This window comes from Anser brachyrhynchus, assembly GCF_964034855.1.
Source record: "Anser brachyrhynchus genome assembly, chromosome: 4".
Classification (NCBI taxonomy): domain Eukaryota; kingdom Metazoa; phylum Chordata; class Aves; order Anseriformes; family Anatidae; genus Anser; species Anser brachyrhynchus.
In genome coordinates, this window is record NC_137698.1 from 72552476 (window position 1) to 72811664 (window position 259189).

Consider the following 259189-nt stretch of genomic DNA (forward strand, 5'->3'; position numbering starts at 1 on the left):
CTCTAGATCCCACTGAAATCCTATAGCCTCCTTGTCCCTCGGGCCTCCATATAAACTGGGAATAGCAGGAAATCTCTAGCTTAGAAGAGTGCTATAAGAGAGATACTAATGTAATTACAGCCATTCACTCATTTCAGGTGGACGGATCTGATGTATTACCTATGATAGCCCTTCTTATTGTCCAAACCAGCCTTCGGTATACATATGTTTTGCTGCAACATGCTGGCTCATGTCCCATCCATAACAGAGTGCCTTCCACTAGCTGATATTTAGAGTGTGCTTTGAGACTTTCTGGTGAAACCTCTACATTCAGACCCTGGGATAAGATAATGTTTTAACCAAAGAGAAAGTCCGCACTTCTTGCACTACCAGCAGTGAGAAGCACTTGGTGTGAATGTCCATGTCTTTGGGAGTGACCTGGTGCTGGGTGCTGGCCCGCCGACCTCTGAGTCTGGCCCAGCCCCAGCAGCCAGGAGTGGACAATGTATGCAGTTTCTGACCGTAAGCCATTCCTTTCACTCTAATTAAGTTTGACAAGCCCAGTTTCTACTTTCACATCGAGCTCACATGCTCCCATATGAGAAAATTTTATTCCAGCTGCCATTGTATAATCAGAAGCATTATAGGTTTTATTCTTTCTTGCCAGACGGTGTTTTTTTCTCTAATTGGATCCATAAGAATGCCCTTACTTCTGAGATGAGACAGACTTTTGCCAAGACTAATATCTGCAGAGAGAAGTTAACCTCATTTATACCTTACCAAGTCATGTTTTTAATCCAGCCAAAGGATTTTATCACTATGTTACTTGGATGATTGATATGGGGTAGAAGCCACCCAAATAACCTAATAAGTCTAAGATCCTAGAAGATCTTCCTTCAGCCTTGTGTCTGCTGGCTGCATTTTTCATGATACCCACCCTAAGAGATGACCTACAAACACCAGTAGATGTGCACCTTGCTGGTGAAACAGCTAGCGACATGCATCTTGTACATAGTCTGGCAGGATGAATGTTAAATTTTAGCTGGGGTTACACTGGATACTTAGGTACCCAGAAAACCACCCCTAACATTGGCAAAACATGTTTTCAGGTATCAAAATGCTGCCAGGTTGTTTGCAATAGACCTATCCCAGCTCTTTGGTCTTCCAGTGTCCTTAGGCACAATAAATATTCATGCTGAGGACCCATCGTTGCCTGGGATAGCACCTCTCCAGCTGTCTGGATCATTGTGAAACTCATACTGTGAGGTGAACAACTGGCTCATTCACATTGCAGGTCTGGACACCTGAGGGTCCAAGTGCCAGTGCAAGTCATGTCCCTGGAGACTTCAGACATAGACAGCAGCCAAGCCAGGGCTGGAAGATCTCAGTTTTACACTTAGTTCCACTGGGATTTAGTTAGGCATCCTATTCATTTTTTGTGGAGCAAGGTCCAGAGCACAGATACTTCTTTTTTTTTTTCAGAAGTAAACGCCTCCTGCTCATTAAATTATATTTCTGTTGGCAACTGAGGGCCTTTGACCTCTGTGAGCAGCGTGTTCTTTCCAGCAGTAAGTTTATATGTAGACTGGCCAGTTCATTACCACACAGAGGATCACTTCTTTGTTAAGAATAGACAGTGCCTGAGCATGGCTAAAAACGAAAGCACAAAGGCAACTTGCCCTTTGCAGGCAGGAAGTCATGGAAGTGGGCTTCAGCTCTGAGTGAAGTCACTGAGCTGCTGCTCCTTAAGGTTGCGTGAACCAGAAAAGGCACGATACAAAGCTGCAATGTGATGCTGCCAGGTAAGTGCTGGGGCTGGAATCACTCCTGAACCAAAGTCTCACATAAACGAAGTCTAAGGACTGCTAATGTTGTATGAATCCTTTCTTAAAAAATTAAATATCAAAAAGATCTAGCAAAGCTTGTTGAACTAGTGTAGGTTTGGAAAACTCTATCCTATAGAACCCTTGAATGTAACTACCCCAAAACTTCAGGCTGGGTCTAGGAATGATGCAGAAGGAAAGGGGAGTAAGCACAGGGATATGTCCAGGATGTCTGCCTTACACAATACCTTCCAGAAGAAAGGCCAAGATTTCTAACTTCTTGGACGTATTCACCCAAAAACTTGCCAAAGCTTTTCATTCTCTGTGCTGCTAACAGGAATAAGGTAATGGTAACGGGAGGTGAAATTCAATTAGGTGGAACAAAAGGAACCTTTTATGGATTTTCCATCATAAATCTTTTACTTGGATTTTTTTTTGGTGGGGGGAGATAGGAGGAATCATACTGTTTAAAGAAATGAGGCATAACATATAAACCAGTATTGGTGATTAAATAAACATAAATCAGTACTTAGTGAAAAGTTGGTGCAAATGCAATCACAGCACACTATGTCATTGTCCTTTTGGCAGGAAGACTGCTTAAAAATAATGGATAAAAAACTACTCTTATTTAGGCATCATCTAGGCACGGATGCCAAATGGCATCTGGGATTTTAAATCACAGTCTATATATAATGCATTAAGTTCAATGAATCTCAAGCCAGGGACCACTTCCATTCTTTAGACCCTCTGCACTTAAAATTTGTGCTGACTTACATCATACCTGTCCCAGTATGGTGAGGCATAAAGGCATAAATCTGGCATAAATCTCTGTATTTGTCCACTGATACTGGGGGGATTGATTTAGGTTCTACTTAACAGCGAGAGGCCCAAGAAAGCTGTGTAGCGCAGCCAAAGGCAGTGTGGGATGTGTAGAGGCTTTGGGGCTCCTGGTATTAGACAGCTTTCTGCTCTTCCCTTCAATAGGCCCTCCATGGGATCAAGAAGATAAAACTATTAACTCCCAAATCCTACAATCCGGTTTTACCTTCCTCCAGCGGCAATTACTCTCCTCAAGAAAGCTTTGTCAAAGTCACGGACTCCATGCCATCTTCTAGCGCCCTCATGGCCTTTGGGGCCCAGAGCTTCCAATGCACTAACAGTCAAAAAAACCATTCACTACTCAGCACCCTTTGCACCACAGGGTCTGCCCAGTCCCCTAGCACTCTGATCAGCCGTATGAGCGCTGGATCTGTTTCTTCAGATGATGGATCAGCCACAGCCATGGCTTCTAACGACTCTGCAGAAGTGGTAGGGGAGGTGGTACAGGTAATGGAGGCACCAGCAGTGGTGAAGGTGCCAGTGCCAGCTTCATCACCACTATCTGCTCCTCTGCAAGCCTTGAAGGGTCAGGTAGAACTAGAGCTTCCAGTAGTATCTCCGTGTCATTGGCACCTGTCAAAACATTCAACAGTTTCAGCAGGCAACAAGAAGGTATTTAGCAGGCTCAGTGAGGAACAGCCCTGGTGAGTTTTTAATACTTCAAACTGGATCATTTGGTGGAGGCAAGTCTTAATGCCAGACACATCACATGCATACATAATTCACCAGTACATGTGTAGCACTTAAGGCCAGCAAGGACCATTCTGAGCAAGAGGAAATGGCTGGTGCCCTCAGCCCTCCAGCCACCCATGTCTGGTGGATATAACATTATATATATATTACAATATATAACAATATATATTTTTGCTATAACAACATAAAAGAGGGCATGCCAAAGCTGGAAGAGTGCATGTGACTCACTTCAGTTAAATGTGGTGTCCCACATAAGCTGCATCTTGGATGGAAGCACCAAGGTGCATAACAATCCTTGATGTAATAGCATCAGACTTTTCCCTGTTAAAGATCCATTTTGCTGGAGATAGCCCATAGCTCTTATCTGCTAACTTTCAGATCCAAGACCCAAGTCAAGAATCTCTGTGCTTTGAGTGGTACAAAACCTCCACAGAGTCAGTGCTACTGGGCTTATGAAGATGTCTACCATGACGGCCAGTGCCTTGAGGATGCAGAGGAGGAAAAGCTCTCTATACTCTGCATGATAATCCCCATCTCCTTCAGGAGAAAAAAGAATAGGTCCCACACTAATTGTGTAGGTTCAGTTTCTCTTCCCTGATCTTATCTCAAGAATATCTGTCTTCTTGTAGGGTCAGAATCACTTAGGCAGAGCAGTCTTTGTACATAAAAATAACGCATGTGCTTTATTACAGAAAATCAAACCCATGGCCACCAAAAGAAGGGAACCACATATTTTGCCTCTCCCCCAGGAGCCCACACCAGCCCAGGCCTTGGATGGAGAGGATGTGGGCACACCAGTCACCCATCATCAGGCAGCATTTACTGGTCCTGCCCACAGACACAGACATGTTGGTCACACATACGCAAGAACTCAGAGAATAGCCCATGGCAGAAGTGTACAATTTAAAACCCAGACAGTTACATTCTTGGAAACATTCATCCCCAAGTCAAACCGAGAAAAATATATATTCAAAATACCAACAATGCCAACAATAGGCACATCACTCTCCTACAGCTCCAGGGTTACAGCATGGCAAAACACAGAAGGAGGCATGGGAAGGGCAGGATCCACAACTGGAGCCCTAATAGTTACTTTGGGGGAGGCTTGAGGGTCCTTGGGTTCAAGCAGGAGAAGCTACACCCCTGCAACCAGAACAGTCCTAAGACACCAACACAACACCCAGAAAGCTTTGAGGCTGATTTTGTACAAGACACTGTCTTGCTCTGAGTGCACTCTGATCAGTGCCAAGGCTTCTTCTTACTCTGGCTGGATTAAAGGTTCATGCAGACCTGAGTTCAGTCTTGCATCAGCGTGCCTACAATGTTAGTTGTCTACACAGCAGCTACCAGTGTTTGTGCACTGCTAGCACAGCGAGCCCGTAACACGGTTGTGTGTCTGTACATTCACATATTCACAGATTTTACATGTGTAAATAACATGTTTTTAAGCATGATGATGGAAATGAGCTATGTATCTTTAAGAAGGTAGGGACTTCCTATGGAGAAATGATATTTCTTCATCTTTGGAAAGTGTGAACAAAAGAGTGGTAGTTTTAATTAACGTTCTTTTTTCGCAAGGGTCATTATTTGCAATTTCAAGAATGGAGATCTTCAAAAACATCAAATTCAACCTGTTCTTTAATCTGGCCTTTCTTTGAATCTCTCCTTTCTTTGTAGACATGTCCACTAGTCCTTAACCTGATTTATGTGATTGGTCAATTGTGAGTTAATGAAGGGGATAAAATGTTTTCTGGAATGCTGGGATAATCGACAAATAGCAATGACCAGTAACTGGACCACGGCCAAGACAGGAACTTAATCCTCTGAAGTCCAAGGGTATTGTGAAGTTGCACTGAAGTGGGAACTGAAAGAAACCAGTTACATCATTCCATTTGTTTCCTTAGATTGGGACAAATGCACTCACTCCAGTAAGCATATTTGAAGACTAATTATACAAGGAGAAAACAAGATAGGATGGAATTTCTCTACTCTGGGGCATATGTGATTTCAAGTGCGGTTTAAGGGTTTTAATCCTCTTCTTTCCTAGCAACTTTTTACTGTTTGATGCAGTCAGTGTGGGTTATTTCTTCCAGAGGTCACACACTCTCGCCCCCTACCTCTGCTTTCCTTAATGATGCAGAGCAGCTCTCTAGCCCCCTGTCAAACATTTCGCCTGAATTCTCAGTGGCAACACAAGAGCTGAATGGTTCAGCTGCAAGGATTAAAGAGGTGGGTTTAAAATGTATGTATGTCCTTCAAGTGTAAAATTTAAATTAGAAAACAGAGACACTCTCTTGCTCTGCTTTGGATTTCCTGTAAAAGTCAGAATTCATCACTGCTGGAGTTCCCCTGGAGTTAAGCAGGTTTGTCAAGGATGAACTTGGGACTATTCAGTATAGCTAAAGCTTCTCAGCCTGGATCCTTCCGGTTCTGAACGCACACCTCAAGAGATGTGGTAGGAGATGATAGGGACGGAGGATTTTCAGGTGGCTGGTACACAGTCATCGATTATAAAAATTGAAACTATTCACAGGAGGTCTTGGTCAATGCTCATGTCCCTGCATCTAGACAGGGACAGAAGTACAGCACCTGTGAGACTGCCAAGAAATGAGCTATCACACGTTTGGTGGAGGGAAAATGGTGGGCTATGGGCAACACACCAGTGATAGGGAGAGGACTAGGGCACTCTTATCCCCTCTGACTGTGGTAGGTACCACCAGCACCAAGATGCTTCCCAGCAGTAGAGGAAGGACAACCCAATTTGCCTCATGCTTCCAGTTTTGGTGAGCTAGACTCGGTTCCCAACATGCTCCATGATATATGTGAGTACAAAGAGCTTCATCAACTCAGTCCTTGTCCTAAGGCTCTGCAACACCTCTCAGAAAGGCATTTTGGTAATACTGGTGATGCCCCCTGGGCCCTGATCAACACCTAGATTCTCAGTAATGTTTTATTCCTCACATACACATCATCTTCCCAGTTCTTAAACATTGCTGAAATGAACAAAACAAAACAAAAATTCAAACAAACTGAAGTGCAAGAGCTTCTCTTCATGGACTTCCAAGATAACACCCTTCCATGTATATCTGTGCTGCTTAGGCTCACTCTTCCTTCAATTAGTGGTTAATCTTTTTACCATTTAAAGGATATTTTTCCAACAAGAGGCCCCAGAGAGGCAATGTTGCACATGCAGGTGGATTATGAATTCACCAGGGAGAGGGCTGAGGTTTATTTGCCTCATTTGCACCTCAGACAGTGGGGTCCTGATTTCACTGCTATGCCTAGTTTGTGTAATTGATGGGCAAATAATTGAGCAGCTTAAAATGGTTGGGAAGGCCCAGGAGAAGGTTCAAATGTAGCCTTTGCTTTTCTTACAAGAACTGTTGGGATCTGTAATGATGTGAGTTTTGAAGGGAGCAAAAGATGGTGTTTGCAGTAATGAGATTTCCAGGCCTGAAGGCCCACGGGGAATAATGAAGAAGAGAATGAAGTGAGACATGAAGAGTGAGGAGAGATTAATTAGTCATGAGAAACATCCTCTTGGTGCTCTTTAATAAGACAAAAACTCTCCAATTCGTGAGAACTGTGTTAATAGCCCGTGGAGACTCACCAGACACGCCAGCACTGGGATCTCCACTAGAGAGTAGGCCCAGCTCTGGTGGGGTCCTGCTGCTCCTCAGCCGTTCAAACACCGACCCGAATTTGCAGACTCCCTCACTACCTGGCCATGTCTCTGATGGAGTCAGGTTCCTCTCCCACCTCCAGCTGGCTCCTCCACTCTAGTTTCTTTACACCACTAGGCCTGCTCTATGCATTGCTTCTGCAACTTTACCTCTCAATTAACATTTCAGCAAGCTAATTGCTGTCCTCCGGTGAACTGGCTGGGGAAGGGTGTTAGCCAGGCAGCTGCACCTCTCTCCTGTGGAGGAATTTGTTGATTAAAACAATTAGCTCATCCAGTTTGACCTTATCAGCTGAAGCTTCCTTTGCTGCTGATGAGCAAGCAGCGCACGTCTGTAGGCCTGGAGCTCTTTGCAGCAACGTGGAGCTCATCAGCAAAACAAGGGGCTGAGTGAGCAGATGGGCTCTGGTGGTACAAATTCCTTCCTGCCAAGAGCTCAGGACAGAGATGTAGGGGGAAAAAGCAATCAGCAGCACAGAAAACATTGCTGGGTCCTGTTTATGACAAAATTCAGCAATAGGTGACTTTGGATGACAAGGTCGTTCCAGAGAAAGATTGAAAAGATGATGCTGGCAGTGGGAGGTCTGGGAACTTAAGGGAGAAGAGCCGATATTTGGCTATAATTTGTTTGTGGTAACCAACCAACCAGCCAAAAAAACTTAAAAGAATTACATTGGAAGTGTCTTGTGAAGTTGTTCTCATGAGGTTTGTGTCTGGTGTAGTAAGGATATCTACCAATACATTGCATGCGTTCAGGAGAGCAGTGATTGTTCTGTTTCAGAGGTTTCAGATGAAGCTTTTGTTATTACTCACTTTTTCAACCCTCTGAACAAAACCAGATCTGATTAGGTTACAGCCCAAGTTGCTGAACCTCATCTCCACACCTGTCAAGCAAAGAAAAGAGTTGGAGGAAAGGTCTAGAATGGCATTATTATTCATTTCCCCCAGTCCTTAATTGCCATATTCAGGTGTGGATGTTAATCTGAACTGGGTTTAAGTCAGGATGACAACTGCTTTTAAGGACAAGGAAATAACAGCAGTCCAGCAACAAGCATCCACAATAGGTCAGCTCAAGGCCTGATTCACCTGTCTCAGGTTTCTTAAAACCCTCCCATTAGAAACCTTCCTATTCAGTCTATTCCAGTGCTTACCTACCCAATGCGTAAGAATGCTTTCCTTGTGTTCACCAAGTTCTTTTATTTGCCAATGGTTTTTCCACCTTTCTCTTCTGTGGTTTGGACCTAGTGTGTCTGGAGTACCCAGTGCTTCACCTGTAGTGCCTGGAGCTGGACAAAGCAGTCCACATGGCTCGGATACTCCTCTCTCAATTAAAACCATAAACTAGAACTGCCAAGTGCTGACTTCAGTAACATGTCTATTAATAGTGACTGTTATCGGGGAAATGGGAAGAATGGCAGACAGATAGTGGGGGGAAAACAGTATCGAATTAGACATTTATCTGAAAATATGCTCCAACTTAACCACAAAATATAGTCAGATAACCTACAGAGTTATGGTTATGTGGGTGATAAGCATCCCCTTAATTTTTGCACAGGAAACTGTGTTTCAGATTAACTTTTCAGAAGGGATAATAGAAGTGATTTACTCCTACAAGCACAAAACCCCACACTAGTGTGTTTATGCATCGCCATGGGCAAAGTGCCTTCTAGGCACTGAAGATTGATCCCTTCTCCAAGCATTGTGCAAATCAAAGGCTGTTTTTGTTGCCTGCTGGAGTATAGCAGCTCTGATTATTAAATTTGTAACAAAATCTCAGGTAACATAAATATTTAGATACAACAATCCAGAGGGATTAAACAAATACAGAGCCAAACTCTTGCAGGATTTCCCGTGTTGTTATTCAACTTGCACATTTTAGAGATAGGAAAACCAAACTGTGCAGGGCTGTGATTGTTCCCAAAGACTAAACACCCATACATATGGGACTAGATTCACAGGAAGGATTTAAGGATCAGTATTAGACTCTGCTCCTAAATCCTAATTAGTCAGTTCCTAAAGATGATAGTTCACAGAACCCAGCACTCTGAGGAAGGCTCTGCCTAGTACCAGCCCCTCTATAAGAAAAAAAAAAGAAAAAAAAAAAAAGCTGAATGGCAGAAATTTCGCGTGGGATTAACTAACAACTGGAGATATTTTTCTTAAATCTAAGCACTAGATCAGGCCAGCCATTCCTCTCCCTTCCCTCAGAAACTCTAGAGATGGGGTATCCTTTGCAGAGTTCTCCTGCCCCAAACATTATCCTACACATATTTGACAGGAGAGACCCATCACTTTCTGCACTGGGCACTACCTTACAAGTTGGGTCATTGGTCCTTTAAGTGCAAAGTTTTTTCATGCAGAAAGAATGGGGCTTTGCTGTGGTGGGGAGTGCAAGGAGAGTGGACAGGCTTTCTCCAGTAGCCCGTGGGGCTCTGGCACGATTTTCCTTTCCATGGTCTGAAGAAAACCTAAAGGTCAGTTCAGAGTGGGAAGAGACAGCTTGATGTGGTGAGCCACTGGGCTTGTACACAATGAACCCTACTTTGGATGGAAAAGCTTCAGTTCCAGCTCTAGAAACCCGCTAGCACTAGGGGACAGCCCAAGTTATAAGTGAATCTCTTTGTGTTATTGGTCCTTTGGCCTTCCTAAGCTGAGGCAAGCTACATTTGATTTCTTTGGCATCCTCTAGCATGTGTAATGCCAGCATGTTGCCCTCAGTGCCTTGTGTAAGCCCAACCGGCCACTTCAGTGACCTCTTGTTCCTCCTATACATGGAACATATTTCGATGATTTTATAACTCCTTAAATAAGGTTTCTTTTATTCTCATCTGAATGCCCCATTAACATGGCTTTGGGTCCTGTCCCAGTCTCCAGAATACCTGATGCTTTATAGTTTGTATATACCAGACTGCTTGCTGCTCCAGGCTGTGACAGAAGGTGTCTGGTTCACACAGTTCTCCCTTTAGATGTCAGATTGCTTAATCCATTTTCCTATCATCACTTTAATAAATACGTAAGTAAATGAACGGGGAAAAAAAAAAAGCATAAGCAGCTTTCCTTCTGCATTCTCACTGCAAAAGCTGCCCATTAACTCATTTGTGTTTTCTTGGTAGCTAGCAAAAGCAAAAAGTCCCCCTTGCTGTTCAGTTCAGTCCAGGTAAACAGACAGATTTTGCAACAAGAAAGCTCAGCGTGGGCCATTTCAGCACACATTCAAGGGGCTGATGATTGAGGCACAGGACTGTTGAGATGAGGATCTCCCAAGCAGAGCAGGAAACTGGCATAAGAAATGCCACGTTTCCCAGAAACTGATTTGTCAGGAGGCAACCTGCTTGCAGGAACACTGGAGAGGGAATAATCTCCAGATGTAACATTAAAAAAAATACTTTTCAATTTGCCATAATCTGCTCTCTCTCTCTCTCTCTCTCTTGTATTTTTTTTTCAGATGAATAATTTCTTTTGATTCTAAAGCACCTTCAGTTTGAAATTTCAGTGCACTAAATGTTTCAAAAGTTTTTTGTTATCATTAGATATCAGAACTGGAACAAATTGCTCCCATATGCTTCAGATTAAAGATTTCAGCTGAATCAATCTGAAATTGGAGGGGGGGAGTATGGTGTGCAGAGTTTTACTTGTTCTATTTATTACAGGAGGGGGAAAAAGAAAGCCCTGAAGTCTCTCACAGGATGGGGAATGAGTTTTCTACTCACTTGTAGAGGCCAACTCCTCCAGGCAGAGCTGCTCTCACAGCAACACAGCCCTAGTGAAGGTTTCTTACACCAACAGATGGAGAGAAAATGCTCCCGTCTCAAGTACACACTGGTCACAGACAGCAAAATGAAAAATGGAGGCAGATTAGGCCAAAGTGGTCGATGCTTTCTCTCATTCTCAACTCAGCTTCCTCCTCTTCCTCTGTATTAACCTGTTTCATTGTACATCTCCTGCTTAGTGTTAAGCAAGCAATCTGTGCAGTTATATTAAATGATAGCAATTGACCCCAAACTTCCCCTGCTTTTTAAACTCTTGTGGTTGCTTTTGACTTCTCTGTCCCTCCCATTTATTCCTTGAACTTCATCCTTGAAAAGGCCTCTCAAATCCTGAAACAGCCCCTTGTGTCTCCCTTGCCTGCAGATTTTCCAGCTGAAGCATCCCAGACTACAGCACACTGGCTATCATTTAGAAAAGCCTTCCAGCAGGAAGCTTCAAGTGTTTCCCCCTGCTCTCCCCCCTCTTCTCACACCATTTTTTTATTATTATTTTTTATTTTTCTTTACAGTTTGAACTCTGGGCTGTATCATCTCTGCAGCCAGTAAATTATCCAAGAGTTCAGTACAAATGCATTCAGCATCATGCAGGTTCCTATCGATTTCTTTGCTGTGCTCTGCTGCCTTTCTCCTCCGCAGCAGTCGGGAGAAAACAGTGCTTTCAGCAGCAAAAAAAAAAAAAAAAAAAAAAAAAAAAAAAAAAGGGCAACATGAGGATCCCCAGCTCCCTCAAGGGTCTTCTTCTCCTGCAGTGATGGGAAAGGCTGGTGGGAGCCCTGTGTACAGCAGAGCCATGCTGCAAATTAAATACTGGGGACGAGTGAACTGTGGAGAGGTTTGGGAGCAGGTCAGAGAAGCCTCTGCAAATCTGGCTGCATTTATGAAGGTTATTATTATTTATTTTATATATATATATATATATCATGTAGAAAGATCTCAGTGCCCCCCTCCACTGGTGGGAAGAGCTGGTGATGGGGTCGTGGAAGGGCTGGGGAGGGGAATTGGCACGCTGCTGTTGGGGAGAGGGCATTTTGTGGAGGCTTCAGATGGGAGCTCTTCCCAAGGCATTCCACTGGGGCTGCATTAGACAGAATATGTTAGCTAACCTCAAATCACTAAGTGTGGAGGCTAGATGGACCAGGATGTGGGGACACTGCTTGATTTGGAGGTTCCTCCTTCATGGGGCATGAGAGATGACAACACAGGACTGGTCTGGACCAGAAACAAAGGACAGTGTGGGATGGCGAGGACCAGATAGCTTAACATAATCTCCCAGGTAAGTGTAACACCAGAGTTTTCACAGGATGTCTCCATTCAGGAAGAAGAAAAATAGGGAACTGTAATCAATCTATCCCTATGTGGGATATCCCTACTGTTCTGAATTTTAAAATAATAACCTGTAATCCCAAGTGAGGAAGAAATTACAATAGGTGTGCTACTGCCTGAATGAAACTATTTTCTTGCCAAAAACCATGAGTGGTAAAGAAGATGTAAACATTTTAAGAAATCCCCAGCAGATGCCCCATACGTTTTTGAGTGTGTTATTTAATTATCTGATGGGATCTGTGTTGCTATGGGAACCTGACGAACTTGGAGAGGCACAGCAAAATGAGGCCCTCCCATTTGGGACTGCGATGTCTTTGGTCCCAAGCACTTTGCAATGTATTGTAATTATTTAAATGCCAGCAGGGCAGTGATATCATGCAAAGACATGACAAATCACACTTTTCTTATATTAGCAGAGAGGCTGGAACATGTGAATATATGTACAGGAGTCTGTAATGAAACTGCCGTTATGGGGCCCTTGTGTGCTTGCAACCTTATTTCATTGACTTAAGAATACTCACTTTTCTTAATGCTTGTTTAATGTGTTTATTTAAATATATTTAATAGCCTATGGAGTCCATTTCCATTTACTGTAGGAGTTTTTTAATGTATCTTATTGGCATTGCTGCAGAAGATAACCATGAAAAACATCAGTGATGATAACATATTGAAAGGGTCTGAAGAACGCGTGTTCAGGCTGCAAGAGGGCAACCTTCAGTTTTGTGTCGAAAAGGAGTGAAGGAAGAAAACTGTGGGGGCATATTAAAATACAGCAACCAGCCAGGAAAGTTACAAATTACTCTATGTATCAAAAGGGAAAGAGTGAACAAAACCAGCTGTTTTTTTTTTTTTCCCCAGATGTGGAAGCAATAGATACCTAGTTTGGAAATAAATAAAAAAATAAAGTAATAAAAATAGAAGATATTGCTCTCTGCTCCTTGTTCACCATTTGACCTCAATGCTATTGCATTCCTGGCTGTTAAACATCCCAGCCTCACGGAAAAGACTGGAGAGCTCTCAAGGAACCCTGTGACCTGGTGATTAGGACACGTGTTGGTATGAAGGAAAGGAAGGTTTGGTGCCCCGTGGTTTCAGCAAGAGCCTCCCTCTTCCTAGAGGAATACAGTAGCATGCTAGCAGCTGCCACTACCAAGAGTAAAAGAAGGCAGCAGCTGTCCTGGCCACACTCCTGGGAGCCTTGGGTGGCCGTGGTGTCGCTCACTGGCTGAGGCTGCGACCGAGCTGAGGTGGGAGATCGCCCCCTGGGTTTACCATCACGGGCTCCTCTGGCCGTTCTGAGGACCAAAGATAAGCACCTAGGGAAATTTCAGGCTAAGATGCTGCAAGTCCCACAGTTACTCCACATTTCTTGGTTGGTATACAAGAAACTGCCTGCGTGATGGCCCAGGGGAAGGGAAGCATCAGAGGAGGCTAAAAGCCTTGACGCAGAGGCACCGAGAAATCGAGAATCCGCCTGTAAATTGCAGGAATGGCAAGGAGATTTTGCATTTACTCCTGCTGTATTTCAGTACTGCAGGCCCTGTTATTCCTGCTGGAGAGGCTGTACATTAGGAAAGTGGGTTCTGGTGGAAAGGGACACAAAGATCTCTTCGGAAGGATCCCAGCTGCCTTTCCCTGTTCAGTGTCACTCATACTGCCGGGCCCAGGGAGCCAGTGCTCATGCATGTAAAATCACTCTTTTTAATTTTCTGTTTCTGTAACATGACCTATTACTATACTACATCTTCATGAGGCAGAGCTGTCTGGAGAACATCTGTTGCAGTCCCAGCTGTTCGGGTACTTCCTCTGTCTGGTGTTTCAGCCCTGATCTGTGCAGATCACTGGCAGTATCACATCCCCCAGTTCCTCCTACAAAGCCTGTTTTCTCTGTTCTCACAAGAAGAGGCATGGGGAAGAGACTTTGTGTGGTTAAATATGGGCTGGATGCTTTATTCTCACCAAATCAGCACCAGTAAGGTCATTGTGGATTGACTCATACCAGACAGACAGTAAAAACCATCCCAGTGTTTATTCCCTTTGGAGCCTGTATAATTAAAGCTGCCCACCTGCTCCTGAATTTTGCTGTCATTTTTTGATGCTACGGGCAATGTGATACTCAGTTATTATCATAAACTATGTTAAGCTCTACCCACTATGGGGTTTATGACAACAGTCCCTGAGAAAACTGTAATCCTCTGTGCTCAAGTATATCTCCTTGTTATAATGCTTATGATTCTTGGCTTGAGATGATGGCAGATGATGGGCCATGAAAGACTTCCAAATATGGGTGCTGGTAAGTTGCTCTTTCCTTCGTTTGGCTACATTTAATTAAGCCATTTTCAGCCAATCTCTCACAGGCTTTCAGCACAGCCATCACTCCTGTTCTGGGATGCATGGCTGAGAGATGTGACAGCCTGCCCCAGGGCACTAGTGTCCCTCTCCTCTCCAAAGCCATCCCATCCTGCACACATCTGCCGAGGGTTTGGTTGAATTAGGGTGGCTGCAAGCTTGGAGGTTTCATCCAAACAGCTCTCATGCTGCTTCACCCCAGAGTCTGGAAGCAAACCACCCGACTCCTTCCCCTGCCCAGCCCATACCTCTTGGTTTCATCCCCATGCAATCCCAAGCATCAACATGCTGAGCTGAGGGTGCCCAGTAAATCAGGACAGGCTGGGACAACTTCCAGGGCTTTGGCTGGAAACTTTGCAGGGGCAGGGGTGTACGGAGCCCATCGCCCGTATATTGAGTGAGAACATCACATGAAAGGGTGACAATTCAACTGTGTGCATTTTAAAAGGAAGCACTGCTTAGATTTTGAGAGAAGGGTTGTAGAGAAGAGTGCTCCAGGATGTGGATCCCATGCAGACACACGGAGTTTGGGTATTTCCAGTATCTGATATTTCCTCCTGGAAAAATAGGCATTTTTGACTATCCCTCCTGTAACACTGAACAAGCACTGCCAGAGACAAAGATCAAAATGTGTCTGCAAAGCTCAACACCGAAGCTGCTACATTAAAAAAAAAAAAAAAAATCTAGTTTCTGAGCTCCACATACTGTTTATACTCCAAATACTTACAATATTACAAATACAATCATGGGACAGCTAAATGTTTGACAGTCTTGGAAACAATAAAACAGGTTTCCATATCATCCAACCCTGGTGACACAAATATGAAAGCAACAATCATAAGAAGCTCACTGAAACTTTGTGATTGAAAACAGCAGAAATATGTTCTGTCTCTGCAAACGTTCTTCTCTGAGTGTTTCTCAAAGAAGTGTTTCTTCTGGAAAATTAAAAATCATCAAGAACAAATCCTTATAATCTTTACAATAACATTTTAAAGATAGTACAAACACTGAAGATTTTGGAAATTGAACTTCTTGGTGACTTATTTTTTTATTTTATTTTATTTTACTTTATTTTATTTTATTTTATTTTATTTTATTTTATTTTATTTTATTTTATTTTATTTTATTTTATTTTATTTTATTTTATTTTATTTTATTTTACTTTACTTTATTTTATTTTATTTTATTTTATTTTATTTTATTTTATTTTATTTTATTTTATTTTATTTTATTTTATTTTATTTTATTGATTCTGAATGACCAAACATCCAAAATTTAATATCACACAGTTACAAAGCATTCACATCTGATACGGTTTTCACTGAACTTGTGCCTCCCGCTACGATCTCAACAATGAAAAACTATCAAGATTAACAATCCAAACATGTTTCCTAGACAGTCTGGTCATCCATAATTGTTGGAAGCAGCCATTTCTCTTCGTTGCCAAAATATTGTCTATCATTTGTTGCCTGATACTCCTGGAGGGACTTATCAGTGTTTATTAAACAATTTGAATCTGCTTCGTAAAGTTTCCATTTAATGCTAGTTGAAATGTGAATTATTTATCATGTGTTTTTTTTTTTTTTTTTTTTTTTTTCCCAGCTTTATGAAGGACAACACATGGGCTTTGATAAAAACTTTTGACTGCTGGAAGTGCATGAGCTGGAAACACACATAGCTAACTTTCTGTGGCAGCTGCAGGACAAAGGTTCAACATTGATACTTCTTGCAGGGGTCCTCCAGGATGGTGCAAAACAAAGTATCCCCTCATATTTCTTTTGCACATGTTTATCCAGAAAAAAAAAAAAAAAAGTAATTTTTCAGTGCTGATGACAGCAGTTGTCAGAAAGCTGTTAACTTTGGAAGATAAATGAATTATTCTCCCAAAAAGTCCAGCATACAAATTCCCAGTGACTTCTATGAGGTCAAGTTCAACCCGAACAACTCTGATGGCCTCACCTGGTGGCTGGGGGAACGGTTCCACTTTCATTCATGGCTTTTAGACCATGTTTTGGGAAAAATAAGGATAAATCATGATGCTGCATGGAATAACAAACTAGCTGTACCTTCTGTTGAGTGAGAAACTGAGCTCAGCACTGGTATACAGCCACTCCAGTATATTCACTCTGTCACCAGCTCAGATTTCGGAAATAGTTCATCTTGGTCTTGCTTTGCTTGAAGCTCTGAGAGACAGCAGATGCCCTGTGATTTCCCTGTGTCAAAGAAGCATTAATGATATAATGACAAATTGGTTTGGACAGACATTAATTTGGAAATGTTGTGTGAATCTAAGTCCATAGCTCTGCTCTTGCTGCTTAAATAAACTCTTTGTTTCTCTGAATTTCAATGTCTCTTCTGCACGGAGAGAGTGGTTGTTGCTGTGATTCACGGGGATGTAGGGAAAACAAGTAGGCAGTAGTGGCCAGAGCATAGATACTCTGGAAACGATGATATGTAAACCACGTATGTAAACCATAGTATCTTCTAAAATTACCGAACAAGCAGGGTTTCCTTGATTTTAGGTTCCATTCTGACCTCGTTTTGTCCATGCAATTTTCTGCCTTCTTGTTTTGTAGGTGCCTGTTCCAGCCAAGATGGCAAATCAGTTTAAATGCTGAAGGGACTAGCACTTTAAATGCTAACCGCAGAGCCGTGTTTGCACAGAGGCCCCTGCATCACTGTCAAGGAACCAAAAAGCAAGTGCAAACAGAGTTGTGCTGACTTTATGGCCCCTTACAAATCTTTTCTGGCATATGGGAGTATTACGTCTTAACACACCAAAATGAGAGAGAAGCGTTTTATCACTTCTCTCTGCTATCGTCCCAGACCTGTCCTCACACGCAGTCTCTATTGTGCACGCACATTTGGAAGAGGCTTTCAGATAAACATCAAAATGCGTCTCTTCTGATGTCAAGCAGGAGAGCTCTTTGCTCTCATTGAACCATGACAGAGGGCAGCTTATGTTCCTGGCAGCGCGGGGCTGGGGCCGGCACACTGCGACGGGAGCAGTGCGATGAAAGCTGGGGCTTGTACCAGCAGGCAATCCCACCCGGCAGCCTCTCCCCATGGATTCCCTCCCTTTGTTTCCTATTCATGGGCAGGAAGGGTTCGGGAGAGCACCAACCTCCCAGGCTCTGAGACCAAGCAGCATAAAGAAAGTCACAATTATTTGCTTAGGACTCTACCATTGGGAAAAATTAATGTATATGGGCACTTTACCAATTTGCAGTGTATTTCTGTCATTTTCCAACTCTCTGTTTTGTACCAAAACCCAGATTCATCCTTTTGTTTCATGGTACCTGGATGACAAATCTAGCTTAGTTTGCTGGCTTCAGTGGAACAGTAAACACCTTCGTGGGTCTTAATCTCCACCCATAAGACAAACCAGCTTTGGGAAGTGCCAGTTCTTCTGCCCTGTTTAAGGAAACTCACAATTACTCTGTCCCTAACTTCACTATCTTGTTTAATTAGGATGAACCCAGGCCTGAAAACAAATTCTTACTTCACTTTGAGATCCAGACAAAGCAAGAACGTGGTCTGGTGCTTAGGGACATGGTTTAATGGGTGACATTGGTAGTAGGGTGATGGTTGGAGCAGATGATCTTGAAGGTCTTTTCCAACCATAATTATTCTATGATTCTATGTTTCGTATTAAATGGGTTCACCAGTGTTGTGCTCCAGAGAAACGGCCTGTTATATGGGAATTGAGCCCTGGTTTGTCCTAGGTCTGGGGGCAGGTGAAGTTGACAGCATGCAACAGCAACCCTGCCACTTTTATTTTAATCTTAGTCTTTAATTTTATCTGCTTCTTTTATTTTACTTGTCCCTCTTTATCATTCACAACTCCTCTTTTCACATTCACCTCCTGTCTTAAGCAGGATGAGTGAAAACATTAATATTGAAATAACACAGCCTTAAATACTTATTAAGGACTATTGAGGATCCCATCTCCTACTGGTTTCAGGATCTGGGCCTCCATTCTTATCTCTCTGATTAAATTATTAGCTTTAAAATCCTTCGCTGTTTTCAACCCGATAATAAAGCACAGGAAAACATGGCTGCAAGATTCATGAATATTTATTTTTTCAACAGCAAAGGAGCAAGTTTACCTAACAGCTTTGCTAACTGATTGTCTGCAGAACAAGGAAGTTATGGCCATGTTAACGCAAGCAGTAGTAGTTTATTGTTTTAGTAGACACTTCTTTTTCCTTCCCTTTGAATAAACACACCGTAGGGTCTGGGAGGACGTGTGCCAAGAGCGTTACTGAGTGCAGCAACAGCCGAACAAAGCGCAGCAAAAGCACAATCCTAATCATAACAGAGCAAGCAAGTATTGTTACAAATGTTCCCTTTAGTATGGAAATGAGCCAGGGGTAATAAAAACACCATAAAAATGTCAAAATGACTGATCACCACGAAGCACTGGCCTTTTTATAACCAAAACTTGTAATGAACTTTAAAAAATGCCTGTGTTAAGAGAAATGCCATTTTTACTTAACTTTATTGTTCGACTTATCCTCACTTCACTGCGCAGTTAAATGACTGCAGAAGAGAACGACTTCAGAAGGCCATCAGTAAAGATCTGATTGAGATTAAATGGCATTCAAGCATGATGGTGGACTCTGGATGGAAACAAACTGTTAACCAGGGCATTAACATTAGCACTGCTACTGCCTCTTTATGAGAATATGGGGCATATTTAGGTACTAATTGTTTGAACAGCAGCAATAAAACATAATGTTTAATGACATACAAATGAAGAGCTGTGTAACTCGTGTAATTCCATCAGAAAATGCTCAGGAACAGCAGCTTGACTCTTTAATTACTCAGATCAAAGAAAAAAAAGGCATTTTGAAGTCAGCTCTAAAGTGTTATTTATTACTCCTCTCACCAAAGCATAGATTGGCTTGGATAGAAATAGCACTGCAGACTGGATTTGGTTAGTGAAAATGGGAAAATGAAAGAATATTCATTGCTTTGCTGATGCCCATTTATACTGTGGAATATATTAAATCCTAATTATAACAGACTGACAGAAGTGAAAGAGAAAAGGAAGAAGAAGTGTAAAAGTTAAGTTAGGAACAAATAGAGGTCATCGTACCATGTATTGCTCTCATTGATCAGAAGCTGGTGAGCACACACAAAGATGCCTGGGCTTAAAAAAAAAAAAAACGTAAAGTGGACATTCTCTCCTCCAGACTCCGCACAAGTATGTGTGTGCCACTTAATAGTCAATGCACCAGTAGTATTTTAAAAATTAAAAATGGTTTAATTCTCAACTACAATAACCCACTTTTTTGTTTGTTTGTTTGTTGTTTTTTGGCATTTATAATAAACTTTTGTAACCTATGGATCTTAGCCCAAGAAACACTTTTCAGGTAAGACAGGGTAAATAGAAAGTCTGAAATACCTACAGATTCGTAATTAGAGGCATTTTCTCCCAGGTCCCCAGTGCAGAACCAACCTGGCCAATGGCCTGGGTGCATCCCAGCACATTTGGTCGGCAGACCCTGGATGTCATCAGGCAGGTACCTTCCTGCCTCATTTCTTCCTCTGTGAAGTTGTTGCTGAGATCCATAGGTGAAACCCACTCCATAAAGCTGGGTGTGTTCGTGGCTGTGCCCCTTGCACCCTCGCTACATGGATCACAGGCAGAGGAATTCACATAGGTGCCCTTTTTGTAGCCCAGCACTCATCAGGACCACGTGTGTGTAGGGGACCTGCAGGGTTCACTTTGGCCAAACCCCACAGCCTAAGATGTGAGCCCACACATACCCAAACGAGCGCCAGGACAGCACTGTGTCCACACCAGGGCAAGAGCAGAGCAGGATCCTGCCCCCTCACATGCACGGCATATAAAGGATTGAAGACACTTACACCACCAACAAGTTTAAGCAAGTCAGCAGGCCATTAACCACATGTGTTTACATTCATATGCACATGTAAATCCTTCATGACACTAACTGCAGCAAATCCAGCAAGATTTTCCAGAACGCTGATAGCGTGGAGGAGTGGGATGTGTGTACACACAGGCCTCTGACGCTGTTTACACAAAGGGTTATTTGCAGACACAGTAAATGTCGATGCACAACGCCGTTTCATATAAATAATGCCATTACTTCAGTAATAAGCCAGAAAATGCTGAGACGGCACACTCAGAGCCCAGAAGCAAGCGGAGCTGTAAGGAGCAGAGCTGGGTGTGCAGCCCAGGCCCACGTGCCAGGCAGTGCTGTCAGGCCTGCACTGCACACGTGTGGGTACCATGCTCACCAGCCCCTGCCCGGCCTGGAGCAGGGACCCACGCTTCCATCTCCTTGTTTCAGCCCATATACGTGTCTTCAGGGCCAGAAGGGACTGCCAGATGAGCCCAGCTGGCCTAGATGTATCCCTTCGGCCTAACGATGTTCCCAATACCTTGCACCTGACAGAAGCACCCACAAAGCACCCAGCCTTGATTTGGTGCTTGTGAGAGATGCAGTCTCTATCCCTTCCCTTGATAGCTCTTTCGAAAATGTGTGCATTTCCCATTTAAATGTGCCTGGCTTCTTGCTCTGGCCATTAACTCCTGTCACGTCTTTCTCTGCCAATAGGCCCGCCAGAACAATGATGTAAGTTTTACAATGTCTCCATGCCTCTAATTGATTTCCCGATGGATGCTGTGGTGTTTTTATTTTATTTTTTTTCAACTGGCATCTGCAAGAGCTGGAATGGGTGTTCTGTGTGGAATAATCACTGACCTCGGGGCATTCGGAGGCCTAGGTACACAATGTACACCATGTTGGCAGAGGTGATGCCTAGAAAGCAAAGCTATGAAAAATTCGCCATCAGCCTTTGACCATCTCCCAGTTTATGCCCACTGCTGTGTCTCCCAGGGGCTTTATTCCATTATTTCAAACCTCTGAAGATCTTCAGACAGTCACAGAAATGGAGCTGACAGAGAAATATTTCCTCTTTCCCACCACACGTGTACCGTTTCCTCACGGAGCGTTTTGGGTCCAAGGTCCAGGTCAGGCCAAGATGAAGTTTGGGTGAGGGCCAGATGAACTTAAAAGTGTTACAGCTTGGACATTTGCTGCCTCTGAGAGAGTAGTGAGACACCCGCACATTCACCCCAAAGGGCTGGAAGTGCTGGGCCTCATCCTGAAATCCCTGCTCTGCCCTGGACACTGTAATTTTGCCGTCAACTCCAGCAACCCCAAATTTTCATCTTCCTAATTGCAGTTTGGCTCTTGTTGCATCTATGGCATTTGGCTATGGAGGTGAAGAAATCGGGAACAGTCTTTGTCACTAAAAAAACTAGAAAACTTTTCCAAACCACTAAAAAGTCTGCTCTGGATTCACAGCACTTACACAAATCATCAGATCAAGTCATGGTGCAAAAATAGCTCTGCAGTATTGTGTACTTCATCATGCCAGCATATATTCCTCCTGTGTACACACACGCACGTGCACACGCTCACACACAGACACACCACCACCCCTTCCCTCAAAAAATGTTGAATTTATACAATGCTATCACCTAGGAGCATACTTTTTTCTAGTTTTTATTACACAGCACAGCCGTATGAATGCTGTGCCATCCCGTCTCTTTTTGATGTCCTCAGTTACTGTATTTGCCACTGTTCGAAAATCACATGTCACTTTTTATTTGTAAATGTCTGATAAAGGTTTTCAGTTTAAAAGAGCTAACAGTACAGGGATTGTCCATACAAAGTTTAAAAATGCCACACACAAACCGACATGTAAGGCCATGTTTGATCTGTAATGCAAATAAAAAAAACAGAGATGGAGAGCTTTAAGCCTAAAATTCCTTAGATCTTTGAAGCCCCGTGGCTTTAAAAGTACAACTGCCTTCTGTATCACAGCCTGGCATGTACATCTATATGCCTATATGTATACATGTACCAATGCATAAAATAAAAAACTGTGTTCAAAATAGGATCAGTAGTTAATAGCAAGACTATGGTTTTCTGTAAATGCCCTGTATTCATAAACAAAGAATAGTTCAAATCTTGTCCCACTGATGAAAAACAAATTCAGACATGAGCAGGACCTGGCAGAATTTATTTAGGCTAAGGAAGACTTTGCAATACATGCAAGGCACAATCAAGCCCTAAAAAGAAATGGCATGCAGTAGGCATGGGACAGAGTAACTTGTAAGAGCACTTATGGGTGTTCCGTAGAGGCAAAATAATTCCTTGAAACACAAAACCCACCCAGGCCCAGCAAGCCAGTGCAAGACCCAGACAATATATACAATACATGTGCAAATCGAGACCTCTATAGCATCTCACCCCAGAGCTGCCTTCTGAGTGCAGTGGCTTTACTGCAGCTGTGCTCAGACCTTGCATTGTCCATGCTGGGGGGGTTTACTGATGCATTCCCTCTCTGTTAACATTGCTAGAGGTTTGTGTTTAAAGGCTGGAGCTTTTACAGGCAGGAGGAAACCACTTCTTCCACCTGAGCCATCTGGCAACATGTGACGTGTTGATTTCATGATACAACACTATGGAGTGCCAGGATTTTGGGGCAGAAGGCACCAGTGGAGAGCGTAATGCTCAGTGTGGAAGCTCTATGTGGGAAATGCAGGACTGTTTCTTTTAGCCCACTCACTCTCTCTCTGAGGGTCAGTGATATAGCTGCCACTTGAAAAAAGGGTCGTAAGACCATCTCTTAGGGTTTGCATAGAGCTGAAGCATATAAAACCAATTATGCACCTCCTCCTTTGAAGCTGGTCTCAGAACTGCTATCACAGCATGAGCCACGTGTCCCCTGGCTGCAGCACAGATGCAGATAGCTGAGAAAAGACCATGGGCTTCCAGATGAATCCTGTCATCTGCCAGGCTCCTAACACTGCTGAGACGTGCAGTAGCTTGGTGCCTACCACAGTGCAAGAAGTAGCTTCCCATAGGCGTGAGTTATGAGATGTAGCCCTTAATCTCTCATGGAAATAGCCACGTGCTGCCTTCTTAAAATAAGGTGACACAATTACTGTATAAAGGGTTTTTGGCTTTTTCCATGAAATGACTCCATAAAATATAGCCATTAAGAATGCTGCCTACATCATGCCTTAGATCCAAGCAGAGCCCTCAGCGCTCATATTTAAGCCTCCCTGAAGCTGGGGGAATGTATGCAGACACCCAGGAGCTGAACTTAACTTTTAGATGCTTCAAAAATTTGTGTTAACAAAGTTTAACTGAACCCTCCTGCTTCCAATATATATACACATATGTATATATATATAGGTTGTGTAGTTATAATCTCTACAGAAAGACCATCTTGCTATCAGTGGGCAGGGACAAGGCCACTGACCTGGGTGGCTAAGGCAAAAAGGGAACTTTTTTGGAGCAGCACGTGTTGGTGAAGGAGAACGGGAGCGTATGTGCTTTGCTGAATGAGGGCCCCACCTCACAGTGCTACGGCTGAGCAAACAGGGAGCTGTTTGGTTTGCTGATGATCCAAACAAACCGGCAGAAAAATCACTGCAGGTCAACCCAGAGCAAATAATTTTGGAAACATTCAGAGAAAAAGAAAAGCCTAAAGCACTGTTTTGTTTCAGGTTAAATGAAGTGTTTCACTTTAAATTGGAGCAGCTGGTTTGCTGAAGATTTCTCTTTTGCAGAACAGGCCTGAGAAGGAAGTAATTTCAAACTTAAAAATTGGCACGTCTTTTTTTTTTCTTCCCTGTGAAACAAAACTGAACAGCAAACAGTTGCTGCGTTACTGAACCTGCCTTGTCTAAAGAAGATTGTGGCCACTACAGGGTTAGATGCCTCTCTCCACTTGCAGCAGAAAGGTTTGCACCTTCCTTCTTGAGGGGAGCAGCTGCCCGCGCGCTCCCCTTGCTGCACCCAGCTCACCCTCGCTGGTTCCTCTAGCCTAACAGCAGCATTTACAAATGAAGGGTTTCACCCCCGTGGCATGTTTTCCCCTCCCAGGCACCCTGAGGCTGAAGCTCATTTTACAGGCTCACAAATTACGATGTTTGATTTACAAAATTTTCTTTTGAAAAGAAAAACCCCTGCAGGTTTGTGGTTAAAAAAAAAACAAATGTAACCTCTCTCCACCCCCCCAACACACCCTGCCCCGAAAAAAAAATGATTCATTTTTTTAAAAAAGCATAGTGAAACAGATTTCCCTGTGTGCAGAGATCTTTGCTAGTGGAGATGAGAAGGGGTCCATGGGAAGTGATCAGGCCACTGCACACCCTCACAATCAGCATTTAAATGATGGAAAATGCAAATTTCTAATGGAAGTGGTGGCACTGGCAGTACCTGAGATGATGCTAGGAGAGTACATGTGGCTGGTGTGAGTAAGCATACAGATAGATGACCTCCAAGTTAGGAGAAATATGGTTGGTTACATGCTACATTGAGTGTTTTCTGAGCATGGCATCTATAGAACCTGAAAAAAAAAATCTTTATTTTCTTTGATCAAAAATATGTATAGAAATGCCTGTTTTGAGGAAAATATCATACATTTTTTTTCTTGTTTAACAAAATAAATTAAATATACATGACTTTGTTTAAACTCTATATAGAATTACAAAGGTTTTATATTTGTAATTGGATTCATTTCCAGTCCATATAGGTATTTAATACGGTCCTTATTTACTCTCTTTTCTTTCTGTTTTTACTGTAGTTTGAACTGAAATGTAGTTGTATCATTTCCAGACTGTTATCTGTGGGGAGGGGGCAACCACACACAACCTAGGTGAATATTTCTCAAATGCAATTTTTCCTACAAGATTATTATTTCATTCTCTTTTTTTCTTTCTCCTTTTTCTCATGTTTATACGTATTTTGCATTGATGTAGAAAATCCAGTAGCTTGTCACTGTAAGCCATCAGAGAAGGACAGTGTGTTTTGCTTTCTTCGCCATCAGCAGTTCAATTATTATTATTATTAATTATTATTATTTCTTAAATATAAATATAAAGGTGTTCTGTACAATGTTCCTCTTTCTTTCCTTCCTTCCTTCCTTTTTCCTGGCAGTGGCACTGAGTCCTAGGACCGGGGCAGTGAGGTTTGCTCAGCAGAACCCTCCATGAGAAACGTGACTTGCAGAAATCAAACCAAGCAGCTCGGTCAGCATTGCAGACAAAACGACTGTGCTTGAGAAACATTCGACATTTCACGTTGTGAACAGAAATTAGCTTTTCCAGACCCTCTTGTGTTATTTTTTTCCCCTGGAAGAGGTGAGTTGGTCATGTCTCCTCATGCTTAGGCACTAAACCTCAGGTACTTTAGCGCTCGAGTCACTCGGAGGGAAAAGGCTTTCCCTTGTGCTCCTGTGTGGGACAGGTCTGGGGGATTCCCACCAAAACAAGTGATGTGCCAGGGCAACAGGGCTGCCCACCTGGAAAAGCACCACGGTCGCCTTTTCTTGCTCCTTTTAGCTACATGAGGAAGGAGGTGGTGGTTCATATCCCTGCATCCTGCCTTACTTGCCACCACCTTGATTAAAAAATCCAGGAAGGCTCCACTGTTGGGGATGGCTGCCTAGCTGCTGAGATTTGGAGTTCCTTCATTATTCCTTGGCTACATCCTGATTGTAATAATAAAAAAAAATCTCTTTTCTCTCTCTGTCTTTCTCTATTATATATATATTTATATAGATAGATATAGATATATACACATATATATATACACACATACACACACGCATATACAATTATATATATATGTATATATATATTTAAAATTATATATATAATCTTTTCTGTCTGCTTTGCCTACTGCTGGCAGTGTGAGCTGACTCAGAGCAGTCTCTTCTGAGGTACCAGGGGGAAAAGCCCAAACGAGCCACTGTACACGGCCACCCTCTTAGCACTGGTACTGAATGTGCTGGTGCTGATGGACTTTGCCTTCCACGTGCGAGTGAGTGTGGGTGTGGATGTCCGTGTAAATCTTTGGGTACATTTTGGATGCCATGGCTGGGGCGAGCGCAGGCCCTTGGGACAGTAAATGCTGCTGCTGGGCGACGTATTCCTCATAGTTTATGGAGGAGATGCAGTCTTTGTCAGGGACCTGGGAGACGCAGATCCTGTCCCGGGGCTGCGGCCGGTGCACGGGGGCAGCAGCTGGTGGGGAGCAGGGTTTCTTCTTGGTCTGGCAAAGCCACAGGAGGATTGTCCCGAAGATGAAGACGGCTCCGGCGGGGATGCCGATGATCACGGGCCAGGGAAGGCTGCTGGCCGAGGAGGGGGGCACAGGTGCACTTGGAGGCTTGGGATCTGGACATCGTGGCAGGGAAGAGACAGAAAGAGTTAATTAAATGCAGGCAAAGTAAATTTGTAACAGATGTCACACTTGGGCTGGCTTTTGTACAGGCTGTCTGGCAACCCTGCCAGACCAAGTAACAAGGGAGAAATCAAGCTAGCACATGAAGTTTGGTAACTGTTTTGCTTTTCAGTGCTCCTGGAAGGACAAGCAACTCATTTTCTCTGGTTTAGGGGTCAGGAGGGGGGCCTTTGGGGGATTTTTTAACTTTCTTATTTAAGTTTTAATGGATGCACTAGAGCCAGCCCAAGAATTTCCTAACACCTTCGCTCTGCGATGGAGTGGGCTTCGCTGCCCAGACTGGAGGACACAGCACAGCACATGTCAGCAATTCCTCCATGTCAGCAGCCCAGGAAGCTTGACCGGGTTACGCAGAGCCACTGCGCGTTGCCCTCTTGTCTTTACCAGGCGTAGCTGTGTCTGCATGGGCTTTAGACACTCTTTAGCACCCTTGTTCAGTGCTACTGGAGCTACTCAGCAATGCTCTGACAGGGCAGGCAGCATGAATGCGGTGATTTGGAGGGTGATTTGGAAAAACACAGGTGAGCTGCTGTCCTCTCCTTGGTGTCCAAGCAATAGGGAGCTGAAATTTCATATGACATTAAAGCACGTGTCCAACTCTCAATCCCAAATGGGCTCCACCTCCACCAGTTTCTCTGGAGCTGCCGTTGGCTTTCTAGCAGCAAATTCAGTTAACAAAGGAGATAAGATGCTTCAGAAAGCACCTTTCACCCCTGCCTTCTCCCTGCCCACCGTGCTGTTGGCAGCCTGTACAACCATCAGTAGCTATTCCCGTTCCTCAGCCTGATCCCTTGATTTATAGACCCCAAAGGAGACCTAGGGTAGGATCCTAGCTGTCAAAGTCCCTGTGTAGACAGCTACCAGCTGGTGTTTCCAAAAGCCCTGAAAAATACCTAGGTGCAGAGTTCAGCTTTCAGGACAGCACTCAGAAACACTGAAAACTGCAGGCTATCCAAACAGCCCAGCACGTTATTTTCAAACACATATATCATTTAACTTTCAAGCCAAACTTCTTTAAGACCCTAATGTCTTTTCCTCTCTTTGACAAATAATCCTATGGGTAGTTTGAAATATTAAATATATATGGTGTTGTCTCTCTGAAGTCAGAAGGATGTATACTGTTGACCTCCAGAGACAAACTTTCACCCATCAACGCTGGAAACGACAAAACAATTTAGGCTGGGAAGGGACTCTGGAGGTCATCTGGTTCAGCCCCTTGTTCAAAGCAAGACAGGATCAGGGAACTGCCCCAACAGCTGACCACAAAACAACAGTCTTCATGCTGCTTGGCAAAAATCCTCTGCTGGGCTGACACAAAAGTGTTTTGATATTCATGCATGCTGTTTTTTCTGAGCTGTCTGTGTCAAATCTGATAGATTTACAAGCAAAATGGTGTTTTTCTAACTCATGGCCTTGCAACCACATCTTTCCTTCAGAGGGCAAGCTGGGTTCTCCTTTTCCGTCACTGCCAATAACAACAGGCCTTCGGGCACGGGTTCTGGTACGAGGCCTCATTGTAGTCGCACTTAAATCAATGGAAAGTCTCCCACTGATTTCATGGGAGCTGGATCGGACTCTCATAGTTTGGAAACTCCCAGAGGCTTTGAGTTATATCCCACCCATACAGCATTGTCCTTCAGAAAAATAAGCTGAAGCTTTCTAGCCGGAGTTTCGTCCTAAATCTAAGTGATACAGGAGAAGACGCTAAGGAGCAGTCAGACTTTCCTTTTACTTGGCAACCTGCTGCTGGTGTCTAAATTCATGTTGTTGACTCTTGACCGCGACTGAGACATAGAATGTGGCAATCAGAGAGCAGAAGTAGCCATGCTGCCTTAGTTATAGGAGTCAGGAACATTTTCCCCACCACCTATGCAAAAACCAGTCTCGTCAGCCTGCAAGAGTTAATGGTGTCTCATTGATATCTTGACCAGAGACACCCCATTAGATCTGACAGCTAAAATGTTCTGATATTGGCTCCAGCCCCTGCACTGTCTTAGCTGTGTTGGCCTTGCATGTGTGGCAAAAAGGATAGAAAAAGCAGAAAGATAGATTTTTGTTATAAAGCTGGTGGTTCTAAAGCTAGATTCACATGTCCAAATGAGGCAGAAGGAGATGCCCTTTTCAATGAAAAATATTTATCAGGGCAGAACTGCATGCTCAGGAAGCAAAGGCATAAATGATAAAGTGAGCATGGTGTGCCTGAAACGCACACAATACAGCCTCATTTGGACACAGCCACCAGCTCTGGGGCCCAGGGAGAGCAGGAAGCAGCTGTGAGTTTGGTACAATGGTCCTCAGGAGATCATTGGGTAAGAATTTAACTAATCAATCATTCACTCTTTCACACTCATTCTTTTCCTTTCCTTGTGACCGGGACAGTTTTTATTCTTCTCTCATTTTATGATCCTGTATTATTGTTTTCTTTTACCAGTAAAGCAATACAAATAAGAGCCAGAGAAAGGAGAAATGTCAGGGAATGGGGCTGCAAACTGTGCTGCTGTTCCATTCCCTTCTCACCTCCTGCACCCTGTCGATGAAGCCTGCAACTGCAGTATGATTTCCTGGCACCTGTTTCACACAGGAGCACATCCTTCATTTTATTTTGCTTTGCTGGAATCATTGTACCCAAGGGAGGGAGAAGAGGAACCATCAGCAAGAGAGATTAAGCAGGGGCAGATTTAAATCAGTGCTAATTTAGTCCCTGATTTTAGCTAATTTAGTCCCCCAATTTGCTAATTATTTCTAAACCTGGACTAGCCTCCATCAGCACAGCATCACAGAAGCCCACGGAGCACAATGGGCACCAGCAGTTGGGAATAATGCCATGACACAGGCTATTGGTTCAGACTAGGGAAATAAAAGCATAACTCACCTGGCAGAACTGTGAGGAAAGCGCTGCGAAAACTGTAGCCCATGGTGTTTGCCCCCAAGCAAATGTACATCCCCGCATCCTCCTCCTTGGCTCGAGTAATCATCAGTTTGTTCAGGTAGGAACCATCAGGACGGGACCAGACCTCCCCTGTGGGCAGAACAACAAACTTCTGCCCCCCAACGTCGATGGTGGAGTTGTACTTGCTCTCTGTGCCGTACTCCACCCTCTTCAGCCACTGGATGACGGGTTTGACATCGCTGCGGACTTTGCACTGGAAGGATGTGGTCCCGCCGTAGTCTACCGTGGTGTTGACGGGGTGCGTCCCTGTCAGGATGGGCTTGGACCTCGTCCTCTCTGCACAGAAACACAGGGAGATCCATGGAAAAAGGTGCTTGCCAATCTGATTAACTTGTGATCGTAGAAACACAGGAAAAAGGTATAGGAGAGATGCAAACCATTTAGTTCAACTGTCTGCCCCACAGCAGGCTGAGATCTCTGCAAACCTTTCTGATATAAATTTGCCCAGCCTCTGCCAAAGCCTCTAATGGAAGAGACTGTCCAGGTTCTCATTCTTCCATTGTCTGAAGCTTCATAAATCTTTTCTCATGCTCAACCTGAATCTTCCTATTTCTAGTGAGGCACTTACTTACCCTACCTGCATCAGAACAAGAGAAAAGTTTGCTCTCCTTCTTAGCCCTTACAGCTTTGAAGATTTTCTTCAGCCTTCTCTTCTGTACCCTGAAGAACCCTCCTGGCTGCTAAGCAAACAAGGCCCTAAGAATCTCTTACAGAAGGTTTTTCTGTCTGTGCTGTGCTTCTGTTCCCTCAGGTCACTCACTCATGAAACATCTATATTTGGGTACCTAGTTTGCAGTGGTTTTACTCAGCACCACGCAGGTCAGACCACGGAGACACCTGGCCCTTCTGCTCCTTGGTAAGAGGTGCAAGTCCAACTCCAACCGCTGGATTTCCCCAGCCCCTTGTTGTACTCTGCAGCTATGAGATGACAAAAGGGGCCATCCGTCCTTGTACTCCCACTAACCCATGTCTCAGGAACCACATCCCAGAATAAGGGGATATTAATGATGCACCTTGACAGGGTATTTAAAAGGCTGCAGAGGTCTTTCTCAAGTCTTGACCAGAGGAAGATAAATGGCCTGACACAAGCCAAAAAGGTCAAAACTGATTTCAGGATTAAATCTGGGTGATATTGCAGGTCTGGACATGAATGAAGTGGTTTATTTCACTTGTTCACTTGATATTGATTCACTTGTTCACTAGAATATTCAATGTTCACTTGATATTGACCCCAGTGATGTCTTATCAATGTGTATAAATATCTGAAGGGAAGGTGTAAAAAAGGTGGTGCCAGGTTCTTTTCTGTGGTGCCCAGTGCCAGTTCAAGAGGTGCTTGGCACAAACTGGAGCCCAGGAGCTCGCTGTGAGCACCTGGCAGCCCTGCTGGGCTGGGCGGGGATGGAGCCTGGCACAGGCTGCCCAGAGCCTGGGGGGCTCCTCCTGGGGGGCTCCAGGAGCCGCCTGGACGTGGGGCTGGGCACCCTGCTCTGGGCCTTGCTGCAACAGAGGGGTGGGACAGGATGACCTCCAGAGGTTCCTGCCAACCTCAGCCATTCTGTGGCTCTGTGTCTTTTATCACTGTATCTTATAGGGTGTAATTTACAGGTGAATACAACAGAACCTTGTGTATTCCATGTGTAAGGAAGAAATTCTTTATTCAGAGGGAGGTGAGGCACTGAACAGGCTGCCCAGAGGAGCTGTGGCTGCCCCATCCCTGGAGGTGCCCAAGGCCAGGCTGGATGGGGCTGGGGGCAGCCTGGGCTGATGCCCAGGGAGGTGTCCCTGCCCGTGGCAGGGGGGTGGAACTGGATGATCTTTAAGGTCCCTTCCAACCCAAACCATTCTGTGATTTTATGATTCTCAGACACAACCGCAGTTTTTTAATTCAGATTATTTACAAGTATGTGGCCACCCCAGTTTGGGTAAGACATGTTCCTTCTCCTTTTGGTCTTTCCAAATGTCCCCTAAAGACAGAAAAAAAATGGATGGGGAAAGGCCCCTTCCTTCACAGACTGTCTAATGACAGTGATGGCAGACTGTGGATATTGTCACATCTGTGCTCTCGGAGTCTCTCAGGAGCTATCTGTCACCTTTCCTGCTGGGCCTGGCAGATGCCCATGGGGATCAAACTGTACTGGCAGTCATCCGATGCCATGTCATCCTCGCCTATCTGCTTTTATTATTCCTTTCTTCAGCCTAACGGTCCATGTACTCATTGTGGAGTAACTTATTTGTGGAGTAATAGGCCACAGTCATTTCTTTTCTAGCCAATAATAAAATCTTTCATTTCTCACACAAATTTTGCCTCAAGTCTCAGTTGATGAAGGAAACAAGATGGTAGGAAAGGAAATCAAACACAAGGGTTCACAAGACCATGCTTTCCAGCATGATTGTAAGTCTTAGGTTGTGTCAACTCCACATAAATCCGAAAGAAAAATACATCCCTCATCCTGAGGAATGTTAGGATCTGTTTTAGTGCTAACATCAGAGAAACCAGTCAGTTTCCAGGCAAGGAGGTACTGCAAACCTCTGTCCTAGGCACAGAGAGAAATTATGGTATCACGGTGGGTGGTAACTGCTGGCAATCATCAACTACTTTTGACGGCAAACACTGTTGGACTGAGCATGTAACACAACAGCTCCCACCAGCACAGACAAGAGGAAGGAACAATGGCCCCTCTTTCAAAAACTCAGGGTACTGTCAACAGTGAGGGCTCTAAAGATGTGCTTGGGGGAAACAAAAAATACCAGCATGGTCTCTACAGGCTGTGCCTAGGGACTACAAGCAGGAATCACAGCTGGGGAGACTGAGACTCTGATAAGCAGGACAGGCTGAGGAGTGGAGGCTGAAGGAGAAAAGAAAAAAAAAAAAAAAGGGAATGGAATAAAACCTGAAATGCTCCACGGAATGATGTTAAAAATAGAAAGATGTCTGAAAACTGCTTAATGCCCTTATCTGCCTGACTCTGGTTCCAGCTTTGGTTACTGTTTTCACTCCTAGCCAGCAAAAGCTAATGAAAACAAAGGTTACATACATCTTTAAGTTGATAAAAACCAAGATAAACAAGGACACAGAAAGGGGTTTGTTCCTGGTGCTGTCTGGTTTTGATGAAGTGAAAATGCCACAGCTGCCATTAGGATGGGGCTTGATTCATTTCCCTGTCTCTGCTCCTGGTTTTAGTGTAAACACATGTTTTTACTGTCTCCACACAGCTGCATCTTTATCAAATCCAGATGTCCAGCAGGTTTGTGCCTTCAGAGCCCAACAGAGCTCCCCACATGTGCTTTTAATTCCTGTTATTCTAGAGAAGGGACTTATCAGAGAGCAGATCTTTACCTTTAAGAATAGTCTTTCACCCTGGGATAAACTTTCTCATGCTAAAACTCATGCACAGACAGACAAACAACATGCTTTCCATGTGGCTGGAAATAGCCCTCCACACTCCTTCTGGAGGATTAATGAGGGATATTTAATCTTCCCCCACTCAGCTCATCTTCTCCTTTTTCTTGAGCTGGCTGTTCCATAATCATTTCCATGGCAACTTATGATGATGTCACAGACAAAGCATGATGATTTAAGAATAAGAGTTCTTCTTTGGAAGATTTTGGTAGGCTTTGAGTATAATTATCTTCAGTAATAATAGGAGAAACAGGAAATTAGGGACCAAAACTCAGAATAGTTAGACAGTAAGAAGAGCAATTTACTCTACCTCACCACAAAGCAGGGTAATCCTGCAGAGCTTATCTTCTAAGGACTGAATCCAAAGATACATACAGGACTGTAGTGGGATTTTAAACTCTTTTTAGTATCTCATTTGAACCCACCTGAACTATCAGATGTCTAAATGCTTTTAAAAACCTGGCCCTAAAGCCTTGCTTGGCTAATCGACCTAGTCATAAGATTTATGCTAATTCTCTTCAGAGACTTCTCTAATGAAGTGGGCCTCTCATTACAGATACCTAGCCTAATATTTCAGTTATTGGTTTCACCCTGCTACCACTCTGAGAAAGTAGCCTGGGCCATCCTAAATGTGCCTTCCTCTCTAAATGTACCTTTCCTCTGTGGCTCTCTATGAAGGGCCTTCTCAGTAAGTTCTCATTTTGTCCTTAAATTGACTCTGTCAGCTGTAGGGGATTGAACCGGGGAATTGGGAATTTTGGCCGTGTGGATATCCTTAACAATGACAGTTACCCAAGTGTTTCTTTTAATTTCAGACTTCTAAATAGTGTTATTAATATTCTGTCTTGCTCAGGTATTACGTTTATTCTAGAGTTTCAAAAAAGATTTCACTGTTGATTTCTGCTGATATTTCTAACACTTCCCCATGTCTGCATCCAGCTGTCAGCACTGCATCCTCACAACCACACTCTTTACTCAGCCAGACCCATTCCAAAAGCTCCCTCCCCACCTTTGCACCCCAGGCTGTACTTACGGATTACTTCAACTTTGTATGTTGCATTGATTTCTCCAACTTTGTTAAACACTCGGCAGGTGTATTTCCCACTATCCTCTGGCTTCAGGTTCTTCAGGTTCAGCGTCCACTTCTTCTTCTTGTTCTCCCCAATCTCCTGGGGCGTGAGGGGCTTATTGTCCTTCAGCCACGTGATGTCAGGCCGTGGGTTCCCGCTGGCCACGCACTTCAGGCGGATGGAGCTGCCAACGGGACGGGCGATCACTCTCCGTCTCATCTTGGCAGGCTGCGTGAACCTGGGCTGGGCTGCAAAAGGCAAGGACAATAGACTGTGGTGAGCAAAGGACGTATAAAGGAGAATACTTCTATCAGGTGCTATGGCCAAATTTGCTTGAGAAGCACTTGGCAGCACCATACATGCCAGTGTGTCACCGTACCTCATATTCTAGCTCAAACCAAGTTACTTAGCACGCTCCGGTCAGATGCAATTGAATGTCTAGTGGACTGCAAGGAGCACCACGTTAGCCTTCTGCATAGTACAACCCTGGAATTCCTCCGTGTCCATAAGGCAACTGAGTGAGTCACATCTCACAAAATAATGCCAAAATCACGCTAGTGCAGCTGAAGGCAAAACTCAGCCCCATAATCACATTGTAATTGTTACCATATTCCATGCCACAAATGCAAGCCCTTAGCCAAGACCAAAGGAGAAAACTCAGATTCCTGTTGGGCTGACCATTGTCTCAATCTTTTGCTTGTCACTTGAAGCTTCATTTTCTGAAGATGTGTTTTGCTCTTAAGTTCTCACTGGCTTTAATGGAACTTGAGAAGGGTGAACATCTATTCAAAATGTAACAAAGTCTTAGAAGTGGGCCAGACTTTTAAACTTTGATCTGAACTAAAATGTATGAGATTCACTACAACATTAATTTATGAAGCATTCATGTTGAAAAGCACAAAGAAATAAGTAAACAAATGGAAAGATCCAATAAAACAAAACTTGAGTTTGTTATTGGAAGATACCCCCACGCCTGTCCATCCTCAAAACTGAGAAAATGAAGTTGCTGGTAGAGAAAATCATGTGTTAAGATAAAGTTACCTTCATTTAGCAAGGAAAACACAAATATTTCTAGCAGCAGTCACATGAACACTAGAAAAATATGAGGTCCCCATTTGGCAAAAGCTAAAAAAAGTCAAAAGTTTTACTCCCAACTGCAACTAACTTTAATTCAGATTATGTAAGAATTCCAGGGAGAAAAGAGGTGACATCTTTACACCCTGGTAGTGTTAGTAATATTGGAGAAGATCTTCCTATAAAGTCGTGAGTTGGTCTAACTAATCAATAGAAAGAAAATGTTCTTTACAAAAGGTTTTAAGACAGTTAAAACAATAGTATATGATTTGTTGCAAGGCAAAAGCTTCTCTAATAGTATCACGTACAGAACATTTCAAAAGAATTTACAAACTTCCTGAAGTTACCTTAGTTATGCAATGTCAGTAAAGGGGCACTTCTAACCACAGCCTCCTGCTGAGATTAACACCTCTTCTGAGTGCCACCTGGCACTCTCCCTCTGCTCCCAAAATACTCCTGCCTAATTCACTTCTTTCTTATTTTGACAAAGCCAGTTTCTCCCGAGTCCATTCGGCAGCTCCATAACAGGTTTCTCTCACTGTTTTGAAATCCTGTTTTTTGCTTACTACAATCTTAATTTTCAGCCCCAAAGGGTGGTGACCCCACATTTTCCTACTCCCTGGTAAATCCTCCCAGATCATTTGCTTGGGAAATTAAAAAAGTAGCTGACAACTGGACTGCTCTGTGGCACATTGGTTTGGATTATGCCCATCAGCCACTGATATTCACCAACAGCAATTGCAGATCCACAGCCTCAGTCGCACGTGACACACCAAAACAAGCCGGGAAGGTTATGCTTCAGGTATCAGGGAAGTTTGCTACAGGACAGGACAGGAGGACTCCCTATCACAGAGCCAGCCCTGCTGCCCAGGGCCAAGCCAGGAGCTCTGGGATGTGCATTATGGTGGAGTTTTGCTTGATTGAAAGAGGCTGTTCTGCAGTTTCCCCCCTCCTCACACCAGAGAATTGCAGCCGTTGCCTTGTGAGGTCCGTGAACATAACCCCTGGTGGTCTCACCCCCCTGCAGCCTTGATCCACGTCCCTCCCTCTTGGAAGAAGACACCCTTTGGCATAGCCCTCTCCAAGTCCCTTTCTGTAGGAGAAGCCATCTGCCTCCACAGCCTTCCCTTGCCCCCTTTGGCTGTCGTTTTGGGTCCCAGCCATTTCATGTTATTTCAAACTCTTGCTCAGAAATGCTTTGCTCTCCGTGCAGAGGCTTTCATGTGTAATCTAATGAACTGGAGCAACTCCGGCACTGCGAGTCCTTGCCATGACAGCTGAGCAGCAAGTGTGACATACTAACCCACTCCACAGGCCGCGGGGCCTACATGGCTGGGTATTCCCTTGAGGATCTGCTGCAGGAGGAGGCCCCTGCCCGGCAAAAACAATCACCCTCCCAGAGAGACGATTAACCCCATCAGGGCTGCACATTATGAGCACTGACGTGCTGTTGTTTAAGTCTGAGCCGAGGGAGATGTGTTGATAGGGGCTGTCAGTGGAGAAACAGAGTGAATGTCTGCAAGGCGCAAAGGAGGGGTTAAGAACCAGCCAGGAAATGGATCTAAATGGTTATTCTCTAATATGGCAATAATTTACTCTGAGACCAGGGACTGCAGGCACAGGTAGGGGTAGATCCCTGCAGGATAGGACTCCTGGCCTGGGATTAACATACTAAAGAGCTGGTTGGAATAGGATAGTCCCTTATGTAGTCCATGTGGAGCAAAGAGTCAAGTGAGTGACTCTAAGCTGAGGCCTTCCCTTCCCTCTTCCCTGCTTCCACAGCAATATTTCAGAAGGACATTGTCTCCCTTCTCAGTAATAGCACTCCAAAACAGAAACTCTATATTTTCTCCCCCTATAACATTTCTGTTTTTTTTTCTCCCACCGTCACTCCCATGAATCTGAAGCTTTGCATTCACCCCTCATACAATGTTGCCCAGATACACACCAAGCTACAGGTAAAGCTAAACTCCTTGGGCTCTTTCTGTCTTTCTTCTTCTGTTTAGAGAAGGTTAAGCGATTATGTGTTCTCAAAAGCTACTCCAGGCTGTGTGCAATACGCTGAAACCAGATCCCATTTACACAGTCCTGAATGTTTCCTTGACAAAAGCCTGAATTGGACAAGTTTAAAAAGGCCAGTTAACAAAAAAGGAGAATGAGACACACACACATATACAAGAGAAAAATAGACCCAGCAAGCACAAAGGAGAAAGAGGGAGAAGCAGCACTGTGAGGGAGACAGAAAAAGTCTCCTTTGAGTTGGTGCTAGTAAATGTCTGTCCCCAAATCTCTACCATTTACAGAAGTTTTGCTTGTTGGAGTGCCAGAGAAGGCCATTACAAAGTGCCTCTGTGTTATTTATACTTCGGTTTCTTGTTCTCCACATCACTTGGCGTTTGCTTCATAAACATGAACTACACATTTGTACAGTATAAATTATGCCACACGCAAGAGCAAGGGAAAACACAAGTGGATGGGGACAAAGACACAGTGTTGTGTATGGGTTTCTTGCTGAAATCTGTTTACCATGAAGGTTCAAGCTAATGAGAACGAAATGAAGCAGAAGGTTGTCAGCACAAAGACCTGGGAAAGAGTTCAGCATTCTCCTCTCCCTAGATGACACCTTGAGGTGCACGGATTAGTCCCAGAGGCTCCTGTCAGATATCACTCATACAAATTTAAGTGGTTAACTAAAACATGTAGTCTGCTGTGATCCGTCGTGATTACCACCACATAGTGATGGTCAATACCACTTCAGGCTTTCATGATACTTACACAAAAAAAATCCATGGTATTATTAAGTACTGAAATACTTTCAAATCTTTTGAATAAGAGCTTGATCTTTCATGGAATGGGTGTATCTATCTTTCCCTGCTCTTGTGGGGAAGGTCCTTTCCCTGGCAATTTCATTCCATGATGGCAGCTGGAAAGCAGAGTGGGACTATCACCATGCTTCTCCTCTCCCACTTCTCTAGGGCCCAGGACTCTGCAAACACAAACTGCTCTGTCACCCATTCTCTTTCTGAGACCCCCAGACACACACTGAACCCCCCTCATGACAGCACTTTAAAAACCTGGGCCAGGACAGCACAGGGCACAACACCATCTCCTATGAGGACATGCTTGTCTATGAATTCTAGTAATATGTACATCTTTTATTGCAGTATCACTGTGGTATTGATCTGTCATCCACCAGCTCTCCTAGCAGCACATCTACCATGACTTTCAGTATCTACTCTTATTTCCACCAGGATAATGAAGGGTAGAGAGATGGCAACTTTTCTTGCTACCTAATGAATCCCTCCTGAGGCACTCCTGACCTGGAGTTTACCTGAGACACGCTTTCTTTAGCTCTAAAATGTTATTATCCTTTTCCAGAATGAGTGGAGGTTACCCTCCTCTCTCAGAGCAAACTCAGGCTCAGACGAATCTGTAATTCAAGGCTATTATGGCACTGCCTCCTTTAGCTTTGGACTAGACTACACTGCAGCACACCACGTCCTTTGTTTGCCAACTCCTGAAGGAAACTGGCCTCAGTTCAAATGGTGGGGACTCATCTGGTGACAACTTGACAGGTTCCACCCCTACCATTGCTGTGAGGTTACTCACTTGCCACGAACGTGGGAGAAAGCCATCTCTATGTCATAAAATTCAAAGGAGGGATAAACTGCGGGAGCAAAATGGAAATGCTATGCTTCATCCCTTGGGGTCATAAACTCACATCACACTCCTGTCAGTAATGGCCAAAAGCTGTTTGGCATCAGTCTGATAACTTATTGTCCTTCAAGGAGTGCTTGGACCGAACTTTGGATCTGTGAGTCTTGCAGTGATTCACAACCTGTTCCAAGAGAGATTTTAGCAGCTCCCCAAAGCTCTGCAACAGCATCAAAATCCTATGCTTGAACAGTCCGGGATTTTGAGAAGTTCATGCAGGTGTCTAAAAGAGAGGGTAGTTTTCAAAAATACTCAGCTTTGGCCTAATGCTAATTCTGATGAAGTGAAGTCAGACCTCCCATTTGCCCTCAGTGGGAGCGGTGTTATGCTGGCACTGAAGACTTTTGGAAATATTGCTGTAAAAGTCAATATACCTTTTATAGAGAGTCTATGAAAGCTGTAATAGCTGCACATGCAAAGGAAAGTCACTGCCCAGAAAAACAAATTCAAGGGAGAACCATGCTGGGGTATAAGGCAGGGGGCTCTAGAGCAGATGATGGGCTGTATTTCGCAGAAGGACGCTTGGATGGGATCCATTCACACCAACATTCAGCTGAGACTCTGTTTATTATTTGAGCATCTGTAAGGAGAACTCATTCCAATTGCTCTGCCTTTTCCTTTCCTTCTGCAACTGAGAAATGTGCTGGCTGAACAGCACCGAAGCAGGAAACAAGGTAAAATATACACTGCTCCTTACCCCATTGCTTCCCAGAATGATCTTCATATTCTCCATTCGAACCTTCAGGTACCTGGCTGTTCTTTCCTGAGCTGGTGTCATCTGCAAAGGAAAGGAAAACGATGTTAGGAAGGTCTCCAGCAGTGCAGCAGTGTGCTAACAGGAGTTTGCATTTCCTCTTGGAGGCACCACGCAGCTGAAAGGCACTCAACATACATTTGGCATTCGCGTCCTGGCACTTACAGCATGGCCAGTTTAATGAACAATTTAGTTGCTGCTTTACAAGCTTTTCGGCAGGCTACCAAAGCAATGGGAGATTAATCAATGTTTCCATTAATAGCTGACAAAAGCCTCTTTGTTTATGTTTACAGGTTGCTGTTCCCTAGGAGGAGCTGATCCGTTGTACCTTCTATGCAAATAATGGTATAAATCAAAATTACAGCTAATTAAACCTGGGAAGTGGGGAAGACTTATGCAATCAGTCACACAGAGCACAAGACATGGAATTAGGGCCAATAATTTGCGTTTCAGCTTCCCTACAAAATCCAGAGAGCAAGCAGGTCTGCTGGGGGTCAAATGAGCCCTCAAGGGACACTGAATGCAAAGCTATGGCAGGACAAAGTGATATGGAGTATAAAAGCTTTTTTTTTTTTTTTTTAAATTTAATTAAGGCCACCCATCCACCTTTATCAATGACACATCTCTGTGTCCCTAATCACTCTAGTTATCTATACTACAATCATGGAGCAGCATCAAAGTTTCCATTCTGTGCCCCATACCACTAGCAGAAGTAGACATCACCAAAAGGTAGACATCGCCATCAAAAGGTGATGTCTACCTTCATCAGCCCCCTCTGCAGCAGCCCCCACATCCAATTTCAGCTGTGCTTTGACCACCTAAAAGGTCTCCACAAGGGCTGAGGGAGCAGGAGAGTGCCCCGAGCCTCTTTCTGCAACCCCGGGTGGTGCTGGTGCTGATGGTTTCACACCTCCACAGCGCCAGAATGAGGACGAGAAGCCTTTTCCTCCTCCAAAACAGCCCCACCTTTACTGTACAAGTGCTCGGCTCTCCTAGGAATGCCACACGCCGGGAGGGAAGCCCACCTGAGGGACACCTGGCAGCTACGGTTCATGGCACAGCAAAACGTGGCCCTAACGAGGCTGCTCCTGCGCACTGCAGGCCGAGGTGGGCAGCCCCACAGCGAGGTGAAGTCCTTCGTTGAGAGCTGCCAGCTCCTAAAGTGCATCGAAGTTCCTGAATTGTGTGAGATGAAGCCAGGCCTAAACTCTTATTTCAGCCCTGTGAGAGCAGCTTGATTTTCAGAAAGAGGTCAGGTGAAGGCAGGGAACAAGTCTACCTCGGTAAAGAACTACGCGAGGGTGTAAAACCCATCACGAGAAGCAGAAATACCTGAACTAAGTAATGAATCCTTCCAAACGCTCAGCTCCTAAAACCAGTAAGAAAAAAGGTTTCGAGCAAATGAGAGGAACAAGCTCTGTGTTTGTTTTTGTTTTTTGTGGTTTTTTTTTAATTATTTTTTTGTCTGTGTGTGTGTGAAAAATGTGCAAATAGTAGAGCTTTTCATTTGCTTTAGACGACGGGTTGTGCTTAAATAGAGTTTAGTGTGTAAAATTCTGTGCAGGCTTTGTGAGGGAAGACCATGGATTTAACCTCATCCTCACCCCAGTTTCCACTACTTTGGAAAATCATCCCGTCCCTTCAATGTGGGGCGTTTTGTGCCGCCACATGCTCCACTCTCGTTTGCTGCTGTCTCTTAAGCAGAGAGGCTGCAATGCCATCTGGGTTTGTCCCCCCTCACCCCTGGCAGATTTTTCCCTTCTCCTTGCAGCAACTTCGGCGCAGTTCCCCCGGAGGTATGTGCAGCTGTCATTTCGAGGGGGAAAGCAAGCTTTCAGGGCAGCAGCACGCCGTGCCCTTGCTCCGGCAGCTCCCCCTGGCCGACCAGCCCTTCCCACCTCCCTCGCCCTGTGTCTGTCACTGGAAGCCCGGAGGATTTCCCAGGCCAGTTCCCAGCCCGAGTCTCAGGGCAGCAGGGTGAAAGGCAGCCAGGCTCAGCACACAGCACCGCCTGCACAGCGCCGCGAGGGCAAACGCACCGTGCAGGCTGCGCCGGGGCTGGCCCGCAGCCCGACTGACGGAGGAGGCTCGTAACCCACGTGCTGCGTTCTGCAAATATAATTTTACAGCCTTGGCAAACCAAACGGAGGGAATACAAATATACCCATTATATATGATGGCTTGCATATGACAGATCATCTCCTTTAAGTCAAAATACTGAGTTGATTACCTTCTGGTGCTTGTACAACTTTTCACTTAAACATTGGTAGGGCTACAAACGAAATCCTGGATGCCCTCTGACAGAGAACTTAGCAAATCCCTCAGCACAATTAGAAAAATGCATTGGGTAATGGAGAAGAAAGGAAAACTGTGGTTGGAGATGTAGGATTCCTGCCCATTGTTAAGCTGCCGAATATCTTAAAAGCGGCTAAGACGTTTAAGTGGTGATGTTCTGTCAATTATATCTTAATCCTACCCAGGGTGATGTACAAAGAGCGGTGTAGCCTCCCTTGCCTCCTGCCTCATGTTACAGTATGTCAGCCCATGTGTGCTCCTCCTGCCTGTACACAAGGACTGACTGGCATCCCCAACACCTCTTGACACGCTGCCAAGCTTTTGATGTGAGTAAAATTGCTCTGATTCTTTTTGATCCTTTGAAGATGCCTCTTTGGTTGTTATCCTGCCAAATCCCAAACCTGCGGAGTAACCTACCAAACCCAGAGAAAATCATTTTGGAGGAAGAGATCAGGATAGCTAATGCCACTGTGCTGAGCCTATGAAATAAATAATTTGGCAGCGGAGCAAGATTTAAATAAGTAACTGCACGCATTTAGGCATGTTGTTTTAGATCCACTGGAACCAGTTTCATGTTTGTTAGGAATGTGGTAACGCTAACAACAAAACACAGCAGAAGTCTCGGGGAGGGGTGGTGGAAATGTTGTAAACATGGAAACTGGTGTAGAGCAAAACTACTGCTTCCCATACCCAGAGGCGTGCACTGGGTGAGGGGATGCTGCAGATGTCTCTGTTCCAGCTGCAAGATGCAGCGAGCTGGGCTCCTACCTTGAGAAAAGAAATCCCCAAACTGGATGCAACTCAGCACAGCTCATCTGAGGGATGATTCCCTGAAGCACAGGAATCTCAGGCCAAGCTTAAAAGTGTGAGTGAGCCAGGAGAACGGCCAGTAACATAACAATAAAGCATTAACCTGGGATGTGAGTGACTCAGGGTCAAGTCCCTCTTCTGCTGCATTCAGAGGGATTTGAACCTCCTCCCTTGCACCTTGGGTGAGTGTTTTAAGTTCTGAACTATAGTAGCAGAGAGCCAAAAAAAGAGCTTATTATTATATAAAATGGAACAGCACAGCAGGAGATAGGTATCCCAGGAACACCCTTAGGATGGAAGAACCCCATTTAATTCAGATATCACCAACATTTGACTTCTACCTGCTACGACCACATTGAAAGTTATACTGTGGCTGCACGGGAAGCATCTGTCAAAATTTCATAAAAGTTCAGAGGTGTCTGGTCCGGCCCTAACCTGAAGCAAGCTGAAGCAAGCTCTGAATTATACCAATGAGGAAGAGCAACAAGTTCTGAAAGACCTGGTTAATACCACCTGATCTGAAGGCCTGCTGCTTGTATTTCTCCCCAGCCTTTGCAAACGAAACTGGCCTGGCAATATTCTTCTTAGACAGAGAGTGCACCTGAGAAAATGAGCCACGTTCAGCTATGTATGAGCGGCATATAAAACGATGAGTTTGTAGCAGAAATCACAGGAGTCTTAGCTATATTCAAAAATGACCTAATAAGCCGATTGCTTACTCATTCTCTTGTCACCTCCCACTGAGGCAGCCAGGTCAGGGTGATAAGTACATACAAAAAAAATCAGCCTGCAGCCAAAGGGCAGCAGGGACCAGCTATGCAGCACTGCCAGCTTTGCTGCCAGCAAATTACCGCAAGAGGCAGCGCTAAGGAGGATGAGCTGCTGAAGTTTCCTACGAGCTCCCTTTTCTGTGACCTATATTGGAAGGTCATCCTGTGCTGGACTTCTTGGACACTATCACAAGCTTAGGAGAGCAGCCAGTTGGAAGACGAAGTGGAAAACCTGCCTTGAAAAATAATCACTGACTAATTTTATGTCACGAGTATCTGGGGGTAGGAAAACACACCCTGTGTACATGATTTAGGTGTCCTCACCATACAGCTTGGTTCCGTGGTGTTACAAAGCACACTGGTCGGTCAAAAACCCTGAAGTGGAAGACTCCCATATGATGTCAGGTGATAGACTCGGGGACATGGGACAAACCTATGTAACCCCTCTCCCCTCTGTATACCTCCCTGGCCATACGAGATGGGGTCAGGATGGATCCAGAGGCACCAGCTGTTTGTTCAGAAATGCCATCCCGGCAGCGTGACCTGCAGAGAGGCGATCACTGCCCCTCTTTTGCTTCGGGATCTTGTTCCAAGCTGGCTCTTAGGCTGAGATCCCGCAGGTCAGATGTTGGTGTGGGCCTGGGAAGTGTGGGGTGGGGTGAAAGGGGCAGTCACAGGCTTGTTTTTGCCTGAGACCTGACACGTCTGAGCGTACGAGGCCCTGATTATCAGTGCTGACGTCATGGGCCAAATTGCCCTTTCACACCCCAGAAAGTATGACGCTCCACGCGTATTGCCTGCCATGTGTCCTGTTGGTCAGCTCCTTGTCCCAGAGCAGGCTGGGTTTCTCCAGAAAGAGATTTCAGTCTGTAACTCCATCAATTAACAAAGGGGGTCCGAAGGGACAAGGAGTGCCGTATAAACGGGGTATAGTTTCTGTTTATTACCATGGCAGAATCGTTCCATTCCCTATTAAAAGTTAAAACAAATGGAAAATTCTGCATAACAGTCCGACTCTGAGAGAAACTGATGGGAAATATTCACAGACTGTTACCGAGCCAGGATCAAATTTTATTTACCCACAGACTTTCTGTGGAGGCTTCGTGTTTTAGCCAAACGGGCATGACTTGTTTTCGGGCCAATACCAGGTTCTTAGAATCCATCCCCAAGTCAAAACAACGTCCCAGTTTACGAAGCAAAAAATCTAACCATAATGTTTCTCTATGATTCACAAAGTTGCTTTAACTTGTTATAATGCAAGGCCAGTCCCTGCTCTGACTTGATGGGACCAGCTTTGGAGCCTTTGATGTCAGAGGCCTTGAAAGCCCCATTTCACAGATGAGCCAGCTTTGCATAAATAAACAAAGTGACCTCTGAACTGGAGCCTGAGACCTGAGCACACTTCAAAGCACTGGGGGAGGCGATGGGGGGGCAGCGGGGAATGAAGCGATCAGCATGCATCATTAAGGCAGCCCCCCGCTCCACGCTGCTGCCGAACAAGGGGTGTAAATAAAAGGAGGGAGGCAAGCGAGGAGGGAGTGAAATGAGGGGGAAAGTGATGTAATCCAGTCAGGCTTGAACAATTATAATGAGGCCTTCTCCCATGGATGAATGAAAGGGACCTCTCTGAACTCCAGCTTTAAGAGCCAACTCTCGCGCTTGCCCAGATGCATCATATTTGCACATCATACTTGCACCCCGATGTCCTTTGCTGCTGCAGAGGTCCAGTGAGTGGCAAATCTGAAGTTCCTCGGCAGACGTGGGTCTTGGACCTTCCCATGAGCTAAGTCAGAATTTGTTCTGCTGACCTTAACCATAAAACTGAGGGGAGGGAATAGGCCAGTAGGTGTTTGGACTTGTTTTCCTGTAGCCCTGATGGTGCAGCAGATAGAAGGCAAACTTACAAGAAAGTAAGTACAATCTGAAAAAGTCAGTCTCTACAGTTTATCTCCGATAAATTCAGGATTTCCTGTAATAATTTCTGGAATTTAAAAGGGAAGCACAAGGGAAAAATCACTCTGTACTTGTTTTAGCAGGTCTTCTGCTATCCCAACTGGTTCAGCCGATGCCCAGATGAATGGTCCATGAGGTATGTATGTAGACAGGCAGTAACAACTTTATCACAGGGTTTGTGGGGATTAAGGCACTTGCTTTCCCCAGATCTCCTTAATGCGGATTAACACTCCAGGTTTCACTTAGAATTTCAGCTGGTATTAACCCGCAGCAGCCAGGGAAATGCATCCCAACCTACTGGCTAGCACATGATTTCCATCTGAAAGCTACTTCTGTCAGCTGCCAGGATTTTATTGCTAGTCTTGTTAGCCTTGTGATATTTGGGGGGGTTCTGAAGGACCTTGATCCAGGCATGTGCTTGAGAATCTCTCTCTTTATTTTTGTGTTATTGAATAACAGTTCTTATCATTTGTGATTGTAAAGCAGAACTCTACACAAATATACCCTAAAGACTTGGAGGAATGGGAACAAAACACTGATTTTTGAGATCTTATGATATATTCAGCCTGTTTCATGGTTTTCTGAGGCCTAAATTATGTCTTTAGGACTGTTGGGACTGGTGATCCATAGATCAATTCCAAGGCTGATTAGAAATCATGAAAAAGATTAAGATGCAAAGTTTGTATCTTGAGCAATTCTGAATTTCCTCCCATCGCTGAGGTATAATTTAGCAAGCCTTCTCTCTGAACCCTCCTTTATGCCAGAGTCAGATGGGAAAAAAACTCAAATGAATTCATCCCACTAATATAAACCTGGTTTAAATCTTAGATGTCATTCTGAATGCTTTTCATAGCTCCTCCAGCAACCCTTGATCTCTTGCTTGCCACTCCTTAACCTGCCTGCTATATTAACAGTGCCGTCCACTGTATTAACAATGCTGATGCCATGGAAAGGCAGGAAATGTGTTTAGAATTTATTTGGAAGGGCACAGTGAAAGCAAAGGGATCAGGAATATTTGGAGGGATGAAAAAAAATCTCCTGAAGAAAACCCCTTTCCTTGGGCCTTGCCAAACAAAACCCCTCAAGATGAAAAAGAAGAAATCCACTCAGAGGAAGACATCGCCAAGGAACACTCTAGTTGTGTTGTTTTTTTTTTTAAACCTAAAAGGTTACTGGCAGAGAATTTGGCTCTGTAACGGGCACTGAAGACTTTACTCCTATTGCCTTTGGTTCCAGTTGGACCAGAAATAACCAGAACTATTGATACTAGAATTTCCTGAGTATTTATATGTGGATGGTTTGTGTTAGTGGCTTTTTTGGTATTTTCAGCTCTGGCTATCTTCATGAGAATTTCCATGTAAAAAATGTTATGGATTTTACTTCGGCCCCAGTACTGAGAGTCTCTCTATAAGCATGATGCTTCACAAAAGAAAACTTGTCAGCCCACTTGCCTCATAAAACACAGGAGGAGCACCGCAGTCTACACACTAAAGCCATGGGCAGTGAGTGAAGAAACCCAACTTTTGTCCCTTTCTAGGTCCCACATTTTTAAGCCACAATAATGAGGGCTAGGTCCATCATCCCTCAGTTGTAGATGGCAAAGTTCTACATTTTTGTTTATTGCTGAATCCTGCATCTCAATGCACAAGTGAACAAATATTGGGAGCAAGTGCTTTAAGACCAAAGAAGACATAACTCCCTTCTGCAGAATAAAAGGGTGGACTTGGGGTAGCATAGACATATCACAGCCAATTTATTTTATGGGTTGACACCAATCTAGCTCCAAGAGAACAGCGGTGTGCTGTTCTGCTTCTCTGGACAGTTTTAGCAGCCCATAGAGAATCCAGCACTGCTGTGCAAAAGCTGCTATCAGCACCTGAGCTAACTCTTTTACCACCAATTCCTTCTTCATACAGCAATCCTCTGCTGGGAGTGCGATGTAGACACACTCCTAGTCTGTAATGTTGCAGACCACTAAAGAATGCTGTGGTTTATAGCCTATGCTTGGTTAAAAAACTTTGATTTGGAGAAGGATCACATATTTCCTCAGAGAAGTAAATGTGCAAGGTGGAGTGATGGAACTTCAGAGAACTGGACTATTTAAGGCGTATATAAAGGGATTAATACACAAATAACAAGATATAGAATGAAAGTATTTACATTTCAATGTATGTGAGCTTCTCAAGAGGGCCATCTGTTAGACTGTATCACCCAGAAGAAGCAGAGGTTGTATTACCCTCAATCTTTGGAACATTTCAAATCATAATAGTCTACCTATGGCTGAGAGATTTTACAAAACCATTTGCCAAAGTTGGCTCATCTGGTTCCCAAAGCAAACTGTAGCAATTCCTCCACTGTTACCGTTAATATGGTATAACTGTATGGTCAGGATGAATGAAAATACTCAACAGAAAAGGATGATTATGAAAAAGGAGTCCTTGAAGACATCCCCTCTCCTCCCCCCCAAAAAACACAAACCAAAAACAAACCCTCCCTAGTGGCTATATTTATACAGTGGAACTTTGGAGATCTTCCAAGCTCCTGACTCCATGAAGATGAGACCTGGGTGAGATCTGGGCATACCATGCTCATCTTTCTCCTTCTCTGTCCCCATGTCTCCTCTGTATCTGGTCAGGTCTGCACCTATTTTACAGCTACTTCTCCCCCCTCTTCCCCAGCCACTTCCCATAAAGCTGTGGAGGGAGAAGCCTTCCTGAAGTTTGGGTTCTTCCCTTGCTCTTTGTGGTCCATCGTTACCCGTGGAGCTCACAAAGTCATCAGAGACACATTCTCAGCCCTGGAACATCTGCACATAGGGAAGCTCCATCTACTGCTGTAACCACAAAAAGAACCACAAGGAGAGATGGCTGGAGCTGCTCGCTGAACCACTGCAATTCCCCGACCTACCATTATCACAATTACATTACAAAGGCAGTCACAGGCCTTCCGCCATGCCGACTCCTCCAGACCTCCCGCCTGCATCCAGGTCTCCGTTCCACAGGGGGCAAGAAAACAATTCTTCCTTCTCTGTTGTTGTTGTTGAGGTTACTTTTTTTATCAGCAGGCTACATCACACACAGACAGCAGTCCCCAGAGCTCTGCACCACAGGCACCAGTCTGCGGTTACACTCTCCATCTACTGCTGGTGAGGATGAAAAGGCAAAGAGATCAGGGAACAAGACAAGTGGTTAGGCTTCTGCCTTGTCACCAGCATTTTTGGGGCATGAAATAGTAGCACCAAAGACAGCAATTACCAATCTGCTCTTCCAGCCCTTGAACAAACTGAGAATATCTTCCAGTATTTTTTGTTTAATTGTACCACGCATCAAGGATTTCTTAGAAACAGGTTCCCATTATATTAGACATTGCTCACACACAGCACGAAAGACAGTCCCTGTTTAGAGAGTTTTCTGTCTTTTAGAGAGTTTTCTGTCTGGATGGTGCAGGAATGGAGTGGATACCACATGTATTGAGGTTCCTCAAGAAACATCTTTTTCACCATCTACCCATTTTGGCCTGCAAGGCGAATGATGGAGGTCTCTTTATCCCTTTCATCCCTCTTCATCCCTTTATAGAGTTGAGAAGCAAAGTTTCATTTATAACACCAATGAACCAAATATCTGCATTTATAACAATTTTATTCAAATTATTTATAGTAATGAATCATTTCTTACTTATATAATGTTAATAGAAATTGGGTAGTGTCATATGATTTACGTTGCTACCTACAATTTTTAAATAGCCCCTACTTTAGAAACCTAACTCTAGTGCCCAAGTTAGGAGAGAGAATGAGAAGAAGGTCAGGTTGACATCTACCTCTCCTCCCTGACTGCAAAGGGATGACAGAGGGGGCCTCAGCCACGCACAGTGGGTGCCAAAAGCAAGGTGGTATGAACACTCCACCCAAGAACATAGGCCAAAATTCCATCTTCAACAATCCTAAATTGCTTAGGGTTGGGGGAGGGAGGCATGCCACTGAAAGGACTAATGGAAGGTTAATGATAAGAAGAAGATTACAGCAGAGCCGAGGATAAACTGATAAGACCTGGCTCCCGGCTTTCTATTTTAACCACTACGCAGCTGCTGTTTCTCACATAAAGTTATATCTCTATCACCCCCCTTCCAAGTAGCACTGATCGATGTTCATTATTTCCTTCATTCAGATGTGTAGGAACATCACTGATATGTGTTCAATCTCCCTGAACTTTCATGTGGTCAAAATAGCCAGCTGAAAGAAATTTCCAGAAGGGTCAGAAGGAAAGAGGAGTCAGACATGTCAGTGATTGAGTACCAGAAGTATTTTTGGATGGCATTCATAATCAAACAAAAATAATCAATTGTACAATCCTGACCCTTCCAAACACTGAGTTAATTCCTTAGTGTGGAATTACCCAATCCATCATGATGAACTGGGAATTGCAATACTGGATGTTACAGATAGGAATGTGGATCCAGCTGTTTCTTCAACACCATTACAAAAATTATTTAAACATTCTTTATGGGCTTGCATATTTCATAGTCTTCTGGTAGAAAGTGAAAAATATCTCTTGCAGAACAGAATTAAACATCCTATGTATTACGGCAATTATCTAATGAAGCAAAGTCTCAGAAAGAACTGCTGCATAACATCTTTAATGGGAAAAGTGAGTTCCCTGTCAGTCTGCTTGAGGCAGAAACTCACACCTCATTGAGATCCATGAACAGCATATTATGTTTTAACTTTGATTTCAATAATCGTTACCTCTATAGGGTAAAAGTGCTATGAAATCAATGGAAGATGACAGTTTTCAATCAGATTTTAAAGAACACATAAACATTGGAGTGTCTAAGATGTTAGTTTGATTCAGTAAGGCACAAAATGGTGTTAAGAAATCCTTTGTCTCAGATTTCAGAAGTAAAGAGAACTCCAATTTCAGAAAACAGTCCGCAGGTGTAATAAACAGGATTTCAAAAATGATGTCATTGCAACCATCAGCAGCCACAAATCTATGACAATATACTCAAATGTCTTGATAAATGAACTTTATAAAGGACAGGTAAACTACTAAGATAGAAAGCACAGAAAAGGCATTTCAAAGGGAAAAGAGGAAAAACAAATTTCCATTAACTTTGTTGTTGTTGTTCAACTTAGATTTATCTTTGATTAGCAAACTGATGTGCAGCAGTGTAATAGCAATATGGCAGTGGTGTAACCTCTGCTTTTCACACAGTCTCTTTAAACACTGTATTTTATAGCATGATGAGAATCTAAAGGTAAAAAAGTGTGATTTTGGGGTCTGATCATAAAAGATACAAAGTAGGTGCGGTGCCTGAGGATGATGAGCAGACAGCTATTTGACATTCTCCCCATACAGTGTCAAATCCATAATTTTATTAGCGAAGTGCCATACACCTTCTACATAATGTTCAACGAATGCTCCATACATCTCTGGGTCATTGTCAGACTAATAATAGCAAGTAGCAAAATGTTACCACTTTCACAATTCTGTCCAAGAACAACTCCGGACAAGTGGCAATTTTGCTGGCTCCCAAAACAAACGGAATACTTGGCACCTTACCTAACGTGAGGATTACAGTATATTACACTGGATAATACGGGCCTGTGTCTCGCCAAAATTAAACTTAACCTAATTACAAGGAGTAAATTATAGCTTTCCATGTGGGGTAAAACACAAATTGTAAAAATGGTTGCTCCACAATTAACTATATATTTGCAATGCTGTCATTACAAATTTCTAAAACATACTTCAAAACAATGACTAGTGTAGTACAGTCATTCCTGTGGGATGGAATTAAATTCCTTTGTGTTTTTGTGTGCCTTTTTTGTTGTTGGTTTTTGTTTTTTTTAAAATTCCTGTCCGAGCGCAGGACCAGTGGTGTATGAGAATGATGACCAGAGCAGGACCAGAAAGAACGAGAGACAGCAGCTACGTAACAAAACAAGTGAAAGGCAGGATTTTTTCAGTTGGGATTCAAGGCTTTTGGGTGCTTAGCTGCAGAGTTACTGCATATTTTGGAGAGTGAGGGTGCAGCTCTCCCCAGCAATCAGAACTCAATACAGAGACTCAACTCACCCTTTGTTGGCACACTTTGGACCTTGGACCTATTTAAGGGCCTTACTGAGATAAAGAAAAAGTGCCAGAGAATCTGCAATAATAAATCTATTTTGCAGATGCGTGACAAAGACACAAAGACCATACAAACACATTGAGAAGACAGACTAGGTCTGCAACTTGAACCCAGTGGTTATGAATGAACCAGAGCTCGCTAGCACCTAACCAGAGTTAGCTGTCACCTATGACCTTGCCTTGACGATCCACAAACAACTTTTTTCCAAGAAGTATTTCACCACCTTTGATATTTAGAAGCTAAAGCAGGTGCAGTTTATTAGCTTTCTACACGAGTTACCCCATAAGGCCTGATCTTGGAGGGTAGTGGAAGCCACAGTGTGCACTGAGGGTGCAAATGGGAACATTTAAGCCCTCCATTCAAAATACAAAGAATATATCTCAGTATTAGCTGTGGGGAAAATATTTATTTTTTCAGTATTAAACAGCGCTTTCTCCAAAACCTCTAAATACTTACTTTTATGAGCACTGCTTTTACACACCTTATTTTTCACTGCGATAATGTATACTATTATTAACATACTCATATGAATATTACATGGTGAATGTGTCCCACACGCTGCTGGCTATTTTAAACAACAGATGTGAGAGGGATTTAAATGCCAATTTTAAAACTGTGCAGTTGATTAAAATCCTGTGAGCCATTCATAGATTGCCAGATATTCTATTTACATGTATTCCTCCTATGTAAAATACTTCAGGGAATACTCTAGACCCTGGCATATGGTATAGAATGATGATAACCGATGTTGGAGATGCCACACAGACAACAGGCCATATTATCCGGTTACATCTGTGTGTAAAATGCTTTGAGATTTTTTGATGGAAGGAGTTATGAATGTGTAAGGCTGAGATGCTACATTTATGTCCCTCTAAATCATGCTCAGAGATAACAAGCAGCTAAAGCCCCATCAATACAAAAACAAGCACTTTTACAAATGCGTTTCATTGCATCCATGTGCTGTTATTCTCTAGGGCAATTATGACTTGCGGGTGAACCTTGAAAGATTGCAGAGGATCAGCTTAAAAGGAGGACTACAATGCCAAAAAGCATCGAAGCCTTGGAAATGGAAACCTTGTGAGAATAGCCTGCGTGAAGTCAGATCGCAGCGCGCTCAGGGCTTACTCTTCACTTCTTCTCGCACCAGGGAAACCCCCATTCATGTAACAAATCTGACTGACTCCAACTTCTGCATCTGCAGCCTCACAAATCCCACGGGCCTGAAACTCCCACGCTCTACAGCACAGGCCCTGCCTGACAGATTACATGCAAATGTTACAAATACATCATAGATTATCGCGGAGGAATGTTCACGGCGCTGCATTCAGGAGAAAAGGTTCAGCAAGATCCCTTGGTGAAGTCCCCGTGGTTATACACCCCAAACGAGGAGCTCCATCGTGTGAAAACATTCCTAACCATTCCTTCTGTTTTCATTAATAATTTTCAATTTCCTACTTCTGGGGTGCCTTTTTGCTTTAACAAGCATAGGTTTTTTTTGTCTCGTCTTCTGAAAGACTGTGCCACTGTAGACCATTATTTCTACTTACACTGAAGTCGTTTAAATGGCCCAGGCAGCTATATCCAAAATCAGCAATTGGCAAGCCATAATCTCATACCACCAAGATTAATGTGACACCTGAGATGTGTTTTCTTTTGAGACGTAGGAGTCTGAATGGCTGAAAGTGTCAGAAACGCATGAAAAAAACACTCTCTCTGCTTCAGAAATGTATACGCAGTTGATTCTGTAGTGCTCGTAAGTGACCTTCGGCAATTTTTTTCTTGACAAACAGCCAACTAAAATTAAGTCAAATTGTAATAGGCCAATCACTTGAAATCACAGAGAAAAAAAAAAAGAGTTGCTTTTTTACTATTTGAAATACTTCATTCTGGCCCAGAAATAATTAGGGGCGGATAAATTATCTGGTCTACGATTTTCTCTGGCATATTATTTTACTCATGCCTTTCTTCTTCCTCTGCAGGGGGTGCTTGTGGTCATATTGTTCTTTTATTTATGACTCACAGCCTTTTCAGTGGCAGCACGCACACCAAAGCGCAGGCACAGAGCGGGAATGCAAATTCCTGGCGAGGTAACCAAGAAGAGAAAAATGTCCCAGACCATGCCAAATCTTTACAAGAACAGCAGTTAAACAGAAAACTATACCCTTCGAAAACAAAACCTGGGAAACAACAGCGCTTAATTAGAATGTCATGATTTGTATATTTATAAGGTTTAAATATAAGACCTGGTTCCCTATTGAGGTCTAATTGGTTCTTTTGAAATTCCCCTATAAACCAGTGCTCATTTTATCCAGCCAATGCATTCCCCTATTTATTTTGCTTGATGGTGACTTGCTTCCACTTTGAATTGGTCGCTCCCAGGACCGCTCTCTGGCTCAGCTTTCAAGCTGATTTCTCTGACAAGCTGGCAGCAATAAAATAATTCATTCCAGAGGCTGAGAGAATCACCCACAGCATATACGGCGAGTATCGTCTGGCAGCAGTACAGAGGCCGACGCAAGGGGAAGCCTGGGGTAAACCCTGCCCTGGGACACATGAATGCTGCGGGGAGGAGGAAAGGCTGCCGTGATTTGACTAAGAATAAAGGCAGCATCATGGCACTGGGATGGGAGGAACGCAGGAGAGGGGATCCTCCAAAGGAGACTCACTGAAAGGGGGAAGAAGCAACCAAGGAGAGGAATGTATGGAATAAAACCGTGTTTTCCAAGAGAAGAAGCGAGCCCTTGTGATGAACCCCGTGATGTGGGAAGCGCCGCAGTGTGGTAGCTCAGCCTCTGGTTTGTAAATCCACGGCTGGTTTTGGAGGCCAGGGAAGATAGCCGAGGAGGACAAACCAAACTGCAGTAACCATGCTTTTGACGTAGGTTTGTCTGTATTTCTGCTGGAAATGCTGGGGATCCACAAACTGAGAAGAGGCAGAAAAAAATCGTTGTGATAAACATGATGTAGGAAGTCTTATAACTAAGAAACCCTGAAAAAGGCGAGACAGAGCTCCACTCCTGTTCAGAAAGAAAGACAAACTCCTTGCAACCGAATGGGAGCACGGGTTTTTGGATTGCATCTGTGGCTGGGGTTTCTATAAGAAATAAAAGGCTCAAGTTACTGCATCTCCCCACTGAAGTTACTGGATCTCAGAGTGCTCAAGGCGATCAGGACTTTCCTGTACCAGCATGACGTGTAACGAACTGGCCCAATATCTCACTGCACAATCACCAGCCTGTTGCAAGGAAACCTGATTACATATCCCCGTGTACTTCCAAACCAACCACATCTGGGTAGAGATTAGTCACTGTTTTTACAGCAAACTCCTGCACTCAGATCTGCTGTCTGATGCATTTCCGAAGGCTACAGACCCAGCTATCCATATACCCTGAAACTAGCATTAGTGACAGCCCCGGCAGACTCCCATGCAGGGGGAGGCAAGCCGGGGTGATTTGGCAGGGCCCCGTTGAGATAACACAGCAGGGAAGCAAGGAACACAAGCTCAGCAGGGCTTAGCTGTGCTGGCTTGGCTCTTGGAGCACTCAAAAATTATACTGTTGGAAAATGATATCAGCCTCCACATGAATCTTCCTTAATTTGACTTCTGGCTGGTGTAACCATAATTTCTCGCCATTTCGAACTGGAAGAACCCTCTTCTGCAAGACTTATGCAGACAGGGAGCCGGCCCTCCTGCATCACCCAGTGTGTTCAGCTCAGCTGGCAGATTTCCACTGACACCTCTGAAACCTGCCCGTCGTCGTCCCAGCCCGGTGTGCAGACAACCCCGGGCAAGGCCACCTGCAGCCAGGAGGACTCTCTGGAGAAGCTTTCTAGAAGGGGATGCACCAGGTTGCCCCTGAACATGAGCCGGCAGTGTGCCCAGGTGGCCAAGAAGGCCAACAGCATCCTGGCCTGTATCAGGAATAGTGTAGTCACCAGGGCCAGGAGTGCTCGTCCCCCTGTGCTCGGCTCTGGTGAGGCCGCACCTCAGTGCTGTGTTCAGCTTTGGGCCCCTCACTACAAGAAGGACATCGAGGCCCTGGAGTGCGTCCAGAGCAGGGCTATGGAGCTGCTGAAGGGCCTGGAGCACAAGTCCTGTGAGGAGCGGCTGAGGGAGCTGGGGGTGTTTGGTCTGGAGAAGAGGAGGCTCAGGGGAGGCCTCATTGCTCTCTGCAACTGCCTGAAAGGAAATGTGGGGAGCTGGGGGTCGGCCTCTTCTCACAGGTAACCAGTGATAGGACTAGAGGGAATGGCCTCAAGTTGTGCCAGGGGAGGTTTAGGTTGGAAATTACGAGACATTTCTTCTCAGCAAGAGCAGTCAGGCGTTGGGACGGGTTGCCCAGGGAGGTGGTGGGGTCACCGTCCCTGGGGGTGTTCAAGGAAAGGTTGGGCCTGGTGCCTGGGGACATGGGTTAGTGGTGACATTGGTGGTAGGGGGGTGGTTGGACCAGGTGGTCTTGAAGGTCTCGTCCAACCTTAATTATTCTATGATTCACAAGCGAGAAGCAATGCAGCCACACTGCCAGGACACCAGAGATGCAAAACAGACTTCGTAACATGGCATTCAATCGCAAAGCCCCAAACTGAAAACTTTTCATTACATTGCCAGGGTGAGGTTGGCAGAATTTCGGGTTAAGTTTTAAATGAAGCAGCAAATTGCTTCCATTTTACTTCTCTGTGTTACTCAAGTGACCAGATATCCCAAATGAAAACTGCATTGGAAACTTCCCAGAAACCGAGGTGTGGCATTAATTTTGTATAAAGCAGAGCAGAAGGCAGAACGCTATCTCCTTTCTATAGCATAAGTGGTTAGTTGGTGCCCAGCAGTCTTAAGAAGATTAAATATCACCTTAATTTCAGAACCTTTGTGCTCTGGCAATAAAAATGCTACAACTGCAATAATAATACATCTGCTTGTAAAACTCCGATGTTTGGTTTGGATTAACACCACTGCTACTTTATTCCACGGGGAGAGAAGTGCAGTGGGTCTTAAGTGTTATCTCCTCCAGACAAGAGGGGTTAATTATGCATTATTCATTACAACGGTGGTTTTGCCTGTTCAGTGGACAAATGAAAAAAAAAAAAAACTGCTTTATAAACAATGAGTTAATCTTATCAGAAAAAAAAAAAAGAAACTCTACAAGCAGATCATTTCTCTCCATTAGTCTTGAAAAAAAAAGCATAACAAAGTTTTTTGCTACTGATTTTAAAAAATAAAAATTAAAAATCTGATTTGGAGACAATAAAGCCAGGGAATGCACATCCACCTCCAAGGTAAACACACCATATGATCTTTGTGCAGGAGACATCTCTCAGAGGAGACTTTCAGGGAGCTGTTAGCCCAAAAGCATGAAACCCCCTTCCCCTTTCCCTTCCTCACTCTTGAGGAGGAAAAGCGGTGCAGACTTCGAGCTCTAGCCATGCTCCAGGCTCTCCTTCACCGCCGGGGTCACCTTCCCTGCCGATGGCCCTGGACCTCATCTGTGAAACCAGGAGCAAGGGGTTCCCACCAACTGGGAGTAACATGAGGATAAATACAGGCAGTTTGTGAGCCTCTCTTGTAGGAGCACAGACGCAGATAGACAGGCATGTTGTTTTAGTCAGTGTGTATAACTCACTTAAATTTACCATGCAGTTTCAACTTGCAATCCCATATTTCCTCTTCTAATCTCATATACAATGTGGGTTTTGTACTGTTAAACGGCTTCTCTGTGGTTGCTGCACAGCAATGGGCAAATTGATTCCTATACGAAAGGCCAGGCTCTGCTTTCAGATGCAGACACCGTTTCTACTGGTTTGAAATGGGAGTTGCTGGTGTGTTCGAGAGCTGTTATTAATCGCAGGAGCGTTACTCAACTGTCTACAACCAGTTGCACAATAGGTTCCCACTACAAGGAGCTAGTAATAACTAAGAGCAGTGTTGGGATGCTTTCAGAGGAAAGCCTAAACGCAAGCTCTTTTAACAATCTGTACAGCATGACAACAACCTTATACAACCACAGGCCTGATCAAAGTGCACTAAAGCCAATTAAAATGTTTCATTGGTTTCAAAGAATAATGGAGAGAGGACTTTAATGTTCAGGGATAGACGTGAAGAACGCTGAAAGACCCAAGAACCTGAAACTGTTCTCTGATGGCTTCTCCCTGAAGGGCTTAAGTGTTCTCCATCATGTAAGAAGGGATTACATGAACAAGGCCGAAACAATGCCATGGGAGAGGGGGGTGGAGGTGGGGGAATACAATAAAAAAAAAAAAAAAGTAGTGGAAAGCACAGGCTGTAGAAGGTCCCAGTAAAAGGAACAATACAAATTACTTAGGAATAAAAGCCTGGATAAAATTACCACCTTTACCCTTCAAAGTTTCTGCCTGAAACCAAATCTAAATCACACCTAAACTGCGCAGGGTATTGCTGAATGGGAGGATGCAATACCTGGTTAGCAGCAGCAATGCAGAGAGATGCAGAACCATCTGTTTAGTTACAAGTTGCCTTAGGACAACATATGTTATGTAGGTTATTTGTGTGAGTTCTTTGACATCTGATTTGATCTACTCATCCTTGTTGTTTTTGTTTGTTAGTTGTTTTTTTTTTGTCAGCTTAACCAGTAGTAATCCTTATGATAAAACCTGATCTGTATTCACAGTCAGTGGCCCCAGTTATTACAACTTTTGCTTTAAAAGGGAACTATTTTTTAAAAAAACATTATTCCTTGCCTGCGCACAGTAGATAAGCAGACATCGGTTTGTGCTTCTGCAGGGATAAGCTTCCAACATCCCCGACCAAATCAGACAGGACATGAGTGAATTCCCATGTGCCTCTAGGAGAGGGAATACCCCACACGTGGAAACTCTACCTGGCCCTAAGTGGTTTTTGCTGTTCTTAGGGTTTCTTAAAACAAGTTACTCATCTTTGCCACTGCCAAAAAACCTCTTTGGCAACAAATCACTCCTGACGGAATGGTGGACACTGTGAAGCCACCCCAACATGGGCGATTCATGGAATCAAAAGGGAGATGATCCCGCAACAGAGGCATAGAGGCAAAGTTCCAGTGGGAACAGATCAAACGGTGCTTGATTGGAACTGGGCGGGCATCACGGATATGCTGAAACCCTTCAGTTTGCAAGATAAACTTTCTCAGAAAGGTGAGGATGTACTCGTTTAGATGGCCTTACTCTGTGCAAGGAGAAGGAATGGATAACAAGTATAATATTTTCCACCTTCCCCATTTCCCTAAGGTGAAAGATAAGTTGAAGGCTCGCCTTTTCCATCAGAATCACTGCATTTCACTGTGGGTCTTGGCTGCTGGATTTTTTAATCATGTATCCTCAAGATCTGAGAGCAGGAACTGTTTATTAAAATGGCAGCAGCTATGAGTGAACACAGTTGACAAGCACAGCCCAGGAGGCAGGGGAAAGCTGGCTTTTATGTCATACATTACTGCTTTTGAACAAGGAAAACATAACTGGCAATAAATTACAATGAAAAGAAACAAGCTGATCAAATACTCTGCACTGAAAAAATTGTTGTTAAAGGAAACCGATTTAACCAGCCGCAGGTAGTGCATAATGACACATTTGAGCTTTGCTCTGTGAAAAGTAAAGGAGATGCTCTTGGAAAATGAGCTAAATGCCTCATAACTTACAGAACATAAAAGCAGAGACACCTGTGGTGCAAAGGCACAGCTGAGAACATTTTCAGGCTTATTAATACCAGGAGAAAAAAAAAAAAAAAGGCTTATTTTTCTTATGTTTTAACTGTTGCATATTCAGCACAGGAAGCAGATATCTCCCATCTTTGCTCCAGCCTGGCCAAGCAGGGCAGTCCAGAGCCAAGTAGGTGCTCAGAGAAAAGTGGAGCATCAGTGAGAAATCAGCTACGGATCAAGAAGCCCCACAGGCTTGCCTTAAATCCACGGGGATAATCTAGCAGGTCTAAAGACTCTGATTCATGGCTTAGGCAAGGTAAGATTAGACAGGGCTGACAGAAGCCAAAAAATAGCAGAAGAAAGCAAAAGGAACCCAAAGCCAGGGCAGTTGCTCTGGAGGAGAGGCTGTTGTATTGGCCGATTGCAAAAGCTGTCCCTTTCTCCAGAAATTGCTTGCAAATAACTCTCAAACATTGTAGAAAGAATTGTTCTCTGCTACTGCAGAATGTATTGGCATTGTGAAGTTCAAGGCAACCCTTCCCCCTGCAACCCTTTGCTATTACTAATTTCTTACCTTTCAAGAAGTCCTGCCCAGACCCAGATAACCCAGGGGTCTGGGAAAACTCAAGTTTACCTAAAAATGGGGCAGGTCAGACGCGACCGCCTGCCTGTATCAGACTTGGAGCACAAACAGCAATTATCTGCAGCTGCCTGCCTTTAAAGCACCTATTGCAGTTTTCCTCCCCAGAGCTATGCGCGTGGTGGGCTTCATCCGCACAAGTGTCTAATAGCCACAGCATGCAGCGGGCTGCGGGAGAAAAACGGAAGGATTACGCTACAAATGGTTCTGTAGCCTTCAAAAGCCTTCACTATGTTAATAGCTTTTAAAGTGCCATTTCGGAGCACCTGGGCCAGCTGCTCGCAGCTCCACTTCCATCTAAGCCCCTCGCTGCTCATCTCCCAACCCCACGGGCCAAGGTGAGGAGGGCTTGTGCCTGCCTACTCAGTGCTAAAATTTATTGGTTAGGCAAGAGGAGAGAGGACACAGGATTCTCCTTCGGTTTCTTGTGCACATTCTCCTCTACAGCTGCTGAACGTAACTTTAGCAAACATCAAGGAGAACAGGAGGCTTTACTGAATTAAAATATTTAACATACTGGCTAGTCATCGTTCCCTTTGAAACCAATACCCATCTGGGATTTGACTTCACGAAGACTGCGACAGTCTTTCCATACCATGTCCCAAAAAAGTTCAGAAGGGAAGCACATTGTTGTATACTTTATGTGGGCCCACAGAAAGATTGGGTTGGAGCGCGTACGCACACAAAAGCTTTTTATCTCCAGGGACCTAACCTTTGATAACGGTCATTGCAAGCATTTTATTTCGCTCACTTAAGTAGCGCTATCAATAACTGCCTCTTGCTCTAAAGACAAACGTGCTCTGCTTTTCCAAGCAAAGGAAAACAAATTAAAGACTCAAAAAACCCATCAGTTGTTCACTTCAGCAATTTGATCACTATCTTTTTTTTTTTTTTTTTTGGCCAGAAGACCCTTCAGGACAGATATTAGTCGCTCACTGCCTGCAATGCTGCACTTCGGTCCGCAGCATGTGTATTTTTTGAGAGCTTCAGTGAAATATGAGCGAGAGGCACAGATTAGAGTCTGGCCTGGAATTATGGTTTGAACTCTGCAAAAGCGGATACAGCAGGTCAAATTCTCCTCTCAGTTACACCAGAGTAGCATTCCAGCAAAGAACAGAAAATCCATGTTTTTAGCCCTCATTTTTTTAGCTTATTTACACAAGCCAGAATGATGGGGGGGCTTTTAGAAGGATTAAAATCATTTGTATGAAATCCGCGGCAAGCTTTGTGTATGCAGCTCACTTGCGCATCAGCTGAATGCTTGACTGCAGGATAAAAAAGTGTCATTTGGGAGAAGGTAGAGAGGTCTTACTGCTTACAAGTCCTACGGCTCTCAGCGGCAATTCCTGGAGTCTGGCTGAGTCTAGAAGAAGTGTGTTAAAGCAGCTCTCCAGGCAGCACACAGCTCAGCAGGGGTGATTTTACCCAAATACTCCGGATTCCTGGGTTACTCTGATTTGCTCTCCCTACCAGCACGATAAGACACGCAGACCTTCACACCACCATGGCTAGACGGATGCTGCTCCTCACGACACCCAGTCTAATCGCATCTGTCATCACTCCATTACACTGAAGACAGCAGTGGAGAAAATGGCAAAGGAGAATTTGACGTTTACCATTAAATGGGCAGCAGGGACATTAAACGCAGTGATAAAGAATAAAGGACAAAGGTATCCTGTGCAATGCAGCCCGGGGAGCACTGGTGGGGGAGAAATGCGTGGCATTTCTGATGTGCTCGGAACAAAAGCAGCACGGGGAGCCCCAGACGTGTGCGTACGGGTGGGTGCAACGGTGCGAGTGGGAACGGGAACAGGGCACATGCACCTCTGGTGCTATTGCACTGGAATTATACAGGAGACAGCATTTACTGGCCCTGCTCCTCTGCTTGCTTACGGTGGAAAAACATCAGGGATGAGTTTCATCCTGTGATTCTAAGCAGCTGGCCAAAACAATAAAACTGCAATCCGTAAGCGTGCTCAGACTTTCTTTTTCCAAAGGTAATAACTTCCCCTTACGTACACACATGCACATTGTTCAGAAATATTAGCCATTTCTCCTCTGCTCCAGCTCTGGTAAGTCAGGTAATTGAAGCTTCAAAGGAGAATCACGGTTTAATGGAGCTGTGCTTGCCAAAGAAGACAAAGGACTTTCATTAGATTTTTTCCAGCTTATTTACATGACTTATCTTTTTATAAATTCAACTTCCTTCCAAAAGTCGATAATGAAGTGCCTTGAAAAAAAAAAGAAAGAAAGAAAGAAAGAAATGGAATGGTTTATTTTGTCGCAAGACAAGTGATTAGTTTTGTGATAGAGTATGTCTGGTGTAAAGTTCAAAAACAATGGAAGCAATAGTCTTTAGGCAAAACACATAACTGCTCCTGATAACAGCCTACCAGGAAAAATGGCATTTTTTCAGAATTCTGCATAATAGCTTTGACAAATACCTTCCAGGAGCATCTGTCATGGTTAATTTCTGCTCTAAGATCTAAAACCAGGGGTGGCTTTTCAATTAGATGTTATTCATAACTTTTTTGCATTTCATTTCTTTTGCCTGAGTAGAGAACAGACATTTCCGAGACAGGAAAATAGCTATTAACATACTAGATTAAAATGTTTCCATGCATTTCAGCCCTTGTCATTCTTATTTGGACACAAATATATCCAATTTCTCCACTGTGGAGTGCTCATAAAATCATAGGCATGCTGATAATTTTCTAAACTGGTCTCTGAAGTGTGGCAATAAGCTTTGTGGATATCAAGATTATAGTAAAGGAAAAACAGAAAGAGAGCAATTGGGTGATTTGGAATAATGATGGAAGCTACTTGCTAGGTAAAATGTGATCCAAAAAATGGGCAGGGTGGTTTGAACTGATTCAGTGGCTGGGATGCATGGAGGAGACTCACCCAAAGCAACAGAAGGGGACAGATGATCAGAAAAGGGATGGAGCAAAGCATCCCACTCTGGAGGGAGTCGGGTTCAGCACTTTAACTAACTACACCTTTATGGTTTGCATAAAACTAACAAATAAGCACCCAACCAGGGCATCCGCCAATTAATCTGAGGGTCTGCCCATGTGGATTTATCCCAAATAGCTATCTCACTTCAATCATGTTTTAGCTGAATGTAAATTCACTTGGCAAGCGCACAGTTTTGCCCCCAAGATTCCTGTTTCTCAGTTTTTTCAGTATATACATCAGCAAATGAAATGCTCATATGTTCGAGCTCACTCAAAAAAAAAAAATTCCATGTCATGAAATGAAAACAGCATTAAAGCAAAACTATGTGTGCAGTAACTAAACAAAAATAAAAAGCGCTAGCATACTCGAGCAGACGACCTAAAAATAGTTTCCAAGGAGATTCTCAAGATTTCTAAAATTAAAAGCTGTCATAATAACAGCGTGTTGCAATAGCAAATATTGCTGTAAAAAGTTCTGAACCTTATGTGCGTGAACTAAAAGAAACTAAAGCAAGAATTTTTACAAGTCGCTTGACTCAATATTATGGTACATTAACCTTGATTTTTATTGCCGCTCAGCATTTTTGCTTTTGGACCAGACCAAAACCCAGAAATACCACTGAATACACAAATGGGGGTGGGGAAGAGAGAAATGGGAGGATCTGGCTTTGTAATCACTGCAAAAAAATGCAGCATGAGTTCTGTGCTAAAACCCGAGTGGGCTGTCATTTTATCTAACTGATTAGCTTCATCCGTAATTAAAAAGCAACTTTTCTCCCTGCAGACTATGAATCAAAATCCGCGTTTGCAAACTGTGCGGGAGGGATGGCCAGGGATGGGACCCGGGCTCAGGTCCAGGACCACGCTCGGCCCCTCTCCATCGCGACGAGGCTCCAGGAGGAGCGTAACTTGCCAAAAGAGCCATTTGACTGACCACCTCTAATTCACTGGAATATCACGTTGTCTGCAAAACCCGCTTGCTAAAAATAAAAGGGGTAGCTGCTCTGCTTCTGCCCTGATGGGAAAGGCAGATGTTGCCTCTCCCCACCACAATTTTATTCTGTTTACCCGCCGCCCCCTGCTCCATGGCTCGTCCTGCGGTAAGGTACTGGAAGTCAGAGCTGCTGATCGCCAGTATGAACCTCGTGCTGGTGTTTATAGTGCCTCACACCAGCAGCCTTTGCTTGGAAAACAGATCGGAAAGTATCAAGAAACGTACTCCAGTCATTCCAGTGGGAACCCGTGAGAGCTCTGAATTAACCTTGGCCAAAAAGGAAGTGAAAAGGGAAACAGAGAAAACAAGTGAAGATAGTATTCCCGATAATGCGCTTGGTTTGTGTGCCTAAACCCTGTCTGCAGATAGAAACAGGCGACTCGGCTGCTAAACAAATGCTCGAGCCAAGAATTTGGCACCTACGTTTCTAACCACAGGCCACTGCGAAGCAAATCGTCTTCTCTGCCCTTTGCAGACTGGGAGAGGTCATTTCCCCAAAAACACAGAGCCCCAGGGTGCTGCGGTGGGCCAGGAGACCCCAGAAGCACAGGGAGCACGACAGAGCAGCAGCAGCTCGCCTCAATCTCTTTGTAGGGCAACCAAGCCCTTCTGCAGCCTTCCAGGTGTGATTAAAAGCTGCTTGTGCTGGACACGACGAAATGCCGGTGGCGTGGCCAACCTAGCTTTTCCGGGCTTCCTCTCGTCTCTCATCAGGGCCTCATGATCTCACGATTATCCCAGACTCGTCCCGTTTCACAGGTTCAAGCTCTGCCAGCACAGCGCGGATGCCCTTTCCCACCCGGTGTTTGCATCCCTCTTTGATTCAACACACCTTTACAATGGCCGTGTCCGCAACCAAATGTCAGCGCGTTACCGTGGGACTTTTGTAAAACAAATATTTGAGTTGTGATTTCTCCTCATAACAAAGAGCTCCTGCACTGAGCTGCGAACGCTGTTCCTCTACACACGTAAAATTGTGAAAAAACAGGCAGACGCGTTTCGGAGGAGCCAAACAGATTAGGGCAAACGAGCCAGAACTGAGAGGAAACACCGTAAAAAAAATGAGCCCAGATTTCTTTAGTCAAACCGACATGCGAGTTGTTCAGCTGTGGCTCGTCTCTAGTGGAAATGCAGCATACGCTGAGTATTTCAGTGATGTGGTGAATGCAGTTAGCACAGAAATGCAAGCCCTGAGGAACACATGGCTGGTTTTACAGGAGGTACAACACAGACTCCTCTCAAAGAGGCTCCCTCGTCACCAGCCCACCTCCATCCGTCCAGATATTTTTTAAAAATGCCTGAACCTTCGCATGTTCAGCCGTATATCCCTTAATTCATAGAGGTGTGCACACTGGTGTGCCTTTACTGACCAGGAAATGAAAAGAGGGTATGAACACACATGTGAAAATAAGTGAGGGTTGTAACTTGATGATTTTATTTTGTGCTTCTAATTGGAGATATTTTTTATATTCCTCAATTGTTGCTCTTTCATTAAGCTAAATGATTCGGATGCCTTTGTATATGCGGGCTGGCATGGGGAGGCAGTGAGACCGGACCTCCAGGCCCACCAAAACTCCCACTGCTCCAGGGGAAATAACTCTGAGAGCATCTGCGCTTGGAGCTGGCTCCAGAATAATTATTTTGCTGTAATCCCCTTGACAATACCCTTATTCCCAAGCTCTCTTTCCAGATGAGGAATGAGCGGTGAGCTCAGGCCCCCGGAAAGCGAGGTCTGCACTCCAAAATCGGTGCCTAACAGTGAATTTAGGCCACAAAAACCTTTCCAGAGTCTCCAAGTGTCTGTACGAGCAAAGCAAACCAGGCTCCCCGGACAGGTCTCCGTGCCAGTTAAACCTGCATTAATTCTGCATTCAGCCGCGCTCCCCGAGAAGAACAAGAACTATTTTGGTTGCCAGAGGAATGTTCCATAGGAACAGCAGGAGGCGAGCCCCGGAGCCCTGAGCCTGCTGGCAGGGCTGGCCGATGCTCAAGAGAGGTTCCCGTTCAGGATGGAGGGAGTTTTACCTGCACACTAACTTCACGCTTCGTCCCCGGGCAAATATCGATACCCCAAAATATTAAAAATAAATAAAGAAATAAAAATAAAGCCTCTCTGCCTCCAGAGAAGGAGCATCTGGGAACGGAGGGAAGTTCAAAAGCTCCTGGCGAAGGGAAACATTTCTATGGAGAAACTCCTCCGTGAGGGCAAATTAGTAGTGGAAAAAAAAAAAAAAATCAAAGCTCTGGAGGGTTTTATGCAACAGTAGCCAAAACCCTGAAAGAAAACATTGTTAAAGGTTTGTATTTTCTCTTTTCTTTGGGGGACTGTTTCTTCTGGAGTGGCCTACATTCTCAGGCCTGAATGCTCCCAAATTAATTGCCTGGCGTCCCCTTCCCTCCCCCCAGCCCCTTTTCTTTCACTGCCTTCAGCTTAGTCCCAACCCAGCGAAGTCCTCGCGGGGCCATAATGAGCCGGCAGGATGATAAAGAGAGGCTGGGCTGGAGGGGGAGCGAAAGCCCGCTAATAAGGACAGGATCCCCTACTTACGCCGTGCCCCACCGCGGGGAAGCCATTAAAGACCCGCAGAATGGAAGAGAAAAGGAAGAAAGTTCTTAGGGGGAGACCTCCCCTCCCGGCCCTCTCCAGCACTCGTTGAGAACAGAGCCCTCGACATGGCTAATCCCCCCGCCACTTAATGAACTACAAGCTTCCCTTTCACTCGGACAAAAGTTTCTTTCCTTTCTCGGGCCTAATCGCAGACAAATGGTCCCCCCACCACGATGCCTGTTAAAAACCCATTCCCTTTTTTGAGGCTGCGAGGCAGGAGGAATGCCACTGGCAAGAATAGGTACCCTTGAAACGAGCTCCTTCTGCGCTTCTGGGAGATAAGTGGGAGATGACATTGGAGCTATAATGGAAAAAATATTTTCACAAGGCAGCATCTGTTGTTTCAGTGGATGCAGCCCCATTTTTGTTCCAGAATGCTTCTGTGCATCTGTCTATATCTTTTCTGTCAGTGAAACAATTACCTCCCGCCCTCCCTCTCTCCCCTGCTCGCACACATATATTGTTGGTAGGAATGTTGTATGGCTGCACAATAAAGCTGCCACAGCCTGGGCCGACTTTCGTACAGACAGCAACTTGCTGCAAGAGATATTTATCGGTTTGATTCGGAATGAAATACTAGGCATGACTTTTACAATTTCTGTATAACGCTTCACAGCATGTGGGATGCGCTCAAATATTGCCAGTTAGATAAAGAAAAATGAAGATATGCTATCTAATTGAGTATTAAAAAAAAAAAAAAAAAAAAAAGCATACAATTTTTATTTACCAGGTGCATTATTTCAGGATAAGAAAGAGGCAAAGCATTTGCAGTTCTCACTTCTGCTCAGCGACAACGAAAAAAGGCTGGTTATCCCAGTGCTTAACATTTGAAGTACGGTATGAACATTTCGTCTTGGATGACTTTTTAGATGAGCATCTAAGCTGATTTCCCCAGGTTTGTAAAATACGCCAGTAACAGATCAGGGAATGCACCAGGTCTTCTGAGCCTCCCCCCGGAGCCATGTCTTCTGTCTCACACTCATGTTTGACAAAAAGATGTATAGACTTTAAAGCAAGTAGGGAATGTTTGATCATCTAATCTGAACTCCCATCTGGTCAGTGCTCCTGTATTTGGCAAAAACATTTTCCAGGAAGGCTTCCAGAAATAAGCTGTAGACATCAAAAGGTGGAAAATCCATCCCTTCCCTTGGTAGTTCATCCTGAGGGTTTTTCACCTCCCCTGCCTGGCTAGTTTCTAACTTGCTTTTGTCCAGACTCACCTTTTAGCTCTCTTATCACCTTATGACTTTCTTTTGCTAAATTAAGACCTGTTTGATATCCTGCACCTTGCTTCCACGAAGTACTTGCACGCAGCAATTAAGTCATCTCTCAGTCTTCTCATTGATAAGGTTTACAGCTGGAGTTCTTTAAGTCTCTTCCTTTAAGGCCCTATCTTTCTCCTGTTGATATTCTTGCAGTTTTTCACGGTAAGTCAATGTGCTTTTTAATGCATGGGTGGTTTGGGTTGTGTACAACATCCTGTCGTCTCACCAATTCTGTTCACATGGCAAAATGACTTCCTACTCCTTGCAAACAAGACAGGCCTTTTGCACTAATTTTCTGCAGCTGGACTGAAAGAGACAGCAGACTTCAACTTGTTTCCAAAAAAGATTTAGTTACTGGATTTGACTGGAAGGGAAGGCAGAAGGAAAAACTCCTCAGCCTATCCCAGAACAGAGCCTTTGGACACAGGCTTCTCTCATGCTCCCATCATAAAGAAATGCTGGAGTTTGAGTCCGTAGACTTCATATCCAGTCATTTTATATTTTAAAAGGGGAGAAAAAAATCTGTCTATGGATTAAATGAGCAGCTGTTGAGCAATTAAGACCAAATGCTCACAACAACAAAAAAAATTCCATCAACAAGCAAGTCCAATATGACCCAAAGCATGTCTCTGGGGCATCACACACACAAAGTTTCCTCCTATTACAAATTGTCACAGCAATAGTAAATGCAGTTTCCTAATGGGCCCCAGCAACTCTTTCTCCTGTTCTGCTTTCCTACCACAATATTTCTGCCTGCGCTCTGGATATTCAATCCAACAAATGCCAAGGCCATGGAGGAGATGACAAGAAGCAACACCAGCACAATGGGAGCTGTGCAAAGCGACCCAACACTGCTGTGTGCTGTGCAGGAGACAGAAGCTGAAATCTGATGGTGAGAATAGCAGCACTGTGGCTTTGAGCCCACCTTGAGCCACCGCATTTATCTAAAACAAGGGTGATGACAAACATTTGGACCACCGAGGCTTTAAACAGAACCAGTAGCAGCTACACAGAATCAGGAAAATGCGTTTTTGACAGAAGAGGTCTCTTCTAAAGGCCATTTCCCACTACCACACCACTGAATTACGGCTCTCCTGGGAGAGCTCTCCACGCTGAAGTGGCATGGCCCCCCCGATATCAGAGTTACTCCGGGCTTTTGCAAAAGCAGCACAGAGCTTATCATCACTGACTTACAGCAGGGTTCACACCGCAGCCTAAGTGAATCTTTGCCAATGTCTGTAAAGCACCTAGGACGTGAGAAGTGACAAGTATTAGTACTTTCAACCAAGCATTTCTGACTCTCCAGAGCAGGCTCAGTTTCAAAGGGCTGGATTCAGTTCTTATTTCTCTCAAGATTGTCTGTCCATCAGTATTTGCAGGGTCAAGCATGGGAGGAGGGGACTTCTACTCAGCAAATCAAGCAACTACAAAACAAAAGGAATCCCATTCAATTATTCCCAGCAAGTGGATTAAGCAATGAAAGCGACATACGAGTCCTTTGTGTGGTATTTTTGCAATTATGTTCATTTTTCCTACATTACTAATATGCTACTAGAAACCAGACACCATGACCAATAATGCAAAAACAAGACAAAAGAATGGAGCCAAGATGGGGAAGAAACAGAGTGGAAAATGCAAACCAGTAAACTATTCCTCTTAGCAAATGCTAAGCATCAGCGAGGGCACACTATAGCCGGGCTCCAGGCTCACGCAGCAGTGAACTGGGAGTAAAGCAGCAGATGGCGGTGCAGCGGATCACAAAGTGACACCAACTGCCTGTCTGGAGAGCTTTGCTTGTGGTTACAGACTTGAGAGTAGAGCAAAAACCCATAGCAAGAGGCATCGAAATGTAGGGATCCTTGAAAGAGGAAGGGCCCGGGCTCAATGGAGATTTAATCTGCCCATGTGGGCTCTACCCTGGCAGTGTCGGGGAAAGCAGACAGCAAGGTTTTGTGAATGTGTTACTAGAAAAAGTAACTGGATCGTGTTACTGTTGTGAATCGGTGCAGCTGCACTGGCACAAGCAGATCCCAGCCCAAATGTGCTCGCTGAGATTCCGTCTTCAGAGACCAGGCAAGAACTGATGAAGGCAATCAGCTTGTGGTGCGTTCACAAAAAAGTGAGAAGAGAGAGGAAAAAACACCACCACCAACAACAAAAAACATGGTCTATATATGTCCTAGAAGGAAACACTAAAAACACATTGCTGGGTGATTTTTTTAAAGACCACTTACATACTCTGACCAAGAAGGGCTGGAGCAGCTCTGCAGTTCTTGTAGTCTTTCTCTGTCCTTTCACAGAGCCTGGTGTCAGTGTGCTGAACTCTCCACATCACTCTCATGGTTTCTGGACAAAAGGATTGAATGCACTAAGATGTCTAGTTCAGAAGCATACCTGTGGTGGGAGAGTTTCAAGCACACCAAAGTACTTATACAGTGCTCCCTTCAGTGGAGACCAATGATTAATTCTTCTTTACCTATCTATCCCCACTGTCATCCACGGGTAATGGCAGACAGCAGCACTTTTTTAGTGTGGAATAAGAGTGTCCAACAAACTATTTCATTCAGAGTTAGCTTGTGAACCATAGATTCACATTCCCTCTCCCATTCTACAGAAGAACCCATTCTCAGCAAACTGCGTTCACTGAGAATGATTACAGCTTCTGCTTTTACATGGTTAGGATCACTTTGAAGGACGGATGGTCAGGTATCTCTTGAGATGAGAAATGCAGCTGGATAGAGTGCAGGGGTTTGTTTGCTACCTTCACACCACCTAACGTTATTAACAATCTGGAGGATTTGGAACAGCCAACTAAATAATGTCACAGAGCTTGGTTTAAGCAAGCTGAATGCTCCCTTGATTCACAAGGTCATCCTCATATTAAATGCTTAACTAAATTCTTGATAACTAGCAGCAGCTCCTGGTGTATCAGCGCATCTCTAACCACGAGATGACAAACACCACACCTAAGCATGAACCAAAGAGGGCAAAGGAGCTGACTTCAAACCTTACCACATATAGCCTTCCCCATGTATGACCAGAGATATTTTCCAGAGCAGAAGTTAGATGAAAGCCTGGGAGGAGATCTACCATAGCAGGATGGGCAAATGTGCCTGTATGCATATATTTATCACTGCGGTTCTCCCAGCCACTCAAAGTGCCTTCTGCAGAGGGATACAGTTTCTTTACTGGGTGATGTCCAAGCATCAACTTCTGTCGTTGGCTTTAACTCATGAAACATTCTGACAATAAACTGCAGCGAGCCGCATACCACATCCCTCGTTCCGAACCCGTGTGTGTTTGCACACACATTTTTGAAAGCACATTTTCCTTGATGAGCCTGTAACTCGACTCATTGGGTTAGAGCAATGTGCGGTAAACGGGATGGGAGAGTCCTTCACGGTATCATTCACATGGCCAAAGATCTGAAGCAAATCTACTAAATGCATTATGTTATTCCAGATATTTAGCTGTGGAAACAAGATCAGGACCTGGCTTACGATCACAAGAAGAATGTCCCTTATGACCTTTGTCTTTCAAGAGTGAGGGGAAAAAACTGCCACTTGAACACATATAAGGTTTACAGATATAGATTTCAACCTGGACCAAAGAGGACCTAATGAGTGGGGCAAATGTTAAATCAAAGCAAAAAAGTATTCTACAGCAGGTCAGATCTGCAGCTCCAGTTGTCGGTCCCACCAAATGTTGATGTCTTTCTATTCCAGCATCCTCCAATCAAAGCAACACAGGACTTCATTCTCTCTTGGGAACACAAAGCTCCAAGTAGCCTTGCAGTTTTACTGTAAAGTATCTACATGCATATACTTTATAATTGCACCCACACCTCAGCATGAACCCACTCAGCTTATGGGAATGTATCTTAGTAATAAACTATTTTTAAAAAGGAGTGAAAAAGGGGAATGTCTTCCCATAAATGCCGCCCTGAACTTTTGAAGGAAACCCAGTCCCCACCAAGGTAGCTGTCCGTGTCACAGAGGGCGACTATAAGGAGGAGAAGTAAAGGTTGGACGTGGTGCTTAGGGACATGGTTTAGTGGTTGACATTGGTAGTAAGTGGATGGTGGGACCAGATGATCTTGGAGGGCTTTTCCAACCCTAGTGATTCTGTGATTCTACGTACCAGCTTAGTTCATCACTAACTTTCTAAAGTCGGGTTTGCCATGAACAAAGCCACTTCCCCTTAGCCCAGGTGCTCAGAAAGCTGGCATTTTCACTTTGTGTTTCTCAAACAAATTAGATTTTCCTGGGAAATAATCAAAGCACACAGGCTGCCTTGATAGGGCTTTTTCTGAGGAGATCGGGAACATGAGCAGCGAGATGTGTCATTGCTCACTGCCCCATGGGACGTTAGAGGGTCAGGTCCTGCTGGCCATGCCACTGGCACACACCGGGAGCCCTGGGAAGGGCGCAGTCAGGGTTTGTTGCCACCTCCAGGAGGAACAAGCCCTGATTAGACTGGCCAAGGCAAACGCTGGCCTGCCCTCCCACCTACCGCAAAGGTCAGCGCCGGCGGGGCCAAGCCAAGGGCTGGCTGTCATGTGCTGAACCCATGCCATTCCCCAGCGCAGACGAGGCTCTGCTTTTCCGAGACGCAGCCACGTCCAGGCCTGGCAGACACTCTTTTTGTTGGCGATGCCAGGACTTTCGCCTTGGCTTGGCTTCTCCCGTTTGGATGGGAGTCACTTCTGGCGGCAGACAGGCCGACGCCTGACGAGGGCTGCCCTGCAGGCAGGATGCGACCCCTCAGCGTTGACCAAGGCCTCCTTTCTCCCTCGCCTTGGGCAAGTCCGCAGTGCACAGGGCTGCTGGATCTGGCCCTTGCTGCTCAGCAGATGAAGGCATAAACAGCGGTCGCTCCATCCGCTGCAGAGAGCTCAAGTCTATAAAACAGCAGAGCTGGCAAAGTTTCTTTTAAAGCCGGTGCTGTTTGTAATGAAGGCAAAAGAAATCTGTTAAACTAAAACCCCAATTTATAATGGCCTTTTTACATCAAAAGGGAATTTAGTGGCTTTGTTGCTTTCATAGTACTAATAAAAAAAGAATCGCTTCTTGGGAGACACAAATTAAATATTTGTCTTCTTTCCTGGCAGAAAGGGTGAGGTTTCTCTCATCTGCTGCACAAGTCATTTGTGCGCACTCCCCTCGTGTAACACTACCCCTGGCTGCCATCAAAGCAGCGTGTGGGTAGAGTTTAATCGCTGCCCCTACTTGCTCTGCCTTAGCAGACAGGTCTTCCTTTGGAGATGGATTTTACCCTCAAATCCCTCTTTTCAATGCCACACCCACCGCACAAGATCACAAAGAAAAGGGATTGTTTGAACACAAAACCACAACTGTTTGATCACAGCAGAGCTATCACGTATAGATACTGCAGATTCTTTCAAATCTCCAGGTATTTATGTAAGAAATAGTTAATCACTCTTCCACGTCTTAAAGACATATTATACCCTCTTCCCTAAAGTTGAATTAAACTCAGAAAATGAAAATGGCACTTATATATGTAAGGTCTAAAAATACGTTTATATTCCCTTTTCTACACATTAGAGTTCTACTTAATATTAACCCAAGCCAAAAGCCAGGATCTAAACAACATCAGGTTGTGAAAATACGTAGATCCATCAGAATTAAGGCTGGCCTCAAGCAAGATAACATGAAGATACCCTGGAACAAAAGAATTAAAGACCCCTTCCACATCTGAACCAGAAACAAATTGTAGCAGAGTCCTTCTTTCAGGTTAAATCGCTTTCTAGAACTTCAGCATCTGTGTTATTTCTAATGCAAGCATTATGTAAATCTGTAAGATTATTGTACGAAAAAAAAAAAAAGAAGACGGCACAATCTAGGATGAAAACATGAAAAATAACTTGAAATAAATAAGTGCATACCTATAGCCCAGTGTACAAAGATGTATCTTAGAAGTTTGCTAGAACAACTAACACAGAGAGAGCTCTTGAGACAACTTTGAGCCTGAAACAAACTGAAGAGCACAGAAAAATGTAGAATTTCAGCTTTATGGAAAATTCTGACAGTTCAACATTTGTTTTATTTGCTGTGTCTGCATACATTTTTCACACCTTTCAATATCTGTCTAGCGGACAAAATGACAAGCTGATTCATCTTCATGTTGTCAAATCAAAACAAAACATGCTAATATTCTCATAAAATAAAGACCCTATTGAGGTGCATTGAAACAACCCGACATGCTACATTTTCTCCTTTTTTGCCATAATACTCTCCTACTTTTGCATATTGACTTATGGGATCTGTAGTCCTTGGCCATACCCCATTTTCTATTAGGTGTGCAGAATGATTCTTGGGATGGATCAAACAAGTTTGGACAAGAGATACACGTATTATATTACTAAAATAGCTCATGGGAAAGACTGGAGTATAACAGTGAGAAGGTGCTTGCTGCATTAATAGAAGTAATTTAATACCTAATTGACTCAAAACAAAGTAAGTAGAGTCAGATTCAATAAAACAAAATATTTTAATTTGAATCATACATGCTCAAATAAAATTTCTTTGAGATTTTCCCAACAGGAGAACTGATATTTTTGGCATAATCAGATGTTTTCTGAATTAATGTTTTTTTAATTTTATGGAAATTCCACTTTCCATTAGAAAATGTCTCAGGGAAAAAGCTCCCAAATAGCTCTCAGAAACTTTGTGGGGCAGCAATACCTTTCTGTTCGTTGCACACTAGCTAATACAATAGGCTCCCAGTTTGTGACGGTGCTCTTGTCTTACCTCGTTACCAGTATCTTTAAATCCTACGAGAAATACACTCCCATTGCCTTGTTTTATAACAGCTCTTTTGGTTCCCCGTGGCATATTTCTTTCATCTCTAAGACGTAAGTCAATCTGACATTAATGAAGTTTCTTGTATTGCCATATAAAGAACTTGTCCTTGGATCACGAAAGAAGCTGGCAAGATTTCCAAACCCTGGCAAAACTCTTCTAACGTGGCTTAAATGCCAAATTTGCTTTGAAAACACCCAGAAGAGAAGCCTCACACTAATTTCTTGCACTTCACCCACACACCATTGAATAGGTCCCCTATGGCTGACAACCCACAGGTGGGCACGTTTCATACTAATCTTCATTCTCATGGCACACACCTACTCCTCCATGCAAGAGAATTTAATTCCTGGGCCTGAGGGAAAGTATTTGACAGTAACTGATCAGGACGAATGGCTGCTGTGTGCCTCTCCGAGCCAGTAAAACACGGGAACGCGCCATCCAGAACTTGTACTACCGCAGCTCAAAGCACATTAGGAAAACAGCCTGATCAATAAATCCTCAATGAAAGCACTATCGCATTGCCGTGTTATCACGTGAGTGGAAACAACAAATGTGTCACTCCGGCAATTGTTTGATGTGAAACCATGTGGAACGCCTCATTTGGAGGGCGGCCCGGTCGGCCTCTCTGAAACCGATCCCCCTCGCGCCATGTTCGCGAACGCCAGAGCGTGAAACCCAACCTCGCATCTGCGCTGTTGCAGTCTCGTTTTGTGCCCGCTACGTGTCAGCGTCTGTTTTTATTTTCTGGCACCTTGAGCAAGTGTTAGTGACTCTAAATAATAAGTGACATACAGGCACTTTGCTGGGAACAAGCACCTGGACTGGAGCACGGCATTCATTAAACCCCGACGCGTTCGCCCGCCACGCTCTTTTCAGTACTTTTCTTTCTCTCCCGCGCCACATGATTACTCATGTGCCTACTGGCGATGTGAGAAATGGAAAATATAGCATGCCCCACTGGCCTAACAACTGGATCATGATTCCAGCAAAACTCTCCTCCTCTATGGTCCCTTTTATCCTTGTTGCACAGCACACTTAATAACACCACAGGCACACCTTGGTTGGTTTCCTCATTATGGAAGATTAGGCAGTTATTTTTTTTTGCTGCGTTAAAACCAGGGATGCCATCCAGAGGTGCAGTCAAGCTGAAATGGTAATTATGTTTTGCTTTAGATGGGAAAACAAATCTCAGAGTTTAACGGCAGCTCTACAGCTTTATAACTTGCAAAAAGTGACGACTGTTTGATGCACATCTTCCGTGAAGCTGAGCTTCAAAGTACAGAACAGAGCATGCACCACGATGATTTTGAGGTTTGTTAGTTCTCTCCTATCTTGTGAAACAACTATTCACTTACCAGCACACTATGACTAGGGAAGGAATTTAGAACACGTACTAGTTCCTCGTTTTACAAACTTGAGGAGGTGAATTAACATGGAAATTTGTAGTCCTGTAGAAAACAGAACAAATGTGCCTTCTCAGCTTGACTGCTCTAGCCTATGGCACCCTCAGTGTCTAGTGTAGGACAGACAAACTCTGGACAGGTCCAACTCTTCCCAAAGGAAGAACCTGACTTGGCTTTCACATTTAGCTTCAGACCCCAATTCCTGTATCTGATGAGTCAATAGAAAAAGATGGAAGAAGATGCGTGTTGAGTAACTTGTGGGTGAGCAGGAAGTTGCCAACAGCCATCATCCCCTAAAGATTTGTTGAATGAAGCACCCAATATCCTCCAAAGATGAAGGTGTGTCTGCAAGGGTGTAGGGAGTATAATCACTGTGCCATACTGCACTGGGTAACGCAGGATAACCTAAACATTTCTAGACCATGTGAAGAAGAAAGAGAGATTTATAATTATAACTTTTACCTACAACAAGCCCAATCCAATGAGCTCAGTCTAGGACAATCAAGAGGCTTTTTCACAGAGTATCTACTTTCCTTGGCAGACCATTCATTTCCCTTAGCAAAGACAATGACTGCTCCTTAAGCCTCTAGTCATAACGTGTTGGTTTTCTTTTTCTGTTGTTGCTTTTTGTTTGTTTGTTTTAAAAGCTTTCCAGGGATTATTTGGAGTATTTAGTCCAAGTAAATGGCGTATTTACTCTATTTCCCATGCAACCAGTAAACCTCCCATTGGTCAGTAACTGTCCTGGCTAAAATGGTGTGTGAAAGTAATACTAAAACATTAAGAAAAAGCATATATATATATATATATATATATACATGCATGTATGTATGTGCATGTGTGTATATACATATATATACACGTTCCCTGAAAAACAGGGAGAAGATTGATGACAAAGAATGTTATTAGTCTTTAAAAAACACAGCCTGCAATAAAACTCAAGCTAAAAGAGTGAAATGCCAGAGCCAAAAACAATAAAGCAGCATTTAAAAATCCATTTCCAGTTTAGGATAAGCCTCTTCCTGGATGGGGAAGGAAAATCCACCAGTGGTAAAACAGAAAGGACAGAAGAAAAAGAAGCTTGTGGAGATTGTACACACTGAGAAAAGAGATGGCTGCTGGAGCATAAACTACACCCTCCACTGAATAGGTAACTATTCATCAAAGTGCAGGTCAATGCATCCAAACGCAGAGATTTCAGCACGACCAGCTCAACTTGAACTCTCAGGCAAAATCTGTGACGAAAAAAGCTAATGTATTATTTGGATATAAGGAGAATATTATATAGAAGTGGATAGGTGGTGTGCCTATATACACAACAGTATATGAGATAGCATTCTGGGTCCACTCGATGCCATGGCTCAAAAACTAAATGGAAATAATGGAAAAAAGGAGGTACAAAAGTGGGCTCAAAATAATTAAGACACCAGGAGAAAACATTTGTAGGTGTTAAGGTCCTCAACACATCCTCATACTTAGAAAGAAGGCTAAGTGAAAGATAATACTACATAAACAACACATAAAAGTAGGGCTTCTACAATCTTAATGAATGAGGGAAATGTAAGCCCATGGCTGGGGTTGGAAGTCAGCAAGTGGCAAAAGAGAATTTGCCATGGTATAACTTTTTATGTTTCACTTGACAGCATCGTGAAACCCTTGAATAAACAACTTTCCAAACCTTTCCTTGGAGCACCCCTACTTTGCCACCACTATTTCCCTACCTGTAGCTTAAATTTCTCCTTTCCATTTTCAAAGCTGTGAATTCTTGGGCTCCTTTAAAACATTTTTCTTCACTGCTTTTAGCCTTAAAAAACAGTAGTTCCAGGTCTTTTTTCTTCTTATCATAATGCCCACTCGCTGGCTACAGCATACTGTGAGTCAAGATGGCAGTTTAATTAATATGTTTCTACTATTGCCATTGAGAAAAGCACCTTCATAAACCGTGTTCACTGCTATCAGCAACCACTGCTGTCAGACTAGGCGAACCTAGCCACAAGAGTTCAAAACTCTAACAGTCCAAGCAGCTTGCTATTTTCTATGCAAAGCAGCCACAAAGTTGACTGCCAGCTGTTTTGAGCCCCTACATAAATAAAACACCTACTTCCTAATATTGGTTTTGTGCCAATACAGAATACCTGGATTCCAATAACCACCTAGTATGGAGGCACAGCATCAATTTCCAGCCTCCTCAGTACTTCACTTCAGTATGTTTCCAGCACCTGAACTACAAAACCCCCAGAAAATCTTTCATAGTTTTCTAATCCTGCCATTTTTCATCAACTTTAATTTTGGCAGGTAGCAAAGTTTCACCATACTTTATTAAAAAAAAAAAAATCCAAATATGTCACAATTTTCCAAACATAAGGAACCAGTGTAGCATAGGTAGCAATTGTGATGACATTTGGGATTATCCTGTAAACCAGTTTCAATCTTCCAGCTGGAGAGTGGAGACTGAATGGTCTGAAACCTGTGAAGACATTTGATTTTAGAGACATAGCGGGTAAATAAAAGGCAGCGTAGGCCAATGACACCAAACATGCTGTACAACGTGCGGTATGCTGGACCCAGATCTTTATACGTGTCCTCTGTGTGCTTACTCTCATATAAACAGTTACAGCAAAACAGAAATATGTGCTGTCTGTGCAAGATGGACCGGAATTCTGTCCTTGCTCACGCCTGATCTGTTCACACAGAAGTCAGCAGGATCAGCCAAAGGAAGAGGAGTTCTCAAGACAGAAGGTATTTAACAACAATAACAGCAAAAAAAACTCTAAAAAATTTGATCGTGAAGGAAGAAAGGTCATGTGGAACAGAGTATGCATCGTTATATTCCTTGTGTTGTATGTGACTATTTGTATTGTGTGTGACTAGCTCTTGTCCACTAACTTAATCAGGAAGACATATTTTAGAGAGTGACAAGGAAGAATGAATACAGCCAGTCTTGTTTTCACCGCAGGACACAGAGCTGGGGTTTGGATATCTTTTTGAAACATTCATTTGCCAGGCAGCATGGGAGCCTGAGGGCAGAAGGCTTCAAAAAAGAAAAAAAAAATATATATATCCCCAACGTCATCTAAAATATAGGGCTACACTGTCAGTGTAGATGAATGTAACTCCACTAACAAGACGGAGTGTCTAGAGTATAAACCAGAGGAGGATCTGTCCATGACAAACTGAGATTGTGCCCTTGGTCACATCTGATGTATTCACAAAAATATGCATGCCTTCTGGGGCAAATTTGGCTATCTGCTCAAGTTTGTTTGGGGAGTATGTGCAGCTATGTCTGCTGGGAGACCCAGGAGGGGCAGAGGGAGAGCTCTGGCATAGAAAGCACTACATCATTAGGCATCTCGAGGAGAAAATTCCAACCCGCTGTTGCACAGAGGACAATTAACCCCCTTCAGAGCTCTTCTGGTCCAAACGATCAATCCAGTGCCCCATATTCACCATTCCTATAGCAAAACTGACAGAGCTGTTCTTCTCCAAACACTGTGTTGGCACAGAATAGGAGCAAGTTTGCTGAAATAACCATCACAGCCTGTTTACCACGCAGCTGAGCTGCCTGCGAGGGGAATGTGGTTAGAATTACGAGAGAATTTATCTGTCACGAGTGGCAATGTGCCCCAGTTCAGAGCGAATTCCTTGTCATTTACGCGTGCAGCTCTGTGTGGTTTTAACCTTAGCGGAGTCGCTGGTAAGTCAATAGTAACAGAAGGGGTGGGGGGAGGATGATTTATTTTTCCTTCTTGCTGCTGCAGAGCAACTGCATATTTTCCTTGTCAACAGCTGTGGTTCATACACACTACAGAGATAGGCGGAAAGAAGAAGAAGAAAAAAAAAAACCCACCCCAATAAACAAGATGTAGGACTCTGAGGAATTGTTATTACATGCTGAGCATGCCAATATAATGCTCCTCAGTCTCCTCTCTAGGTCACCAGAGATTCCGGCGTCCTTTGTCCAAAACAGTTGCTCTTTCCCTGGAGGCTGTGCAAGCCCTCGTCTTTCTGCCATACTGCCAAACCCCAACGGAGGTTTTAACCAGGGCAGGGTGAACAAGTGCCCCTTGTGCACCTAGCTGAAACGCCCCTGCTCTTCACACCGTATTACCAGAAGCCTGTCTACCCTCTTTGTATCCTTCTTTCCATGCTTCTTTTCTGCTGCCTTGCACGTGACTGCTCGTGTCTGTAATCCCTTCCCAGTCCCACTTCTCTAATGCCTTCAAGACGCTCCTGCTGGGAGGTTTCACTGATGCTAGAGCCCACGAGACAACTAATCTTGACACTGGCAGGCAGCGATGCTCCTGCACGCTTTTCACCTTGTCTGTACACAGCATCTTGGTCATGGTTTAGCACACTGGATGCTCCAAGAGGATGAACAATGCTCTCTTTTAGCAGAAAGGATCACAGCCAAAGAGAGCAGAGATGCTCTGGTTGTCCCAGCCAGCTCTTTGTCACAATAAATAATAACTCAGCCTGCCCCGGCAGCAAATTAAACATGGGGATCTAACCTGCTGCAAATGGGATAGCTCAGGAATGCCCAGTTCTGGTTACCACAGCCCAGCTGATGAGGGGTAGCTCATTAAAGAGTGATCACACCAGCATAATTCATCAAAAGCCTGGGTATTTAGGTTGCTTGAATTCAGCTGTAAATGCACTAGCACCTTACTGGCATGAAAAGCCACGTGCATTCAGACTCAGCCCCCTGCTTCAGCTTTTTCCTGGCTACGACAGCAAGTATCGTCAGCTGTCTACGAACACAAAACACAAGTGTTGACCTGAACCTTCACCCACCATCTGAGCCGAACTAAAAATGTATTCCAAGGGGGAGGAAGTCCTTACCTTACTCTAAAAACTGCCCTGAAGTGTTTTGGCACTTTCCACGGAAGCCAATGTCACAGGTTTGTGACAGATGCTGTCTGTTGAAAAGTTGATTAACGTTTCTGTTAGTCATACAGAATATGTTAATCGTATGCCAAAGATAAACTCTGTCAGGTCCCCACTGTCCGCAGCAGCCTCTCAAAAAGCATTCAGCCTCCTGAAACACCAAGTCATTTTTTCAGGTTTACATGCAAAAAACCATGCAAAGATACTCCCAGGGAGACTGTGACAACTGTAACGGGGCCACACAAGCCACCACCTGAATGGCCCTATGGCCAAATGCACCTACTGCAATGCAAAAATGTCTACCTACATTCAACAAGAGTTTCTTCAGAATGGCTGAAACTGGGAAAGAGAAGAAATTAAGGTTAATCATTTAGATCTCCAATGAAATTCAAGTAAACCTATTTATTGGTGGAGTTTTGAGCTTAATTTTGTCCATGGAGGAGCTCAGCAGAAGTTGAGGTCAGTAGAAAGAACATGTTTTTTCATTGTTTTCATCAGATTTTTTTAGGGGAAAAATAATACTGTATCTGAGCTTCTCACAGGAATCATGGCATCCAAGTTTCTCAGCTTGAGATCTCATTTCATGCATGTAATACCGGCTGCATAAATGGCTCTTGGAGAAAATCATGTTACAAATACAAACTTATCAGGAACAGATGCAGTCCTGCAGAAAACCATCTGTTCTCAGGTAGAAAAGGAAGGGCACAGAGCACCCAAGACACTTTTAATGTTTGTTTTCATAAATATATATAGATAATAGAAAATAGTCAGTGATAGTCACAGAGGTGCTGCAGCCAGGCTGAAACCTGACTGCGAACTAAGCGCTGTGGAAAAGCGAGCGGCACAGCTGGCACTTCCACAAGGCAGGTTGGAAGCAACGCTATAACCACTGATTGACACTCGACCCCTTCCAAATACCCTTCAGGAGGTGCACAAAACCAACAGCTCTCTGCACCCACTTGCCTTCCACTCCCGCTCCCTGGAGAAGCACACTGCATCCTCCCAGAGGGACTGGAGTCGGATACTGGCAGCTGCACAGAGGAGAACAACAAAGCACAAAGCATCTCGCTCTCAGGGGCAAGGCATCGAGCCATGCCTACGTGTCTGGAGACAGCTCCGTTCCTGCCTGGCTTTCACAATGCCAACTTCTCCTTTGTCATGCAGCACATCTTACACAAGGAACCCGGTATCTGCTTTCATTCACAAAGATCACCCACGCAGCCCGCCCGGTGTGCGCCTGGGAGGAAATCTCGCTTTCACTCGGTGGGTTTTATGAGGGCTATCTTCCAGTTTGCCCAGCAAATAAATGGTCTGATCCAAAGGGCATTCAAGCCAGCAGAAAGGCTCCCGATTTCCACAGGCTTTGGCTCTGGCTCCTCTGAACAGCAAGGAACTGTAGCCTTCATAAGACTCTGGGCCAAAAATAGGGTTGAGCATATGACATGATTCTCACCCCAAGCCCGCTCTCATCACCCACCTGCTTCTACAGGTCATGGCTTTGTAGCCACAGGAAGATGTTTACACCCTGGTCCTGTTGACACGGGTCAGAGTTCAAGGAAGCCCAGTAAATCATGAGGCTAAATAGGGCAGGGCCAGAGCTGGGCAGAGAAGAGAGGGGAGGTAATGAGAGCAGCACCTCTTTGAAGAGGAACAAATGTGAATGTTTACAGTCCCCCTGGTGCATTCTCCCTCTGCTGAAAACATGTTCAGGCGCTGGGTGGATAATCTGCCTTCTGAGAAGCTGTGCTGAATGGCAAGGATCCCTATTCACTCAACAACATCTTAGCCGATGCTTTAGTCTACCCTGTAGAAATCCTAGTGGCATGGAAGGGAGCCAATGCATTAGTCCTGTATTTTTGCATGCACTGTACTGAAGAGTCCGCAGACTGAGTTCTGTATCCTCAAAAGGTCGGTGAAATCAGACGTGGTGCCAGCAGAGTGGGATTCTGCTGAAAAGAGCAAAAACCAAGAAAAAGGACAAAAAAAAAAAAAAAAGGCCAACCAGCAAACAAGACAGGGCATGTTTCTGCACTAAACCACAGCAAATAGTTTAACAACCTTGCACAAATCTTCGTCATTTATCGTTAATCTGAAGGCAACTTCTTTTTGCCCAGCAGAGTACGTGTGACCCAGCTCCTTAATACTACAACATTTCTGGGTTTTGTATACTGTCCAGACGATCTCAAAGATATTCCTGCTGCCCATAATTACTGCAAAGGGCATCAGCTCTCCACTCCGTCACTCACTGATTTCATCTGCCTCATTAAGGCTCCAGGAGTGTCTGATGAGAGAATTTAATTAAAAGTGAGCACAAGCTGATTATGAGGCCTTATGATCCTTTTGATCATCTGTTTGCTGATCAGTAAATGGGAAATGCTAGGGACTGAGGGGGAAAGCATAGGACAAAATGAGTGGAGGAACACTCAGAAGGGAGAGTTAACGTCCAGGTGTGGGACATCAGGAAAACCGAGTCCATGCCAAGGTCCATGCAGCAAGGGTGGACATTGTGTTAGATATGCTTGACCTTTCTTCCTTCTTAAAACCGTTTCAAAAACATCTGAAAAGCATTTGCAGGATGGGACAGTCCTGTGAATGGGGACAGGCTTCTAGAGGGAAGTGTGATCTGTCTGCTGTGCTCCATCCACTTAGCAAACATAATCCAGGCTGTCTTCAGAACACCCTCTTTACTGATGCCTCATCCACGCTGGAAACATTATACTTGCACAGCTTTATTGCCAGCCCCTCCCTTGCTCAAACAGACAGAGCAGATAATAACATGGACAAAATCCTGCTATTGCTAGTAAAACTGATGTACTCCAGCTGAGCAGATGGTCTGAGGCTTCATTTTTTTCTGCAAGAAAGTCCCAGCAGGGATTCCCACAAAGAAAGGGAGCACCAGGTAAAGGGAACATTCGTTTGGCTTCCCGGATGTAGCCTTGGCTGATATGTCTTTTATTACAAGGCTGTTTCAGTGAAAAACAGGATATTTACCATGTGGACAGCCAGCCTCCCATTTCTGCAGCTTAGAGTGAAACCTCCAGTTTGACTTCAGACCTTTTAAGACGCAAATATTGCTCCTGATCAAGCATCTCTATAAATTGCAAAGGCAGCCACTTCATTTTACAGCAGTGGCCTAACTATGGTCACACAACTCCTTGCCCACAGAAGCCAAAGGGCTCCTCTCTGGAGGCAACCACAGAAAAGCCTGTGGGATCACACTGGCCTTGTACACTTGATGTTGTAGTTAAAGGTCGAAAGAGATCACTCAAAAACTCTACGGTGACTGCCTGCCTAACACATGGCACGATATATTGCCTATAATCTTCACTGAAAACCCAAAAGTCTTTAGTTACACAAATTTTCCAATTTTCAAGCAGCTACGTTGAACACAACAGGGAAGGCCCATCCACTGGCTCTGCTGAAGAAGAGGGTTAATTGCCATATCCTTGGCTGCAAGCAAACCACATCAAATAAATCTTGAGAGGTTCCTGCCAACCCCTGCTAAAGAAAAAATTGCTGGCTTCCAGTCTGGCAACGAATGGCCCTTGCCATGTGAGAAAGACACAGGAGACAGACACTGAAACCACTGCACTTGCTGTCTCAGTAATAAGACAAAAGGCCTCCATTTTGTTGGTATAGTCTACCCAACTGGACTATAAAGCAGGATAATGTGAATTATTCTGTGGTAGTAAGAATGTTCTTCATTCTTTCCTCAATTACTTTTCTGTTACCTGTGATTTTTAATAATGTAAGATCACAATCATTGCAATGACAGCCGTTTTCATTATTTAATTCATAGAATTATAGAATCAAAGAATGGCTTGGGTTAGAAGGGACCTTAAAGCCCATCTAATTCCAACCCCCCTTCCATGGGCAGAGACACCTCCCTCCAGCCCAGGCTGCCCAAAGCCCCATCCAGCCTGGCCTTGAACACCTCCAGGGATGGGGCAGCCACAGCTCCTCTGGGCAGCCTGTTCAGTGCCCCACAATAGCCACCACAGCTCCACAGATTCCACTCAGGCAGTCCACTCAGGTCCAGTCTCTGGCCACACCGCACTCCCCTTAAAAAACAGACATAAAACATGGGTGAGACTCACAGGCCAGGAGAGTATGCACAAGGTGACACGGACACGCAAACTAGCCTTACATCTGGTCTGTATTCTTTGAATCATTGTTATTATTTTCTTGTTAGGTAACGAAACGTGAGAATCAATGGTATCAGCCATCCTTCCCGGCGCCTGCCCAGCCACACAAGTGATAAGCAACAAAGCCCACGGTGCTGCTTTTAACAGGGGAACATGCATAAATCCCTCCTCTGGCTACCTGGAACAATACACTTCAGTCTTATCAGCGCCGGAGAAAAGCATCATGTTAGCAAAATATATTTGTTAGCACAATGTTCAACACCATTTTGTCCTTGGGAACAATGACTATCACGTTTAAAAACACATTAAGCGATCCCAGATATTTCACAGAAACCCAAATTGGTTACCTGCTAATACCTTTAACTGTACCTTGGCCCAAGCCCTCTGGGAAGATGAAGTCAAGGACAAGTTTATCTCTCTATCCACAAAGGACTGAACTATCTTTACTTTTATATATATATATATATATATAAAGAGTTGCTTGTGATACCTACTTGCAGAATTCTCTGATTCCTTGCATTCTGAGCTGCTGCAGGTATTTTTGACTACCCTCAACTGAGCATCCAGCATCCAGCGCTCCCCTCTCTGCAGAGGATGCAGTCCATCAGCTGCAGCATTTCAGACAACTTTCCTAACACCATCCCATGATGCAACGTCTCCTGCTCAGAAATTACTCAGAAATTCCCCACTTCCAAAAACAGGACACAGGAAGAGGATTTTTAGGACACCCAGGACAGGCTGGCATAACCACAGCTCTGTCAAATGTATGTGTCCCTCCGTGGACATGGTAATGCTCTTGCACGGTTAAGTGATGCAACCTGCTATGTTCCAAATAAGCACCAGCTGCAATTTTCTCCGTATTTTGCAAATTACACGTGGCTCTCAAGATCTTGGCAAATTGTCAATGCAGCCCCTAGTCTGGTGCAATTTAAGTGTCCGCAGTCCAAATGGTATAAAAGGAAACAGTTACAGAAAGTCTGAAATAAAGGATGATGTTGGGTTGATCGCTTTCTAAACATTTCTTAAAATCCTGGGGGTGCCTTCTGTAGACATCTACTTTCAGGCAAAACTTTAAAAGCCTGCCATCACTTTCTAGAGAAGCTAGCTGAAAAGCTATATTTAGAAGATCTTGTCATACAAAGTTTCCTTTAAATCAGGCTGCTTAGTCCTACCCAGAAAAGGATGTCATTTTATACTCATTTGCTTAACTTTTAGCTATTTCCACACATATACATTTTTGAAAAGAGAGAGATGACTGGGCTACCTCCTAAACTTAAATGAAACCATCATTAAAAGCTTGCAGAGAAAATGCCAGCTTTGTGCTTCATAAAAACCAACGTAGTATTTTCCTGGCAGCATGCAAATGACTGATTCAATGGTTGTTATCTTTGCAAAATACTCAAATTAAGAAATTCTTTGTTGGCTGGCAATTACCGAAAACTTTTGGGCAGAACCCAGCTTATGTGATTTGAGCACTGCTTAGCATCTCTCATGAGAAAGGCTTAGGATGTGTTTTCTTCTTCTGCAGGAATGCAATGAAGTAAAACCTGAAAGTATGAGGAAAGAAACAAGTGAACAGAGCAGCTAAGTTACTACTAGCTTCAAGCGTCTTCAACCATCAAACTTTAATGGGATGTCTTGGGGATGAATTAGATAATCTATTTCTGTAAGTCTTTTCCAGCTCTTACATCTATGACTCATCCCTCTTTGGGGCAAAATGTAAAGCCAGTGTGCTGATCGTTCATCATCATTAAAAATCTCATTGTATTTTTGAAAAATTTGTTTGTTCTGGGCAAAATTCAAATTTGCGCAACTACTGTATACCCTGTTACCTCAAAAGCTCCCTTCAGTTTCAGCCACAGAGGCATTACTCTATAGTATCTTCTTAACAAAGGCAAAAGGCTTTGTTCTTTACTTTCTTGAAGGTTGTGCAGTCACTTGCTCTTACCCAAAGTAGAGACAGAGCACTGTTTTGATGTCCCATTTCAAAGGACAGCACGTAAGACCCTGAGGAAAAAAACCTCATTGACAGTACAGCAAAAATACAGATACTGATAATTTCATAGTATAATTTTGTAGCACAAAGTCCAGTACAGATTGCAAGCTCAAAGGCTCCTTGAAAAAAAGCAAATCTTTAGAGAACAGAAATTTTACTTCATTTATTGTAACAATGCTATAAATGCTATATAATTCTAAGACCAAACTGATTTTGACCAGGGGGTCAAAAAGATTTATAGCATCTCCAGTATATTGAGACATTCTTAAGAGACCCCTTTGGGTCATTAATTTAACAACTAAAATGTGGTAACCCCCATGCCTATAAAATAAATTTGGACAAGAAATACATATATGTGTATAAATGTATATAAACTAAAGTGGAAAGCATTGACCATAGCCAGGGTTTAGGTTAGATTGTAGATCCTTCTGGGTTGTTAAAAGATTGAATCATCCACATTTGAGCCAGGTATGTGTGCGTGGAAGCACCTTTGTCTCATGTCTTCTCTTCACACTGGAACATTATAGTGTGCTTTAATTTCTTTTAAAAGCATGGCTAACACGACACCTACCACATGTGTTGGATAAGTTTCCTGTCGTACCAACAGATCTTCTATTTGTAAGTAGGACCTAACCCAACAGTTACTGCGCTCTACCATGTACCTGAATTGTCAACAGTAGAAAAACAAAGCCAAATCCAAAGACATTATTGAATTAATTACAGTGTGTCTACCTCAAACTAGCAGGATGAAATCCAACATGAAAATATTTAAGTCCCATACCAGTAACTCAGAAAAGCCCTCCATGCAGAGAAATAATGTCTATTAATAAGCTTTGGGGAAGGACGGACTTCTGATTCTGGCACTGGGACTTGTAGCACAGGGGCTCAGTTTCCAGTTCCTGTACAAACTTCCTTTGGGAACTGGGACAAGGGCTGTCACTCATCATTCATCTGTGTAAGTGACTTTGCCTGTAAGATCATAGGGGTGAGATACATTTCTTACTACATGTTAGAAAAATGCCCAGCACAACGTGGCTTTGCTTTCCATCTGCACTTCTGAGAATTATCATATAAATACGAAATAACTCCAATCTATTTAAAACTGCTTGGGACAAAGAACTGAAAAATAGCCTGAGGGGGACAAAATAATAGTAATGATAATAAAAAAAAATGCTTCTTGCAAAATATGGTGCAAAACAGGAATGGAAAAAAATGGTGTCCAAACAAAGACCTGTCCTGGGGTGGACAAGGCAGAACTCGTAGCTGGGTATGGGCAGTAGCCTCCCAGGATCTGGAAAATGGGTGTTGCTGCCTCGATACCCAGGACAGGAGGATGGGAGCATCACTGTATCCATCCTGGGCTTCTCGTCTGGTCCCGTATCTGTCTTCAATTGCTCTGAGACACTGGTGGGGGCTCTGACAGCAGCTCTTGCTCTGCCCTCCACAGTAGGGCACCTTGGGTGACTCTGATGCAGCAATCACATCTTCCAGCCTCAGCAGAAGTCTATCACAGCACCCGTCCCATCACCCAGGGGACGCATTTATCTGCTGGTGTCTCCCTTGCTACTAGCCACCATCGGAGAGGCAAGAAAGAACATGGAGAAGACACGGCGTAGTGCCTGTTCTCCCACGGTAGGAATCTTGGATCCTGGAAAATACATGCAGAATTTTCCCTCAGACGGAAAGCAGAAGGATTTAAAAACTGGGGAATGAAATTCAGCCTTGGCACAGTCCCAAGCAAGCGGACAACTCCGACTAGACTGAAGCCCAGGGGACTGCAAGGCAGCATCCTGCTTTTTGGCAACACACTGGCTTTTGGCTGTCCCAACACCACACTGCAAATTAAAGATTCGTAAAAGTCTCCACTTTATAAACCTCTGTCGGGTACTCCCATGCCATACAAAAATGTACCTGGCAGAGAGAGGTAAGTGGAGTGGGAGGGGGGAGAACTAAGGAAATCAAATGCTGTGTGCCCAATGGATGTAAACACTGAATATTGACCTCAATTTAAAACTTTTTTCCTTTACAGTCCTATCAAATCACCTTCCCAATCATATGCACTCGCTCTTTGTCCCCAAGGACGTGAGCGCAGTTAGCAAAACATCTGCTTGAGGAAAAGCAAAGCGGTGATAGTGTGACATGAACTGCTGAAAAGCACCTGACTGGGATGTGCTACCGAAGGGATGAGCCCAAAAATCACTAATATCTCTCCTTCTGTTTTTTGATTCAGCCACTCTGTGCTAACCTTTCGGCTCACCAGAACCCACATTTCACTTTAATTCCTAAAATAAGGTAATTACGATAAAAACCTGAGCTCAGCTGCTTTTGTCTTAGCCTGAGATCTGCCCCTTGAAGTGAAGGCACTACTTTCTCAGCTTCTATTAAATGATTTTTGCAGAGGAAATTGTTTTAGCAGGAGCTACGCAAATGCTGAATCTTTTGCAAGCTGTGAAGATCCACAGGAACTGAAGAGCTTTTCTCCCATGACTGTTGCATTGTTTTGCACGAGGAAGGATGAACAAGAGGTCAAAAGCAAGGCAGGAACAGAAGCCTTTGGCCAACTTTGCCTACTGAGGTCTAGGAAGTCCCACTAGGAATTTGCTCTGCATTGCACAGAACAATATGGTCCCCTTGCAGCGTCCAAAAAGCCTGCCCCACCTCCTCAACAGTGGCACATGGCATGCAAAAACTGCCTTTAACTATTCCATCCTGTGCTCTGGCTAAAGCATTAAACCAGGTTTCCTTCCATTCCTTAAAGCTCATTGAAAAAAAAAAAAAAAGAGCCCCGAGCTCTCTGCAAAGACAATATCCAGAAACGGGTCTTTGACTTCTCTCACATCCAGGACAGGCAGACGCAGAAATAAGCTACCGCGTCTCAAGGATTGCACAGAGAAATTACAAGGAAAATACTTAAAAACAGTCTTTTGTAATTTCAGAGTGACTCACCACTAAAAACGATCTGAGGCCTTATTTGAAAACTTAGTGAAGAACGGCAGAGGATTGCTGTTGGAGTGCTATTGAATAACAGGGGGAAACAATTCCAGATGTAATGGGGATGGAAAGGAAGAGGGTGCCTCACGCTCCTTCGCAGTTGCATCTTCAGACGACTCTTCTGCTCCAGCTGAGATTTCCCCCTCCGTGTCCCAACAGCGGAGGTCTGCAGTGCCTGACACACTGCTAAGACGAAGCCCACAACAAATAATAGCGCTTTTGTTTCAAACCAGCTCCAATTCCCATGGTTTCGTTTGAGATCCCTCCCCCCCTTCACAGATTCTATATTTTGCTGACTTTTCCTTATATTTAAGTGTCAGCCAGCGAAGAATTGGCAGCAATTGTGGGACAATTGCTTCTCCTCATCTCCCTCTTGCAGGGAAAAAAAAAGGGGGGGGAAGAATTTAAAAAGACAGCTTGAATGAAGCAGTGAGGCTTAAACTGTAACTGCACATTTTCAGGGAGCATGAAGCTATAAAGTGGAAGGCTTGGGGAACTGGAGAGACACAGCACACCTCAATATCTAGGCTCGTTGTGCCACTTGAAGCAGGATTTAAGGGCTGAGCCATATTGCAGGGCTCTTAGGGACTCCTGCAGTCAGACACCAGAGACACAACTTCACCCATGGGTGTGCAGGAAGGGTTGGAGGACCCAGGAGACCTGGGATTTCGGAGACCCAAGGGTATCTTGAGTGGGGCTGCTAACTCCTAACGGAGCTCACAGCCTGATGATGGTTCCTTGATGTCAGACTATAAAACGTGAAGAAAACTGTAAAGCCTTGGAGTGAGCCGGGCAGGGAGCTGTTTTCTTCCTGGCATGGTCCGCCAGGGAAGGAAAAACTCCCTTTCCACTGCCTTTCTACGTCAGCCTAGGCTAGCTGCCACAGAGACAAGCACAAACAAAGCACAGATAAATTGTCTTTAATGAACAAAAGGTGGTCCAAGACATGCATTTGCTGCTGGCTCTTCGGGAACTTCCAGGAACTGGGGTTTGCTACAAGCGAACTCAAACAGCAAACGATTTTTCTCTTTTATTTGAGATCAGAAAATAGGTACTGTGCTCAGGAAGTTTCTAATGCAGTCCTGAGTGCCACAAAACTGCAGCTATTCCTAATCCCGAATCCCGAGGACTCCTGAGATAGTCAGGAGGCTGGGGAAAAACTGATGCAGGAACCTTTCCCACCTTAAACTTTATGGGCATGAACTTGGATCCCTCCTAGTCTCTCACACACGGGTCCCTAGGACAAACTGCCTGGCTTATTCACCTTCCTATTCCTTTCCATCTTCCCTAATGCCATTACACCCGGTGAAGCCCCATGAGACCCGGGAAATGGCTTTGCCATTGCTCTGCATGAATCCACTGGCTGTGCACAGGAACGAGAGCTCAGCCCGGAGACATAAACCCAAATATACAGCCGTGGACGGTATGCTGAAAACTAACCCGGCACAGAGAGCTGCTTTTATGGGCAGGATTTGTTTTTCCAAATGGGATTTATTTAAAGGAAAATTGAATGGTTATAAAGAGCTCACTCTAACAATAACACAGAAAATGAATCCAGCGTTCGCTGCCGGCTCTGCTCCACGGTACGATCCAGACGGAGAAAACTCCTCCGGCGGGGCCTGGCAGCAAGCAGCCGGCCCTGCAGAGCCTCGTGGGGAAGCGCCTGGGTGCAACTGGGACTCGCTGGTGCCTGAAGCTAAGGCAGGAATTTCACTGCGTGGGGTTTGCAATGCCGATGTGAGGAAGGGAGGATGGGAACAGCCCTGTTTCGATAACCCGTATCACCTGCGTAGCCAGCTCTAGGAGACAAGTAGGGCTTCTCCTTCCAGGAGATCGTTGGTGCTCTCATTCCCCGTTTCACCATCTCCATTGGCAGGGCAGGGGCCCCTTCAGTCCAAACATCGCTTACATTCCCTTGCTGCTCCTGCCAGCTGTATAAACTGCCTCTGTAAACCTTGCTTCAATTTTACTGGCATTTGGGCACTAACCTATGGGTACCGTGGAAGTATGCATCAATAAAAACCTGAAACTTCAGGTTTCTTCATTAAGTGTCCTGCCCCACTGAGCTCCTTAAAGCACTTGGGACCCTCACACTGTACAACTGACCTTCTCCATCTGCCTTTCCCAGAGCAGCACAAAGTGTTGCAGCGTCCCGTGTCCTGTTTGCCTTCTCCAGCGTGTGTCCCAACAGGCTGACACACCCAAACACCTAATTGCAATTTATCTGACCATCTGAAGAATGGAAACACAAATAATTAGCTGTGATCATTAATATTTCCATTGCAATCTACTAAATCTACTTCAGAGATTTCTCTTCTTCTACTAATTAGAGAGACCATTAGATGTCATTAATCTGGGGCACATCAAAGATCTTTCTTCCCCAATTAGGCAACGGGCTTCACTGCGTCCTGCCCAGGACACCGAGCCGTGCACTGTGGCACAGATGTTTTCAAGTCACAGAGCCGAGCGGGTGGGGGGACAATTTTTACAGCTCTTACTGGAAACCTATTAAGGTCACGGTGTTGAGAAAGAGCACAGTATGGCCTTCATATTTGAAGCTTTGGAAATATCAACCCCAGATTTATAAGATTATTTATTCTGGAAGCTGCCTAGCAGGCAGTTGCCAGGGTAGAGGTAACCAAGGGACCGGCTGGCCTATTAATCCTGACATATTCCCTTGCCCACAGTCTGCCCATAGCTTTCCAGCCTGCTCCATAGTTAGCAGATAATCCATTACACCAAGAGGTCCCGATGAAACCCCACAGGCTCTGGTTTTAATCCAAATTAGCTCCCATCTCCTCGTCCCACTGCTTTAAAGTTATCCTAAAGGATCTCACATTTCAACGGCAGTTCCAAAGGTACCTGCTTGCCCTCAAACAAAGCAGGTTTCTCCTGTATAAATCAGCCATGCTGATATCCCAGGCTCCATCTTGTCATCAAAAACATGCTTACCTGATTCCCTCCTGGGTTGTTCGAGGATTAATTCACTCAGAATTGTACAGCACCTTGAACAGGTGAGCCACTTGGGCAAGGGCTAAGTTTTAGTAGGGTATATGAAGCGATAGTGAAAATGAAGTGGGGTGTCTGAATTATGCAACATAAACTGTGGCCAATTTGCTGAGAAGTCCAGTGTTACCCAGCGCTAAGGAAACCCCGTCAAATAGCTGCCAGTGTTAAAAAGAGGAATTTCCCTTACTTAACCTTTTGAGGAACAAGAGGTTAACAGAAAAGGTAAACTGTAAATCTTACCAGTTTAGAAAGTGGGACCTTTTCAACAGCATTTTCAAGAAAATCTACTCCCAGAGTGTTCCCAGAATTAAAATGGAAAACCTGACACCTTTAACAATTTCCTGCCACTGTATAACTGTCAGCATTGCATGGATTTTATCAAGCCAAAAGTTAGGAAACCTTTGCATTCGCACGCTTTTGGGCTGTTTTTACACACTTTTCTTTCCTCTTCAACCTCAAGATTCCTGGTCGAGGAGTCCTGGGAAAGGCAGCCTCGTGTTGCCTTTCCACTGATTCTTCTTTCCCCCATGAAACACCATGAAATACCAAAAAGGATCCGAAGAGGAGAGCTGTGGATGACTCCTGTCATCCAAAATAGCTCAGATCTGGTGCCCTTCATGTCAGGGCAGAAAGCACAACTTCTACACTGTTGCTGAAGGAGCAGACAACATCGATGTGGCTTCTGCTTGCCATGCAACTGAATCCAGATGCCATAACCAAAATCACAGCCCCGTGGGGATGAACATTCCACGATTACATGAGGGGCATATGCAAGACCCGGGTAGGAGAGCAATACCCGGTGGCATCTGGAAGCTAAATGCCAGAACCAGGAATAAAATCCAGTTTTCCCAACTCCTTGCATCGTAGCCAGTCTGTTGTGGCACCTGACTCTGGGGTGAACTGGGAATTTGGCTTAGCAACTTGGGCTGAGTGTAATTCAGGCAGGGAGGACTGTGGTGAAGTTATGGTCTTGCTGGGTTCATACCACACGTGGATGCACACAGCTCTTACAATCTTATCAACCTGGATAAACCTTTTTTGTAAATCACAGTTTCTCTCTTGGTTTCTCACTCATATGCAATTAAAAGTCAACTTAGCACCACCAAGATCACAATGAACATTTAGTCACCAGAATGGGAAAAGGTCCAAAATTTTACTGCTCCATCCTGTTTATTAGAAAAAAAAGTGCTGGCTTTCTTCTTCAGAGACGTTCTAGAGCAGAGCAGCCCATTTTAATCACTGTGCAGGCATTCCCATGCCCACATCTCACTCAGAGGTGCCCCATTCAAATGTTTAAATACAACATTACAAACACAACCTGAAAAGCACCCAACAAACATGTGCATCGCTAGAAGAGCAGAAGAGCTACAGGAAAGCAGCCCACGTGGGAAGATGCAACTACAATTGCAGAAAACGCTTCTACGGTGCTGATAATTATTTTAAAGCCATCCTCGCCAAAATATGCATTTTTTTTTTTTATTTTTTAAACAGAAAGAGCATTTGAGCCAGGAGAAGGCATTCGGTTCAGCTGTCCGCTCCCAGCCCTGCGAAACCACAGGGCGCTCTCTGTGCTCCCACCTCCGCCGCGCCGGGGAATGACATCAGCTCTGCTCGGGGCCGGCGGGCCAACACAAATAACTCTTACTGACCAAGAGCGCTATTGCAAGGAATATTTTTGGAACCGTGCTCCGCATTCCTCCAAGTCCCCCGCTTCCTAGTCCAAACATATCATGGCCTAAAAATTCCTCGCATTTTCTATGCAGTGTTTCCTTTGGGCTCACACAATGGGGCAGTTCTTCTGCTCAGCAGTGCTAGTGTTCGGGAAAGGGAAGGGGAAAAAAAAAAAAAAAGGCTGAAGCACCAAATAGCCTTACAGGCAACCGCAGGGGCTGCGGTGTTATTTTTAGGTCAGAAAAATGATGCAGGAGGCAACGGAGTTACCTCAGATTTACCTTCCAGTGGCCTTTGCTGAACAAAGGGCTAAAGAAGTTGGTCATTGCTTCCACGTGGCGGTAACGGGGGCTCACCTATGCTTGTGGCAAGGACCCAGCTGGTAAGTCCATGGGTTTGGGTATGGAGGGAGGAGGACAGGAGGATGCGGCATCTCCCTCTGAGAGGAGCTCTGGAACAGTGCAGGGGTAATGCAGCCTGAAGCCTCCTCTCCTCTGTGCTCAGCTGCCAGAGGGACACAGCAACAGAGGCAAATTTTTGGTTGTGTGAAGGTTGTGCACCAGCAGCCATCATGTTCTTGGAGAGAAGAGCAGGAGTCCCCAGAGGGCACCAGCTCTCCTAACAGCCCCCCAGTGACACTGCACTGATCCCCTCCACTGCCACATCTTACATCACGTCATTCTGGGCACTTTCTTCCTAACAATCAAACCATTTTGGCAAAATGTGTTCACCTAAAAACATTCCAGCCTAAGTCGAGCAATGTGCAGAGCCCTTATTCCTTCTTCACTGTGCATTTCTACCATTTTTTTTCCTCCTCCCTTGGAAGAAAGCTGATTTTCCCAAGGTCAAAGTCACGGCTGACCTTGCACGGAGAAGCTGTGTGCACCAAAATGGTAACTCCATTCCCAGCCTGCTCCGTCCCCAGCACAACTATTTACCCATTCTTGCTGCAAATTTCTATGTCAATAGAGACAGAGGTTATTAGACAATATGTGCTTTACTGGCCAATACCTTGTTTCTTTTTTTAGCTGCCCAGATAAGGAAAACAATACAGAGAGGAAAGTAATAGGGGACATAAAGAGGCCACTTACACCACTGATGACCTGCACAAGGTTTAGAAACTCCCGTTACCTTTGTGTGCTTCCTCCAGCCCTTGATCAACTTTATCTGTCTAGACTATGAAGTCTGAGACGTGTTTTCTGCTGTTTCCCACTCCCGGTTGGGCCTTGAAGCAAAACTTTATTAGAATTTATAATGATTTTAAAGGTGTCTGGATTCACTGCACATCTACAAACAAACCAGTCGCCACAAAACTGTTTTCAAACAGAGGGAGAGCAAACAATGTTCACTCTTCAGGGTGTTGTGATCGAGGGACGAGGAATGGGCTGGGGAAATCAGTATTTAGGTGGAACTAATTAGTAACGACGAAAAGCTAAATGACAACGTAACCCACAGCCCCCTTGTGGGATGTTCAAAAATGGCTGTCCGCGTCTGAAACGTTTCAAGGACGTTCATTATCTGCTGGGTTGAGCGCTTTCGCAGCTCAGATCAGCATTTTGAGCCACGGCATTTAGCCTGTTGCCCTGCGGAAAAACTCCCCAGTTCGTAACATCCAGCGATACAGAAGCACGCAAAACACGATATCTTTTACTAGGCTAATAAAAATCAGAACGTATACTGTATAAAGTTTATAGACCACAAAGGTCTATCTTCCGTAGGAGGAAATTGGTACTTCAGAGTACTGTTGGCATCGTAACAGAGAAAAAATATTTATCATCTGCTTTGGAAAACCTAACAGATAAAAGTCACCAGCAAAGCAAAATAACGTATCTGTAAGCTTACCTGAATCCTTCCTCTCTGTGGAACTTTCTCATGGTACGGTTTCAACGTGCTGATTAATGCACATACGGCCACAAGGGGAAAAGGGCCAACGAGCAGGAAAATACTTCTGCCTCTTCGAGTCCACCCCAAGCAGGCAACTCTATAGGATCAGAAAGCAAAGCGCCAGGGCCATGGGGGTCTCACTCGTGCATCGCTGCGATGAGCCTGTTCTGGGGGGGGACTCAAGTCCCAGCTCCCTCCAGCTCCGAGGGGGCGTTCAGAGGGGAAAGTCCTGCTGAGTGAGATATTCCCATGTCACTGAGAGCTCTGCTACACCAAGCACAGCCCTCACGGCTGTGTTGCTCCTTGCTGAACCAGGGACGGGAGAGTGGAAACCCAAATATCTCCTGAAAGCCACCTGGGTGCCTTCCAGGAGCTATGTCCCAAGCTGAGAAGATCCATATGGATTCAGCTTCTCTATGCACTGGAGGAAGGCAGGATGTGAAAACAGGAGGAGGAAGAAAAGGAAAAGCAAAATGCAATTTTCCCCAAGTTGTTGAGCTACTGCTTTTATAAAGCTGAATGACTTGGTATGAGGTAGGAGTGAAAAGATGTTCTCTGCTGGGGAAGGAGGACTTTCCGACTGTCAGACTGATGAAAGAGCGAAAAAGCTGACTACTGGGGTCACAACAGAGACAGACCGTGGCTCTGAGCAGGAGCTGGGAACTACAGAAGAGAGCCCAGGAGAGGTGAGCTGGAGACCCTAAGAGGCACTAATAGAGATTTTGGAGATCACCTCAGGGTCGGGAGGATCCCTACATCTGCAATAGGTTTATGTCTCTCAATATAGTTCCTGTGTGGTACAGAGCAGAAAGTGACTGCTTCCAAGATGTTTCTGCAAAATCCACGTCTGCATGCTTGAGGGCAGAATTGCATGTCCCAGGTGAAATCAGACACTTCAGTAAATGCTCTGGAGTTTCAGAAAGTTCCCAAAGACCCCAAACCTCATCCAGTTCCTTTGAAATCAGAAGCAAGACCGATGTCCTACGCACAGGCCTAAGCAAATGGATTTTCGTGTGCCTTAATGGACGGCTCCACCTCTAAAAGCTGTCATGGCTTCCCATGAAGGAGAACATTTTCCCCTTGGGTTGTTTACGTGTGGAGTGCCTGTCCACAGGCAAACACCTCTCCTCACTTTCCTTTCAATGATCTGTGACTGAGCAGCTTCAGAGAGGAGGCATAACGGTTGTACATATAAAACCACCCAGGGACCACTTGCTGGCATGGAGGCCAAGTGGCACAGCTCAGCTCATATCCACAGATTTAACTTCGCACCACCCCTGGAAACAGACCAATATGCCTCTTAGGAACAGTCCCTGGCCCCAATATTTCTAATATTACAGAGAAGGTGACCTGAAAAGCCATTCAGGAGGCTGCAATCTACCATCACATTTTTGCTCCTCTCGTGACCAAGGAGGACAGAGACTACAAGGCAATGCAAGCAGGAGTAAAAGCCAAAAGGTTGTTTTTGCTTCCCCCATGATGACGGTTAGGCTGGATTGCACAAAGCAATCTGATTCTTGCCAGGGTAAGCAAAGTGTTCTTGGCCCCGAGAAAATACATCCCCCAGGGCTTTCTGTCTCACCCACCATGGACATGCATGGCACTGACCACTCTTCTCTCCAGCCAAGCCTGTTGCAAGGGAAGATGGACGGGTGTTTGCTCCAACTGGCTTCCACCTACAGAACTTTGGACTTAGTCCCAAAAACATCAGCTGATGATCTCTGCTTCTAACAAATGAACAAACAGAATCCTTCCCTGGATTTGGAGAAGGGAGTGAGACTGCAGTAACCTTGGCAGGTTTGAGGGAAATGGGAAGAGAAGAGAGAAACTCTATTGAGATAAAGTTCCTCAATAGTATAGCAAAGCCAGGGGTCTTTCAAGGTTGTGTATAGACAGTACTTTTAGGTGGCTGGGTTATGTGCATTCTTTCTGGAGACCCAAAAATGTCTGCCTCAAGGATAGAAGCTGTGAGGCTTTACAAATGTTCAGTCTTGAAAAACAATATTAACAAAGATTCAGTCTAATGCATTAAAAAACTTCTCTAAAGGGTAGAGGTAACTGGAAGAAATTAACGCATAAACAACAGAGTTATGAAGTATAGACAGTGCTCTGATCCTCTTCACCTTTCTGAATTTTTCTTTCTAACTCTATTACTACTCTAAAGCAAGCCCAGGCAGCCCGCCTGTGAATGAAAGCCTTTCTTCCCACCTCCATTGCTGATAGCTCATTTCAGTGTTCCCTACTTCCACAGACAATTTCATGGATCTCCAGCGAGGAGAGGTCTCCTAAACCTCAGGAACACCACATAAAGATCTATCAGCACAATAACTAAGCCCTGAGCGACAGAAAACCTCCAGAAGTGCTGTCTGCCCAACTCGCCTCCCGCTGGAGTCAGTAGGACTTAATTACAGAACTCAGCCTCCTGCAACAGCAAGTTGAAGCCTGGTGCAAACACGACACTCCCTGACAGTTACCTCTATTACTGGGGGTTAAGCACTGCTTAAGCCTTGAAAAGTTCCCCTTAACTGGCACAGGTGAGTCACAGAAACATCTCAGACGCACAGCTCTGCCTGCCAGCCAGTGTGGACCCTACGTGATCGCCAAAGGCTCCTCACTGTGCTTTGCACCCAAAAAGAAGAGAAGAACAGAGCTCTCTGTGCCTAGGTCTCCGCTTCCACGGCAATCACATCCTCATGGCTGTGGATGCCTTCAGTAGAGTTTGACCCTCTTTTACAGCAGTTTCTGGACAGTCAACCCAAAATACACTGATAGTGTTCAATTCATGAAAATTTGGTCTAGGAGGCTTTTGCTGGAGAGATCTGTGAACACAGACTAGTTGTTCATAAATGTGCACGGATGGATGGCTGTATGACTGCCATCTGAACAGAGAGTACACATCCAGACATCAATTTTAATGCAGTGGCACGAAAAACTCTAGCTTAGAAAACAATGAAATTTGTGCTACAGGTACAGTTGTGAAGCTTGACCTTTCCAAAAACCCAGAGAATATATGGTGGAAGAAATGAGTGTATACATACACACGTATGTAGACATAGGCACATATATGTCAGGTATATCAGCAGGTATCTTGCTCCTGTGTTGGGTAGGATCTGGGAGTTAAAAATGGGCCACAAAAGGGAGGGGACGGATTGAGAGGAGAACAGTAAATATTTATACAAAAATAAATAAATATTCTAACACTGCTCAAGTTGAAATGTTAATTCCCCAGCACTTCTAGGTTGTGTAACTTTTGTTTTAAATCTCCAAGGGAAATTACCCTACCTACTCTGAAGTATTCAGCCCAAGGCAGTTCATTAGCCCAGTGGGAGCAAGAAAACCCTTCCGAGGGCACATTCACGGGGTCCAAAGATGAGGTTCTGCTACCAGCCCAGTAAGCCACCCTGCCCTCTTTTCACAGAAGAGAGAGGGAGCCTCACGACCAGCTTAGCACAGGTTAGCGAGATGAGGATCCCATCCCAACTGTCCAGTGGAAAAAACAGCGCGTCTTCAGCCCAGCTCTAGTCCTCGTTTCGGTGCTAAAAGATGGAACAAATAGATCTGGCTCATGACTTTGACATTTGCTCTGGTATCATCATCAGCTCTATCTGATAGGATGACACTACTTATACTGTGGTAGCCAGAGGAAATCCAATGCTAAGGAAATGGACATTCATTTAATGTTTATCTAGGATCTGCTCCACCAATGAATTCCAGATGTTGGCTTTAATTGTCGCATTCTGGTATGTTTAAGCAGCAGGAGTTCGTAAGGCCGATTTGTAAATCAATCTGGCAGACTCATACAGAATCCCATCTCTGCCAGCTTTTCTAAGTAAGATACTCTTAAAATATTAAGTACTTAACGTGTCTGCAATACAAAAGGAAGGAAAGATTTTTACGAAATCCCTCCCCTGATGTTTTTCTCCTTTTGCTCCTTCTCCCCTTCATTTCCTCCCTGTGGAACTGCAACACAAGCTACTCCCCTCGGATGAGTGCAATGAATTTTAGCAGTCCTAAAGCTGACGAGGGTGACTCCCTGCAACAGGGTATGAGGGTGACTCCCTGCAACGTGGGCAGAGCACCCTGCTCCTGACTCACATGCATTCTTTCCGGGTAATTCCACCGATTTCCCACCACGACCAACGGCAACTGCATGCATGGACTACATCCAGTGATAGTGCTCCTGATATTTGAGCTCAGAGTTCTCTTAAAGCAGAAGAAAAAAATTAAAAAAAAATTACTGTAGTCTTGGAACTGTCTCAGGCCCCACCTTCCATGTTCCTATTAATTTGTATTACACTGTTACAGAGGTCACAGCTCATATTCAGAGGTGGTTCAGAAATGCCTTTCACATTCTGAATCCCAAAGCATTGTACAAGCTCTGAGTTAGGCACTAGCAAGCCTTGCAGTTGTTTTGTGCTCACTGTGAGTTCACCCAACAGCAGAATGTTTTGCACTGGTGTTAGAGGGATTGCTTATTGCGACAGCAGTACTGGTCAGGCTTTGCTTAGAAGAGAGCAAACTATCTTTAAAAATAGCTTCTGCTTAAGTACTATTTCCCTAATGGTCAGGGCAGACACTATAGTTTCTTAAAATTGCTTTAGAAATCCATTCTCTCAATCTCCTTTTAAAACACCCATTCCTGAGAAGCACCTCAGTATTCAACACGTGAACCCGACTTACATTTTCCCAAGGAATGTGTACTCAGTACACACATTTTTCAAAAGGTGTCACTGGACGGGTAGGTAGGGTTTCAAAACCTTTCAGCATTGGCAATACTCATCCCAAGGAAGTTCATGGGAATACTTCAAAAGGCATTGACTCAGCCTCGGCTGAGTAATTTTGAAAACCTCCCCTTTATCTTCCAGCTTTGCTGGCCCCAGAGATAAATTGCTTTAAGTTCAGTTAAACATCCTCCTTTAAAATTACAGGCTTCTAAATGGGGTCCTTCTCTCTTAAGAGCACAAAACCCATTTCACTTGTGGCCTGAGTCATGCCATATTTGAAGAGACGTTTGGGAAAAGCAGTGGCTAAATACCCACCCGTTGCTTTACACGCTGAGCAGGGACCAAAGCATCAGCAAAGAACCGGCTGTACCATCTCAGCTTACCAGTGGTTTGCACTTGGAGGTTGGAGGAGAAATCCCACTTCCCCACAATCCCAAACAGGCAGGATGCAGTGAGCAGGCTTGGAAATACCTTCTATGTCCATGGGACACTGTCTAAGCAAGGCACAAAAGCAGCGCCATCCCAAAAAGTTAAATCACCGCTGGTGTGAAAAAAAAGCTGGTAAGGGGCTCCAGAGAGGTGGTTGTCAGTAAGACAAGCAATAAAGTACTGTAAAAACAGGCTGCAGCAAAAAATAACAGGAAAAATGTGCAGACAACTTGTTGGGTTTTATTTTCGATGCCTGAAACCATTTCTGCGGTCCATAGCACATGAGCAAAGACAAACAGATTTGGCCCCAAACACAGAGGAGTGCTTTCTCCAAATACCAGGTGGAAAGGATCGAGTGAATCTTCTAATGAGTTTGCCCTTCAGGACATGCCAGCGTGGCCTTGTAGGAGAGGGGATGCTTTCACAGGACCAGCAATACTCCCTCCCTCGCTGCAGATGCTGAAGGATGGCAGAAATGTCACTGGTGAGCAGCCGGGTGTGCAGCCTGTCCTCCTGCAAAATGTGGCACTCAAGCACAAGAAGAGCCAAAAATTCCTGAGAACAGCTAACACAGGTCAAACAAACAAATAGCAATAACCACATAGAAAGCGCAACCTTGGTGTCTGAGGTTTAAGAGTTTAATTTATAGCTGAATGTGTCCGTGACCCAGGTTTTGCCTAGAACAAGGGTAAAACATATCCAAATCATTCCCGGCAGAGGGATAGGAGATGCACGCGGGTGCTGAGGGTACTGAGGATGTCAGGTGGTCAAATTCCTTTCTGATGCAATTCCACTGATCTACCCCAAAAAAGCCACTGCCCTTTGGTCTGTTTACCATGGCAAGGTTTCAAGGGCCCACCACAAAATTATCTGTAATTACCCGAGGATGGAGTGCCCAGAGAACAGCCTCTGTTTTCTGAAGGTCGCGGAGCCACGTTTTGAAAACGGGCACGATCACAGCTTCTCAGACACCTCCCTGTAGTCTCCGAAAACCATCCCAGAGGCAAAGGGCTGGTGGAGTCCCCGCAGATGATGCCAACGGATCCACTAACGTGCTGGGAGATGGCTCACATTGGCACCGGAGCAGCATACCCAGCACCTCGCTGCAGTTTCGAGCCAGAGGCACAGATCAGCTCCTCACAATTCACCCTCAATAATATCCACTTCCCACAAATGGAGGCTGCTGCATCTTCCAAACCTCCTTGAAGGAAAGGGATTAAGGAAACCACACTCAAACCAAAGCAGCTCACAGGAGACCCTGGCTGGAACAAGCCGCTCTGCGTTGAATTTCCCCAACTTTCTCTTGGGTTGGAGAGTTTCTCCTGCCAAAGCACACATGAGGGCTACCAGGAGAAGCTGAAGTGGGCTCACAGTTGTCAGGAGATGCTGCAAACACAGCACAAACACTGGGCTGTGCCGGGGGCTGGGGAGGCACCATCCCTCTCCTCTGCCACGATATTCCTGGGATTGCTCCGGAGAGAGCAGCAGGCAGGTCTGGGAATCCCACCCGTGTCTGCAGTGGGTCCAGCTCCCTTCCCAAATTCCCTGGCAGCAAATGAGGAGGACTGCCACCAGCCCTTCTCTGTCCTGCCAGCTGCAAGCTCAGTGCAGGTGAGATGGAGACTCTTGGTTACTTCAGCAGATAGGTCATTATAATTTTTTCTAGCTGAAAAAAAAAAATCAATATGCCAACCCATATGGCTTCTCTTTAAGAGGCAAAACTCTAATACAGGACCGAAGAAAATTCAACTGAGAATCTGGTGGTGGTGTTTTTTTCCAAATCAAAATGATTTTGTGATGGAGGATTCAATCCCAAATGTTTCAAAGGCCTGTGTTGCCAGTCAAGCAGAAAACTGACAACTCAACAGCTGTAGTGACTTGACAATGTTTTTCAGGGAAACAATGAACTGGAAGTAAAACAAAAATGGTAATAGAAGTCCTATTTGGACTCCTATTTTGGAGTCCAAGAGTCATTTGGATTGTGTGATGAACTCAGATTTAATGGCTTGGTTGGCATAAGGAGATCAGGGGATCCATATTCTGCATTTCTTGCCCTATAAGCTTTGTAGTGTGTCTGTAAGAAAATTGTATACATAAGCAGGAACACGTGTATGTGTATCAACATGAATGGAAAGAAGAAAAAAAGAAAGACATCAACTGCCTTTGTCGCACTGGATCATTGCAATGGAAAATAAAACTATTTGCTTCCTTTTAATGTACATGAAATATTTTCTGTACAGGGCTGTTTATAATTTAGCTCGTGATTAAACAACAGCATTGTTCTTACTGTTTGTCTCCCTATTGTTCTGCCACTTGCAGTAATTTAAAGCAACGCAAGAGAAATCACAGACAGATGCATTGTGCAGAGGACAGATGTGCTGACCCACATGGTGCTTTAACAGCTAAGCTTGTAAGAACAATGTTCATGTTCCTCACTTTTACTGAACATGAAAAGAAAGGTCTCTTTAAAACACGAATTTGAGAGCTGCAAAATACATTATGAGAGTAGAAAGTGAAGGGATAAGTTCTATGGTATCTGATTTCTTTCACTGCTTGGAGGGGCTTTATTTCTCCCCTCTTTTCCTTGGCTTCACTGAGAGCAGCAGGTTCCACCTCGTCAGCGAGACCAGAGTTAAAACTGACATTTTATGTGTGGAACCAGTCCAAGACTGGTGGCTTATGCTCTTAACATCCTGACATCTCAACCTCCGAGAGCAGCAGCAGCGCTGCTTCCAGTGGCTGCAGAACACCTTAAAAAGCAGCATAAACTGACAATGAAAATAAACTACGGTTGCTGCACTGCTGGAGTCTGGCAGCCCTTAACAAATAAAGCGGCGTCTGGGTGTTAAAATACATAAATCTGTCATCATTACCAGGCTAAGGGGTCGTCATCCTATTCACAAAATAAAAGAACTGTGCATAATCAGTAGGGCAGGGAGTTCAGAACAAAGTACGCCTTTTACAAACTCTCAACTGCTGATAGATGGATGTTTGCAAGGGACTTAATGTCTTTAACAGGGTACATTCAAGAAGGAGTGTAGGTTTCAGAACTCCTGGGATTAGTGTTTTGGTTTTTTTTCTCTTCTTTTCCAAATTTATTGCCAGAAGTGTATAATGTAAACACGTGGGTCTTCTAACTGTGAAACCCACGTTATTATAAAGTACGAAGAATTAAAGCATTCTAGCACAATGATATTATTCATCAAGCACAACGCAGAATATGTTCTCTCATCAAACAAACAAAAAAAAAAAGAATTAAAAATAGGTTTATACACAAATTGCCAGAAGGTTTTCTTTTCTTTTTCTTCATCTTTTTCTTAATGTGGATGCCAAAGACAGCACAGGAAAGGTAGAGAACCAGATCCTACATGAATGTAAAAGTACACCTCCTCTACAGCCATACATTTTAAAAGGCAAAGTATCTACATGTATAGATCAAGAAGCAGCATGTGAGCGATCAATGGTGTGTGTGTGCATGCATTTACACATAAAGAGAGAGTCTCCAAAATCAACAGTCAAGTCACACCTTATAAACTTGCCCAACTTCTGCTGTTCCCTCTGTAATAAATATTATGCACTCTGCCTTAATTTACAAGCATGCTTTTTGTACATTTCTCTGTTAACTGATATTAAAGGACTGAAATTTGGCTACAAACTACCATCCATGGTATTTACTGGGCAAACTGAGGACAGCAGAGCTGTATGACACCCCGTGAGCAAATGGGGCACAGGAGGCAGGGGCCTCCTGGAGACACTGTGCCCAAAAAGTTCGACCAGCTTCAGTGGTCCACTGTGCCCAGTGTGGCCATGTGAAGTCCAGTCTGGGGCAAGAAGAGGGAGAATAGGTGCCAAGGAAGCACTGGCAACAAAACTGAAAGATCCTTCTAGAAAAGTTAACAAAAAGATCCTCCTGCTGGGGGATGATGGTCATCTGGGATGGTAGGTGAGATGGCATGTATCTAAGAACTGTTGATGACCATTCTGTCTGTCAAGCCTGTAATTAACCTGATTGCCTCTCATTGCTTGGGGCACCCCTAATTAATTAAAAGACCCAAAGACCCTTAGCTAAAGATCTGCAGTCACGGCAGACTGGCTGGTGATCTAGCCCACCTTCTGCAGGCCTGCTCTCTACACACATTCACATCACCTGCTCGGACCTGAGATTGCTGTGGCTTTTGGACCAGCAGATGTGGACAGATCAGCAGCTGTGCACATCAGCATTGCTCTGGCAACACAGACTGAAATTCTGCCCATTAGCTCTATGGAAGATTATAACGAAGACAACTCTAATTAATAAAATCAGAGGCAAAAGCTGTTTTTAGCCGCAGACTTACTGACCAAAAAAACCCAACGCATACGCCACAACCTCGTTGGGATCAGAGGCGGATTCTATTAATATCATTTAACAGAAGGAAGCCATAAACTGCTCAGATCAAACATACTTTTCATGTCAGCCCGCCTGGCATTGTGTATTGCTTTCGTTCCCAAACAATATTTGTGCAGCAAGCAGAGCTGCGGCTTGATACTTGTACGGGTGTAGCAGCAGCTACGCACTCCAAAGCATCTGCAAAGGACTGTGGGCTAACTGCATCCATATGTCCTGCACGCCTCGCATTTACACTGCCTGCAGCTCTGGTCTGCCACAGTCTACCACAGGATGGAGTATGGGGGGAAATTATATATACATACATATATGTATGAATTTCATGCTTACATTCGTGGAAAAAAATCTTTTCATTTCCTTTAAATTGTGAACAGGTGTTGTCACCTTCTTAACTCGACTTCTATGTTACAGCTTCACGAAGGGAAAAAGAAATCTACCCGAAACAGTGAGGCTTTTGTTAGCCAGAACATGATGTATTGATAAGCGTACTGTAAAGTTTGTTATAAAATCAAATGAAACTAATAAAACCCAACAAAGATCTTGTAAAATCTGTGGACATTATACTGCATTAGTGCTGAGCTACGTTATAGATCTGGATGTGGAAGAAACAAGACAACTACCCAGTTCTGATGTTTTCCAGCCTTTCACACCCATTCACCGAGAGCCATCGGTTAAAACTCTTGTTGATACATTTTTGATCAGTCATTTTCAGGATGATAACAGCTAACACTGGCATTCACATCACCACCTCTTTCTGGAGACAAGAACAAGTTTCAAGAACAAGTTATTACGGGCATCAGTGACCTCAATCTAAGTGTAGAACTCATCAAAATGACTAAATTAATGAATTTTATTTTTTTTTTCCCCCAGCAATCCAGAAACAGTCATGTTTTCATTAAATTATTTCTCTCTCCTCCTTTCCTCTCCCAGGACAGTGGACACTTTCCAGGACTAAACGTGCTGCAGATCGGGACAGGGGGCTTGTTAGACTCTGAGTGGGATTCCCCGAATGAGGAGGAAATGAAGCACCACTGAAATTCAGGGGATGGGAACACTTAATTGCTTTTAGATGACTTTTAACATCCAGACCTGTGTGATTGTGCTGTCCTCGCACAACACTAAGCTCGGTCAGGGTGTGTGTCTTCACGCCTCAGCTAATAAACACTCGGAAGGAAGAGCCCTCGCTTGGGTGAGACAACCATTAGTCAACGATGAGTCACTTCCACTGGAAAAGGAGCTTCACTTCCAACTGAAAAGTTTTAGCTACGAATTTACACTGAAACATGAAAATACTCATACGTGCTGAGCATTTCGTACTCCTCTATGTTAGTCAATGGGACCCCGTCACTCAGCACCACAACGTGCGTCTGCACCGTGGGCCTGCCGTGCCCCGGTACCGCGTGCTGGCCAGAAGGCCTCGTGCAGTCACTGCGACTGGTAGGCCTCAAGTAGTAAATTAAGGCTGCCCTTTTCTCCTCGGCTCCCAAAGGCCAAAACCAATCTGAGCTTTAATTAGCAACATAACCATTACTAAGCATCAGCGACTATGGCCAGATCCTCATCTGGTGTTAATCAGGCTGCGTATGCACAGGAGGCCACCAACGTAGATCCAGCTGCCGGATTGGGGCCTTAACAAATTAAACATGAGAACTTTGTAACTGTTTATTGTCACAAGGAATTCTTCATTTCCATATAACAACTGACTAATCATCATTAGTCATGATTATATGCCCTGTGATTGTGTTAACGGTCCCATGCTGGATGGGCTGCCTTTCGCACTTGGTGCTGAAGTAAATGTGCTAAAGCAGGATTGCTAGCCCCATACCATGCCTAGCACAAGCTTAAACCACCTTGTTCTCAAATGCAAATACTGCACCTTTTTTTTTTTTTTTAAAGTGTTGACTCATTTCAGTTTTTGCTTAGCATTAGCAGTCCCTCGGTGCACACATTGCTGACTCAATGTTGATTCACATCTTCTTGCTGAGCACATTTCTCTCTGGTCCCCGGAGTTTATTAAGACGCCAAAATCCAAACATAAATGAATTTGTCATGCTTTTCCAAGATGGCTGGTGGCACCTGACTCTAGGCTACAAATGTTTTCTCAGCTTTTGCAATATAAATGAGTTCTGAGACACGGATTGATGACTTCATTGGAGAACTGTAATGCAAACCATATTTTACTGTACTTGACTATTTTCACTCAGTATTTTCTACTACTATGAGCAGGAAAAAAAAGCACAGTAGAATAAATATTCCTTCAGACTTTGCCATGAGTTTTTTCAGGAGACTTATGCTGACTGTTAAGAAAAAGGTTATTTTAATGCAAATTTTTCACACATGCCTGTTATCCAAGAGAGCTGTCTCTGGACAAGTTGTAAAAAGCATAAAATAGCAGCTGGCTCAGCAGGAAAAAGCTACTTTAAAGATAAATCTTCTGATGTCAGGGAAGATTCTCACGGCAGTCAACTGCAGCAGACAGACAGCAGACATTTAAGAACAAATTTGATTTGTTTGAAAACAAGATGTAGTTCAATTTCTGGACAACCCATGTGAGTGAGGTTCAGGACAAGCTGCTCTGTCTCCCGCTCTATGCATCAGGATTTTACTGATGGCTTGGCCACTCAGAGGGCCAGGCAGCAGAAAGGGAAGTATGAACAGGATGGTAATGGATTCTTCCCCAAATCTTCCTCCAAATAAACCCAGAGAAGAGAAAAAGCAAATGTGACAGTCAGAGATACAGGACAGAAGGAAAAACACTGGAGCAGCTGTTCCTTGAACTTATATGTTGATCTTTTGGGATGGTGTGCAAGATGTCTTTTGCAGCCTACAAACATCAAGTGAAGCAAGAAACCTACAGAGCAGAGACAATCCCAAATCTGCTCTTGCTACTGCTTCCTATTTTCTTTGCTACAGAAGGTAATAATAAACATGCATGCAGATGCAAAAATAAATAAAGGCTGATCTTTCATCACTTGGTTTAGCAGTTGATGCAAGACGAAGTATTTACTGGTAGCACCTGTAGCAATAGCCCTGTGTGTTGCAACGCTGGCACACCTCGCAGGATTTTACCCAGAACATTTCTGTAAGTGAAAAACCTTCTGTGTTGTGTATTAGTGAAAGAGGTTATTATGCCACAGCATAAATATTTGCTAATAGTCCTTCCTACAGCTGTTCATCGATGAATTTCCCTTCAGAAAATGGCCAGACTTCTGGAACAAGTGATACTGTTATTGCAGAAAGGGATGGTGGTGGAGGTTGTCCAGCACTTCCTTGTTAAGTGGCTTTGGTTTGGGTTATTTATAAATTTCACCTACTTGGGCTAAGATTCCCCAGGGAGGTCCTGGTGGCTGCAGCATGCAAGGGCTCCATCTGCCTCCAGCACCCACATGTCTGGGCTACAGCACTGATGGGGGGAAAGCCAGGTGAGTATTTTGGCTGGCAGAGCAGGGGACCCATCAGGTGACACACACTTGGCATTGGGACAGAACATGCCCCAGTCCGTACACAAGGTGGACAGTTTTCAAAGAATGAGGAGGCATTCAACACTCTGTTTCTTCCTTAGGCTTCCCTTTATAGCATACCGGCAAGGAAGTTTTATTGTGCAGTAAAGAAACAGCACGTTCCAACCAAGCATCTAAAAACAAAATAAAGCTACTTTTCACACCTGGAGATTAGAAACCAGCTCTTCTGAATTGATTCAGCTGGGAGATAAAAAAAAAGAAAAAAAAAAAAGACACCCTTCAGTGGACAATCAGAGGTAAGATTTAATGGGCATCATTGTACAACCAACTTTTTGGGGGAGGTACAACACATTTCTTTTGATGAGCCTGCAGATAATTCTCTGCAATAAGGAACTATTGTACTTAATAACTGCAATGCAGATTTAATACTGATTAAAGAGGAGTTCCTTTTCCAGCATCTGTAAATCTGTCTGTAGTTTAATTGGCATCCCAAATTTTGTGGTAAGCCACAAAAACTATTAAGGCTGGCTAGGAGAGGAAATTGTAGTTTTGACTTATATTGGTTATCTGCTTTTACTGGCTTACATTTCACGCAGGGGTGCATTAGAGCAGGATTCCTTGGATCTTTGGGATCTGGGTCCTGCTGTCTGAGAGGATGGAGAAAAAAACAGTGCAGAAACCAATTGGTACCATCTGGGTTGGCAAAACCTTTGTCTGAGAAGGAAGATCAAAACCCCAAAATAAGAGAGGACTCCCTTCCAACAGAGCAGCAGGAAGATGCTAAATTAGGAAGAAAAGACTTTACCTAGAGTTGTGGAGAAGGAATAGAGTGAGACTTAAGAAGCTTAGACTCAACTCCGAGCCACAGCTCATATTTTCTGTGGTCTTGGATTAATCACTTGATCTCTCTTTGCCTTAGTTACCGTCTGTACAATCCCAGTAATCCGTCTCATCCACACTTGCAGACTGAACGTCCTCCAGCCAGGCAACATGTAGGTATGTCTACCAGATGGGCAGAGGTTGACCCAAGTTTGCTCTGCTCATGAGCTGAGCTGGCTGGCTGCAGCAAGATCTGGCACAGACGCCACAAAGAGACATTAGAAGAGCCCTAAAGCCAAATTATCACATCTCACAGAGACCAGACGTAGACAGGGGAGCTCACCTCTGCCACATCTGCTGACACCCATTGATATTGGTGGATCCACTGCCTTATATATGTTGTGTTTTTTTTACAATGTCACAAATTTTTGTTGTCTCTCTGTAGTACTCTAATAGAATATAAAGACTAATAAGAGTTAAGATTAATGGGAGCTATATAGCACTGAATGCAGGCAGAGAGGTTCAATGCCGCTGAATTTTAGTCTCTGCTCTCTGTAGGGCCTTGGTTAAACCTTCACCGTACCCTGCCACAGTTTACATATAACCCAGGGGTGACAGTTCCTCACTTGCCAGTGGTGTGGCAGAGCTCAGTTAAAAGCATATAGCGTTTAACTACAAAATCTTTCAATAAGCTACTGTATGGATAACAGATATTACTGCTTAAACTCCCAGAATGTTTTCATGCCAAACTAGGTTTTATTTTTTCAAGTCCCGGTGTTTAATGAATCATCTGATTCTACTCTGGATTTAATATCTTAACCACCTTGCCGGAGTCTGACACCTGCGTGGTTTATACTTGTTAGGTGTCAGCAGTAAAGCAGAATAAGAGGGCTTTTTCTCCTTTGAAGGAGTGGGAGAATGAGAGGCCATATGGTTCAAAAGGCTACTGTGCCTAATGAAGTTTGTGCTTTCCGGAGCACAAAAAAAACAGTTCCATCAATTTGATCTTCATCCTCAGAACCGACATGCGGTTGGTTTTAAAACACTGCCTCCTTCTCAAAAACCAACAAAGGACCTTTCTCGACCGAAAGCATTTTCACCAAGACGAACGCGAGCATCTGGTCAATGCATTAAATGTTTGGATCCTTTGAAAGAACAAGTCGGCCATACCTTGTGTTTACTTGCAGACCTTGGAAAGAAAGACACTAGGGAAACATTTGTTTTCAGGGGAAACTCTTCTAATGAAAAGAAATCGTTTTGAAACGTTACGTGAACACATCTGTACCAGTGGAGACAGGGGACAGAAGTAATCCATCAAAAATGCTCCAAGCAACAACAACCACACTGTGAGACAAGGCAGCAAGGTGCAAAAAGGGTAAGAAATAATGTCTTTAGCCAGCATTACAATAAGGATGCATGGAGACAAACGATAACTCAGCCCATATGTCTGCCACACGTTTATTTTAAAGTTAGCCTTTTCTTGGCAGTTGGTGATCGATATTTATTTGCATAGGGCTCAATCTCACACCCACAGAGGCTGGTGGGAGCTTGCCATTTCCTTCCATAGCTTCCTGATGAGGCTCCAAATAACTAGTGTTTGTGCTCAGGGCTTTTCATTGCCAAATATAATGAACGCTATTGTTCTTGACACAATTTAATTTGATAATCCAATTTCCCTGAGCAACTGAACTGCAGTTTTTGCCTCAGTCTTTCCTGAATGCCAGTCAGCTTTTACCCTGTGCCTCCCCGCTTTTCCCTCTCATTTGTTTCTGTCATGCTCCCAAGAACAGTCAGGGCCTTCTTTGACTCACAGATGCTGAGATGCCACTTTGCCTTGGAGTAACAGGAGCCATTTGGGACCCTGAGCCTAAGACAAGACACTGGATGACAGAGATTAAAGACTCTGGCTACCTCCGTGTACAGCAAAAGCACAAGCAGGGCTGAAACAGCTCCTGTAGCATTCCCTCCTCCACACCAAACAGTCTAGAAGCCATGCCCAAAAGGAGTTTTCAGAGACATCAGTTTTCATAGACTATTTCCACTTCACCATTCCTGCACAGGGGAGCAAAGAAGGGAGGATGAATACAGGAAGGAAGGAAGTGTATGAGGAAGACCAAACCACAAATTGCATGTAAGCTGCAAGCTGGCTTTGGCAGCTTTATATCACTGATGCTCCAGGAGCTGTAAAGCAAGAGGGTTCCCTCACCTAGGCATCTCTTTCCTGATAAGACTTTTACGTTCTGGTCTCTCTCTCATACCGGCTCCGCAGCAAAGTGCATTCTCCAAGAATCACCCTGTTATCGGGTGATAATCCTCCATCAAGCAGTGCCAAGTGTTTGCTACATGCTCTGAGACCACAGCAGCCCTCCTACTGTGAAGGGGAAGAAGAAGAAGTAGAAAGAAAAAAGAAAAAAAAACAGGCCAAGTGCCAACCAGCAGGCAGCTGGATGCAGCCCTGAACTGCATCCTCACTTTTACTGTGTGAGCAGAATCAGGACTTTGTCGGCCAGATACCGGTGTGTTGACTGGACAATAGCATGAGCAATATGCCTGATTTCCCCCCTCTTTGTACCCTTTCCTTTTGCTCCAGCATCCTCCAGCATGTCAAATTTCATCCTGCCCATTCCCAAGTCTTTCCCCTCACACAGACAAAGAGCAACGAACACATTTCTGTGGCAGCCACAGCAGAGGAATCTCCAATTATCCAGAGAAGTTTCTTTGGGGACCTTTAGGAATGCTCAGCCCAGCAGGTCACCCCAAAATCCCATCACCAGGCCAAGGAAGCCCTTGGGGGCCAATCAAAAGCACAACTGGAGAACCCACGGTCACCAAGCTGGCATCCAAAACTTTTAATCTTGTCTACATCAGGTGGTTTTCTCAGCAACTGAGCATCCCTGAGTCAACTACCAGCTCTGAGCCTTGTTTCAACCTAAATATTACTATTCCTGAAGATACCATGTTTTGCAAAAGCTCAGTACATGCTGAGCTGTACCCGCTGTACCTTTTTTTATGGGTACCTTAACATTTGTTTTGAGAACTATCCTGTTCCAACAGCAAACATAAAGATCAGCGTGACCTCTCCTTATCACACAGCCTTTCCTGTGTGGAATTCACTGTGATCTGGACCCTAGTGGCTATTGCATCATTTCTGTTTATTTGTAACCTTTGGCACCGCGCAATCTTATCTGCCTGCAGCCGGCTGCAGCAGAAGATGTGCAGCAACACCGCCAGCTCTGGCAGTCCTCAAACACTGGAAAGGGCCAGCCAAGAGCGGAGGTCAGTAAATGATTAGCAAAGCAAATCTGCAGTCACTGACAGCTACGCAGAAATCAGCTAGCCCTCTCCTCCCTCCAGAGCAGGTGAGGCCGGGCGTTTCTCCGGCCCTACTCACCGATCACGATGAGCGTGTAGTTCACATTGGTGCTGCCGAAGCCGTTCGTGGCTTTGCAAATGTAGGTTCCCGCGTCCTCGCTCTCCACCTCCTTGATTTTCAGCCCCTGCTGAAGGATTCGGAACCTCGTCCAGCCGCTGTGGATCGTGCGCCCGTCCTTCATCCACATGGTGAGAGGCGGAGGGTCGCCCTCCACCGGGCACAGGAGCTTGATGGTCCTCCCTAGCCTCACAGACTGGCGGTGGATCACTTTATCGGCAATCCTTGGGGGGCCTAAGAAAGAGCAGAGAGAGGAAGAGTCGTTACTGTTTTTGCTAATGATATAGCATTGATTTAAAGACCAGTCATCAATCAAGCCTCTGCACATTGGCTGCTGCACAGAGATACAGGGATAACAGGTGGTAGGGACTGTTGTAGGTTGTAGAAACAGGGATACAGGTTGTAGGAGATTTTGGTGCTTACCAAAAATCTCTTACAGAGCCGAAAATGCAGGTGATTATGGAGGGATACATCAACAGAGATACTCGTTTGTGTGAGACCTGGAGCTACAGCTTTCCCATCGGCAGCAGCTCATGCTAATCCACAGCTCTCACCCACCAGCCTGGTTCTGATCCTCTCTTCCTTTCCCAAAACACCCGCGTTTTCCTACAGTAAGAAGGAATCCTGTATACAAACTGTTCAGCTGTGTTGGGTAAAGCAACTGTAGTTATTTTAAACTTAACACCAATCCTAAAGGCAAAATTAGTAACAGTGCTGGTACTTAAAACAAAACACTGCCCCCCCCCCCTCAAAAAAACAAAAAAGTTATAATCCTTTCATGTTGTATGTACAGTAATTCCCTTTAATAGTCACCAGATGGGCTCTATCTGAGACCCGTAAGTCTGCAGTTGTCGGACATAAAGTGCTCGTTGGGTAATGCTTCACTGAAGGGCACAGCATAGCCACTAACACGGCTTATAGTCCAAAAGAGGATATTTTGATAAATTGCCTTGGCAGCCCTGCTGGCTTGGCCTGACGGCCGAATGTTTGTTCTTTGCAAAAGGTGATCATTTCATGCAAAACAGAGCGTCCCTGGAATGCCACAGAGCGAACACGCTGTTTGCCATGCGGTAACAGGACACACTCGGACAGGCCAACACACAAAAAAAGAAGTGATGAAAACAGCAGGAATGGTCCCGTAGCTGAATTCAACCTGAAAATTTCCTCCCAAGGCTCCAAAAAGTTGAAGCAAGAGTCTCTTCTTCCTGCATCTGCATTTTCCTTAATCAGTCCATTGCACAAGTTCCCCGCTCCAACTGCAATAGCAGTGCTTTTCCCAGAATCCCGTATTAATGGGTGTGATAATGAGCGCCCTGCTCTTGCATAAGGACAGAATGTTTTGCTAAGGATTGCTGATGCTCAGTTGCACCCAAACCCACAAGATGTTTGTGGGATTTGAAACTGCTCCTTCGTGTTTTATTTCTATTTCTAGTGTTTTGCCGGACAGGACCCACATGGAATAATCTACAAAGCTCATATTTGCGCTTATGACTAATTCCTATTATTTCAGTGTCTGCCTGAATTTTCTCCAGCGTGACTAAGGCAGCACGTACGGTCCAGCTCACGATGACTGCAGAGCTGCTGCCGCAGTTGCTCGTGTTGAAGAGCACCCATGGATTTCGCAGCTTTGCTGGTGAGCAGAAGTGCTGCTCAAGCTGAGAAAAGAGTCATGAACTAGCTTGAAACCCATTCATTAGTTTAACTAAGAGCCTGATTAAGGCAATGGGGCTTAGTTTAGACACACACGCGTTCTGGCGAACTGCTGAAGTCCCAGCACGGGGATCTTGAGAGCAATTATTCTGAAAAAGTCAGTCCCAAGGGAAGATCACACCCATTCCAGCACACCTTCTGCAGGCACCCATGGGACACAGTCCTGGAGGTGGTGGTGCCCTCCCATACTCCAAGGGAACCGGCACAACACCAAGAGAAATCCTGCCCAGCCAGGGCTTTCTAAGCATGGGAAATCGCACTGTTGGTACCAGTGTAGTGTGGGAGATCTCCAAGGAGCTCTGTGGATGGAGGAGATAATCCCGAAATCCTCTGAATGCTGATCTGACACAAGCCCTGCTGCCGAACCTTTTTAAGAGGAGATCCGCTCATCAGGAGGGATTGTGTCTGCTGGCTTTGATGAAGTGGAGTTTGCTGATGCTGGATGAGGATTCAGCCCAAATTCTGCTACGGTTCCTCACCTGGTGCAGCATCTTACTCAGTGTAAAGAAGCCTAAGTGTCCAAACAAGTCCAAGCTTTGCTGAAATTCTGGGTTGGCCCCTGGAAAGGTCCTTTCTGACTTAGAGCCCTACCAAACCAAGTCACGCTTTAAAAGCAGCTTCCTTACAATCTACTTGCAAGCCAGGATACTGCCCTGTGCACATTCAAATTGCAAAAGCAGACCTATAATTAGTGCCGAGGAAAAATGCTTGGTGCGGGGCAAGCAGGGACAGCGGGGAGAGAGCGCCCTCCTCCCAGCCCGGGAACCTGCCGCAGCTCCTTCAAAACCCCTTTCCTTCCGACATTCAGGTTGACTCCTGATGAATTTTGAGACCTGGAGGAATCGGATAGTTTCCCAGTCACGTCATGAGCCCCGTTGGGGCGGGCTGCACAAGCGGCTCTCCCGATGGCACCGGAGTCGCCTCTGGATCTGTCACATGGTTGGGTCAGCGATAAGCTTGGTCCTCCTAAATGCCATTTTCCTTTGATTGACCTTTCATTCTGAGGAATTGCTGGATCGCTCTCTGTCACAGGATCTACTCGCAGACCTCCATGACATTTAGGAAAGGGTGCGTTTCTCAGAGCCTTTCTGCCTCAAAAGAAAAACGCCTGTGGGGTCCTCTGCAGCCCCTTCCCCCTTCGCTAGCCCCTCCGGTGCTGTGCTCAGGATGAAGAGTAACAAATTCTCCCAACATTTTTTTCCTGCTGGTAATTCTTCTGAATTTTCTGCACTTCTCAATACAGTACAGCCCCAGGACGTAGACGCTAAAACCTCACTTCTGTTCATCTGTGCTGTAAATATTCCTATTTTATTACCCATTCTCTCTGTAGCAATAACTTTCCGTGTCAGCTCTACCCTCTCTCTGTAATCAGTGCCTTCGCACGTGCCAGAGGCTTCAGGGGCCCTGGCAAGCCCACGATAGCCGGACCTCCTGTAGGTGGTTACAGCAGAATCAAATGTTGATACCATCACGGCTCTCTGTCTCTTTCTAATGTACAGGCATCTCCTGGGTCCTATTTCACTACATATCTGTGCAGCCCTGCCTTGGGACTGCACCAGGAACGGATGAATGCTTTTCAAGGCAAGACACACTCTGGCACACCTCACCACTCCGCGCTGGCAGTATTTCGAGGGAAGGCAGCGGGGAAGGGGAAGGGGAGGCGTGCTTTACAGAAAGGCTCCTTTGCAACATCCCCTGTGCTGCATGACGTACCGTGGAAATCCCTCAGCATGCAGACAGAAAAGTACGCCCCCTCCGAGCCTGTGCATTACACTGCCCAGATCCTCCTTGAATCTAATTTCTGGGCTGCTGTATGGCAGCTCCACCTTCTGCTAAATGAAGTGGGTAAAAAGATGCGGTAGAAAGATGCTGAGTACCGCACCACGGGTCCTGAAGGCAGCTCCCCACCTGGCAGAGCTGCCCCATGGCAAGCCGGGGGGTTGCCAATAGCTGCCAGCTCTCCCACGGCATTGATCTGGGGACGTCCCTCGGCGGCTGCCTCGCGCGGGGCTGGGACACACGTGTGCTCACAGCTGAGCGCGGTGGCATGGCAGCGGAGCCCAGCGTGCAGCCCAGGGCCCTCCAGGCTGGATGCATTTCTACAGCTGCTCAGAGAGGCAAAGTCCCAGGAAAGCACCTGCTGCTTCACCTACAGCTGCCGGCGAGGTAAAAACTGGCTGAACCCTGAGCACCGTCGACTCCCCATCCTTTGGCTGCTGTTGCCTTCTGCCCCGCACCCTAATGCTGACTTACAAAGAGGATGCAATTGCTCCTCAAGCAATTCAGTCAGTTTCAGCCATCCTAGACCCCAGCTTTTGGGTTGTACACAAGCAGAAGTGATCCGGTGTATTTTTGGGATTGATCCCCCTATAGCTACATAGGGCACAACAAGAGCTGGATAGCAACACTGTAAGGGACTGTTTAAAAACCTGAAATCACGTTGTTAAATCATATTATTAAAATCTGTAATGCAGACATCTACCAACACAGATTTTTTTTAATGCCAATATATAAAATTTTTCCAGTTCAGTCCCTCTATCCTTATCCTAGCCATTTGGGGGATCCAATTGCCATGTCCCAGGACCCACAGGCAAAGGCACAGCACTGGGTCCTCTCAAGACAGAGCAGGAGAGATCAGTGCTCGTGGGTCCTGGTTGGAAACCCTGGGCAAGGAGTTCCTACTCCATACCCCCCTCCATACCCCCCTTAGCCACTGGGCAGTGCTTTTTGAAAAAATCTGCTTGTGTAAGCGCTGAGAATCTGCAACCTCTGATGCTCCTGGAGACAGAGAGAACTTCAGGCAGCATTTTGCCATGGGATATGGGAGAAGAGGCCACAACCAAGCCCCCAGGTAGGTATTTCACTGAAATTGCTGGTTCAGATTTTTGCACATTTTTATGGTCGTCAGGGAGAGTAAACAACCCCCGTTTCTTGTTCCTTGCAATTTTCCATTATGCAGAGGCAGCTCTCTATGGCTCCAGGGCGCTGCTGAGAAACACCCTCTAAGCCAAGCCCCACTGGAGAGGGTGAGCTGACTTCAGAGCCTGCGAGAACAGAAGGAGCTAGTGCAATAAATTAAGCCCTACCTCGACACGAACCCAGCAGGGGCTGGTTTCCTTCAGTCCCCCTTGTCCTCAGCCCAGCAGTTCGACAGAATCATTTCTTAATATTTTGGCTGAGGGGGAAGGGTGGGGTTTGACATCCGTGGATGTGACTTGGGAAGAAGTGACGGGAATGCAGCTGCCTCCCCCCGCGCCTGGTTGTTATTCTTTCTCCAAATACGACCTAAATATAACTTTGCCCCATACCATTCAAATCATTTTAGTTACTAGAAGGGATCATGCCTGGAGTTCCAAGGGCCAGGGTGCAATCAGGCTTAAAATATAATTTAAACAATCCAGATCCTACATTTTCCACCAAGTTGTTTTCCTGCTTTTAGTTTCCCCATCTGCAAATGCATACAACTACACCCAGAAAGAAACCAACAATCCCAGCCAGATGCCAAGTTTTCTGTTCAGGATCATATAAGCTCAGTCAAACATTAACAAGGAAATGCTGTGATCACCTCATTTGTTTTAAATATTTCTGCTCATATACATGCAGACAAGTGTGCAGATTTATTTGCCTCATTTACGAATACAAGCAACTGGAATCTCCATTCTGTTCCATTATATAAAAGACAGATCCTACACCTGTCTTACTGAACAGCTGGGCAATTTTCAATTTATATCCTGCGATTCTGCTATCCACTATCTTATACCATGGAAAAGCCCCACTTGCTGCTCTGCTGCTGACGCTGCTGTCCAAGCATTCCTGCTCTTCCTCCCCCCAGTGCCTTGGAGGGGCTGGTGGTTCCCACTCCTTAGCAAAAGGGGCTACGTAAAACCCAAAAGAGCCTCTCTGCTTTAGTACGTAGCTATTTCCAGGAAGCAGCAAAAACAATTTCTAGAAGTGTATTTAAAACACAACGGTGGAATAGACCGGAGCTTCCTGTCCACATTTCTCACAGTCAAAAACACACACACGTGTAATTATATTTTCCTGGACTGCATCGCAAAGTTCATGCACTCGTTCGACTCATACATGTAGTAAACATGATTTATAGCTCTGTGTGAAAAGCCTCTAGATATATGGTGTTTTGATAGTGACTCGAACCTCGCGCTATAATTTAGTAACACCTAGCAGTGAAAGCTAAATGATTTCCCACTCCACATTCCTAACTTTCCATGAACCCCTTTTACTGCTAACCTGGGGAGGAGATACTGCTTCTACAATTGTTTGGACTTAGCCTTGTTACTCCTTGAACTAAACTGCACACTAACTTCAAGCTTCACATATGGTGAACACACCAGCACTGACCCATGTCCTATGAGACCATTTGCCATGATACAGTTCAAAGTGAACTTTATTAACACATTAAACATAATTACAAGGAGGAAATTCCAAGGAAGGTCAACCAGCCCGGACAGTTTCTTGGAATGGAAAGTAATTTATAATATCCACATACTGTATTGTAAAGTTTATAAAGAAGTCAAATAAGTTTTAAGAGCCCCATGGGTTATGTATATTTTATTATTTAATACCAAACACATTCACTTTCCATGAAGATAAGATTTCTTTTGAAGTGCTGTGTTAGCAAATTAGCAAAGTCATTTACCATGAAGCACCCAAACAACCCATCAATGCACGCAAGGAATTGACATCAGGGACCGTGGTACCACAGACAATGTGTGTCCTACCCGGAGGATAGAGCAAAACACAGAAATCTTTCATTATGACAGTGAGATGAAGGAGTTGGACCACGGCTGCTAAGCAAAGCGCTCGTTCGGTGCGAGCCCGATCTCTTACATCAGCGCTTGATGCAACATTTGGCCTCCGCTGCACTCATCACTGTCAAACCCGATCCCCCAAAGCCCTTAGTGCAAGGGTGGCTCGCACCAAAGTCGATTTTTGTCACCTCTCCCACGCTTCAGAATTAGCACGGATGGTCGGAAAGGACCATCTAAGAGCCAAGTTTTAAACTTGCTTCCTGAGTTGGTTAATTTGGGGAATCCACTGCCAGAAAGCTGGGCTGGACAACTCTGCTCGGAGTAGGAGTTTAACCCATTCGACAGTAATTCTACCATCTCTGCAAGACCAACATGAGGATCGTACACTCTTACCCTCTTTGCATGTCATTATTACCATTATTCACGTTGCCATCCAAGTTGTAACGCTGGGTTGAGGCCTCACTACACCCTGAGGGCTGGACAAGCACCTACCGAAAAGCAAGTCCCAGGGGAAAGGTTTACAAGCAACGATGGCAAGAGTTTTAATTAACATGAGTAGGTGTTCCTCAAAGGCGTGTGTTGGCTTTCTGCACACACTGGGAAGCCAGTACCCAGAGCGTAGAACTGATAAAAATGTTTTTTGACAGAGATAAAAGGATGAATGCTTTGCCCATGTATACCAATAACTATTGCAATAAGCAGTTCAAAGGAACGGTGAATCCCAACACCTTTTCATATTTTCAAAACAAAACCGTCTGCGTTTCCAAAAGGCACGTGGTAGCCAAGGAAAGGGGGTCAGCGTAGGGTAACTGGGCCACATGCTTTGGTATGTGACATAAAGAGATCAGATTAGATGAGCTAATGGGTCCCTCTTGGCTTGAAAACATAGGCGCCCACAGACAAAAACAATGCTTATCAAAAACCATCAGGAGATTAAAGAAAAAAACAACAGCATCTCTGCAGAACAAAGGCTCTTAGAGAGGAACACAAAAACGCCACAAGTATTTGCTGACCAGCCCGATGAATGGTCAGGCTCAGCTTTGGGAATAGAGGACTACTCCCAAGAGCAAGGTCTAAGCTTGGGCTGCACGGCTGAGCCCAACAACATGATGGAGAAAACAGCTTTGCAGATCTGTTTTACGGCAAGTAAAGTGGTATATTTGCTTTCTTCCCTACCTCTGTGGCAGGAGCTGCTTTCCTGGAGAAATGGGTATTTATTGATAGCACAAGAACTGCTTGCCATATTTTTACATCAGTAAAAACTAGCCCCTCGGGTGAAGGCTGCCAGTAAATTTCCTACTCTAGATGGTCCAAAAATAAGAAAAAATAGAATATTTGGGAACATGTTCCATTTAATTAAGTGCCCTGCATACACATTTCACTGAGATTTAATAAAATAGTTATTGTATGTTAAACAATTGGCACTTGATTATTGCATAGATTTATTATAGTTCAACAACAGTAGATGAGATACGTATCTCTTACATGGGTTTTAAATCCTTTGAGCATATGTTTTCAATAATCAGTTGGTATTTATTTAACATGAAATTACCATCTTATTAAATTAAATGTGCATGGGTGACATTCAATTTCAAGTGTTGTTGAATATTTTTTCAGCAGCAAAAAATAGTAACCTTATCCCTTAGGTTTTGAGGTAGCAAACGCAGAGGAGAGTTAGGATTACTTCAAATTACTTTTGAAGAAACAGACTTCACATGTTAGAAGTTTTCTAGCGTGGAAGAAAAGATATTATTTATAGTTTCTTAGCTGCTGCCAGTGGGCTTAGCCTGCGCCAAAAGAAAGGACTAATATTTTTACTCGGAGGCTAAAATTGTATTGACGGTGCACTCCAGGTATGCAGTACAATGAATAACCAGAAAACTTTCTGTAGAAGTATGACAAGGTGTGTCGGTGCTCATACCCCCACAATTTACCTCTTTCATCCCCACTCAAGAAGGCAAGCCCATCTGAATAATGACATTCCTAATTTGCCTTTTCTGAAAAAAAAATAATAACAATTTAAAAAAATAAATCATTAAAACATGTTTTCAAGTTTCTGAAGTGAAAAGGCTTTTTTTAGCCTCCTGTTTCCAGGCAGGACAACCCCCCTGATGCTGGAAGAAAGGCAGACGTCCTCTGGCCTGAGTGAGGCAGCAGGATCCAGAACCCAAGTGAAAATCCTGCCCAATAGCCCCAACCTGCTCTCCCCAAACCCAACCCAGACCCCCAGAGCCTCCACCGCAAACTGCTGCCAGCACAAGGCGTTTGTTTGCTTCCCATACTCTCTGGGAAACAATCCAGTCAGGCAGCCCTGAATTAGCTTCTGGGGTTAATCTACCCCATATTCAACATAAATGCTATTGCACTCCTCCCTTCCAACTGCTTCCAACCATGCAAATCCTGCTTCACGAGCCCAGTGCGTTTCCCAGCCAAATCGCCTACCATCTCCAAGACTTTTAGCAAAACAAACCAGACACTCTGCAAAGCTCAGTTTAATTCACATATTTGTAACAAAACTCCCCTTCAAGCCACCAGTTGCAATCATGCTCCAAAACCCAAGGCTTCAAAGAAAAGTCGTTTACTACAGAGCCTTTACAAAACAATCTGTTCCCCTTTTTTTTTTGACCCATTCTTTGTCCCCCTGCTGTCACACAGCACCCGGTTTCACCTATCCTTTTTATTTGAACAGCTCCTCAAAAATAGGATGCCCAGGTTCACGTTCGGTGACACAGATTCCCCTTGAGCTTTGGTAGTCAATATTTAACCCAGGCTAAGCACAGTGCAAGGTTTAATAAGTAATTAGCCATTTCCCTTATAGACAGATGTTTGTGTGAGAGCCTTACAAGCAGGAAATTGTAAGTGTCATTGTTTATGTCTGCAGGGAAACAGAAACCACGATGGTTGACTCCGTGCCATATTCGGGAATGATGTGAGCAACGATCTGCAAATAGCAGGTTTGCCTTCCTGCTAGCCCACAGCGGCGAGTCCTTGGCCATGCACTGACACAGGGACCTTTTTCATTTGTATCCAAAAATTTGGTTTTCCTTAAAATATTCTTTAAAAACTTAAAAAACAAAATAATCTCAAAGGCATGAAATTGAAGAAGAAACGATACTCTTTCGTCCAGTGCTGGTACCCATCAGCCTTTCCCAATAGCCTTGGTGGAAAAGGCAAAATAAAGACTCAGATTTAAAAAAAAATAATAATAACAAATAAAAAGGTCTTGAACACTCACTGTGAACAGGAAACGGTGCCAAAATATCCACAAGCCGCTTGCTGTTGGGAAATCAGTGGCAGTGCCCTACATGGTGAGGCTGCTCTCAGCCCGCAGTTTGCTCTGTCCTCATCAGTGGGGGCTTCTAAGTTTGGCCACCACAAAATCGCGGTAACAACTGTTTGTTGGTGACCACAAAGAGATAAACACCGTGGTATTTAAAAACTGAAGATATTTTTGGAGGCTTCTCTAAAACAGAAAGCACTTCTAGCTCAATGGCTGCAGAGCAGACAGTACGGGAGCGTTTTGCAGGAAAGGTTTTCTATCAGAAAATGAATTTCTTGTCAAGAACCAAAGTTTTGCCCAGATTTGTCTTTTAATATTAGCTTTTTCAGTTTGATAAATATTTTGCTTTTGAATTTTGGTAAATTATAATGAATATATATGAACATAAGTCTGAATTTTGAAAGCGTACTGATTAAGCAATAGTGATCTTTTTTCAATGGATTATTGTATCACTAAAATATGAAAACAGTTTTGATTTGGGACAAGAATAAATGAAATAAAATACATTAAAAATAGAAAGGGTGAAAAATATAAATGTGTACATATATATAAATCTGTAAATAAAGTAAATAATATAATAATGTGTATAAATGTGTATATATAAAAATCTGTCTTACTCCAAAAGTAAACTGAGAAAACCCTCACCTTGCTCAGGAAGAAAAAAGGAAACCAGAGCTGACATTCTACCATCTTCTAAGGTACCAATTTAAAATTCTACCTTTGACCATTCATAGTTCCTCTCTAGATCGAACCCTCATCATAAGGGCCTACATAAATGTGCCTACATCCGTATTTGAGTTTGGAACAGGAGTGCATATTAAAGTGAACTTTTCCATCATTCCCACTAAGTACACCTCGGTTCATGTCGCAGAGCAGTTTTGAAGCACACAGACTGAACTGCTTTTGTTTGAAATTAAAATGCAAGATGTTCATCTGGCCATGTATACACAGGACCAGTCCAGGGCTATTTTGAAGTGAAACACCCCCTGAAAATGGGGTGTCAGGTACTGAGCACCAGATGCTTTGCTTTACTGATCCCATCTTACCAATTCTCAGCATTTGTTAATGCAGACACAGCCAGCATTTGCTAGCTGGTAAAACAAGAGTTCCTGGTAAAACAAAAGCAGAAGCTGTGCTCTTGGGTTTCCATTAATGAGAGCTCAGTCTACATGACCAGACTGGAGCTAATCCAGAGTAAACTCCCCAAACGCCTGGAGTGTGAACATCACCTCCTCAGCACCAAATATTTCATTTTCAAGATTGGCTCCTGCTGTGCCATTCTGCGAGCTAACTTAGTCATGCCTGTACATCTCTTCCAGGAGGGGAAAAGACTTAAACGGGATTTAAAAGAAAGTGTTCACATAGGTTGATTCAGTGCAAACATACATTTAAACTCAAGAGATGCCAAGTGTCCCACATACGAAAACAAGGAGTCCATCAATGAATTCTTATAGCGTTCACATCTGGTTCCTGCTCCAGACACTGAGGTACATGCTAGCTGATGCAGAAGCTTGGTATTGGCAGGAGCAGGGGCTTCTTAACACAGGAAGCCTTCATTCCTACAGAATATTGTATTGTCAGCTCTCACCTGAAGCCCCAGCTCCAGGACATACCCAAAGAAAGCAGATAACCCTTTCTTCAAATGGATCAATGCCAGTTCGTTGCCACAGCAGTGTTAAAACACACAAAGATGCCTGCCCAAGTCCAGGCACAACCAACCCCCTTGCTGTTAAAACTCAATTTATCTTCAGCACAGCCATGGTTTGTGCCTAGGAGTGCCAGGTGCTTTTCTGGACAGTCGCAGGGCTGTTCAGCTTCAGACAAAATCAGTGCATTTCACCTGGTGTGTCTGAAACTCTGCTGCACCCCTTGCCACTGCTTCACATCATCAGGACCAAAGTGCTTTTCCTACACAGCAGTGTGGCATGTCACAGGACGAGCAGTATTACCGAAACAGCACCCAACAGTGGGTATATTCTGACTCAATTGAAATGCTAAAACTAAAAATTTGGAATACAAACCCATTGAAATTCCCCATGCTACCCAAAGGATTTGGAAATAGATTTCCTTTGCAGAACATCCCATCTGGCTAACCTGTTATCTCTATAAATCTGCATGAGTAGAAAGATGATGCTAATTATTATCTGCTATTCAATTAAGTACCAATGCCGTGTTATTAGCTCAGCGTGTGTCTGTCTGTGCTTTCCTCAAGCTGCCCCAACGTCAGCAGCTCCTGCGCGTGCGGGAGTTTTGCCGACATCGATTGCTCTGCAACGCAAATTACATGTAACGCTGGCGGGCTGCGCGCTGGCACGTAACGCCGCATCCATCAGGTAGATAGAGCTGCGCTGGAATATCAATCAGCGAGCGCTCCTATTACCTCACAGTCTGGTAATGTCGGGTCCCCACTGCCCTCCTGCAAGCGTGCGTGGGGGAGAAACCTGGAGAGGCTAGGAGCTATCTGGTAAAAGCTGTGCACGGAGAACCAGCATCTCACCGCGTGATTTCAGAGCTGCAGGATCCCCCTTTGTACCCGTGTGTGCACCGACATGCACATCGCATCGGCTGTCGGCAGGAATTGCCACACTCTGTCCCGGCTGATGCACATAAGAGCAAAACCCCCATTCAGGAAAAGATTTCTGACTCTCTCCGTTCACAGAAACACGAGTTTTGGCTGTTCCAATGACTTGGATTTGCTCTTGAGGGAGGCCACCTGGGAAATCACTGCTGTGCTGTGTGCTGGCACCTCCACGTGAGGAGTCAGGGGGTCAAAGCTCAAGGTCAGACAAAGCAGGACCTCTTGCCCTACCAGGAGGAATCAGCACTTTCCTAAACAGTTGCAAATCTTTTCATCTGCATTGCATGTAAATTTCAATCCCTTCCCTGTGGCTGTGCCATGGTAATCTCGAATCTGATTATGGTGAAACCCCGTTGGAAAATTCGATGATAAAAGACGGATATGTGTAAAATCAATTTGCTGTATTGAACAGTGCCGTACATCCCTTTGGATCAAAGAACCGCCAGCAAACACCGACAAATAAAGGGTTGTTTAAAATGTTTTTATCTCATAATGGATTTGACTATCTGACAAAAGACAAAATTCGGAAAATAGGGCATTGTTTTACATACAGAAACAGCCGAGTTTGTGACCAAGGAAGAAAAGGCAGTGTAAGGCAGTTTGTCATTTAAGGCTATGCCATAAAGTGAGAGGACAAAATAGGCTCACGGCTTACCTGCAGGAGCTCAGACTGAGCCAGTGGTCTCAGCTTTACCCCCAGAAGGCACAGCAGGAGCAATGCAGGCAAGGAGTGGTTGGCTGACATATCTGGCATTTGGTATTTATTGTGATAAGAAGCAACAATCATTCGTAGGGCTGAGCAAAACGCCCCAACTTTTGGTCCTGAGCTCTGGGCTGAAACGGGCCAAGCAACAGAGGTGGCAGCTCTGGCTCACCGGGAACAGCCTGAGCTCCATGATTGCTAAGTGCAGTGGTTCTTAGCTTTAAAAACAGTGGGAAATTGATAACACTTATAAAAATAACATATTTTGGCATGATCTCACTCTCATATCATTTTTCTACAGTGAGTAGAAAGGAAGCCAAAGCCTCCTTCATGTAACCCACCAAAAGACAGAGAAAAATATTAAATGAAATGCAAGCAGAGGCCAAACTAACTCCTGTGTTTCATCCATTGAGGGGAATTTGCCAGCATTCATAATTTTATTTTTTAAATCTCGTGTGATATTAGGTCCTTGTTTCTTACTGCCTCTTTTCTGAGGGCATAGTCACGAAGGAGAACCTCCTGTTTATTTGAACGTGAAAGGAAATTTGTGACCTTTGTGATTGTGGAGAATCACTAAATGCTCTAAAAACAGGAAGCAAATAAATAAAATCCAATTTGTTGTAACATTCATGATATTTAAGCCCCGGTACTGGTTTTCTGGGGTCTGACCCAGGAGTGTTGAACACGCAGGATTAGTAACGTGAGTGTTTCCCACGGATGTGTCCCATGCAATTTATTTAGGCGTCTTTATGACATGCATTAAAAAAAAAGCTACACTAGTTATGGGATCCAATAGCTGTAGGATCTAATATAGCTTATGCTCCACTCAACATAGATGAAATTATAAGCAGGTGCCTCTCCTAGGGAAACTGGTGTGCTACAGTCGACAGGAAGCTGGCCCATGTCCCCAGATGTTTGCCATTATGGGAAGCGGGGAGAAAGAGGGACGTTAGGGTCAATAAAACCACGTTGCAGCACCTACAGTCCAAGAGGGACTCCAGTAGCTCAGTTCTGCCATTGATAAAAGTTTTACAAGACCTCTGCTCCAAACAGCCCTGAAATCAAAGGTCTGTTTACTTAGCCTTTGCTTGCTGGGCTTTAGGATAGCGCAGGGAAGATCAAAGCAGAAGCCTCATTTAACACGTCCAAGTACATACAACCAGCAAGTCTGTTTATGTTGGATTCCTACACGCTGGGTGTGCCACTGTCTGTCAATGCTTCAGGCTCGTTTTTGGCAATATTGGGTGAGGGGGGAAAATATTCAGAAGCGCCCCACAGATTTTGGTCCTGCTGAAACAGAAGTGGATGTCAGAACAGGGACTTTCACTGTGACTGCTGAGGTCAAAAATGAACTCCTTGAAGGAAGAAAGAAGTAAACCTATGGTCTCTGCTACACCACTAAAATGCAGCTACTGTCTGAAGAACTGTAACATTTCCATTTATTTTTTCTCTTGTTTGTTACTGGTGGATTCTGGAAGCAATCTCCTTCCAGAAGAGATCTCCTTCTCACTGTCCTATCGATAGGACTGACCCTTAAAAACAGAGACAAGTAGGAGGAATGACAGGCTAATGGTTCAGATATTACCTTAGGTCTTTGAACCAAGTCAGATCTCCAGGGTCACGCAGGGCACTGAAGTGTCTGCATTTACACACAGGGACATCTCCCACTCCCGAGGTGACGTGAGGATAACCACCAGCGCACAGACACCTTGTAATGAGTTGGGTGAAGACAGATACCTAGACGGACACGCGGGTTTCTGTCAAAATCTCACCAAAGAGTCTTCACGGCCTGGCAGGGGTGTGTTTTCCCTAACAGGACAATACAGCCTGCTTTGCTCTACCTTATTGCACTGCCTCTGGTCAAAACCCTCATTCTACACTCCTAAACTGCTCCTTCCCCCACCTCCTGGCTCCGATATCCAAGCCCTTCATAGACTTGTAGACAGTTATTGTCCCCTCAGGTGTCACTTAGCCAAGCTATACATATATTTACAAGCAGCTCTTTTAATCTTCTCCCATAAATCAGTCCCTCCAGTTGTCTGATCAGATCATCCGGGCCTGTCTCTCTCTGTCCGGACGAAAACCTGCCTGTCTCCCTGACATCTCGTGGATGTCGAGCTGTCAGCTCAAGCTCAGAGCTCTTAATCTTCCTCCCCCTCCCCACCTCCTTCCTTAATTGCTGCAGACGCCGCTCCTATCCTGGCTGTTGCTCAGGCCCATGGCCTGGCTGTTGGCCTTCCCTCGGCTCTGCCTCTGGCTGTCCACATCCCAAACCACGTGCCGTGGTGGTTTTGTACCTCACTGATAAGCCCCAGCCTTGGATCTCCATCTGCTCGCTCAGTTTGCATCCAGACTCCCGTCACATTTCATCAGGATTCCTCTGCTCCAGCCTTGATGAAGGACACTTGTCTCATCTATATTTGTGTTTTCTAGGTACTTCTCTGGCTACACAGAGTCACAGCACCACAGAATTGTAGGGGCTGGAAGGGACGTCAAGAGACCATCGGGTCCAACCCCCCTGCCAAAGCAGGTTCCCTAGGGCAGGCTGCCCAGGCAGGCGTCCAGACGGGCCTTGAATATCTCCAGAGAAGGAGACCCCACAACCTCCCTGGGCAGCCTGTCCCAGTGCTCCGTCACCCTCACCGGGAAGAAGTTCTTTCGCATGGTGCGGAACTTCCCGGGCTCCATTTTGTGGCCATTGCCCCTTGTCCTGTCCCCACAAACCACTGAGAAGAGGTTGGCCAAATCCCTCTGCCTCCCACACCTCAGGGATTTATACACATTGATGAGATCCCCTCTCAGTCTTCTCTTCTCCAGGCTGAACAGACCCAGGTCTCTCAGCCTCTCCTCACAGGGGACATGCTCCAGGCCCTGTAGCAGCTGGGCCTGACACCTGCTGGTCCTTGTGGCCAGCCCCATCTCCTCCTTGTGCTTTGCACCTCTCCATCCTCCTGCCGTCATCCTTCACCTCGTACCCACAGGACGCTCTTTGGGCATGGCCTGTGTTCAGACGATACAGTGGGACAAGGCCCTGAGCACAGCAGTGACACACATAAATCACGCTAATCGCCACAACTTCACTAGCACCTCTCTGCTGATTATCCTCGTTTCTGCATCCACAGCATTAAAGTATAATTGCATTTTAACAAGCCTCATTAGCACATCGCCTGAGTCAAGCTTAAGACAGCCCAAGCACCCAAGGAAACCTCATGGTGCTTCTCTTCTGCTCAATATAATTTTCAAGGCTTCTGTAACCCGATTTGTTAGGAATAACCTCAGGGCTGCAAAGCTTTTCTTCTGCCATCCAGCAATTAAGCAATAATTTGTCACGGAGCAAGTCAAGCTGCGGGGCAGGAAAGCCCTGTGCAATACAATGAGGCTGTGTAAACCATAGCCCTCGGTGCAGGGGCGAAGCAAGCATCCCTCCCCTCCTCCTTCGTTAGCCAGGAGCCTGTGCTCAGCAGCAGCCCCTGTAAAAGCTGCAGTCTCCCAAGTAATGCAGCTCCTTGGCTGCAGGCAGAGAAATGCCTGGATGCACCCTGCCAGCGTGGGCTAGCTGTGGCTCTGCCCCTCGTGCACGTTTTTGGACACTGAGCAGAAAGGTAAAGAGAAAGACGCAAAACTGTAACATTGGCATGAGCTTTATGGTGGAATAGGATTAAAAAATTAATTGCAAAGCTTTTTTTTAGGAACTTTTATGAAGCTCCAAAGGATAACTGAAAACCCATCATTTTTATTTATTTATTTTTTAGAAGCTATGCTAAGAGAAACTTTACTTTCTTTAAATAATTTCTTTAAACTTCACTTTCTTAAAAATAAGAAAGAATAAGCAAAGCTAGGCGATGAGTTTACAACACTCCAGATGCCTTGGACTGCCTGAATTTGTGTACACTGCTATCCACAACACAAGGTGCCCTGGGCGTGTGGCATAGCACCGCAGGGTCAGGATGTGCTCCCGGGCGGTGACTCCCAAGCAGGGACACACTACAAACAACCCATCAGCTGATGGTTCAGCAACGGTTCGAGTAGCTACGGGCAGATATACACACATACAGTCTCACTTTGGAAAGGAGGAAGAACAGACAGCTCTCATTTCTGTAGAGCTCAGCGCGTATTCCTGTCTGACTAAACCTTTGCTAGCTTTAAAGTCGTTTAAAACTTTCTCCAGTTAAGTCAGTGACATAAAAGTCAAACACTTTCCCAAGCATTCCTGGAAAGATACTTCCTGTTTCGTTGAGGGAGAGAGGGTATTTTTAAATAAAAACCGATCTGACTGTGCTCGCTGTGTACTAAGCCCAGTCACAAAACCAGAAGTGGTTTTGCAGATGGAGGTTGTTACCTGATTTTTTTTCCTTAACATCCACAGTAGCCAGATTAAGGAACTGCTAGCAAAATTCAGTCACTGTTTCCAAAACCCTAAGCAGGAACAGTATGGCAGTAATAGAACACTATAGAGTATCAGCTGCTACAGGGCCCCAAACAGCTGTCTGTGAAAGCAGAAAACACGGGGTTAACAGCTCGCAGCTCTTTTATATTTTCCCTTTAGCTCTTGCAGACAACTGAGGGCTGGCATGGAGATCATTGATCACTGCTGGAAATTCTGCGCGCAAAGAGACAGTCTGATCCCATGAAGTGTGGGTAATTCTCAATTGCCTTTAATTTAAAGGGAGATCAAAGGTGTCCAGTATTTTGTAGGAAATTCCAAATTTCTGGACAGGTAGGCTCGCATCTCCCTACAAAAAAGGGTTCTCCTCCAGCAAACCCTTCTCATGTCTCTATTCATCCACACTTTGTAATTTTTCAGCTTACACACGTGAAAAAGAAAAAAAAAAAACACTGATGTTACAATAGTACATTCTTCAGGAATATGTACTTTTCTCATCCTTCTACCATTATTTTAACTTTCAGAGGTAGGGGAAAAACTTCACCCATCCCCACCTTCCTCCCCCTTAACCAGACAAATAAGGCATTCAGCTCGTCTGAATTTAAATTTTTATTGGAGCTGATCCAGCAACCAGAGCACATTGCTAGAAGCCAAGGTCCCGCTTCCTTCAATACACCTCCTTCTTTCTGACTCCCTGCTTTTGTGCTGCTTTGGTAATCTCAATCTGTGGTCAGGGACAGGATAAAATTTCAGCTATTTCCCCCCTATAACTGCACAGAACAGGGCTTGCTCTTAAATCAAAAGGTACCCTAAACCTCTGGTTAAGTACTTAACTATAGGCAAATCTTTGAAATCATCATGGACTTTTTTTTTTTTCTTTTTCTTAGATATAGCTCTGAAAACCACAGAAGTAAACCAAGTTCTCAAGAATATCAAAGGTATTCAGAGGAAACTAGGGTGAGAGGGAGCACATAGCGTGGTTCCACGGTGCTTTTTTGCCCCAACCCTCTGAAATAGATGGCATTACCAGTCCTCATCGAGAATATGAAATTTCCTCCCTTATCCTCTAGGGCACGAGAAAATACTGTTAACTTTTCTGGAAGCGTGAGGAGCAGACAGCAACAGGAATCCAAGCAGAAGTCACATTTCTGTCATTGCCTTGGTAAATGACCTCTACCTTTCTGCACAGGATGGTGTGGGCTCCCACATATATTCTACAAATGTTTATATTTTCCTCTCTCTCTGTTTTTCTTTCTTTTTTTTCCCCCTCCATTCCCTCTCCTCTATACAAATAGTAATTCAAGAACCACGAGCAACCCATTGCTTGGCTTCAGGTCTCTCGCATGGGCTAAAGTTACCTCCAATTCTCCAGCACGGTTTGGGAAATTTATTTATATTCTGTGTTCTGGAGATAGACCTCATGTCTTGCCAAGGGCTCGCATGGGTCTTACAAAAGGAACACTGACAAATATTTATGGAACCTAAAGTGAAACTCAAGACACTGTTAAAATAAAGTTTGCCTTAGTTTTTTTTTATTTTCCTGAAGAATTGACCTGGCTTTCTTGGCAGAAAGACTAATCCACATGCTATTGGTATCTTAACAGCTCATAAGAACCACATGCTTCAAATAAAGCCATTACTATCAGACACGCTGAGTGGTTCAATTAAACAAATATGAAAATAGACACTTCATCCTGCTTTAACTAAGTGGGATCACTTCCCTCCTGAATCCCGACTGACAATGGAAATGATACAGTATTTACCGAGCGGCTTTTTATCCCGAGGGATCCCGCGGGCTTACGTGGACCCTGCTCCACAAACTCCCGAGACGCTGCCACTGCCAGGGAGGAACCCACGAGCCGTGTCGCGGCCCCAAGTGACAGCACACGGCAGCTTGGACGGAGGAGCAGAAAGGAATTTCACTCTCAGCTGAAACTATAGAAGGGAGTTTAGGCGAGCGGAATGGAGTTTGTTTAGACTGGAGCGCATCCAGCACAGAGGAGGTATAGCGCTCCAGTGGTTTAAATGTAAAAGTTAAGGCAAAACTATAAAAAAGTTCTGGCTTGAACTATCCAAAAACCAGAATTTAGAGAAGAAAATGGAATACCATTGAAGATGAACAGTTTCATTCTGCATTTGTGCATAGGAGATTCTCCAGAAGATGCTCTTGCATGCTATTCCCTTCAGGAATACAACAATCAGTACTAACAACGCTTCGCACAGCTGCCCGCGAACGTGAGGATGACACAGGACGCTCGGTGAATTAAAGGCTTCAAAATGCTTTGACCTGTCATCGCATGCAACTCACAGACAAGAAAATGCGTCTACCTACATCAAACACGGGACCACATCAACTACTGCCAGGATCCCTGCTGGCATCTCTGCCCCGTTTCACATTAGTGGTGCGACAAATATAACACAGAGCAGGGTGCAGAGACAGAACGACTTGCCCAAGGCTGCCCTGTGAGTTTGGATCCCCAGTGCTCTCTGTGACAACCCGAAGATGTTACCTCCACTCCAGGACACGCTCCCTTCCCGTGAGAGCTCTGTCATGTATGAGGAGCTCAGCAAGCCCCGGGGTTTTCAAATATTATGTTAATAGGTGGCCAAGAAAGTGGCAGTGAGAGGCTTTTGTGGAGGAAGGAAAAGGAAACCGCTGATTTGTGGAGTAGCATCGTGGCAGATAATGGCGAGGCAGGGAAAATCCATCATTTTAATGTGCTAGGGGCACAGCAGTGTGACACGAAGTCACGAGGGGATGCACCAAATGTCAACTGCAACACCAGGGGTTGCAGCAAGGACTCAGGCTATCTCAGACTGAAGGGTTCAGCATGTGGCTGTGCTTATGCAGACACGTCCAGAAGACCTCTCGATGCGCGTTTAACTGATTTTTTTTTTCTCCCTCAAGTTTTACATCTGTTCTCCTCTTAAAATGACAGTGGTCTTTCTTCCAATTCCCAGCGACACATCTCTGGAGAGAGCCAGTCCTGTCAGCATTGCAGCAAACATCCCCCCAGTGCCTAAGTGTGGAAAGAAACACAACTGTGCAGCAAAAGCTTTCTACCTGGCCCCAAAACAAAGAGTTGGCAAAAGCCTCTCTGCAGAACAATTAACCGAAAACACCAATCCTGTAATGCTTCTTTTTCTTTTTCTTTTTTTTTTTTTTTTTCAGTCCATTTAGCCTAAGTAGAACAATCAAGCCTCTTCTGGCAGGATATTACATTTTCAATATGTAACCACTTAAAGGAAGAGGACAGATATTGCAGAAGTGTGTCCCAGGAGGAGAAAATATACAAGTGAAAGGGATTTCTTGGGAGTGACTGTTTTAAAACAATATTAATCTGTTTTTTGTTGTTGTGGTTTTTTTTTTCTTCTTCTTTTTCTTGCAGGATTGGAGGATGAACCTTTCTTTCACCCAGAAGCAGTTGTTCTCACACCTAATCCTCTGTGATGTCAATGAAACCCCTCAGGCAGATAATCACCTACCAGTGGGAGGAAGGGGCTGACACTCCAGGTACAGCCCTGCTTTTGCCTTCGAGGCAAAGGGAATGGGAAAGAGCGAAAGGAAAACAGCCTTCAGAGATGAGCAAAGAGGAAGGAAGAAACTGTGTAATGTAGAAAACTTTCAGTAGCTCTAAAATATGCCAAGAGCTAATCCCATTTTCCTATTTATATGTATTTTAGGGAGGGTTCAGTAGCCACAGAACTCACACAGCTGACAGCAGGGAAGGAAACGTGTCTACACAGAGACCGTGCATCTCCCTGCTGTGCCAGGACAAACCGTCCTCCGATGTGGCCTAAAGGGAGGAGGCAGGGGAGTTCAGCTCAGTTTGGGGACCCACGGCTGCTGCCGACACACCTTTGGTGTTACTGCTCAAGCACAGTGATCCATGTGGCAAAACACCACTGCACAGCCTGGCCGAGCACTCCTGCTAATCCCCCCGCTAAGCCCCCCAAGCACTGCGAGCCTGACAAGCTGCTGCTGCCCTGAAAATAATGGTAACTCGCTGGGAGTGGAGGGGAGGGGGTAAGGGCAAGGGAAAAGGGTGTGTTTAGTATCGCAGCAAATGACTGAAGACATTAAAAACTATTTGAAATTTATGTTTCTAAATCAAAAAAAAAGATTTTTTGGTAAAATTTAGCTGCTTATAATTGGTTCTTCTGTGTATGTATATACATATACACATGAATAGCACACATAAAGCACATGTGCATGTACACACAAAACCTACATGGGAAAACGCATGTGTAGGTCCTGAAGATCAGGACAAAACATCATCAACGCACACAAAATGCATGCGTGTGTATCGCTACGTATTTGGTAAAGTGCAATTGGGATAGCACTGCATGCATGAAACATATGATGCTGCTCCACAGCCACAGGGCTCCCTCTGTGTGTTGAAATGCACGGCTATGCTGCCACATGCAGAGCCTACGTACTGCAGCACCATGACACCTTGACACCTTCTGCTCCACACTCAGAGAATTATTATGGCCTTGCCTGCACTGCAAGAACGGGCCCCGTAATTCAAAAAGAAAAAAAAAAAAAAAAAGTGCTGTTCAGCCAGTAGCAGCATCAGCAGTGCTCTAATGCAAGACTGTACTCAGCTGTTTTTCCATAATGGATCATATAACTCTGCTTAGAGTGGGATTAGAGAACACACTGGGAAAAACTCCCACACCCTGCCACCACCCCTCCTAACAATGGGCTAATCGCCACGGTCGCAAGGGGGAAATGGTTTTCCAGGCCCTGGAGACTTCTCTGAAATTTCAAAAGGAAAATTCTGCTCCAAAGAGGGGTAACAAATAACGATGAAAAGTAAGAACCTCAGGGCTTTCTCAAAATACTAATCTAAGAACATTTTCCTATCTGATCAAATGTTATATCAGTGGTTTGGGAGTGTTTCATTTCAATCCTGGCAGTTGCTATTAATTGTTAAGCTTTTGGTAAAAAGATTTGGTAAATTTGGCTTTTTGGTAAAAAGTAACCTAAATCACAGATTAAAACCAAACCATTTCAAATCAGAAAATGATGCTTTTCATCTGAAGAAAGTGAAGTGCAATCACAACCTCCCTGGGTGAGAGACCATTTTACTCCTACCATTCTTCATTCATACAACAATTAGTCCGTCCCGATCCAAGACGAAGTCCCCCAGGCACAGTTGTGAAACAGATGATAATAGCAGTGGGGTTGTTGGATTTTTTTTTTTCAATGGACCTGATGAGTGACTGAAATCAAACCTTTCCTCAAAGTTTCAGTTATGATAAACCGGCGCTTTTTACCCCAAAAATGTTACCTCCAAAAATTCCCTACAGTGATACAGGACCATACTGAATTTCGCAGCAGCTCATGGGTGTTATGCTGTTCCAAGGTGCTTCTGCAGCTGTATATTGGCACAGCCCACAGCTCCTCTTCTTAAACACAGACCACATAAGATTGCATGCACACTAGTCTTTCAAACAACAAAAAGAAAGTAATTCCTTCCCCTACATGGCAATGCCATTGAAAGATGAAATGAATTGAATTCTTTCAGGCACAGGGGCAATGAGCCATAGCGCAGAGCAGCACACTAGTTCACCATGTCAGCAAGCACGGAGGAAACACAGCGAGACCTCGTGCCAGATGCACCTTATCGCTTCACTCACATGCAGAGACAGACAAACACATCGGTAAGGGCACCCTTTCCCTCTGGTATGCTCCTATCTGTCGATTCCCTGCCAGGGGAAGGGAAACGCTTGCAAAGTGACCTACAGGCTGCGAGCATCTCGGAGGCTGAGCTGTGCAGCGAGCTATCTGGCATGGTCTTCAAGATCTTCCATTCCTCTGCACAAATTACTCTGGTCATTCAGATAAAAGCAGAGGGAAATGAAGAAGCACTTGTGTCTGGAATTCCCTGAATTTCATTACCAACCACCAAGGGCTTAGCCAGGGCCAAGCTGTGTGGTTACTAGCACAGCCACGCTTTCATTTCAGGCTGATAAAGGTCCATTCATTGCCACCAGTGAGCCTTGAGGGGTGCGATACGAGTGCAAGGAGGAGCAAGAACACGGCCCCCACGGTGACACTGGATTGAACTTGTACAAATGGGGTGGCTGCCGCAGCATCCCTGCTCTGACGTGTGCTGCCATGGTACTTCTGCTGCTCTTAGAGCGCTTAACCTATGTCAACTGCCTTCTGAGCCATCCGCTTTAAGATGTGATAGTGACAGACTTGTAATTCGGTTTGGGAAGGCGTGAGACCCAACGCCTGCCCTCCCTTACCATCCCCCTGCCACGTCCATGCACTTCCCTGCTGCTGGGTTATGTCAGCCCAAAAGCTTCCCCGGGGAGAAAAGTAACAGCTGGCTCTCTCCAAACCATCTCACACAATTAAACAAAAAATTGCAGTCTATGTTTGCACACTTTTATTGTTGACAAGGCACAAGGAGGGTGAGAAGCAACCTCACCCTCCCTCTGCTGTGCTGACTCAGTGGGATTCCTGGCACAAGTCATCCGAACAAGAAGGCGCCACTTGTAGCCCATCATTTCTCCAAGGAAAGCCAGGCTTATAACTGTTAGTGTCTATGCAAAACTCTCCAAGATGCCAACTGTACTCTTTTCATCCCGAGTTTCATTATATTTAGTATGTTTTCATCAAGTCCCTGCTTCTGGAGGCATGGGTTAACACAAAAGGATGAGCTTCAGGGAATTTTTTAGCTGTTGTGGTGATGAGCTTGTGGAAATCTTGACAGTTTGAACCCTCAGCCAGAAAACAAGTAATGAGCATCCAAATGGTAATTTTAAAAGACCTTATAATGCCCTCGTGAGTGTTGAAGACTGAGTCATGGTTCTGGGAAATGCAACATTACATCTTTATCATCTGCTGCAGGACTTAACCAGGGTGAAATCAGAGGTTTTCTGTAACAATTCTGCATCTCTGTCTCTTCAGTGAAGGGGGTGGTAGCAGAAGATGCCTGCCTGTTAAACTGGCATTAAATTAATAGAATTACAAGTGCTTAACAGCTTTCAAGGATCAGGGCCAGGCAACACATTTGGGTGTTTAAGCATTGATTTAAGCATCTGTCATCAAACATGTGCATTTGAATGCTTGGGACCTGACTTCTTAGTGTTATTTGTTCCCAATTAAGTAGATCTAAATCTAAATCTCTACCTCACTGCAGCATCACGGGGTTATTCTGGTGCCTGTAAAGGAACCTGAAATTGAATGAGATGTGAAATATCCATGTGATAACTTAAGTCAGTAGGGAAAGCTCTGGAAGGAAATTTTGTACTGGGGATACGCCTCAGTAATGGAAGGAGGGCAGGGGAGGCCTGGTGGATGTGTGTCAGCAATTGCTAGGCAGGCCCACGGGTCCTTCGTTCTGGGATGACCCTCAAAACAATTTCCTAATGGCCACAAAGCAAAGCATGACATGCGCCTAGGAAGATGGCAGGGATTCACCTTGCTCTCAGCCTTTTCACACAGCGTATCCGCAGAGCCCAGGCCCCGGCAGCCCCGAGAAATGGGCACATCACTGCTGTCCTCCAGAAAAGTCAGGCCCATCAGCTTTTAACCAGGACCTTACACATTTTGTTACACCCCTGTAACACTGTGCCACACAAAAGCTCCCTTCTCTTGGAACAGAGCCCTCGACTCTGCAGCCACACACTCAGCCTGGTCTTGCCGTGGCCCCCTACACAGAATTTCCCATATACTTTGTTATTTATTAACAAAGAGCCATATATTTTCTTCTAAATATGCTGCTCCTTCACACAGACCACGGGGCTGTTCAGCTGCTTGCCAAGCAGACCTCTCAAACACACGGCGTTAAAGCTAAAAGGGCCCTTGTAATTGTGCAGTGTTGTGAGGAGAAACGTTTCTTCCCTGTTATACCTTGTACCCCAGTGCACAGCAGTGGGCCAAGGGCCACAAAGCGGCTTTGCTGCCACTACTCTGACACATGTGGGGAGCAGATTTGTTCCCCAGAGGACAATCTGATGGCCTGGATGTGGCAGGGGACAGCTCAACCCTCTCATTCAACAGCCATGACAGGACAGGGTGCTCGGCCTGGGCCCATCACGTTGGTCTTGGGATCCTGTAGAAGACACAGGGCTCTGCTCCGCTGCCCCGGCTCTCGGATATGAAACCACTGCAGAAGTGCCACAGGGCCTGGTGCTAAAAGACGAAGGGACTCTTGCTCCTCAGCCAGCCAGCCAGCAACTTCCATTCCCCTGCTCTTACGGCGGTACACGCGTACGCAGCTGCTCTCAAGGTATCGACAGCCATGGCGGGGCTCAAAGCTGCCAGACTCACACTACAGCAGCCTGGTGCAAACCCAAAATGGACAGCTTTCTAAAAGGTTTGCTTCCTCCGCACAATTCACGTTCCATGCCCGACAGATGTAATGCTGAAATTACCACATGAGGCTCTGTGAAGCCTGTTGTGCAAGAGGTCGGATGGGATTCCAGCACAGCAATTTTCCAACTGCCTGTGTTTCAGTCAGAAAGTGCCAGCTAGAAGAAAAGTGCAAATTTGGGGTGAAAGTATATCAAAATTGCATCTGTAAAAAACTTTTTAGGTCCAGGATGGAAAATTATGATTCCCAGAAGAGCCACGGCCTAGATAACAAAAATCTCAGTTCAAGCCCTGTTATAAATCAGTGAGAACAAAACTTTCGCATTTTCTCACAGCTCTGGTGCACACACAGATTCCACTCTATAGCCTTTCTCTCCCTCTGGCCTGAGGAATACTGACTTTGTAACAACTAAGAGCTTCAAGAAGCAAGACACAGACACCTTGAGCTGGCTAAGTTGGCACATACTTCTGTCTCTTTTGGGCATTTTCCTTGCACAAATACCACCTACATATACAAAATACAACAGAAAACCTGAAAACCCTGTTCACGATAAGGGAATCCAAATGATCCCTTTTGCCTTTCACATCCAGGAAACATGTTTCTGGCTTCCAAAATGCTTTGACCTAGGGAAAACCCTATGATGGTTTTTATAGGGAAGCTCCCACAGCGCCAATTCTGTTGAGATGCAACAGGTAAGTGGAAATATGAAAAGGAGAACAGGTGAGACAGCAAGAGGGTTGCTGTAACTTTGCACTATAAAACCAACAGAATAAATAAAGCAAAGCGCATTAAAACTCATCCCAGGATGATTTTATTGTTATTTTTTGTTTTGTTTTGTTTTCCTGAGGAGTCAACACGAAGAGAAATCAGTTGTTCAGTCCTGTGGTTTAAGTCAATGGTTGCCTGCAAAAAGCCATATTCGCTCTTCCCTACTCCCAAGTAGTTTTTATTGAGCAATTGGAAGATGTTATTTTCAAAGCCAGGACTCAAGTTGGTTAATCGTTGATTAATCGTTACACCTCTTTTCTTTCAACGAAAAACAGCTACAGGTTTGCAGGAAGGAGCCTCGGGGCTGCAACAGATGTCATGAGCCACTTCCTACAAATTAGAAAAGGAAAGTAACCCCCTCAGGTTAATTATGGGGAGAGGCCACACACGGAGCTGCGTAACGAGCCTGTGGGACAGAGAGAAGGCAACTGCTTCATATTGGATTTCAAGAGACAGAGCATGAAATCTCTCATGCTGACTACAGGCTTTTACGCTGCAAGAGCAATGCCTCCTCCTCTGGGGAGGCTACAGGCCGTACCGTGGGGCAGGCAGAAGAACAAGGAAGGCCATGACTACCCTCTGAGGATGGCTCTGAGCGCAGACATCTCCCCAGCGGATGGCCACGGCAGCTTTACACCTGCCTCACTATTTACACAGGTGCAAGGTAGTTAGAAAGCCACGGCCTGAAGACTAAAGCATAAAGACAGGGACTTGGCTGACCTGGATGTTGTTGTTTTCCTGGTGGGATGAATAGGCCGAAGTCCTTTCATCTTTCTCTGCCTCATTTCCCCATCTGCCTAATGGAGATGGTGCTATTCATCTTACTTTTTTTTTTTTTTTAAATAAAGTGGTTAGATTTTCCCTAAGGAAAAGCCCCAAAACAGTCCTAGATAGCATCACCACCAGACCCCTGGTTAGAATTTATGACCTTTTTCTCTCTCCTCCCTTTCTCTTCCACCACCCCTTCCCCAACAGGTTTGTTCAGCCTTGGCTGCAGGCCCATGTATCATCAAACTCTTCCCTTAGGGGCCAGGTCACTTTAAAAGACACAGATGCTTACTTACAGAAAATTTCAAATTGCAAAAGCCATTGCAACTCAGCTATGAACCTTAGCTGAAGAATCAGCCCCATGCTTCCTTCAACTAACACATCCATCCGTGGCCACGTTAGCACGACCTGACAACAAACGGAGAAAACAACCCAGAGCGAGCCAGTCAGCATGCCCCCAAGATTTATTTTGGTGAGGGGGAAATAGCTTCATGTGTACTTAAAATACGACTTGCATGGGTTAAGTGACAATGAATCCACAAACAAGGAGAATCCTGGCAAAAGCCAGGATTGAGCTTCACCCTCAAGTCATCGCTGACAGCAGAGAAGGGATTTTTGGGATCTAAGCCACATTGCACAGGCACAGCTGAACTCCTACTGCCAGGATGGCCATGCATAGCTCAACCCAAAGAAGTAGGGATAAGTAACTGCATGTTTTGGTGGTCTCGCACAGTGGCCAAGAGGAATGGAAAAGCCCAGGATTTTCAGTCCAAAAGGGATAGTTGGGTGACATTTCAACTTGAGGGAGGAAAAAAAAAAAGTGAAACATTCTGGGTTTGTTCCAGTGCAGAACAGTACTTTCTTTTTTTTTTTAATCTCAAAAAAGCAATTGGAGATAGATCTGCCAGCCTTTGGACAGCCGCAATCACAGCCTCCTCCTGTAAAAATCACAGCCTCCTCCTGTAACATCTTCTCAGCTGTGTACACACCACTTCTAACACTTTGGGCACTTTTGGTGACGCTGCGCTCAGAAGAGGGGCCGAGCATTTATTTACTAGTAGAAAGGTCTGAATTGGTTCAAACTTCTCATACAGTATGACCAGTGCAAAATAACACAGTTCCCTTGTTGACAAAAGCATCGAGCAGTGCTTATGGCAATGGACTTTCATCAACATCTATCACTTTCAATCGTACAGGAAGATATTCACACACACTAAAAATGAGTGGTCGTCAAAAATACCCAATGAATATTAAACGCCTTTCATTTTTCTTACACTCATAGACAAACAAGCAATCTCCAGACTTGAACTGCCAATTTTCATCTCATCTAACTTCCCACATCTTCCAAAAAAAGGTCGACCAAATCAACCCTAGATTCAACAGATAGATTAGAGGCTAAATAAAACTTTTTTTTTTTTTTGCTTGAGCAGGGTTAGCTGAGATGCTTCTGAGATAATTTGCCTGCCTCCCAGGCACCTTCTCAATATTTAGAGGCACCCGTTTTTCATCACTGGTGCATCGTCCTTGCAAGATGGAGTGACCCAACCTACAGGACAGGAGTGCTCATGCCTGTGAACTCGACATGCATCTGCTGAGGAAAAAAAAGCCCGTGGCCTCCATATTTCCAGCTGAACACCAAGACTGCTCAGAAATTACAGGGAGACACATTGCTGAGCTCCAATCGCCCTGTCCCAATGATGCAGGATAGGACTCAGCTGAGTTACAAGAACATGGCATGGTAAGTCTTCATAAAAATGGCCCTACAGCTGGGCTACATGAGCGGGTTCAGTTTCTTGTGGCAGATATGAAGGGCACGCACAGTCCAGCTGGGGATTTATCAGTGTCTTGTTAAGTGTAATGGGACAGCAAGGCAGCCTGGCAAACTGAAAGAGTGTAAGTCTTGTTCATACTTACACCCACTTTTCTTGGGCTCAAAGGATTTCTCTAACATTTAAACAAGTAACAGGATCGGAAGGTTTTAAGAAGCTCCCACAGGCTCATAAGTGGAGTCCAGCCCTCAGTGCAGCCAGTAAGTTAGAAAAAATTGAACTTAAACACAGGTATCGTGATTTGCACCAGCTGAGGATCTCTCACCCAGACTGTAACGGGAACATGCCCAGGCTGCTTGCCAGCACCCTTGGCTTTGCTGCCGTAGGAGCGACGGGCAGGTATGCGTGACCACTCACCATCAGATTTCTCCACAATGACAAGCTTTGAAGTCAGAGCACTTTGCTCTCCTTCCCCAGACCGTTTTCGCTCAAAACAATAACTATTTAAATGGGAACCTCGCTAAAGTCATTTCGGATTTCTTTCCAACTCCTCTGTCAGTGATGAAATGCAGTTAAATCACAAAAACAGAGAGACCTGCCTGCTCCATGGCTCCTATTCAGCACAGGCTGGATATCCCAACCACCCCCGCTATTTTTCAGCACTGCAAGAGAAGACACCAGCTGAAAACCTAGAAAGAGTAGGACTGAGCAAATGCCTCTTTTTGCCGAAAATCTTGTTAAGCTGCTCGCTGCGAAACCCGCTAAAAAGCTTCTCGTAGCCAGCGGGGCTGCCGGAGGCTAGAAAAGTGATTCGTGGCCCTCATCCTGCCCATTCAGAGCAAAAGATAACACCTGCGGGAAGCAGGCGAAAGGTTAAAACCTGGTACCTCTGTGTTTTCCTAAGTGCCGAGCTTGGCACCAGAACAGAGGCTGGGAACAATAGCAGGAGCACTGCGCGTGTTTTCTTTTCCCTTAAAGTAACATTTTTGCTGCAGTGTCATCTTTCTGCTCAGCCAAGCAGGCGCTCTGGGTCAAATCAGCTGCGTGAGCCGTCAGCAGATTTTTCTGGCCCTTTCAAAAGATCTTCAGGCATTGTATTAAGAAGCCAAATCGGTGAAAAAAAAACAGGAAAAAAAAAGTCGCAGACTGCCCACACGTTTTACCGGTCAGGCGCTCGCATGACTGTGAAATAATCAGCATTCTTTTGGTGAAATGTAGCAGCTTTAAGCCAGCAGTCTGGCTTCAGTCTCTGGAAAACAGTGCGCTTTCTCGAAAAAAGCTAAAACCAGGGTATTACAGCCTGACAGCTTCAAAATTCCTCAGACCTCCCATAGGAATTGCTCACAAAAGAGCAGGCTGTTCCCCAGAGCTGGGTGTCAGGGTAACAGCCCCTCTGATGGAAAACCCTAAGGGAAGGCATGCTTCCATTTATACAATCTTTTATGCTCTGGCTAAATGGCTTGTTTATAATTGTTGGGTTTAGGCGAGAAGAGGCTTCACCTCTCCTCACAGTTCCTATACTGTAGCAGTGAGGGATTTGGGGCCTGTTGGGTCACTTCCCAAATGGAGGAGAGAGAAGCATAATTTCCTAGAGTCTTCCACGTTTTCACATGAAGGCAAGCATCCTCCAGCAGACGTGGACACCAACAGCATGGGTACAGTCCCACTTTTACAACCTTTACCTCAAACCATACCCATTTCTACCCATACACCAGCAGAGCAGAGAGAGAAGAGGCCCTGAACAAACTTCACCGCTGTTTGCTGGGGCTGCCAGAAAAACAACAACATTAAAACCAAAAACAACAACAAAAACACCCTTTCAATACAAAATTTCTCCACAGGCTGTTCCTATCCCAAACAGAAGAAACTGCAGAGTTCCATATGGGACTTCTAACAGCTACCACGAGTCTCTGTGGTTAGGGTGAGAATCATCAGGTTGTTAAAACTGAAGATGACAGAAGTTAAATTGCTCGTAATTTTGCCTAACAGAATAGTTTGGGCTAAGGTTTTGCATGCTTGGGACATGTAATTACATTTTTATGGGGAACTGTAATTTTAGGAGAAAAATGGTAGGAGAACTTCTAATTAGAAACTGTATCACTTGGCATATGCCTACAGATGCTGAATTAAGCCAGAAGAGGACATTTCCTTCGATTCTTTGTTTTGCAACTTCAATAATTTAATGTTATTTTATGTATACACATTTAATAAATGGATAAATTAACGCTGATTCCTAGTACTTGTGAAGAAGAGGAGCTGAACTAGTCATTGCTATGCTTTAAGTGACAGGTGATGACCTTAATTTCTATTTGTACAGTAGTAAAACGGTGGCCTTCAAGCTCACGCCTTCCCTGCTGACTCTTCCCATGTTAACTTCCTCCCGTTTGCACCGTACTGCAGGAAAGAGCAAATCGTTTCCAAAACGAGACAGAAGCCTGAAATGCAAATCAGAGGAGGAAGCAGTCAGAAAGGGGTCTGCATACAGATTCGGTAGGTTATCAGGTCTTTTACCTGACCGGTAATCAATCCTGGTGCCTGATCAGCTTCAGGGGATGGACCCAAGAGGAACACAAAGGCTCTTTATTCCCTCTGCTCACGTTGTGACTCTGCTATAAAGCCTAACCTGCTGGGAAGGGCAAGGTGGAGCTGGACATAGGGCCTATCAGGTAACGTTAATGTTCAGCCAAGATATGGACCTTGTGTTTGAACGAGACAGACAGACTTTGAAGAATATAATCTGTGTTGCCAATAATGGCTGGAGTGAAAGAACCTTGCTCTGGTTACCTTATAGGATGGGCTGGTAAAGCACAGTCGGATTCTTATCAAGATGCTGGGTTTGTGTTTTTTTTTTTAAATCACTGATTCACATGGTAATCGCTGAGAGTACAAAACGCAAGGTCTTCAAAGGGAGGAAACATGAGAAGAGTATAGATTTACCCAGTTCATGTTAGGGTTGCACGCTTTTGTACTGTGTGACTGGTTTTTTTTATACGTATAAACCCTCCTATACTCGATGGGACTAATCCTACCCATGTCTTTTCAGATTCCCTCCAATTCCAGTTGGACGCAGGCTCGCCAGCAGCGGTGAAAAGCAGCAGCTCTCCTGGGGTGCTGTGTTTCTCCGATTGACCTTAGCTCTGTTTACCCTTGCTACAAAAGTTTAGGCCAACATCTGCTAAATAAACTGGAGTGATGGGTCGATGGGGACAGGGAGGGGGAGTTAAAAACAAATGGGATTGTTCTGAAACAAGAGAGTAGCTAGAGGAGCTCAAGGGAGATTGTGGTGGGTCAGAAAATCGATGCAATTCCCACTGAAATCTGTGGAAAGCCTCTGGCATCTCCCTTTCAGTTTTGAAGCAGGCAGAACATACCTGTCTAAAGGTAGTGTTTCCAATTCAGATTGAAACACTCTTCAAAGTCTTCAGCCAAGCCACAGCGCTGTTTCTTTTGTTTTGTCTTCATTTACAGCACATTGAAAATACTCAAAATACCCATGCATACAGTAGTGGCTTAGCTCATACAGCATGTTTAATGGGGACAGCAGCTTACGTTTAAGACAGCAGCGTCTGCCTGCCCTGCCAGCTGAATTCCAGTTAAACAACCAAACAGCAACCAGCTGCAAGAATGGGGGCTAGAGGGGTGCTTCCGAAGCCGACGGTGAGTTCATCCCAATGCACTGGGGAAAGCCAGAAACACCAAATGGGACGACACACGCTTCTTCTGCCTCCAGACATCCAGGAGGAAGCTGTAAGTCTTGGAAGGGTGTTCGCGCTGTAAGGATGAGGCTGCTTAGGAGCAATCCTCACTCAGGAGTCTCCAGCGTAGACAACATGTATCAGAAATCCTGCAGTTATCTTTGGTTTTCAGAGGATGCTTTAGCTGTGTGGGCTGAAGTACGGCTTTGTTTTAGCAGCTATGTTCACACTAGGAAACCACTGACTGCATAGCATACCATTATACACCAGTAAAGCAGTCCTTAAATAACCGTATGTTCAGTATTCAGCATATGCCTTTAAAGCATCAGGATTAGCATCCCTTAAAAAAGAAGAACAGGGTAATATGAGAGCAGATATTCCCATTATCAACATATCTACATATTTTTTAATCCCAACCAGCACGTGCCCCTGGTGTTATCTCATGGCAGTATGTTCCAGAGCTTATCTAGAATAACTTTGCTTTTCATCACCTTCAAAGTTCCCTGAATATTTCCTTGTTTGTCTGTCAGGCAGCCTTTTGGCATACTGGACAGCTCTGTTCATGCTCAAGAACCTGAGAAAGGGACAGAGCCCAGCTGATTCAAAGACACCGTCTCGAAAAAAAGGACAAACGAGGCCTTCCTTGATAGCGAGCCGCCTGATACTCTTTCATACAAAGCAATACTGAGACTGGCACGGTGTCATCTGAGGTGAGCACAAGCCCATGTATACAATCTCAGTAGTATATAGGGCTTTGGGGCAAATACTGAAGCCTGGACCAATCGAAAGTAGGTAAGTCGGTAAGAAATGTCAGTAAAAAGCAACACTGATTCATGAAAGATGCCAACTAACTGGGAATCTGCCTTTGATATGAAAACCGATTTTCTAGACACAAGAAGGTGACACTGCCTTGGAACAACGCTCCATTGTCTCATGCCAACCCCACTGAGAAATGGAAACAAGGTGGAACTCATTCTTCTGAGAGCATCTCGCTGAGCCATGCTGAAACTATCGATGAGCAGGAGGGGACAGGGGCAGGTAATGGCAAAGATGGAAAGGATTCCTCTCAGGTCAGTCAGGTAAATTCCTGATGCTTCAAGATTTAAGCTGTAATTTTTTAAGTCCAAGAACAGTGACCATACATGTCGTGTATGTATCAATCTCATCTTGGGATACTTAAGGGTTAAACAGTTCTTACAAAGCATTTTTCTTTGCTGACGGTAAAGAGTTAGAAATATATTACTAATAAAATCAGTAACAATTACAAAGGAAACTCTAACAGTATCTGTCACGGTGGGAACCCCCTGAATTCTGTTTGCAGTCAAAAGCAGCAAAATAGTAACCTAAGCCTGCTCAGTTCACCTTTAAAAGAAGAAAATTAGAAGAAGCAGGGAGTTGAAATCTGTGTCACTTGATAGCTCCTGGCAAACTCTTCTTGGCTTTATGGTTATGCTTCTAAATCCTCTCAATTTAATGGCATAGGTTTCCCTATTTTTAGATCACAACTTAAGGCAGCTCTACTTTTTTTCCCTGAGTTACTTTTTAACCAGACCCTGGTCATTAAACTTAGCAGCAAAGGAGCAAGAGCGTCCTTTCAAAAAGAAAAAGAAAAAAAAAAAGCATCGATGCACAATAACTGCATGGCTGGAGAAAGGAAATCGCTCCCAGGGGCTGACAGACCTCTTGAGTTTCCACTTCGCTGGCCCACGAGGCTGGTCTGGTGCTGGGACTCCCGAGCCCCCGGAGGTGCCAGGGCGCTTGGCGGCTGACGGAGAAGCTGCCTTGGCACAAGTCCTCCATTGAGGGCAGGTCACCAGCAGGTCTGCATCGAGCTCCATGCCGCCTCGGTTGGATTATAATCAAATAATCCCCAGTTTAGTGTAATAATCAGGGTGAATATTGCACCCCGCTGCTTCCTCCCTGCCCGATTACGGTTGGGCTGGGGGAAGCTTTGCACCGGGAGGGCATGCCGTCCTCCAGATTGTTTTGAAACAACAAGAAAAAAAGCTTATCGTAATCCTCCTGGCAATTAGAGCCCTGGCTGGCTGTAAAGTGTAATGCATTTATCAAAACCTCCTTTGAAGGTGCTGAGGGAAGTGAATTTGAAGCTGTCGGGGACTGCAGGAGCAAGAGAGCTCAGCTGCTGCCGGGGAGCCTGAACTGGGGCGAGGGGGCAGAGGGAGGAGGGAGAATTTCCTTGTCTGGGACGTGCACATTTTCCATCAGCCTGTTTGTACAAGGATAAATAAAATGTTATCTTGCTCAGTGTATCTTTCAAAAGCTCGGCAGATTACAGCTGGCATGCTTCGGGGGCTCTTCCTGCAAGGTTCGCCAAAATGTTAGCCACCCTGGAGCCATAAATCATCCCAAACCAGGCTGCTTCTCCCCTCCTCCCCATCAATGTGAGAAAAACCCAAGCCATTTAAATTTAAAAAGAGAGAGAGAGGGGAAAAGTTGCCACTTCTGTGGAATGTCAGGAGGACGAAAGTGGAGGCTCTTGCCTTTTTTACAACATGCATCAGACGTGTTTTCCCAGAGGTGATTCATACACAGAAGCACGATGAAGGGGATCATCTCCCCTTGCCACACAGCGAGGCTCTGGTCCAGCAGCATCAGGTGAGATTACAAGGGTGCAGTCTTGTAAAAAAGATCTAACGAAGTAGTCCTACAGACCTCCGGACATTGCTTTCCCTCTCCCTTTCGGCTGCAGGTCATTTCTTTAGAGGGCAGGGGGAAGAACATGGCTCGTGATGCTCTCTCCCCTCTTCTGCTTCCCTCTGTTTGGTGTGGGCATGCAGCCCCCTTTGGCCACAGGAGATCCTCTTCCCCTTGGAGCAAAGACCATCTTCCCTCTGAGACAAGGCCGTGTCCCTGGATTTTTACGGCCAGCAGGGAGCTGGATCATGACACCAAGGCTCTCCCACCACAGGGAAAGGAGCTGTGTCCAGCCCGTGGCGCAGCCACTTGAGACTACCAGGGCTCTTTGCTGAAAGGTGTTGGCATACGCATGCCCTCAGCAATAAGATGGATGGTAGGATAGGGACTGAAAGCCAGGGAAGAACGGGAAGAAGCAGAGGGGAAAGTAAAGACGAATTAAATAGACCTGAGCAATCTGCAGAGCAGGACCCCTGGGCCACCCCTGCACCTCCTCCTCGCACGGGGTGGGATTTCTCTTTGCTCATTACAGAGGCACAGTCCCACTCTCCCTCCCAAGTCCGCTTCTCTCCTCCGCCAAGTTTTGTTAATCCAAACCCACTGAACATCCCCTTGCATATTTTTTTTTTTTTAAATCGCTCCCAAATCCCTTTCCTTTTCGGGATTCCTGCTGAGATCCCAGGCTGGGTTCTGCCCTGGAGTAGCTCAGAGCAGTTACGTAGCTGGGCTGCTGATTTCCATCTACTAGAGGTCTACCCCCCCCAGCCAGCTTCACTCCCTACACACGCCTGTGCACAAACCTCATCTAAAAACCTCCTGGCGAAATCTTGCAGTGCATCCTCCCCTGCACGGGGTTATCCTTGGGATTTAAGGAATGCGGGCATTATATTGCTATGAAAAGGGGCACTGTACTGAATTTATACACGGGGAGGTAGCAGGGATGAGAGCCAGGGTGTAGTAGCCTTACATCTGTGACAACGTTACAGGGGTGACAACAGCAAAAAACTTTGATCAATCGCAGAGTACAAACGCAGGTTTATATTCTTGCCATCTGGCAGAGTATCATGTTAAGAGCCATGCAGACAACAGTGGCTGCTGCTACCCAGTGTGCTATATACCAATAAAAGCTGAATGGATCTACAATAAAGCAGACTTTTGAAATAGCTGTGAAAAGAAAATCTAGGCCACTAAGTGCTGTTAGAAACAATGTCCTTATATTTTTTTTCCCTTCCCTGGCTATTCTCCTCTGTCTTGCTACTGCTCTTGGGATTCCTCTTCCCTCCCTTTTCCCAGCCCCGGTGGCTGCGCAGAAAGCTATCAAGTGAAATGCTGAATCTAAACTAAAGGGTGAGTTCCTTTAACAAGCGTTAAATAACAGTCAGAAGAAGCAGACTGGCAGCTGCCTTCACAGCTGAGACCAATCCCCCTCTATGAACGGTGACGTGCAGCATCCCCATGAATGGAGGAGTAAATGCAGTCTCCTCTTTCCTGCCTTTGCTTCCCCTACTCATTGCAAAGGGATAAGAGTCCCAGATAAAGTCCTGGATAAAGTCCTGGGCTGGCATAACCATTATCATTTTGCACTTCTCCAGTATGAGGATGTCCAGTCACCCTCTGGACCCATGCCCATAGCAGCTATAAACTCCCAAATGTGCTCGAGCCACCCCTGCTCAGTGGGCATCCGTCTCAAATGCAGAAGTTTTAGCTCAAATTCACGTTCTACCCTGCACTTTCCACGTGCCAAGAGCACATTTGCTCTGACACACGCAGTAGTGCATTACACGGGGTTGTCTGGGCACAAAGAGCCAGAGCATCCCACTGATGAGACTCAGAAGGAGGGATGAAGCCTCGTTTCATTCGTGAGTTCACCAGAGCTTAAAGATATTTCCAAAGCTAGAAGCAAAATTTTCATGCTGGTGAAAATGCCACTGCCAATGGCACAACATCTGAGGGCCCCCAAGAAATCCCCTCTCTCTCTTTGGAGTATGTATTTCCCATTAAAATGACTAAGAACATTAGCCAGCAATTAGATGGAAGAAAAATTTAGCCTGGGAGTTAGATCTCATTGTTACTACGTTTTCTTATCAGGAAACACAATGGTCTCAGAAGGGAAGCAATGGAAACCCTCATTCGAAACAACTGAACAGGTTGCTGGACTGGACAGCCCTGACCTGGCAGGAAGACCCAACAGCCCTGTTCTTCCTCTTTGGCATCTGTGATCCTACAATTGCTCATCCATTTCAATAAATCCTTCAGCTCCTCTATCAGATTTCATTTTTTTATGGACTTAATTCTCAGAGGAACTCATTGCCCTGCATTCAGGCCAGCTTTTCATCTTCAGTCGCAACTCGGAGCTTTCCAAACACGCTCAGTGCCCAGGAGGCTATCTTCGGAAAGCCCCAGATGAGGTGGTATTACTTTGCCAAGACTCTGAAGTACTATGGATATATTTGATGGATGCCTGACTCTTCAACAGGAGGAAATGTCTGCATGATGTTCTTACGGATGTCCACACTTTCGAAAGAGCTAGATACTATTTTCCCAAAGTAACTTGACCCGTTTAAAGAACTTGTCCGGGAAAGCCAGTTGAGTATCTCTGACATCTGCATTACCACAGACACTCTGGTATTAACCATCCCCTTTATCTCACTATATTTCTGTTGATAGCTGAACTATGCAATGCAGTGGTTCTGGCATCCCAGCAATGGCTAGTTATCAGGAGCAAGAAAGCACGAGGTCTGGGAACTCACTGAAAACATTCAGAGGCGATACGTGAGGGACTGGGAGAGATTAGACAGAGTTTGCTGGGGCTCCAGGAATTCCTGTAATTCAGGAGTTCCATGGTGAGATTTTCTTTTTTGTATGGGACAGCAGCAAGCAGGAAGATGGAGTTTTTATTCCTCTTTAAAGTTATTTTCCCAAAGCCTTCGTATATATATATAGCTTCTCCTGCTTTTTCTCCAGTTTCAACCAGCTGGGGTACCCAGGACAAGCCTTCAGAGTAACAACACTTGTGTCAACTGGAGAGGCTCACCTGGGCTCTCATTTCACCAGGAACTAGATTTTGGTGTCTGACTGATGGCATCCACAGCTGCCTCCCTAGCAATTCACCACTTAGGGCTAATTAGCATGAGCTAATTAGTTTCAGGCAGAGAACACTTGAAAAAAAATAATCTGAGTAAGTTCAGCCATCCTAGGTTTTATTTAACATACTTTTTTTTTTCTCTACTGCTGAAACAGATCCCAGAAAGATGATGTAAGACACCTAAACTAGGCAGATGCTGGAGATACAGAGTCAAGTGCTCAAACTCACTAAAATGCTTAAAGACGTAACTTCAACCCTAAATGCTTTTGATGTAACAAGCATCTAAAATGTGGAGGTTTCACGGACGATGCTAATTATCCTAATAGCTCATCTCCTTTTCCCACACGCTTCCATACCTAGGTTCTTGGCTTGCCTGGGGAAACAACCAAGACAACACCAAAGTGATCCAGCAGAAAACAGATGTGCCAACAACGAGGTCTTGCAAGAGTTGTGGCTACAATCATTTACGGGCTCCTGCCCGGTCATGGGGCAGCTGTGAAAACAAGGCTGCTGGGAAAGCACCAAGCGAAGCCTGGGTGGAAATGCCGACACAACCCCAAAGCACCAGCAGACAGTCTCAGACGCAGACGCTACAGTGGGAGCCTTCTTGCATTGTTGTTGTTTTTCCCTGAAATAGCCTGTTAGATAAAGAGAGCCAGCGATTAGCTAAGTGCCATCTCCCCTGATACGCTTTGCCCATTATCTGCTCCTGACACCTAATATCTAATTGCACTGAAATGTCCCAGCAGGACAGCCTGTTCTAAGCGGGACTGAATAGACTGACTGTGGGAAGGGGAAAAAAAAAAAATAAAGAGCTTGCTGGCACATCCAAGAAATGAAAAGGCTGCACTCCAGCAGGGTTAGGATGTCAGCATGGGGATTTCAACAGCAAGAGTGCAAAAGGTTAGTTCTAGGAAAGGTTGGCTACCTCTCAGAAGCACATCCAGGTCCAAACTATTGGGTCTGGTAAGGTTTCTTGCCTGCAAAAATAGTTTGTGTGCTCTCTGACGATGAGGCCTGGGCTCTTCCCTCCTTCCCTTCTGTTTATAACACATCACTTCAAGGACGCCAGTGCCTCAGAGACAGCCCCTGCCTTGCCATGCTTAAAATCTGCAGAGTAAACAACAGGGGAGAGGAAGTGTTATCAACTCTCAAGGGGGTTATTGTTGCTGTCTTGGTTTGGGAGGGGGTTCATTATTTTTTTTAAACATGATCATTTCACTGATCCTGTTTACCAAGCAACCTGATCAGCACAGCTGATCCCCAAGCTTCAACACAGAAGCATGAGATCCATTTGCCTTTCTTCCATCTGGTAAATGACGAGGCATCTCCAGCGGTGCAAGAGCTGCATACCAAACCTCGTGGGTTCTGGGACTGACACAAGTCATCCTGCCCCTGAATGCAGGGCTGCATCCACCATAAACATGACATTGCTTCAGCGTTTGCTGTAAACTAAACAGGAAGGTACCAATTGTTTGGAAGCCTCACGCTGTCCGTGTCGGAGGGAGGAAAACCATTAATCCTTAAACAGAAGTAAAGGAAGATTATGGAGTCTACCACTGCTGACAACTTTTGGCTATACGATTTGTCTTCTACCTTGTCTCCTCTCATAACGAAGCACTTTTGGGTTATGATCTGCAGATGTATGCAAAATACCAGGAACAAGGCAGAGGTTTGTGGATCGTGCTGCTGTGCTTTGTGGCTTGCACATGCAATACACAGCCACGATGCACCCATGACAGTCACGACAGCATAAGAAACTCATGCTCCCCAAAAATTGATATAGCTCTCCATCCTGTGTCATGCATGTTACGCTATCCTGAATACTATTTATCCAGTGCATAATATAACATGCAGTACTCAGAGACACTGCTTTCATTGGCTTTGAAATCAGCCTGGAAGCATCCCAGTTATCCAATGTTGGAAATGTTCATGATGCATTAGATCGCTTTTCTGCCAAATACCAATGCAACCATTTTACAGCCCTAAACCTACTCTGAGCCCTCTAATCTAAGCAGAAGCAGCAGTGCTTGAGTCTGGGACCAGGCTTGGTTTGCTCCGATCTTAGAATTTGAGATGTAATCTTTGGCTGTAGATGTAATTAGGCTGCAGAACTCATTTCCATGATGCTGGAATCTTCCAGACTGCTCTGATCAGATTCATACCACCTGGAGAAGCATAAAAAAGTTCCCAAACCCCACCACACACTGTCATAACATCACTGCTGTTCTCCTGATCACCATGTTAAATGCAACCGAACTCAGAAAACAGACCTCTCTGGTCATGCAATCCAAATCCAAAACCAAAACCTGTTACGTGTGGATTGGATTTAAGCAAAAGCCTTTCCTCTACATAAAAAACTAGGATGGAGATATAACAGGTAACGCTCCCATTCAGAGGGACCTCAATAGGTTTGAGAAATGGGCAAACTGAAACCTCATGAAGTTCAACAAGGGAAAGGGACAAGTCCTGCACCTGGGGAAGAATAACTCCACACACCAGGACAGGTTGGAGATATCTCCATCTTGGAGATATTCAAAACGAGACTGGACATGACACTGAGCAACCTCATAGACAATATGGAGAGTAGTGAAAATGCTATGTAATAGTGATTTGAACCTGGAGCTTCACGTCCCATCCAGCAACCTGAACTAAAAATGAGGAGGACCACACTGTCTTGCTCTTCCTCTTGCTTGCTTGGCTTCTCTCTTTGAACCTTCCTGATTAAATTTTCATTAAACTTATACCTCTTCCCAAGTACATGGGTTTCAGCAAAAGTGCGAAAACAATTTCAGGACAGCTTCATTTTCCAAATACATTCCCATCAACTCTAACAATGACTTAACTTTCTCTGTGTATACACAACAGAAGTCCAGCTGCAACGTGTGTTGTGTAAACCTGGTATAATTCTGCTGAAGTCAGCAGATGTGGTCCTTGCGCTGCCTTCTTGGAATGAGAAATTTTGCCTTCTATTTATAACATACTTCCTTGCTAAAGAAATAGCCTTATAACGGAATTCATTTCTTCAGTAAATGCTTTAGAAAAAGAAACAAAAAAGTCCAGCAATTACCAAAAAAACTTCCTATGCAAGAGCAAAAATAGCATGTAGGCCAAGTTTTGTTGTTACGCTGACACAAAGCTGGAGTCATCCTGATCTTGTCATTAACATGACTGCATATTCACTCTAATTTAAACAGACAGCAGAAATATGTTCTCATGCAAGTAATACATAAATCTGCCAGGAATCGGTGAGACTTTAGCTCAATTCGACAGTTAAGCATACCAACAGACAAGTATTGATGATAAATAAAGATAATGAATGAGAAACTTGTGTTTAGCAGCCTAAGCAATTAATAACTAGAGAAAGACAGGCAGACAGACATGCAAAATCTGTCAGCACGTGGAAAGGATCCATTAATTGCTTTGCATGCAACTTGTTAAAGCGGACAGCTTTTTTCATGTTATTTTTCAGAAAGGCAGACTTCTAAGGGCGTTTACAATGATGGTGATAAGCCATGGCAGAAGCTCCCTCCCGAGCAGAGCAATGCCATATCCACCAGGCATGTCTCAGGTGGGAACTGGGGCACCAACAGCACCCCCTGATATTTAGATTTTCCTACATTAATCAGGTGACTTTCCTGTTGACTTACCTCCCTTTTCTTTAATGTCTCTAGAGTAGATCTTTCCAACATAAGTCCCATTCACATTTAATCTCTCCCTCTATTTAACTTGTCAAGGCTCTAACAAATGAGGAGAGCACTATTGGCTGAAGGTTTTCCTCTGATCTGCTTGGTCCAAAGAGGTACACGGAAGTGGGTATACACTTCAAATGACACAGCTCATGTCTCAGAGGACGTGAGACTTCAGCCAGCAGTGGGGCTTGCAGGCACCCCAGGGGCACACCAGACCTACCACCGTACCCCTTTATGTTGAGATAAATAGATATGCTCCGGCACCCACCTTAGCCTTGCTTGCATGTCCCAGGTAACCCTCTGGCTGGGTAAAAAAACAAGTGAGGGAACCTCCAGAGGGTGAAAGTGGGTGAAATGAATTAAAACTCATTTCAAGGACTGCAGGAGGCTGGGATGCAGGGCTCACCATGATCTCCTCGAGGTCTGGAAAGGACCATTTTAGGCAGTCATTCCACCTTATTTTTCAGGACCAGGGACTAATCCCACTCCCATGACCTCTTTTGAGGCCTCACGGAGCAGTGCAGCTTCTGCCAGAGCTATGGGATAAATCCAATAAACACCCCTTAAATGAAAGCGTAGGATACCTGACAAGCCAAACAGGCTGTAAGCACCAGAAAAGAAGGCTCTAACCACTTTCTTCCAGAAATCCTGCTTTTATTTGACAGCCCTTCCATCCCTTTTGCCCTGAAAGCCTTGCCTTCATCATCACTCACAGACCGGGTGCTAGCTTGCGTTGTCACCATGACCTTCCCTTTTCTCCCTCCTGTCACACACAGCCCTTACCTGTAAACACTGGCCCTCCAGACAGACATCAGGCCTGCGGGCCACCTCAGGAGCTCCCTGCTGCCATACCTTACCCATCATGTTGTGCCATACCCGCCATCTCACGTCCTACCCGCCATGTTGTGTCTCACCCCCCAACCCACCCAACCTCATGGCAGCCGTGGCAGCATGCCCAGACCTCAGCAGCAAGGATGAAACACAGACTATCCTCTGCCGATTTTCCTCCCCCCACCTCCATGCCAGAAGGCATTTATCTGAAAAAAAAAAAGTCACCTTTAAAGCCAAAACACACGCAGGGGCTATTCACAACACCTGGGTGACAGGAAGAGGAGGACTGCAGTCCCAGCAGCCTTTCTGTCCATGTGCTATCTCAAACTCAGCTCCCTCAGTCCCCCCACAAGCATGGCTTTCCTCTTGACTTGCTATTTAAAAACCGGCCCAAGACCAGGATGCAGCAGTTTCAGATTAACAGGCCGGGGCTGTGAGCAGGCGGGTGGTGTCTCTCCTCAGCTCTGTCATCATCTGCAGCTGAGCACCAGGCTCCCCCACGGCAGAGCTGCCAGGGCCTCCATGTTGGACTGGCCTGTTTATTTACTTCTATCTTTGTCTTATTTTTTTGATTTAAGGAAGACCATTTCCAAAAACAGGTTAGAAACTTTGATTCTTAGGGAGAGAAGACTCGGTCATGGGTATACGTTATGCAAATTTTAGGTTTTATTGCATTTACACATCCACTGTGAGCTCACTTTACCAGAATAGCTCTTTATCTGCAGACACGGCTTGCTGACCTGGGCTGAACACGGAGCCCATGTCGAGGCAGACAGCACTACACCACGATTATTTAACTCCCTGCCTTGTGTCCCTCCAGCAAACCCACTCCCTCAGAAGCCCACAACTTCCCCATCCCACCGGGCAGGGCATAGACAGCCCCCTGCCATCTGGAAAGAGACAGAAGACAGGCATTTTGTTTTGAGTAGGATTTCAGAAATTTCAAAATCCAGCTCGACATCAAGCGGCAACAAAACACAAAGTGTGAAAATTGTCTTAAAAGTAAACCCTTATTTTCAAGAGGATTGTTTGGGTCTGTAGATCAGCAAAGCCTCTGTGAGGCATTTTCGTTTTAATGGGATGGGACTTTTTCTAATGGAAAACAGTTCCTTTCCCAGATTTTTTTTCTCTATATATCAGAGCTAATGTAATTATATACATGGAAAAAAAGAGAGTGCATTTTTTTCATTTTGCAGCAATCATTTACAGTGACGCAAAACGGGTTGAAGTTCTGTCATGCTAGCACAGTAGGGTTTTACATCACCACTATCATGGCAGCTTCCCAAGGTCCTGGTCAGGTCAGAGCCCTGATCAAACGAGGTGTGGGGCAAATGAGAGAGCACATCCAAACGCAGCAATAGGGCAGAAAGCAGGAGGATGAACAGAGCTACGAAATGAATTGCAGCAGGCTGACTGAAGAGGAAGGAATACAGCCCCCACAGGCAGCACACACCTCCCCTCCTGCAACTTTGTACAGCCGTAAGTGGTCAGACACTTGAAAATCAGACTCACTGTATAGGGAAATTTGGCTTTGGGGCGCACTGGTCCAGACTTACATGCCGGGGGCCTCCTCTTTACGGCTCACAGCTGCTCTCTTGCTTCTGTGGCAAACTGAGACCAACCAGCTCTATTGAAAGACGGTGACATCATTGAATACCTTTGCTTGTTTTAGTGCACCTGGCCAAGAAACATTGCAGATATTTTCTGTTGATTCAGGATATAGAAGAGTCCAGCTCTCTCAGGATTTAGCTGTACCACAGGAGAAGAAGCCTGGGGAGACTGCGGTGGGATAGAGGAAAAGAAATATCCAGCGAGAGGAAGAAAAATAAGCAATTGCAAGAGGATTGACAGTGGAGGAGCCTCAGTGATAAAACCCAGGCGCAAAACGCAAACATCCAGAAGCAACTCAAAAAAGAAAAAGAGAAAAAAAGCAAACAAACACAGGAACATGGACAGACATTTATGTCATCCTTGCGCAAGCACAAGGCAGCTCTATGCAGATGGGGTAACCACTAAAGGCTGTAGCCATCTGAAGGGCTGAAGTGACAATTTCCAAAGCCAATAGATGGGAAGAGCTTTAATTACAGCAGGCACAGTTTCTCAGCGTTTTGTAGGACCAGCTTAGTATTTCATACGGTCATGCTGCACCCTACAAGCTATGGGGTGTCACACTCCTTTCACCATGCCCAGCGATGACAGCACAGCGATGAGATGGCATCACCTCTCAGCGAACACTATTAAGTCACAGCATGCAAACAGAGGGGCTCGAAGCTGAAAGGGCAACTTGGGGGGCTCCACCAACTTGGTTATCCTGAAATTCCTAAAGGTGGTGCGTGCTAAAAAAGTGGGTGCTATGGAAGAGATCTGATTAAAAAAGAACAGCAATTGCATTATAATCCCAAGAGGTACATCGTTAAGTCCACGGAAAATCTGTTCTAGGATGCCTAGCAGACAATCCAAAGCTCAAAGGCTATCGCGGTGAGTCCTCAGTGCCCAATATTTTGTTGCCACTCAAGCACCCATCCTTTTTAAGCCCCATCAGGCAGCAAGCTCATCCACGCCATCCTCGAAGAGCCGTCTTCAGAGCATCTACACACCTGGCATCCTCCACCTCCCACCAGCACTCACCCAGTAGCACGAGGACTACGAGTGATCAGATGTCTCCCCTCTGATGGCTTGACCATGGCCTGGCAGAGGGCTTGGAAGTGCCTGGTTTGGAGGGCAGCAGCGGGGCCGCCCTCTCCAGGCAGCGCAGCCATGCACGCGGCTCATGCGTTTACAGGCGACCATTTCGGCTCTGTAATTGCTGAAAGCAGTTTTTTAGGGGCCGACGTTAAAAAGGGAACCACATGATTACAGAGGGCTTGTGGACAGCCACAGGCAGGCCCACCAGAGCTGAAACTGTGGGCTCCCTGAACAGTAGACGGAAATTCCTCGGGAACCTCAAGCCCATTACCAGGCGCTGACTCCTTTGTGTCCCTTCAGATTCAGATGAAGAGAACAGGCATTAAATCCATAGCAGATCTGTGGTTTAGGACTCCAGTTAACAAGGGAGGCTTTGCCTTGCTTATTTTTACATTCCAGGCGTACATAAATGGAGAATATAATCTGCTTTTGAGGATATAAAATGTGTGAATCTTGCTGTCAATGTTAAGGTGCTTAGCCAGTGCCATCCGCCTCTGTTCACTGCGTCTGACATGTTAAGTTGATTTTTTGTTTTGTTTTGTTTTTTTCTCCTGATGATTTAGAAATGGAGGGAGCACTACAGAAGGGAAAATTGAGGTTGCTTTTGAAGAATTGCTTACTATTAGGGAAGGAAGGGAAATGTTTCTGGTTCGGATTAGCAGGGGTGGTTTATGACAGAGGAGACCTTTCTCTACAAGCCCTCGCATTTCATCAGCATATGAATGCTTTGCTGGTGCACTGTCCAGCCCAGTTCTGACCATTAAAGCAATGGCATTTTCAGCACTGTTTCCCTCGAGAGGCTGCCCCGTAAGCTCAAATGTCTGGAGCTATTTACACTGTCTATCTTTACCCTCCTATGTAGCTAGTGGACAGAGTAGACACAACTCAGAGTCCTCACTTAGACACCTAAATTAGGTGCCTACAGTTAGCTGATACCCCCACTTTATCACGCACTCCCTTTCGCGTCATTTTTGGACTGTCAGATTGGTGCTAACAAACCTGAGCACCCACAAAACTAAGAGTCTCTCTTTTTAGGATTGTATTACCCCAGGAACAAACTGGCGGCTACAGTTCAACTGGCTGTTGGCAGTCGGTTTGGGTAGATTACAAAAGGTTCATCTACTTCGTTGCACTTTCGTGCACGTTAAGAGAAACCACGGATGAAATGCAGGACCAGCCTCCTGCACTCCAGCACCTGTCCAGAGAGGCAGTTTCTCGCACCCAGTGTTTGATTTGCCATGAGAAGGGGAGGAGGAGAGAAAAGCCTCTCTCCGAATGTATACAGCACCTGTCCAAGTGGTCAGCTTGCCTCGGGCGCTCTCACTTCGACACATTACGCACCGCGTTTGGGCTGTGAAACGCTGTGCTGCGACCTGTCTGTAGAAGGAACAGCCACCATAAAAGACAGAGAGGGGAGGTCAGGGTTTCCTGCAAAACGTAACCAGCAGGAATTAAAATGTAAAAGAAACACCCTCCGGGGGGGGCTTCACAGAAGCTATAAACCCAAGCAACTGTTTTGCCAGGTGTTATGGTTTGCAGCGCCTGCTGTTAACGGGGCTCTTTGCTGGCACCTCGCCTGTCTCATCCTCCCAGTGCCCTGAGCCCACCGGGCGGGCAGCGCCGAGCGGGGGCAGCCGGGGAAGTTATTAGCCAGAAATGCTCGGCAAAGGCTGAACCCGCGACGGGCTTTGAGCGGCTGAATGAAGTGCTGTCATTTCCCAGCTGGGAGCGGGAAAGAGCACGGTGCCGCTTCCTGATGCTGTTATTTTATTTTGCAGCAGCTTCCCCTTCCCGCTGTCTGAATGTCACAGATTACTTCACCGCTGTCCGAGGCTTGGGGCGGGGGGAGCAGAGGGGGAAGAGAAAAATCTGGCCAGCGCTTCCCGAGCTGCTGGCATCCCCCGATGCCCCAGCTGCCCCACAGAAAGCAGAGACGCTGGAAGGGACGGGTGGCAAATTCACTTTTTTGGGAAGCAGGAGCCATGCACATGTTGTTAACCCACCCACCGAGGTCTGCAAACACCCGAGGATCCTGCTCGTGCTCCCATCTCTTTAACCCCTGTGCACTACGGCTCGCGATGTCACGCTGGCTCAGGAAATATAAGCCCCGGGGCTGCTTTTCGGAGCCTGTCAGCAGCGCTCTTTTGTCAAGCAGAGGCCTTCCTGTCAAGTGATACAAAGTGCTCGCTCTCCTTTGCCCCTTGGGAGCTGCACATGCTTCCTCCCGCAGCAGCCCCAGCCTTTGTCAGCCCAAGGGAACAGGGCAGCTGGCAGGACGCCCGCGTGTCTGGCAGGAGACCGCGCTGCGCAGCCCCGCACATCGCCACCAAGCGCGTGCAAGGGGCCTGGGAAGGGGAGGCAGCAGGGAATTTGGGGGACCCGGCTGGAGAATGGCCTAGGTCACCGGTCGGGATGAATGGCAAGGATCTGGATCTGCACGTTGCTTCAGAGCAAAGCAACTGGGCTGATGGTGCTCAGAGCTGCTCAGAGCTGGTGCCTGACCTACTGCACGGCTGCTGGGAGCCCGCACACCGAAATGGAAAAGGCAGCAGCAAGGACTCCATCCAAGGCAATCCATGTTGCTTTCTCACCCTTCCCAACCTGTCTGGCTTCAAACTAGAGCAATGAGAAAAACGAAAGGTCTGTTCGATCAAGTCAGAACAAGTGCTGCAGCCACATGATTTCGTATATCCTAATCTACAGAAAGCTCCTTCCCGCAGCGGGAGTAAGCTGGCTGACTGAAGCGCTCAGAGAACTAACACAAATAATTAATAATAAGAAACAAAAGAGCCGTGGCATGATTTCATAACGATGCTACTGTCACAGCAGCAAGAACGTCGAGTTCTCCAGCACATGGGAGAAGCCCCTTTCACCAGAACATCCTTGTCTTTGTTTCGCTCTGTCACATCACTTGGCCAAAGCCCTATTTTCAGGAGCTGGCTCCGTATCTGCAAATTTACACACTTAGATTTGTATCTTCAAGGTTGTTCACACAAAATAAACTAGAATAAATTCAGTTCTTCCTCTGTACCAATAACCTGCACCTTCATTCTGAGTGAAGGGCCGTAGGAGGGGGAGCAGACAGCAACAGTTTGAGCTGGGGTGATCTAACGCCACCCTCCAACCCCGCCACATCTGCTGGATCTTAACTCTATTTTCCTTGCTGCTTAATTAACTGAAAGCTCTTACCTGTGCCTTGGACACATGAAGAAGGGACATGGGTGCCAACCTCCCCTGTAAAGCATTTTGAAACCTACCCACTGGAAGGTGCAATACAGAGCTTACCACCCATTCATTTCAGCAGGGCTGTTCCCTGAACAAGGCAGCACGCAGTGTGAGGATGGTTAATGCACCCACGTAATTTCACACACAAGCCAAGAAGACAGGTACCATCTATTTTTTCTCACCCCAGAGTGCCAAACGGCACTTTTACATTCAAAGTTCTGGCACAAAGACGCAGGCTGCAATGCCTGCACACAAGTTCAGAGGGTAAGCTGAGGTTACTAAAATCATCCTTTGTATTAAAACAAAAAGAAGACGCCAACGGAAGCATTCTACATAGGTTTGTTCATTCTGAAAGAGATGCAAAGTGCTTTCTTCACAATGCAAGCACTGGAAGGATAAATAAATGGCAGAGTTGGGGCAGCATGGTGTTTCATGGCAACAGCGTCTTGTTTGCTCGTTCCCCACATAATTGTCATATCAGAAACATTTTGTAAAAGTTTTGTGTCAGAAGTGATTAAATTTACTACATTTTCAAGTGCAGGAGAGCACACTGAAATCATAGCATAAAAAGCAAAAAGTCAGGCTTGAGGACAAAATTAGTTTCTGAAGAAAGGCTCCTCTTCTGATTGCGAGGGAGGTCTTGAACCACATTTTTCTCCACATGGTCTTTCCTTTTGCTTCAGCAGTTTAAAAGACAATTAATTTTAATAGACAAAACCATTAGAAGATCCCATGGCTCACGTGCATCACAGCATCAAGACAAGGGGACCACAACAGTAGCCTGGAGCTCTCTTTCTTTTGCACAAAACTTCTAGCCATCTATTTGGGAGGCTGTACAGGAGAGTCGGTAAAAGTTCTACCTGTATCAGCCTCTTAGTGACTTCCCCCAAAGTGGGCACAGAGGGATGGATCCATTAACATACCAGTACTTTGCAGAGAAGGGCTGAACTTCCTGCCCATTTTTAACCCATCTAGCCTCATCCTCCATCCGAGAGAGACAACCACAAGAGGAAAAAAGGCTGTAGTTGCTCAGCGTTGGCCTGAATTGCCACTGGGGCTGAAGTTGGCTTTAATTTGGGTCAGATTATCCCAACTGCTTACAGCATCACTAAGCAGGGGGTAGAGCAGGGCTGATATGTGGTCAGGGGAAGCAGGCAGGTAGGATCACTCCTCTCGGTTTCAGCTTGTGAAGGCTGAAAGTTAGACATAAAATCACGCTGCCAGCTCTGGGTTGAAGAACAGAAAACATTTGGTAGAGCCCAACACTGCTTTGCAGTAATTGAGGCTACGAGGTATTTACCATCACACGGCCCCATGGTTTCAAGAAGCATTTAAGCAGACAGGTTGCATTAAATCCCATGTCAACATGCAGCCTCCGGCTTAGATGTTTGGATTGAACGACTGTAACTCTCCACTAATCTCTGGGGTGACGGGGAAAACACTATCCCCACATCCCTCAAGGCACAAAGAAAATCTTTTAGTTCTCACTTCTTCTTTTTCACCCCTCTTAAAGTGATGGCATTCCTCACCAGCTGTAATCAGCATGCACGCTCTCCCAAAGTGCCATTTAATACCGTCACACAAAACTGCAGCGTGACTCCCTTTGGGTTCTTACGTGCAATAATTGCAAGACACAGCAGCCCTGGTCTGCCAGGCTCCAAGAGGCTTTCTGCAAGGACACCGACTCGATCCCCTCTCTCCATGGACTCACAGCTACATGTCTGAGAGATGGACAGCGTTTCTCTCTGTTGCATCCACCCCCACCTCCACTTAATTTCATGCTTGGGCTGTGACTGCACTAACAGGGCATATCTAGTTTCTCCCTCGTATGCTGATTAAACCGACATGGTGCTTTGCACAGTCTTTCACGGACTCCTTATCTCAGTAACAAGAGGGAGGAAAAAGCACAAGGACAACTCTGAGCAAAGCAACACCGTCTCCCTTTCCGGCACTGGCAGAAGTCTCGCTGGGAACTGGTGTGCAGTCTGTCAGGAAGCTGGGAGAGAAAAGCTACGACGGCTTAGGAGCTCATTAGGGAAGGACAGTACCAGTAAAGGGGAAATTCTGGAGATCTATTTAACAACATTTTCCACACTTTTCTCTCTATTTTTCACTTAGAGGAGGCAGGTAGAAACTACTGGCTTGGTGAGGCTCTGCATAAAGATTTTTAGAAGTGGCCTTTGCTTCTGAGAGCTCAGCAAAACATGCCCAGGACTGGGCATTGTCCTGCCTTGCCAAACCTCGTGTTCAAGAAAATCAGGGTCATGGTTGCAGAAGCAGGTGTGGCTAAAGCCACAGCTGAATTCTGCTACTTTACATCAGTCCAAAACTCATTAGATCAGTTTTAACAGAATGATTTTTCCTAATACTGCGATTTTTGTCCGTCAGGTTTTGGGGTTGTTGAATTTATCAAGCCTATGGGCCTTTTCTAGAGAAACCTTTTTTTGTCTTAGGACTGAAAAATACTCTAACAATGAATTGGGGATTTTCATGTAGTTCTCATTCTTTGTTTTTTTTCAAATGGTCATTAAAGCAGGAAATCCTCTAAGGCACACAAGAAGTAGAAAGGGAACAGCCACCACACCAGGATATATCAGTGGCAGCACCATTGGTAGATGTAGGGATGAGAGCTCTCCTGACTTTAGGGCCTTGCGACAGCCTAAATGTAGGATGTCTGGGGCAGTCCCAGGTCATCTATATGGGGCTGGCAAATAGGATACTGAGCCTGTGAGATTGCCTATATTCTTGTAGAGTAACAGGGCCTTGGGTAAGAGCCCCCATGTACCACTTATCTGCGTTTGGGAAACCAAATCAATCAATGCTTAGATTTCCATGATGCAGCTGCCTACAACCAAACAATTGCCCTTCAGCTCCCTGCAACGCAAGTACAGAGAGGCTCTGTTCATCTCGTGGTAACGCAGACACTTCAAGCAGGTCTCCTAGCACATAGCCCACCACTCTTTCTCCACAGACTCCATTTGACAGGCTCTTCAGATGGCAGTAGAGCCATGAGTGCAGGGACTGTAAAATACGGATGGCTGCAATTCAAAGTTTTAGATCAATCCTAAGATCTGAAGTTCCAAGAGACCTCTAGGAAATGCAAAGACATTAACTCACCTTTCTCTCCTGGCTGCTCCTTGCACTCTAGCCAGGTACAAAACTGCTTTGGTACCATAACACAGACATTTCACTCCTAATGGGCTTGTGAAGCACTCACAGCTCCTTTCAGCTCAGACTAAAACCATCTGACACCTTTACAAGTTCCTTGGTTTCTCAGAGGAGCCAGCCCAGAATCTCTAGAGCAGAATATCAGAGCACAATGCAAGGATAAAATGCAGACCTTATTTCCAACTCACAGGTTAGAGGCCTTGCTTTAGAGAACCTCCAAACCCATCACAAACGTATTTGCTGCCTCCAAATCCCCTTTCCACAACCTTTGCAAAGATGGCAGCACCTAGGAGTGGAGTGTGGGGAGCTGGTTTCAGGAGAGGATTGATTACCTGTGATACACCTCACTGATACAGAGACTGGCTCAGACCTCAGCTTTCACGGCACTTCATTTGCTTGTCACACAAAAACTAAGTATGACACAGACTTGTTCTACACACACATAACTACAGTTTACATGCGTGCAGCCTATTTCAGGAGGAAATACCTTTGTTCGACTTGTTGATTTTTTTTACTATTTTATTTTTTTTGATGGGACCAGAGAATTGCAGCTGATAGCACTATTGAATGGAACTAGGCCAGGTGGGTTACCATTCCGGATAGCCAGTCTGCTGGAAAGTGCTTTTACACACACACACATACACATACAAACAGTTTGGCTGGGCTGGTTAAAACACTGCAGCACTTATTGCTCCTTGAGGCTTATGAGTTCACTTCTAGGCTCTGGGCCAGCTTGGAAATCACATAACCCACATGAGCAGCAAGGTTGTAAGGAGATGTTTGTCAAGAAAAAAGATAGTTCCTGAGTGCCGTTCCCTGCAGGACATATCTCAGCAACCCTGAAACCAAGATAGTAACTAGTCAACACTTCAGGGACTATCCTTGGCGAGGTCAGCCAAGAAATGACTGCCCACCACCATGACTGAGAGGGTTACCATGCTGGGGAGAAAGGAGAAAGCTCCTTCTAAGCCTGCCTCTTTTCTGCAGAGAAGTACAGAAATTTTGAGTCATCGCTCCAGCACTTATGTCAAGTGAAAGGGCCAAAGAGACATAAAAGGGCCGTAATTTATTTTAGGAAAGACAGCTTATTATGGGTAGGTGCCTTCCAAGGACCTCCCTGCAAACACGGGTACAAGGGGCAGGAGGAGGATGCCTGTTATCAGAGCACAGCATGCTCAGTACACATGGAACAATAGTGTATGACACTACGTGGCCCAGAAGACTCCTCATTTACAGACATGCCTCTGAAGAAGACTGCAAACAACTATGGGTCTATTTCACCCACACAAGACAGGCAGCCAGCAAGGTGGAGAAATGCCTTTAAAAGCTTAGCATCTTTCCATATAACAAGGTCCTTTCTACAGATCCTGGCAGGGATAGTCATGCTGACCCTTCAGAAATCCATCCCACTTGTATCCTCCCCTAGTAGCACCTGGTGCATCTCCTTCAGCTAGATCACAGTGGGGTGAGGACTGTGTCTGAGACATCTGACTCTCCACAAGCACATGCCACCACTGAGGAAGTCAGTGGGGTTTTGGTCCATCATATGGAGTTGGAATTTATGCTGAAACAAGCAAAATTAAGGGCGAACCCCTGCTGCAACATGATGTAACAACCCTCATGAAAGGAAAACACAGCTCTTCATATCATCAGGTTTCCCATACCCTGACCATCATCTTTTGTTTTAATTTTTGCTGTTTAGAGGTAGTTTGTTATTTGGGGAGAGCGAGGGGTTATGTTTTTTGCCAATTAAATTGTGGCAGTGGTGTGCAGAGAAGCACAGCACTTCCCCTCTCTCACCGGGTAAGCTGCAGCACAAAAGCTTGGGGCTGATCTCACATCCTCTTCAACAATTAGAAGTCAAGGCCAGCAGCACAGCCAAAACTTGACACGCTCTTTAGAGAACAAAGGTCACAGGATTGAAGTCTTCACTCCCCACTTTGGCTAAAGCAGCATGAAACATCCTCTTCAAAACCTAAGGCAGTTGAATCTTTATCAGGTGATGATGGCTTTTTGGAGAATAAAGACGACTGACCTCTGTGTCTTCCCTCCTACTGTTCCACACGAAACCTTCAAGCCACATAATTAGTACAAATCATTTTTCAGTAAGAGTCCCTGCCCCATGATGGCCTCATCAGACACCAGGTCCAGAGATGACACTCCTGATGGCTGTGAGAGCAGCTAGGCCAACTCTGGGTATGATGGCTGAAGCAAGCCAGAAGCCAGACTGTCACAGGCTAAGGTTGGTCCTGGCTCCCTGAGGAGCAACGTGGGCTGAGGTGGTCATTGCAGAGCTACAGATGTGACCTCCACACAGCTGTAGGCCACCACTGCCTGGCCAGGGGACAGAAGGCTGGAGAGGACAACAGCTGGGCAGGAAATGAGCCAAAGAAATGCTACATTAGAAACCCCTGCACTCCTGACGCGTCTGCATAAATAGCATTTTTGGAAGATTAAATGAAACAAAAAATCATTACATGGTTAATTAATTAATTTCACAGCCACGCTCATACAGCTGACAGAAGCCCTAAACACAGCCACAGGCAGGCCGTGTCCAAGCCTGACAGCACCAACACCCTCCCAAGAAATGAGGCTTCACTAAATAATCTGGTTTTGGCTAATTTAAAATTAATCCTCAGAGCACACTGCTTGGTCAGCCCAGGAGTCTCCCTCCTGAAAGAGTCCCAAAATCAGACACATGGCACAAAAGTCAGACATCTTGTTCATCACACAAGGCCAGGCCTAACATCCATCCCAGAGGCCTAGGAGACCCTTCCTTCCTTTTGTCCTTTCTGAATGCTCCCTGCTCTGTCCAGCACGCTGAAATCCTTATCTGAGAGCCCTCCCAGTTCAAAGGTAGCCTCCAACTTCTGGACATTTTGTGTGAGTGGTGAGTAAGGCCTAACATGGTCCCAGCTCCCCCTTTGCTGCTCAAGGCAGGAATGACCTGTGAGGAGAACCTACAATGGCAGACTGAAATTACCTTGGGGTTCAAAGGATTTACCTTACTCCCTTCTTCCCACAGCCTTGGACAGATGCTGGAAGAGAAGTGCAAACACTGACTGCATTTCCCCCCTTTGTTGGTTTGCTTCCAGCATAGCTCATCCCAGCACAAAGCCTTCCTAACATTTTCCTAGCAGCCAGGGAAAACCCTCATAAAAAGGGTAAGTTTCAGGAGCTGTTTCCTCCCACCCATTCGAAGAGCAAGTGACATTTTCCTATCATTAGCCCAACAAAAATAGAAAGCACAACGCACCATGGAATCACACCTCTCACTTCCATGAAGAACTCCAAGACCTAAACCAGAGCTCCTCCAAACTTTGGCTCAAATTGTAAAGACCAAACAATGCCTACCACCACCACCAGGAGGGCACTTGGATTCAGCTATGAACCCAGAGGGATAGATCTAAGCCTAAAGCAGACATAGTTTGTGACTTGCTCAAATACATTTCTAGCTTGTGACATCTGTGAGTATACGAACTCTCATGACAGGAGCCAGAGGACAGGAGAGCAGAAAAAGGGTACGAAGAACTCCAACTCCAAACAAAGCTAAAGCAAAAATCAAACTGACACTTTCCTCTCCTCAGAATGTGATCACTCCCTAGGTATTGATGTGGTAAGAAGGAAGATTCAGGCCATTAATCTAGCAGAAATGTTTTGTAGCATTCGTTTTCAGTTATGTTATAAGCCCTACTGGCCCAGTACAGCCAAAGGAGCATAAGAAGGCTGCCAGCAGCCAGGAGCAGGAAAGGATGTGGGGAGAAAAGGGCTTCCAGAAAGAAACTCACCCGAAAATATGGTTTTTATACGAAACAGCTTCTGCTGACAAATAGCTCTTTGTCCCAGTGCAAAGAGAACACTTCAGGCAGGAGCTGCTAAGGAAGAATTTCACTTACGTGACTCCCTGCTCAACAGAGTAGGGAAGCTGTGCTTCTGTGCTACAGAAGCTAGTACTGCCTCCACGTGCCCTACATGGTCAAAGACAAAACAGGTCTTGAAATAAATAAGTACTCCATTTCACACATTGATCTGTTCTCCTCTTGCTGAGCCGAAGTCAAAATCTTTACCCAGTACCACTGAAGCCAGCGGAGGTGTGCTGCTGCGGTCCACGCAGAACCACTCTGCACCTTGGTCTCCAGTGTTAATTGAGGCCCAGAAAGCAAGACATTGCATAAAACACAAGGCAGCTTTGATCAGGTTACCGTAATTGCTACCTTAAATACTAGCATGTGATTCTAGTGAAAGAGAAAGAGAAAGGGAAAGGGAAAGGGAAAGGGAAGGGGAAGGGGAAGGGGAAGGGGAAGGGGAAGGGGAAGGGGAAAAGGAAAGGGAAAGGGAGAAAAAGAAAGAAAAAGAAAGAAAAAGAAAGAAAAAGAAAGAAAAAGAAGAAAAGAAAAGAAGAAAAAGAAAAAGAAAAAGAAAAAGAAAAAGAAAAAAAAAGAAAAAGAAAAAGAAAAAGAAAAAGAAAAAGAAAAAGAAAAAGAAAAAGAAAAAGAAAAAGAAAAAGAAAAAGAAAAAGAAAAAGAAAAAGAAAAAGAAAAAGAAAAAGAAAAAGAAAAAGAAAAAAAGAAAAAGAAAAAGAAAAAGAAAAAGAAAAAGAAAAAGAAAAAGAAAAAGAAAAAGAAAAAGAAAAAGAAAAAGAAAAAGAAAAAGAAAAAGAAAAAGAAAAAGAAAAAGAAAAAGAAAAAGAAAAAGAAAAAGAAAAAGAAAAAGAAAAAGAAAAAGAAAAAGAAAAAGAAAAAGAAAAAGAAAAAGAAAAAAAGAAAAAGAAAAAGAAAAAGAAAAAGAAAAAGAAAAAGAAAAAGAAAAAGAAAAAGAAAAAGAAAAAGAAAAAGAAAAAGAAAAAGAAAAAGAAAAAGAAAAAGAAAAAGAAAAAGAAAAAGAAAAAGAAAAAGAAAAAGAAAAAGAGAGAAAAAGAAAAAGAAAAGAGAGAAAAAGAAAAAGTGAGGGGGGAATACTAATTTTTTTTCCAGTTTTCTTCCATGGGATGCTGAAGAAATTCTAACAGATGGATGGATAGAGTAGAATAAATTGTATTTGATCTCTGGAATGAATTCACTTAATAGTCCTAGTATCTTCTGTCGAAGATTATCCCTAGAAATCCAGGATCCAGGTTTATCAGACATTAATTACCTATATTAAAAAAAAAAATCCCATCTCTTCTAAAAAACTAGTGATTAAAAATATAAAATTGATAAAGAAGTCATAATGGATGAACACACACATGCACTCACTCTGCTACTTACTAACCACAACCCCTAATAAGAGATAATGGAAGCTGCTTTCAAATGAAATGTCTAAATGGGTCTAGAGCTTGTTTTCTCCAAACTCAGCCAGGCATTACTGCTGCCACAGCCACTTTCAATCAAGCTTTTACTGCAAAGCAAAACAAAGGAAGAAGTTAAATCCATGGGAGATTTCCAATGAATACTTAAAAATCTTTTCATGGGACAGAGTGAGGGAACTCTGTACCAGCAATGACCTCAGAAATCTGGTGAGTTCACTACATTGCAGACTGTTCCCTCTCTCCGCTAGATTTTAATTAGCTAATTCAAGGCTTTGTATGGAGGAGGAAAGAGTATTGCTTAAGCAGCAGAAAGTTCAGCTAAATTTGCTGTGTGCTTGGAATTTAATACATGAATACCAAGATCCTTTAGGGGATTGTTATTTTACACAGTTAAAGGTAGACATGCGGACACTTGGAGCTTTTCAAAGGAACATGTACACAGTGTGCCCATATCTGCAGCCACAGCAGCTGTTCTTGTATCAAGTATACATTTGGATTTGTGTGCCATGTGTACACCTTCAGATGTGATGAGGATGCATGCATGGGGAGAGGTGCCACTGCGCTGTACGTGTGCATGCTTGTTGTGTAGACACACAACACACACCAGAGGCATTTTCTCCGTCTGCCTGTTTTCCTTCCATAAGCTCTTTTCATTCGTCTGAGGAACAAAGCCAGTGGTTGAAAGATTTGGCGAAAGTGCCTTGTTATGCAGAAGAAAGAGATACTTTAACTCAGCTGTCAATAAGTTTTGCCCATTTACATGTGTGCGGAACACTTTGAATAAATTACGTTTCCAGGATTTAGCTCCACGGCACCAGCCTAACAAAAGCAGACTTACAGCACTGGGTGAGGGGAGGGGTAGTGGGGGAAATGCATTTTGCACGAGATAAAATCCCTTCCAGGACCACAAGGGAAAAATGAGTTGGTGTTTTAATTTGAAGAGCGTGGCTTTTACATCACTTTCAGTTTATTTTCAGACACGTTTTCTACTTTAAAAAGTTGAGCTTGCATCATCTGTAGAGAGTTCCATGTAGTCTCTGTGGAGGTGGAGATTGGCTGGTTCTGCTTGTTTAATTACAGACCCCAAAACAGTAAAAATGGTGGTGGGACCATGGGGTGCTACTGATGTCTGGTGGAGATCTGCCCCTTGGGGTGCAGATACACGAGGCTAATAGCTCAGGCAGGTTCCCCACGAAAGCGGCATCTGAAAATGTTCCTAACTGACAGTCTCTGCAGTGCTTCATTGTCAGCAGATTGAGATGGCCGGCCAAAAAGAGTTAAACACAACACAATTCCTTCCTCCTCGAAGGCAGTGAATGCAAACATGAATTCCTGACCTCTCTGATACGAAAATGAATACGCTGAAGGTGATAGGAAAGGAAACCACCAACATCCCAGCTTCATGTTTAATATCAATGGAAACTTGCAGGACCTTTCTTCACTGCTTCAGATGAGTGACTCATTCCCTTTGCAGCAGCAACCTCCACAGCTGCTGCCAGCATAAGAAACAACGCACAAAAATCCATCTCAATTAAGTGAGGTCTCTGCCCCCAGCATCCGCCAGCGAGAGGGGCTTGACAAATGATATGGGAAAACTTTTGAAAAATTTCTCATCATCCAAAACAGCCTCTCTACAATTACCTCCCTAAGCCAGTCAAAACCACTGGCAGGAGTGTGCCGATTTCAATGCTCTTAATCTTATCTGCAGAAGAGGATCCAGGGCATCAGCTTCACTGATGGTTCCAGGAAGACGAGCTGTAATCAAGCATTTCTCCTCATGCATAACAGACAAGGAATGTCTTTGCTTGGCCAGCAGTAGCCTACAAAAATTAACAAAACATTGTAAAATCCCCTTTGCAAGCAGGGGAGAGCTAGCAGAGGATGCGATTGCTGTCTTATCTCCTTCAGTACAGATGCTGCTAAAGCAAGGCTGACCCACAGACAGGCTGTCCCTCAAGCTGGCCTAACCAAATCTGTGAGGTCAAATGCAGACACAGGTCCTACTGTGTCTGCATAGAACAGGTCCACCATGCTGGATTGCCATAATGGAGTTCTCTGCCCCTTAAAATGTGTTCTTCTATGAAGAGAGCTGCAGTAGTTACTGATTTTCTTAAAGCTTCAGCTGCTACAGCATTGAAGCAACGTGAAAGTTGCAATCACATAAAAAAAATTTAAAAAAAAAATCTGACTGTGCAGCAGAAATAGTCAAAGAACCACAAACCACTTCAGGTACAAATCTGAGACTAACCAGCCCCAGTGTGGGGACTTGACCCATCACTCCGGAAGGCACCAAGTGGGCCCTGTTGACTTTTTACTAGAAGATACCCCTGAAAAAGAAAAGCAAATGTTTGCAAATTCATTTTCATGCCAGCTGGGCCTGGTGATTCCCAAGCAAACCCCATGTTCCGGCATGGTTAGCAGACAGTACTGCACTTGCCAGGAATAATTGCTAATATTGGGATGGCTGTTCCTAAGTAAGTAAAAGCACTTTCAAGTGTGTGCGTGCATGCACATTTGCCATGGCACTTCTCAGAGATCTGACAACACGTAGCAAAGGGTCAACAGTTCTCTCTGGAAGGCTGTGTTGATATCTGCTGCCAGATAACGCACCCTGCAGTCAAAGAGACTTACTTATTTTCTAGGCTTGTTATCAGTTGTTATTGTAAGTAAGCAGTACTATGTCAAATGCCCCTTCGTTTTGACCTTACCATGGGCAGGACCCACTAAGATCTCCTGGAATGTGAAATAATCATTAATACTGTCTCCTTGGCAGCGCTAATAAATCATACAGCTCAACATCGTGTAACAAAGCAATAAAACTTTGCCAAAGACACACCAATAAACTGCACACACAAGAACTCTTCCACCCCCAGCCTCTTCCTTCACATTCCAAAAACGCAGACCAGCAGTGATGGCATTGGCTCTCGTCCTCTAATCCCCAAATCCCCAATTACACCGAGGGAGCTGAAGATAACACCGATTTAGGACCTGGAAGGAGGCTTCTTCCAGAGGCAGAAGAAAGGTGCTAAATCAACAATCCTGGGTAATGGATTCATTTACCATGACACTTCTCCATGTGCAGACAGACGGAGACCATAATGTCTGTGAACCTCTGGCCTCCTGCGTAAGCCCCTGAGAAAGGGGTTTGGTGGTACCTGAGCCTTATGCAATGAGCTGAATTTCGTGCCAGAAGGAAAAATGTTGCCTGTGTAAGGAAATGGGCTGGCTCACGTTATTAATAGTTATAACACTCACTGCAGTCTGAGGGTGAATTTATGTTTATTGGTTTTAAATTAGAATTTCCCCTTCTACTCCAAAGAAGCCATTCCTGATTTCCACCGTCACTTGCTCAGAAACAGACCTTGTCAAGGCTGCTTCACCCCTAACTTCAGACATACACGATGGAGGCACCTGAAGGCTGCTTTGCCTCCCTTTATAACCACTGAGGACGAAAAGGTGCTTTCAGGGCATGACGCATCTCTTCCTAATGCAGGTAAATAAATTGGTAAACAAACCCTACTCATGCCCCCATTGATGCCAATGGGGACCAGGAGTTCCCCCAACATTAAGGAAAGTGACTCACGTGAATATTAGGGGCGACAAATGATAATTGCTTTGCTCAAACTTAGGAAAAAACCTTGGTGTGGACATGCCTGTGAATTACCCAGAGGATTTAATTATGGGTACTGCGTGCAGATAGGTGAGCAGTAACCACATATAGCGTCACCATTAACTATCTCAGGAACCTAAGTATGTCCAGGACTCAGCTCTCAGATTCACCTAAATTTATGTGTCTAACTCCCACTACAGTCAGCAGAGAGCAGGTCTACGCTCTCTGTTGCCTACAAACATCACCATGGACTACGAGGGCAGCTCAGATCCCGACAGGTACATGGCTTCATCACCGAGGTGAACCCATCTCACAGTCCATTAGCTTCAAGCTGCAGGACAGCATTCCTGTGCCTGATGGGGTGAGCCCTCATGGAGGGGACAAAGAGGTCCCCTGGAGCACCTTCCCCACAAGAACCCATCCCCTCCCCAGCGGTGCAGAGGCTCCTTACCCACCCAAAGACTCCATACACCAGCAAATAACTCACGGACCTGCAGATGCAGGGGGATCAGTCCTACCCAAGCAGCAGCACAGGGATGGGGCCAAGTATGTGTCCAACCTGCACCTTTGGGTTCACTGGGGATGTCCTGGTGTCCCCACAGGCTACTGGCCACTCGAGACGGGAGCCAGAGATGGGAGCACAGTGTGCAGGCAGCAGTTCCCAGAAACGCTTTTTCCTGCTGACTAAATCCTCAGCCCAAACCTTTCCCTTTTGCTCCGAGTCTTTGAAAACACTAGCAAAACCTTTCCCGTTAATCTTTCTTCATCTTGCTAAAACAACACAGACTGTCTGTCTCCAGGGAAGGCTGTCACAGGATATGGGGGAGGAATCTATCATTTGTAATGCACGGAAATATAACTTACATATATCAAAGGCATTTTCTGTAAAAACAAATACGCAGCAGAGATTGGGAGGCCAAACCCCCATTGCCTTCAAGCTACCGTGCTTAGCAATCGTGTGAGCAACAGCCTGAGCAAACCCAATTAACTTGATTTGTAGATTGCACAGATTAGCAATTGTGTTCCAATCGCAAATCCCACAAGGAGCCCCTTTGCTTATATTTCTGTACAGCTCCTCATTCATTACGCTAATACTTAAGGGCACCTATCTAAATCCCTTAAATTTACGTCCTGCCAGGTGTGCATCCTTGGCCTCCAACAGTACCTTCCGACCAAGAACTCTGGAAAACTCTGCAAGTTTTAATCCTGAAAAATCTCCAGTATCTGCAGCAGGTATGTAAGCAGAAACCTTGACTTACGGCTGAACTGAGGCACCGAGAGGCTCGATTTAGCTGTGAAGGCAGAAAGCTTGCAACACAACTGAACTGTCTCGAGGAGAGGATTTCTGATGGGCTTCACACTTCAGCCACCAGCCCCACCAGGGCTCCAGCACCCTCCAACAGGCCTGATCCAAATTTAACACCCCCAGTCTGCTCAGATCCAAAAGTGAGGCCCTCGGTATGGTAACAGCCCGAACAAGGGCCAGGTATGCAAAATAATAATTTACTCTGAAAAGTGCAAAATGCGGCAGGATCCATTCCTGGTGTAGAAATTATTCCTTCAGCTCTGTGAGGAGTTATTTCTCAGTTAAAAATTTCCCAATGTAGAAGAACACAGTAAATTTTGCATGAGATTCTGGTAATTATTGTTTTAAAACCAGAGATGCCTCCCCAAAATGAAGAGGTTTGTGAAGCTGGAAAAAAAACACACAGTGGCGACAGAGGGGTAGAGCAAACCTTTATTTTTTTTTGTACTACGTCAACTAAAGAAACATGTTCTGCTCGTTAAAATAAAAAATAAAAATAAAAAAGCAAGATGTCTGATGAATAGCTCTACTGATATTGACTGCATTTCTATATTTCTAAAAACATGAGCACTTCATAAATACACTGAAATATTCTGTCATCGCCAGACAGAATGTGCCAGTTTTCTATAAATATAGACATCTGGCGGTGGTTTCGTCTACTGTTATGCATTTCTGGTGTGAAGAACACTACTTTGTGAGCAAACGCATGTTTGAAATTAATTTCATATGCGACAGGTTACATTAAAGAGCAAGAGAGACTTGCTGGGCAGAAGCGCAGAACAAAAACACTGTGTTCCCACACTGCTCTGACCCTTTGTATGAGGTTGCCTGCACGATACTATAGGCATAAAGCCTGTCCCTCCAAGCACTGCTGTGAAGCTTAACGAAGGCATGCCCGCAAATTGCACTGAAACTTGAAAACGGGACTTGTTTGGCATCGTAATTCCAACCGCGGTGAAACACCACTGAGAAAACAACGTATATTAAATATCAGCCAATAACAGCATGTTTTGTGCAAACCACCCAAGAGCTCCCAACAGGCGGTGCCATTAATTATTCAGGGATTTTTACTTTTTTTTTGGTGGGATTTCCAGCCAGATCTCTGTCCTCATGTGCCATGATGAAACCATCCACAAAGTTGCATCAGGCAGCAGGCAAGCTGGGGACGCTGCGGGGTCACAGCACAGACATGAGGATGGGGGGACACCCTATGTCACTAAGGGATTGCTCAGGCCAAAACCAGGCCATTACCATCAACAGGTAAATCAATTTTGGCTGGAGGAGTTTCCTTTCTGTTTAACATAAGCCAAATATAAACATTCTCTTGCAGGTTAACAAAAGCCAGCAGCCCGAACAGGGACAACGCTTTGGGAAAAGGGGAGCTGGACTGGGGGGAAACACTGAAAAAAACAATTAATCACAAGCTACGTTTCCTACACTGTGACACATCTTAGCCAGTGATCGGGCACAGGGTGACTCTATGCTGCTTCTCAACCCCTTTAAATGCTGGCTGGGGGGAATATTTCCAGCTGGGATGATCACAAGAGCAAAGGCCAAGGCCTTCCTCAGTACCCACCTGCCCTGCTCCCTTCAGTAAACACTGCTAATTCACCAGCTCCATTAGCACTCTTTTTTTTCCTTTTCCTTTTTTTTTTTTGTTTTTATTTCTTTTTTAAAACTCCAAAACCACCCTAAAAGCATTTTGGGACTAAATACAAAGAGAAAGGAGGGGGGGACCCACCAAACCCAAAGTCTCCAGACAGCTCTCAGCGTGCGTCGAATACTTGCTCAGAAATCCAAATAAAGACAAACCCAAAAAGCCTCAATGGCTTGCGTTATCTTTGCAGGCTGGCTGCTGCCTTATCAGCTCCGACAGAAAACGGCATTTAAGAAAAATTCAGTAGCCTTTGGGTGGAAGCTGGTTCCTAAGAAAACACGCAGCCGAATTGCTGGAAGTTGGTTGAAGAGGAGAGGGGGAGCGGGTAAGGGACGGCCCGAAAGCCTCCCTCATCGTCTCGCCATTCTCCGTCAGGAAACACGTTGCATAATTTGTAATTATTTTTCATAATTCACTCCTCACGCTTCACACCCACTGCACAGGCCAAGAGCTACAAGGGCAAACAATGACTCAAGATGCTGCTTGCTCGTATTTTGCTGGGGTCGGGAGAGATGGAGCCCGTGCAAACCCCCTCACCTCTCAGTACCGGGTTTCAAAGACCTACCAAGAGCATCAGAAGTGGAGGAAGACCGAGGACAACCTCCACATTGGTGCTAGCTACCATTGTCCTGCTGGGGAAGGAAAATGATATTTTCCCCAACCTTCACTTATAAGATACTCTTTAAAGGATAAACTGTATGCGGAAGAATTTGAATGCTAAAGGATCATGTTTTTTCTCTGCCCGGTGAGCCACCCCTAGCAGAGGTCCTGCTTGCTTGCACCTGTAACTAACCACATACGGATTTTGGCAGCCACCCCACATAGGAGTTGTGCTTTCCCTCACAGGGGTGTGAGGGTCCTGCTCTTTAAAAAGTTATAAAACAGTTATAAAACACCTTTGCGTGATGTTAATTGACGGGCAGAACGAACTAGGAAGACATGAGCTGTTTCAAGGCCAAGGGCTGCTTTTCAGTGTCTCATTTGTAACGTGACAGAGGGAACAGCTGGGGGGAGGTTGTCTGCCTGTTGTCAGTCCTGGAGGGAAGGACAGACAGACGGACGCTCGCCAGGGAGCTGCCCTGCCATTATAAACGCCTCCGGTATGGGGTGAGCAGCTTTCTACCGCTGACCTGAACCTTCCCCCCCCGGAGAGCTCTCGCAAATCTTCCTCAACAGCTAGCAAAAATTGAAGTGACACAGCTGGGCCCCCAAAATGTTCTTTTGGCTGGTTGGTTGGTTTTGTTTTGTTTCTTTTCTTTTTCCATCCACTCTTTTTCAAGGTAGCACTGTGGGGAAGGTAAAGGGATGTAGCAACAGGAACTACAATTGTGCAGGGTGGCCGTGTGGCCGTGCTGACGCCCTCATCAACAGCAGCTCGGGGGTACTGCCTGCTCCTGGCACCCAAAAATCATAAAGCAGGCTCCAAAAAACCAGAATTGGTTTAGAGAAGTCATGCAAAACTTGCTTTCGTATTTCCTTTCTGGTGTAAAAGCCTGTACATACACACAACTCACATTTTCTATCCATCCTCCAGAGCCCATCAGGACTAACAACTTGCAGGTTAGTTTTACCTTTCTTTTTTTTCCGACCTTAAAGTTGAGCTGCTTGCCTAATTTCCATGACTCTAGAAAAAGTATTGTAATGGGAAAAGAAAATAAAGTGTCAGAGTCGTCCCAAAATAATTGTTACCACTTCAACCTATGCTTAGGTCCTCCATATTTCAAATAAGCATCACACCGTGTGAAGTGTCCTCTGCAAGTGTTTCTTTGAATATAATGGATTTTCAGGTGCTTACAAGTAAGTATCTGCTTAAACACTCGGTTAAAATGGTGTCTGAGATCAAAAACGTCTGCAGTTAACTTCTGTGGTTACAAAAGTGCATTGAAAGACTTGGTTTTGTACTTCCCCTTGCGTGTCTCCAGTATCATGCTACATAGTTGCAGTGGATTCAAACCAGGATGAATTCAAAGAGATGTGTCATACATTATTTTCCTTGTTTTATTTGACTTTAATTACTTCTTAACAGCACTGCTGTTTGAAAATCTTTCTCAATTGAGGGTGTTGGTTATGCCTACGGCTGCTTGGCCCTTTTCCACCAAAATGCCCTTTCAACAACCACCACAGTCTTTCCAAGCAAAACGAAATCTTTTGGAAGAACCTCTCTTTTTGCATGCGTGAAAACTTGCCTCTCTCAGCTCTTTCCCCCTCCCCCTGATTTTAGGCTGACATTTCTTCGCATGGCTCTGGGAGGGAACAGAAACCCCTGGTGGGCTCCAGCAGGACACGGAGCAACGCTTGGGAGTGGGCAGACTTGGCTAGCACGCCTCAAAACACCTTGCTGCTACTTGAATAATCTTGGAATTCATCTTTTTTTTTTTTTCCCTTCCTTTTGAGGACTCTTCCTACAGTTTCCATCAAAAATAAACACAACAAAATGTCCAACTTTTAATAAAGTCAATGAAGCTCATACCCAGCAGAGAGGGGAAGACTGGAACTGCCCCGGAGGCAGACCACGCTGCGCGTGCAGTGCAAGCTCTTCAGTGCGTGCACAAGCTATACCTTTGCACCTGTTTCACCCTGGGCACTTGCCCAGGCTTTGGACACAAGTAGAAGTTGTGTGGTCTGTATTGTAGGAGCGGTGAGAAATCCTTATCTGGGTAGCATCTGCTTTGCACGGAGCACTGTAGGCAAATACGGGATCTCATCTTTCTCAGGTTTACAAGGGTAAAATAAAACTCAGCTGACCAGTGGGTCTGGTTTTTGGAGAGAGCCTCTGTCAGAATCAAGCATAAAGCCTCTACACAAAAAAATCGTAATAACCTGTAGTTAAGGCCATATGATGGTCACTGTGGGTTTGACAGCCCTTAACATGACACCAGGACTTTGGTGAACAATTAGTCTTCCAGGCACTAATCCCCAATACTAAAAAATTGCACCGCCTATGAAAACAACTTTGCTTTATGCTGCATCTGTTGCATAAACCAAAACCTTCATTTGTTTGCTAGCATGCATTCCAAGGGCAATATAAAATATTTCAGATGTTGCAGTACTCCTCCTGCAGTAATATCTCCGTCCTGCAGCAAAATACCCTCCAATACATGCCACAGAAAGAAGGCTCTGCTTTGGTTTTAAGGCTGGGACACTTATAGCAGACAGCTCTTCCCATTGCTTTGGTGAGTTTTTCATCTCCCTTATACAAGTTATTGGTTTTACTGTTGGTGTTGTTGTTTGTTTGTTTGTTTGTATTTTTTTCCATTTAACATAGTGCATGCATTAGTCTTGCAGAGGTATAAGGGAAAGCACCTGTAAGTACACAAACAAAAAGATCCCCATCAAGAGGCTATTAAAATTCATTCAGGCTTGTTCCTCTCTGCTGTTATTTCAATTAGTGTCTCATAACCAACCTGTTCCCTTTCAGTTCTGCATTGCACATTTTTTCATTCAAACGATTGTCTCACAGGAAGCTCTACGCTGTTTTCCTTCTGGAGAATGAAACCCCAAAGATGTATTTCCAACCTCCTGGCTCAGTGTTTCCCATATATTTTGAATCAGGGACTGCAGCCAAGATTCACATTTTTCCAGAGATCAGTGCACACCCTCACACTCGCAGCAGAAAGCCATCACAGTGACACACACACGGACTAACTCTGGAGCAGTTTACATTGCCCTCATCCTTTCAGTCCACGAGACGCTGCTGTGCTCCATCGGCTAGCCCAGAACCAGCACTCCTGCCTCTTGCACTGCCCAAGAAGATCTGGCAGATTTTAAAGGATATTAATTAAAAAAAATAAAATCTGTGCTGTCTTCGGATAATTATAATTTAGTACCGACTTCTGATCTTCCTGAACAGACCCAAATTTAGTCTTCCTACCCAGAGCAACTCCAGCAGCCTTCACGTGGGCACTGGGCCATGCACCAGGTTCTCCTCTCTCTTTATATTAATAAATAAATAAATAAAAAGAGTAATTGGCAAGTGAAAGCCACAGCTCCTATGGGGTGCAGGGTCATGGCTCATTATATTAGATGTGTGTCAATAATCCGTGGCCAGAATTCACCTGCTGCGCCTCGCAGGCCAACGTAAATGCCCCTCCTTCAGAAATCCCCTAAAAGCATTGTTAACACAGCCCTGCGGCTTTACCTTTTTAGCCTACTGGCTCAGTTCCCCTGAAAAAATGTTTTCGCCTGCAGGGAGTATTTTGCACAAATTGTTTTCTCCGCCTTATTTTTCGCAGCCGCCTGAAGCCGTGTCAGTAGGCAGAGGTCTGCAGAGGGATAAAGCCAAGGTTGCAGGGGGGGATCCAGGCTTCTCGCAGCACCTGCAGCGCAACACATTCACCTCGATACCAGGATCGATGTATGCCACATTGGACCAAGGGGAACTCGGTCAGCAGCAGCCCTGGTTGCTGCCCATCTTTGCTGCCGGCCATGCTCCTGCGGCAAAGCCTCCCTGCAGTGGGCAATGCTGCAGGAGGGCCGGGCAACGCTGGCAGCATGAACTTGCCATTTCCCAGCTCCCCAAATGGCCCTCCTACATCAGAAACCAGAAGTCTGTAGAGGACAGAAGAAGGAAGAAATCCCCTTCCCTGAGAGAGCACTTTGGATTCTTAGAGATAATACCCTGTGAGGGCTGGCCAGTCCTTAGGAGCCCCAGATGTCAGAAAGGGGGAACGAAGACAGACAGCTTTTGGGAACACGTGCCTCATTACCTCGTGCTTTTGGCCTTCTCTGGAGCTCCTTGAGTCAAAACATGCAGTGGCTGTGACTTAAAACCCGGTGGAGGCAAGACCAATGTAACCACTCAGGGAGATGCGACACGCATTTGAGAACGCCGCTTACAGCAAGGGAAAGCCCGGCAGCCGGGGTGCAGCAAAGGCAGCCAGAAAGCAAACATACCAGGCAATACTGTGACAAACAGAAGATTGTCCTGATGTAGAGTCCAAAAGCTGGAATCTCCCAAAGCAAACAGGCCAGAGATGAACCACCCTCCGACTGAGCTGAACCAAGAGCAAAAGTCAACGGGGAATAATTACTGCCCATCCAGAATGGCCCAAACCACTTCAGAGATGAGATAATTCAGAGATATAATATGCACTTTTTCCGATGTGATCCACTGAGGCAATTTAACTCACTGCATTCTTCCCTGCCTTGGCTCCTGCCAGGACAGGCTGCCCAAAACACCTGACAGCAAGGCCAGAAGAGCTCTCCCACTGGCACAACGGAGGTCCAAGGCTGGGAGCAGAGCAGCCCAGGGACAGGATGGTAGTGGAGCCAACTTTAACCATCTTCAGCTGCCATGATTTAGCACCTGAGAAGCATTTACTGCCAGAATCCAAGCAGCTGTGACTGGGCAGAGGAAGGGCTTCCTATTTGTGCCACTCATGACCCAACTCAGCAGGACAGCAATCAAATGCTTGACCTTTCCCAAAATCACATGAAGCAAATGCTCCACATGACATAGTTCCAGCATTATCTACTCAGCACAGGTGCACAATTGCAATTAGAAGTGATCAGTTGTACATAACAGCACCTTCCAACCCAACTCAACCCATCCAAGAACAATTGGAGGCTCATTTTTCATCTTTCTATCCAAACTCCCCGCCACCATGCCAGCTCAGGAAGCACCCCTTGAATAATTGCCCTTGAAATCATAGAATCATCTAGGTTGGAAAAGACCTTGAAGACCAAGTCCAACCGTCAACTTAATTTACCGATTCTCACTGCTAAATCACATCCCTCGGCACCACGTCCACACATCTCTTACACGCCTCCAGGGATGGGGACTCCCCCACTTCCCCGGGCAGCCCATTTCAATGCTTGACCACACTCTCTGTACAGAAATTCTTCCTAATATCCAATATAAAACTCCACTGGTGCAACCTGAGCCCATTTCCTTACATCCTATCACTTGTCACCCGAGAAAGGAGCCCGACACCCTCCCCTCTGCAACCTCCTTCCAGGTAGTTATCGAGAACAGTGAGGTCTCCTTTCAGCCTCCTCTCTCCCAGACTAAACAAACCTCACAGCTATTACTTGGAAATTAGATTGGAAACCACAACACTTCTGCATGCTGGTAGATCTTAAACTTGGCACTTGGTTTGTCCCAAGACCATTTTTCACCCCCGCCCCTAAATCAACTTCCGCCAAGAACAATGCTGCCCGTTTGTGCCTACAACAGATTTATTTATTCCCCCCTTCCAGCAGCTTGCTCTGCCTGTGCCTTCGAGGGGCAGTAGCTACTTTAGGCGAAGGGTTCCTTCTGGTTCCTGGGAATAAAAGGCTGCCCTCCATAATCAGGGTATTGTTCTCCCTAAATGGACCCAGACTCTGTAAACACGCTCCTCTGCGCGGCGCTGGGAGGGCGACCGTGTGTGTGTGCGTACGTACATGCAGGGAATGTGTCCTGTTTTAAAACCAGTAAATTATGTTAATTCATTTCCTTTGCCCAAACAGTGCTAATAAACTCAGGGAAAGGAGGAGGAAAAAGTAAACAGGAGTCGATTACAAAAAGGTGAGGGGGAGAGGTAACCCAATAACTCCACCAAATGTCTCCTTTGGGAAAGGACACTGAATTTGCAGCTCGGATGTGCTCCACGCAGCCCTCCCTCGGTCCCAGTGGCGGTGTAAAAGCGACTGTAACACTCTCTTTCTTTTTTGATAAGGTTTCAGGGCCAGCCTGTTTTCTGAGTTCAATCTTGGGAGCAGGGAATTGGGCCCCCCGAGGTGCCCTGATCCACGGCGAGCAGGTCCCCGGGGGCTTTGCTCCGCATGTGATGTGTGTGCTCCGGTGGCTGAGGCCAATAGGAATCGTCAGAGCTTATTCGTAATTTTCTAACAGGAAAATAATTTCGCTAAGCAAACGACCATGCTTTGACTCAAAACCCTGATTAACACAGTTTGAAAACAGGGCAGCATACTGTTCTGGGAATTAACTTGCTTGACCCCTAGTCTATAACGGCACTCAAATAATCTGTGAGTCAGATGAAGTTGAAAAACTCTTGGAAGACCACACTGAAAGAATTTACTGGATTTATTGGATTTTCTAGGATAAAAGAAAAATAAGCCTGAAACTCTACTTAGCTAGTCTGTAGTCTTCAGAGAGACAAGCTTTTTCTCCCAACAGTATCTAGAAGAGGAACAACGCCTATGCTGAGCACTGGGTCTCAATCTCCACCGGAAACTCTCAATAAATTGTAATAAGTATAAAAACATACAGGTTATTTTTGAAGAGTGCCTTGCTGCGTTCTTCCTTGGGATTAGTGGTAAAACATGGAAAAAGCAGACAGATTCCCACCTCTATGAACCTGCAATCCTTACCCCAATAGGAGTACTCACACTACAAACTGCTGCTTGAAATCCTCCAAATCCTCTGGTCTACCCCAATTTGAGCAGGCAAGGAATCAGAACAAAACAAGCAGGCCATGCTCTGGTCTAGACCACTGCCCCATGCCTACCTTATGGTTTCTGCAGCCCCTGAGCACTTGCCTCTTGCCTCTACCGCTTCTTTGTGTCTCTTTTGTATCACAGAAACAATAGATGGGTGCTGAGAACAGTGGCAAATGTTTCCAGATAACAAATCCGGCAATTAGAAATCAACTGCCCAAAGCTTGTTCCCCTGCATATGCAAATGTCCCCATAATAGGTTTACAACTCCTTGTCAATCAGACCTGTCAAGGAAAAGTAAACACCTGTCAGGGGCCATGATTAAGTTGAAAGCTCCACTTTCATTAGGCCTGAACGAAATTAACCCCACCAACACTGCATTTCTGATTGGTTGCGAATAGATGGAGGAGGAATGATACCCATCAGCTCTGATCCCTTAATCTAGTTTTATATTAACTCCTGCAGATCACGATGAACCTTGCCTTGGCTTGGTGCCCCGCTACCCAGATCTGACACACAACCTGGTCTGACAAGGCCCCAGTGCCTGTTCTCTGGTAGGATTATAAATTTTAATGCTACTCACAGCAACTCAGCCACAACTCGCTGAACCTAAAGGGACTGCCACCTTTGTAAGTCAGAACAGTATCTGACCCCATATGCCAAAATGTGAGCACAGAGCCTGATCTCCATATGCTGGTGGAGCTGGCAACTGTCCTTCCAGCTTCCCACTTTAAACCTCCCTAAAATACATTAAGTACTTCCAAATATTACTTGTCTAGCTAAACAAACACTGGGATTGCCACCCGGATGCTGTGTTAATCTGGAGAAGAACGTGAAAGACTTTGGTCTAACCAGAAGGAGAAGAGGATGGCATATAGCATCTCCTATCACAAGGGTATCCAAACTTTGAAAGACTTTTTGATACCAATTTTACATCAACTGGTCAATGCCAGACAAGCATTCTTCCTTCCACAGAGTCTGCAGTATCCCCGGAGAGATATCCCACAACGTCCAGAGGTCTGTCCTGTTATTCATTAACCTTTCCATCCTTGACATGCAGTTCATACACCTGTAACTTGTCTGATGCTTGTCACTGCTTAACCAGTGTTAACAGATTGGTTTAGCTCAGAACAAAAATAGCTCCCTCAGTTACTCGAACGCACGCAGATCTATTAGTTGAGAAGAAAAAGGAGAAAAAGAAACCAGTTCACAGTGCTCCAGGGTCTGTAGCAGCCCAACGCCAGGAGTTTGGCTTGTTTAATTCTGGCCGGCTGGTGGGGCTGAGTCCCTTCTCCCTCCTTTGGAGTTCACTTGGCCTCACCCCATCCACTTCTGTCTAAAAAAGGGAAGGTTTAAATCCATAAAAGGCAACAGTAAAATATTGGCAACTGTAATGAAAGACCTCCCTTTAAAACAGGATGCTTCTGGTCCAAGTCACATGGTGGTCAAAAGTCAATCAAGCATCACACCGTAATGGCAGGGGGGTATCTGGGAGGACATGGATGAAAAGGGAAATAGGGCAGATTTGAAATAGCTGCATCTCACCATCCTGTGCAGAGCAAGCATGCAGCCTACTGGAGACCCTCTTCCAAGGCTTGGCTTCACTGGGACTCAAGGTCAGCAGTACCCTAATCCAGGGTAAATTTTCTCCCAGAGGCTGGCTAATGCTTAGATTTCCCCCCATGACCTCCTCCAGCTTTTTTCTCTCCTGGACACCTGGTTCTGGACAGAACTACGACATCCACAGGTGCCACTGGGAGTCAGCACAAAGCCAATACCAAACTCCTATTATCATCAGTTCATTAGGCATATGCGAGCAGACCCAGCGCAGAGAATATGAATTAATTTGCACAATAGGCAGTTCTTTAAAATCTCAATTTCTGCATTTATCTGCTGTTCCTGTGCTTTTATTTAACATGCACAAATACTGACAGCTCCTAAAATACCCACCAAAGTCAATACAACCCAAGTGGCATGTAGGTTATGACACTTCTTGCATTACTCACTTCTCGGTCACTTGACAGGATGCCCAAGATTGTGCAAATCTTTCATGAAATAAATTCACCAGACATGAGGAGAAGCAATTTTGGGTCCTGCCAAACCAAGAAGCCACCATTGTCACTGAGGAGAGGCTGAGAATAGAGGTACAGCAGTCCTGAGAAACATTAACCTTCTCTGGGAAGCCTCTGTTCCCAATTTACATTTTCCTTCCCTTAGCAAAGTTCAAAATTAAGTTTGAACACTTAATGGAAGAAGTAGCCTGGAGTTATTGGCTGAAATTCTTCCTGAAAATTGGAGCGGTTGGGACGAAATAAAAACGTTAGGTTATTCGCGGCACCGCTGGATACCGTGTTTCTCCTGCGATACAATGGGGAGACTGTGTAATCAGGGCAACCAACCAAGCTCCAAGCAGCCCGTGTTTATTTGACTCAGAAGGAAGAAAAAAAAATAAAAAAATCGGAGATGTGAATGGATTCAGCGGCAGACGGCATATATTAACTTGTTAAATAACACTTGGGCCAGTCCACACCCAGCAACCCTGCCTGCAGAATGGCACCCGTTCTTTGGGGATAAACCCCCCTGGGCTGACCCGAAGTTACAGCAGGAATTTCCAAGTTGCTTTCAGCCCAGCTGCCAGCCAGAGCCTGCAGCAGGCAAAATCAGTGTGTTTCTAGACTAAAAAAAAAATCCAGCCCGGGCTGTACCGTTGAGCAGGCGAATGGCAGGATCCGAAATATCATACTTGGCCCACGGCTCCTCTTCTGGCATACTTCAGGGATCAGTCCAGCGGTTGATATTACAAATCATCTGTGCAAGTCATCCTTAAGAGATGGATCCAAAGCCCATGGGACTGAGGAGGAGTCACGGCACTAACGCTCACAGGCTCCGAATCAGGTCCTAACCTGTTGAACCTGGCATGGGCTGCATCTGCTTATCTCATACTACGTTGGGACAGCAGGATCAGACTGCTCAAGCTGACTTTTGCAAGTTTATTTATTTTATTTTAGTACCACAGCTGCTGCGAACGAGCACCAGGCTCAACAGGCTTGCAACAGGCAGTAGTCTTGCAACTTCTGCGTTCATGCTGGCTCTGCTCTTAAAAAATTCCCTTATATGAACAAGAGTATTCATAAAAAACCTTGGTGCAAAGTATTAGGACAGGTCAGCACAGCTAAATACATATGGAAGCACGTTTTTATATAGAAAGCTCCACGGGATGGCTGATTGCGGAGAACAAGAAAAGGAATAGAAATCCAAATTAAATGTCCAAAACAAGAACAAATGCATTTCAGCTTGAGCAGCCCACCAGAAAACACAGGAAGAGGGCAGATGAAAGACAAACTCTTTGAAACAAGACAAAATGAGCAGGTTAATGAAAGAAACGGGAGAAAAGAGCATTTCCACTGACTCCTATAATGCTGGATACAGTTGCACGGACCCTTTGAACAGCGTGATTTTACAAGTCACTGCAGACACAAGGAGTTTTAAGGAAAAAAAAAAAAAGAAAGCTGCACTGATTCTACTCCCACTGAATAAATAAAGCTACAGCTACAGGGTTTTGTTGTTCTGTTTTTTAATTTCAAGCTAGGCAAAAGAAGACTTCTGCATTATTATTTTCACACTCCAGTGGAATTTCTTTTCTTTTTAAATCTCTTCCAGTAACTAATCCAAAACGCACAGCCAGGCAGTGACCATCTCTACTGCATTCACCCCGTTCTGCACCCACGTGTATCGGCATCGCTCCCGGACCACCGCACTGCGAGACGGCCGCTTGGAAAGCGATTATCAGTCAGTGTGTCCGGAAAGGTTGGCTCCGTCAACCAAAAAATGGGTTCCTACTTGCTAGCAAGTGTCACTTCTTCTACTTTTTTTTTTTTTTTGAATGACATTTTTTCCAGAAAGAACCATATCCCCAGCACCGCCTCATGGCATCTGAGAGTTTCTGCTGTGGATAAAAGTCAAGAGTTCGGAGCTCAGCCCGTGTTGCGTACAAGTTCATCACGGAAAAGGCGTGTTTTAATTTGCTGTTTGCGTCTTTTAACGAAGGTCAAAGAAGCATATGTACTTTGACAGAGTTATAAAAACTTCAAAGAAAACCTAAATGCATTTAGTAATTTGCCGAGTTCCGTAATATTCCTAATAAAAATAAATAAATAAAATCAACCCGAAGTTTCCAGTATGACGCACGCTGTATTTTATGTTCAAACTCAGACGCAATTTAAAGAGACCAACAGTCTCCGAAGAAGGGAGGAACCGGGGCTTAAAAAGAAACAAACAAGCAACTAACCAGGATTTTCATATATTGTCATGTTGACTCTGGGTACAAGTCATGATGACAGATTATTCATGAGCGAGTTACCTAACAGCATAATACAAAAAAAAAGGCACCAAATTTAACCAAGAGGTCTGCAGTGACTTACGTAAAATTTGAATCAGACTATAGATGTGAATGTGCTTCTCTTTCACAAGCGAGAAATTACCTAATCGTTATACCTGATAGCACCCATTGAACAGGAATAAAGGAGCTTTTAAACAGAAGCCAACAGTAATCACTTTAATATTATCATTACCTTACCCACATTAACTACTGTTCACTTTTATAAACCAGAGTTACAGAAGGGAAAATATGAAGAAGAATCACGAACTCATCTCCCAAGAAATAACAATAATAAATAAAAACACAACTACCACAAACTTTCCTGCACCCTACTCCCTTTTCTCCAATACTTCGGCAAGTAAAAATGGCACACAGCACTATTTCTGTCCCAAATTGTTGAATTTTGAGGCAGCCCCTACAATAAATTCCCAAACAAAGCTGGCACCAACCAGACTTGCAAGCCAAGCGACGCGCAGAAAAGTGCGAGAGCAGAAAGTAATTAAGGTCCTGCTCTTCCCCTCCCTACGCAATGCACCGAAAATGAAATCAACCTCCAATCTAATTAGTTTCCAGCAGAATATCAGTTTACTCGCTAACGGGAGGGTTGTCGCTGCTCTTACCAAAAACTCCCAAACATACCGCATGAGGTCTTGCTTAAGCCACAGGCCCAAGCCCGGCACGTCCCAGCATTACCGTGTACGGTCACCGAAGCGAATACGATGGCTACTTGACAGATTTGGAACAAATATTGCGTTGCGTGTCACTGAGATAACACAAGCAGGAAAATATCAGATTGTATTACCTGTATCCGACCGGAGGTGTGGACTGGTCGGAGCTACATTGCTGCAGGACGCAGTCACGAAAGGTTAGTGACCCAAGATGGCATTCGTCCCCGCAGAGAGGGGCCAGGGCAGGACGCTGGGGACTTTTGTACCCCGTATAGGGCTGTCCAGAGAGAAGAGGAATGGAGTGACACGAGGGACGAGCCACCGGACCTGCATCATTGTCCCAGGTTGAGGGCTGACGCTACCCGCAGTGGCTGGCAGGAGGGCCCGAAGCGGCTGCCCTGCGCCCGGCTGCCAGCCAGAAGGTATATTCCCCCTCAGAGAGCCACAGCACGCAGGTTTCGTCCTCAAAGAGTGGATTTCGTGCCCACATAAGCTCTCATTTTCACCCACAAGGGAAAGAGGGAGCTTGGACGTTTACCAAAATAGCCCCCGAGGAACGCTAATTTGGTACAGGCTCCCTCCAGGAGATCCTTAGCCTGGATTAAGATTGGTCACTGGGGGATTTATTCCAGATTAACTATCCTGGAAGGGTTATTCCAGTGCATTTGCAGGTGTAGACGAGCCCCTAGCCAAAGTCTTTAAATTTCAGCCCCTGAAAATGTAGGTTCAGGCTTTGCCAGAGCTACCTCATCCTTCATCCTTGCAGACAGAGCAAGTTCTGCACCTGGACCTCTGAAATCAGCCCTGCTCTCTGCTCTGCATGGATAGTTTGAAGGTTTTGCCACTTTCTTAACAGTTTATCTTGCTTTCCTAAGAAATCCCCCTTCCTGCGCTGCTTTGTACCCCAGCACTGGGTCACAGGCGTACAAGGGACAGTGCCAGTAGGCACCGCTCCGAACCTGGAGGAAAGTGGTGGCGCTGGCCCAATCAGGCAGTCCTGCAGGGCCCTTCGCCTTACAAGGCATCACCTAAATAAAGATATAAAAATACTACAACGTAACATTTAATGAAAGATTGCAGCTGAGCACTCAACTGTCAGGAAATAGCAAGGCTGGAGCGCGTGGGCAACTTAACTCTGCCCCCTTGTGCAAATGCACTTCGGTACAGCCCTTCCCCGACACCAGCCGGCTCCAAACAAATGTTCTAATTCCAGCAAAAGCACATTTTGCCTAATAAAAGAAAAAGAGAAGGGCCAGTGCTTTCACACTAAGCCTTCTCAGCCACCTTCCTCACTCGACTGCGAGCCAGCACCTATTTAGCTCAACGGCGCAGCCCAGGAGACGTTGGCACGCTTTGGCCACACACGCACAATCTGCAATCGGGACAGAGATATGAAACACTGTTTGGGCAAAACAGAGAGCCCTTCTTCCTCCAGGGAAAAACTTCACAACCTCAGGCTGAGATGCGACCAAAAGCCTGTCCACAAAACCCAAAACAGGTAGCATGTACACATCTCCAGTGGCGAACCCGCAGCATGATACATCCGGAAAAAATCCACAGGCACGTTAACAACCAGGCACTTTTTTTTTTTTTTATGAGAATCTGAATTTATCCCAATGTAAACACCTAATAATCGGCGACACTCGGCAGCCCAAAATAAGGCTTCAGTGTGCCAGAGAGTGTCCCACCTCTGCTCATGTACGAGTTTGATCTTTCATCTATGTCCACCGCTACCAAAAATACTCTCGATATTAAAGAGGCACGCGGCAGGACTTCAACATTAGGGTTGTGTCTTTCTTTTTACCACAATTACACCTTTTTCCTTCTCTTCTTCTCTGTAGCAGCAAGTGAGTGAATGACAGTTTTTCAGCGTTTGGCCCTGGCTTTTAAAACTCTATTTCATTTTAAATAACCAGGACCATCTCTCCATCCACTTGCAGGATGGATTTTTCTGGCTCTGAAAAGAGAGAGTTCAGTTAACCCAATCACTAATGTGATCCTGTTAAAGTTACCTTAAAAAAACCCTTCATATAGGAAAAACAATGATGTTCTGCAATTAACGCTGTTAATTTTCTGGCGCTTCATCACACAACAGCAGCCCACAGTCAATCACATTGCATTTTCCAGAGGCAATAAAAGAATATGAGCAAGACAAGTGCAAACAACATTTAAACAGGGGCTGCCAGGAAAGCAGCCGACACTCCGCTCAGAGCGGAGACAAAAATCTTTTTGTCTTCTCCTGCCCACTTCAGATTTTTTCCGGAACTCCACCGACTTCTCAGGTCTATCGCAATAACCTACATCCATGAGGTCTTCTTAACTCACACACCGCTGCCTACAACTTAAACTGAGTCTCCATTGTAAACCTGGCCTGGAATTCGCGCTCGCAGGACTTCAAGCCTATATACTGTTTTCTTTTTCATTCAGCTTCCAGCCGAATCATTTTATAGTGCTTCTGCCTCCATAAAATATTTGCTTGGGAGCCAATGCCAAGATGGAAAAAAAAGCAACGCGCTAACCAAGCCTTGGGTTTTTAGAGTAACGCTGCTCCCCCTCTCACTCCCTGCTTTTATTTTTGGCAAGTTGCAGCCCCAAACGAAGGGCAAGTTTAAATCTTTTAATTCACAGCCCCGTGGCGCTGGGTGATTTAAAGGTCTTTCAATGATTCACGCAACGCCGATACTCTTGGGAATTGCAGCTGGAGCGATCTGCATCCTAAAGCCATACACCCATTCTGCTGGAACAATGCAGCCTCTCCTTTGTGACCAGAGCCGGGCTGGCTGGGCTGGCTGGGAGCGTGGTTTCTCATTCAGGCTTTCCAGGGACAGTACCCACCAAGGGATGGGGCAGGAGAAAGCAGAGGAAAACCCAGCGCTCCCCCTGCCCTGACCTGGAGCTTGGGTTAAAGCACCTTCCTGCAAAGAAATGTCTTTTTCGCCCCTGCCGCTCCCAGGTCAATGCATTTTGCTGTGCCGCTGGTGGGGTAACCTGTTTATTGAAACCTGATCGACTGCTGGAGCCCCAGCGTTAAAATATGCTCTCGCTGTTGGGAACTGTCATTTGTCTGTCACCGAGGAGGTTAATGGACGTGTTTGTTTAGTTAGCTAGTGGGAATATACAGGGCAGAGGCTGGCGGGATTACAGGAGGGGAGAGGTATTTCTGATCCACGGAGGAATGTGGTTGCTTTTCTTTAAAATCGTCCGTGTACTTCTTATAGGCGCACGAGAAAAGCCCCTGCAAGTCCACCTGCGCTTGCGAGACCTCCTACAAACCCCGTGCTCCATCCACAGCCCCGAACCCCGCAGGTACGGAGACGTGCACGTGGGCAGGGGCACGCACCCCGAGCGGAGGACGAGCCCTGGCGGCAGCGACACTGACGGGTCCCCTCCAGGGCTCCGCGGTCCCCTTACCTCTGGCCGAGTCCGAAAACGCAATTATCCCCGCAAAAAGGAGCGCGAGCTGCAAGTCCATGGTGAAAGCCAGACCCCTCTGGGTCGTGCGGGACACCGTCCTCTCAGACCTGGAGGCAAGGGAAGGAAAGCGAAATAATTACGGGGGGGAAACGAACCAACAGCCCGCGACTTCGCAGACTTTTAAAGCCTGTTGCAGAGGCGCGAGGGCAGGAGCAGCGAATGAAACAGCGACCGTACTTGTAATTCATTCCTCGGCGTTCGGCGAGCAAAACTTTGCCCTCCTCTCTGCTTCAGCCTGATATAAATCAAGAACCCACCGAGGCCAGCACGCTGCTCTAAGCTCCCAGTTAGTGCATAATTCGCTGATATCCCGCACGGAGCCAGTCCGGAAGGCAAACAAAACGCTAGCGAGTGGCCATAAAACACGATTCCAGGTTACCAATTTGCGGAGGAGCCCGGGCGGAGGGGAGGAGGAACGCTTCCTCGCCCATCGGCACCCAGCAAACTTCGTGCGGCCGCCTCGGAGCCCCCAGCCCCGCTCCGTGCCGGGGACCCGCGCCGCTTCGTGCGCCCCACAACTTCTTCTGCCAGCTCTCCCCGTCCCTCTCCTCCTTCTTCTCTCCCCCCCACCAAGCCAAGCCAAGCCCCGCTGGTTTCCCTGCCCGCCAGAGGTGCGTCCCACAGCAAAACCGCATTAAATTATCCGGATTCTTGAAGATGCCTTCGCGGCCAGACGCGCAAGCGGGGTAGCTCAGGTTTAGGGTAATTACCCCCCCCCCCGGCGTCCCCCCCTCCTCAAACTCTCACTCTCTAAACTCTGCCTGAATTCCTCACCCTTGTAAAGACCCCGCTGGGAACACCCCGTGCCCCCAGGGGACACGCAACCCGCTCAGCATCCACCAAAGCTCCCTCGCCACCAGGTTTGGGGTCACCGTGGCACACAGGGGGGGGACACACACACAAATACACACCCCAAGGAAGGGGCTCCCCCCTTTTCCAGGAGGAGGGGGCACAGCTTTAAGCCTTTACCAGCCGGGATTTGCTACGGGGAAGCAGCGGGGGATTGAGGGATGGGGTGGGGGCGATGGCACCAGGTGTGACATGGGTGGTAAAAGGGGGGGGTCCTGGTGAGGGGGGGGACACACAAGGACTTACCTCGGCTGCCTGCGGGGCTCTAGCACCGTGCAATGCCGCCCATCCCCGTCGCCTCATGCCCTCCGCGGCCACGGCGCCCGGCGGGGCGCTCCGCCGCCGGCCTCTACCTCATCTCCACCCCTACCCCCCGGCCCCAAAACCGGGGGGCTGCCTTCGGGGGGGGGTGTCCCCGGTCCCCACAGAGCGGGGGCTCCTCCGAAATCCCCGCAGCCCCCCCCGGGGGGGTCTGCCAGCGGGGAGCCACCGGCGAGGAGCGAAGGGAAGGGGAGGTGGGGTGGGAAGGAAAGGGGGTGAAGAAGAGATGGGGGGGGTCGTAATGCTGCTTGCTTCCCTTGGGGGGGGGGCTGCGAGCGGGGAGGGGGGCAGCGGGACCTGCCAGGGATGCCCGGGGATGCCGTCCCGCGGCCCTCCGAGCCGGAATCCCGTTTAAGGAGCCGGGAGGGGGAAAGGGCTTGGGGGGGGAGGAAGAGGAGGAGGAGGAGGAGGAGGGTGGTTGGGGGCCGGGAAGGGGCGGTGGGAGGCGGGGGGGTTGGGGGGGGGGGGTGGCGGAGCGCAAGGAGCCGGGCTCGGGAGCAACTTTCCCTGCAGGGCTTTGTGGCGGTGGGGGCCGAGCCGCCGCGGAGGGCGGTGCGGGGCCGCCCCGCTCCAAACTTCGCACCAATCCCGGGCAGCCCCCGCCCTCCCCGCCGAGCCGCCGCTCCCCTTAACCCTTTTGCGGCGGCTGAGCCCCCCCCCGGACCCCCTCAGACCCCCCACGGGCCCCCTCATTACGCCCCGCCACCCTTTTTCCCCCGCCCCACGACCCCTCCGTCGTTCCCCGCGCGCCCCACGAAGTGATGCTCCCGCAGTGTGTCCCCCCTCATCCCCACACCGCCGCCTTCCCCTGAGGAAACCCCCGTGGGGACAGGCCGAGCCCCCCCCACAGCCCCCCGGGGCTTGGGGACACGGGGACGAGGACATGGCATGTCCCGGGGGGGGTGACATCCCACGGGGGGGGACGGGACATCCCACCCTGCCAGCACGGGTGCAGCCCCTCTGGGAATGAAGCTAAGCTAAACTTGAAGCGATCCAGCTCGAAAATAAAACTGCTGGGGAGTCTTCTCCTTGGGTTAGCCGCTGAAATTATTTGTTTTTTACCTTCATACGGCTCAGCTGATGCGTCCCCTCTCATAACTGCTCTCCGCACGGGATAAAACTCAACCCGGCAGAGCTACCAAACAGACTAAACAAATGCCAAGAGGGAAAAAAAACAAGCTGCCTGAATAGCTCTACTATGTGGAGAGAAACATTGCTGATGTCTTTTATTGGTTCTCTTATTTGATAAGCTCTTATTTCTCTTATTCGATAAGCTCCAGCGGGAAGGCCTCCATGAAAATGAAGGGGTCGCAATCCTCAATGTTGGGGAGAACCCCAACACCCAGGCCAAGAAGCAGCTTCCACGTCCACTTTATCTATTTTGTGAGGATTATGAAAGCACACCCTCTGTTATTATTGTTACCGAACGCTTTTACTCAGCAATTCCTGACAGCATGAAATCTAGTTATAGGATATCCAAGTGAAAAACATTTCAGACTAAACATATAAACCCCCCACATCCAGAAACAAACAAAGCAGCTGACAATATCTTTTTTATATATTCTACATATTTTTATCATCATTTTTATTATTAAAGTTCATTAATTTGAGAAATCCCAGATGGGCTACTCCTCCTATCAGGCAATAACTTCAGTCTCGTTGACTTCAAAGACGGTGTTGACTGAGTCAAACCTTCAGGACTTGACCTACGTGGTTGTATTCATGCCATGGACCCTGATAAAGTTGCTTCAAGTTGCACCAGAATGAGAGCTACATCTCGAGCAATGATGTGTAAAAAACTTCTTTGTAGCATTTCATAAGGAGTCAAGGTTTTTGTCCCAAGGACATCACCATCTAATATATGGTCCCAAAACTGTTTACACAACCTTATGTTCCCATGCAGAGTGAAGCCCAAAGCAGCCTCAGTTTTGGCTCAGAGGATAGATGAACTCTGACGGGCTCTGCTTCTTCCATCCTTGCTTCTTTACTGAAAAATCTCACATGTGTCTTTGTGGGCTCCAGCACCTCCCAGTCTGTGGGCGTTTCTCCTCCCAGCGTATCGATAAAGCAGCAAAAAGCCTCCTGCAGCCTTGCCCCAGTGGGAAGTTCTGGGTGATGGAGCATTACAGAGGCAGCCCACAAGATTTTTCTAAAGCATCCAGGTGCCTAAACGCCTTCAGATTCCCCTTAGGCCTCTGTCTTCAAGCACCCAGAAACTTTTCAATAATTTGACTCCAAGTGATATTGTAAAAGGATTGAGCAGAGGGCCAGGGAACAGAGCCCACAGCTTCCAAACCCCAGGCTAAAATAACCAGAGAACCACTTCTCCTGACTCCCAAATGTCTGCAATCTTTATATTTTTGCTCAGGACTTTGGGAGTCCCCAAAAAGCAGCCTGAAACCAGGCCATAGACTTCATCCATCTTGTTCACCGTACAGCAGCGTGGAAAGAAATGTAAAACATTGATACAACAAAAATAATTAATATTCCTGCAGCAGCTCCTAGTTTATCAGAACCAAAATCTCATGCTGTTTTCCCAACAGTTCTACCTAAATAAGGAAACATGCCGAGCCGTGTTTTTCTGGGCTGGCTGTAATTTGCAGGATGATTGAATAGTCTGCAAGTCAACAGCCCCGGTTTGCTGCTGCACCCCACGGTCCTGAGACAAGGCTGTGGGAAAACAGCTTTCTGGAGCCGGCAAACAAAACCAAATGCTAAGCAACGAAGAAAGTGTCTCTGCGTGGCCTGAGAAGTAGCCTAACAGCCCATTTGTATCCCGGTTGTCCCCAAAGCCCCGCTTGAAGAGCGTGGCTTTCCAGATTTCGCCTAGCTGTGATGGTCTGGTGAACGTGCATCCCCATAACGACTTCCCTCATCTCTCCAAAAACACGGTTTGGCCTTTTTCCAGCTTTCTTACCTCTTTTTTCCCAGGAGCTGCTCACCTCCATCATCACAGAGCTCCATTTTTTTTGAGCTCTGTGATTTTTTTTTCCCATTCTCTCCCTTCTATCTTAGCAGTTTTGCCTCTTCTTTTCCCCTAGAGATAATTTGGGAGACCATCCGGGCTGCAATTCCTCACCTCCTGTTCCTGGATTCCCTCAAACTGCAGGGCAGGTCGATGAAATGGGCCGGGGCCACCGACACCACCGGGGCTGGCACCGATGCCTTGCTGGAGCACGAGGCCCTGTGGCACGGGTCCATGGGGCAGCCGGGCGCAGCTGACGAGCACGTGAAGGTGAGGGAAGGGCACGGCCGGGGTTAGGCACATTCCCCGTTCTCGCAGCCCTCCTCGGGTTACGGGTGGGAATAGCCACACGGGGCCAGGCCCCGAGGGAAGCCTGGCTTTGGGGATGGTGGAAAAGGGGAGTAATGGGGTTAGCGGGGTGGATTTCCCCCCATGGATAGCTTCCAATGGGACGTTGGTGTGTGACAAGGCAGCAGCACTGAACACATCCCAGCTGGGTGGGCAAGGAGCACAACACACCCGTTTCCATCTGCACGGAGGAACAAGGTACCACCTCATGCGGGTAATGGACTTCACAGCTATGTAGCTGCTCTAACTGGAGGATTGTGGAGAACACCCCAAAATGATGATCCTTCTACTTGGCAGCTCACATGGGACCCTTCAGGCCCCGGGCACTGAGATGAGTTTTGTCAGAGCCACTGTGCTGACCCACTCAGGTCTATAGATAAAGCTGAAAAGGGGTTTTGTGAAGAAAGCAAGATTTTATGAGAGCAGTCACCATCTGCCCTACCTGTGGTGACTTAGGTGTAGCTGTAACGTAGGTAATATTCAGAGAGGGGGTACGCACAGATGGAAAGATGGACACGATGATATGGTCCTGTAATCTATATTTTTCCCTTAATAAAAAATGCCACTTCTCTCCACATATACACTTACTTCCTTAAAGTGTGCTTTGTTCTAAGCCATGTTTCAAAAAAAACTAAATGGCCCATCATATGTCTAAGATAAACGGTTATACATGAAACATGAATGCTGTGCTCAGGCAGAAAAGAAAAGATGATGAAATGAGGGCTCAAGGTCCCGTTACCAAACGCTGGGTCCTGCACAGGATGCTTGGAGGTCCCACTGCCCCAGTGCCCTCACATCAGGGCTTCCAAGGATTTTTGCAGGCGTGAGGATTGCTTTGCTCCTGCAGTAGGGATGGATCGCCAGGCTCCAGGCAGTGTGGCAAGGGCTGGTGCAAAGGCACGGACATCTGAGCAGGCACATGGGGAGGGGGAAGCATTGCTTCGGGGTGCTTTGAAGGAGCCCAGTGCAGTAAAAACATTTCAGCTTAGCCCACCACCTTCTGCTCCCCCGGCATTTTTCACCTTCTGAGGTGGGTTTTGAAGTGTACGACTGCTGTTGCATCTGACAAATTAAAGGACGGAGAAGGGCCAACCAGCACCTTACTTTGGGTCTCCAAGAGGGTTTGTAGCTTCAGGGTGAACAAAAGATATTACCTGCCCCAAGAAAATTTGCTTGGCTTCCTGCTAATGACTGCACTACCGCCATTCCCACAGCAGGAAAACCACATCCAATGGGTTCAGTGCACCAGTTCCACGCTCCCAGAAGGTGCTCAGATATTCAGATGGGGAATCTGGTATTAAAAGCTTACGGCAGATCACATTGCCATTCTTCTGAAAGAGCTCTGCTCCTTCTGCTTTCTTCAAATGGATCTCATTCTTCTTTCTCACATCCCTTTGCATCACCTTAAGCAATTTATTTTATGCTCGGTACTTTTTCCACTCTTAAACGTTTCCTTACGCAGCGCTTGGTAAAACTACAAGTAGTTAAAGTTTCCAAATGTTCTCCATAAACACATCCTTCCTCAGGCCCCTTATCCTTTATATCACTCAGCACGGGTTTCTTGGAGTCAGCCTGACACTGATGTATGAAGGATTTGATTTTGCTTTCCTTTTACATCTGGCTAATACAAGAGTAATCCCACTGGAGCCATTGGAGTTGTTGGAAGTGAGAAAAAAAAAAACTTATCAAGCCAACAGGCTCATCTGTGCAGCAACTACGCCGTCCAGGTAGTCTTAGCTGAAGACTCTGAATATGCACCACCGAATCCAGGTATCTCATCTGGGAAGGTGAGCACAGTTTTGAAGGCCTAAATCTCCTCTCACTGCTCGTTCACATCCTCCTCCTGTGCGAGAACTCTGTCTACGTGCACCGATGCTGGGTTCGGGTCCTCCAGATGTAGCAAACATGAAAGGGGAGATGCAAAAAATAACCAGAAATAAATTTTACAGAAGCCCGAGATGAACAGACAGAGAGAAAAACAGAAATGTCAAGTATTAATTGCTGCACAGACGTGAGGAATGTTAAGAGAAACTGTTTGGGGATTTATGTTCAAAAAAAAAAAAAAAGACAGCTTCCCAAACTATTTCCTTTCAAATCTCTCAGCGTTTTCCATAAATTCCATGTGCATGTGTGGCACTCTCTGATAACATACAAATCTGAATGCATAAACTGTTTTGAAATGTTTGTACAATTTCATCCAAAAATATGACTGCATGTTTGTGCTTTAATTGTCAGCAATAGGATATTAAGCAATAGCCACATGCATCGTGTCAGGGGCACTGGGTGAGGTTAGGTGGTACGAGCTCAGGCTGCCCCTTTCTGGCCATGTCTCCGCAATGAGGAGAAACCCCAAATTATTGGGAAAAATAACCTGTAGCAAAGCGGGCTGCAAGTGACAGCACAGCCCCTGCTCTCAGTGGCAGGAGTGTGCAGAGAAATCCAACAAAATCAATAAATATATTTCAGATTCATACAGGTGTAACTGGGATCAGAAATCTGATGATTTCCAGGTAAAGCATGGTATTATTTTTTTTCCCATTCTTTGCAAAAAAAATAAAGCCTTAGCAGAGGAATGGACACTTTGCTTCAATCAGTGTTGTTTGAAATGTCTTTCATATATTAACATTCTTGCTGAAGCTGAACATTAGTTCCACTTTATCAGGAATATAATGCAGCTGCATTTTCTGGATGGGAGCACCACCAGAAATATGTTAACTATATAGTCAACAGCTATGCCTTGTTTACTCTTATGCGTAAAGCCATACGGAAACAATCCTCCCAGGAAATCTTTATTATTTTTTTTTCTCTCTTTTTATGTATGCAAATAAAAATAATAGCAGAAACTGGCCTGGGATGCTGGCTAAGAATCGGGTGGCAGGAGCTTGCTTTTGCTCACGGTTTGTTGAGAAACTCTCTGATTCCCCCAGGGGCAGACCGGGCTGCTCTGGCACAGCAACAGGGTTTGCAGGGAAGGTGCATCAGTCCCTGCATCCCCCCCCATCCGTCCCTCAGCGCCTTCACCCTAGGATGTTCCTCCTGAAGACCCAGCCAGCACACCGTGACGGCTCAGCCCCGGTGTTCCCCGTGCTGGGGGATCTGGGGGATCTGCTGGCTCTGAGAGGGGTCGGCATAGGGCTTGGGGACCACAACGAGGAGGGCAGCTCCAGAGGGATTCCCAGGAGCTCACAGGGGACCTCTTGGACCTTCGGCTGCTCAGACATTCACCTTGTCTTGGTGCTGTGCTCATTGCTTCGTCCGGCAGTGCTGGGGTGGAGATTCACAGGTGGAGATCCACAGGAGGACAAATCCTGATGGACCCGGGGAGCGCCGCCCGCTTGCCCACAGCCTGAAGAAGACAGCTGCAAAATCCGCAGCGGTGTGACAAGCTGCAAGACAACAAGGCAGAGCCTCCATCCTGCCCTCCCCAGGCACAGGCAGGGTTAAATATTAACCCTGGGGCTGGGAGACAACCCCTTCAGTTGGCCAGCCGCCCCCACCGCCATCCCCACGTGAAGGGAAGAGCAGAGAGCACACTAAGGAGCCCTGGAAATATGTAAGGAGCTGCCAGCATTTGCTGCCAAACACTTTTATCTTTAGACAAAGATAAATCTGTTGCTTACTTAACCCAGCCTTTACGAAACTCGCGGCTCTGGGTTTCCAAAATAACAGGAGCAGAGTGGAGCTGGCTGGTGTCTTGGTGAGCAGCAGATGCACATAGGGCAGCAAGAAGGTGACAACGTATCCCACCGGAGAAATGGCTGGAGAGTAAATCATTTGTCAGGGAAATAAATAAGGATTTAACCTCCACAGGCTGGAGAACTTACCTGCTCGTGTCCCTGCAAAGTGCAAGTGTCTTTTTTATTTATTAAGAGAGCAATTAGGATGTATAGTTAATAATGAAGAACAAAAAAAAAAAAAGCTGCTGCTTCCAGCATGCAGTGAAATGCAATCCCAAAAGAGCAGAAATGTGCCATGAGTGTGTACCAGGGTGGCCCCAAGGTCTTGAGGAAGATGCCAGCAATGCACGGTGCAGCACCTGCCCTGCTCAGCTCACCAAACTGCCACGGACGTGCGAGCCTGCTCCCCGTCTTTTATTTTATTTAAAACAGGCTTTTATCCACAGTGTGCGCAATGGTGGGGTCTAAGAGAGAAATGAAAGGCACTCATAGGGTTTGGTGTCAAAATGTGAGGTGAGGGTGTGAGTTTGGGGCCTGCCTTGTCCCAGAGGTCCCACATAAGAATGCCTGGGCACTGCCCATGTACCAGGGGTTTTGTCAAACCTAAGGCTTCCTGCAAAAATGAGCTCAACCCCACCCTCATTTTCAGGTCATTTGCTTGTTTTTGGGAGGGGGCAGTGGTGCTGCAAAAACAGTGCAAGTATGCATTAGTAACAGCAGCTTCCTATTTATCTATAAAACTCACCATTCACAGTAAATTCCTTTTTTTTTTTTTTCCTTAATGCTAGAGTTATTATCTGGCAAGAATATAGCCCCTTCCTCTGCCACCCGTGACCCAGGCTGAACCTGTTTGCCCATGTTATTGTGCTGGTGTAATTCAGTGGAAAAGAGATTGGATTAAACAGGCAGCTCTGGAGGAGTAAATAAAAGGAACATGCTTTAAAGAGTAAATAGACAAGCCCGGGTATAATAGAATAACTCCTGGCGGTGCTAAATCAAAGGGAAAATAATGCCCTCACTAAAATCTGAATGGTGCTTGTGAGGAAGGGAAGCCCACAAAACTGGATGATCCGTGCACGTGCAGACCTCTTCCACAGAGAAGTGCGGGGACAGCCGGGTTAGCTCCCGGTAATTCCTCAGCGAGTCCAGCCCAAATCTGTTTAGCAGCAGAAATCCTTTTTTTCTCCTCACTGCCAGCCCTGCAGTTCAGCCTGGGCTGGCGGGTCAAGTCCTCGGCTTCACCTCCCTTTTGCCTTTGATGCTGCTCCAGCGAAGTCGAGAGCGTGTCTGAAGGCAGCAGTGGGATTTCGCTAGCACGGGGGATCCTACAGGAGCAGCCAGCAGCTCGCCCTGGCCAGCAGCACCACGTCCTGGGGCTGGAAAGGGCTGGGAAGGTCTGACGCTTTCTGGCAGCCTCAGCACGCAGATCCCCGCTTTGGGAATGCTTCCCCGATGGCATCAGTCCGCCCAGCTGTAAAGGCAATTGATCCGTCTTGCTCCACAGGCTCTTCTACCCCTAGCAAAAAGCTGTGATGTGAAGCTCACAGTGATCCCGTACCGCTCTCAGGTGCTCTGCACCCCTCCAGAGGAGGGAGGCACTCGCCTCTCCAGAATCACAGCAAGAAAAAAAACTTCTGGCAAGCCCAGAGGCCGATCCCAGTTCTGTTCGCACCTGTGTAATCCAAGGAGGGCCCCAGTCTGTCTCCATCCTTCTGCTGTGCCGGCCTGCAGAGCTAATAGGGGAAAAAAATTAATATCAACTGAATATATGAGCAGCAAACCTCCGAGTGGGGTAAAGCATATGTGGAGTCACTTTTCGGAGCTGGCATCCTCCTTTTCACACAATGGCATTAGGTAAAGCACACTGTGAATGACTCTGGGACATTTGTTTCCCATCAGCTGCAGAGGAAATCCCCTGCGCTTGCAAGGTGAGAGTCCCTCCCATGGGAAAGCAGGCTGGTAAGTCTGGAAGCTGAAAATCAAGCTCTTTGCCTCATTTCTGCAGAGATTCTAGTGTCAGAGCTTAAAAGATGAGTTGTGGCAATGCGTAATAGAGCTCAGCTTGCCCATTGGGGATGCATTACTTCTCTGCTAGCAAGGGGATGGGGATCATCATTTCAGTTGAAAACAGAAATACAAGCATACAAAGACTAAATATATAAAATTTTTTATGGACATTTTCCTAACCATAATCCAAATGTCTTCTCCGTAAATCATTGGCTAATAAGGAAAGGATATGAGCATGTGAACATTTTGGGATCCTGATGTGACCGTTCACTGAGATGCACGGATTACAGACACAACCATCCCTACTTCAGCATAGCACATGATGCGAATAAATGGAGAGCAGGAACTATACATATTGTAAAGTTATACAGTGCAAAAGAATTCTTCAAGGAATACCACATCCTGAGTCTTACACAAGGAAATCCAGACCAGGCATTGTGGAAAAAATTAATACATTTCAGTGTCAGGCAGAATTATGAGGCTGATCAAGCTGAATAATCCAAGGTGCATAATCTCCGGGGTATTTTCCTACAAAGTGGAGTAAGTGTGAGCCTGTCACGCAATCCAGCACCAAGGAGCAGGACTTGGCTTACAGACACAGAAGTCACCTGCAAGAAAAGTTCTCCGGGGCTTCACTTCAGAAGAGAGACAAAAGCAAAAAGAGAATTAAAACCGCAGCTCAGCTCTTCCAAGTCAGCGACCGTGATGCCTGGCGGGGAGATCCGTGCTGGTGAGTGCACTGGGTGTGCAGGTCTCCAAATCCCAGTGCAAAGCCAAGGGAGCACCCTGCTTTCACCAGCCTTCAGTCCCCTCAAAGGCAACCAGTCCTAGGGTCTCTCTGTGTTTATATCTGGGCAAGATTTAGTCCCAAGGCACGTTTTCCCAGAAAAGATGTAGGTCACGCTCATGTTGATGCCATCCCCAAGAAACACAGCAAGCTGTGCCTTCTGAGCAGTGCTCCAGGAGGGACTTCAAGGTGGGCTGTGAGGAATTTGAGTGCAGGAAGTAGGTCTGCATGGCTCGAAACCCAGGAGGGCAGGAAACAGCAGCATCCTCCTGCAGAAACACAAAGCCTGAGCCATGAAAAATGGCTTGTCAAGAGAATGTGGAACAGGAGGGCATTTGAGCTTGTGTCTGTGGGTAGAAAATAAGAAGATCCTTCTTTCTTAATCAGAAAAACTTGATTGCTAGCATCTATGTCCTTGTATAATTACTTTCATTAAACATAGGTTCATGCTTTACTGAAGACAGAACCCAAGAAGACTAATATGGCATGGGTGAAGACAATTATTAGCGCTTACTTTTGCACAGCTTTCGGAAATGTGCTGGGTCTAAATGGTTAAGATATGTTTTTTGGATCTAAGTAAAGCCTTTGTGTCACCCAAAAGTGACACAAAACTTGAAGTGGAGGTGAGGTTAGCCTAGTGCCATTATGATGTTTCTGACAGGTCCATTTACAGACACAGTGGCACTATGTTATACTAATGAACTCCAACAGCGTGGCCCTCCAACAGGCCTGGAAAGTCTTTTGTTCTTAGGCTAAGCCTTTTGCCATCTAATAAGGGCTTTTTGAACTTTTCTCTTGATCTTCTTCACCTGGGAATGAGAACGTGAAAAATTGACCTTGTCTGTTTTCATCCACCTGATGTTGGCACTCAGAGAAAATGAAACCTTCCTATATTCAACCCAGGGCAGGTTGATTTGCATCTTCTGTCTTTTTGTTTCCTTCTGGAAGCAGAATTAAAAATGTAAACCACATTTAGCATGGGTACAACCCTGTGAGAAAGAGAGTGCAGGTTGTAGAAGGTTCTCTGGTACTCCCATCACCTCGGGGTTCCCTTGGTGCCAGCCTTTACATTGATATCGTGGACTTAATCGGAGGCCAAGGCCCCACTGCACTGTGCAGGAAGGCACATCATGGAGAAGAGTTTTCAGGCATGATTCTGTAGGAATTCACCCAGGGCACAGCCAAGTCTCACCCTGGTTTCCTAATGGGGATAACTGGGATCGCTGGGGAATGCATCAAAACAGTGAACCATGCACTTGGATCAGTTGAACACCGTGGTGTTACAGCCCTGACGAAATTGGAAGTCACGTTGCTTCAGAGTTAAACGCAAACTTGAATGCTGGCATGGCTCGGATGTTTCTAGGAATAAACCACATACTTCAGAAGTTCAGTTCTGTTTTTCCAATCAGCAGAACTAAATGTTTTCAATGTTCTTGAAACGATTTAAAGTGTGCAGAAAAAACACCCAAATCCTTACTCAGGGAAAACTGGCAAAAAACACAAGGAAATTGAGGTGTTTGGAACTGCAAGCTGAAACACCACTGTGTACAGTTGTGATGTCTCCAGCCTTACATGCATAGAGATAGGGTCATTTTTGCGTGCATCAAGAAACCCTTATAGCCAATACCCCCACTCATCAGTTCTTAGACTTGTGTAAGAAGCTGTTTGGTTGTCATATAATATATACCAGGCTGGTCACTCAGGCATCTCTAAATATCTTAGTACCACTCATAAATTAAATCTCCCAGTCTCCTGCTTCACTGATCTCTGAGTACCTCCATTCCATGGAGAAGCAAGATGCAAGGACAAGTTTAGTCACTTGGCTGAGCTTTCTTGGTCAACTGCAGCTCTGGAGCTCAGATTCCTGGTCCTTCCAAATTAACCTTAGTGCTTGTGGGCACTTCCCATGTGAAAAAATAAAAACAGAGCACTGTAAAGTGTGAGAACAAGTCTGCCTGGAACACACTCCTGCAGGACACATCTCCCAGCCCCAGAGCATCGTATCTGAAGGGCTTTCACCGGAGCAGAATTTGCCACCAAGGACATACCCAGCAGAGAGCATGTGTAAGCCAGATGTCAGCCCTTGTCCTCTCGCTGCCAGTTCAGATGTCAATCACGTGCAGGCTCCTGATTTATAGCAGGCCACGCCGCCACTCCTGTGAGCTGGAAGTGAGAATGCCTGCGTGAAGCCCCGGATGCCACCTCCGAGTGCGGGACGCATGGTGTGAAAGTGTCTCTTAACAATGCCGTCCCTGTAGGTGTAGGGCAAGCGGCTGACACCACCACCCCCTAACAAGGGGACTTTGCACGAAGACTAAATGTGAAGCACGTGAGCTAAGGCTGGCAAAACACTGGTCAGGGATGAGCTGCAGACAGTGAATTTGGCTCAGAGTCCAAGCTTTTCCGAAGATCAGGAACACTTGAGCCTGGAGCTGCTCAACCTGTTGGAGACAGAAACTCTCACAAAGTCACTGTGGAACATGTCCTCTGCTGCTTTGGTTTCTGCTGCCTACATGAGCACATTCCCCTCCCAACATCCTCGTCTTCCTCTTCCCCTCCCATGAACTATCCCGCTGTGCTCACATGTTCTCATTGCCTCACCTTAGTTAATATCAAGTCTAGGAAAGCTATGCAGATGCTGCTTCTCAGCTTTGCATTTGTACCCCCAGTGAATCTGCAGAATAAACCCACTGCCCCTTTCCTTGATTTTTGTGTTTTTGTTTTGTTGTGTTGTGTTTTGTTTGCTGCTTCATTCTTCCTTTCTGCTTTTCCCTTCCATCCTACTTCCAAGCCTTTGCTTAAGAGGATCCCCTCTAAAGCCAGATGAAAAGGAATCGATAGCCTCATCCCAGTTTGTCCTGAAGATAATCTAGGAGACCACATGTTCATATAGGCTATAGGAACTCCTTTTTGTCAATCAGTTTGCCCAGAATTAGTATGCAAAAGAGAAAGAGAGAGATAAACTCTGCCAAGTCTTAATTGTGGGTCAATAACAGATGGGTGGTTTAGCCCTCTGCAGCAAAACCCTCTGGGTGATGCAGAGACATCCAGCTGAGCTCCATCAGAGGTGGTGTGATGCCATCTTCTTACATCTGATGCTGATCTGGTCAGCAAACAGCTATTTGATTTCCAGGGCAAGGTCAAAAGCCTTTACCAGGATCCCACTGCTGGATCCATGAACTTAAAAGTCCTATGAGACCCAGAAGTGCTAGGGAAGATAAGGAAAGATGGGTAAGAAACTCTGCATACGGTGTCCCAGACCTTCTGGGAGGGCTGATCATCACCCCAGACTGCAGGCATGTTTCCAGTGTGTTCCAGTGCATCCTGTAACCTCCTCGCTTTTTGTCAATATCCAACTATTCCCTCCCCACACTTTCCCAGATAATGGAAGCACGATTATACACCGAATATGCCAAAATCTACTTTTGTTTCTTCTTTTCTTATCCACGTCTCCCTCTTAGCTGGTAAGTGCTGCACAACCTCTGTTTTGCCATGTATAGCAGTAGTGTGTGAATAATAAATAACAATGATATGCTTTCAGCTGGAAAATAAACCCCATATGTGTCCTCAAGTCTCTCTTTTCTCTTGAAGAATTCGTGCAGACATTGGTTCCAGAGACAGTTATAATCCTGTTTACTTGTCAATGCTTGGAGTGAGCATGTAATTACAGTTCCACTATAAGATACTTAACATGTAATTCAATGGCAAAGAACTACCACGTTATTATAGTCTTCTAAGGTTGGATTTATGCCCTGAAACCTAAATTAGTCCCAACAATTTCTGTTCAGAGGAGGATAATTTAATGCAATCATTATCAAGTACACCAAAGAGCAAATTTCACCGAGGCAAGGGACAACACAAGCAAGTAATTTTTTTATTTTTTAGCTCTCTTTGCCACCACAGTTTTCTTGGACTTGTATTTTCTAGACAGGCAAAGGGTTTGTGTTGCAGTAAGGTGCAAAAGTGAAATAAAAACTGCCAGTGACAATCAAAGAAACCTTGGGAATTAGTTCTGTCCTTCGAGATGCACACAAGTCCTCGTCCCTTAGGATGATGGGCAGTGGCATAATCCTGGTATCAGTGCAGAGCTAAGAGGTAAAGAAAGTGATAGAGTGTCTGGCCTTACTCGCTTCTTCACCCCCAGTGTTTCTGGGACCTGTTGTTAAGCTGCTGCCTGTCATACCACCATCATCCACAACATTAATTGGGCCCTGCCTTAAAATAATCCATCCTCAGCACCACAATGCTTAGCACTCCTACGGGCCTGTTCATACAAGACTTTCAGAGGGCTTAACAAGTCCCGACTGTTTAAGCAATACAATGTGCCCAAGAATTTGGTCGGGGGCACTACAGGGGTAACTGCCTTTGCCACAGCAAAACTACGTGCTTGCCTATGACCACAGCTGAGGCTGCTTGAGGAACAGAGAAAGGAACCTGGCTCCTGGCTGCGTTCATTTTCTTTGTGCCCAATAATTTATTTGGTTACGAGTCTCAGTTTCCTGTATGGAAAGGGAGCGTTGGACTTTCAGTCTTCCCAAGGGCATGGTGACACCAACCATGGGACCCTTATACTGGCTGCGAATAACCCACAGCCACAGAGATGCCTGGGGCTGCCTCTCCATCTCTTGGCAAGGTTCCCCTGCTTGAGCCATCCCCTGACACCTCTTGCTCCAGGCTTTAAGGTACCAGCAAAGCATGGGCACTTTTCTTACAACACATAGCATCCACAGGTGGTGCTGGGCGTCCACAGGAGTCCCTCGAATGTGGGCAGAAAGTCCCCAAAGCTCAGAGGAAGGAAAGCAGAGGAATGCAAGCAAGGGGAGCACCTGGGGCTCCAGCGCTGCCAGCAAGCCCAGGTGTGCACGGCACAGGCCGGGGGACCGCGGCCGTGAGGCGGCGATGACAGCTCGGGGTCCCTAATACATTAGTTCCTGGGGTCTCGCTTGCATCTGTTGGAGGGTTGGAGATCTGCCGGGGGCCGGGGGGATAATTAGGCAGGTGGGCTGCTGGCTGTCCAGCACGCCTGCCAAATCCAGGTCTGCTGTAAGTGGGTGTAACCCTATGGAAATCATATATGTGATATCCTCACCCATGCATGCACATAAACAGATGGGGGAGAGAGGAAAGGCGCATGCACAGCCGGGCCTGGATGCATTTGCAGAAGCACAAAAAGACCCCAGAAAGACAGAAGCACGATCTGCAACACACCAATGTTCACCTGAGGGTCACCATACACCCCTGGGCAAATCTCTGACCATTTAGTATTCCTCTTAGCAACTCTCATCTCTTATATTTAGGGAAAGCTCTCTGATGGGACTGAAAAGAATAGCCAGGTTCATACAACGGTTACATTGTGCCATCTTCTGGTTAAAGGCTGTGGATTCCCTCTCTGGGAGTCCTGCTTCACTCCAGCACAGAAGAAAAGCCTTTCTTTATATCTTCAAGAAACAAGATCCAGCAATGCCCCAGCAGCTTGGCTGTCCTAGTGTAACAGCATTACCTGCAGAGATGAGCTGCAATCATAAGGCAGTGTTTGCAGGGACCACAGGGATGTAGGAGCTGCCAAACAGAGCCCTGGTCTGCCAAGTCTGCTGCTCCAGCCTCCAGGAGACGTGATGATTCAGCATAGCTCTCCAGCCCAATATTAAGGTACCCCAACATCCATCTGAGCAGCTGTGCAGCTGTGAATCACCTGCAGGTGAGGAAAGTGAAGAAGAAAGTGGACTCAGCAGGGTCCACAGAGACAAAACACATTCGTCTCTCTGCTGAGGAAGATCATAAATATCTATAAATGCATGAGGACACATGTTGAGAACAGCTGCCAATTGCTCATCTGGATCGTGAATATGGGGAACTGGATGTTCCCAACCCACCCTTCGCTGCAGAAAAAAAAAAAAAAAAAAAAAAAAAAGAAGATACACAACTGCAAGGGGATGTGTGATCTTGGAAAGAGCTGCTCATGGGGAGATCACTGGTCAGAATGTACAGGTCCAGACTTGATGAAAAAAAAAAAATAACAAAGCTGACAAATCTTCTGTCTTCCAGCAGTACACTTTACAATGTATGTTTTTTTTAAAGCTCACCTGCACCATTGTAGCTCCCTTGATTTTGACAGCAACATCCCTCCACCTGCCAGGATCACTTCTCACGAGTAGGTGTTCAAAAGGAGCTAATTGTGCACAAATTAGACAGACAAATTAGGAACAAAGACTTCACTAAATACTGGCTAAACAAATATAGCTTCGGGGAAGATCCATGCTCAGGGTTGTCATCAGCAGCGCTAGTGTGAGCTAGATGAATTAGGTGCACAGCACTCCCCACCAAAAAGCTGGTGTGTAATGCTGTTGCTGCAGGAAATGGTATGAAAGGATGAAATCACCTCCTGTTCCAGGGAAGGGAAAATAGCCGCTGCGCTTCAGACACTGCAGAGCATGGGACCTGACGGCCTGGTGGCTGCAAGCATTTGCTGTCCCAGTAATATTTAATTATTGGGCTTGTAATGAGCTCTGCAGAAGTGTTTAGTCTCAAAATGTCTTTTGCTTGTGCTCTGAAATGTCAAGTAAATCAGGATCGTTATGAAAGCAGCCTGATGCTGCACACAGGTATCAGCCAGCGACTGTCTTCTTCTCAGCTTAAGTCAAGCAGGAGAAGCAGAGACAGAGAGTTATACAAGACTTGGATAATTTCAGCCTATTCTGACAACTTCATAATCTGTACAGACGGTATCTGAGTACGCACTGGGTATCTCCTTGCACGTCTGTCATCAGGAGGAGATGTGGGAACACGTCCAGGTTTTGAAGTCCCTCGGCAGGTCTGCGCCCTCATGGATCTGGCAGATGAGAAACTGGGAGCTTGGATGGCACCAGAGCTTGATGTCCCTGTGAATTACATGGACAGTGGGAAACGCTTACTGAGAGATTACATTGGGGTCACCAACTGCAGAAAAAAGGGTTTGGACCTGAAGTTTGAGACTCAGTGGGTTGAACTGAGAACTGGAGCATATAAGATGTCTGAAGGCAAGGCATAAGCCCTGCTAGCATCTGACCGCTGCTGTTATCTCGTCATCTTCCGAGAACGAGCAAGTCCCGCCCTGCATTTACATCACACGTTAATAATAAAACATGAAGTGCTCTTCCTGCCTGCAAGCATACCAAATATCAGTCCTTCTTCTCAGCTTCCAAATGCTGCACCATTTTTCTTTTGGTTGTTTCCGTGCCTACATTTTTTAGCTAGAATGGGCCAAGCCTGATTAAAATATTCAATGTGGGGTCTTTCAGGGCTGTGGGGTTGTTCCGAGAGCAGCAATCTAAACTCGTATTTGTTTCATTATTTATTGTAACTCTCAAATCTTCTCTAAACTCCTTTTTTTTTTTCTCTATATCTGCTTCCAAGATGCTGTCCACTCATCGCTGCTGTAGCTTTCTTCCTCTCCCCTCCAGCCAGCAGCCGGCTCTCAGCACAAGCATCACCGACAGCACCCGCAGCCCACAGATCTCCCTGTTGCCCTCTGGGACCAAGGAAAGGAGCAGGTCCCTAGATGACCGGGCCTGGCCCGGCCTTGAAGGCTTGAAATTAGAGTCACCTCCACTACTGACCTCCTTGGCACCCTGCTGTGCCCTGGGGAGCTCACCAATAGCAATACCCTGCTGCTCCTGGACAATATATAGTCTGTGCAAGTGTATTTTTATCCAGTTTCTAGCGCAGCACAGTATCACATACCCTGATGGGTCCCAAGCACATTGTGGCTGTGCTAGATTCACTGCATCCATGAAATCAGGACAGCAGTTATGTATTTGCTTGGCATGATCTATTTTTAATACGCTCATGTTTGCTTGCTATTGGGCACTTTTCTGCCAAAAGTTGTTACACAAACTCCTTCCATGCACTGTGAAGTCTGGACACTTCTCCAGTTTAGACAACAGTCTAATAGCACAGGAGGTGCCAAGACCTGATTTCATGATCTTCCTAAAGACAGGTTTCATCACCTGATGCTTCAGACCCAGAGATTTATCGACTTAATTTTCACTGGCCGTTTTGCTGTGATTTTTTTATCACTAGATGCCTGATCCAGCGGCTCTCATGTTGTCAGATTCCCATTGAGGGCAGAGGGAATTTGTGCTGATCAAGGTCTAGAGGACATGGCCCTGGCTTTTCTCAGCTCCCCTGGGTGCGTTTTCTCTGTTGATTTGTGTGAGAAACAGTTAGTTTGCCTTGGTGGAGAAACAAAAACACCCAAGTGAAAAAAAAAAGGGGGGGGGGGGGACTGAAGACACAATGGTCCTGCCGTTGTTGAAATGTGCTTCTCACTTCAGAAACAACAGTCTGGGCTCAAATGAAGTGATAAGTGGGGACAGGGATTAAGCCAAAATAAACCTCCTTATCTTAAAAAAAATTCAGCTTCCTAAAGCCAACCTGGAGCTGATCTGTGTGAACAACAAGAGAAAGTGCAAGAAAGCTGAGATATTTCTTAAAATAATATTACTGTAGGACCCAGCAAAAAGTAAATGCTGCTCATGGGACAAAAGTAATTTACAGCCAGCACTGACATGATGCCCATGGGAGGTCAGATGGAGAGCAGAGCTCTGACCTTTCCGTGTCCTGCACGTTTAATTTACAAACACAGACAACAATCCTGCGGAGAGATACCTTGGCTGGACATCAAACACCCAGTGGTTCACATTGTCTGTGGACTTCCCTTGCAAAGCAACAGGACTCCTCCCAGCGCATTGAAGTTAGAGGTCTTTGGTTAAAAACGGTGTATGGAACTGATTTTGCCAGCTCCCATGGGGCAAAAAGGTTGATGCCCCATGTGCGGCGCTGGACAAGGTCAGAGAAGTTTCGTTTTCAGGTCTTGGCCCTGCAAGAGACTTCCTGGGCATCTTTCTCCACTAAATTTACCTTCTTTTAATGCCATCCCTTGAGGTTGGATTGATTAATCAGAGGAAAATATAGGGAAGGAAATGTCATGTCATGAACCCTTCAGGACCTCTGGGACTTCTGCATGCAAGAAGCCATTGGTTGCCACCATGGGCAGCCACCCTTCAGCCAACCTGACTTTTCTTCCTCAGGTTAGCAACAAACTGGCCCATCCCAGGGGTTTTGCCTCATAAATACATTGTAAATCAAAATATCCAGCTAGCAGCTCACATGGACTCCAAAGGACATTTAAGTGCCACTGTCACACAACCACAGGGAAGGGCCGTGCCAGAGGTAGGCCTCTCCACCATCCTCTTACCTCCAGGTTTTGGTGGCGGCAGCTCCAAGAGAAAGAAGCTGCAGGTACACCATGAAGGAAACATTGGGCTGTTTGAGTAAGGAGACGTTATTACCCACATGGCACTGACAGAGGACAAATTGACATCTCCGTGTGGTGCACAGAGGGTTATGGATGTGCCCAAATAGCTGAGAGCCCAATGCAGTCCCACAGGAACAGAGTCCATCATCAAGCTCAGAAAAAAGAAAAGGCCATGACTTTACCAAGTATTTCAGAGAGGGAGGAAGAACATCCTCTCCTGGGACACTGCTTTCAGCAGGGCAGAGGAGAAATGGCTCTTCAGACATGCTGCCCTGTCTGGGCACCTTCTGGAGCTGGGCCTAACACTGTTATCCCCCACTAATACCCATGCCCAACTGGTGGGGTTGCTGGAAGAGGTGCAGCCCCACCATCAAACCATCCATGAAGGGAAGGCACTAACGAAGCAGAGCATCCACTGGGACAGGCTGCTTCTCCTTTCCTAACTTGCTGAGAGTCTCTCAACACCGTTTCAATCATATGACACACGCGGCAGCAATGCGGCCTGAATTGTTACTCCTCGGGGTCTGCCTGCCAAGAAAACTGGGGAATGACTCATGTCGTGGTGCTCAGAGCCAGGGGAGGGCAGGACGGGGAGGTGACTAATGATGAGAGAGCACAGCAGCTTGCTTCCAAGAGAGGACGATGCAGTGAAAGGGCCTTGCAGCACATCAGGATGGCAGAGAGAAGCACTAGGTACGTGAAAGGCAGAGAAATGCGTCTCTGTCCGAAGGGAGAGATGGCAGATTGGCCCTTTCCATGAAAAGGCAAGTGACACACAACTAATCTGCCACGGACTGGGCAACTCAGAGGATGTGGACAAATAAAGGCTGGACCAGATCACTGGAAACTGGATGAGGGCAGTTTGATGGCAACCTGAAATGGGGTTAGATATTTCTGATGGGTTTCTTCCTAAATCATGAGAAAGACTCAGTAAAGACCATAACGAAAAGGGCCGAAGACTTCCTCAGCCAGAGGAGGAGAAATTGTGTCCCGGTGGACATGCACTGTGGTCCATATAATATCTGTGTTTGAGAGACCCAGTTCTGCCCAGATGCACCCAATGTAACATTTAGGGAGCAGGCTACACAAGGGGGAGAATGCATCCTCTTTGCTTCCCCAAAGACTTGCTTTCCATCTATGCCTTTAACCATAACAAACGACCCATTTATGGAGCCCATTTATGGCCTGCCTTTTGCACTTCTTGCTGCTTAACAAACCACATGGAAAAAAGCTGTACCTCTGTTCCCATCCCCTGCCGGAAGGACGGAGTCAAGCAAGGAGGAATAGAAAACTTAAAAAAAAAAATGCTGGATGCCCGTTAAATCTCTGCTCTTCTGCTTTCTTGCAACTTTGTCTACAAAGGTCCCACTCTGCTGTATGCACTGGTGTCCTCTGGCCCAGGCTGGGCATCTTGCAGAGGCAGTGGCACCTCCATGGCCAGGAAGGACCATGTGAGCTCTAGGGAAAATGGATGAGTGCTGGAGAAAGAGTACCCAAAGAGGCAGTTTTGCCTTGAAACTAAAATAGAAAATGCGCCTCTGCCTAAGTGACACTCGACACCGACGAAAGGAGCTTGGAGTGAGAAAATAAAACACCTCCCAGGCCGCTGCCAGCACCAGGAGCGTCCAGTGTCTAAAATGGAGACAGCTCACAAACCACAGGGCACGGGGTCAGGCTGCAAGTCAGGAGAAGCAAGATGGACAGACGGCCCTGGCACGGTGGCCCTGGGGAGAAGCAGGGGCTGAGCATGATGTTGGGGCAGCCCCATCCTGGGGCAGCCCCGTCTGGGTGCAGGGCTGAGGCTGGCTCCCGACCTAACTATGGTAAAAGGGTTTGCATTTGGCAAGGGGAGAATTGCTGCTCTATAGGGTCAGGACTGGCTGCTTATACGATGTCTGGATCCAGGCCCCGATTAGGAATTATCACAGATGGAGCAAGACAGGGGCAAGGGTGGAGAAGTGAGTGATGGATTAACCCGTTTCGAGTCACACACTCCTATTAGAGCGGATTGCTTTCTGCTCTGATGCTGAGTTGTGCCAACAGGCACTGCTGAGACAGGGCCCGGGCAAGATTTATTTATCTTGAATCCCTTTAAACATTTCAACACCCTGTGCCTGTGCATCCAGTGAGCCTGTGAAACCACATGCCTTGCAGTTCCTATCCACTCCCTGCTCTTACCTCCTGCTCGTTTCACTCCCTCTGTGTTGCAAGCCAGATTGCTCGTCAAAATGAAAGAATAAGCCATGGGAGGCACGCACTCAGATTCCCCTTCTGCCCATCTGGTAGGGCCCTGATCCTGCTTGAGGAGCATGGGACATCTCATAAACACATAATCAGCCCTAAAAGACCCCATGGCCTCTTTTTTTCTTGAAGGTCCAAGGCAACGTGGATGCTGGAGAGCAGCATCAGCATGGGTTGCTCCTTTTAAATGGTGTTAACTTTGGAGCGCCGCGTGCTGCACGCAGGGGGAGGCTCCGCGTGTCGCTCCTACATCTGCAATCCATCACCCGCAGATCCAGCCAAGGCGCTGAGGTGAGACAGCCCTCTTGTTAACTTCTCCATCCTGATGACTAATGAAACATGGTGGAGATGGTTTATCGTAGAGCCCTGAATGGCACAGGAACTCCAACAACATTATTTCCATGCAACACCATTATTTGGAGCATGCACTGAAACCACTGGGGCTCTCTGTGGGGACATAGGGCTGTTGGCCAACCATAAGTGGCTCCACCAACTTCAGGAGACCTGCAACAATGGAAAAGGACCGTAATTTATTTTGCAAGAGAAACAGTCAAAGCACACAAATTTGCTCTATTCTTGCACTACTGGATGCATTTTTTCTTGCTTCAGTCTGTTGAACTTGAGTTGGAGGCCTTGTAACGCATCTTTACCTTTCCATGCTGCCCTGTAGTCAAAATGCACCTCCCCCTGCCTCCAAAAATGTGCCATTCATCACCCATCGAGGAAAGACATCCTTGGCAACACAAGTGGAGGTTTCAGGCTCCTTCCTCCCAAGGCATTCTCAGAAACTTCCCTCCCTGCATGTCCTCGCCTTCCCACCTGGTGAATGCTGTGCTTCACTGCTACACTGTTTCCACCATTACGATATTTAGCACCATTTAGAACAATTTCATCCAAAGATCTCAAAGTACTTTACAAGGTTTAGTTAATTAAGCCACTGAAGTATTATTACATCTCTCTTAAGGAACAGAAAGCCAAGCAGAGAAGTTAAATGATTTGCCAAACGTAATATGAGTCAGTAGCTAAGTTGGGAAAAGAACCCAGGAGCCCTGACTCTTAACCCATGGCTGTAAACCATTTTTCTCTATAAAAAAGAAATGAAGCAAGCAGAAGGGTGGTGGCACAGCTATTCCTTTTCCTTGGGCTGCCTTATAATTAGGGCAGAAAGGAGAACACTGGTTCCTAATCTTAGATCTTGGTACGTTTGTTTGAAGGGTTTGTGTAAAAGTTTGGGAGGACTTTCTGCTTTTTGAAATTCCTGTATCAAGGTTGTGTTTAAAGAGGGTATTGTGCTAGCAAGAGTTATGGGCTAGCTCTAGAAATGAGCTGTGTTATCTAGGAAGTCAGAGCAGATGATCCAAACACCGCTTGCAAACAGCCTGACAAATCTATGACATCTTCCTGCAAACTGCAAACATTAAAACAATCAGAACAAGATACTCTTTGTTCTATCACCAAGAAGCCAAAAAGGGACCATTAAGATGATTTCTCTTGCAGAAAAGGGTTCCTCTTCCCCCAACCCAGCCCAGGATCTGTGAATGGAACTGCTCCAAGCCTGAAGATAAATAAAGCGATAGCAAGGGCATTTCCACAAGGCGGCCAAGGAATTTGAAAGAGGAAGGAGAAACTGGGACCCCAATGAGCCATTTCCCTGTATCCTGCTGTCCGTAAGTTTTATAAATTATGGGGGAAAAAAAGGTGTGCGTAACTGAAAGCTGCCCCTAGGCACCAATAATTTGTCCGACCTGCGCTTAGACAACCAACCCGCTCCGCTCTAACTAGCCTTGGCAGCCTCGCACAGGTCATATTTTTACGTGGATGAACTGTTCTTCAACAATTTCCCCCAGTGTGCTAGCAGCACAAACAGGCTTTTTGTACACGAGCGGGTACATGTGCCTTCTCTGTGCAGTTATTTCTTTTCTGACACACGTGGCTCACATGGCCATTTGCAAAGAAAAATTGCCCAGCCCCCTGGCTCTTTCCTCATTGCAGGGCTGCTGCACTTTCATGGGGTGGGGATGGGGCACAGAGCTTTGCTTAGGTTTGGACTTACCTCTTTTAGGAGGTAAGAGCATCGCCTTTTTCTTCCAGTTTTACAAGCCTATTCCTATATTTTCCTACCTATTTGCCTGTAGTGTTGTGTTTTACTAGTCAAGAAAGTTGCTTTTGGTCATAGTGACAGCCGGAATTTACAGATGCAAAATTCCCATTGCTTTCCAGGGTAATTCTGAGGCTGTTAGACATCCAGGAGAAATTACAGCAGAGAAGGGGAGTGAGCTGGGAGAGCTGGGCTGTCACTTCCCTAAACCCAGCGCTCTCATATTAGGAGAGCTTGCTTGCCATGGCCAAAGCCCTGTAGTCCCTTTGGGTCTGCAGGACTCAAGATTCAGTAAGAATAGCATTAAAGCAAGCAGGTGACAAGGGCACTGTCAGAGACACATAGATATATGTGTGTACACACACATATATAAATACATTTGGCCTTTCTGGGAAAGGATTCATACTATGCACCAGAAGCTGCATGACCCCAGGGCTCAGTGCAGGATTTAGGTTCTTGTTGGAATTTGCCCTTGCTCCTTATTTAATGCCGGTTGGATTGTGCCTACATGAACCAAACACATCCACTGGTTTCCCTCAGACATTTCGATGATGGATTGCTGGCATCACTTGTTTTCTTTTGAAGGCAATTCATTTATCAGAAACAATTACTCAACTGATAAGCTCCGTGTGTTCAGCTGTTCATGGCTATACAGCAGCGACAGGCCAATAAATATGAGCTGCAATTAGCCTGATTAATGATTTCAGATCACTAAACTGCAACTATGTCGGAGATAAGATTCTAATAAGCTTTTCTGACAAATCTGGCAAGTTTTGTGGCAACGATGACACTACCTCCTTTGTCAGGACCCCAAGCCCAGCCACCACCTCTGCAATTAAGCCAGTCCTGCTCTTTGGGACCCCTGAAGAGCTCAGCAGGTGTTTGGTGGGCGGCGTGCAGCGATGGGCAATCCCCATCCATCTGCTGCACAGCAAAGCACGAAGGAAATTGTTTCCAAATGCCCCTTCGCTAAGAAGTTTGCTTCCCCCTCAGCCTCCTGTTGTGCTCCTCAGGGCTGCTGACCCTCACCTCTACTGCCATCCTTCAGCAAATCCTGATGGTGACCCAGCTGTGGGCCTCTCTTGGAGCATGGAGACACGAGCCAAGGGAGGAGAAGATGTAAGAACCCAAACATTGCGTGCAGACCCATTAGCAGTGGAAAGAGGGCTTTGGGGAGGACCGTGTTTGATTTAACATGTTGGCAGGAGCTAACATATTGCTGTGGTGAGACTTGTGGAGCACAGGGCTGTGAGCACTGATAACAATCCCTGCAGCTGGGATGACTTTTGCGTTTCATCTGTTTTCTGGCTGTAAAGAATATGAGCGTGAATGCACGTGTGCATATATGTGAGCCTACGCGTGCCTACATGCTCCCTGTTAAAGGAATCAACGTCACTACTTTTGTGCCACAAGCCCAGACCAGTAAGGGCTGTGCTTGTGGAGCAGCAGTTGAGAAGTTATCAGCCCTGCCAAGCCCTAAGCATGGGCTTGAATGGGCCATGAAATGAGCTGGGGTTCACCACACTGCATCCAGCATGTTTTGTGCAGACCCAGTCCCACCTCCTGCTCCTACCAGCAAAGTCATTTTCAGGCTGGAGAAAAACTTCTGGGTATTGCAGACCTCCAGAGATTTGATTTCATGATCTGGGGAACGATGAATTTGTCAATTTTTGCTTTAGAGGTAGAAATTTACACTGTGGAAAATAAAAATACACTTTTTCCACCCCTTAGCATGCTTCTAGGTTCCCAGGGTATCCGTATACTAGCACCACACCTGGAAAAGACATTCTTGTGGCAATCTAGAAAACTTTGAAATCAATCAATAGATATATATCGAGAAGTGCAGACCACCACTATTTGACATTGCAGATATAACATGGGCAATTACCTTAACCAGGTCACTTTGGGTCTGTAAGTGGGGCATCCTTGCCCAGTCAAGGGAGAAAAACAGGCCATTTGCTGCTAGCAGGAATCTGATGGTTTCTGGGCTCGAGGCGATGCCATGGGCAGGGTCACAGCTGCTTTCCCCGCCCTTTCTCATGTTTAGGTGCTAAATTATCACCTCAGCTATCTCTTCCCAAGGCAAGAGTCTCAGATCTCCTTCCAAGGAAGAAATGATAGGAGAAAGTGTCCACCTTGATAATGATGCAGCATTCACTTGTGCAGTGTGAGATGTTGGGTTCAGTTCTTGCATCTACACAGGGCAACCCAGGACAGAGCCACCACAGCTGCACGTCATCTCCACATCCTGAAAATGGGTCTCACACAGCTTGGGTACGATACGGCCACAGGGAGCAGGGAGGAGAGCCATGGAGCACACTGCAGGAGGAGAAGGAGGTCTTGCTTGCCCCACTCACAGGGTCCTTCATGCATTTCACATTACGCTTTAGAGGAAAATGCACTGACTGCAGCCGTTTATTTTATGCCTCTCTCATTGCTCAAGTTGGCCCTGAGAACCCATTGAAAACATGGCGTAAACATTTGGAAATCAATATAGTTCCCTGGGAGATTTCTTCACAAATGACAGGTAACAGGTATATTTTATTAGCTTAATTGCAATTGCTCCCCCTCATACCAGCAGCCCAGTAATTATTTATCAGCCACAGCCAAACATTGAACTGCTTACCCAGATGTCCCTAGGGGCTTATTAAAATAAAAAGAAAAACAAACAAAAGAAAACAATCCACCTCAAATTGTAGGCATGCAGGGCTGCGTACTCAGACCTGGATGTGCTCATTTTGCAAACAAGCCTCGGGCCAGGAAGGCTGTAACAAACCCCTCTGGAGGAGCCTTCAGCCTGGGAGCCAGCCACTCTCCCCCTGCTCTGTAGGACTGAGAAAGGACAACAGGGAAGGGGAGCAGGGAGGAGGAATTGCTGGTCCTGCGATGTGATACCGACTGCATGGTCTTGTGGTCAGCGAGGAGCAGCCAGTGTATTTGTCTGATCTTTGTTTTAAAGAGACGCTTTGATGTGATTTTTGTAGTCTGTGGCTGTCTCTTTACATCATGAGTGGAAAGTAAGTCCCTTAGAAACCTCACCTATAACTTTGGGAAGAGTTTAGGTGACATCTCATTATTGCTCAGACCTCTTTGTCTGCATTGCTGGAATTATTCCTTTACTGAATCTAAGCTAGAGATCAACTGTCCTCCAGAAAGAACATGCTGATGTCATTAAACTGTAGGATTGCCATGAAAATGTCCCAGAACAGAGACACGAGAAATCCTGGAGAGTTTTGATGCTCATAAAGCCTTAAATCTGCCATTTCAGCCCCTTCTCAAGACAGCATATGTATTGATTCCAGAATTTTCCAGGTTGTCCCAAGAACGTTTTTGGTGGGTCGTGTATTACATTGATTCTCTGAGAACCCAGAAGCATACTAAGAGGTGGAAAGAAGATATTTATTTTTTCTTTCTGTAAGAGAAAATTAAAAAAGTGTATGTCTGGCTCCAGGTTCCAATGGATTCTTAAGCCTTGGAATTAATTTGCTAAAAATTCACATTCTGCTCCTACAGAAGACGTTCAGCAAACCACTTGGAGCAGGTTGAATTTTAAAATGAGCTGCCAACAGAAAACAAGGTGAGGACCATAAATAGTTTCAGATCCCACAGAAAATCTGCTAGTCATATTCTGTGGTAAATGGAGGCAAAATCCTAAACTGCTACTGTATCAAAGGGAAAAATAACAAAGGAATCATGGTTACATCAAAGGTTGAATAACAATCTCTTGTAAGAAGTATTAAAGAAGGAAAGGAAGGACAGACTGAGGGCAATGTTATGCCATCCATTTTACAGGGTCCTACACCAGTGACACCGGGGTAATTATTTCTAATGTACATTGGGACAAAGGTGCTCAGAATCTGGCCAAGAGGTGAGTGAAGACAAATTAATGCACAGGGATGTATATGGCCAAAGCCTGGGCTTGGATACAGCCAAGTAATTTCCAGCTGATCATCTTTGTTCTCCCTGAAGCTACAATGGCTTGAGGCCTCGAAGGCCGAAGGTGGACCTTCAGCTGCTCCATAAAAAGATCCAAAGCAGCAAGAAGCTGGATCAAGGGGCAGGATGAGATGAAAAGAGAAGGAAGACTTTGCTGATATGAAAGACAGAAACAGTGGCACTCTGGAGAAGACAATATCTGGACCAATTTCCACAGCCCAGTTTCTAGAAAAACACGGTTTTGGCACACGTTTTTTTTTTGGTACACCATCCCTTGCCAGCCCAAGTGGGTTTTTAGCAGGCACGATGACAGCAATCCCCTGCGAGAAGAGAGTTATGCCAGCACGTACCTCATCAGCTGCAGCATGGCCAGGGGCCAGGGGAAACAGCAAAGCCGATGTGATGAGGTACTACATGAGGTAGATGAAGGGGTCTCGGCCTACAGTGGAGAAGGGAAGCGAAGGGGAAAGCTGTGGCCAGCTCACACGTTGTGGTCTCAATGCAGCCCACCACAAACCCCCTACTGATGGCAGAGAGGATAGTTTAGCCCAGCGCAGAGGGAGAAATTGTGTGAACAAGAGCAGGGAAGACACAGCTGCCCATGGGCTGCACCATGCCCATGTGGAGGCAGAAGTCAGCAGGCTGGGCAGGGAAATAAAAAATCCCTCAGTATGAAAAGCCCATTGGAAGCCCTCCTGAAGGGAAGGCTGGCAGGGTGCTAAGGGTGTAGAAGAGTTTTCACTATTTTGACCCAGACCCAGGGACATCCCAAACCCATAGCAATGCAGAAGTCGAGCCTACAGGCTGGGTGTCATGGGCAGACCTTGACAGCTTCATCCCAGCTTTTGGAGGACTCATCACCAAAACTGTAAGCTAAGAAGGAAATGTTTTACCAACTGAAAACTAATTTTAACAACTGTGCCAACTGAGAAATCCTTCCCAGTCACCTAGCTCCATAAAAAAATATCCCTGAGCCTCAACACCCATATAGTTTCAGGTGTTTTTTTTTTTCTTTTCGTTTTGTTCTTTTGTGAAAAGTGGAAATAGGAGTCTTTAACTGAATATTTACTTTTACTTAAGAACCCAGATTCCCCTTGTTAAAATATGTAGCTTGAAAAACTTCTGCTAAATCTTAGCATCAGTCTTGTGTCCAAGGAATGAACAGGCAAATGTGGTTTTATTTACTCCAGTTCCCACTTCTGCATTTCTTCTCCAGTCAGTGTAGGGCAGGAGGAGAAACCTGATGGTGAAGGGTCTCCCTTCCTCCCACGTTACCATTAGTCCCTTTCCAAGTGAGTCTTTCACCTTTCCCAGGCACTTCATTTGTACCAGTCTGAAATAACAAGATAAGCCTGGTGACTGTTCCAGTAATACCCCCCCAGGCACAGGAGGCTGTTGAAGCCTTACTGAAAGCTACTGAGTGCAAATGTCAGGATCTCCCAGAAACTTCCAGGGGTGAAGCAAAGAGGTTAAAGAGGCAAAATTGCCCAGTTCCCACATGGATGAGCAGATCTTGGCCGTATTGTCACCAGCAGCCAAAGCACACATCTCACTGAGCAATGCCTTCAGAGAAGGAATCTGCAACCACAGACAGCCCCAATTATATGGACCGACAGACAAACATGCAACAGGGGACGACAAATGGCCACAAATATTTTTTTTACTGAGCAAGGAGGGGGAGGTGGGAGCCCCTGCTCCGGGCAGGGGAGGTTTATTTAATCTACCCGGCCCCCTCTGCCGACCCCAGATCGTTTCCTCCTCCAACAGCTGCAGCCGTAGGGGACGGAGCAGCACAGAGACATACAGCTGTCCCTCGACCAACACCGCACAACCCCACCAAGGATCCAGCCCCATGGGTCCAACCCTGAGCCCAGCTCCCCCAGCTTCTCTCCAAACTGCTTGGAAAATTTTTTAAGATTTCTTCCCCCATATCAGTTTGGAGAATAAAAGGTACAGCCTTTCACTGAAAGCTTTGCCTGGTTTAAAGCCTCCAATTTGCAAAGCCACGGTGCGATAGCAGAAACGCATTCCTTGCAAAGCCAGGTCAGTGACTGTGCAATCAGGACCTTGATTTGTATTTTAAGTATCACATATAAATACGTTCCTCCTTGACCAGCACACGCTGCTCTTGATCTGTACACCTCCCACGTGAACAGCGGTGATACTTCATTTTTGCAAAATTCAGCTGTTGTGAAGTTTCCCGAGCAGTTTGTTAAATCTCATCTCTGAGGATTACAGTGCTGCTTGAGGTGAAGGGTTTGGTTTATCCGTGTCCAGTTGCAGCATTTTGGAGAAAAGGTTTGCGATTTTTGTTTTTTTGTCAGTCAGCTGAAGGGGATTTCTGAACAGGAGGACTCTGATGGTGGTGAATGTCACTGCTCACAGGGAGGCCTTTTTTCCATGGCAAAATTGGCACAGTTGGAGCCTGAGCACAACAAACCTACAGACTGACCAAACACAAATGGGCCTTTTAAAAGGTCTGCATCACATTTGTTAATGCCAGGCCACAAAGACCTGGGTACAGTCACAAGGACAAAAGGTCTAAAAGAAGACGAATCCTCAAACCGGGCTGGATCCCCCAGCACAAAGGGGGCCAGAACAAGGACATGAAGTGCATTTCTCCTTTTTTTTTGGTCCTATTTAGCTTGTCCCTACCCCTAGCACAATTTCCTGGTCTGGCTCTATATAAATGACAACCTTATAAATTTGAACTGCACTTTTTTTAACCTGGATATTTTTTTTTGGACACAAAAAGTTCAGTATTTGACATAATCGCCTTTTGGCATGCTGTATAAATATGTATTTTGTTAAACTGATTGACTCTGTGTGAGGACTGAGAAGGAATAAAGTTCCACTATTCACCATTGTCAAAGCAATACCCCAGACTCCTAATCAAATCTGCTCCTGCGAAGGTAGAAAAAACAATAACCCTGCCATAAGTAACTTCGCTGGAGCCACCGCTCTGACACGGTGAAACTGAGGTTTTCTGTGCTGCAGAGAGACTTGACTGAGGTCTTTTTTTCTAAGTTGTAGACAGTTGTTTTCTAACTTGTTCATTGCCATTTTCTTGATTGCACAACATTTTCTCCCAAGAGGCATCACAAGGTACACGAGCTACAGAGGGTTCGATCTCAATGTTGTTAGAGAATGATCCCCACTGCTTCAGTATACATAGGCTGAAGGTGCACGACTGTAGAATTAAAGAACCACAAACTGGCCAAAACTGCATCTATGTCATGTCCACACAAATCAGCATGGGGGTTCGTCATACTACATTTAAACAAATTCCAGCTGACTACTTAATTTGGGATAAAATCAATATCATCACTGATCAGCTCCCTCGCACTGAGTCAGTAACAGACCCATTACAGGGTCAGTTTGATGCTGATAAATTTGATGTTGTTGTTTTGAGGGCTGGGCAGGAGTTTGGACTAAATGATCTCCAGAGATACCCCAGAGATGCCCAGTTTCTTGGTGGCTATGTGCAGGTCTCTTTATGCTTCTGCCACTAGTAGGACCTCAGCATTTCATTAACAAATGAGAAAATCTGCCTTGAAATTTATACACAAAGGGATCAGATTCACTGGAGACAGAAAAATACATTTTCACAACACTACATTCTTTGGAGTACAAAGAATAAAACTAATCACTGGCATGATTACACAGATTTAATTTTTTTGTTGTTTTTTTTTTGTTGTTTTTTTTTTTTGTCCAAGGTATAGCTGTTTCTAAGATCTGATGTGGAAATTTCATCGTGCAAACAGCCCAGTGCATTCCAAGGAAAAGCAATCTTTTCTTAACAGATAAGTGATTCAGTTCCATTTGTACTTCCATATAGAAGAAGGGTTTAATTTTATCTTTGTACATAAGATGGTGTTTGGGATCAGGAGAACAGTGTCCAAATCTCTTGGGAATTTCTCTTTTTGAAGGCTGTGGCAATAAACAGATGCCTGATCTGCCATACCACTCTGTTCTTAGCAATTCTCCAAGTCACATGAAATATTCCTAAATTAGATTATTAATTATCAAGCCAACAGACCAGCCTCACAGCAGCTGCATAAAACCAGCTTTACCAGTTGTGTCGATAGCAATGGCACCTCCAAAAAGAGTACAGGAAAACAATAATATCAGCCCTGCTGAATAACAAGTCTAATGCTTTCAACTCACATCTCCAAATTATGTGAGCTGGTGAAGCCACTTTTGTCACACAAGAAGGAATAACGTCCTGTGCTACCCTTTAGGATGCTACAAGGGATGGTGCAGGTCTACAGTCCCTGTAACCTCACAGATGGAGGAAGCATTCACAGCAGGATGGATCCCCAACAACTTCAGCCTCAGGTAGCACACAGCTCACTGTTGTGTTAGGTACCTCTGGGGAGGCTTCATACAGAGCTTCGTGAGTCTTCCTGAAGGTCCTACAGCATAGATGGATTTAAGTTTTCTGAATCTTGGGCCAAAAGTCCTGGCAAAAGCCTAGACTCCAATAAGGAAAAAAAAAAATGCTCAGAAAGAATCTCTTATGTGTTCATCTTTGAAAAAGTCCCTTTTCTCTAAAGCCACTTTTTGTACAGAAGACACAGGAGCAGCAGAGGCCATGCAAGCAGGCTTCAGTGCTGCTGGACGTTTTCCCCAGACTGCCCTGCATGTTGTTGCCAATGTTGGATATGCTTTCAAAAATGCTCCTAGCCCATACCATATCTCCCTCTTGGAGACCTCCAGAAGACACCTGGACGTGGTGCTGGGCACCCTGCATGGGGTGGCCCTGCTGGGGAAGGGCTTGGAGCAGGAGGACCCAGAGATCCCTGCCAGCTGTGGCCATGCTGTGGTTCTATGAGGGCTATGGGTTAAGAGCAGCTTTGGTTTGCATCTCAGCCTAAGCCGTATTGCAGCTTTTACATCAGGAAAAAAATATATAGCACACAGATCAAAGCCACTCCTTATCTTCATTACTAACATAAGGTAGGGGGAGGAGGAAAAGATGACCCTCGTTTCTCTGGCTCAGGCCTCACACTGCTGGCTTGAGTGCTTCCAGTGGAGTTGAAAATGTTCTTATAAGCCCTGGGACTCCTCTGCATCTCAGCTGTTGGGATCAGCTGGAGGAGAGGAATTTGGGTGAATGACCATGAAACTTATCATACAAGCAGAACTCTGTGTTCCTGCCTGTTTGCAAAGCGGAGATAGGAGCCTGACGGGAAGCAGAGCAAGACCTAAAAAAAAATAATAATAATAACTAAAGAGGTGGAGGATCAGCAAGTTAGTCTCACTTTGAGGGTTTTATACCATTGCACAAGAAAACATTTGTATTTGCACCTTCAACCCTACAGTAGTTGTGGGAAGGAAGAAGAGGGCTCTCTTCCTTAAAAATATTGAAATTTTATTTTAAAGAAGCTCTAGTGCTCTTCAAAACAGTTTTGACAGTGTGACAGCCATGTGGAGAGGAGATCGCAGCTTATCAGCTTGGTGGAGATGTAGGGAGAAAGGCACTGGAAGTACATAGGACACCCTCAAGTGCCAACTTACACAGGGAAGAGTCCACAGTGCATTTTCAGATGTCTCAGCACCAAAGGAAGATGAACCCGTATGTGCCATGGATGAAGAGATACAAAGCCAGCACTGCCAGTGCCCAGGCTGCTGAGATGCCCTTGGTCATTGGGAAAATGAGTGTTTGGTGAAGCTGACCTTCACTTAGCTGGGCGAGGTGGTAAAGCCATGCTGCCTCTTTTATCACTGTCTTCATTTGTGCTTCCCAAGCATCTTTGCTGAAGCAGCTCCAGCTGGACTAAATGAGGTTTCACCAAATAATCTATACTCGTTCTTTTAGATGCCAAGGAGGGGACACCCAAAAGCACCGACCCCACAACCATTCTCCTACGCTTGTCATGGCACGTCATTCCCCTTACAACCCCCCCACAGCTGAAAACAGCCTTTGTTCAGCTGTGAAGGAGCACATGTTCCCCCTCTGAGTGACCTACAGCCGACTGCAAAAAACACGTGGCAATTCCCATAGCCGCTGCACGTGGACCGTGGTCTCCCAAACCCTCTCCTGGGCAAAGCGCATGCCAGGCCAGCCCCGCGACCTCTCCCTGCCATACCCAGGTCGCTGTCCCAGCAGCCAGACTGACCTCTGAATGAGAAAGCGAGGGTCCTGCTTGCACCACACTTCTCAAAGAGCACATTAACCCTGATTGTCTTGGCTAACTCTCTGGAATTTCCTTCCTTGCCCCGGAGACAGAGCATTCTGTGGAAATGAAAATTAATACTTACAGGCGGCTTGAGTTGGGGTGTGTTTTCAATTATTATTTTTTTTTTTAAATAAAAAAAAGGGGGTGGGGAGGGTGAAAATTCAGTGGCTGCTACAAATAAGCCCATTTTAATTGTAAATCCATTTAGCAGGAGGTGGAATTAATCACCTAGAAGAGAGCGGGGGGAGAGCCCTGAAGTTGCTCACAAAGCGAGGAGAGTGCGAATCACACAGTTGGCATGAGATCCCATTTCATTTTTGTTAAGTGCAGGGGTTTTAAGCCCCCTGAATATCTCACTGTTCTCTCCCTCCTGTTCTCCAGAGGGAGAACAAATGCAAACGGTGTCGTGTGAGAAGGGGCTAAAAGGGCACCCTGTAATAATCCAGTGCGCGAAACCCCGCGGGCTCATCAATGAGGGAAGGTGTAGCAGCCTTCGGGAAGCCTGCAAGAGCCTCTGTGTACACATAACACCTCCGAAGGAATTTTCCGCAGCTATTCAGGAACAGACTCGGGTCTATTCACCCTGGCTTCACCCCACAGCTCACTCACACATGCCTAGGCAGCGCTCGGGGGAGCGCGACGGAGCGCCGTGCCGCACCAAAATAACCTCGGCCAGATGAAAAACAAGCCCTGCTGTATCTCCCACGGGCAGCGGCGTTATGAAGGCTGACATGCAAGGGGAAGGAGAATCTTCCCATAACATGCACCCACAGCATGTACTAGCAAGAGCAAGAACAAACCCCAGCAGCAGCCAGTTGCATTATACCACTCCTTCACGCCATGCTCTGTAAACCCCTTTTTCTACCTCAAGCACGGAAAAGAACATCCCCAACAAGGCCTCAGCATCCACGATGTTCCACCACAGCCACCTCGGAAGCTGCCTCTGATGCCACCATGCCCCAGCCGATGAGGGCACGGGACAGCGGGAGGCATGGGGGCTGCAGGGGGCTGCCGAGCAGAGAGGAGACGGTGGAGCAATGGCCAAGGTGGATCAGCTCCAACAGGTTTTCCATACGCATTTTCCTTGAAGGCTGTGAATGAATTCAGCCTGGGCAAACTTGCCTTCATTTAATATTCCTGCTCCACAAACAGCCAAGCTTTGGCTGTACAAATACTTAGGGAAAATATTCCACATTTCCAGCCAGTGCTTGTCACCTGTCACATCTGTACAGCCTGAACCCTTTCATTGTCAATGAATTTGTCCAGCTCCTCCTTGGAGCTGACACGGTCTCCACAAGCTCCTGTGGCCCCACTGCTTTCTGCCTCTCTGCACAAAGAAGTTATTTTAAACTGCTCTACCAGTTTTGTCTCTTAGTTTTAATATGAGGAGGTCTGAGGAAAAACGGCATCACATTCAGCTTATCCGCTGCCATAAGACTTCTGAAAACTTGAATTGCATTCATTACCCTTCTCCTCTCCAAATATTGCTTATGATATTGCCATATTCTGCAATGATTCAAATAGTTGAGGCTCTGGGCCAAAGAAGAGCAGTCATCAGGCCAATTAGTCACCTCCACTGAGTGATCTGCATACAATGCTTAATTCCCTAGCTAGGAGCTACATCTGATTTTTATGTTTATGGCTGGGGTAGAGAAGGAATGGAAAGTCACGTAACTCCAAAAAGAAAAAAAAAGGTAAATAGGGGGTTTGGGTTTTATTTTTGTTTTTCAAAAACATCTTTTGTAATTTCTTTTTTCTATTTTGCAGACTGGCTCTGTATAACACACAGAAAACAGTGAGTTACACAAGCTTTTGTAGGAACCAAGTTGTTGACATTGCTACATGCAAGAGCACACACCAGCTGCGATGACAAGAAGCACCACAGGTCTCATCTAACCGACCATGGCTCCCTTCGACTCGGAAAAAACAAACCTCCCAGTCACGTTGTTCACTTTACAGGAAGGGGGAAAGCTCCGTTCGCCGTGCACAAAACTGTGAATAATCAATTTGTCAGTTTAGCCATCAAACTGAGAAGCCGAAAACGTTTTGGTTTGAGCTGGGTTGAAACTTTATTTTTGTCCATGTTTCCTTAGACATGAAAAAGATATCAATTCCCAAATGAGGCACGGAAAGCCTCACACAAAAGCACTCATTTAGTGTTCAAAAGTGGAAAACGGTCCTTCTATACCTCTTTCTGGGGAGCACTCTGCAAACCTCAAAGCATTTCTTAAAAACTGATGAGCTGCAGGGAGGGTTTGCTGCCTCCTCCCCAAGACCTGGGCACCAGTGCGTGGTCCATTGACTCACAGCCCTTTGATGACCACTTCTGATGGCCTCTGCAGCAGGGAAATGGCATTTTCCCCACTCCACAAGTGACAGGCCTTCACTTCAAGGGACACCCAAGCAAAACAAGGTCTCCCAGCACACCATGTGTTTGTCCTTGGTAGAGCTTTCACCGTTGGGCATGTGTCCTCCAGCACGTGACAGAGGGCAGGAGCCCAGGCTACAAAGAAAATATATAATAAAGGCAACAATTAGTTAAATTGTTCTGTTACTAGGAAGGACAGAAGGTAATGTATATAGGCTGTAGCATCACAGAGGGGCACAGGCTGCGTTCAAAGACTAAATTCAGAGCCCTCCCCAGAGCTCCAGAAGTCAGGTGTTTTCATTACAAACTCACTTGGTGGTAAAATAAAGCAAACTTTTAAGCCTGCAGCTATAAGAAACAGTCTTGGCCTAGATAGATAGATAGATAGATAGATAAATACATAGATAGATAGATAGATAGATAGATAGATAGATAGATAGATAGAGATAGAGATATATAGTATATACAGATCATAAGAACTAGTCCCGGTTTTGGCTGATATCATCATACTGATAGATACAGGTTTAACCAAGTGATTTATAAAGCTCAGATGTTGAAATTAGTTGGCTTAAACACAATATCTGGGGAAAAAAAGTAAAGCTTACGTTTTATAAGGGAGGGATAAACAATTTCTGAAAGCAGGGTATGGCTACACTTTCTAAGTGTGGTAGGCTCACTCCCTCTTATTTATAGTCTTTCATTATTACACCAAGCACTTACTTCTCTTAGTGAAGGTGGCAGTCAATTTTGCAGACTGCAATCTCTTCATCCCTTCCATGCATCCTCAGCTCAGGCCCAGCAGAGCCCCAGACAAGCTCCTCATCTCAACCTGCTGCCAGTTACTCAATAGCGATTGCATTTGCCCATCCAAACTAGATTTTTTTTCCTCTTTCTAATTTCCTGCAGATAGACATTGCATAGATTTGCAAAAGTGCTCACTGGCACCATTGGCATCTTCCATTCTGCATCTTTACAGCAGAAATGTGGGGTTTCATGCAGTCTATTCTCAAGCACTGCAGCTCAAAGAAAGGGTCATAAAAGCAGAGGGAAGTATTCCAGGGTAAATATGATTCCCACATTGCTTGGTTTCTTCAGAGTAGCAGGCTGAAATACTAAGCTCTATTTCTCCCACTGCTGGTCATCTTTAGGCCAGACAGGAAAAAAAAAGGCTTTAAACAAAGTATTCATTTAGAGAATGTCAGAGATTCTTATTTAGGTGCTACGTAATGGGGGTATGTGGGTGCATTTTGTTACCAAACCCCAGTAATCAGATGCTAAAGCAAAGATATGCATCGCACAGAGCCCACTAGGGCTTTGCACAATGTTCTGAGCACTGAAAGCCAAAGGACATGCTGGTAACGGCTTCCTTGGTTGTGCAATTGGACTGAAGAAATACTAGCTCCCTTCAATTTTTAAGAAAAGAAACAGAAAGGATAAAAGGGTTGATATGAATCACCTGTCATATCTGTACAATAAGAAAGAGGCAAGCTAAACCCTTTGCTCAAAATGTAACCTTTTGGGTTTTAAGCCCTGAGAAAGACTTTGACATAAGATACACAAATATTGCTATTATAAGAAATGATGCAGGTATGTCTTGCTAAAATACCATTCACAATAAATAGACAGAAATTTAAGAGGAGAGAAGAACTGGCACAAAGGAGTCCAAAATAAAAAAAATTAAAAAATAAAAAATAAAAAAAACACCCCACAACCCCAGCTCTTGCAACACTGATATTGATATGTGGGAACCAAATCCAACATTACGCAGCTGGAAACTTGTGAAACTTGTTTCCCTGGTCCACAAACACTGCCGAGATGCAGCCAGGGAGCCGAGTACAGAGAAATGACACTGGGAAACAGTGAGGTTATGGACGGGGCACCATCAAATTAAGCCAGGAAGAAATTAAATTGGGAGGAAGCAGGAAAGGGCAGTTACAAATGACATTGGGCTGGCTCCTGCTGCAAGCTCTCTGGCCCATGAGGAGTCCCAGCCCTCAGCACTTGCCTTTCTGTGGGTATCTCTGCTCTGCTGTGAGAGCAACCACCCTGTGCAGAACCAGAGAGGCTCAAGGAGCTCAACATGATGCTGCATTAAAAAACTCAGATTAACTTGGGATGTACCGAGATCTGGCAGGGTTGCCTGATGTCACAAATCCCTAAATACAGAGAAAAGGGAGGTTCCTCTGCACGTTGGCACAAGGAATTGCTGCTGCTCCTTCCCCTTGCTGAGCAGCATCCCTTCCTTCCCTCCCAGCACAGCCCAATGTCACCACACAGCAAAAACTGTATTTAAACCCAAGGAGCAATAGCCGATTTGTTTGCAAAGTAGCACCATTTCTCCAGCCAGTAAGAAAAAAAAAAAAAAAAAAAAAGAAAAAAGAAAAAAGACCACCTTGGGGACCCTCATGAGATTGAAAAAGTCTTTTTTCCCATCTATGTTAATTCAGCAACCTGAATCTTATGGGGCTTGATTGGGGAGGGAGGGAAGAGAGAGGACTAACTCTTTTCACCTCATCCATCATTTTAGGGGTGTAAGATCATCCTTGATACTATTATAGACAAGGTCCTACAAGGTTTTGTAGGCATTTGATTGGCTAATAAAGAAAAAATATCTCTTCAGCTTGTCAGCTGCATCATTCAGATTTATATTATGACATCAGGATACTTAGGGTAACCTAGCACACTGTGCCACCACCTCTTGGCTAAATTTGGAGGATTTCTTCCCTTTAGAGCAGGGCTTCTTGTTCAAAGCCCTTCATGCTTCCTGCTGAATGCAGGGGTTTTCTGTGTATGTGAGGGTGGCACAAGCATCATGTGATGATGGATGGCTCAAAAATAAATAACTAAATAAATAAAATCAAAACCACCACAGTCTTCACATAGCTGCAGCTCTCCAAAAGCAGCAGCTGATGATTCTTCACCTGGCTGGACTCTGCCAACCTGCTAGTTTCACCCTGGAAAGTGCCTGATCTTCCAATTGGGAAGTGGTTTTTCACCATCCCTGGGGCCCACAACGTTCAGCTTGATAAACACCAGCCTTGAATCAAAATCCCTTCGCGTCCTTGTGAGCTTTTCTTAGAACAGATATGGACTAGAGAGGTGCTCAAAGAGCATGTGTGGAAAGTCAGTGGTGGATAAGGGCTGTGTTTGCTCAGACATACAGAAGTTCATGGTTAAGCGAGCAAGAAAAAAAAAATTAATCATGCTTACATGGGCAAGTCTATAAATAATCCCAGTAGATAAAGTACACTGCAGGCAATTTCCTTGTGAAAGTGAGAGCGGCAGCATCTACCAGACAACATGAATATCCCTGGATTTTCAGGGGATGTTAGTCTCCAGGATGCACAAGTTTCTGTGACCTGACAGAGTTACCATGCAAGAGAGGTTCTTCCCCAAAACATCCAGGTTTTTGCAGAGCTGTGCAAGTGTAGGACATGCCGTGTGGATAGATATATGGCAGCCTGGTCACAGCCACTGTGCCATTGCATCCAAGCCATTACTTATATCAGAGGGACTAAATTCATAGACAACAGCCTCAAGAGTCTTCCTGGGCAACATTTCTAGGTGGGAGGAAAGCCTGCCTGAGAATATATGGACAGACAGCAGCAGCAGCAGCCCTGATGGGACCTTGGAAGTCCCCTCTTATTGCTGCAGGCAGGGCCTGAAGCACGAAACCTGTTACCTATTTCACCCAGGAAAGCTGCACATCAGGTTGAGTAAAAGCTCTTAGTAAGGTCCTGCTGCATCCTTGGGCACATAAAAGCCAAAGCATTTTTCCACATCTATCAGTGAGTTACACTGCGGTTATAGAAAACATCTGAATCAAAGCAGTGATCCCAAAGGCAAACCACTAATTCTGGTCTCCTGGAAGATCCCAGCCCACCCCCTTTGCTGGGAGTGGAAAAAACAAGATCATATTTGATCCTCGGTGTGGAGAGACATATAGCATGAACGCACAAATTCAGCTGGAGCCCTCACAATTAGCAGGGCTCCAGCTTAACTTTGGTACATGAAGATGTAAAGCTTTCAAAAGCCTGAGCCAAAAAGAATAGCTGATGGGTTTGGGATGGAACAAGCAAATCTTCCCCCTGCAACAGCTTAACAGTACCACCTGGTGGAGAAACCCAAATTTGCTCTGGCTGCTTCAGAGAGGGTTTGCCAAGGGATGCAAGAACCGGTAATCAAAATCACACAAGGACTAAGTTTCATATGCAAGAGAGAAGGGACTCTAGTGCCTCTCAGTGCTAACAATCCCCGGTTACAGCTACTTCAAAGCTGGACATTTAAAAAGTCAAGTTCCCTGAAATTTGTATTAACAAAGTGGTTGTTTGGAGAATCCCTGGATGAGAAAAGGAAGAAATATTTAGTCCACCACTTCCATAGCTCCACAGATTCCTAAACTTGCACACATCTTTATATCTAACAGTTCTGAAGTGTTTAATTAGTGATCTTTCCAGAATCTGCAGACAAAACATTAGTTTTCGACAGTGTGTGGGTTTCATTACCCTTAAGCAGCCTCATTACACAGTTCCATCCTGGTGTTTAATCAATTAAGCACGGCTGCAATAAAGCAAAGTGGAACTAAAACTGATGTTCTAGTGGGAGCTAAATCACTGGGATTATTCAGAGTGAGAGGCTGCTTAAGGAGAGCCAGACAAAGTTTATTTATGCTTGCGAGCATCGCTGCACTACACCACACAACCTGCCCAAGGAGATCCTGACCTCCTTCTGCACTCCTGAGAAGCAGCAAATTAAAGCCCTAAATCATGGGAGGTGTTTGTGCTCTCAGTTAATTCCAGGCTCTGAGTAATTGCATTTATACAAATATATATGTATATACACATATATATGAAACAGAGAAAATTCTATCAAAATTAGAGCTCTAAAGCAGAGTTTCATTCAAAATCAGCAATTTCTCAATAGAGACAGGGTAAATAATACCCACTATTTATAAAATTGTCCAGTCAAAAACTATGAGCCGGAGTCTTGGCTAGTGTAAGCCAGACACTGTTGACTTCTACTCAACTACAACAACTTACAGATGCCTCCACAATTTGCCATGGTCACTAATTAGTTTATTAAAGTCTCCCTGCCAGCTGTGAAGTCCTGAGATGATGGAAGCTGGAGCGTTTGGGGACATTTTTACTATTTTTTTTTTTAACATGTAATTAATTTTTCCATTTGTGATTTTTTTCCCCATTGCGCTTGGCTCAGCCCGGACTGCTCCGTCTTTGGATTGAGTTGACTCGGCTGACACACCAAGCACATTGCTGCAGCTACATTGTGCTCAGCCTGGGGACTTCTCACCAGATGCTAGTGGTGTTCATTTATTAAGGGAGTAATTGTGAACAGGACTGCTCTGAATTTGAGCTGAAATAGGTTTTCAGAGCATCTGAAAACAGATGTTTTTGTGTGTTTTTTTTGTTTGTTTGTTTTGTTTTGTTTTTAATTGTTCAGGCTGGTCAGCTCTGTAGGAAAACCAAGGTTAGAACATTTTAAGCAGAAAACCACTTCTGTTTGGAAGTGTTTGTTGGGGTATCTATGGGGAGGTACATCTTGGGCATGCGTCACCTGCTCTTTGTCTTGCAAAGGGCAAATCAGATTTTATCTGAGTCCTCAGCTCCCTTAGAGGGGAAAAAAGTTATAAAGAAACCAGGCGAGCTCCTCAAACCACTGCTGTGATGTTTTGCTGAAGTGAAAACACTTTCGTCGTCCACCACCGTTGGCCCACGACAGGCAACTTTTGCACAGAGCCTTGTATTTTATGAAAACTGCAAGTCAAAAGCACTGTGCTCCCCCTCAATAGACAATTTCAAGAAACTATTTCCCTATATTAAGTTATTTTACTAACATCCCCCCAGGCACCATTTTAAATACCATTTGCCTGGAAACAGACCAGCTTCCAGTAGGAAAACAGGGAGCACCGATCCAGCATCTCCCCAACCAGCCTGTGAAGACGGGAAGGAAATTAATCCCTGGTAGATTTCCCAAAAGTTACACAATTAAGCAGAAAAGCCACTCCGATACCTGAGCCAATAAAATCATCAAACTGGGGAGCAAAAAGCTACACCACTGTTTTGCCTTCACGGGTCAGCGGGAGCGTGGCCATGGACCAGGATGGGATGGAGGGTTAAAGCCGCTGCTGGAGGATGGTAGCTCCACAGCATCCTGCCAGGATGGGCTGTGAGGAGCCAAGGAGTTGGGTAAGAAGACAGCCTGGCTTCTCTCACAGAGTCACGGAGGCAATACAGCCCTGCAGAGTGTTTCCATTGTAACGAATTGGCGTTTTCCAATGGAAAAAAAAAAAAAAAAAAAAAAAAAAACCTCTGCCTGGAAGCAGTTTTTGAGTGAGCGCTGCCAGCACCCACTGGAGTCAGCGGTCTTTTTGGGAAGCCGCTCACTTTCTCAGGTGTCCAAAATTAAATTTCAGAGCCCAGCCTCAGGCTCTCCCTTTCTTTCCCGTCTTGGCTGCTCTTCAGCTTTCCACCAGACCGGTCGGCAGCAAATCTCATGGCCCTCGTGTCACCCTCTGCTCAGGTGGGTTGTTACACGTTGGGCATCCTCCATCTGCCTCTCTACTGGGCTTGGGCAGATGCAAGGCCTGGAGATCCTCCTCCTTGAGATCCTGTCCCCAGGAGGCTTTTATATCTTCCCTGTCCTTTTTGTTGTTGTTCAGACTCCAGAAAAATAAATATTTTCATTTCCCATCCCCACTCAGGCTTGCTTCAGAGACAAGAACAGCCTGCAGCATCTGAAAGACGTTGGAAAGGCTAAGATTGGCCACTCTTGCCCATGCAAGGAGAACTGGAAAATTTTGTTAGTTAGCCCTGCCAGCTGCTGCTGCTGGACTTTTAGGCATCCTGGCAATGCCCTCTCCTACAGGGCAACCTATGTGGAGGGGTGGAAGCTGCCGGCATGGAGCCAGGGCGTGGGGCCCAGTGCAGGCCGCAAGCAGAGGAGTCGTTCCAGCTGGCAGCCCTTCTCTGGTGCTTCTTCTACCCAGCTCCATGGGCTTCCAGAAGCCTTTGAGAAAGTGCAGGCCTGCCCACAAGGCTCTCCGAGCTCCCCCAACCCCAGCAGCAAGCTGCACGGCTCCTGTCCCACAGCTCATGTTAGACGTTCATGGGCCTTCCCAGCCAATTCTCTTCTGGGGAAGATTGTCAAGAAAACAATCGCTCTCCAGATGTAACATCCCATGCCCTTCTCAAAGCAGCAGGGGAGCTCCAGTTTCTTTCTCTTTGTCACAGCGATATCTGCAGCTTCCTCCTCCACTGCCTCTCAGGCCTTTCCCTCGCATTCCATCCAGCTTTTCCCTCCCACAACGTGGGCTCCAGGGAAGACTTTGCCACCCATCACAGCCTCAATCTGCTGCCACAGGTTCAGGAGGACAGGGGACACTGGTGTGGTTGTCAGGAGAGGACCCATAGGTCTGTACCAGTACCAAACCTTGTGCAGATGTCACAACCTTGCCCAGCACCCAGGGCTCACATTTCCAGCTCATGCCCATCACCTCTCCCTCCTGGCCTTGTCTGGTTTCTGCTTGGAGGAGCCCTCTCCAGCTACCAAAGCCCATATACAGCCTATTCTAACCACTACTGAACTTTCCTGAAGGATCAGCACCATAAAGTGCTGATGGATCTGCTGGGATCACGACACCTTGCCCAGATCAGCAACCTAAAGCTGGTTGAGGGAAGTGATTTGGAGGCTTCCTGGAAGTCTCAGAAAGCTCCTGTGTATGTAGCAAATGAGAAGAGAGAACAAATCATCCTACACAAGAAGGACTTTGACCTGAATTGCTGATATTCACAAGTGTTTGAGTGCTGAGACTCGCTAGTGTTTGAACTTCTAAATAATAATAATTATAATAATGATAATAAATTAATTAAAAAGAAAATCAAAGGAACTTACTAGTTTCCAGCAACAGGAACCATTTTCCCAAAGACTAGACTTCCCAGGCCTTCTATCTACAAACTAGGAGATCACACTCAACCTCCTTTAGCTCTAAATAACCTGGTTTCAAGCACTATGATCCCTGGACCCATCTCTTTCTGCATACAGAAACAGCTCACACCTTGCTCAGGTGAAGCTGGACCAAGCCTTCTTACAGGGTTGTGTCAATCCAAGAGGGTCACCCAACAGTAACACCTGAATGAAGGCTTGCTTTCAGGAACCATGGTCCCAACAAACAATATCTGCTTCACTGCTGTGTCCTCGATGATGACAGTGTGGGAATAGGAATAAAATACATCGATGGTAATGGAAACACACTTTTTTTCAGGTTGTGGTGGTTCTTGAAGCCCCTCTTTCATCGACAAGTACCAAAAAAGTGAGAGAGTGGGATGTGGGGAAACTGCAGGAATAACTGGCTGTTTTGGGAGCAATGGAGGGAAAGATTATGGCACCTCGGACTGTGAAGGATGTGGAAAAAAGTCACACTTCCAGCTTCAATGTGCCTTTTAGCTCTGCTTCTTCACTCTGCCCTAAGAACCCCAACCCAGCTGGCTTTTCGAAAAAAAATAAATAAATAATGCCCCCTTGTTGCTGCAAGATGTGCTATCTGCAGAGCTCCTGAGGGAGGCAGATACTCCACAAAGATCCAAATTAACATGGACATATTAAAAATAAATAAATCAAAAAATCGAATGCGGTTATACTGAAGTCAGCAGCAGACACTATTTGTGAGAGAGCTGGGGGCCAGAAGGAAGAAGTTGCACACCCAGAATCCGAGCTATCGCATGTCCTGGGGTCTTGTTTTGGTAGCCAGGGCCACCAGCAGGAGCAGAAGCAGAGCGCTGCATGCCAGAAGTGGGACTGCCCTTCCCCCTGCACAGCCCTGTCCTGGATTAGCTGCAGATCCAGTGGAAGAAATTCTGAGCCCCAAGCATGCACTGGCATGCACACAAAGGAGAGACAGATCTTCAAATAACTTGAGATTAGGCAGCTCTGTAAAGTCCAAATTACACTTCCAGAACTGCATACGAGCCTCTGAGCTGCACGAGCCCTCTCCCTTCACACAGAGAAATCTCGGAGCACTAATGCAGAAAACCAAAACCACCGAATGCAGTTTTCCTTTCCGATCAGCAATTGCCTATCCTGATGCTTGTGCCCAGAATGGCATGGAGGCCCACTGGCACACAGCACTGTGTTCATGCTGCTGTCCTTCAGAGCAGGGTGGCCACGTCCAAGCTGCCATGGGGATCGGTCCCCGGCCCCGCTAACTCCCAAGCTGTGTGCAGTGGCTGGCGAGGGACTGACAGTTTAACAGCACAATGGAGTTGCGGTGCCTGAGGACATTCCTTGGCTCTGCTCAGCTCGCTTGGTGTAGCTGCAGTTCCTCAGACCGCTCCCTTCCTGCCTTTCTTTCATAGCCAATGCCTCTTTGATGCGTTTCCAGTGTAGGTTTGGTTATAAAACTGCTACATCGGAGAGACCCTCGTGTGATCACTTTTCAAGGAGGGCTTTCCTTACCCACCTCTCACATGATTACTCAGCATTGCATAAATAAAGTATTCGCTTTTATCTCTTCTGCAAAAAGCACATAGCAACTCAACCAGCAACAGACAGGCTGCTTCTGGATTACCTCTCACTGCAATTCCAGAATAAGATGGGTCTGCCTCATGCACTCTGGTTACTCATTTGCACCTGTAGCTGGTCATTCCCACAGCTATTCGTGCATCAAGAACTATGTCAGGTGCACAGGAAATGTGTTTTTTTTTTTTTGGAAGTAAAAGGGCTGGATGTGGTTCAGAGAGACTGCACAAAATACTACTGACAAAACTGATGCAGTGCAGGAGAATGAGAAGCCGGGGAAGGAGGGAAGAAGGGCACCCCAAGCCAATATTGCAAACCAAAAGACAGCATTGCATGAAATCAGAAACCCACTTAGTGACTGCTATGGTATTTGCAATTTACTCCTTTAAGCTAGTGTGACAATGTCCGTATGAGCTGCAGCCACAGAGCAAACTGCTGTGCATGGAGAACCTCTCGTTTAAATAAAAAATAAAAAATTAAAAGAAACAAAAAGTTAAAAAATACATTCACAAGAAGATGGTTATATTTGACCTAAGAGTACTGTGGGAACAAACGTCAGCAGTACCGAATATAGGTGTCAGTGCAAATTTTCTTCCTTAACAAGCAATCTTTTACTATTTAAAAACCCCTCTTGTTCTCAAGAACATTCCATCCCTGAATTCTCTGCACAAAGCTTGGATCGGATGTCTACTATTCATATATTTTTCCCTCTTGGTTTCAATATTAGCTGAGGAGCATTATCGGCAGGAGTTAGAGCCGGAAATAGGAAATGAGATGGAAATTGTTAACAAGAGGGGAAAATAGTTCAAGGAGGTTGGTCCTTCTAAGAACTGCTACTTTTACAGCCTAGGATTATGTAACACTTGGACCAGAGTGAATTTAATAAAAGGTAAATTCAAGACATTTGTTGATTTTGATCATGTCGGTCAGATATCTTATTGTTTGTTATGTTCTAGAGTGCTTTGCAAAAGCAGAATATGCATGCAGTCCTTGTGCAAGAAGCTGACAAGCTAAGTACAAAAGAAATGGTAGATACGTAGCATGAGATACAAGATCACACAAGGAGGTAATAGGGGCCAGCGTGGTAAGTTGTGATCTCTTGAAAGATCTGCTCCTGTCTCTTCTTAATAAAAGAGATGTGCCCTGTATCGGATTGGGCACTGCATAGACAGAAACCAAAAGCTTAAACACCGGTGGGATAGAGGCAGGATGTGAAAGCCGGATGCTCCAAGCCCAGCTCTGCCAAGTGCAGTCCTGATACAGCTTTAGTTCAGCATTAGCGAGACAAAGGATGGCAGGTGGTCCACATTGCAGGGTGGAGGTGAAAAGGAACATGTCCTAAAGCATCTTTATGGGTCAACTTGCCATCATATAAGGCTTTCTTATCTAAATGAATAATATTCCAGGATAAGATAGACAGAGAGGTAACTTTTTTCTACAACAACCACAACAACACAAATCAATGCAGTGGGCAGCTTTCAGTGTTTCTTTCCATTGCTTTTCCCATTTCTGCTGTATTGGAGTTAATGTCTTATCTTATTCCAAATAATTTCTCTTTCCTGCAGACCAACCCTCTGTACTTGTACATAGCAGTGTTGAAAAACCTGTCTGCATGCTAGAATATATCAACATCCCACTGGCTGTGAAACAGGTTCTCGAGGGACGCTGCAGATGTTTATTGCTGGAAGCTATTTACAAATAGATTAGACAAAACCACTACTTATATGCTGGAGAAGTCTTACCCCAGCACAGGGTAATCTAAGAGTAGGTACCAAAGATCATAAGCAATTGAGTTTGCACATCTTGAAAGGTAGCCTCCTTTCTCCCAGGAGCTCAGAGATGAAAACTCCTCATGTGCAGCAACAACAAAGCAGAACAGGCTACCAGACATTTTCATGACTTACTTCGTTGCTGTTTATGTTACTTTCTCCATTGCTCCTCATGTCTCTGTTCCTTAATCCTGAGCAGATTACACAAGAAGACTCCGCAGTGGTTCCCCATAAGCAATCTGATATTGGCCATCCATTCTGCCAAACCTGGGATATGGCTGTGGACAGTAGCATGCATGATCTGGTACCCAACACCCGTATTTTGGTTCCCACCCTAGGGCACATTTCTTCATTTATTGATGCATCTTCTGTTGCAGCAAATTCATTCAAACCCAGAGGGGGCAGTTTCTGAGCAAGGAAACCCTCGTCTTGCCCAGCAAGATGTAGCTGGAAGACTTTGGTGTTCAACAGCAGCAGAGATCAGGACAGCACCTGAGTGTGGGTGTAGACTTTTTTATTTCACTTCCAGAGGGACTGAGTGTGTTTGTGCCAAATTTTCTGCTCTGGATACCACTATTGCATGGATGAGGACTGAGATAATTTTCCATTGCAGAAAATTACTCGCATTCCCAAGGTTTATAAAAGATATGCACTGCAAGAAATGACACAAACACAAGCAAGGGATGGAGACGCCAACTCTTACACTCACAGAAACAAAACCAGACAAGGGATTGCAGTTGGGTTGCTGAACCATCACAAGAATTCACATCCAAAAGACTCCCTCCAGCCTCACTGATCCTGGTCTCTGAGCCATATGGTGCTTGGAGAATGTTTCAGCCCAAGCTTTCAGGGAGAGGGTAGGCACTGTAAAGTGGACCAGACTCCCTGAAACTCTGTGTAAAAGGAATATTGGACTCTGAAATCAGCTATCTTAGCACCTCAGGAAAGAGGATGCATGCCTATTTTTTTAATCTACCCACACAAATTAGTAGCCGAGGTCCTGCACAGGGTGGTGCCGGTAAAATCACATGATTTGGGATTTATTTTTATTTTTTTAAGCATTGCTGTGCACTGCTCTGTGCAGCTTTTTACCAGGGTCTCTAATAACATCTTCACTCCTGCCCTCTCTTCCTCCACTCACATCTTTTCTGGTTCAGCTGGCGCAGGCATCTCCCAAGAAGACACAAAATTAAAATCCCCTGGTCCAGGCAGGTCATCATTTGTCACTTCTCTGTCCAGGTTGGTCAGAGTGTACCTAGGACCTTTTATTAATTTGGCTTTCCCACACCATTGTTGCTGCCCTGCTTCTCCTATCTAATTAGAAACTCATTTCCTGAGGGATACACATCTCCCAGAGGGGAAACAATAAGAAACATTCAGTAATTACTAGCCTGTGCTATAAGTTTATTTTAAGGCTATAATTGCTGGGAGTTCCAAGAGATTTGGGGGATATTTATTGTTACAGCAGAGCAAGTCAAAGGACTGGCACTAGGACAGAAGGCTTTCATCTCTGGGTCACTGCTTCAAACCCAGCACAGGTCAACAGCAGCTATTAGCTGTTTTTAACCAACAAGTCCTCAGAGGTGAATGTGGTGTTTCTTTAGGAACCTTCACTCATTTCCAGGCAGGCTCCCAAACCCACTGCCTCTGGGTGACCCCACCAGCAGAGTGAATACTGGTCTGATATCGCCACACAAATTTTCACTTGATCATCTACAGATCCATGATAGGAGCACCCTTCATGCAGCTGAAATAAAACAAATGCTGTTAAATGAGTATGAAATCTTCATTGGCATGGTGAGTTCCAGGTGGCTATACCCTGAGCATGGGTAAATCGATTGAGAGGTGTGGATGTGAGACCCGATCCAGGCTTGTATTGAAATACTCCATTAGCCCGCCAGCCTGTCATTCATTCAGTGACAGACCCCATGAACTGCTGGATATTGCCTGTAGATCTCTTTGAAGGCTACAGAGACCATATTTCTTCCTCACGCTCAGTTCCTGTGCTGCCAGGCTTTTGACACTTTCCATCGCAGCTTTGCACCTTGGCCCTTGCCTCTTGCAATAGCCACTTCCATGACGTCCAAGATGCTTTCACGTGGACACAGCAAGAGAAAGCAGTGATGTCTGGCCAGATAACGTGATATCTGAGACTGCAGCAGGGCTGGCCCAGCTCCAGCATGGACATTGCCTTACTTATGTGTGCCTGACTACCACATAACTCACCACATTCAGCGGGACAACTGCACATGAAGCTCATGCACATTCAAAACCCGGATCTGGTCCCATATTTGCAAACACCGTTGTAAATTTTGGCTCGGGGCAAGTGGTTAGGTGGGCTCTGGCAGGCTGAGCTTACACCGTGCCTTTTGAGGAGCATATTTCCCATTTATGAACTGGAGGCTTCTTCTCAGACCCACTGACAGCTTTTGGTTTGGCCAGGCTCAACTCAGTTTCTTGGGAACGCCTGAGGGCAGAGCCGAGCTTTGAAGCGTTAAAACCTGAAAGACACAATTTTATGAACAAGAAAAACAGAAGGTGCACTTGATCCTGACACCTTTGCACAACCTGTGTATTTCCCCAAACAAGCCTTGCCTAAGCCTTCCAGGGGCTCAGCATGAGGTTTGTACATGTGGACAATTTCATTTTTGATGAGCAGAGCTAAATTACACAGCTTTTCTCACATCTGTTACTTAATTGGCTGAGACATTTGAAATTAGACCTAATTACTTTTCTCACTCCATTAATACCCAGCGATGGTTGATTTCTGTTTTGTGAGAAGCGCTGGAGCTTTTGCTGAATTACTCAACCACAGCCTCATCGTGACGGGTCGTAGGAAGCAATATCAACAACAGCCGTGGCTAGTTTATGCTAAAATGCCCTACACATCCAACCTGCTTCTCACCCAGCTCCATGGGCTGTAGTTAAGCCTCCCTGGCTCACTCATTACTTTACTTTGTGGGCTGCTCGTTCTTATTGGGTTGCGGTGAGTGGGCTCCCAGTGCTCTCTCAGCTGGCAGATGCTTTGCTGCTATCCCACACTGCTTGGCTTGGCGCCTTCTTGGGTGTCCGTCTTTGCCCCAGGTTATTCTGGCAGGATCTCCCCTCCCCATTTAAATTCTTGTGGGCAAGGAGAACCACACCACATTGAGGTCAACCAGCAAAGTGGCCGTGTAAGCTCTCCAGTTGCCCTCTCCCTCTAAGCTTGCATGTGCATCTTTTGAGAGGGTTGGGAACAGATGCAGCTCTGCATTTTCAGACTTTCCTCAGCATCTTCCACACCTTGGCCAGCACAAACAAGGGAGCAAAGAGGGTGACTTGAGTCTCCAGAGGAAATGAGGAGGCCAAGAGATGGTTTGGTCCAGGAAAAACTGCAGTTGTTCCAAGGAAAGGCCTTCAGGACAGAGTTTCCTGCAGCATTTTCAGGGGATCAGAAAGATGCAGATAATTTTGCAAATGTGTGATGAAGACAATTCAGAAACAAAATATAACAACAAATGTCTTGCTGCTAGGTAAATCATCTTCTGTTTTTCTAGTCTCCTGGAAAATACAGGCAATACTCTTTAATGAGATTAATATTTTTGGTCAAAATAATTTGAGTATCTTCCCAGCATTCACCTCCACTGGAAACACAAAAGGAGAACCCTTTTGTTCATGGCTTCTGTGATGTGATTATGCCACACGGCTACAGTGGCTGTGCTCCATGGTTAGATCCATACTAACCTTACCTGTATGTGGGTTTGTGTTTTTTTGTTTTTAAAGATTATAAAGATGTATTTATTTGCTCTTTTTTGTTTTTTTTAACTAACTCCAGTAATGAATTTTGTGCAACTCGAATGGAGAAAAATATCACCAAAGTTCTGCCTAGCACTTGTAAAATCACAGAATCACAGAATGGCTGAGGCTGGAAGGGATCTCTGGAGGTCATCTGGCCCAACCCCCCTGCTCAAACAGGGAAATGTTACATCCTCCCAGATTACTGGTTCCTACCAAATCAGAAATCCATCTTTTTTTTTTCTCTCTCTTTTTTTTTTTTTTTCAGCACATTTCAAAACAGAGGCACAATGCACTCCTGACCTTCCTGTCATCATGCAGGGCATTTTTACACCTGTCCACAATGTGTCTGCTCCTAGCCATGCTCTAGCATCTCCCTTGATAGCCTTCTCCATGAAGCTGTTATCTCAAAAGGAAACAGATGGGAAACGACCACAATTAGTACAAGGCATTCCTTCTTAGCTGTCTTCCAGAAACACAAGACTCACTTCTAAACTTTCTGTGTAAAGATACATAGAAAACGATGAAACTCTAATCTTCTTCCCAAAACACTAGAAACACCACAATCCTGTCCATGTCCTTAAGCGAGCTGAGGAGCAGCCATTCCCTGGCATGCTTTGGCCAGAAGGTGTGCAGTCTGCAACCCTGGCCCTTTTCAGACTGTTATCCCATCAGCACTGAGTCGTCCCATCACAGAGACACATCATTCCTCCTGAAATGGCCGTTTTCCAGGCTGGGGACATCCTCCAAGCAATGCTTGCTTCTAGCTTCTCTGAGAAATCCCAGCGAGGGAAAACTGCCGATAAGTCCCTGCTGCTGCTGGGCTTTGCGGTGTCAGCACAGCTGAGGAACAGCTGGGATTGCAGGTTGGGACTGACCAAGCACATTGCCACGCTGTGGGCGGCAGCTGAGGAGCAAAAGCCATCATCAAATAGGTGGCTGGCAGGTCTGCATGCTCCTGTCCTGGGAGGGTCACAGAGTAAAGTGGGGCAAACACCCCCCTGGTTTCCCTAAATCTGCACTACATCTCCCATGTATCAACACAGTTTCGTCTCTGGGCTGAATTGCTAAAAAAAAAAAAAAGTCGAAGTGGTTTCCTAATCTCAACATGTGCAGCCACAATACCATCCCTGTGCTGAATTGTGACCCACTGCCATGCGTCAATGGTCAGAGCAGGCAGGAGCAGCCCCCCGGCTGTGACAAACAGCACCTGATAAATCAGCTGCTGGAGTAACTGCCTTGTCTCTTTCTCCTTTAGCCACTGTGCAGAGCCACTGCAGAACAAGCTTTTAGGAAACACCGGACCTCAACCCCTCCACCTGCACAGCAGGAAATGTGCATGCGTCCTTGCATCCCTGCAGCTGGCAGCTGCGACCACTGTCCAGATTAATGAACACCAGAGCAGGAAACATCACAGAGCGCTTCTTTGACCTCTCCTAGTCACAGCGTCCTTGTATTTTGCAGAAGGCATTGCAGAAGGATTACAAAGGGCATTGCTGAGCACAGAGGTGCGGGATGGGACTTTGTGCCTTATGCTGCTTGCTCAGGGCTGTCCCTGAGTGCACAGCAGTTTGTGTGCGCACCCCGAGGAACAGGTTCCCAAGGGACGGTGAATTCCCCATCATTTTGAACCTTTGCCTGAAGTAAGGAGGTGCTCATGCCAGAAACAGTGAAGTTGACACTGGTATCCACCACACTGGGAGAAGTCAGATATATTAGATTCCATTTTGGTCTCAAAAATCTTAAAAGAAATACCTCTATTTCATTTCATCCTTGCCACTGCACCTGCTAGCAGCATCCCAGCCTGGACTGGAAGGACCTCCTGCACTGCTGACACTTGCAGTTCTAAGCAAAAACACCATAAAAATCCTTCTGCAAGACAAACACACTCCGTGTCCTCCTGACACCTGTTTTCCTCCCCTCCTGCTTAGGAGCGAGCTCATTGCTCCAATTGCTAATAACCTTTCCCTGATTTCCAACCTAGCTTTATTCATAGCTGCTTCGTGCCCATTTGTTCTCACGCCAACATTGTCCCTAGGCTGAAATAGCTCTTTTCTCTCCCAAGTGTATTTATAGACAGCCGTCACATCCTCCCCTGGGCTTTTGTTTTGCTAAACTAAACAAGCCAAGCCCAGCAGTCCTGTCTCACATGACAGGTTCTGCCAAGTCCCGATCCTTTCCGTGCTTGCTCCAGCCTCAGGACAGCTTCCCAGTGCCAGGAGGTCTGACCTACTCCAGATGTCCCCTCATTGCAGATGTCCTATCACCCAGATGTCCAGGTCGTTGCAGGCTCTACACACAGAGCCTGGGCGAGGGACGAACAGAGAGAAATGATGCAGCAGCTGTTTTTTCACCCAGATACGCAAGCCAGTAGCTCCCATCTGTTACCACTCCACACAACTGATACAACACCTGTGATGGAGCAGACCCATCATGTTGTGCAGGTAGCACAGCCCAGGGCCAATATGTGAAACAGCTGGTCCAAGGGTGAACACCAGCTGAGCACTTAGTCCCTCAGTGATTTCTTCCTCCGCTGGGAGAATTTCTCATGCCTATCCTGTTCTGTTACTCTCATGAGCCCATCCTATAAACAGATTTTTTACAGTGACTACAGAGAAATACAGAACAGCAGGACAGTGAGTTGTGTTAGTGAGGGGCAGCTTATGAAAGAAGAAATAATTCGTGGGTATTGAGGGAAGGTGAGCACACCTGGACACAGCTGCCAATGATATGGGAAGCTGGGAAGGGGAAGGAAAAGAAGCAGCAATGCCATCATGTAATCTGAGAACAGATTGCCCTGTGGCACGACATCCTTTGAATTTCTTCCCACTCCTGCTAAGCGTCTCCCTGCAGAGAAGCATACAAGTTGCACAGGGACCCTAACTTACTAAGGTTCCTAATTAAGTTCCTGATTAGGCACTTCATCTGAGAGCTCAGTTTTACAATTTTGATCTTATTTGGACATGTATTGTTGCCTATACTTGATCATTTTAAAGGTTATATTTCCATTAAGCCTTGTCTTGATCATGCTTAAAGCAGCATTTAGCCATTGAGATGGATATTACTGAAGGAAAAAAAAAAAAAAAAAAAAAAGCTGTCTGCCCAGAAATAGGGAGGTTATTATAAACATCCTGTAGTCTCGAAGAATCAGGCTTTGTGTCAGCTCTCAGTGGTAAAGGACATAAGGATTATGATGAGTTTCCCTACAAGTGTAAATTTATTTTGATTTTGCTGACAGATGGGTGTTCAGGCAGCTGATTCACCTGGGCTGGGACTTTCCTATTCATCAGGCATAGGGAAGGTTATAATAACTTCTCAGAAAACTAGAAACTCAAATAAGACCATGGAAAGTTACTCTGAAGTGACCTGATGTCCCAAGATATTGTGTTTCATTGTTTATATGTTTATTTACCAGGAGGAAAACCTAGCAGTAATTTCTGCTATGCAAAATGCTAATGTTTTAGAAATTCTTGGCCTGTGCAGAACTTTTCCTACTTGGCGATGACCATGGGTGATCTAATTCAGATTTGACTGCACTAAGCTGAATGGCTCCAGATACTAGATATGCCCCAAAACTTCAGCAACATATTCTATATGACATAGAAAACAGAAATCACAGATTTTAAGCCCATGCATTGCTAAGAAATTTCACCTTGTGAGCCAATGTGCCTGAGGGAAGACTGCTGCTGTGGACGCCTCTCCTTAGTGTCATGTTGTGTCCTAAATGACCTAACAGTGAGGGCTCTCAGGCAGCAAAATATTGCCATCACTTCAATCACCTGCTTATCACCAGCTCCAGACACACCACTGGGAGAGGAGGAGGAGTGGTGGAGACAACAACAGTGAACAAGTTTGCGAGGTTTTGGCACTTTTAGCAAGCTGTTTTCCATGTTTTTAGCTTTTCTGCCCAAATTGCCCTCTGATCTCATTTACTTATAGGATGTCAGAAAGCGGTTATGTGCTTGAGAGGATGGGAACAGTCATAAAGCCACCATGGGAGAAGGTCAGAGAGAGAAGTCCTCCAGGTGCAACAACTCCAAATAAAGTCAGTGAAGACACCCAGAGAAACACCTGTGTTTAGAAGTCTCCAGATTTTGAGCTGTCATTGAAATCCCAGTAAATAAAGGTTCTGAACCATCCATCTGTCATACAAGGGTCCGTCAATATCTGAAGTGTGATAGCTCTGCTGGGAGAGACAGCAAAGTGAGTCGAAACAGAGCATCATAACTGAGGTGTAAGGAAAAGGTTGTTAACTTGTGTTTCAGGCAGGGGATATTTAAGGTATTTAGTCAGATTTTTATACATGGATATGAATGACAGTGGTGACATTCCTGACTAGCAATTTACAGTTAGTGAGCTCCTTACACTCCCTCTTAACATATACAAGCAGTTGACTGTGCTTTTAGCAAAACAGATGATTCAGCTTCAGCTCAGCACTAAAACAACCTTGGTCCAGCCAGTTCATTTGATAGTTCAAGGATTCTATTGTGGGGTTATTTCAGTATTTTATTAATAAAAATCTTAGCCTCAGCGATGTTTTCTTGGTTTTAGGTTAGTTTATTTAACAGCTCCAATAAAGTATTTAAAACTGAAACTGATACTGGACCCATCTCTCTGGAGCAGCCCTGCTCCAAAGCCTTGGAGGACCAGGAGCGGATGCCAGGCGGGCAGTTGAAAGGCAATTTCCCCCAATAAATCTGTGCTCCCACACACTGGGAAGCTGTTAACAGAGAGTGTGGGGAACTCGGCTCAAAGAGTGTCTGGCTGCAGAGGACCACACAAGGCGCAAGGTAGAGGAGAACTGGGCCATAAATTATCACTTCATTATGTTGCTAGTTAAACAGCCTTTGGGGTGGTGGTTGCCATCCCCCCTCCACGTGTTTTGCTGACTTCCTCCTCTAGAGCATCTCTCCTCTGCCCCACTCCTCCCCAGCCTGCCTGGTGGAGAGAGACCCCACACCTGAACATCATCAAGCTCCATGAGCTCTCCACTTCTCCTCACCCCTGGCATGTCCTGAGGCTGACAACTACAGAAAGTGGGACTTTGGGGCTTCTTAGGGGTGTCTTTGGTGTGGACCTTCCCTGCATGGCAGACACTACATTTGGAAGCAGTATAAAGGCCACAGAAGGCAACATTTTGGAGTAGGCCATCATGGCACTGAGGTTCAGAAAGGCTGTGTGAATTGGTAAATGAAAAATGGTCCTTGGCTATTCAGAGTTTGAATGAAAAGTTGTTAAGAGACACCGGGGTATTTATGATTAACTTACAAGTTTCTAGGATGCCATGGAAACTGGAGCTTTGTCCTTCACCACATGGTCCATCATCAGACAGAAGAACAATGCTGCTTTATCTATGTTTTCCTTTACTGCAGTACAAAGGAAGAAGAAAGGCAATTCCTAAAAAAATTACCATACAGCCCAATTTTCTCGAATTCTTTGGGATCAACATTTTTAGAAAAGAGGAAATCGGAAGTTTGTTTAAATAACCTGGGTACTTACATGTTGTTTTGTCGTTAAAAATGGCCATGCGCCAGGAGGCAGAAACTGGAGGCAAGGGGCACTGAAAGGACCTGGGATTTATGATTCCTCTCTTTGGAGAGTGCTGAAGTCTGCATACTGCAGCCTTATAAACCTGTACACATATTTTGGGTACAATATTCTGCAGTGAAGACCCACCTACCGATGCTCCTGAAGATACCACAAGAAGTTAAATACTTTTTTGAAATCACTCAGGTCTTCTACCTGTGAATAATCATTTAAAATGATGGTACGCTGCTAACGCAAAGAAGAGCAAAGTCACAGTAAACACTTGGCCATGAATACCAAAGACCTCAGCAGCCTCCATTGCGCTCTCTCCTATATAATTGCTCTCTGTGACATCCCAGTGATAGAGACCTCTGACCTCTTCCCCCCCTGGCAGGCACCTGTGCACCTTCAAATCAGCACAAATTCTTACCTGTTCATACTGATCCCAACTCAGAAGTTATTTCTGCCAAGCGCCAAGAAGATCCCAAAGGCTTTTCAAGCAATATTACACTCTGAACTAATAACACTCAGCACCCTTCAGTTATTATAACCACGATCCAGGTACCAAAGAGGCTGGCTGTGGGATGTTGGTCCTCATCTGGCCATGAATTCACTCCGCTCTTGCAGCTGGCAAGAGAGGGCAGGACGAATTGCCCCAAATCCCCAGAGCAGGGCGGATATTTATGGACAATGCTAAAAACTGTGGCACAAGGAAATCAACAAGCTGGAAAGCCACACTGGCTGCAGCTCTGTAGGAAGCAGCGGGGTGGAAAAGCAAAGTTTGCCAAATGGATGAGGAAAAATACGTTAAGGATGCTTTTGCTGCTTCTTTTTTCCTTTCCTTTCTTTTTTTTTTTTTTTTTTAAACAAGTTTCCAAGGATATTTTACAAACAATGAAGCACAGAAGAAAATGCAGAACTTGTTTTTAAAAATAATGCCTGGCCAGGGAAGGCAGCTGCAGTTCAAATGAAGTTGAAATTAGTGAATGACGGATATTGGCTTCAAGTTCTTGGCTCTAGCAGATCTTGCCCAACCCACCTCCACAGCAGCATGGATATCAGGGTCCTCATGCCTGTTACCTGGCCAAACTATCTTCCTGTCCTTGCTCATTGCAAAAAATACAACTACCAGGAGCATTAGGATCTCATTCCTCTCTGTATCATCCCAACTAGCTCTTGTTTCTCCTCTCTCCACCCCAGATACAACAAAACACTTTAGTATCTGCTTGACTTCAAGCCCTGTGCTTTGATCCTCCTTGCTTTAGATGAATTCAAGCACGTGGGATGGATCTGGCCCTCAGAACTACCTGCTTCTTCTCTCCAGTCATCGCAACAAACATCAGTCAGGGACCCCACAAAACCCTTGTGCAGGTACCACGTCTCAGCCCCGGTTAGGATTGCAGAGGAATGTAAAACCAGACACCGACCCACAAAACAACCAGCACCTCTGTTTTGAGGAGCCTCCCAGCAGCAGCACCATCCTGTTTCAGGAACAACTGGTTTATGGGGCTTGTAAGTGGATGGAAATATGTTTACTAAAAGGCAGGCAGGGGTATGGAGCATGAACAAAAGAGAAATTACGGAACTGAAGAGGAGCTGCTGCTGCAAACCTGATTCCCTGACAGCTAAGATGTCAGGCAAAATGTATTAGAGGACGGTCTCTGCCCCTCAAAGGATGGAGGATACCAAAATCATCAGTGGGTTAAACCAAAAATCAAATCAAACCATTAAACCAAATAGCAAATGGAAATGATTAATTTCATTTAATTAATTAATTAATCCATTAATTTCATTATTTTATCTTGAAATATCTGTTGAAATAGCAGGGAGTTTTTTTATATTTTATTTTATTTCAAGGTATAACAAACTTCAGCATCCAGACAAACCAGAAAATTGGCATTTCAAAACAAAACTGAAGGAAAAAAAAAAAAAAAGTCCTGTTTATATACCGGTCATCATTTTAAAGCCTTCCTGCTTGAATTTTCCATCAGAATCAGCATTTTTAGTGGGATTTGCTAAGTTGTCTAAGAGCTTAGTTGCAAGAAAGATGCAATTTAAATTCTCTTTAGGCTCCATATTTTCTGGGATATTTTCAGCTGGAGGTGGAAGTGGCAGAACAGTAAGTTAATGGTATAAAAGAAAGAGACCAGGCTCCTTTGCTATATCCCTGGTGGAATTTATCCCCTGGGGATGGGGCTGCTGGACACCAGGGCAGGCTGAGCAGAGGCCAGGCCTTAAGCCCTGTTGCTGTAAGAGGTCCAATGCCTGTCTCTGGGATGGAGAGGGGTGTTTTTTCCAGTGAGAAATAGGACACCCTGGAGCAACGGCCCACCATGAGCCCTGGAGAGGAGAGCCACACGAGCGAGGATCTCACAACCAGGGCAGTCAGCATTTTGTCCTTGTCAAGTCTTGGTTTCAAAAATCTGTCCTGAGGTCCATCTCCACCAGCATTCCACAGGATTTGGGTCTAATAACGGGCTAATAAACAGTTTTCTCCATCAGAGGCTCCTCTGACCTGAGAGAGGCCAAGAGAGGGGCTGAGCACAACAGCCTGAGTTCTGGCACTGTGGGTACGTGGGTGAGGCTCAGCACCCTGGTTGTGGCCATTGCCAAGCTGAAGTAGGGGTGCCTCAGGGCAGATCTGTTATTTATAACCTTGTTTAATTTCAGACATCAAGGAAAAAATACCATCACCACCATCAATGCTGCGTGGCCGCAGCCGTAAGTGCAATAAGCATCTGGACCTAAACTCAGCTGTGAAGTTTTTTGGCTTGTGTTTTTCTTCCACTTCAGTTAAGGTAGATGGAGCAGCAAAGCCAGCATAGGAGTGTGTCATACAAAGAAGAAACACCAAAGAAGAGGGTTGTCCCCAGAAAACATTGCATGGCCACAGACCTCGCACACAACTTCCATAAAGTACAAGCAGATTTGGCTGCACCTTGGAATAAAGCACCCTGGAAGGGGCCTCTGTTGTTGCTGGCACCTCCTGAGCATCCCATGGGAAGGCTGCGCTTCTGCTGGTCCCTTCAGGCTTGGCCAGCACTGAGCACAGCCACAGGGAGGAATTTGCCCATGCGAGGAAAATGTTAGATCCTCCCTTGTTCTGAATTTGGCCCAGCCTGATTAGAAATTTCTGCAAGCCATTCCCAGGCTCGGTGTGGGGTCGGAGCCATCCAGGACCTATTTCCCTTCGGTGCTTTGGATGCAGCCACCTGGCTGGCCGTGAAGATGTTTGCTAGGGTCCATCACCTGCCAGTTGGCCTCAGTTGTGAGAAATGTCCCTGGGCACATTTCATTCCCTAGTACAGATATAGCTGGAGAGACCACAGCTCCCTTTTGCAAGGCAAACAAATCACTTTCACATGTTAAATTAAAATGATTAAAACAATTTTAAAATTTCTGTTGAAAAATTATTGCAGCTTTTGACCAGTTTTACTAAATGTTCTCGGGTATTTTTAGCCTTCACATAGAAACTCATCCCGTGAAGAGCAGAGTTTTGTTTTCTTCTGCGTTGCTGTACAGGTCTAGCTGCTGCTACAATGAAACCTGACTCTGGTTTTGGTTTTAATGACCTGACAGAGGCCCAGAGGGCAAGGCCTCTCTCATTTCTTACAAATAAAAATAAATAAGATTCAAATATAAACTTTGGGAGACATTTTCTTAAAGGTTTCTATAAAATAAGGTTACAAGTCACAGTAGATCCAGGTCTTTGTAATCATTTTTAATAGGAGACTTACATGATTTAAAAAAAAAAAAAAAACTTTTCTATGAAAAGATTAAATGACTTCTTGATATTATACATATTTGTAATTTTTTGTGAAAACAACAACTAGAGGGACACACTGATTGTGAAATTTGAGCGTAAATTGGAACCAAAGCTGGGTTAGAATTCTGGGTGCTCAGGGCTGGGACTTTTTTCCTGCCACAAACACAAACTAGGAAGTTCACGTGCAAATGGGCAGTTTATGAGCAGGATTAGCTGACTTAGAGCCTTTCACCCAAAGGCATCCTAAAACAAGTGCATGCAAGGCTCTTCACCCATCTGCACAATGCAATCCCTTCTCTTTTGGAAGGGGCATCAGTTTGGCACCCTGAAACATGATGGGAACCATAAGAAGAGGAATTCCAAAAGACAGAGTCCAACCAAAACCTTACAGAAATGCCCCCTTTGCTTTGTAAATACTTACCATAGGCAATTTTTTTTTAATTTAGTTTCCTACTTCAGGGAAAGTTTTTCTACCATCCCTGTTTATAAACCTGTACAACCCAGCTAAAATCAAATGTCAAGTCCTCATAAGCATCTGTCCCTCAGCCAGAGGTTGTTTTTCTTCATGGATGAATCAAGCATACTGAGTAAATCACATGAATCACCAACGGAAACATCATCCTTACAGCATCATCTCACATTTATGAATAAGGAGCTTGTTTTGCAAGTCCCCAGAGAAGAAATAAAGCAGTGAGAGCTCAGGGAGGGGCCCAGAACTTTCACAACCGTTTTGTTTTAACAGGTCACAAACAATAAGGTGTCTCCCCCTTCCAAAAATAAAATAAAATAAAATTATAGGCAATTGCTTTACAAACCATCATTCAATTTAGAAGTCCTTTTATTAATAAGAAAATGCTTACACTGATGACATAGCCCAACAACCCAGTTATAAATTGCATAAATCTGCTGCAATGGTTACAAATGAGCAGCATGAGTTATGGCCGGGGCCACTGACTTCTACACCTGACATAAAACTTTGTAGGCAATCAGCCACATGTTTCATTTTAGTTTTATATTTGGCATATAAATCAGGTAGTGAAAGGGACTCTCCCTCCACCCCCATTCCTCCCCTTTAAACAGATGAAGCAAATCTTTTACAAGCAGCATGTAGCTCTCTGCAGCAAGGACACAATGCGAGGTATGGAAAATATTACGCTGCGATTTCATTAATTTCACGTGAACCAACCTGAGGTGCAGTGACCTGCCTGCAGAGCAGGCAGGTTTAGAGGAGAAAAACCGTGCAGGTCACCATGGAAAAACCCTTGAGAAAACAAGTTGTTTTCCTGCACCACAAATGCCATTTGTTTCCAGGTTTTGCAAACCTGGGGAAGGCTTGCAAGGGAGGTTTGTGGAAGACCTTTCCCTTCTGAAGTCAAGCAGAGTTTGGCTTTTCTTTTGAGGTGAAGGTGAACAACATAACCCCATGAAGGCGGTTTGACCATGAACAGGATGGAGCAGAAAAGGAAACCTGACAATCACTAACTGGCTTTGGGGAGTTACTTTTGATAGGTGTTAAAAAAATAATTCACTGCCCAGCATGTACTGCAGGATCTCTCTCCTCTTCAAATGCTAAAGCAGTTGTCCTTATAGCTCAAAGCTTCACATCTGAGCCCCAGCTTCATGCTGAACAACCATTTTTATTAAAAATAAATGCATCAGGAGCACATTTCAGTCATTTTAGAGCATTCTGGGAAAGCTTTCAAGTTTCTCTTGCATCTGTGTGACCCAGCTCCAAAGCCTGTCAAAACCAGAGAATCTTCTGAGCAAGATCAGCCAGATCTTTGTGCAAAGTGAAGCCTGGAATTAGGTAGCTAAATATTTGCTTTACAGACCCAAATAAGTGCTGCTCCGCTTGTCTTGATGTAAATTCAGATGTGTGATTTTCAGCAAGTGAAAGATAAGACCCAAAAATATGGTAATCTTCTAATACATACAGAAGTGAGATGTGATGTAAAACAATACATGACTGCCTAAAAGAAAGGTTATTTTAAATAAGTGTCAAAAATCAGAAGAATCTTCCTCCAATTGCGCAAGTTAGCTTATCTCAGCTGGATGAAGTCCTGACAAAGGTTTTTATATGCTGTCTTCCAGGGACGTGAATTTTTCCGCAACAGAGGTGTTGGCCATTTCTGGAAAGCTCTCGCTATGAGTCAGGCATGTACTGCTTTTCCATTTTCTCAGAAGAACTCTTTAAATACACTTGAGGCAATGGAAAGCCATCTGGAGGCAGAAGTTGAAGGATGGGTTATGACTGCTTCGTTCAGTGATGCAGACCTCTGGAAACAGGATAATAAACAGACTCTGCGATGTCAAAGCAAGATTTTTGTCAGAATTAATCCACTACTTATTTACTTATAAGCTTCAGCAATGTTATGCGATATATTTTATGAACAGAAGCTTCTTGGAAATTTCATTTAGGCTCTGATCAACCATTTTAGGTGCTCCACCATTCAGTTTCTTACTGCAGATGAGGCATTTGCATACCCTCAGATGATAACTACATCTTTAATAACACAAATATCTGCAGTCCCATTGAGACAGCTGATGTCTCGTCTATGCTAAGAAATACGTGTATGCTGTAACCTAATCAGACACTAACTGTAATTGGGTTCATCCAGTGTGCCAAGTGGAAAACAAATGATTTGTTTGTTACAAGATTATCTGTTTTGACATTAGTTGAGGTCTCATTATTTATTAAAGAATAATTTGCAAAAATTCAATAGAAAACCCAATTTACACTAGCTGAGAATCTCCTTGTAAGCTTTTCAGCTGCTCGTGACTTCACTGATCTTCACTGATGGGTAATGGAACTGATTTTCCCATATGCAGAAGGGGCACTGAATACCAGAAAGTTTTCACCTCTAAGTGTTTGTCTTAATTAAATGTGTTGAATGAGTCTTGGAAGAATGGCAATTAAGAGGCTCTTGTCTGCATGCAAATTAACATCTAGTGGGGGATGACGGGATTGAAGCAAACACAGCAATGGAATTATTCAAGGTCAGTATGGGACTAAGAGTGAGCTGCCAATGTAGAGGCTGAGTTTTAAACCATGCCCAGGCTTGACAGCAGAAGAATCCAGCACACCACCAGTGTCTGAAGCCCTCGCTATAGAAGCGAATGCACTAATATGTCCTCATGAGCTCATAGCCCACCTTTTGCTTATTTGGCAACCAATGCTTGCAATGTGACATCTGTTAACGAACACCAACCTTTCCATCCATAAATTGCTCTCACTTTCCTACTCTGTGAGTCTTCTCTTGAGCAACAAGATGTTTGTATGCATTAGCTACCTGTAGTGGGACTCTTCAGCCTGGGGAATAGAAGATTCAGGGGAGATCTTATTAATGTGTATAATTACTTGATGGGAGGGAATGAAGATGACAGAGTCAGACTCTTCTCAGTAGTGCCCACTGACCAGACAAGAGGCAATAGGGACGAATTAACGACATGAAATTTTTACTGTGATTGTGGCCAGACACTGCAACAGGTTGCCCAGAGAGGCTGTGGAGATATTCAAAACCAGACTGGGCAGGGTTCTAGACAATCTGCTGTAGGAAACCTCAACCATTCAATGACACTGTAATAAAGCATTGCACAACAGCCACATTGATCTTCTTTGAAGACCGAGTACAAGAATATTCAAAGCACAGCATTATTCAGTAGCCTGCTTATAGTCCATTGGCAAATTTCTCATTGGCATATTAAAGTATGCATATTTTCAGATTGTGTTTTCAGTTGCTGGCAATTTGACACACTATAAAACAATAATTATAATTGGAAGTGCAGCAGTGATTGGATCCAAGAAGCATGTTTGGCTCCAGACTCCCAAACTTTCAGGAAGTTCCAGTGCAGATCTGCACATCGCACCTGGTTCCTGTCTGTGTAATGGGCAGAACCAGCTTTTCTTATCTGAACAGCCACCTGCTATATCAAGAAAACCCCAAACCCACAGCTTTGAAGACATTCTTGTTTAGATTCAGACTCAAATTTTATACCCCAAGTCAAGAACGT

The 259189-nt window shown here is 45.3% G+C and overlaps 1 protein-coding gene and 1 long non-coding RNA gene across 5 annotated transcripts; one reads left to right on the forward strand and one right to left on the reverse strand.

Annotated features, from left to right (window-relative positions):
• Window positions 1-19880: 19880 nt before the first annotated feature.
• Window positions 19881-195990, reverse strand: FGFRL1 (fibroblast growth factor receptor like 1). Of its 4 annotated transcripts, none has more exons than XM_080590096.1 (7): window positions 195971-195990; window positions 193676-193785; window positions 113839-114111; window positions 39703-39783; window positions 34181-34465; window positions 29670-30023; window positions 19881-26730 (listed from the first exon to the last, which is right to left on the reverse strand). In XM_080590096.1, exons 2-7 carry the CDS (start codon window positions 193734-193736, stop codon window positions 26321-26323), a joined length of 1464 nt encoding a protein of 487 aa, XP_080446222.1. In that variant the 5' UTR covers window positions 193737-193785; window positions 195971-195990; the 3' UTR covers window positions 19881-26320. The 4 variants fall into 4 exon arrangements, with proteins under 4 accessions (XP_080446222.1, XP_080446221.1, XP_080446223.1 ...); XM_080590095.1 differs by lacking the exon at window positions 195971-195990 and adding an exon at window positions 194834-195437; XM_080590097.1 differs by lacking the exon at window positions 195971-195990 and adding an exon at window positions 194118-194169.
• Window positions 96589-128825, forward strand: LOC308194327. Its single transcript, XR_013950445.1, has 4 exons — window positions 96589-111822; window positions 117087-125010; window positions 125067-128592; window positions 128695-128825. It is a non-coding gene; the product is annotated as an uncharacterized lncRNA (long non-coding RNA).
• Window positions 195991-259189: the final 63199 nt, after the last annotated feature.

What these genes read in the sequence shown, in the direction of transcription:
- FGFRL1 (XM_080590094.1), bottom strand. An exon ending in GTTTTCGGACTCGGCCAGAG is followed by an intron (nt 114,112 to 193,675) that starts GTAAGGGGACCG and finishes GCTCTTTCTTAG; the next exon opens with GCCCCCCAAGGATTGCCGAT. An exon ending in TTTCCTCACAGTTCTGCCAG is followed by an intron (nt 26,731 to 29,669) that starts GTGAGTTATGCT and finishes CACGATGTCCAG; the next exon opens with ATCCCAAGCCTCCAAGTGCA.